The sequence below is a fragment of the Diabrotica undecimpunctata genome, chromosome 1 (genome assembly GCF_040954645.1).
Source record: "Diabrotica undecimpunctata isolate CICGRU chromosome 1, icDiaUnde3, whole genome shotgun sequence".
In the NCBI taxonomy this organism is placed as follows: domain Eukaryota; kingdom Metazoa; phylum Arthropoda; class Insecta; order Coleoptera; family Chrysomelidae; genus Diabrotica; species Diabrotica undecimpunctata.
Genome location: NC_092803.1, coordinates 56,063,040 through 56,351,397, shown reverse-complemented (window position 1 = coordinate 56,351,397; position 288,358 = coordinate 56,063,040). Strand labels below are relative to the sequence as shown.

General features: G+C 32.9%; 4 protein-coding genes and 1 long non-coding RNA gene across 6 annotated transcripts; 4 read left to right on the top strand and 1 right to left on the bottom strand.

Moving 5' to 3' along the window:
* The first annotated feature begins 12,881 nt into the window (after nucleotides 1-12,881).
* LOC140449525 (uncharacterized) lies at nucleotides 12,882-16,771 on the top strand. Its single transcript, XR_011951820.1, has 4 exons — nucleotides 12,882-13,113; nucleotides 13,306-13,479; nucleotides 13,855-14,081; nucleotides 14,167-16,771. It is a non-coding gene; the product is annotated as an uncharacterized lncRNA (long non-coding RNA).
* An 86,422-nt stretch (nucleotides 16,772-103,193) lies between these two features.
* On the top strand, nucleotides 103,194-114,421 carry LOC140438993 (uncharacterized). The gene is made up of 2 exons (XM_072528628.1): nucleotides 103,194-103,334; nucleotides 111,177-114,421. The coding sequence occupies exons 1-2, from the start codon at nucleotides 103,239-103,241 to the stop codon at nucleotides 111,420-111,422; spliced, it is 342 nt and encodes a 113-aa protein (XP_072384729.1). The 5' UTR covers nucleotides 103,194-103,238; the 3' UTR covers nucleotides 111,423-114,421.
* A 16,051-nt stretch (nucleotides 114,422-130,472) lies between these two features.
* Nucleotides 130,473-275,469, top strand: Kal1 (anosmin-1 Kallmann syndrome 1). The gene is made up of 7 exons (XM_072542705.1): nucleotides 130,473-130,762; nucleotides 170,273-170,468; nucleotides 219,885-220,205; nucleotides 231,278-231,477; nucleotides 270,385-270,526; nucleotides 274,127-274,341; nucleotides 275,207-275,469. Exons 1-7 carry the CDS (start codon nucleotides 130,568-130,570, stop codon nucleotides 275,372-275,374), a joined length of 1,437 nt encoding a protein of 478 aa, XP_072398806.1. The 5' UTR covers nucleotides 130,473-130,567; the 3' UTR covers nucleotides 275,375-275,469.
* LOC140449516 (uncharacterized) lies at nucleotides 238,614-255,794 on the bottom strand. Its single transcript, XM_072542714.1, has 4 exons — nucleotides 255,515-255,794; nucleotides 249,431-249,622; nucleotides 244,504-244,607; nucleotides 238,614-238,876 (listed from the first exon to the last, which is right to left on the bottom strand). Exons 1-4 carry the CDS (start codon nucleotides 255,557-255,559, stop codon nucleotides 238,645-238,647), a joined length of 573 nt encoding a protein of 190 aa, XP_072398815.1. The 5' UTR covers nucleotides 255,560-255,794; the 3' UTR covers nucleotides 238,614-238,644.
* A 562-nt stretch (nucleotides 275,470-276,031) lies between the features above and the next one.
* Nucleotides 276,032-287,703, top strand: LOC140449478 (uncharacterized). 2 transcript variants are annotated; one of them, XM_072542668.1, is made up of 5 exons: nucleotides 276,032-276,063; nucleotides 276,349-276,575; nucleotides 276,777-276,972; nucleotides 277,939-278,496; nucleotides 283,776-287,703. In XM_072542668.1, exons 2-5 carry the CDS (start codon nucleotides 276,390-276,392, stop codon nucleotides 284,126-284,128), a joined length of 1,293 nt encoding a protein of 430 aa, XP_072398769.1. In that variant the 5' UTR covers nucleotides 276,032-276,063; nucleotides 276,349-276,389; the 3' UTR covers nucleotides 284,129-287,703. The 2 variants fall into 2 exon arrangements, with proteins under 2 accessions (XP_072398769.1, XP_072398761.1); XM_072542660.1 differs by having other exon boundaries at nucleotides 276,034-276,063; nucleotides 276,379-276,575.
* The last annotated feature ends 655 nt before the right edge of the window (nucleotides 287,704-288,358 follow it).

The following is a 288,358-nucleotide window of genomic DNA, read 5'->3' as shown; positions in this document are numbered from 1 at the left end:
CTTCTACATGCTTCAAAAAATCGTACCCTGTTTAAATGGAACCCTCTAAATACCTCCAAATAAAATGTGGGAAGGAATTTTACAGTAGTTTCTCTTAATTAAATAAATTACACTACTACCAAGTTAAAAAGTTTATATGCAGGCTCACAGTCACGTGCACCAATCTGAAACTTCCTTACTTAGACCTAGAAACAGTTTTTCAATAACCAAAGGCCTTTGTTCTTCTTCATGGGGCTTATCCTTTAGGGAAATTGGCGATCATCACGGCTCATTTTACTCTCTGTCTGAAGCAGTGTGAAGAGTTCTATTGTTATTTTTCTAGGTTGTGAAAGGAAAATAAACGAAGAGTTTGACAGCGGAATTGTAAAAACAGCAGATAATTAACCGCAATAGTGACCAAAATATCACACAAAGAAGTTATTCCAGTACTACTTAATATAAAAAGAAAGATAAATCGGTTGGACCAGACGAGTTCCCTGGATGAGTTTGAACAGATTTTGGACATTTGAAACATGTTGAGTGTTGGGTCATAAAAACTTCTTGGTCAAAAAATTAACAAAGGCAGTTAATCAAAAACATATAGATAAATAAACAATTGTGAAATATGTATAATAAATAAGTCACTATATGACTGGTATCAAAACTGATGTAGAAGAGACTGATAGATTTGGTGTGAGGGTAGGATTGTAACAGGGTTTAGTGCTAAATCCTCATCTATTATCAGCAATGCATTAATGTTGATTAGACAAGACGGACGATCCAAGCAAAAAATTCTTTAAAATGTAATGAAGACTACATGATGAGTAGAAAACACTAACCGAGATTTAGATCAAAGACAGGAAAAATAAAGACAATAGCAATTTTGTATGATGGACAATGAAATAATAACGGAAAATACCCAATAGCTTTCGGCATCTTTTCTATATAGTCCTAACGGTTAGATCCTGGAGAGCTTAGTAGGTCTAGCCCTCCTTATGTTCTCGGATAACCTTTTAGGATCATGGGTGTGATGGTGGTTTTAGGGTGTTTTTATGCTAAATACCAGATAAGCAAATCTACGACTTACTTAAAGAATTTGAATTTAAAAGTATATGAGATTCTAAGATAATATCAGCATCCTTAACAATGTGATAATGAAAAATAAGCCCAATAAAATAAATACGTATTCAGTGCGCAATATTCATAGCTGTCTAAATAGCGAATATAAAGATAAAAAAAGTATGGGGAATGCCACCATTCTTTACAATGTATACAACAAGTTGGAGTTCAGATTGCAAAATTCTATATAAGGATAGCAGAAATAAGAGAATGATTTTAATATTTCATTAATATTAGTGTGTTAAATTTTATTTTAACAAATTACAGTTTCCACCTTTGCCTACTACACTCTTCGGACTTTGATTAAATAGATGGCGCCAACAGTCAGACTAAAAGTATAGTCAATAAAATAAAATCATTAGTCATTAGTCATTTTGTTTTATAATCTTCGTTTTTCTTTGTTTGACTATTGCAAGTACCTACACATTTTATTAAAATATATTTCTTTGATATTTGCCATGGTTGCGTGCTATAATTTTTTTATTTACATATTATAAATCTTCAATACAAAAGGGATAAAGCATTTTGTTTTTAAATCTTATATCTAATTTATATAAAAATTATATCACATACTTTTAAGTAACATCGCTAATTAAAATTAGTTAATAATTATTATAACAGAAAATATTACATATTTTATGGTATATAATTTAAATTGACTATGTGTGCCATCTACTCAATAATAAATAAATGAATAAATACTGCAAAGGTGGAAACTGTAAGAGCGATCCTATAAATGAATACAATGATTGATTCCAACCAAATTATCTAACGATCTTCTCGCATTTCTGTTATCCTGATACCAAAATTTGAACTTGTAACTGCGGTCGGTATAGAGAAAGAAAGAAATTTAGAAATAGGTGAAGGAAGGGATATGGTTTTTAGATTTGTTCGCAATGATTAATAATTATTAAACAAATTAGAAAATTTAATGAAAAGTATTGATTTAACATAGCAATATTAAACATATCAAAAATAATATATTTAGAAAACATAATGCAAAAACAATTATTAATTTCATGGTTTATAAAAAACAAATTACATATTATTTTCTAACCGGAAGTGTCTTTCTTCTTGTCTATTTTCAATTACCATATCTGCTACGAAGGTTCACGGCAATTTGAACTCTCAGAGGCCGAAGTTTTCTGAACGAAAGTATAATTCTCCTTTATTTGATAAGTTTGCCTCCAATCTAGGCTTGCACTGTAACAATTGGTATTTGTTACCACTGTACAAAATTCCAGATAATGTATGTAGTTTCCTTGTTTTAATTATCAATGCACTCTTTTTATGTTTTTACCTTTGCAATTTTTACAGCAGTCCTGTCTTACTCCTCTTTGTATCTGAAGCTCTTAAGATTTATCATGACCAATTCTGACATTTGCACGTTGATACCAGTAAATATTTTTAATTATACGTAGGTCTTTATCATCAACACCTACCCGATGAAGAATGACTATAATTTGAGTAGGTATGTTTTACTCGATCAAAGGCCTTTTTCTTCTTCTTCTTCTTCACGTGCCATCTCCTCTAATAAAGTTGGCAGCCATCATGGCAATTCGCACTTTCGATATCGCTGCTCTAAAGAAGTCAGCAGAAGTGCAGTTAAACCAAGCTCTCAAATTGTTTAACCAGGAGATGCGTCTTTTTCCGCGACTCCTTCTACCCTGTATTCTTCCTTGTATTATTAATTATTCTTCTTCTTCAAGTGCCATCTTCGTTCCGAAGGTTGACGATCATCAGGGCTATACGTATTTTCGAAACTGCTGACCGAAACAATTCGTTGCTGCAGGTTATTAATTATTGCGGCAGGTTATAACGCTCGCCCCTCATGACATGTCCCAGATATTGCAGTTTTCTGACAGGCTTTCTTTTTGAAAGGCCTTCTCAAAGTAAATAAAACAGATATAAACTGAATGGACGACATTGCATCTCTGTATTCATAACGGAAATACTAAAGAGTGCTTCTCCAATTCCAAGTTTATTGCAGTGGTATTTTGGTACATCCTTGAGTGCAAAATTCAAAAGAGAAGAAATATTTTTAAAACATGGCTCATCAAGCTGATGGTTCGGTAGTCACTAAATCTTATCGCATTTGCTTCTTGAGTTATCGTCACAATAGTCGACAAAAGCCAATCCATTGGTATATAGCCAGTTTCATAAATTTTATTAAAAAAATAAAGGAGAGATCTTTTACCTGAATTTTATATCTATCTATATAAGGATTTTTACAGCTATCGCGGCCTTCCTTCTTTCAGCCAACGTCTCCAGTCCTTTCTGTTCTGCCATTCTCCATCTCTAAGGTCTCTTCTTTCCATGGCCTCGTCCACTTCATCCGTCCATGATCTTCGGGGTCTACCTCTTTTCCTCCTTCCTATTGGGCTCCAATCCGAAATCTTTGCTATTCCCCTTTTATGATCTGTTCTTCTCACATGTCCATACCAAATTAAACGTTTTTCTTCGATGTAGCTGAGTATGTCTTGTTCTACTGCCATTCTTCGTTTTATCTCCTCATTTCTGATGCGATCCATTTTTGTCACTCTGCAGCTTCTTCTCATGAACTCCATTTCAGTTGATGTGATTTTGGACCTGTTTCGTTTATTTATTACCCAATTCTCTGCTCCATAGGTCATTATACTGCGTACCAAGGTGTTATAAATTCTCTTCTTTGTATTTCTGGTAATCTGTCTATCCCACAGTACCCCGTTCATTTGTTTAATACATGTTCTTGTCTGTGCTAATCTGCTGGTTATCTCTTGCTCGGTGGTTCCATAAATATTTGAATTTGTCAGTGCCGTTAATTTCTCTATTATCGTCCATTTCCAAGTTTCTCACTGGTTCTTGCTCTGTTGTTAAATATTCGGTCTTTTCTAGATTTATTTCCAGTCCATTTTTTGTGTATTCCTTTTCTAATTTTCGGAGCATATAGCACAGATCTTCTTCATCTTGAGCCGTTACCACTTGGTCATCTCCAAAGCTTAATGTCTACAAGAAGTTGTCTCGGATTGGTATTCCCATCCCTTCACATTTCCTTTTCCATGGTTTTAATATTTGTTCGAGGAATATCTTGAACAGTGTCGGAGATGTAGAGCATCCCTGCAATAAGCCTTTTGTGGCTTATTGCAAAAAAAAAGACCTGAACTTTCGAAGAGCTTTATTATTTCACTCCGTATTTCATCCAGCCCGTCGCTTTACTGATCTTTTCTAATCTTATTGCTCGTTCAATTTCGTCCATAGTTATGTGAGGTCCTATCACTACTTCTTTAATTTCAAGATCGGGCCTTTCATCATTAAACAGTTCAGTTGTGTAGGTGTCTGCTCTTTCAATCTGTCTATTTTATTCAAATCAGTTGCAGGGACTGCTTTGCGTCATTTTTCTCTGTCACACTGGGGGAACGTACTGGCATTGCAACAATCAATCTATCTTGTATTATATGTCTATGACCACTATTAAAACAACCTCTGACAGCAGTGGCATAAATATGTGGCTAGTGTCCGGCAGTAATATTCTAGCGCCAGCTATTTTTTTTTAATTTAGATATCTTAAATAATTTGTAAAACATAAAGTGAAACTTATTTATCACTCTATTACAGTATTTTTTTTCTTGGCAACCAATGATTTTTATATTTTAGTAAACCTGTTAACCTGTTAACTTATAGATAAATCCAGTTCAAGTAGAGATACAGTTCGGTTGAAATAAATCATAAAAAGGTTTTTGTTTAAAACCACCATGAACTTATTGAAGCTATTTTGTTTATAAGATTTACAATCCCTTTTATTTCTAACCTGTAACGCAAATATTATGTTTACCAGAAATAACCAACCCTTTCGGAAAACAGAAAACACGGGGTCGATAAACCTGGCAAATTAGAAAGAGATGCAGGGACTCCTTTATGAAAGTTTTCTCTGTCGCACTGGGGGAACGGGATGGTATTGCAACGATCAGTCTGTATTGTATATGTCACGGTATATAAATATGTCGCTTGGAAAACATAAAGAGCAACTCATTTATCACTCTATTAGTATTTTTTTTTTGGTAACCAATGATTTTTATATGGTAGTAAACCTATTAAAATTTTCCGTTTATGTTTAGTGCTTAACATTTTTGAAAATAAATTATAGATAAATCAAGTTCAAGTAGAAATACAGTACGGTTGATATAAATCATAAAAAGTTTTTTGTTTAAAATCACCCTGAACTTATTGAAGGTATTTTAGTTATTGGAATTACAATTCCCTTTATTTCTAACCTGTAACGGTAAATATTATGTTAACCAGAAATAACAAACTCTTTAGGAAAAATAAAATCCCTTTTTATCATGAACTATTATAGTTAAAATGTTTTACAAGTGGCTTCTAGACATTTCAAAATTCTTTAAGATTTACTGCATTGAAGATTGTGTATCTCACGATATAATTGCAGCTACTTTTATCATGAGCCTTATAACTTCTTGCTCTCTGAACTTCATTGAGTATTTGTATTTCGACGGTAGCCGTCCACATTTGTCCTACTCCATTTATATTAACTATTTGCTTGAGATCATTCACTGTTGTTGTCTCGTTTCGTGCATCTATTTTGCTTCGTTCCGTAACAAAAAACACGTTATTCAATTACATACATGTTTAAAACAGTTGTGTAAAGATCTCTGTATTCACAAAGATCGCAAATTTTGTATTTACCTTGCTTTCCTGCAGATAGCTTGCATTTTTTCATTGATGTATAATCCAAATCATAAAAAAGAACTTATATTTGTATTCGCTACTTATTTCTCAAGTTATTTGGGACTTGAAATTATGATCCTCTTCCTCATGATTCATGATGCTATTATGAGGTACATTTGGATGTGCTGCATTAAACTTAAATATAAAATACGAAAATTAAAGAACCAAATCATTCACTACAATCTGAAAAAAAGATTGCATCATTTTCCTAATGGTATCACAGAAATATTTCAGGATTTTGATAAAGTTCTAGATTTAGTGGAGTTGGTAAACAAAGTCTATGGGTTCACCTTGATGTTGTTTTTTGGATACTTTATGACCAGTATAATAAAAAATCTACTTGTGGAGTTTATTTTTGGCGTTATGTTTAAAAGAGAGAGAGTACTAGTGATAGCATTAAACAGTTACCTATCCGGAGTACATGTGGTAAGATTTTTTTAATATTTAATATTTTTTTAATTTAATATATTTTTATAAGAATGACTAAATTTTGATATTTTGTTTACTTAATTTTGTTATGTAAACTATGTAGACAGTATGTCTACACTCATCGGCACGAAAATCGGGCACTCTGATCAAAATGTCCTGATTTTTTGATTTTTTTGGTCCTTTTTACAAATTTGGCAAACAATGAACACGGTTTAGCAAAATTTCCTAGAGATAGCGTTTACCGAGAAATGTTTTTTTTAATTGAAATTTTCCAGATATTGTTAGAGAATATCAATAATGTTGAAGTTATCATCTTACACTTATCATAGTGTTACAAGGAGGCTCCGCAACTTTCAATTAAACAGAAATTGTTACTCTTATTCAGGACGGAAGAAGTCAAGATTACGTAGCTGACAGATACGGCGTTTCACGCAGTACAGTGCAACGTACCTCTATTCGTTTTAGGAGACAGTAGTTTACACCCGACGTCCTGGAACAGGTCCCTAGAAAGAACTACTTTTATAGTGTCTACAGTACTACGAAATCGTCATTTAACTGCTACAGAGGTTATAAACAGTTTTCAGCATGTCAAAAACCTAAATGTTAGTGAACGAACCGTTAGGAGACGATTAAATGAGGTTAATCCGAATGCTTAAACACCGGCTAGGCGAACTGAACTTTCCAGGAAACATAGGGTAGCCAGATTACATTCTGCTACTGTGCATCGCGATTTGAATGCAGACGACTGGAGAAATGTTCCCCAGATGGTCGCGGAAGAGTCTGGAGAAGAGATGTAGGGCTAAAAGTGCCGAGTGCACTTTAAGCTCTGGACTAAGTTTTCAAGTGTGTTCAGTTATGGTGTGGGTTGGTATATCTTCGGAAGCGCGTACAGAATTGTTCGTTGTCCCAGGGGATCTCTGACCGCTGATCTCTGAAGTACATAAATGTGATACTGCACAATTATGTTGTAACATAAGCACCATTTATTGAAGAAAACTTTACACTGATGCAAGACAATGCACGTCCTCATACCGCCCGCATTTTCAGAGAATATTTAATTGAAGGTTATATTACACATATGGCCTGGCCAACGCACAGTCCAGATTTAAATCCCATCGAGCATGTTTGCGACAGGCTTAGATCTGAGACAGGACCTTAGATCAACTCAAAGCGGACTTTTAGAGGAATGGGAATCAATTCCCAGGGTAGCGGATAGACACTTTTCTACGATCCTGGTATATTTTCGTGGCCCATTTAGAGGCCTATTTAGAGAATACCACAAGTATGACTGGAGCAGTTTGAATGGTTGTAGCACTGCTATGGGGAAGGCAACGGGAGTACTCCTTAAATGGGGAGAGGGTAAGAAGAATCCCCTGTCAACTACTATTGAGGTCCAAGAAAGTGGACAAATTATCCAAATATATGACAGAATAGTACGCATTACCACCTGGAACGTACGTAGCTTATTCATGTTTGGGAAACTTGCAAACACTGAAGCCAATATGAGAAGAATAAAAATAGACACCTTGGTGATGAATAAAGTAAGATGGCTTGATTCAGGAAAACAGAAAACCGAAGATGTATACATCTATTGGTCAGAAGTAACCGACCCAGAACATCAATATGGAACGGCTATATTAGCATCGGACAAAATTGTGCAGTCAGTCATAGACTTTATTCCTCTAAATACTAGAGTAGCAATGTTGAAATTACGAACAACCCATAGAAACCTAAATGTTATTCAAGTCTATACTCCAACAAGTGATAAATCAGAGAAAGAAATTGAAAACTTTTATAACAATATATATGACATAATGCGACTGACAAAAAAAGGCGAGATAACGATGATTTTAGGTGACTTTAACGCAAAAATTAGTCGTAGTGCCGAAGGTACCAACTAGGAGTATACGGTTTCGGTACCAAAAGCAATAGAGGAGATAGGCTGGTACAATTCTGCGTAGAGAACAGCCTGTTACTAGTCAACACCTTCTTCAAACAACATCCTAGAAGGCTATACGCTTGGAAATCACCTGGAAACAAAGAAGATAAAATTGTTAGAAATCAAATTGACTTCATTTTGCTCGATAACAACTTCAAGAAGTACATATAATCTACTAAAACATATCCTGACATTCATAGCAATCATAATCCAGTTATAATGGATTTTAGACCAAAAAGGTTTCTTAAAGTTAAAAGGGAAAAAGTGTCACGAAATATAGACATCTCATAACTGAAGAACCCTGAAAAGAAAAATAAAATAAGTATCAAGGTTGAAAAATAAATAGAAACGGTAGAAAACTTGATACAGACAGACGTTGAAGTAACATGGAATGCTTTAAAAACGAAAATAACAAAGAGACAAGAAGACAAGAAACATAAAACAAACTCAATAGAATACAAACGAGTCAATACAATAATTAGAAAAAAGGGCAGAGAAGCTAAAGAAAACTGGATGTCAACCAAATGTCTAAAAATTGAACAACTTCAGGAAAGATACGACACCTTTAATGTCCATAAAAAAGTGAAAGAAATGACAGGTAGATACAGAAAGAGACAATGAACAATATTAAGAAATCTTAATAACGAGATAATTATAGGTACAGAAGACAAAATGGAGAGATGGAAAGAATACATTCAGACACTTTTTGAGGATGATAGACCTGTTCTCCACCATTCACGGATGACCAAATAAATGAAAAAGTTCCAAAAATATCAAAAGAAGAAGTTATTTATGCAGTAAAGGCTCAGAAGACCGGAACAACCACCGGTCCAGACAATAATATCAATGTCGAAATACTTAAATTAATTGCAGACAACGAAAGTAAAAGCCTAGACTTAATAACAGCACTATACAATCAGATATTATATGACACAGGTAAAATACCATTAGACTGGCTAAAATCAATATTCGTATTATTACCAAAAAAATCCAATGCCTCACACTGCGATGGCTATCGAATATTAAGCAGGATGTCTCATGTCCTTAAAATTTTTCTCAGAATCATTCATATACGAATTTAAAAGAAGTGTGAGTTTCAGGGTGACGCTCAATTCGGATTTCTAAATGGATTGAACAAGACCTGCGAATTATCTTATAACTATACTGACACCAAACGGCAACAATTGAAATAGAGCACAAAACATCCGAAGATATACGAATCCAAAGAGGAGTGCGACAAGGTGGCGTCATATCACCGCTATTATTTAATTTGTATTCGGAATCTATATTCAGAAAAGCATTAGACGAGGTTCAAGGTGAAATCAAGATTAACGGAACCAGCATAGAAAACATCTGATGGTGCTGATGATACCATCCTAATAGCGATGTTCATCATAGCGAGATGTTCGGTTTACATCTAAATGTTTCCAAAATTAAAATTCTAGTATTTTTAAAGATACCAACAAATGTACATTTGTATACCAAGGGACAAATTATAGAACACGTAACTTCCATAAAATATTTGGGAGCCAATATCAACAGTAAGTATAACCGAAAAAAAGAAATCTTATCAAGAATCGAACAAGCGAGGAAAACACTCATAAACATAAAAATATTTTTTACAAGATCAGACCTTAGTCTAGAGCTCGAAATTCAATGATTAGATGTTATTTTTCCTTTGTTTTACTGTATGGCTGTGAAAGTTGGACAATGGAATCTGAAACAGAAAAAGAATAAATGCCTATGAAATGTATATATACAGACGGATGCTGAATATTCCATGGATACAAAATTTGGCAATGGTTAGATACTTTGGCGCATGAGTAAACAAAAAGAATTACTCAGCATAATCAAAGAGAGAGAAATAAAATAATTGGGTCATGTGTTGAGAGGTAAAAAATATAAATTACTCCAAATTATATTGCAGTGCAAAAGATCAGTTGGAAGACGCCATAACTCGTGGCTGAAAGACCTGAGGAGATGGTTTGACCGCGCTTATCCACAGAAATCTTTCGTGTAGTAGTTTTCAAAGCTACAGTTGCCATTTGGATCGCCAACCTTCAAAAGAAGACGGCGCAATAAGAAGAAGAGTAAACTGAAAATACAGTATCGTCAAAAGTTTTAAATTCAAGAAATTCAAGAGAAATTACCATGACAGAATATCGTTAATAGCTTCCATTTCTTCTTGCTAGACATGGTCTAATGAAAGTGACTTGGAACAGCATTAGAAGCCCCAAACATTATGTTTTCCGATTTTTAGATTTTTTCATTGGTTTCACTATTATATATGGTAGTAATTTACGTTTGCTTTTCGTATTTTTTTGTTTAAAATATTTTGTATTTTTATCTGGCTCTGAATCGGTACTTGATAATACTTCTTCTTTACTGGATGACAAATACATTGTATCCGAGTAAGAATTAAAGAAACTGAATAGATACACACATGTCCAAAAGTTCGGAATACGTACAAATAATATATCTACGCCTATGGTGGTTTTAAAACTGTTGTTGATATTCATTCTAGAGGGTTTTTAAATGAAAATGATAAAAAATTTAAATCATTTTTGTATGATTTTGGTCACATTCAACTGATTAGCGTATTTACACATTATTTCAGTCTTCGTTTAAATTTGAATTGAGCCGTTTAAAAATGCCTAAAAACGTGATATCTCATTTGGACAGATCCAGAGTAATTGCTTTGTTACAACAGGACTTTAAGCAAAGTTATATCGTGAATATTGCTGATGTTACTCAGAGTGCTGTATCGAAAAGTAAAAAAAATTCCAAGATACAAATAAAGTCAAGGATCGTCTCAGAAGTGGTAGAAATCGATGTACAACAGCAGCACAAGACCGGCAAATAACATTTATAGCTCGTAGAACTCGTCTGGAATCTACAAGTGGTATCTCCAGAGAAATTTCTAGGCTTCAAGGACTGAATATTTCACGGCAAACAATAACACGCAGACTAAATGCGGTAAATTTATATCGTAGAAGGCCGCTACGTGTTCCTAAACTAACCTACCAACACAAAATAGTAAGGTTGCAATGGGCTAGAGAAATGGCACATCATGACCATAACTGGAATAACGTTGATGTTCTCTGATGAGTCAAAAATTGACTTGGTATCTGATTCGTGAAGAACACTGGTTTGGAGGGCCCCAGGACGACAAGCCCCACTAGAAACAGCTAAACCGCGTGTCCCATTTAAAGGTGGCAGTATTATGGTTTGGGGTGGTATTATGAGTGGTATACGGACGTCACGGCTGATTCTGGAGAGAAGAGTCACTGGTGCTGTATACATCAAGGAAGTTTTAAATCCTGTCGTACGTCTATTCCGAGGGGCAGTAGGTGATGAATTTGTGTTTATGCATGACAACGCACCTCCTCATCGAACATCAGCAGTACAAAATTTTCTTGAAAAAGAAGGAATATCTACATTACAGTGGCCCTCGAATTTCCCCGACATGAACATTATTGAACATGCTTGGGACATTCTCAAAACACGCATCAAGAAGCGAAACAATCCCCCTATTACACTTTCAGAACTTAAAGATACTGCTCGTGAAGAATGGGAGAGAATTCCGCAAGCCCAGCTCGACCAGTTAATCAGCAGCATGCCAAATCACCTAAAAGGCTTTTTTTTACAGGCTTGCATACAGGCCAATAGAGGAAATACTTATTGTTAGTTTTATTAAAAATTATTTTTCTATACTAATTTATTTTTAAATGTAAGTTGTACATTGTCAGTTTTTCACTCCAAGAAAATAAATATTTTTTTCGCAAATCGTTTATCTTATTTTGAGATTTATTTAGTATTGTTGATAATTGAAACAAAATGATGTTTAACTATTCAGAAGATTTTATATATAAAAATCTTTTGGACATATGTGTATTTTGATTTGTCATCTAAAATAGTAAAAAAATCTATTTAAAAATATTTTATAAAATTAGCACAGCCATTTGCTTTTTAAAAACTGTAAAGAACAATAATTATTACCTGATATTCCAGCTATTTGTAAAGAGAATTGTAAAATTTTCTTACTCTAAGAAACGACTATAAGCTAAATTAATGGATCCAAACGAATGTTTGTATGCATCTCCAATGTGCAAAACAAGTCCTAACTTAACTTAACCTAACCGAATGAAATGACCACTATCATAGATATATAATAAAAGGTAGATTGACTGCTGCAATACAGTCGCGTTTCCCAGTGCGACAGGGAAAACTGACGCAAAGCAGTCCATACATCACTTTCTAATGGTCCGAGTTTATCGAGCACGTGATCTTCTCCAAAACTAAAACTTTAGTATTTTCAAAGACGCCAATAAACGTACAGGTGTATGCCAAGGGTCAAATAATAGAACAGGTAAATTCCATAAAATATTTGGGAACAAATATCAATAGTCAGTGTAATCCAAAAAAAGAAATCCTATCAAGAATTGAACAAGCAAGGAAAACATTCATAAGCATGAAAACATTTTTTACAAGATCAGACCTTAGTCTACAGCTTAGATTCCGAATGATCAGATGTTACGTTTTTTCTGTCTTACTGTATGGCTGTGAAAGTTGGACAATGGACTCTGAAATAGAAAAAAGAATAGATGCCTTTGATATGTATATATACAGACGAATGTTGAGGATTCCATGGGTACAAAGAGTTACTAATATTGAGGTACTTCGTCGCATGCAATGACGTATAATATATAGACTCAGTGAATGCTTTAAAAAGTGTCCGCAACATGAATACCTTTGTTATTGTTTATTATTTTGATATGAAGTTGTGTGTTTACATATTTTTTGTGACAAGCAAATTTTATTTAAAATTTTTGAGATTCATTTACCTACTATTTTAGTAAAATGCCATTTAGGTATCTTGTTTGTGGTCGCCGAAGTTCGAAGAGCGAAACGTTATCACTTTTCAAGTAAGTTATTTTTTATATGTATGTTTAGGTTATGTTTTGATAGCCAGTGGAGGCGTTTAGTTGTTATTTATTTAATAAATAAATAAATTATTATGCATTATAATGAATAATAACAATTTCCATTAAATTTTTTGTCTTTTTTTTTATTAAAATCATTTAAATATAATTTTTCTTACTAATTTTTTTTCATAGATTTCCTTTTGACGAAGAAAAACAGGAAATTTGGATATACATTTTGCAATTAAATAAGAACAAGCTTTCCAGATGGTCACGTATTTGTTGTGATTATTTTGATCCAAATGATGTTATCATGAAATCTAGCTTTGTTCGTCTAAAAGAAAATGCAAAACCATTAGCTATACCAAGGTGGGTAATGTTTTTATTAAATTTTTACATTGATATTTAATATTTGTATAAATTTTCTGTGTATTGTTTCTTCTATATTGTTTTTTCTTTGCATACAGGTCTTTTAAAGACGTTAAAGAGGTGGTAGGAACTAAAGCTCTCCCTAGTCCATCAGACACCCACAATTTAAATTTCGAACTGCTAGCAGTGAACTAACTTTGTCTGCCTCAGAAACTGAGGAACTCTTAGGCAAGAAAAATATTGAAGGGCATGCTGCAGACAGAGAATTAATAGCTAAAAAAAAATAACAAGAGGCAATATTCATTTAATTTTTCATTTGCATTATTATATCCTTGAATAAGCAATTTTTCTTTCATTAAATCTTTTTATTTTTAGGAAGCATTATGTGGGGGATTTTTCCATGTCGGACTTAGACTGCCTAAGAAAAAGAAAAAGATACATGGAATCAGTAAACATGTATATAGCAAAAAAAAAAGAAACAAATTGACACCCTAAGAAAATCTACTAAAAGATGAAAACGACAAGCAACAACATTAAACGCATTGGTACAATCATTAAAAGAAAAACTGTATGTTACAGAAAATGCTGAATCTGTGTTGTTGGTAAGTTTTCTTTCACATATTCTATAAGGAACAAAATTAAATTATTATTATATTCTTTTATTTTTGTATTTTTTTATTGTTTTAGGCCTCTTTACCAGAATCAGCCAAAGCTTTGTTTCAACGATTTTTAAAGGGTGCCAAATGTGCCAAATATTCTCCAGAATTAAGGTCATTTTCACTGGCTTTAAATTGTATTCAGCAAAAGCCTATGATTTTGTAAGAAGAGCTTTTAATAATGCATTACCACACCCATCAACCATAACAAAATGGTACCAAACTGTTGATGGCGCACCCGGATTTTCCAAAGAAGCTTTAAATGCTTTGAAAAACAAAGTTGAAGAAGCAGGGAAGCAAAATAAAACACTTGTGTGTAATTTAATTCTGAATGAAATGTCTATTCGTAAGGTAGTAAAATGGGATGGGAAAAAATTTATTGGCTCTGTAGATTTTGGTAGAGATATAGAATCTGATAATATACCAGAAGCATGAGAGGCACTGGTGTTTATGTTAGTAGCCTTAAATGACAATTTTAAAGTGCCAGTTGCATATTTTTTATTTTGAGAGTTTTTGTGGATAAGAAAAAGCATCCTTAGTAAATCTTTGCTTAAATTTTATTTATGATTCAGGCATAAAAGTCTATTCATTAACTTTTGATGGTGCTGCCAACAATTTATCAATGGCCAATGCATTGATTTTATTTAACTCCTATTTGTACCTTCCTATAAAGATGATGGTAAACGACTTTTCAAAATTATATTTAGGTTGCATTGCATCTGGTACTATTTCCAAATCTAGGTAATTTATAATTATCTCTCCAGATTTGATCCAGGTATCCTTTTACCTTGCTTCCTGACATCTTATCCACCTTCTGTATGCTCCTATCCTTCACATCCTTCTCCATCCATATATGCAATGAAGAGAGATCAAGCATGACCTCCATGAGGCAGTTAGGGTAGTCAACATTGCTCATGTTATGATTAAGCATGCTTGTCTTTGAAGCTTATTCAGCTTCCATTAAGTGGTCTTTTGTTGTTATTTAAACTACCATATAAGTGCGCCATATGTAATCATAGATCTGACTAGTCATATATAGCCAGTACATCGCATCGGTTTGGGTTTCAAACCCCAAATTTTCCCACATACTCTTTGACATGTAGAAAGGGAAACCTTTGCTTTGTAGATTATTCTTTTCAACTGGGCGTTACATGTAAGCTGCTTATCTAATATTACTCCTACATGTTTTACTAAGATTGCTAGAGAATTTTTCTATGTCATACTACCTACTAAGGATATTTAATGTTCTTTGGAGTGTGCTGGAATGAAAATTACCATATTTTCCTCTTACCATAATTACTAGATCATCCCTATAGGCATGTACTTCTTCCCCCGTGTGCGTCAAGAAGTGACATCAAGTGATCCACCAGGAGTGACCAGAGGAGGGGAGAAAACACTCCCCCCTGTGGACACCCTTAGCAGTTTTGGCCAAAATCTCTCCTTGCACCTTTGTGACAATCTTCTATTCACTCAACAATATATTTTCCAGCATTGCTTTGATCCAGTTACACATAGTAACACACATTGATAGTGGATCTATTTGATAGGGCAATATTAAATGTGCCTTCTAAATATTCTCTCCATTATTAATTGAGTGACTGATTTTCTGAACTACTTTGTCCACTGCTGTTTCTGTTGATTTCGTTCTTGATATGCATGCTGGTTGCCATTGAGAGAATGATCCCTCAAAAGTCTTCCCTTAATATGTCTATCAAGAATTTTTTCTGTTGCCTTCAATAAAAATGATGTAAGACTGATCGGCCTGTGCGATCTAGGCAGGGCATTATCTTGTCCTATTTTGTATATTCACACCACCATTACAATTATAGAAGTCTTTGGTATACAACTTATTTATTATTATAACATATTGTATCTTTATATACAACATATTGTATGTCTTAGAAAATAATTGAAACTGTATTTATTAAGTTGTGTGCATTAATGCGTTAATTAAATTACTAATTATGTTGCAAAATGTTTTATGATTTATTTCTTTTGTATGTTTTTTGTTAAAAATGTATAATTGATTTGATGTTTTTTTTTGTTTGTTTTTAATTCATTACAACAAAACACGAAATTAGAATTCAAAATTTTGTTGTTTGTTTGCACTCAAGTAACCTATTAATTTTCTTCCTAATTCCTTAATATAAACTTCAAAAGTTGCTTTATACAAGAAAATTATTGCAACAGTGAAAACCACCAGGAAATGATAAAAAATGAATTAATCAAAAATTAAGAAGACAATTTGATGCACTGGATTCTTAAACTAATAAAAAATACAGGGAACTCAGAAAGTATACTGATGTAGTGGAGAAAGGGTTATCTAATAACGATATTAAAAAAGGAGATCGAAGGATATCAGTAACTACAGAGAAATCATGTTACTGAACACCACATACAAAATATTGTTAAGCATATTGGGAAATAGATAAATTACCGAAAATACACTAGGGTAATATCCGCCAGGCTTCAGAAAATGAAAATCAACCATAGATGCCAACACAGCTGATTGAAAAGTGATATGAACGTGATATAAATTTTCACTTACTATTTATAGACTTCTAGCAATCTTTCGACTCTCTAAATAGACTCGCAACACTTAATAAAAATGAAAACCTGATTAGATTTATTTATCAAAATTTCCTTCACACTAAATAATAATACAATTAGTCACACAAATAGTCCTTAATACAATTTAAAAAATGAGAATTTTTAATCTTTAGGCGAAACTTCAATATTTCATATTGGTAAAATGATTAAAATTCAGGTAATGTACTTACAAACATTATAAAAATAATTTTTTCTTTTATAGACGAGAACACAAAAAAAAATCACAAATATTTAATTTTAATTAAAAAAATAATTATTGTCATTAAAATTGAAATGAGCACGCCGCTGTTCTGGTAAACATACCTTCAGCGGAGATCTTTAGGACACCCGATTATATATGGAGAATACGGGACCGCTTAGTCTATATATTATACGTCATTGGTCGCATGTGTAAACAAAAAGAATTAGTAAGAATGATCAAAGAGAGGAAAATGCAATACTTGGGTCATGTGTTGAGAGGCGAAAGATATGAATTACTTCAAGTTATACTGGAAGGAAAAGTACAGGGCAAAAGATTAGTAGGAAGACGCCAGAACTCGTGGCTGAAAGACCTGATGAGATGGTTCGACCGCTCATCCGCAGATATCTTTCGCGCAGCAGTTTCCAAAACTACAATTGCCATTTGGATCGCCAACCTTCGAAAGGAGACGGCGCAATGAGAAGAAGAAGATCTTCTCATTGGCCATTTAGGTCACGGGGTCCATAAACCTGGCAAATTAGAAAGAGATGCAGGGACTCCTTTATGAAAGTTTTCTCTGGCGCATTGGGGGAACGGGATGGTATTGAAACGATCAGTCTGTATTGTATATGTCACGGTATATAAATATGTCACTTGGAAAACATAAAGAGCAACTCATTTATCACTCTATTAGTATTTTTTTTGGTAACCAATGATTTTTATATGGTAGTAAACCTATTAAAATTTTCCGTTTATGTTTAGTGCTTAACATTTTTGAAAATAAATTATAGATAAATCAAGTTCAAGTAGAAATACAGTACGGTTGAAATAAATCATAAAAAGTTTTTTGTTTAAAATCACCCTGAACTTATTGAAGGTATTTTAGTTATTGGAATTACAATTCCCTTTATTTCTAACCTGTAACGGCAAATATTATGTTAACCAGAAATAACAAACTCTTTAGGAAAAAGAAAATCCCTTTTTATCATTAACTATTATAGTTAAAATGTTTTACAAGTGGCTTCTAGACATTTCGAAATTCTTTAAGATTTACTGCGTTGAAGATTGTGTATTTCACGATATAATTGCTGCTGGTTTTATCATGAGTCTTATAACTTCTTGTTGTCTGGACTTCGTTGAGTATTTTTATTTCGAAAACAGCCGTCCACGTTTGTCCTACTCCGTTTACATTAAATATTGTCAAGAGATCATTCACTATTGTTGTCTTGTTTCGTGCATATACTTTGCTTCATTCCGTAACAAAAAACACGTTATTCAACTACATACATGTTTAAAACAGTTGTGTAAAGATCTCTGTATTCAGAAAGATCCCAAATTTCCTATTTACCTTGCTTTCCTGCAGATAGCTTGCGTTTGTTCATTGATGTACCATCTAAGTCAGAAAAAAGAACTCATATTTCTATTTGCTACTTATTTGTCAAGTTATTTGAGACTTGAAATTATGATCCTCTTTCTCATGCTTCATGATGCTATTATGAGGTACATTTGGATGTGTTGCATTAAACTAAAATATAAAATACGAAAATTAAAGAACCAAATCATTCACTACAATATGAAAAAAAGATTACATCGTTTTCCTAATAGTATCAAAGATATATTCCAGGATTTCGATAAAGTTCTGGATTTAGTGGAGTTGGTAAACAACGTCTATGGGTTTACTTTGATGTTGTTTTTTGGATACTTTATGACCAGTACAATAAAAAATCTTCTTGCGGAATTTATTTTTGGCGTTATGTTTAAAAGAGAGAGAGTACTAGTGATCGCATTAAACAGTTACCTGTCGGGAGTACATGTGGTAAGTTTTTTTTTAATATTTAACGTTTAGTTTAATGTTTTTATAAGAATTACTAAATATTGATATCTTTTTTATTTAATTTTGTTATGTAAATTATGTAGATAGTGTGTAACTACACTTACCGGCACGAAAAACGGACATCCTTATAATTTCTGGCGAAAATGCTCTGATCTTTTGATTTTTTTTTGGTTCTTTTTACAAATTTAGCAAACAATAAACACGATTTAGCAAATATTATATTCCTGTAGAAATGTCCTGTAGCTTTTAACGAGAAATGTCTTTTTAATTGAAATTTTCCAGATATTGTTAGAAAATATCAATAATGTTTACCATCTTACACTTACTATAGTGTTAGAAGGGGCTGTGCAACTTTCAATTGTTTTTACTATGTCAGTTCTGTTTATTAATGTCAAAAGTGTTTATTATTATCGTGATTGTGTCAATTATTGGCAATTTCAAAATGTCTTTGAGTGCAGAAATTGTTGCATTTATTGTTGCTGTTATTCAGGAAGGAAAGTCAAGTTTACGTAACTGACAGATACGGCATTTAACGCAGTACAGTACAACGTGTTTCTACTCGTTTTTTGGAGACAGGAGTTTACACCCGTCGTCTTGGAACAGGTCCCCAGAGAAGAACTACTTTTATAGTGTCTACAGTACTACGAAATCGTCATTTGACTGATATAGAGGTTAGAAACAGTCTTTACCATGTCAGAAACGTAAATGTTGGCGAACGAACCGTTAGAAGACGGTTAAATGAGACTAATCTGAATGCTCAAACACCTGCTACAGGACCCGAAATTCCCAGAGGACATCGTGTAGCCAGATTACATTTTGCTAGGGTGCATCGCGATGGGAATGCAGACGACTACAGAAATGTTATGTATACCTATGAGTCCAGATTTTGTCTATATTTCACAGATGGTCGCAGAAGAGTCTGAAGAAGAAATGGTGAACGATATGCCGAGTACATTTTTTGCCCTAAAGTAAGTTATCAAGGGGGGTCAGTTATGGTGTGGGTTGGTATATCTTCGAAAGAGCGTAGAGAATCGTTCCTGGTCCCTAGGGGATCTCTGACCGCCGGTGGTACATGAATGAGATACTGCAAAATTATATTCTACCATATCCAATGGAGATGCTCCATTTATTGGAAAAAACTTCACACTGATGCATGACAATACACGCCTTGTCAGAGAATATTTAAATGAAGTTAATATTACCCATATGACACGGCCAGCGCACAGTCCCGATTTAAATCCCATCGGGCATGTTAATGAGTACCTTAGATCAACTCAAAGTGTGTTTTTTAGAGGAATAGGAAGCAATTCCACACAATGAAGTTTTAAACTTTAAATCCGTAAAATAGTTTCGAAACACAATTCAGATTTCTGCTTTAATCTGAACCTTCTATAAATGCAAGGTATAACAGACGTTGATAAAGATGTTAATAGAGACATGGGGAATCTAAAATTTGCATTCCACGACATGTCTTCTTAACTAAGCAGAAATCGTTAGCGAATTGGTTTCTTGTACTCATACAGAGTAGTGTGTAGTTGTGTTTCGAAACTATTTTACGGATTTAATATCAGATGTCGCTATTGCGTCCGTTTCGAAGCCATTTTATCGTTGCTTCCCACAGACAGAAAAGATCTATTTTTCACGTTGGGAACGCCTATGAATAACTGTTCTGATGAGCTTTATTAAAGCGAAATACGTATAAACAGATACATAGACGATTTGTACGTGAAATGGAATCTTTACTGTCTTTTTCATTTTAAACTTTAGTATAAAACAGTATAATTAACAGTATGCCCAGAAGAATGAATGCCGTTGGACAGGCATGTGGAGGTAATACGAGGTATTAATTAAATAGAGAAGTAATTTGTATACGTTTCCTTTTTATTTTTATTTTAATTTTTATTTATTTAATTTTATCTCTAATTTATATAATTAAATTAGAGAACCTCTAAAATTCATATAAACAAGCTGAATTTTGCCGAGAATATTACTTTTGGGACCACAAAAAAGATGCAAAAAAGTTTACCACTTTTACCCCCAGGATTCACCCTAAAAACTCCCCACAGGGGGGTAAAAACACAAAAAAATCAATTTACCAAGAATATGTACACCGTAGAAAAAAATGTTTCAAATAAAAGATGTATCCGAGATAATTTTAAAGAAAAATGTTTCTACGCGTTTTTTTATGTAGAATGAAGCGTTCTCTTAGAAACAACGATTGAAGCGACCGTCGATTTTGCTTGTCAGTTACGCGCGCGAAACAATGTTCAATAAGATTTATATCAGCTCGCTATATCTTTTGATTCAAGTGATCTCTCGACAAAAATTAAGATGTGTTTTAAAGGTAAAGACGTAAAGAGTTCAGCTTTCATATGCAGTTTTTGTATTTTGTCGCAAATAAACTCACATTTTATACAGGTGTTAAATAAATAATATATAATAGGGGCATAACAATTTTAAATGTCGTCTATAAGATATTATATAACTTGTATATCGATTTTAAACAGGCGTTTGATGGAGTAAATCGACAAAAATGTTAAAGCAACTATCTATGTTAGGGATACCCAATAAGTTGGTTAAACTTATTCGAATGACTCTGGAGGGTTCCAAAGCTATGGTGAGAACAGATGGAGATATGACGCAGGCATTTGATATTGAAAATGGAGTTAGACAAGGTGATGCCTTATCAATAACACTTTTTAATCTAACTTTAGAAGCTGTTGTTAGAAAACTGGATATAAATGGCTATATTAATACAAGATCAATGCAAATATGCGCATATGCGGATGATGTTGCCATAATAAGCCGCAACACAAGGGTATTAAGCGAAAAAGTTATAGAACTGAAACGAGAAGCTGCTACGTTTGGTCTATATATAAATGAAAGCAAAACAAAATATATGGAGTCCACAAAATCGAATCAACATGAGAATCTGAAGGTAAACAACCACCCTACAAATATACCTCCACTTGTACCTACCTAGGCTCAATAATAAATGACAACAACAACATCAGTCAAGAAAACATACAAGCACGGATTCTTAGGGGTAATAAGTGCTTTTATACATATAAGACTTAATGAAAAGTAAGTTACTGAATCGTGAGTCTAAGCTTAGAATTTACAAAACAGTAATTAGTCCAGTGGTCACATATGGATGTGAAAGGTAGACCCTCTCAACCACTGATAAAAATCAACTAAAAATATTTGAGCGCAAAATACTACTGAAGATATTTGGACCAACCCAATGCAGCGATGGTTCGTGGAGAATTAAAATTAACCACGAGCTGGATGAACTAATGCAGAGCGCAGATATTGTAAGATTTGTAAAGTCACAAAGACTAAACTGAATAAACTGGTCACCTGGAAAGAATGCCAGTTAATCAAGCTGTAAAAGTAGTCCAGAGATAGAAGCCCCAAGGAAACAGAACAAGAGGAAGGCCCCGTAAAAGATGGATAGACGACATAGAGAGGGATCTTAAAACCATGAACATCAGGCAGTGGCAAAGAAAAGTATCCGACATAGCAGAATGGAAGAACATTCTTAAGCAGGCCAAGAGTCACAAAGGGTTGTAGCGCCATTAGAAGAAGAAGAAGTTAAATAAATAAACGTGGCGCGATTTTTGCCATTTTTTGCGCGAGTTTCGATTACTAGGGCCTAACTTTAAAACCTATGGCATGAAATTTTAATTTTGAATTTTGGCAACAAATGTGAGATATTTGAAATTTGCTTAAAAAACGCTGGATTTAAATTTTCACATAACAAATAATCTAAAACATTTAAAACTTTTTTTTTAATTACACTAGTACGTTTTTCAAAAGAACAAAACTTCTGCAATAAACTACACCCAAAACTGTCTTCTCAATGCATTTTCGTGTGATCGTTTGTAATGTAAAACATTAAATTCTTCGTGTTTTATTCATATTTCAAATGCCTCATATTTGTTTCCACAACTCAAAATTGAAATTTTATCTCATAGGTTTTAAAGATTGATCTTCAGAAATGGAAATTTCACTACAACTGGTCAATGAAAGTGATTAATTTTATTGATCTCACGAGAATCGTAGAAAATGGCAAAGTACGCGCCACGTTAATTTATTTAACACCTTTATAAAAAATGAGTTTATTCTCAGCAAAATACAACAACTGTATACGGAAGCTGCTCTCTTTGCCTTTAAAACGCATCTTGATTTTTGTCGATAGGACATTTGAATCAAAAGATATCAAATTTTTACAGTAGAGCTGATACAAATTTTATTGAACATCAATTGCACACAATAACTGACATGGAAAATCGACGGTCTCTTCAAGCGTTGTTTCTAAGAGAACGGTTTATTCTACACAAAAAATGCTGTTAATTATTGTTGTTTAGAACTAACTCAGCTATATTTTTTTCTACGGCGTAGAAATTCTTGGTAAATTGATTTTTTTGTGTTTTAGGGGAGGCCCAGGGGTACAAGTAGTAAACTTTTTTGCATCTTGTTTGAGGTTCAAAAATTAATATTCACGACAACTTTCAGCTTGGTCGTATGATTTTTAGGGGTCAACTCTCTGAAGACTGGCTAAATGGATTATATCGCTTTAATATCTTCGCTTGTTGGCTGTTAAGTAGATTGTATGCCATGGTGTTGAAATTCAAGCGCAACCTATTTTGATATTGTTCCAAATTTTTTGGCATTCTTCAGAGACCCGAGGAGTGCAAAAGTTTTAGAGTGAAATAATTGTATTTTCATAGCGGTAGATTTGCTAGCTGATTACCAGAGCTGCGAGCGAACCATATGCTCAAATGGGTTTTACTATTACTTTGTATATGAGTAGCTTCTTGTTGATCGATAGGTGTGAGTTTTCCAGCATCCAGTTAAGTTTTCTGTATTAAATTCCTATTTTGTTGTGTTTTTGTCCATATATGATTGGTCCATGTTAATCGTTTGTCAGTTTCAACTTCTTTAAATGGAAGTTCAAGACATGATTAATAAAAATTATTTTGTTTGATTGTACAACCATGACTAACTTTGTGATATTTGTTATTTTTATACTTGTGTATGTAATCCTGGTGATGAAAATTTTCTGATATATATATATATATATATATATATATATATATATATATATAAATATATATATATATATATATATAAATATATATATATATATATATATATATATATATATATATATATATATATACATCCTACTATCATTTTCGCATCGATACATTATGCTTTTACCATCAATTTAGCATCGTCTTGCAAAGTAGCATCTGTATATCGACGCTACTTTACAAGACCTTAATAACTTTTTTCCTGTACCTGTTACAAGAATTTTAACCATCTCATTGATTAGAGTTTTGATACCGTGTTGGTATTTTAAAATATCTGGTTTCTCTCTTTATCCCTTACTGAGTTATATAAGTTTATTCCAGAAAATTTTTGAGTCTAAAATGATGGTACAGTGAAAATATTATATATATTTAGTTCAGGGTTTTACCGTTTACTCGCTGCCATTATATACATGAAAATGTATATCCCACTTTCATTATCAATCATTTTAGCATCAGAAATTTGGCATCGCTGTTGAATATAATATTACCCACAACGAAATAGTAAATTTAAGAATATATATATATATTTTTTTCACCCACAAATCATTCTGGCATCATGTTTAGTTAAAAGTAAGGGGTTATTATATATTGCAACTACCTATTGTATCTTCGCTCCAATTGGTCCAGTCGCGACGTACAGCCCCTCAAATGATAGGATTTAACCAATAAAATACAATAAGACAGAAAAATCAAATATAGCAGCATGTCAAAAAGGCTTTAATTATATATCTTCGTTTCTATAAGTCCAATCGTGACGTACAGTATCTCAAATGACAGGATTTAACCAACTGAAAACAATGAAATAAAAAAATTAAATACAGCAACATGTCAAAAGGGCCGTAGTCACGTATCTTCGGTTCTATTAGTCCAATCGTGACGTATAGTACCTCTAATGATAGGATTTAACATAAAGAATACAATGGGATAGAAATATCAAATGCAGAGCAATGTCAAAAGGGCCTTAGTTGTGTATCTTTAGTTCTATTAGTCCAATCATGACGTGCAGTACCACAAATGAAAGGATTTAACAAATAAAATACAATGAGGTATAGGAATTAAATGGAGTAGCATGTTAAAATGGCCGTAGTTATGTATCTTCGGTCCTACTAGTCCAATCGTGACGTACGATACCTCAAATGATACCACTTAACCAATAGAATACAATGACATAGAAATCAAATACAGCATCACGTCAAAAGGGCCTTAGTTACGTATCTTCGTTTTTAGTGGCCCAATCATAACGTACAGTACCGCAAATGACAGGATTTAACCAATCGAATACAATAAGATAGAAATGTAAAATACATCAGCTTGTCAAAAGGGCCTTAGTTATGTATATGCGGTCTTATTAGTAAAATCGTGACGTTTCGTACCTCAAATATTAGAATTTAACTAATAGAATACTATGAGATATAAAACTTAAATAGAGTAGCCTGGCAAAAGGCTTTTGACAAAATCTGACATAACAAAATGCTAGAAATATTGGAAACAGCGGGATTGATCGATAAAGATCTACGAATAATTACAAATCTATACTGGCATCAAGTGGCTATAATAAAGGTTGAACAAGAACTGTCGGATGAAATAAATATAAAAAGAATAGTGAGACAATGCTGTATATTGTCACCTTTACTTTTTAACTTATATTCGGAGGAAATATTTAAGAAAGCCTTAATGGAGACAACCGAAGACAAACATAATTATATACAGGATGACGGAATAAAAGTTGGAGATGCCACACTGGACAGAGTAGAGAAACTCGTGTATCTCGGCAGTAATATCAATGAGAGCTGGGATCCAACCGCAGAAATTAAAAGCCGACTAGACAAGCCCGAGCTGCCTTTGTAAAAATGAGAAACGTACTTTGCAGTCACGATCTTAGTATTGACCTTAGAGTTCGAGTGACATTTGCTACATCTTTCCTGTCCTGCTGTATGGAGTGGAAGCGTGGACTCTAACTGAAGCTATACAGTTATATTATATTATAGGGCTGTGGGTATACAGACGACTACTGAAAATAAGCTGGGTCGACAGAGTTAGAAATGAGGAGGTCCTTAGACGGCTGAACCAAACTACACAACTGGTTAATATAATAAAGAAACGCAAGCTGGAATACTTAGGTCATATTATGAGACACCCTGAAAAATATAATCTTTTACATCTGATCATTCAGGGAAAGATCCAAGGTAATCGTGGTCCTGGTAGAAGAAGAACACCATGGCTGAAAAATCTAAGGCAATGGTATGAAAAATCAACTACATCGTTATTTAGAGCTGCTGTCAATAAAGTCACGATGGCAAATATGGTAGCCAACATGATATCCAACGATCGATAACGGTCATGGAACTAGAAGACGAAGAAGTCTGGCAAAAGGGCTTTAGTTATGTATCTTCGATCCTATTTGTCCAATTGTGACGTACAGTACCTCAAATGGTACCATTTAACCAATAGAGTACTACGACGTAGAAATCAAATACATCAACAGGTCAAAACGACCTTAGGTATATATCTTTGCTCCTATATATGTTATGTCAAAAGAGCCTTAGTTGCGTATCTCCGGTCCTATAGGTCTAATCATGACATGAAGCCTAAAATGATAGGATTTAACCGAGATAATACGATGGTAGAGAGAAATTAAACATGGCGGCATCTAATAACACCTTAACATGGCAGCAATAAAACGAATTACCGCACAGAGATGTGTGGCATATTACGTGACAGGATTTAGCGAATACCATACAATTACGTCATACATCTCTTTGCATACGTCCACTTTTAGTTAACTACTTAGTATCTATTCAGTACTTTGCTTTACGGTGTTGAGGCATGGACTCTTAAACAGAAGAATGTTAAAAATCTTGAAAGCTTTGAGATGTGGTGCTACCGCCGTATACTAAAAATAAGTTGGGTGGATATAATTACAAATGAAGAGGTATTAGAAGTTATTCACCGGTCACCGCCTTTTCTGTAAATGGAGTGAATATTGTTTTCCATTTAATATTTTTTCTCAGTTGAATAATTCCTGCTGGTATTTGGTCTAAGCTTACTTCTTTTCCCCATTCAAGCTGTTTCATAGCTAATTCTACTTCCTCTTTATAGTGCCCTGTTCACCTGTTTTGGTAATTTCGGACTATTTCATCTCTTATAACATAAAACAGTTGTTTCAGATATCTTTATCGCGTTTCCTTTTTTTATGGATGAATATTCTGCCGTTTTCATCTTCTACTATTTCATATGGAGCTACACGATTAACAATTCCAAATCAAGAAAACATAAATAACACTTCGAATTATATTATACAACTAATAGTCCAAAAATGAAGAGCAAGAGGTAGATGGCCAAGAAGCCGAAATCTTAATGACGAACACAAATATAATCGACTAATCAGACAATTAAGATCAGCGCTACATGATGAAGGCAATGCCACATTTGAACACTACATTAGTACATTGTCTAAAGAAGATCATTAAGTATGAATAGCAACAAAAACACTTAAAGAGACCTGAACAACACAACTCACCATTTAAGAAAGATGACGTTAGTTGAGGAAGATCAGACCAGGAAAAAATGTCAACATTTTCAGAATACCACATAATAATAGTCAAGCAATAGAACACTGAAAACTTTTATTTTTAACTGTACGCCCATGAATGACTTACCATTTTTTAAGTAACACTTAATATTGCACTTGTTTATTGTATTTTTTTCATCTTTCAAGATAATTCTTATAGGGATATATGTATTTATAACATACGGTCTTATGGTCTTATTACGGCTTTAAGATTATTCGACCCAAATGTATCTTGTACCGCACTGCTAATTGAGAATTATGTTTGTAATGCGATAAGAGGTCCGGATATACGAGACACCAGTGACTCATGCCGCACTGATAAAAATCCGACAGGAATCTGTATTTCTATAAAAAAAGAATATGTAGATTAATTTGTTTTGTGTATTAATTTAGTTTAGTTTGAACAAGACTTGCAGTAAAAGATTTTTCTAAATATAGAATGTAAACCATATTCCCAATGCTTTGTGAAAGAGAACCAGTTTATAATATACCGGACGACGAAGGACTTCAACATCTAATTAATAGGATTACCACAATGTGTGATGAATATGGCCTTAAGCTAAACACCGCAAAGACAAAGGTGATGGTCGTCAGTAAAACGCCAACACAACCGGAAGTGGTAACAGCTTATGGTGAACAACTGGAGAGAACTAACAGTATCACTTACCTTGGTTGTAATCTAAATGAGAACTGGGATATGAGCAAAGAAATTAGAATACGGATAGAGAAGGCCAGAGCTGCATTCTTTAAGATGAAGAATCTGTTATGTGGAAACAATATTACTTTAAGTCTGAAAATTTGATTAGTGAGATGTTATGTGTTCCCTACTCTTTTGTATGGTGTCGAAGGTTGGACTTTGACGGATACACTTCTCAAGAAACTGGAAGCCTTTGAAATCTGGGTGTATCGGAGAACCCTACGAATAAGTTGGGTGGATAGAGTTCGTAACGAAGTTGTTTTGCATCGGATGGGAAAAGTTACGGAAGTCGTCAAAACAGTTAAAAATCGCAAACTTGAATATTTTGGCCATGTTATGCGCCACCCAGAGAGATATAATATACTCCATTTAATAATACAAGGCAAGGTAGACGGAAGAAGAGGGCCAGGTCGAAGAAGAACGTCATGGCTTAGAAACCTGAGAGATTGGCTTAACAGATCCTCTGCATCTCTTTTCCGAGCTGCCGTCAACAAAATTACTATAGCCAATTTGATAGCCAACGCTCGATAATCGAGCTCGGCACATGTAGAAGAAAAAAAGGACGACCTTATTTTAGAATATTGGTCGATGAATTGAAATCATTGTTCAAGAAACGAATTATTCATGTGCAGATGTTTTACTATAAAAACATGTAGAACCAAAATCTCGATTAAAAAAGTTGCAACCAGTTACTCAGGATGGAACTTAACCCCATTATTGATTTTACAAGTGATAAAATGGGTCGACAAAAAACCAGTTTTATTCCTTACATCATTTAAACATAATAAATGTATCTTGGTTTAATCAAATGAAAAGAAAAATTATACACAAGTACTAAAACCACAAACTATTCTCGATTATAACTTGGTGAAAAAGAGTGTTGATTTTAGTGATCAAGTGGCTTCTTACCAAAGCCCAATACGCAAAATTCTGAAGTGGTACCGAAAAGTGGCAGTGAAATTAATATTTAATACCTGATTTAATACCACAGTAGTCAATGCTTAGTTGCTAAATAACAGAAAACGTAAAAAAGTGACAACCTATCCTTGAGTTCAGACTGGAGTTCGCGAAGGCATTTGCAAATAAAGAAATGTTGTAACCTTCACGACAAGTTACATCCAAAAATACCATCTCAGGCAAAGCGATGTAGATAATACAAAGAGAAGAAAGTGTACAAGATATTACAAATTTTTAAGAAGAAGCATGATTAGTAGAAAGGCCGATAGAAAAGTTAAAAAAGTTAAAACATACTCTGAAGAATGTGATGGCAAAACTGCAATATGTCTAGTGTGCTTTATTGAATCACATTAAAAAACAATTTTACTTATACAGGAACTATTATTGAGTAAAAACGTATTGTGCCTCAAGTGGCCTTATAATATTGGATAAGTTGATAGTTTCTAGTAGAACGTTTTTATTGTTAATTACCTCCGTAAAAGTGAGTTATAGTATTTATAAAAAAATGGATGTAAATAATATACCTTCGACATCTAAAAAAGCTAGATTTGAACATAAACGTAGATTGACCACTGCTGAATTACAATCATTGTTAGAAGCATCTCGCGAAGACAATGTAGATTAAACGAATGGTGGAAGTGACCCTGATTGACTCTGATGAAATATTTGCACAAAGTCGTTCAGAAAAATCGAGAATTGCGTTTTGGAAAGAGACAACACAAACAGAATTTAAGACTTTTCTCGGGCTTATGTTCCATATGGGTACAATTAAGATGAACCTTCTGAATGACTACTGAAAAAGTATGGGTAACTTCTATAATAGTGTTGACTTGACTAGACAATTGATCATAGCCCATATTAAGAAATAACCGAATAGACAATCCTCACTTGTCAAAGAAACTAAAAAAACGTGAAGTGGTCTAAAAACTAAAAAGTCCCCTATTCAAACTGGTTTTTAATAAAAAATTTAATAATATGTTAAAGTTTTTTTAATATACCCTAAAACTGAAAGCGCAAAGAATCGATTGCAAGTTACAAAATACTTGTAGTCATACTGTTTGGACAAGTACAGTTGTTTAAATAATCGGTTTCTGTGATAAACAAATTGAATAAATTGTAAAATATTTTTTGATCTGCTTGATATTTAGCACACTTTAATAACTCATCAATTGCCATAATTTCAAGTAGCTATATTACCTGTCGTTAGGCAAAAAACAAAGTTATTAACATTTATAAATTACTACAAACATAATATCTTACAGTTTACGGTTTTTTCGTTTTTTCTTATCTCAATTATTTATGTATTTAAATTTGGTATTTGTCTACATAAAAAACTTTTTATGGTCTACAACATTTATTTGAATTGTTTTTCTTTAGAATGTATACAAAACGTTTTATAAGCAAACAATTATTTTCTTTTTGCCTTTTAAGATTGTTTAAAAAAACAAAGCAAAATCAACTTTAGTCAACTCAGTCTTTACGAATTTTTCGTCGGCTACCAGTCATTCTATTTAGAATTTATATTTCTGTATAAGATTTTTTTAAACTATTTAGCGAGGTTCCGTGAACTACTTTCTTATGGCAAAGTCAAATATTATTTTTCTATGTGATTAAGCCACAATTATTGGTCGATATTGAGATGAAAATTACATTTTTAATTAACTAATATTTAACGATATGTTTTCCAATATTTAACCTTGTTTATTGTACAAATTATGTAAAAATGTGTATACACATTTTGTACAAAAAACGTTTTTTGAGAACGATTTCCTGAATGGAAATCAAAATGTCAAACATTAAATAATTAAAAATGTAATTCTCATCACAATCACAACCAATATTTTTGACTTAATCCCATAAAAACCTAATATTTATCTTAAACTATTCACTGATAGCTTCGATAAAACAGGTTGGAAATTAAAATATGTAAAATATTCCCCGACACAACTCTCTGGGAAAAAATATCTAAATAAATAGATATAACAACTGAACATTGATATAAAAAAACCTGTTAGTTGACCCCAGCCGGCTGAAATCAGCCGGCTGGCAGGTAGATTCAATGTCTTTATTATTTGAACTTGACCGACCGACCAAACCGATCGATATTTTTATGTTTTCAAATATAATTTTAAGTATTAATACTGGCAACATCTATTGGCTTTAAAATGATACCAAATACAATAATTTTACCTTCCGAGGTTACAATGATGGTTTGATGTAAAAAATTAAATATAAAAAAAATCGGATTATTGAAAAACCGACAACGGTGCCAAGCCTACAAAGGTGCTCTAAACGAACATACACGACTTATAAATAGGAAATGATAGCATTTCTTGGTGATGCTAAACTACTGCAACGTGAAAAGAGCTCTAAATGATAGCGGGATGTATATATATATATATATATATATATATATAAATATATATATATATATATATAAATATATATATATATATAAATATATATATATATATATATATATATATATATATATATATATAAATATATATATATATATATATATATATATATATATATATATATATATATATAAAATAAAGTTTCATTTTACATAACGTGTTACATAAGTTCAATGCGATTAAGTTCGCAATGATAAGGTGGTTCGCAATGTCAAGTAGTTGAATTTTGAGCATTGATTCTTCGTATGCAATCCCCTTTTCTCTAAGCCATTCTTGAATTCTTCCTTTCCGCCATGCCGTCGTCGGTAATTGTTCTAGTCTGCGGCTATGATATGGCGCATTATCCATAACAACTACAGACCCAGATTCCAATTTTGGTAAGATTCTCTTAAACCAGCGCTCAAATACTTCGGAAGTCAATTCTTTATGATAATAACCTGTTTTTTCTACTCAAATTGAAGCAAACCATCATCAAAGAACCCTGTATCACTTCCTATATGGGTGATAATTAAACGCCGTCCCTTTCCTGATGGAGCTTTTAATCCTGTAGACCAGCCTTCTATAAATGCTTCGCGTTTACTTTTGACATTTAAATCTTGCCAAACTTTTCCAACTGTATGACCTTCATTAATCCAGGTTTTATCCAAATAATATATTTTGCATCCAGTGCTGCGAATTTTTCGTATTTCTTCTAAATATTTTCTGCTCCACAGAATAATTTCATTTTTTTCTAATAGCATACTTTTTCTGTTGCGTTTTACATATCGAAAGTTCATTTCGCGCATGGTTCTGATTAAGACCCTATGAGATATCTTGGGTAAAGAGTCATCGTTTTTGAGCTCTTGAGAAATTTTTTTTAGTGTTGGAATTTCACTCCGAAAATAAAATGAATGAATTTTTCGACGTATAATATTCCTTGTCTCGTCATCGAAAACAATGCTTTTCCTACCTCTAGTTTTACCTTTTTCTTGCTTTTTATTTTCCGATGTATTTTTAAGTACACTATAAATACAGCTAACGGATACTTTTGTTAAACTGCTACAAATGTCGGCCGCTTGGCTAACATTTAATGCCATTTTTCTGCCGACAATTCCTTCATAAACGTTTCGTATCATTACCTTCTCTTCGGACGTTAACATTTTCCGTCTCTTTTGCGGCTTTTCATTTTTGGAATCAACATCAGAATTTTGCTGTCTTCTCTTGGAACAACTCGGTTTTTCGTCCATTGTATTTCAATAATCTGTGTATATACTATATATATAATAATTTCAACAATTCTGTATAAGAATATAACTAAAAATTGACTATAAAACGACAAACTATAACACTCTTATTATCAATAACACGTTTTATCAATACTACAATACAGTATTGTTAAAACAGTATTGACAACAATAAGTTTACAAACTTATCACATAAAATATCTCACAAAATACACTACCCATAGAAACGCCAATGTAAAAGAACCATTCCTCCGGCGAAAAAATAATAAAAACTAGTTTTATGGCATGTTTGGGTCCGAATTGTAAAACGGAATTTCCTTGCTAATTCCAACATTGCCAAACGATTCAAAAATAATGTTTTAAAATATTGATTTTTATTTTATAAATTTAAATATGTAACGAAACGGAACATATAAATAAAATTTATTTTATTACAATTTTGTGCTTAATTTTTACTATTGAAAAAATCATGTTTTTTGTATTTTTATGACGGCAATAATCGCTGCGTGGAAGAATACAGGTTTTGTATGACCATAATTACTACTTGTGAACAAGAATTGGCTACACTGTACGACAACTTCTGGTCAAGTCTACTATAGAGAAGCACAAATAAATTATTCTGTAATTTCTTATGAGGAAACGCAAATTGCAATCGAGAAAACGGGCAGTTTTCGAGGGCCGCTGTGTACATTTAAATTTGAGGATATTCGGCGTTTAAACTATGAAATCACTCTTCTGAATTGAGGGTTTCTACTATAGTAATTTCTTTTATGCACTGGAAAGTCACATCTTCAAAAAAATGGATTAATTATTGAAATGATTACATTTAATTTTACTAAATATTTTTATTCTAATTTTAACTCCAATATATTAATTTTTTTTTGTAGATTTGCACTTTGATGATAATATCAGCCTGTACGAAGGTGACGCAAGAACTGAAAAACTCAGCCCTGGAAAGTTTCGAATTATTTCTGCACCTTCCTCTTCAGTCCTATTTTCCCGAGCATGAGGAGCTTTACGAGGATATTGTCGTGTTCGAGAGGTATATTCACGAACCAGTGTACTTATCCGCCGGTGGTTTCTTTACAATTGATTCTTCTTTGATTTTTAAGCTAATGGGAGCTATTACGTCGTATCTAATAATTTGCCTTGGGTTTGATAAGGAACTTATTCAGCATTTTACCAAACAAGATAACTCTAGCATGCTTATTAACTAGATTCGGATTGTAGTTAACTGTTGTGTAATAGAGAGTATATAATTGTATTCTGCACTAGCGTTTGGTTTTAATGTTAGTTATTTAAAGTTTTCTGTGGTTTCAATAAAACAAACACTACATCGAATTCTTATTTTTACTAAATGTAGAACCCCTCTAATCCGTCACCCTCGGGACTAGCAGTATGGTCGGAACGCAAGAAAGGTCGGATTATCAGAAAAAGTCATTGTGTATGACGTATGTATGTGTTTTTAAAAAACGACTGTATTATTCTCTACAGTGATATAATAAATAATTATATTTCAATAAAATACAAGAAAGCTTTTGTTTGTACATTATTTATTAAATATGTATGTAAATATATAATGTCCAAAAAGGTAGCATAAAAATTAGTGCTTACCTATGTAGGCCTACTTAGTAAAAAAATCAGTAATAGATTTTTGTTTACAAGATGAAATTCTGGATTTAGCTGCAATGTTCCTCCATTTGTTCATCCACACGATGTCCATCGGTGTTGATGCTGAGTTCTGCTCAATGTACTGAAGGCCAATTTCAAAAGCATTCTTGGCATCGGTGTGTGAAATCTGGACAGGAGGCTCGTCATCATCATCACTGTCGGATTCTGAGTTCACGATTCCGTCACCGTCACGTTCCATAACAGCGGCAACAATTTCGTTATCGTTCAGCACTTCACTGGTTTCGCAGTTTTTGTCACATTGTTCAATCCACTCCTCAACTTCACTAGCAGGTATATTTGCATCCAGGGTCTGAAGATTGGTAACGATTTCCTGCACGTCGTTTTGCTCATCTTCGACCTGGTCAATTTCGATCATAACTTCTGGCCAAAGCTTACGCCAAGATTTTCTTAGCGTGTCAGGATTTAGTTCTGCCCAAGACTCAGCCATTGTATAGATAGCATCTTTAATGTTGAGTGATTTCATGGCTTGGAAAATATCACATCCTTCTTCGGATTTTTCTAAAATCGAGCTTATGTATTTTCGGCGATAACGCCTTTTAAAACATTCTATCACGCCCTGGTCTATAGGCTGGATAAGTGATGTGACATTTGGTGGGAGGAAGATAGCTTTTATATCCCCTTTTACTAAATCTTCCTCAGAAGGGTGCGATGGTGCGTTGTCTAATAGCAGTAGAGCTCGAACAGGAAAATTTTTTTTCGTCAAGTCCTTCTCAACACATGGCACAAACTCGTCAAAAAACCAAGATTTGAAAAGATTGCAGTCCATCCAAGCAGATTTTTGGTTGCGATAATAAATCGGCACGGATGATAAGTTTATGTTTTTGAAAGCCCTGGGCTTCTTAGATTTGCCTATGACAAACAGCGAAAGCTTGTGTGTTCCATCAGCATTGCTACAAGGAGCAACAGTTAGCCTATCTTTCATGAGTTTCGTTCCCGCTACGGTTTCATTTGACGTACTTAAGGTTTTGTTTGGAAGCATTTTATAGTTTAGGCCTGTCTCGTCTATGTTATAGACTTGGCAAGGTAACAGTTCATTTTCTTTTACAATTTGTTGAAACTTCACAGAAAACTCCTTAGCCGCCTCGACGTCAGCAGATAATTTTTCACCACAAATTGAGACAAACCGGATACCATGACGGGTTTTCCAACGATCAATCCAGCCTTCACTGGCTTTAAATTCACTTCCGACTTCTAGTTTTTTGTGCAAAATTATTGCCTTTTCTTTTATAATTGGGCCAGATATCGGAGTTCCCTTCCTTCTTTCTTGACTGAACCACATCCATAGAGCACTATCAAGCAGTTCAAGATAAGGCTTTTTTAATGTTTTTCGCTTTTTAAGAGCGTTTTCTCCATCTACTATCGTCATTGTATGTGATTCAATTTCTTTTCGATTTTTTCTCCAATCCTTAATAGTCGTAACGCCTACATTCAGTTCCTTGGCAATTTTTTGTAGTGATTCACCTTTGTCCAGCCTTTGAAGCACTGCAAGTTTTTCATTTAACGAACGCGTAACGTGTTTACGTTTTGCTCCTGACATGTTGAAAATAATGTACACACTTTAACTCACAAAGTTCGAAATAATACTGACAGAATGGATTGTGATTTTCGGAGAAATTTTCGTCGTAAACAAATCGACCGCCGGGGATTTCCGCGAAGCCAAGCAGGTCGGATTACCCGGAGCGTCGGACTATCCGAGGGCGGACGAGAGGGGTTCTACTGAGACAAAATGAAAATAAAAGTAGACGATTGCATTTGTTTTCAATTTAAGCTCCACCATTGCTCCACGCGTGTTTCGAAGTATTCATCTCTTATCAGGGGCACTGGTGGTAGCTTAAACTGAAATGAAATGTTTTTCAACTATTAAGCCGTTATAGAAAAGCTACCCTTAAAGAGACTTGCGGCTTTTTGTGAGGCTACAAGAGAGTCGGGTAAGGAGCTTGAAACAATGGTTTAGTACCTCTCCAAACATTACAGCAGCTAATATCAGAAAATTTATTAAAAACGATTAGCAGTTACTGCAAAAAAGACAGCTCCAAACCTGCGGTAAATATGGTTTGAAATGTTTTGGTTATTGTGGGGTATCTCATGAAAGTGATTGTGTAAAAAGATCTCATGGGAATATTTTTCCGAACGAACCCGAGCTTTTCGCCTTGTTTATAGTAAACATATCATTTGTAGTGACTAGGGTAGTATATTTCTAGTGACTAAATCCACTTGACCGTTTTTAATCCCAAAACAGACGTATTATTTTTACTTTATCATGAAGAGCTGAAATAATTCACGAAACGACGAACAGCAAGTTTCAATCATTATGTTAATAAGCTTATTGAAATCAATTTTATGTTTTTTATAAAATGCTAATACCCCTTGAACTTGATTATTCATACTAAAAATCTCAGTTATGCATGTTTGTGGGTTAGATCTTTGACGATTTTATTATAAAGATGTAGTTTCGCTTTGAAGATTTCTGCAGATTACAGAAACAGAAATTTTGTGCTCGCTGGTATTAAAATCCCATTTTCGGCCATTTGTTGGTTGGAAGGTTTTTACTTAACTACATTCATATATTTTTTATATTAGTTAACATGTTTTATTTCACAGTGCATTTTTAAAATTTTCAATCAAGAAAAAAATACCAATTACCATATCTATAAATCTACATACTTGTAGTACTATTAACTTCCTTAAAGAAGTTTAACTGACAGAAAAAACCAATTTGTGTCTTTCAAGCTTGTCTTTTACTGCTAGTAAATAACCATTGAACAAAGCGGTACTTAAATTGAATCGTCAAGAGTTTTATGATCTAAACATTAGTTGGAAAACCATTCGTGAAATAATTGGTAAGTGGCTGATGCTCGGTTTACACCAGAAGTGATTAAGACCTGTTTGGCTGTGATGTACATTACGGTTTGGCATAAACAGTAAACAGAAGTTGATAAGAAATTACAACTGCAATATACTTCAATGAGAGGAGTGGTAGAATAACTGAACATCAATCTTACGTGAAAACCAGAGAATTATCGATATCGGGTGTGCAAATATTCACGGTTAATCAACATTGAATGTTATTTTAGTACTGATAAATTTGCCCGTCGCATGTGATGGGGGATCCAATCAATTGTCATCTACAGTCAGTCATTAAATTTTTAAAACAACAAACTTTTTGCATATAATCCACGTAAATATAAAATATGATCTGGTGCACTTCTGACCTGACATCATGGTTTTTTACTATACCCTGTGTATATATATACATATATTCTGGGTTAAACCGTTGATTATCATTGAGCCGAGCTTTCGACAACATCCTCTTCGATGTCTTCTTAATCTTCTTAAGGGCTTTCTAGGTCTCAGTCTCCCGAGTCAGGCATTACTCTAGACAAACATATATATATATATATATATATATATATATATATATATATATATATATATATATATATATATATATATATATATATATATATATATATACATATATATATATATATATATATATATATATATATATATATATATATATATATATATATATATATTGATACGATTAGGGTTTATAGAAAATAATTTATAAGTTATGTACTACATAATATTAGATATTTGGTTGTTTTAAATAAGTTATATACTAGAGAATTTAATAAAAATTATTTATGTGAGGGTATTTTTAAGAAATTATCATATAATAATTGTAAAAAGTTGTATTTTAATGTTGTAAATATACTTAAGTGAGCCATGTGCATAGGCAACCAAAAATACTCTCGAAGTGACAGATAGAAATTAAGAATTATAAGGAATATAAAGTGGGGTTATAATAATAATGTTAGTTTAAAATGTTTAATTTATATATATTTAATGATTTAAGTGTTTATTCTGATCTGAAAAGCCTAAATGTCAACAAAATTATCAATGGAACATTAACGAATTCTCCAGAGTGCAGAGTGTGACCATTGTTTACGGTCGAACATTCTGGAATAATGATTATGTCGGTGGATGGAACAGATATTTTTTCGAGAACATCCATATCGAAGAAATAGAACGAAATTGGAACATGATCTCTTACCAGATGGTTCTAGAATATCCAAAAAGATATAAATACCCGTGATTTGGATTCAAGATGGAAGTTTTTAGTCAGAAGTCAAGCAGTTTATTATGAAAGTTAGTAGATTAGTTAGTGAAGTCAATTGTTCACAGTTTTAGTAAGTCAGTCAAGCAGTTTAATAAGAAATATGAAAGTTAGTTGGAGATAGTCCAATTGTTTAATATAGTGAGTTAAATGAAGATTAAAAATTATGCATATATTTAATGCACATTTATAATTATACACAAATAATTATTGAAGATTATAAAAGTATATTAGAAGAATATTGGATGGACATTGGAAGGAATTAAAATTATATTATGATTGGAGATTAGTATAAATCAACTTATAATAATTGGATATTGGTATATTGAAAAGAAGAATAAATATAAATGGTGTTTGCTGGTTTGCTTGGTGGTGTATAAATGCTGGTGAAGAAAACTATATCTTAAATTGGTAGAAGCTGATAATTGAAAAAAGTAATTTCACAAAAACAAGGATAACCGAAGTACGAAGACATTCAGTGGTGATTAGAATATATATAGTGGAAAACAGTTCATTTAGGCATTCAGTGAAAGAAAGGTACAAAATTTTTTTAATATAATTTAGTTAGTGTCATAACAATTTCAATTTTGAAGATAGTTTGTTTAAATTTAACATTGTCTATAGAATTTAATTAGTTTTATAAGAACATCAATTTAAAGATAGTTTATTTTAAATTTACATTGGCTAGGTTAGATATATATGTGTGTTTCATAATAGTTATAATAAAGATAATTTAAAAAAGTACTTACAAACTAATTCTTTGAGAACCGCGATAAAAACCCTATATTATTAAAAATACTCATTGCTCATCATTCAAACAAACAATACATCATAACAATATATATATATATATATATATATATATATATATATATATATATATATATATATATATATATATATAGGTATAGTGAACTTAGTGATTTTTATTTACCTGACGTCTCACGTGGTTTGATTTGATGTGTCATATGCTAGTATTAGGCTAGTTGTTTATTTTGTAATCAGTCAGAGGCCCTTTTCAGGTCAATAAAGCGAATTTATGTTATATTTACCTTATGCTTTATATATAAAGCAAATATGTCCATTATCATCCATAGTGTCATGTGATATGTCGGATGTGGCTAAACGTTCAATAATAACGAAGACAATGTGTAGTGTCCTTTTGGTAGTCTATTTGTTTGTTTCTTCTATCTAAATATATTCTTTATATCCTCCCCTTTTATTTGCTATGTTAGGATTTGATCAGTTGTTTATTTTGTACTCAGGCTGGGGCCATCTGTAAGTCAATAAATCAAAATTTGTCATATGATAAATCTATTTTTATCCATAGTGCCCTATATCTCCTATGTCTATGTCGCTATACATTCATTGATAATGAAGATACTGTGTAATGCCCTTTTAGTAGTTTCCTTGTTTTTTTTGCCATGTTCGGATTCGATTATTTGTTTATTTTGTATACAGCCAGAGGTCTTTTTTAAGTCAATAAATCAAAATTTATCTTATAGTAAATCTAATTTTTCTATAGTGCCTTATGATATCTCGTATGTTGCTATACGTTCATTAATATTGACGATACTGTGTAGTACCCTTTTGGTAGTCGCCGTGTTTGTTTTTTGTATTCGAATATATTCGTTATATCCTCTTCATTCATTTGATATGTCTCATGTTATGATTCGATTTTCTTTAAGCCAATAAATCAAAATTTGTCTCTTAGTTAATCTATTTTTATGTATAGTGCCCTATGACATCTCGTATGTAACTATACGTTCATTAATAAAGAAGACACTGTGTAGTGCCATTTTGGTAGTCTCTTTGTTTGTTTTTCTGTCTTAGTATATTAGTGCTATCGTTCCCTTTCATTTAACGTATCACACGTTCCAACCGGACTAAACACAAAGGAGATATGATGTAATGTCCTCTTAGCAATGCCGCAATGTGTGTTTTTCTATCTCAACATATTCGCTAGTGCCTGTCCTTTCCAATGATGATCCGACGAACTATTCTACCCTAACCAGAAAACGTTAAAAAAATAATTTAATTCTACATAATTCTGTTTAACTTGATTTCATTTTTATTTATTTCTATTTACCTTTATTTAATTTGCTTAAATCTTATTTAGTTTTTGTTTTATTTTATTTCGGTAAAGCGTTGATGTTTGATATCCTCCTAGGGCCCAAACATCAATTGCAATGATTTTTTTGTTGCCAATCAAAAGATTGTTACAATTTGGGATTACTAATCATAAAAAACAAAAAATAAAAAAAAACGTTTTGGATTTTATAAAAATTATAGTATCACTAGTGATACTTTGGGTCTGGACTGACAATAAAAAATTAATATTCACTTATCATTTTTATGGATGAAATTTAGTAAAACAATTTCTATTGACACTGCAACATAAAAAACCTTGCACCGGGCACATTTGACAAACGACAGGTTGTGGCATCCAGGATACATTTTGATCTTGATTTTTGGCTTTCATTAACGAATTCTGGGAGGTGTTTAGCTTCCTTTGACCGTAAGCGTTTATGAGAGATTGGTGCATTCTTTCTTCTTTTTCTGGTTACATTTTCATTTTCTTCCTCACTTTCGTCGGATGTGTTCTGTTCTTGGACTACAAGAGCGACCTAGCAAGTGAAAACTTAAATGACAGGTAATCTTGAATATGTTTTTTGGGAGTCTCTCTAGTTAAACAATCTTTCTTGTATGGTAGCCAACTAGCTGCAGCACAAAAATCAATAAAGGCGTAAATACATCGTTTTATCCATTTATTTGTTCTACTGCTCATAGGATACCTTGACATAATCCTATCCAGCAAATCTACTTCACCCATGCTTTTATTGTAGTGCTTAATTACAGCTGGACGTTTTTTTTTCTATATATTGTTTATCTTTTACTGACTAGATCCTACACAATCCCAAGGGTTCAGCTCCAAATGCTGATGAAGCCATATAGATTGGTTTGGAATCAAACCATTTTGTAACAGCTATTTTGTTGTCTTTTTTTAACGAGCATCTGATTTTCTTAGATCTTTATCTGTCTTAAATGTCACATCAGTTTTTGGTATTCTATTTTTCATTTGTGTTCCTGTTACATAAACCTTCCGGGAATGTAATGCATTAATCAATATTTTTGACGTAAAATATCTGTCAACAAAAATAGATACTCCTACTGGCAGAGTATCTGTAAGTTTTAAAACAACCCTTTCCCGATATCCAGCCGTTTTGGTTAAGTAACAAGCTGGATTCAATAAATCTGCCTTTACCTTTATACATGTGAAAATCAAGTGGAATCCTCCCCGTAGTCGTCATGACAAAATTCTTTAATCCTACAGGGTTATTTTTTCCTCGCACAAAGTGTATCATTAATACTTTTCCGTGAAAGGGAATTATTTGCTCATCGATTGACACTTTTTCAGTTCTTTCATTATTCAGACAAGCCCTTGGAATTTGATCCAACAATAGTCTTACTTTCCAGAATCTATCATTTTCTTTAGTCCCCTTGGTTACAGAATCAACGTCAACAATTTTGAGTCGTGTTCGAATGGCAAAAAAAAACGATTTCTTGACATGTCTGAAACTATTGGTACCCTGGTATCCATTTGCCAAAACATTCGGATTCGTGGTAAATTATAAATACCAATATGCAAGCAGAATGCAATAAACGTTTTTAATTCTTCTGCAGAAGTCTCCGTTTTTTTTTACTTTCTTCATATTTGTGTACAACGCAATGGATTCAAAAAATTGTTGTCGATGTATTTATTGAAGTAGTCAATAGGTCTTGGAATATTTTCTTGATTCAAGGGATCTTGCACAGAGAGTTGATATTGGGCAAATTGTGGTGTAAAATGTGTTCTCTTCCATTCTTTCCTGATTTTTTACTCTCCTTTAAAAGCCGGGTTGCCAAGAGCATGTCATCATCCGAATCGTCGTCTGATATGTCACTGATTTCAGCGTGATCGTCACTCCTTTCTTCCTCACTTTCAATAATTATTTCATTCTCATCAAGATTTCTAGGTCCATCCCATTCATCCCCATCATCATCATTGTCAAGAAAATGCAAAAGATCCAAATCAGAGTCATCTAAATTCACATTATCTGCGATTTCCTGAAGTTCAGTTGCAGTCAGCGGCCCTAAAAATAAAAAAATATTTTAAAATACACTACCGTTTAGGACTCAAGGTATCATCAATGATATAGTACATCCACTAATAATTTTCCAACATAAACATGTCACATTCTGGTATTAAAGAGACCGCCTTTCAAATCAAGGTTGTCAGACATATTTCCTAAAATTCCTAAGGTTATATTTAAAAAATATTCTCTATTCTCTATTCGTTATTATTTAATTGCTAGTCAACGAACGACACTCTTAAAAAATGATATGAACATATTCCCAAAAAATATATCTATAAATTAATTAACTAGGTACTAATATTTCCATGGACTCTTCACTAATGAATTAAAGCAACCGTGAACGTTTATATATTACTTATGCTCTAAGTAATTTTCGAATATCGGCAACATTGTAGTCTGGAGAGAATTTGGACCTTCGATCTATCTTGACGTTGCCATGTTGGTGAATTTAGCGGTAATACTCTTATAGATATAATGATCGACTTTTAAGAAATCAGACATCTTTTAAGAATCCAAGTTCTCAAAAACGGTTACAAGAATTGTATTATTTTTTTCCAAATTTCATTGATTTTATACCTTACCTGGAAACATGAAAAATTGCAGATATATTAATATGTTATATTAAAGTTACATTCAGTAATTTTAAACTCATGCATTATGACAACAGCGCAGCGCAAAGCGATAAATCGTAATGAACACCTGTGTGTCTGGATATGTGACACCCTAAAATATTCCTTTTTGCAACCAGATAACACAGGCGGAGGTTTATAAGGTATAAGATATAATTATAAGTAATATTATATTTTTCTAGAATGGCATTTTGGAGACCGTTTGAAACGAATGATCAAGATGCATCAACTTCTGTGTTATCAATAAATAATGACAATTATTTTAATGACAGCCCGGAATTAAAAAATAAAGATTTGCACGTACAATCCCAAAGAATAATTTTAAATATGTATGAGTGTTTGAAAAAAGAAAATATTGGGATGGCTGATAATGCAATTGTTTCGAGAATTCATATATTAACAAAAATCGGGTATAAGACGATATATACAATTATTAAATTAGGCACTGTTACAGATCATTCCTTAAAACGAAAGCGACCAAATAAAAAATTGGGTAGGATTGACACTGCTGCAAAAGACGTTATTCAGCGAACAGTTTACAATTTTTACAAAGAAAATAGAGTGCCTACTTTAGAACTGATTCGTGAAAAATTGAGAGATTTCCCTGAATATAATTATACATCTTTGGAAACACTGCGCGAGATTTTGATAAGTTGTGGATTTAAATATAAGAAATTAGATAATCGAATGGTAATAATGGAATCTCGGCGTATTGTTGAACTTCGACGAGAATATTTGAGTAAAATAAAACAGTATCGTAATTCAAACAGAAACATAATCTATTTAGACGAAACCTGGTTCGATACACATGATGTTGTCAAGTACGGCTGGGTTGACAACACAAACAAGTGTGCGTTAAATACACCGTGTTCACGAGGAAAACGTGTTATTATTCTTCATGCCGGAAGCAAAGATGGTTTTGTATTTAATGCATTGCTATTGTCGACCAAAAATATAACAAAGTCTTCTGCCGATTATCACGAAGATATGACAGCCGATTTATTTGAAAAGTGGTTTGTTGAACAACTCTTGCCCAATATTCCGCCGAATTCAGTGATTGTTATGGATAATGCGTCGTATCATTCCCGCATATTAAATAAAATACCTAATAATAACACGAAAAAGGACGAAATTTTAAAATTTATGCAACTTAAAAACATCACTGTTCCTAAAAAGATTCCAGTAAAGAAAGAATTAATTAGAATGATCAAAAGTCGGAATTTTAAAAACGAATACGTTATTGACACCATTTGCAGCAGGCACGGCCATACTCTTTTGCGATTACCCCCATACTATTGCATTTTTAATCCAATTGGAATGGTTTGGGGTACCGTAAAAAAACGATTGCGAACATATAATCAGTCACTAACATCAAGCGCAGTGGCCATTGAGAATATTCGAGAAGTAATTAGTGGCATTAATAGCGATGTGTGGAAAAATTGCGAAGCTCATGTTTTAAAAATAGAAAACGAATATCCTGTTTTACCGGCAATAGCACCAATAGTTATCCAACCTGGGAACGATTCGACTTCAGAAGACTCTGACGATTCTTTTTAGTCCTTCTAATTAATTTCTTTACAGCTATCGCGATGCATCTTGAACACTAGTATTCATTATTATACAGTGTGTCACATTTAAGATGAAAACACCTCTATATATCAGCTATCAAAATACATACAGATTTAAAATTTTGCACAGTCATACATGTTGATAGTGCACATTTTTTTTAAGATAGTGATCTGAAATTTTAATTTTAAACGCGGCTTACTGCGAATCCACAAACAGGGTAAATTTTCGATATTTTGCTTCGCGTTAGAGAAATCGGAAAAACTTATTTGGAAAAGTTGTTCCACTTATTGTAACCGCACATACCAAATTTCATGACAAAATTCGCAATTTTAGTTTTTCAGTATTATTTGTAATCTCGATCATAAATCTACAATTGATGCATCTCGGGACAGCCAACTGTCCGTTTTAGAATCCTGACTACAATTGAAGATCTTATTTCCAAAGTGTCTTAAATCCATATAATGAAATCCATGAAATTACAGATTTTCATACAAATTATACAATTTTCATATGCACTTTTAAATAAATAAGAAGTTGTTTTGGTACATATAACTTTATTCTAGACTTGAAGAAATCTATAAAGTTTAAAAAAAGAAAATTAAATCTTATCTAAATATATATATATATATATATATATATATATATATATATATATATATATATATATATATATATATATATATATATATAAGGGGTTGAGGTTAATTGGGTATACAGCTGATTAAAAGCCAAGTGTACTCTGTTTAACAATTCATTATATTTCGCCAATTTTCATTGGCATCATCAGATGAGAGCTACAATTATTTAAAACATGGTAAAATATAATTTAATAATAGTTTGTTGTTTATATACTTACTTAATTGAGGTTAATGGCAGTGCGATTTATTTTAATACCATCAAGTAAAAATTTTTTTGTTGGAATAATGTTGAATGTAGTTGATGTTGATTACAAATTAAAATATAGGAAACAAATACAATTCAAATTAAAAATAAAACAGACACAACGTTTAGTTCGGTAAATGTCATTAAGGTTAAGTACTAGAACTATCAAATATCGAATGTTATTAATTGACTTTTGTGAAGATGATTAGTTCCATGGTGTTGACGTAGTAGTTGTTTATTTGATTAATATTTACTGTAAGGTGTGTTATAGTTGAAAAAATTTTTGAAATTACATTATGTGTTGTATTAATTATTTGATAGTTATATGTGTCTATTTATAACATTATAAATAGACCTTTGAAGAGTCCTATTCAAAAATGCCCCGTTTAAACAAATCGAAGGTTGAAGGGTGCCGGACATTTATGCCGGAAACAATTCAAATTCAAAAGAACACCTTTTTCTGCTACGGAAAATATTGCCCCGATTTCTCACCAAAATCAATGTTGAGACTTTAGTTTAGATACTCTTGAATCTCAAAAATACTCATTTACATATTTTTCAAGCCTCGAAAATGCATATTAGGTATCGTATTTTTCGGATTTTAAATCGCCTATATCTCCAAAACTATTAACTTTTGAGAAAAATGACATAGATCTTATTTAGAGTCACCCAAAAACCTAAAAAATATTTCTTGGAGCACAAAAGGTGATATTTTGAATTTGTTTAAAAAATTGTTTAAACAATTTCTGCCCAAAAATTGAGAAATTTTCCTGAATATAATTATGTAAAAATTAATAAAAATTATATAATTTTTCTTGAAATATGCGTTTGATGAACTGATCCCTTTTCTTAATTTCCACGCCAATGGTCGGCATTGACATCAAATAATCTTAAAAGCCGACGCTTGGCAAATTGACATTGGAAAAAGTATACCTTGTGTTTAGGGCCAAAGAACTATTATACCTGTCATCAATGTATTACAATTTCAATTTAGTACCTTTTTTTAACCCTAAATTGCAATTATTATACACAGAAACATGCTAAATAATTTGCTTTTATTATTGATGATTTTTTTAGCGTCTGCCATGACGTATTTACTTACAACAAAAGTCTAACTAACTCATTTCAATCCAGAATACGGGCGATACTTACGGGCAGAATAACTGCGTTTGCCGTCGAATGTGAAAAATAACTTGTTGAACCGTAGTATCATAATATGATACCTGGGCTCCGAGGAGGTTAAACGTCATTTTATTTTTATAGTAAGTGTATGTTTATCTTACCCAGGGACATATAATAAATATATAATATGCGTCATTGATCTTACCTTACAATTACAGTAACCTATATTTTTAGCAATTTTCGAAGAAAAAAAAATTTATTCAGATTTATTTGTTCAGACAGCGTTAGGATTTTATATCTTAAGTGACATAAAGCTTTAAATTATTTTATATTAAATTCTACCTTAAAAAATTATTAAAATTAATTATTAATTATATTAATATGTAATTAATACAGTATTATTAATCAAGAAGTATCAAGAACAAAATATGATTGAAATGTCAAATGGTGGTAGTTCAGATTTATTTCCTAGATAGCGTCTCACTGGACAAACGGTGGTGTTATAATGTCATCATAACCTTTTATATAGATAGATAATTAAAATATTCATTAAGAGTTTGCAAGGAACCATACATTTAAAAAAAAGCAAATTGACAATTTAAAACAGAAAAAAATTTAGATAATTTTATGGACATAATTAAAAAACTAATTTGTAAATGTATGATGGGCAGAATGTTATAAATAATAAAATAAATTGTTGACGCTAATGGGTAAATTTTACTACTAAGATACGAGCGATGTAGCTGTCTCTCTTTACGAACCAAGTATGAAGTTAATTCTGTTATTATTTCCATTTTTTTTATGTGCATTTTTTTATAGTACATTTTTTATGCTTGCCTTCTTTAGAATATTGGTACATATTATATTCAATAAAAGCTTTGATTTTTGGCCATTTTACAAACCAAATCCATCGGTTTATGTGTTATGTGTTAACATAACAAATAACCTAACACATAAGCTCGATTTCTATCAACCTATCGAGCAGGCTGGATTCAGAAAACATTTTAGTACCATAGACCACTTGCACACCGTAAGAACACTGATAGAAAAATGCACCGAGTATAATGTTCCAATTCATATGGCGTTCGTCGATTTCCATAAAGCATTCGATTCCATCGAATTATGGGCAGTGCTTGAATCTCTAGAAAATGCACGTATAGATTCAAGATACACTAACATAATTAAAAACATATATGAAAATGCCACCATGCAGATAAAGCTGGACGAAAGCACAAAAACTAATCCCATAAGACTACAACGGGGAGTAAGACAAGGAGACACCATCTCTCCCAAATTATTTACCCTTGCTCTAGAAGACATTTTTAAGAAACTAGAATGGAACAATAAGGGTATCAACGTCGACGGATCATACTTAAACCACTTGCGATTCGCAGATGACATAGTTTTAATAGCCGATAATATCCAAGAACTAAATGATATGTTACAACAATTAAATGCAGTTTCAGGAGCGGTAGGCTTAAAAATTAACTACAGCAAAACAAAAATACTGAGCCGAGACCAGACAAATATAACAATACAAAATCATACCATAGAAAATGTTGAACATTATGTATATCTAGGTCATGTTATCAAACTAGGAAAACCAAATCAAGATGCTGAAATTAAAAGAAGAACACAACTGGCATGGGGCGCTTTTGGCAAATTAGCATATATCTTGAAAAACACCTCCATTCCTGTAAACTTAAAGAAAAAGGTGTATAACACATGCATACTACCAGTTTGTACTTACGGCTTGGAGACAGTAGCCCTTACCAAAAAATCTGCTAAAAAATTAGAAACAACGCAAAGAGCAATGGAACGAATCATGCTTGGAATATCACTAAGAGACAAGATTAGAAACACCGAGATAAGACGTAGATCGAAGATTAGGGATATTGTGGAAGAAATTGCAAAAATGAAATGGCGCTGGGCAGGTCACGTAGCCCGATATAATGACAACAGGTGGACACGGAGAATTCTAGAATGGAGACCAAGGACGACAACAAGAATCACGGGAAGACCTGAAAAAAGATGGGTAGATGACATAAGAACAGTGGCAGGCAAACAGTGGATTAGATTGGCGCAAGATAGAGAAAGATGGAAGCAATTGGGAGAGACCTACATTCAGGAGTGGATGGAAAATGGTTGACAAAGAAGAAGAATCCTTCGGTTAACCCATTCCTCTCTATATTTAGAATATGGCACCTGTACAATCCGAATTACATTGTTACGTAACTTGTCTGGATGGAAAGCGGAGGATGGAAAGATAAGAAGAAAATGCAGGTGCAAGTTAGTTCACATTGCAAATCGGAGATTAGGTGTTTTGAGATACACAATGGTGAGCTTTGGGACGTGGGTCAACATATTTGGGAAGGGGGTATGTTTAAAAAATTTGGGGGAATAGAAATGGAACAATGAAAATAAGGGAATTTGGTACTAAAAGAAAGGTGAAAAATAAAGGGCGCCAACTAGTCCTTTGTCAAAGGACTAGCAAAACTCGACACTTGACCTATAAGAAGATCGATTTAAGAAGGATAAAACATAGGCTAAAACTCTAAAGAAACCAATATGCACACATAGTGAAAAAAGAAACAAGCACACTTACCTTATAATATCTTCCTATATTTCTTTTAGAATTACCTTCTTATTAGTTACCAGAAGAAAGGAAGAATTAGAGGATTAAACAAATAATCACTACAAATTAACGATTTTTATTACTCAAAAGTTCAGCCAGATAAACGAATTATGGAATGTTAACAAATTAGCCAAGTAAATATAAATAAAATAAAACAGCAAAAAGACAAAAATACAAATTTAGATAAATCAGGTATTAAGTGAATAGTTCTAAAATTAGAAGGAATAACTGGATAAAACTACAAAATGAATTTTGTAGTTTTATCTTCCTATATTATATATTATATATTATTCCCATATTATAATATCTTCCTATATTTCTTTTAGAATTACCTTCTTATTAGTTACCAGAAGAAAGGAAGAATTAGAGGATTAAACAAATAATCACTACAAATTAACGATTTTTATTACTCAAAAGTTCAGCCAGATAAACGAATTATGGAATGTTAACAAATTAGCCAAGTAAATATAAATAAAATAAAACAGCAAAAAGACAAAAATACAAATTTAGATAAATCAGGTATTAAGTAAATAGTTCTAAAATTAGAAGGAATAACTGGATAAAACTACAAAATGAATTAAAATAGTAAAATTTAGAAAAAATACTCAGGTTCTATCTAGTCTTCTTGTGGCTGGACCATTGCTGAATAATTCCCTTACTAGCTTATTTTCATGGTGAATGGTACGTTCATTTTGTGACTCCGTGGCTCGATGGATTTCTTGGTGCGTCCATGGTGCGTCCTATATCGATTTTAGCACTTTGGACTGAAATCTTTGGATAATATTCAGTGACGTTGGCTTTGCACAGCCCCATAGGTGTAGTCTGTAGAACCAGATAGATTTGAGTATGGCTTTGTATAGAAGAATTTTGTTTTGGATGTTAAGTTTTGATTGACTTCCAAGGAGCCAATACATTTGCCGGAATTTTAAGTCGAGCTGCCTTCTTTTGACCAGGACATGTTTCTTCAAAGTAAGACGTTGGTCAAAATGGAGCCCAAGGTATCTAGCGTCTGTTTCCGTTGGTATTCTTATATTTTTCATCCTTATAGGTGGGCATATATGTTGTGACGATTGGTAAATGTTATTTGAGTTGATTTTGTTTTATTTACTTTTGTTCTTCATTTCGTATACCAATCACTGAGTATGTTCAGATGACGTTTCAGGTTTTGTAATGCTTGTATGCGATCTTGATTTCAATAATTCTTATTGCTACGTCGTCAGCAAAGGAAGCGATTGTAGTATTATTAGTCTCTGGTATATCGGCTGTGTAGAGTGAGATAAGCAGCGGCCCTAGAACACTACCCTGCGGGACTTCGGAGTTGATAGGACAGAGGTTGGATTGTTGGTCTTTGGACCAACAATCCAACTATCCAGTAAATAGTTACTGGATAGCGTTATTTTTACTTTGTAAAGCAGACTTCTGTGCCAGACTTTATCAAACGCTTGTGAGATGTCTAGAAATACAGCGTTGCAGTATTTCTTCTCTTCAAGATTTTTTGATATTTCATTTATTATTCGATGGACGTGTTGGGTAGTGGAGTGATTTTCCCGAAAACCAAACTGATTTTTTGGAAGTAATGTTAAGTATTCATGATCTGCGTATATTCTTTGTAGCAGCAATCTTTCAAAATCTTTGCTTACGGTTGGGAGTAGGCTAATGGGTCGATAAGATGTTACTTCATTGGGTTTTTTTCCTGACTTGAGGATCATAATAACCTCTGCAAATTTCCATATTTTTGGAAAGCTTAGCATGCGGTTAAATATAACTGTTAGCAAAGTATTGGTCTTGCAAGGAAGTTGTTTTAGTACTTTTGCCAAAATTAAATCATAACCTGAAGCCTTTCGTGAGTTGAGTTTGTTTATTTCTTTCCTGACTTCTATAGGAGTAAAACTTTTAATTGGGAGGGACATTTGACATGCTGCGCTAGTTAGTTCTTCCAATTCTTTATCAAGGTCTGCTGGCTTTGTTTGAAATTTGTTTGTAAGGTATTCAGCAAAGACGTCCGCTTTTTCTTTGTTGGAACAGGCCCATTCGCCATTTGTTTTACGGATGGGAGGAATAGTTGTATATGGTTTCTTAAGCTTCTTAGTCGCCTTCCATAACGTCTGGTCATTTGCTGTAAGGTTTGTAATGTAATGTTCGAAGGTTTCGTTGTTTGCGGCTTTGATGGCTACTTCAAGCTGCCTACGTAGTCTATTGAATATATGTAGATCTATGTTGTTTCTAGATCTTTGCCAGGTTCTCCTCGCACGACGTTTTTTAGTAATGAGTTGGCGAATGTGCAGGGGAACATTTGTGGTATGTGTTGGTTTGCGTTCAGTTCGTGGTGTAGATTGACATGCCGCTCTTTGCACAAGTGTGGTGAAGTATTGAGCTGCTGTATCTATGTCGTGTGTAGATTTGATCCGCAGATTAAGATTGGTATTTTCTTCTAGGTAGGATTCAAAATCTTCCCAGTTGGTGTTTTTTGACGTGAGTCGAGGAGGTTGTTTATAACCGTGGTACTCAGGCTCATATTAACCGGTGTATGATCCGATGAGAGATCATAGCTGGATTCGATTAGACAGTTGTTTCTGGACACTCCTTTGCTTATATAGTAGTCAAGAACATCTGTAAGTTTTCTGGGGTCACTCGGCCAGTATCTAGTGATTCCGTTGGTGCGGCAATCAGAGTTGTTGACGGTCATTGCGTTTAGAGGATTACGACCTTTTGTTGTTGTGAGTTTTGAGTCCCAGTGTATGTGTTTCGCATTCCAGTCTCTCCCGGCTACGAATTTGCTGCCAAGTAATTGGAAGAAGGCTTTGTATTCATCTGTGGAGATTGCGTGACGAGGTGGGCAAATCATTGCAGATATGTTAGAGTGCCATGGCGTTGCATTTACTTGAACGATTGCTGCTTGTATTTTTTCTGTTGTATATTTCGGCAATACATGATATGATATGCAGCTGCGGATGATTACCGCCGAGTCACCATGAGCTGTACCATCGGGATGAGGTGTGCTGTACGTGGTATAGAGCGGAATATTGAACGTAGTTAGATCGGTAAAGTGAGTTTCTGAAATAACCAGAACATCAATTTTATTCAAGTTTAAAAATGTAATTACTTCCTGCTTATGATTTAGCAGGCCATTAGCGTTCCATGTGGCAACTCTAAGTATGTTTAAGAATTTCTTTGGTTAATGACTTGTGTTAGTAAGTTTAATATCATACTTGATCTTGTTTGCATAGTGCACACTTAGCTGGAATGCTTCTAGGTTTTTTACAATTTTTTGTATTGTATCTCGACTGCTACTTTGGTGTGATATAAGAATTCTAGGTTGAATATGTCTTTGTTCTTACTGTTTGGTTCAAGGTTTATGAAAAATAAAGATAAGGGTACCTTTATGTGTCTGTGTCGAATGTTAGTTATATTGCGAACTTTATGGCCGGCTTTTTCTAGTTCCTTTATTATATCTGTTGTGGGTATAGAGTGATGGATATGTCTTATTACCACACTATAGGCACGTTCTTCCTTTATTTGGTAAGTGTGGTAAGTGATTTCTTCTCCTCGTAAATGTCTTATCAGTTTACGGCATGGACGTATAAACATAGATGGACCCAGCAATAAGATACCTTAAACACACACTGTTTTGAAGCTTCGATATTCCTGGCCAAGAGGGTAAAGGGGAGTAAAACAGGTATCGATAGACTGTGATACTTCCTCAATGAGCATAAGCGTGCTTGAATTTTTCTCGCGGGGATAATTATTCAGACGTTAATAATTGGAAGTAGTAATAATGTATAAAAACACGTTTTTATAAAAAATAAAATACAATTTTATTTGCTTTAAAATTAATACAATAAAATATAGTTGAGTTCAAGTTAATTTTTTAATAGGTATCAAATAATCCTACGATAAAAAAAACAATTAAAAAATATACATTTGTCAAATTTAAGTACATACCTATATTTATTGATAATGTGTTAAAACATATTTTTTCAAATTGTGACAAATTTGTTTTAATACAATATCAATAGATTCCACGTAGTAAGGGTTTCTGCTACAAAATTATTTATTGATCATTCCAAAGCTCTTACTGGCATTTGACATAAAATTATTTGCAAATATACGTACTTATTAAAAAGTAGGCGTGAAAATGTATAAATTATTGGAAAGCTATTTACCGAATAGAAATATTAAAGTAAAAATAGTAAATAGACATAATAGAAGACGTTGGTATAGAAATAAATTTTTATTGATTGCGAAAAACAGTCTTAGTAAGAACGCTTCTTATGCGCACGGTGTTAGCATCTAAAGTAGTCCTCGTTTCATGATGAATTCCAATTTTAAAATATTTCTCAAGAACCAATTTTAAAAGTTGCATAGAGTGACCATCGATTGCATCTTCATCATACATATTATGGTCACCAAAATACTCATAGATTGATTTTGGGACATTTTGTATGATTTTTTTAATCAAAATATTCATAAGGTTTTTAACTAGTCTGTTGTAGATATTTATAGTTTTATTAAAAAATCTGAAATATTTTTCAGCTTCCTTACAAGTTTAAATATCCAAAAAGGATGCTTTTGAAAGGTTTTTTTATACTGTTTTCTCTGTTGAAGTTTAGAGTAGGTTTAATCATTAATCAATATTATTTGGAAACCCACATAGAAAAATAAATGAGTTTTATTCATTTCACAAATTTATTGTTAATTCATGAGAAATATTAAATTAAAAAGCTACTAAACAGATCTTTTTAATCAGATGATATGTACTTACAATTTAAAAATGTCTATACTAATTTCATGAACTAATATCTTGTTCAATACATTAATTAATATGAATAAACCCAATGGTACTCCTATGAAAGACATATTTTAAAATGTAAACACACAGGCTTCCTCAGTTCCTCATTTAAATAATGTAAACAAACAGTACTTACAAATTAAATGAGACATTGGGATGTAAATATTTTGTTTTTTTTTTGCAAATGCAAAACTGTAGCACCATTATTATAATTTGTTTATTTCACTATTTAAAAATATCACTTAAAATACAGCCAAAATATCGAAAAACAACTTTTCCTCATCTTGGGTAAAAAGTAAACAAACATGGACATGACAAGAACAGCATTTGAAGTTTGACGTAGAGCCATAAGACAGAGAAATGTAAACACCGTTGCCATTAATAAATAGGTTTCAGTGCTTCTACATATAAAATAATTGGTTGATATCTGTTATACGCTATTATTAAATGATATGCACACTATGTGCACATTTGATGTTTTAATTACAATTAAATATATTAATATAAGTAATAAATTATTATTTTGGTTTGATAGCACCTGTAGAGTATAAAATAAATATAGTAATATTTTCAGCGATACGTGAATAAGATATTTTAATAAAAAAATGTGACAACATTTGAAGGTGCTGAGAATGTGACCTAGTCAAATAATTTTGGCGTCACATTTTTATGTAAATAACTGAGTCCATCTGTGTTTATACGTCCATGGTTTACGGTATGTATCTATTATTGTATATGTTGTAATCTTGACAGAGTTCTGGTATAGTAGGTTTCTTCCTCCAGAATTTGTGCAAAGTTATCGACCATATCTTGAAAGTTTTTGACGCCATATACGAATATTGGAGGTGGTTTTGGTATTTTTTGTTGTTTTTCTGTTTCAGTCTGTTCAGAGCTCTCGGCATTTGATAATGCACTGTATCGATTTTATATTTTTGTTGGTGGTAAGCTTAGAGGACTCTGAAATAGAAAAAAGAATAGATGCCTTTGAGATGTATATACAGTAGTCTCTCTCTATAACGATTCCCTATATAACGATAATTCCTCTATAACGATGAAAATAGTAAACGTTGGTTGGTTCGTCATAAGAACAATGTATTAATTCTTTCTCTATAACGATATCGTTCTCTCTTTGTAGCGATAATTTTTTAGCGTTCAATAGTTGATGACAAATGTGTTATTGTGTTTAAAGTTCAGACTACCTGAGTCACGAGTGGCAAGGTCATTGTCCAGCGGTTGCTTTTGTTTTGCGCTTAAGGAATGCGGCCCCCCATTCTATTCTTTCTTATCAGAAAATAAAGTGACTCATGTTTATTGTTCGGACGGCGTACCTAACTGTTATCACACAGATGTTGTCATCTATTGACGACTTTTCATTTCCAGCTTGAGTTGTGTCTTAGTGTGTCAACAGTTAACATGTTTTCGAAAAAGCGTAGAGTGCTCTAGGTTGAGTAAAAGGTATCGATAACTAGAGTAGTAGAAAAAGGTGAAAAGCAATCGGATGTTTTTCGCCGAACGCTGCTGTCTCAGTCAACTGTGGTTACGATATGGAAGGACAGAAAAAAGTGGCTTAAAGCGGAGATGGAGGGCGGTAGCAGGAAGAAGTTACGGAAACCTCAGCACGAAGATTTAGATCGCGCTATGCTTCAGTGGTTCCAGCAGCAGCGTCTGAACCATATTCCACTTTCTGGGCCTGTGGTCAGGACAAAAGCTGAATTTTTTGCAACTTGGAATTGTGAATTTCAAAACAAACAAATAAAACGTAACGGATTTTTGGCTAGAAAACGTGTGACCTGGACTGAAGGCACGATATGCGTCAGACGACATTTTCAATGCGGATGAGACTGGATTGTTTTTTAAAATGACACCAAACAGAACTTTAAATTTTATATTGGAAAAGTGCGGTGATGGAAAGCTCTCTAAGGAACGCATTACAGTTTTAGTAGCCGCTAACATGACAGGTTTGGTGAAGCGAAAATTATTAGTGATAGGGAAGTCGAAAAACCCGCGTTGCTTTATAAACATAAAAAATCTACCGGCGACCTACAAAGCAAATAAGAGAGCGTGGATGACCTAGGAAATTAGAAGCGATAAGAAAGTGGGATATCGAGCTTAAAGGGAAAAAAATTCTTTTGCTTGTAGACAATTGTCCTGCTCATCCTGTATTGCGCGACCTTCAAAATATCGAACTCTGTTTTCTGCCAGCAAACACAACGAGTGTCCTTCAGCCAATGGACCAAAGGGTCATCAAGAATTTGAAAAGCCATTACAGGAGAAGACTTTTGATGAAATTAGTTGAGAATAATGGCGATCTTAAACTAAACATTCTTTTCGCTATCCTAATAATTAGTAAATCCTGGGACGAGGTGACGAGCAATGCAATAAAACATTCCTTTAAACACGCAAGATGGCTGGAAGATCAAGGATTGACTGATGATGAAGATGACCTGTCATTAGATGTTTAGGCCAGACAGTTTACACTTACTATCACCTACGGACCGGAAGAGCTAACATATTTTGAAGAAGTTGATAAAAATGTAGCTACAACATCTGGACTTTCTGACGAGAACATCCTGCAAGCAGTTCGCGTAAAAGAAGAAAACAGTGACTCGGAAGTGGAAGCAGAGCCAGAACCAGCTCTAACCCCTCAGCAGGCATTGGATGCAGCAAAAGTACTGCATCGATTCTTCATCCACCAGGAAGACGATATAAGTGCTGTGGAAGATTCGATGCGTCTTCAGGACAAGGTCAGGTCAGTTCTGTGGAAAGGGAAAAGAAGACAGACCAAGGTGACAGATTTTTTGTTAATATAGGCTAAATATATTTTACAGTAGCATATTATTTCTTTTTTTAGTACATTACACATGTTTTAATTGTACAGTCATTTTTTATACTGTATTGCTTATATTATTCGTTAGAAAATCTATGCGGAATACAATGTTAATTCATTTACCGAATACCAATACCGAATTTTGTCTATCTCTGTATAACGATCTCTCCTTATAACGATGAAAATTCCCGGTCCCTTGTATATCGTTATAGAGAGAGAGAGAGAACTGTATACAGACGAATGCTGAGAATTCCATGGGTACAAAGAGTTACTAATGTTGAGGTACTTCGTCGCATGTGTAAACAAAAAGAATTGCTAAGAACAATCAACGAGAGGAAAATGCAATACTTGGGTCATGTGTTGAGAGGCAAAAGATACGAATTACTTCAAGTTATACTGGAAGGAAAAGTACAGGGCAAAAGATCAGTAGGAAGACGCCAGAACTCGTGGCTGAAAGACCTGAGGAGATGGTTCGACCACTCATCCGCAGAAATCTTTCGCGCAGCAGTTTCCAAAACTACAATTGCCAAATTAATTTGGATCGCCAACCTTCGACAGGAGACGGCACCATGAGAAGAAGAAGCTTAGAGAATTGAGATCGTTATTTTGTTTTGAAAATTTACGTTTTTTGACTACTTGCCATGAGTTTTTATTTTGGGTTTCTTGATCGTCGTCTTCACTAGACTCTATATCCGAGTTTTCTGAATGTGTAATTGCTTTGTTTTAGCTTTGTGTTTGAGGTCTGCCCTACAGTAGATGAGTTGCTTGGGTTGTAGTAAATTAGTTGGGTCGGTTGGTGTTGTAGTTGTAGTAGAAGAGCAAATTGATTTTGTGGAATGTTTGATATAGGAGTATTTGTGGGTTGCCAGTATATGTGGTTTGGTGCATGTTCGAATGTGTATTCTAGTGGAGAATATTGTTGGGGACTTGGGTACATGTTCCTAAATGTTTGTTAATAGTGGATTTGCTGCTTACCTGCTATTTTTGATGATACTACAATAGACACTGATTGTTTGTGTTCCGTGTGTGTGAATTGTTCATTGTAGAAAACAGAATTTGGTACGCCATGCCACTTTACTGTTTATTTTAATAACTAGAATTTTAATAATAATTAGATTTTAATTGTTCTTATCGGTGGTTACTTTTTGCTATCATACTCGGTGTAATACGTCCTTACACCAAGATATTCAAGTGGACACTGCCGATTATAAGTTTATTTTTAAAAAAGTTATCCACATCTACAAAAAACCAAAATTTCTAACTTATTTTGCAACTTTCTAAGCAAAAAATAAGGATTAAACATAGGTTTTCGTTACATACGTCCATACTATTCAAAACAACTTTCGTTTGCCTAGAAGGTTTAGTGTCACAAACAGAGTACTTTTTTTATTATTTTCCTGGCCTGACATGGCAAAAGATGAGTTGAAAGACGCCAGAAATCGTGGCTGAAAGAACTGAGGAGATGGTTTGTGCATTCATCCACAAAAATCTTTCGTACAGCGGTTTACAAATAGATCGCCAACCTTCGAATGGAGACAAGCAAGAAGAAGAAGAGAAAATACAGTGAAGTGAGAACGTTACACAAGATCTCTGCTTATTTTCTTTTTTATATTTCAGAGTAATATTTCGAAAAATTCCTGATATTCTTAATACATGCACTAATATAAATATGTCCAAAAGAGTTAAAAATATCGATGCGATATTTATTAGATAAATAGAATCCATGTAATCAGTAGTAAAATAATCTTTATTTTATGACATACCTTAATATTTTAAAAACATTTCCCTGTGGAGCTGCACTCTACTGAATTAACTCCTTCATTATTCAAAAACACTGTATACCACAATAGTCTCCATATCCTCCTCAAAATGAACCGAAGAAATAGCAAATGGATTTTTCTGCATTACCTCAATTTTATTATCTTAATATTCGGTCTGTATCTTCCAATAAAACCTACAAAAGAAAGGAATGAAGAGAAAAGGAAAATTAGTGGTTTATTACTCTTTGTAGTCTTATGTGTGGGCTTATATGCAACAAGGAAATCATTCTTATCAGTTGAAGAATACAATAGCAATTATATGCAAGTATTTTTAGTGATAGTACTGAGCTTTTGTTGTTGTTATCTAGTGACTATGAGATATTACAAATTTGAAGAAATACAAGAGTTTTTTAAGTTATTGTTCATAATAGAGGAACCAGAACAACTACCTTTAACATTTATGACTAAAGATATAGCCAAAATGTTGATTTTTCAAAATATATTTTATATTCTATCATTTTTGACTGTTATAATGTTTATTATTTTGGATCTCACCTATAAAGTGGTGTTTTATAGTTCATCAGCTGTTTATACCATTCCTGACATCCTCTTGGAACTTGTGATCCTTTTGGAGTACCTTACATTGCTTCAAATTATAAAAATCATACACGAATATATCAAATGGTTACATATTTGCCTCCAGACGTACTACACTGACTTTTATAGTGTTCCACCGGCAGATTTAAAAAAAACCCAAGGTGGTGATTTCATACTGGTTGGTTGGATTTCTGCATCCTTGCGCTATAATATAAACGAAAATTTTGAAGAGAAATTTAGAAAACTATTGGAGAGTTTGTTTAAATTAAAAGAAGTTGTAGATATATTTAACAGTGTTTTTGCCAAATCGGTTTCAGTACTGGGTGTTTGTTTCATATCGCATTTTGTACGATTATGTTCGTATTTAAATATAAATTTGGTGAATGATGAAGAATGTTTTAAATTAGGTCTTGCTGTATTAAAGTTTATATTTTTTATGGTGAGTAATAATATGTATTATTATGTGTATTTCAAAATTGAAAATATTAAGAATTTTGAACATCAACACCCTTTTCTATTTATTCTTCTTCTTTAAGTTCCATTTTCTATCGAAGGTTGGAAATCATCATGGGTATGCGGGCCCTGTTCACTGCTGCTCTAAATAGTTCTGCACTACTGCATTAAAACCATATTCCCTCAAGTTCTGCAGCCACGTATTCTTTGTCTTCCCACGTTTCGCTTTCCTCGAATTTTGCATCGCATAATAAGCTGCAATAATGAATATCTTTGCCCTTTCATAACATGGCCTAAGTACTTAAGTTTTCTTCTTTTGATAGTCAATATTATTTTAGCTTCGTTTCCTCTTGTTCTAGTGACTTCTTCGTTTAACATTCTTTGAGTACATGATATTCGTAGGATTCTTCTGTAACACCAAAATTCAAATGCCAACTTATTAAGATGCACTTGTTTTAATGTCCATGCTTCCAAACTATAAAGAAGAGAAGTCAATACGTAACACCGAAGCATTCTTAGGCGTAGTCCCTAACTTACATCCCGACAACAAAGAAACGTTTTAAGCTTAACTAATGAAGCACATGCTATTTCAATATGTATCTTAATTTCTTTGTTTTGGTCTGCATTTGATGTTATCCATGTTCCTAATTTGTAAGTATCCACACTCTCAATTACAGTATCCTCAACAATAAATTGAATGTTTGCATCTGCTGCTTTAGTCATGATCATGTATTTGTTTTTTGTTTCAAATTCATCCTTAGTCCGTAGTTCTGACAGCATTTATTAAGTCGTTGCATTACGTTCTGTAAATTATTGTTGTTATCCGTCATTATTACTGTATCCTCTTCAAAAGGCAAGTTATTCTAAACTACTCCATAGATAGATATACTTTTTATTAAATCTGAGAGCGCTTCTTTAAATACCGCTTTATTGAAGAGTATTGCTGACAGCACGCAACCCTGGCGGACTCCTCTTTGCAGTTTGATTCCAATATAGATTAGATATAATTTTCATATCACGACTGTCAATATTTTTTCTTTTAAATATTTCTATAAGCTTTTTATGTTAAATCTTATCAAAAGCCTTATCAAAATCAACAAAACATAAGTACCGGGTGGTCCAATAAGCCGATCTCTCGGCTATATATCAGAAACTATTCATGTTATAACTTTAGGAAAAAAAATTCCTTGGTAAAAGTGGCCAAGAGAAATGGCTGGAAATAATTTTCAAGTTTCTGGGTTAACTTCTAGGGGGCGTAACCTGTGAAGAAAAATTTGAAAACCAGTTTTTTGTGAAATATGCCCAATTATACGAAGTGTTAAATAAGTAAGCACAAAGTTGTTCAAGTACTTTTTTTTATTTTTTTAAATAAAAGGTGGGGGAGAGTGGGAAAGTATTTGTGGATAAATACCTATAACTTTGGTTTGGTCAATAGATTTTAACGAAATTAGTGTCATTAGAAAGAGTGTGGATGATTTAATTTACATCTACTATAAAACAATTGCATTTAGTTTTAATTGTCATGGGTAGGGGGTACTTTCGAATAGAAAAAATTAAAATTTGTTTTTCTTCAAAATATTTAATAGAAACACTTATTTATTGTAAATTATAATGGAACTGGATTAAATTCGTAACAAACTGGCGTAAACCGTATGTTGATAGCTTTTGTCGAACTCGAGATATGAATAAAAACGCATAAACGTAAGTAAGTATAGTATTGACTCACCCTTTATTATAACTTAAAATTAAATATGTGAAAGATCATACAAATATCTCGATCATTAAAACTTAATGTCCAGTTAAATGTTCAAATTGTTTTCCATCGTTGTCCACACAAAGATGTAATCTTTCGCGCGTAGACATAACAGCTGCTTCAATCTCAGCTGTTGATATACTATTTATTGCGTTTATAATGCGCTGTTTCATGTCGTCTTGCGTGGTTGGTCGAGTTTGGTACACTAAGTGCTTCAATCTTCCCCACAGATAAAAGTCCAGACATGTTAAGTCTGGAGATCTAGCCATGAAAATATACTTCCCCTTCCAATCCATTTATTTGGATAACTTGCATACTTGCATAACATCAAATTGCAGTAATCCAGCCTTGTATCAAAATCTCTCTCATGTAAAGCTTGGTCGACAACTACATGATAAGGATGCAGTCTAAAAAATAGAACAATAAATATTGGTGAAAAAGAAACCACTATATTCACTAAAACTCAAAAAATCTTAAAAAATCCACAATTGTTTTACAAGATAAATAGTGCATGAGTATTTTTAAGAAACGGATAAAAGGATAAGGCGTCGTGTTACCGTTTTTATTGAAATATTAAAATAACAGTTGAATCTAAAGTTTAAAGGGAATTCCAAGTTTCTGACCTAAACGTTCACTTTATGATATGAAAAACCATCCTGTGATATTTTAAAATCCTTAGAACAGTAGTTTTGGGTATGTTTAATTCTATAGAGATTTGCCGACAACTTATATTATGTGGATTCTGTTGAATTACAGCAAGAACATTGATTGAATTATCTTCGGTCATACCTCTACTACGTCGTTTAAAACAATGACGATGAAAACTACCAGTTTCTTTTAATCTTCTTGCCTTTCTTTCAAATACTTCTTTGTCATAATGTCTCCTGTCAGAATATATACGCGAGGCAATAGCGGCATTTTGGTGACATTCGAAATAAACTCCAATCATATCATACAATTCTGCATTTGATATACTCATCACGAATTATTAGTACTGATAATTAATTACTAATATTACCAATATTAATATCTATTGAAAAAAGTGCAATCTTCAGTTCGAATTATAATATAAAAAGTCTTAACAATGTTTTGACTGCTGTCAATAAATAAACAATATGAACTCCCTGTCAAATTCATTGTCGTAGCCTACTTAGTTTCGAAAAAACTATTTTTAATCACAATATGAAATAAAAATGGTCAAAATAGGTATCAACATTAAGATTCCTCTGCTATAAAAAAATTTGAAAGTACCTACTGACTTATTTTTTAATTTAATTTATAATACAGGGTGAGTCAATACTATACTTACTTATGTTTATGCATTTTTATTCATATCTCGAGTTCGACAAAAGCTTATTAACATGCGGTTTGCGCCATTTTGTTACGAATTTAATCGAGTTCCATTATAATTTACAATAAATAGGTATTTCCATTAAACATTTTAAAGGAAAACAAATTTTAGTTTTTTCTATTCGAAAGTACCCTCTACCTATGACAATTTAAACTAAATGCAATTATTTTATAGTAGATGCAAATTAATTTATCCACACTCTTTCTAATGATACTAATTTCGTTAAAATCAGTTGATCCAAAACAAAGTTATAGGTATTTATCCACAAATACTTTCCCACTCTCCCCCACCCTTTATTTGAAAAAATAAAAAAGTATTTGAACAACTTTGTGCAGAATTTAGGGCTCTTTCTAGTTTACTTATTTAACACTTAGTATAATTGGTTGAAAAAACTGGTTTTCAAAGTTTTCAAAAAATTTCGTCAACCCCATTTCAAATACATAGGGGGTTAAGGCAGGGAGATGCGCTGGCGTCTCAGCTTTTTAATGTCGCCTTAGAAAAAGTTGTACGAGACGCTAATTTAGATATCAGGGGAACAATATTTAATAGATCAGTCCAAATTCTAGCATATGCAGACGACGTGGACATTATAACAAGAACTAGGGCGAGAACTGCGGAAATCCTAACCGAGCTAGTAGCAGCAGCAGAACGAATGGGGTTACAGATAAATTAAAATAAAACCAAATTCATGGCGACTAACACAAACACAAGAGCTGGAAATGTTGACACAAATTTAATCATCAATGACCAAAACTTCGAAGCAGTCAAAGAGTTCATATATCTAGGGACATCGGTTAACCCCAATAATAACACATCTGAGGAAATAAAAAGGCGAATAATAATTATTGGAAACAGGTGTTATCATGGTCTATCAAAGAACTTAGCTAACAAACGTCTGTCTCAAAAAACTCGTATAAGGCTGTATAGAACACTGATAGTCCCTGTTCTCACATATGGATCAGAAGCATGGAGGCTAACGAAAACAGATGAATCCGCTCTATCCATTTTTGAAAGTAAGGTGCTACGCAAAATATTCGGAGCGGTCTGTGAGAACGGAATATGGAGGCGTAGATATAGCTTTGAACTGCAGAATATCTACAAACATAAGTTTGGTGGTAAAGATATTACCACTATAATTAAGCGAAACCGTCTGCAGTGGGCAGGACATGTAGCCCGGGCCCCTGAGTTAAACATGATAAAAAAAGATTCTAACAGCGCAACCCGTGGGAATGAGAAGACGGGGTAGACCAAAGCTGAGGTGGATGGACGGGGTAACACAAGATGCCGAGAAGATCGGAGTCGGCAACTGGAAAATGCAAGCGAGGGATAGAATAGAATGGCGTAGAAAGCTTGAGAAGGTCGAGGCCCTCTAAGGGCTGTAGCACCAAGATGATGATGATGATATTTTACGTCAAAAATATTGATTGATGCTTTACATTCACGGAAACTTTATGTAACAGGAACACTTATGAAAAATAGAATACCAAAAACTGATGTGACATTTAAGGCAGACAAAGATCTAAGAAAATCAGGAAGAGGCTCCCACGATATGTTCGTTAACAAAGACAACAAATTAGCTGTTACAAAATGGTTTAATTCCAAACCAATCTATATGGCTTCATCAGCATTTGGAGCTGAACCCTTGGGATTGTATAGGCGCTGGTTAGTAAAAGATAAAAAATACATAGAAATAAATCGTCCAGCGGTGATTAAGCACTACAATGAAAGCATGGGTGGAGTAGATTTGCTGGATAGGATTATGTCAAAGTAACCTATGAGCAGTAGAACAAATAAATGGATAATACGATGTATTTACGCCTTTATTGATTTTTGTCTAGCAGCTAGTTGGCTACAATACAAGAAAGGTTGTTTAGCTGCAGAAACTCCCAAAAAACATATTCAAGATTACCTGTCATTTAAGTTTTCGGTTGCTAGGTCGCTCTTGTACTCCAAGAACAGAAGTGAACCGACATCCGACGAAAGTGACGAAGAAAATGAAAATCTAACCAGAAAAAGAAGAAAGACTGCACCAATCTATGATAAACGCTTACGGTCAAAGGAACCTAAACACCTTCCAGGATTCGTTAATGAAAGCCAAAAATCAAGATCAAAATGCAGGTATCCTGGTTGCCACAACCTGTTTGTCAAATGTGCCCGGTGCAAGGTTTTTTTTATGTTGTAGTATCAATAGAAATTGTTTTACTAAATATCATCAATAAAAATGATAAGTGAATATTAATTTTTTTATTGTCAGTTCAGACCCAAAATATCACTAGTGATACTACAATTTTTGAAAAAACCAAAAGGTTTTTTTTATTTTTTGTTTTTTATCATTAGTAATCCCAAATTGTAACATTCTTTTGATTGACAACAAAAAAAATCAGTGCAATTCATTTTTGAGGCCGAGGAGGTTAGTCCGAAACCCGTGAAGTTCACCAAATAGATGTTATATTGCATTCTCTCTATATCTTATATCATAGGCTCAAACAATAAAAAACTAACCTACTATAACTCCTAATCTTGTCGTATCATTTTTTAAAAAGATCAATCACACAATTATATCGTCTTTATTAATTTTTAGCTTTATTTTCTCCAAATCGTTTGGGAATGCTTAAAAATTTCAGAGCAGATCGAAATTCTAGGTAAACAAAGCTACAAATACTACATAAACATGCCGTCGACAGTGTTTTTACAAAACGAAGCTGAAATTAAAAGCATTCTGTTAATAATACAGAAGTTAATCAGCGATATGGACTGGAACATTCTGCTTTTCAACACCATTGAAGTACAACGAAGTATTTTCATTAAATTGTATGGGCTTTTGTTCCTCTTGTTTGAATTAATTTTTTTAATTGAAAATAAAGCGATTGGAGTTTGATATAAATATTTGGATAATTTTTCGACGTTTTATTTTAGTAAATAAAGGATACAGAATGTCTTGTTCGTTTTTATTGCATTCTATATTTTTGCCTTTTTCTCCCAGAAAAATTTAAAATATTTATTAATATCTTGAATTTGGTGTATATTTTACCGTGCATTATGAAAATATCTAATTTCTGTAGTGAATGTTACAATTCGCTTATTACATTGGTGTTTTTCGAAATTTTTGGTAAACACTAATTTTTTTACTAAACTAAAAGCCATGTATGAAGACGGATAACGGCCATAATTAAGCGATTGTCAGTGGTTCTCAAACAGTGGCTTTATTATGTATTAATTCCAATCACTTGAAAAGTAAATGATTTAATTTTCTATGTTTTATGTTTATTAACAATGTTGGATATTGTTCTATTAAAGACAAATTAACTGAATATAATATATATTTGTATATAATTTATTACAAACAATAAAATTTATTTTATTAATGACATTTTAAATTAAGTAATTATTCTGTGCACTATACTATACCTATGCTAACAGTCCATTAAAAGTGGTTAGCATAAGCTTAAGTTTAAGTTTGAGGAGTGGCCAGCCTTGTCCCCCGCCGCCATCTTGGAAAAAGGGAGGCAAAGGGTTTTCGCGCCATATCTCATAAATTAACAACCCTACAGAAAATATTATAAAATATAATTCGTAGGAAATAAAATTTTATACAACTTTATTTATATTACTTTATTCGTAAAATTAAAAACAAAAATTTATTTTATCAATTAACCATATATGCCACAGTCTTCCCTCCCCAGTCAAATTTACTACATATGCTGATGATCTTGTTCATCTACAAAATCACAACTCATTAAATTCACCAGAAAAACACTCTCCACTGCCCCTAAAATCTTAGTGAATAACCACCCTCTCCCAGTCGTCGATCACCGCAAAATTCTAGAACTAATATTCGACTCCCGACTTTCTTGGAAACAACATATTCAGGAAACTAGACCAGAGTGCCTAAAACGTTTAAATATTATCAAAACACTTTCCCACTACCAATGGGGCGCTAGCGAATGTACACTATTAAAAGTATATAGGTCTCTTATTCGCTCTAAACGAGCTTATTCGAGCTTTCGAATGCGTTTACATTCTTTTTCAAGAGCTACAAGAACAATTAACTGATAAACTTAGTAACAGATAAATCTAGATTGGTTAATGAAAACTGCTGACTTAAATAACTTCATTAACATTTAGCTCTTATATGTTAAACAACGAGATAATCACATCCACATATCCACAATAAATAAACATACTAATAAAAAATAGTTCACAATTTCAAACAGAGCTCTAAAATATCTGCCAGCGAAAGCAATTGTATTTTTAACAAACATCACAAATGCGATACTCAAAAACAGACTCTTCCCAAACCAATATAAGGACGCTCACGGTATCATTCCAAAACCAGGAAAAAACCACACGTTTCCGCAAAACTACCGGCCGATAAGCTTTCAGCAGTCAGCAAAATTGTAGAAAGAGTCATACTAAGCAGACTTCAATCAGAAACAGACAAATTGTAAATAGTCCCTGAAGCTCAGTTTGTATTCCGAGTAGAACACTCCAGCAAACTACAAGTACTCAGACTAACAGAGCACATAACAGCTGGATTCAACGACAACTAGTATACAGGACAGCCTTCCTGGACGTAAGCAAAGCCTTCGACAGAGTCTGGCATGAAAGACTAACTTACAAAATGAGAAGCTATGGATACAGCAGAGCCATGACAGGACTAATCTCATCGTACTTGGTCGGCCGGAAGTTTAGAGTTCGGATAGGACAAGTCATGTCCGAGCATGGAGCTCCACATGAAGGGCCACAAAGAGCGGTCCTGTCACTTCTACTGTATACAATATACACCGCAGATGTTCCAAGAATACCAGGGACACTTCTCAGTCTTTATGCAGATGACACAGCAATTGTGGCTAAACATTGATGAAGCTGTAAACAACTTACAGACAGCATAACATAGAAGAATGGAGTATCTAATGGAAAATAGCGATCAACTCAGAAAAACTCAAGCAGTCATGTATAAAAACAGAAGATAAACCCAGACGAACAGCTTACAATACAAAATTATCCCGTCGAATGGAGAGGAGAAGCAAAATACCTAGGAGTCACAATGGATTAAGTACTAACCTTTACACAACACGTGGACCAAACCATCCAAAAAACAACCGGAAATAAGACTGATTAACAGCATCAGTCTTCCGATAATAACATATGCATCTCTCGCATGGGGACACATAAGTAAATCAAACAAAAAGAGGATACAAGCAGCACATAATAACAGCCTCAGAGAAGCGGTAAATATATCCCGATACGTTTCTGAACGTTTCCTGTTCAGAGAATTGAAACAAGTAAGGGTGACACGATGGAAGAAAAAGCCAGAACAAAGATTGCTGAGCTAGAGAACCACCCAAGCCCGATACTGCGAGAGATAATAAGATATGATGCGTTCTATCGATGGAAGCACAAAAGACCAAAACAGCAAATCCTGGCCAACATATAAAGTCTAGAAAATCGTAGCTCTATCAACAGAAAACAACCCAGCACATAGCACTGGTAATTTGTATAATGAGTAATAATATTACTTTTCAGACATCTCTCAAAAAAAATTACAAAAAGGCGAAAGCCACCAAAAAAATTAACAAAAAACTGTAAACCCGGGCAGGGGAGGCCCACATCCTCGAGCTCCAAGTTGCCGAAGTGGGCGTAGCCCGGAACGGAGACTTAGGGAGCGGAGACAATTTCAGATTCGATGATAAGTCACCAGAGATAGCAGGAAAAGAACGACTTACGCTAACCTGCTTTGATCGGGATAGGATATCGTGTTGGAGTTCTTTTACCCGGAACTTCCACACGACAAGTACTTTGCTGATAGTTGTGCCCCTATCGCGCATCAGAGTGCTATAGGGTGAAAGGGATGGTCTGGAGCATTGGGGCGCGGTTGAGTCGCTCCTGAGTACAAGAGTTTTTCCTACTCGCACCAATGAATTGTAACATTTGAGCGTTACTCTTAAGGGGTTTACAAGTCTCACAGGCTGGGTTAAATTAAATTACTTGCTTTGTTAAACAAAAACTATTTTTAGTGAAAAACTGCTGAGATGAAAATTAATTTTTCCCCGACTACATATTACAAATTAATTGGATAAAAGATTTAAATTTTGACCAAGGTCGTTATAAATAAATTATCTATAAAAGGAAAAAACTAGTAAAAAAACACCTTCAATACCAATGAAAACCAACCCAGGGCGACAAGTACCTAAAAGTGGGATATATTTTTAATTTATTGCCAACGTGATGATTTATAAAGGATTTAAATAATTCGAAAGATATTTTCTTAGTTTACAGAAGCACAAAACAATGCAACAAGAATATGAAAAAAAAATAAAAAAGAAAGCAACCAATATAATGTACTTATGATGCAATGAATGAATTATAAAGAAATAATGTAGTTATAAATTTTACTTATATTCTGAGTTTCTGATCTTTTATTGAAACTATGATTACTTTTGCTTATAGATATATATTTATTACCTTCATTACACAAAATCACATTTCAGATTTCTCACATTTTTTATTCTTTTGGCGATTTTGACGTATATTTATTAATTTGTAGAAAACTAGTTATTCACGGACAAACTGTATAACCATGTTATTTTTTGAATCCTTAATTTGTTATTTTAATAAACAACTACAAAATTACTTGATAATAAATTTCGAACATACAATAATCAGAATCTGAGCTTACAAGCAATTCAAGTTTTTCATATATCTGTCAAAACTTTTATGATGGTTGTAAACATGCAGGATCTTCCTCTCCATCATTACATCCTAACGATATCCAGAATGTTTTACTTACTCCCTAATCATAATACAAAGACAACCTTCTTCGGTCGTAATATTCATTTCTTACGAAGCATCGCGCTAATATTACTACTATATTTAACAAACACAATGTTCAGAGTGATCTACTACTACCAAGAATTTGATTCTGAAGTATTCGCCGATGCAGTACTGTACCTATTCCACGCCTTGGTGTGTCTTACGTTTGTTATAGAGAACCATAGACACCAGAACGAATGGAAGGATGTGTATGCTGCATTTCAGTGCACCACCAACCACATAGAAAGCGAAACAAAACGGCAAAAGTATTTGTTTTTCATTGCGAATTGTGGATTTTTATCTTACTGCATCGCGCAGTTGACTGCTTATAGTCGTTTTGACACTTATTCAGCTACAGTTACTGTACCAGTAAATGCACTTTCCTACTTTATTCTTATGACCGTTTTGGCAATAAACGGCTTGGTAAGATCATTTAGAAGAAAAGTTTTGTTAATAAAAACTATTCTTAAAAAGGAATACAATACTATAAAGCAGCTGAAGCTGGTTGAAACTAATCCACATATGATTCTCGTTAGATACACTAGAACGGCGACTTTGAAGAAACACATGTGGCACATGATCACATTTTTAAAAAGCGTAGCAGCTTTTGACAGGATTTACGGGCTTCAGATATTAGGAATTAGTGGAATTATTTTATTTTTTATTAGCGATAACGTCAAACTTATAATTTATGTGTTTGCTTTTGACAACTGGCAGGACAATGAAGATGATGATATTATTAACGTGCAAATAATTTTCTTTAAGTTCTGGAACTGCTGCAATTTAACGGTAATGGAAAAGTTTGCTTGGTAAAATTTAACCCTCAATATTTGCAATATATTTTTTATTTATTTTCGTGCGGACCTGTTCTCTTATGTCTTCCTCAAACATATATTTGGCAACATAAATACGATTCCTTTCAAAAATATAAACTCTCTCTCTTCAATCCTGACCCGCCGCAAGGAGTGTAGTGGTCATCGTGACGTCGTGTATTATCCGTCTCTCTGAACGAAAGATCTCTGTCCCTGGTTCATCTTGTTGGAGATCTTTCTGGCGATCGTCGGTCTTCTACTTTTCCTTGGATAATGAGTCTTTCCATGTTTTCTCTGTGCTCTCATAACATGTCCAAAGTATTTTAATTGTTGGAGATGGACGTTGCTGGAGAGCCGTTTGCTGACCTTAAATTCATTTAAAATTAAATTATTGTCCCGTGGTCGGTCCACTGACCCAAAAATATAAACAAATAAATAAAAATATACATAAGTTGGCGTTCTAGAGGCACTATGCGGGTAATTGAAGGGTCCAATGCATAAACCGGTCAAGTCACATAAAGCAAAATGTTCGGGAGAAGTAAAAAACATTTTTGAGGTAAAACTGTGAAATCGTGATAAATTTTATATTTTCTGTCATTTGAAGATCATCTTGTTAACACTATTTTTTTAAACAATAAATTTTAAGTTAAAAAAGAAAAAAGTTATGTGGAAAAAAGACTTGAACTTGTTTATGCAAAGTATTCATCTTTTTTTTGTGGGGAACAATAAAAAAAAATAGAACTTCATATTCAAAAAATTATTTTCTAGTAATCTATTACCTAAATGAAAAAAACGAAAACCCAGTTTCAATTAAATGTTAGTGCGGAGTTGATACATTTTTTTTTACTCATTGTCATTGAATTTTGATGCTAAAGTTTGCTTATTGTCTCGTGAGACACTCTGATGGTAATTTCGAATTGGAATTCATAAAACCATTGATCACACTGTGGCACATAATTTGTTGCCAAATACATAACATGCTCGAATTTGATCTGTACTGGATGTATGGGTGTCATCAAAAGGATTACTGACACTTTCTGTATCGGAAGACATTATTTTTAACTTTAAAACTTTTAATAAACACCGTGAATTACTCAAAAAACCAATAACTTGATGCCAACACAACACAATAAATCATAACTTATTTGGCCGAGAAGTGAGAGCACTGTGCATTTAACATTGGAAGAACACTGGAAGATGTAGAATCTTCTACTGTGCATGAATAAACACCTAACTTATTTTGCCCAAAAAGCGGACTTGCCCGATTTATTCATTGGATCCTTCAATTATGATGGCATAAATTATCACTGTGACATAATCTGGACTACGTCTGGTCCTCTTTGTTCTATGGATGTGTTGACAACAAAAATAAAAAATCTTGATAAATTAGAAGCGTTCGAGTTGTTTTGTTATCATTGCATGCCCGTGGATAGCACAAATATCTAACGAACTTGTGCTAGGGACCATGCACACATACTAGTTCAGCTGTCCAATCTGATACTATTTTTAAATTACAAGAAAAGCAATACGGTATCTTTTTGGATTTTATCAAAAACTCTTCCCCCTTTAAATATTTTAGAAACTATTTGCTTAATTTGTAAACACCTACATGTTTTTCCAGCAAGACCTAATCATGGCTACTTCACCAGAAATTCAATCTTTAATGTGTAATTACCGATCGCGTCCACTGACTTAGTAAAGGAATCTATATTATATTCGGCAAAAAAATTATACAACCTTTGCAACTTAAATCTGCAACTTCCTTCCTTAGGTTCGCAAAATGACAAAAGCCTATCTATCTGAAAGACCAAATTATTCAGTGACAAGTAACCAAAGTATTTTTATATATATTTGGATGTCACATACAGCAACTTATTATTAATTCGTAAGGTTTTATTATGCGATTTGCAGTTTATTTAAATTTAGCAATAGATTTTGAATTTATTATTTTTTATTTTGTGATATTGACGATTTGTGTAATTTTATCAAATTTTAAATTGTTATTGTTATTTTTCTAACTTTTTGTAAACTTTGTCTATAAAATTGTACAATTTTCAGTGACAATAAAGCATATTTCTGTTCTATTCTATATTTACGATTCAGTGTGACCTGTATTAACTTTTGAAAATATGAAACTCAATCTGGGGTTCACGGTTTTTTGGTATCTTAAGGTGGGTACACATATGCGAGCCGAACGGTATACGTACCGTACGCGTACAGATCCTTGAAAAATATTCTACATCGTACTGATCGCATACTTATCTCGATCCATGGAAAGCGACAAACCAACAACGAACACACATGTGCGAAATGATTCATTTTATTTATAATTTGGGTACTAATTTATGTTCCTGTTTTTGCTTGTTTAACAAAAATAAAAATATGTACAATAATCAGTTTACTGTTTTCTCACGTCTCTCTAGGAAGGAACACGTCATTCACACAATGTCGATTTGATGACACAATAAAAATGTTCGCTGCGTCTAGTAAGCGCCGTCCAAACTGAAAGACGAGCTTCCTTTGAAGTCGTGAAATAAACCGCAACAATTTGGTTCGCGACGAGTCACGATGAAACAGTACGCAAGCGGTTTTTTCTGCCGTACACATTAACGAATATAGCGTTCGCATACCGTATGCATACCGTTTGGCTCTTATATGTGTACCGACCTTTACGGTTTTTTATTATTGTTTTTTACATATTTCTAATCATCTACTACAACAATATTACTGCTCCACGTAAGTTGTGCTTTAGTCCTGTTGAGAAGTTTTCTTGATAGTTTTTCATAGAGTTCTTAAATATTATTTTAACTATTTTTGTTCCTTTCTTCTATTTTCTTTTTGTAATTTTCTGACTTTCTTTTAGAGTTGGTTGTTGATAATGGTCAGACCCTGCCACCTAATCGGGCAAGAGTTGAACAAAATTCTCTCCATCTACTGTAAGATCCTCATAGAACTGCCCCATGGAATACAGGATGTCCACGTCGATATGTACAAGGAAAGCATAGTGCTGATTATGAAAGAGTTGGAACTTCAGAAACCCTACTTTACTGCTTGTGGTCTTTTTGAAATTAACTTTTCTTTGCTTATGTATATGTTTAGTGGTGTTACTACATTCGTCGTTGTATATGTCCAGTTAAGATAGGGATATGTTTTATATAGATCTATAATATAGATAGCTGACGATTCTGTATGAAGCAAATATTATCAAAACAAAATTATTTTATTGTGCTCCTAATACTGATTCAATCTTATAAACAAAAATTTAATAGATAATTGAATTAGGAAAGTAACATATTTTTTTAATTTTGTTTATTCATCCTTTTTCTTTTCTTTTAATGATAATAGTAGTAATAAGATTAATTCTGTTGTATAGAGCTGATTTAAAATTAATGGTTTCCAGTCGAACACACCTAGATCAGATGCAAAAAACTGTAGAAACTTTCTGGAATGATATTAGTATGCACTTCGGACTAGACAAGTGCCGTGTTTTAAATATACTCATTGAAAAGGTTCAGCCCGGAGGATTCGATGTGCAGAATATCCAAAACAGTAACGCCATGGGTGAAACTGATATAAATAAGAGTAAAGCAAGCGCGAAAAATTGACCATAAACAAATGAAAACTGAGAGAACTGAGGAGTTTGTATGAAGGGTAAAACAGCTGCTTAGTTCATATCTTAACAGTAAACATTTGTATAAGGTACTGAATACCTACGCAAGTCCCGCTCTTAACTATTCCTTTGGTATCGATAAGTAACAGCAACTAAAACACTAGTAAAATAAAAGTATACACTCTATGAAGTAACAGTTACTGAAATATATATAAAAAAATTCAGCGAAAAGTGCGAACACGCCTCATAGAAGCACAAAAACATTATTCTCGTAGCGTTAGTAGCCTAGTTGAAAGTCGACCACGGTATTTAGGAGGAGGAAGACATAGATATAAGTAAGAAAATACAAAATTAGATTCAGGTTCTAATTTACAATATGAACTTATTTTCAGATGCAGATTGAACATCTACTTTACATTGCGTAATTTGCGCAGTAGAGGACACAACACCGATTAAATTGAATGAACCAGAATTGCGCATAAACCATTTTTATAAGGAGGAAAAAATGCATGGGTAGACTATGTCGACAATATGGCGTCAAACAATTGGTTGACATCAGGAAAGATGTTCCCTGAAACAGAAAGTTTCCTACTCGCCAATCAGGATCGGTTTATTTCAACTAAAAATTACCTAAAAAATATTTTTCAAAGACCCTCAAGTCTAAAACGACAAATGCTAATACGGATATCAAGCCCAAGAAACCATCATCCAACATCTTAACAAGAGCTGTTAACAAACTGGGACTTCTTCAAAACAACTATCTCCCATGTTATCAATATGGGATATGGTTGGTTTGGACAATTCAAAGTTTCTGGTATCTGGGATGAGTGAATTTGTCCCCTAGAGGAAGTGAGAGTCGTATGGCTAAATCTGGAGAATAATTCTAGCAATAAGTATAATTTTGAGATTAAAGATATCAGTTATGAATATAATAGTTGGCAACGAAATGCGAATGATTGGAATTAGTTAAGAGATAGGGAAAGGGGGATTGGGAATGTAAGTAAGAATAGCACAGCGAAACAAAAGACAATATGGGAACGTATAATAGGGAAATTAAGGGTATCTCTTCATCTTCTTGTATGACTAATAAAAAAAGCATTGCAATGTATTATTAGAAGAAGAAATAGGAATAGGAAAATTAAATATAATATCACTGACAGGAAAATAAATTGAACTGACAGAGGAAATGGAACAAAATAAGGTAAAAATATTAGTTATAAGTTAAATAAAGAATAAGGGAGAAAAAGCTAACAAATAACTATACTTTATATTAATCAGAGGTAAAATCGAAAAATACGACGAAAGGAGGGGTGGAGATAATAAGAACAGAAACCATAAAAGAAATAATAATTTAAATAATAATAAAAGGTAATAAAAGGTTAATAATAATATTTCTAATTCACAGGAAATACCATCATTTCTTATTCAGGGAACCACTTATCTAATACCGAAGGATCAAAATAACACCCAAGATCCAGGTAATTACCACCCAATTACTTGTCTTCCAACTTTGTACAAATTGGTCACATCCTATGTGACCCGGCGTATCTACCAACGCTGTGCTCTGAACAATATCATAGAGCCTAACAGAAAGGATGCGCTAAGGGCTCCATGGGCTGCAAAGAACCACTTATTATCGACTCAGTCATTTCTAACCAGGTATACACAAAAAGAAGAAACCTTTTTACTACCTTTATTAACTACAAGAAGGTTTTTGATTCAGTGCCGCAAGAATGGCTTATAGATATATTGAAAATATATAAAGTCGATGATAATCTCGTGACCTTTTTGAAGCATACAATGGCAGAGTTGAAGACTAAAATTCACCTTCAAATACCTGGTGAAATCAATATCAAAACTGAAGATATCCCTATTAATCGGGGCGTTTTCCAGGGAGACTCGTTGAGTGCATTTCTGCTGAACTCCACTGACTCAGGATTTAGCGTTAAAAATAACAACACTATTGTGGCGAAGCTTAATCATCTGTTGTATATGGATGATTTAAAATTAATAGCTTCCACTCGAAACCATCTAGATTAGATGCTAAAAACTGTAGAAACTTTCTCAAATAATCAGTATGCATTTTGAACTAGACAAGTGCCGTATACTAAATATAGTCAGAGGAAAGGTTCAGCCCTGAGGTTTTGATATGCAAGATAGCCAAATCTCGAAGTATAGCAAGTGCGAAAAATTGACCATAAACTAATGAAAATCGAACTAACTTCTAAGTTTGTACGAAGAGTAAGACAACTTAATCATTTGGTATTACAAAGTGGTCAATAACGGATATAGAGAGTCTTCAGCGAAAAGTAAGAAAACTTCTCACAAAGGCGCAAAAACACCATCCACGAGTGCAGTAGAGAGAACAACATTACCGCGATATCAAGGGGGAAGAGGACTAATGAACATGGGTGAGCAATTGGATAAACAGGTTGCTTATTTTCAGGTACAGGATGAGACATCTACCTTACATTGAGCAATTTGCGCAGTAGATGATACAACGCCTCTAAAACTGAGGGAACAAGAAATGCGCATAAACCATCTGACTGAGCAAGAAAAAATGCGCACCTGGATGAGTAAACCTCTGCATGGGCGACATCTCAATGAGATCAGCCAAGAATATGTCAAAAATACAGCGTCGAACTATTGGATGACATCAGGAACGATGTTTCCCGAGACTGAGGGCTTTCTACTTGCCATTTAGGATCAGGTTATTTCAATTAAAAATTACCTGAAATATATTGTTAAAGATACTTAAGTCCAAAATGACAAATGCCGATATGGCTGCCAGGCGTTTGTCGGAACTGATTATAAAGAACGCCGTGACTCAGTAGGAAAGATTATCCACCAAGAACTAGCTGACAAACTGGGACTTCTCCAAACCAACCATCTTTTTTATTATCAATATGTCTCTGACAAAATGCTTGAAAATGACAACTACAAGCTATACTGGAACCGCACTGTGCTCAAAGACAAACCAGTGGCACATACCAGACCGGATCTCATAATAGTTAATAAACTTACGAGGCAAACAACCCTTATTGATAAATACAACGAAAAAATCGCCAAGTATAGAGATCTAGAAATACAAATCAGGAGACAATGGAGAATGGAAAGTACCCAGACAGTACCTATTATTCTATCTACTACTGGGCGTATTTCCTAAAAATTCCTAGCGAACATAAAACAACTGGGTCTAAATGAACATCTTTATAAGGCCATGGAGAAAGCTGTACTCCTCGCGACGTCCAGATGTGTACGAAAATCTTTGGGAGATACTCCAGCAAACCAAGTCACCTAGGGCTCGATAACACGGAAAGACTCCCACCAGAGCTCAATCCTTTTGATACCGTAGGTATCTGGGATGAGTGAATTTTCCCCTTAGAGTGAGTGTGAGCCGTATGGCTAAATCTGGGTAATAATAAGAGATCAATATAAAAGGTAAAAACAGTAATAAATTTAAGAATCATTATGATGGGGCTACAATAATTAGTAAAAAAATGTTATATAATACAAAAATACGGTCCAGTAGAGGTAACAGCCGTAATAGAAATTTACAAAGAATTACAAAATGAACTAAATAAAGCTATAGAAGATTTGTAATTTGCATACTACTGCTCTGAAAATATTTATCGTTGTTGTGTTGTGTTGTGTACCACGGACACAGATTCTTTAGCCAAGAAATTCTTCGCCTTCGTGGGTTTCGTTTTTCTTCTACTTTTTTCTGTAAAATTAGTAGCAACAATTCATATCTTTGGCTGTTTCCTGTGTGTCGAAAATCGAATACATCGCTATGACCTAGGTATTCGATTTTTGCTGTTTTTATTACGGTCCTTTTCCTTTTTGTATTCTTAATAAAAACGACCTGACTAGTAATTTGGTCGATATAAGATATCTTAAGGTTTCGAAGATCAAGCTATACTTCAAAAGCCTCAATCTTCTTGAAGGTAGCGTCTGTGAGAGTCCATGACTCAATTTCGTACAACAGTATAGGAAAAATATATCATCGTAGTAACCTGATTTTTATGGGTATTGATTAATCATGACATTTGAATAGCGGAGCCATTTTTTGAAATGCAGATCTGGCTTTCTCTATCCTACATTGGGTTTCTAGGGAATAGTCACAATTTTCATTGACGTTCTTACCAAGGTAGGTGTATGTTTTAACTCTTTTTATTCGTTGACAGTTCACGCTTATTCATCCTGTTTGTGTTCTTTCTTAGAGATCATCATACATTTTGTTTTCTTAATGTTTAGTGAAAGTGCGCGTATCTGATGTTACTTAAGATTGAGCTTATGATTGATCTTATTTCAGTGAAATTTTTTCAAATATCTAAATCTTTGTTTTTTTTTATTTTTTTAAAAATGTGTCAGTGGGACTCCACATCACGCTCAATGTAACTGAAATTGCACTTCACCGGTTACGGGTTCAATATAATTTTCCCATTTTGTTTAACAACTTTCATTTTTGATTCTTCTTCAAACTTTTGTAAGAAAATTGAAGTTATTTTAATCTTCTTCCTTTTCAATTACGAATATATTTGTGTTAAAATTACAACAATAAAACTGTCACATGTCATGTGACAATGCCATATAAGCAATTTTGAAACATTTTACCAAAACAAATCATTCATTAAAATAAAAAGCAAATTAATAAATATGATTTTTTTGGAAACAAAAAAACGATAAGCAGTTCAATTTTGTTATTAATCTAACAAGGATTAAACATTACACACAAAAAATATAAATACATATCTTCCAATTTATCAGGCCGCTGATTTTGGATTCTCAAAAAAGAGCTATCTTGCTCTCCTTAAAAGTACCACTTTAAACATTTGAGAGTTAGAAATGGTAGGAAAGAATGAATGAAGATTGTAGATTATATCATCTTGATATTTTCGGGTGACACAGTAATCACTTACAATAAAGTTGAAGATCTATAGAAAATAGAAGAGAAAGATCTAGGATCAAATGATAAGCTAATATAAAATAACGTCCCTGCAAATTCCATGAAAATGAATGTGAAAGACAGCACTGTGTAGTTTTCTTCTCATTCTAATCCCAAAACACACTCATGATTTATGTGTTACTGGGAATTTTCTTTGTGTGGGATGGTTCGACACACACAAGCGGCGAGAATCAGTAAAAATGTTTGTGTCACACAATATAAGCTAAGTAACCCAATAAGCGATAAATCAAAAACGCTTGTAAAAAAATCACTTATTGCCGTGCTGCCCTTGAAGTCATAACATGAGTATAACATTTGTAATATTTCTGAGAAAAGTATGTTATGACGGAGCAATGAAGAGGTGCATCGACCAGCAGGGGCGTCTCTTTTGCTGCCTACAAAAATTAACATAAATTCAAGTTTTGCTCGCATAAAGATGTGTAACAGGAAGAATATTAACAGCCAATGTTTCCTATGGTAGTACAAGGTGACACTAGTAAATCTGTATTCCATGTGCATCGTTGCTTGTAGGTTTTTTAAAAAGGTTCTAAAACTGTTTTCTTGTGGCATTTCAAAATTTAATTAAATATTGTTTTTTTTAGGTATAGAACTTTTAAATGGAATAAAACAAAGATGATTTTTATAAATTGACATGAAATTGACTTTATTGAAAGATAATCTATTGACATTATAATTTGAATATGATTTCTGGCATATGACCGTCATGGCTGGATCTGACGTAGTCTAAAATAACAAACGAAGAAGTAACTATGGCCATTAGCGGATTAAAGATGGGAAATCACCAGAACCTGATAACGTATATATAATAACCGATTTATTACGGCTGTCGCCGCTTCTCCGCCCCCAATTTCCATCTTTTTTTGTCATATGCAGTTGCCTCTTCTAAATCTCTTGCCGCCATTGCTTCATCAATATCGTTGCGCCAACTTCTCTGGTCGTCCCCTCTTTCTTCTTTCAGGAGGGATCCATTCCAGTACTCTTCTAGGCCATCTGTACTCTGGCATTCTTTTAACATGTCCTAACCAGATTAATTGTTTTCTTTCTATGCCATCATTGATGTTTCGCTCCATTTTCATTTCGTTTCTTATTTGTTCGTTTCTAACTCTCTCCAGCTTCGATCTACCGCAGCTTTGTCTCAGCAATCTCAGTCTCATAAGTTTGTTTCTATTAGCTTTGGTGACGTCCCATACTTCCGAACCGTAAAGTGTAATACTTTGGACTATACTACCGTAAATGTGTTTTTTGGTTTCTCGTCGAATTGTTTTTTGCCAGAGAAGAGAGTTTAAGGCACGGGTCGCTGCTCTGCCCTTGTTAATTCTTTCCCTGATTTCATCTGCGCTATTTCCCTTCTAGTTGAAAATGACCCCCAAATATTTGCGGGATTGCACGCCTTTGATTTTGTCGTCTTCCAAGACTAGATCACATATTTCATCTGTTCCCACTGAGAAATATTCACATTTTGTCATATTCATGTTTAGACCTTCCACCTCATATTCTTCTTGCAGTTTTCTTACCATATAGCTAAGATCGTAGCTGTCTTCGGCAATTACTACCTGGTCATCCGCAAAGAAAAGTGTATATAGCTTGTTTTCTTCCACCGTTATTTCCATGTTTCTACATTGTTTTACCCATTTCACTAAGGATCTGTCCAACTAGATTTTAAATAAGGTGGGTGACAGATAGCAGCCTTGTCTTAGTCCCTTTGTTGTTTGAAAAGGAGAGGTGATTTCTTGTCCCATTTTAATTCTTGCAAAGTTTTGTTCGTAATATTTTTGAGTGGCGTTAATAAGAATTGGGTTTATTTTCAAGTTTCCCATTTCTATCCATAATTGGAAGATCGGTACACTGTCATATGCTTTTTCCAAATCTATTAAAGCTATATGGGTTTCTCTATTTCTCTGCACTCGTTTTTTCATTGCAATTTTTAATGTGAAAATATTATCCATAGTGGAGCGTCCGGCCCTAAATCCCGATTGTTCTTCGGGTTGTTTGTCTTTAATATCATTTTCTATCAGGTTTCATAGTACTTTTGAGTATTGTCGGCCTATAGTAGCAATCACTGCGATCATTCTATAGTTTTTAGGATCCATCTTTGTGCCTTTCTTGTGTATTGGAGAGATATACGATTGTCTCCATTCTTCTGAAACTTCTTCTTCGTTTAAGCATCTTTCGAATAATTTTCGGATCATTTCAAACAGTTTTGGGGAATGAACCCCAACAGAAAATTTGGTCCTCCAAGGATGGGGGTTGTGTCGTAAGGCCAGCGACCTTACACTTGTGAAAATTCTACAGTGCTAAAAAACCCAATGAACCTGATGACGTGCATGGCGAAATTTTAAAGCTATTAGAGGCACACCAAATCACAGCTCTTACGAAGCTATTCAACAACATCTACGAGACTGGTTATTTACCAAAACAGTGGCTACTATCAATATTCATTCCACTTCCTAAAAAAGCCAACGCTAGAAAATGTAAAGAACATAGATTAATTAGTTTGATAAGCCATGTACTTAAAGTATTCCTTACTATCATTCACTCGCGCATATACACCAAATTAGAAGAACACCTGAGTGCAATTTGGATTCAGAGCAGGACTCGTAATGAGTGAGGCACTTTTTAGTTTGCAAGTTCTAATAAAGAGAGCCAGGGATGTCAACTGCGATGTATATGCATGTTTTATTGATTTCGAGAAGGCATTTGATAAAGTTCCACATGGGAAACTAATCGATATCCCCTAAAAACATCAGGACTCGATGGTAAGGATATAAGACTGATCTCAAACTTATATCTCCAACAAAAAGCAACAGTGCGATTAGAAAATAAACTGTCCGAGATCTTCACAGTCGAAAAAGGAGTTAGACGGGGCTGCATATTGTCACCGGCATTATTTAACATATACTCTGAAAACATCTTTAGAGAGGCCTTGGACGAATCGGAAGATGGGATTGCTGTAAATTGTCAACTTATAAACAAAGTTAGATATGCAGACGATACAGTGTTGCTGGCACATAGTGCGCAGAGGCTCCAAGGATGATGGATAACGTTGTAGAAACATGTAACAAATACGGCCTAAACCTAAATTATAAAAAGACAAAAATAATGATCATTAGTAAAAACACCAACATAAACGCCCAAATTACAATAGTCGATACACGGTTAGAAAGAGTGGAAAAAACATGCTATTTGGCTGTAATATTAAGGATACTTGGGATTACAGCAACGAAATAAAAACTTGTATTGAAAAAGCCAGAAACTCTTTCAACAGCCTTAAGAAGATTCTCTGCAACCTATCTTTAAGTATCAATATAGGCATAAGAATTCTTAGATGTTACGCCTTTAGTGTCCTGCTCTATGGAGTAGAAGCTGGAGCCTTACAGAAGATGCCATAAAACGATTAGACGCATTTGAAATGTGGTGCTACCGACGTATGTTGAGGATGTCATACATACACCACACAAGTAATATAACTATTCTCCAGAGACTAAGAAAAGACAAAGAAATTATTAACACCGTAAAAAAAAGAAAATTGGCTTACTTCGGCCACATCATGCATAATAATAAATACCAATTTCTACAGTTGATTCTACAAGGCAAGATTGAGGGTAAGAGAGGCCTTGGATATAGATGTATATCCTGACTGACCAATCTTAGGAAGTGGACTGGTCTAACGTGAATTGATCTATTTCGAGCTATTGTGAATAGAATAAGATGGATCAATGCGGTCGCCAACATCTCTAGAAGATAGGCCCATTTAGAAGAAGATAACGCGGCGAATGTTGTCCTCCAAATGGTCAATCGTTTCATGCTTATTGTCCTAGATTAGCACCTTTACACATTCTCACATAAAATAGTCTAGTAGTGTTAAATCGAAAGATCTAGGAGGCCAACTGACTGTTCGAAACGCGAAACTATGAGGTTATCAAACAGTTTCTTCAATAAATTAATTGTGGTACGAGCTATGTGACAAGTTGCGCTGTCTTATTGAAACGGTAGCTCCTGCACATCATGGTTGTTTATTTGGTGAATGAAAAAGGCAGTAACCATATCTCTATAGCGGTCACCATTGACTGTAACGGTCTGGCCAGCATCGTTTTTGAAGAATAGGGTCCAATGATTCCATCAGACCATAAAGCATGCCAAACAATCAGTTTTTCTGGATGTAATGTTTTCTCAACATATATTTGATAATTATCATAACTCCAAATAGGGCAGTTTGTTTTGTTTGTTGATATAGCCATTCAACCAAAAGTGAGCTTCATTGCTAAACAAAATTCGCTTATGAAAATCGGAATCAACGGCAATCTCCTCCGCAAAATTTTCCATAAAGTCAATGGACACGTATCCAACTGTTGTGCACGATAGTAGCAACAACTTCTTCTGTACGCCCTGTACGACGTGTTTGTGAACGCACATTATCATTTAAAGCAAACGTGGTGCAGAAACCTTCCATGGTTAATCGAATTACCTACTCTGATAAACTATTATGTTGACGATAAAATGGTCATATATAGCATATATATTTGAAATAGCACGTGCATCATTCATTTCTTTGTTGTCGGGATATAAGGTTAGAACTACGCCTGAGAATGCTTCGATGTTACGTGTTCTCTACTCTTCTTTATGGCTTGGAAGCGTGGACACTAAAACAAGTCCATCTGAGTAAGTTGTCCGCCTTTGAATTTTGGTGTTACAGAAGAATCCTACGAATATCATGAATTTAAAGAATGTCTAACGTGGAAGTAACTAGAACGATAGGAAATGAGGCGGAAATAATATTAACTATCAAAAGATGAAATCTTGAGTACTTAGTACATGTGATGAGAGGGCAAAAATACGCATTATTACAACTTATTATGCAAGTCAAAATCCGAGGAAAGCGAAATGTGGGAAGACGAAGAATATCCTGGCTTAAGAACTTAAGGGAATGGTTTGAACGCAGTAGTACAGAACTTTTTAGAGCGGCAGTCAACAAAGTCCGCATATCCATGATGATTTCCACCCTTCGATAGAAGATGGAACTTAAAGAAAAAGATATATAGTGCGCAATACGTATTTCGAACAGAACCAAAAATTTTCAAAATAAATTTGTACAATTTGGAAGCTTTGTTCAGGTGTCAAGTCTATTTATGCTGAAATGCCAAATCAAACTTAACATAAATCACTTGACAGCTGTCAAAATAGCAGGCAGTTAAAAAAGTGTTACCAACTTACATTTTTATACCTCTAAAAAAACCCTTTAATACTTTTATCTGGGATTAAGCCACAATTGATTGTACGGAAAGCTACATTTTCAAATATCGTTTGACGTGTTGATTTCCACTCCAGAAATAGTATTCAAAAATGATTATTTAAAAATTGCACGAAAATTATACAAATTTTTAAATTGGTTTATGTTTTTCAATGATGACGGTTGACTTACCTCGTCTCGACCTTGTACCAATAGTCCTCTTTTGGTTGACAAAAACTCATAATGGTGTTTATACCCTCGGAATATCAAATTATGACTGTTCTGTGTGTTTTATTATTTTATTTGTTTATATAATGTGTGTTTATCATAGATGTTGTTGCATATGTATTGTATAAAATTGTAGGTGATGTCTGCGGCCTCCTTTATTTCGCTATTTTTGATATGTTTGTTATTGACTTCTTCTTTTAGTGTTAGCAACCAAAGGCTGCTACATTTTGCTAATAAGTTTGCTACACAATATTATGAGACGTGCTCCTTTGATTTTACTCTTTTTTATGTCTTTTTTTTTTATAATTATTGATTTAATATTGATGGACCACAATGAAACTTGTTGCATTAGATTCGTAAAAGCATCAGGAAATTTTGTGAATAAAAATGATGATGTGAAAATGAAAATTACCTTATTGATCAAGAAAAAGGCATTTTGCGAAGTGCATTTCGAAGTGATGTTTCAAAGTAAATTTATAATGTGAAAATTCGATATAAATCAATGCAAACTAGTTACTCAGGGGATTTTGGGGTCGCTTAACACTAAGATTATATCGGCGATGATGTGCGGGGCACCTGATACCCAGGACGATTCCCGTCTTTAAGAGTTTTGTAGAAATTCGATACAAAATCAGTGAAAACTCATAGTAAGTGGTTTTTGGGTTGTTGAACACTAATATCAGTTGGGCGATGGTGTGCAAGGTTCTTGGTGCCCAGGACTTTTAAAGATATTTCTACGAATTTTGCACTCTAGGATGTACCAAAAAATAGAACAACAACTTAATAACACACAGTTTGGATTCCGCAATAACCTTGGAACAAGAGGAGCACTATTTAGTATTCAGGTTATGGTACAGAGATGCAGAGATGTTGGACATCCAGTTTATATGTGTTTTATTGACTTTGAGAAGGCCTTTGATCAAGTAAAACATACTGAAATGATAGCCATTCTTCAGCAGGTAGGTATTGATGATAAAGACCTACGCATTATTGAAAATCTTTACTGGCATCAACGTGCAAACATCAGGATTGACCGGGACACTTCTGAAGAGCTTCAAATACAAAGAGGAGTAAAGCAGGGCTGCATTTTGTCTCCGCTACTATTTAACATCTATTCTGAGTTCGTTTTCAATAAAGCAGTGGATAATATTCAATATGGTATAAAAATGAATAAAAAGCAGCTGGTAAAGACGGGGTATCAAACGAGTTACTGAAATATTGTGAAGCTGCAATGACAGAACAATTAACAACATTAATTAATAAAATTATAAAACACAATAAAATATCGGAATAATGGAGAACGAGCGAACTAATTCTGCTATTCAAAAAAGGAGATAAAAAACAGTCAGAAAACTACAGAGGTATAAACTTGTTAAATACTACGCTAAAACTTACAACTAAAATTTTACAAGTGCTAATAAATCAAAGGATAAGTTTAGCAGATGAACGAGTTTTCGTAGTGGAAGATCCTGTACAGATGCAATATTCGTTATAAAGCAAATTACTGAGAAATTATTAGAGTATAATAGACCAGCATTTCTGTGTCTGATTGACCTAAAGAAAGCGTTTGACAGAGTGAGACTCAAAGATGTATAAATAATATAAAAACTATCGAAAACATCTACCAAAACAACAAAATGGAAGTCAGAATAGAACTTACAGAACCTATAGAAATAGGCAGCGGAATAAGACAAGAGAATTCATTGAGCCCCATGCTCTTTAATTTGATCATGGATGAAATCATCAAAACCGTTAAAAAAGGAAGAGGATACAGAATGGAAAACAAAGAAATCAAAATATTCTGTTATGCACACGACGCCATATTGATAGCCCAAGAAAAAGATAGTCTACAAAGACTGGTCCACAGATTTAAGATAAAAGCAAAAGAATTTAATATCACAATTTCATCTCAGAAAACTAAAACAATAGTGGTCAGCAAAGAACCAATTAGATGTAAAATACAGTATTGAACAAGTAATGGAAATAATATACCAGGGAATTACACTGCCTAGCTATCGAGACATGGACAAAGAAGTAAGAGATCAAGTACAAAAAGCAAATAGACTGACAGGATGCCTTAATAACACTATATGGCGAGACAGACACATTAACACTGAGATGAAGTCCAGAATTTATAAAGCCAGTGTAAAACCAATAATGACATATGCCTCAGAAACAAGACTCGACACAGCAACAACGCAAGGGCTACTGGAAACGGCAGAGATGAGAGTACCGAGAAGAATTACAGGAAATACGCTGAGTGATCGGAAGAGAAGTGAAGACATTAGAAGAAAATGTAACGTACAGTGTATAAATGAATAGACACAAAATAGAAAAAATAACGGAATAACCACATAAGCAGAATGGATGAGACCCGTGTCGTCAAAATAGCAAGATATAAGATAAGTCACCAATCGGTAGAAGAAATACCGGACGACCGCGCAAAAGATGGAGTGTAAACCTTCCATAGAGGTATTAATCCGCCAAGGAACAAGCAGAAGTGCTTGTAAAGAGGAAGAAGAAGAAGAAGAAGATAAATAAGAGACATACAAAAAAATTCTATTATTATTGTACAAAGAAATATTAATATAAACTTGGATCCACAAGAGCATATAGATGATTGCATTTGCAGGTGGTATAAGTATTGGTCGTACGCAATGGCAAGTGTTGGATTCATTATCCTGTATAGAAAAATTCGCCAGCAAGATTGATCTCGAATTAAATTTTGGTAATACCAAATATGTATATGTTAATATACAGTGAGGGAGAAGTCACTAAAATATTTGAAAAAAGGTACATCGAGATATACATGGTGGTGTATGTGAAAATGGCAATTGGAGGAAACGATACTATTTCAAATTGTATTAAGATTACTGAGAACATAATATGGTAAAGCTGGTTAAGCTGAACCAGCATGATTCATACAATACCTGGGCATATATATATATATATATATATATATATATATATATATATATATATATATATCTATATATATATATATATTTATATAAGTTTATATAAGTGTTATTGTACTAACCGCGGAAATCTTTCCGAACATATATATATATAAAAAAGTATTTGATTAATTTAAATAAGTTATATACTAGAGAATTTTATAAAAATATATTTATGTGAGGGCATTTTAAGAAATTAGCATATAATAATTGTAAAAAGTTGTATTTTAGTAATTATAATGTGGTAGATAGATTTAAGTGAGCCATGTGCATAGGCAACCAAAAATACTCTCGAGTGATTGACAGATAGAAATTAATCATAATTGGGAATATAAAGTGGGGTTATAATAATATATTGTTTGAAATGTGTATTTTATTAAATTAGAGTGTTAGTTACTAATTTGAATGTTTATTCTGATCTGAAAAGCCTAAATGTCAACAAAATTATTAATAGAAAAGAATGGAATTCTCTGGATCTCCGGAGATGGCCATGTTTGCGAAATGGTTTGTTCCAGAAAATTCAGACATGTATTAAATAGAACTAAATAGAACATGATATCTTACGAGATGGTTCTGGAGTGTCCAAAAGATATAAATACCCGTGATTTGGATTCAAGATGGCAGTTTTAGGAAGTTTTTAGTCAGAAGGAAGTTTTTAGTCAGAAGTCAGGCCAGTTTATTATGAAAGTTAGTTAGTGAAGTCAATTGTTCACAGTTTTAGTAAGTCAGTCAAGCAGTTTTATAAGAAATATGAAAGTTAGTTGGAGATAGTCAAATTGTTTAATATAGTGAGTTAAAAGAAGATTAAAAATTATGCATATATTTAATGCACATTTATAATTATACACAAATAATTATTGAAGATTATAAAAGTATATTAGAAGAATATTGGATGGACATTGGAAGGAATTAAAATTATATTATGATTGGAGATTAATATAAATCAACTTATAATAATTGGATATTGGTATATTGAAAAGAAGAATAAATATAAATGCTGTTTGCTGGTTTGGTTGGTGGTGTATAAATGCTGGTGAAGAAAACTATATCTTAAATTGGTAGAAGCTGATAATTGGAAAAAGTAATTTCACAAAAAACAAGGATAACTGAAGTACGAAGACATTCAGTGGTGATTAGAATCTATATAGTGGAAAACAGTTCATTTAGGCATTCAGTGAAAGAAAGGTACAAAATTTTGTTAATATAATTTAGTTAGTGTCATAACAATTTCAATTTTGAAGATAGTTTGTTTAAATTTTAGATTGTCTATAGAATTTAATTAGTTTTATAAGAATATCAGTTTAAAGATAGTTTATTTTAAATTTACATTGACTAGGTTAGATATATATGTGTGTTTCATAATAGTTATAATAAAGATAATTTAAAAAAGTACTTACAAGCTAATTCTTTGAGAACCGCGATAAAAACCCTATATATTATATTATTAAAAATACTCATTGCTCATCATTCAAACAAAAAACACATCATAACAATATATAGATATATATATATATATATATATATATATATATATATATATATATGTTGTAATGATGTAATGTTTGTTTGAATGATGAGCAATGAGTATTTTTAATAATATAATATATAGGGTTTTTATCGCGGTTCTCAAAGAATTAGTTTGTAAGTACTTTTTTAAATTATCTTTATTATAACTACTATGAAACACACATATATATCTAACCTAGCCAATGTAAATTTAAAATAAACTATCTTTAAATTAAAATTCTTATGAAACTAATTAAATTCTATAGACAATGTAAAATTTAAACAAACTATCTTCAAAATTGAAATTGTTATGACACTAACTAAATTATATTAACAAAATTTTGTACCTTTCTTTCACTGAATGCCTAAATGAACTGTTTTCCACTATATAGATTCTAATCACCACTGAATGTCTTCGTACTTCGGTTATCCTTGTTTTTGTGAAATTACTTTTTCCAATTATCAGCTTCTACCAATTTAAGAAATATTTTTCTTCACCAGCATTTATACCAAACAAACCAGCAAAACAGCATTTATATTTATTCTTCTTTTCAATATTCCAATATCCAATTATTATAAGTTGATTTATACTAATCTCCAATCATAATATAATATTAATTTCTTCCAATATACTTTTTTTAATCTTCAATAATTATTTGTGTATAATTATAAATGTGCATTAAAATATATGCATAATTTTTAATCTTCATTTAACTCACTATATTAAACAATTGGACTATTTGTAACTGATTCACTGACTCCAACTAACTTTCATATTTCTGACTAAACTTTTCTGACTGACTTCTTGAAAATTCTGAACAATTTACTTCACTAACTAAATGTGTCTACTAACTTTCATAATAAACTGGCCGACTTCTGACTAAAAACTGCCATCTTGAATCCAAATCACGGGTATTTATATCTTTTTGGATATTCCAGAACCATCTGGTAAGAGATCATGTTCGATTTAGTTCTATTTCTTCTATATGGATGTTCTCGAAAAAAATATATGTTGGATCCACAGACATCACCATTATTTCCAGAATGTTCGACCGTCAACAAAGGTCAAATTCTGCATTCTGGAGAATTCGTTAATGTTCTATTGATAATTTTGTTTACATTTAGGCTTTTCAGATCAGAATAAACATTTAAATCATTAAATATATATAAATTAAACATTTTAAACTAACATTATTATTATAACCCCACTTTATATTCCTAAAATGTCACTTGGAGTGGAGGGTATAGTGTGTTGCCTAGTCACATGGCTCACTTAAATATATCTACAAAATCATAACTACTAAAATACAACTTTTTACAATTATTATATGCTAATTTCTTAAAATGCCCTCACATAAATATATTTTTATTAAATTCTCTAGTATATAACTTATTTAAAATAATCAAATACTTTTTTATATCTAATATTATGTAGTATATAACTTATAAATTAATTTTTTAAACAATATCATTTCAATATATATATATATATATATATATATATATATATATATATATATATATATATATATATATATATATATATATATATATTTATATAAGTTTATATAAGTTTAATTGTACTAACCACGGAAATCTTTCCGAACATATATATGTATATATATATATATATATATATATATATATATATATATATATATATATATATATATCTATATATATATATATATTTATATATATATATATATATATATATATATATATATATATATATTTATATATATATATTTATATATATATATATGTATATATATATATATATTTATATATATATATATATATATATATATATATATATATGTATATGTATATATATATATATATATATATATATATATATATATATATATATATACTCGTATTAGGGTGATGGATATCACTCTTTTACAGTGCCCAGTCAAGAATAGACTACTTTAGGAGGACAGCAGCGACTGGTAATATCAAGATAAGGCACATAGGAAGTGATATTTGGCTGGCTTATAAGTGGATTTTTACAAGCGCAGCTATATCAGCACAGTGGTTGTGATACTGTAATGAGATAGGGCAGAGATATTAAAATTATATTAAAAGTTAAAAAAATCTATCGTCAAATACCAAGCGATATAAGCTGTAAGCTGCTTTCTTAAACTGAAAGGCAAACCACATAAAATCGATATCCTACTAGTTTATGCGCGAACTAGTACAACAGATGACATAAAAGTTGAGGACAGAAAATTGAAAACAGCAATTGCCAACATTCCAAATTAAGAGCTAACCTTACTATGCGGTGACTGTAACTGAAAAGTCGGCAAAAATACTCAAAATGACGACCTAAAGAATGTTATGGGAAGGTTTGGCGTAGGTCAGAGGAAAGCCGCTTAATCGAGATTTCTATCACAAATAACTACGTTATATTGAATACTAGTACTACTAATACTACATAAACCCTATGTACACCGACTTTATACTTTGAAAAGTCCTGAACATATGTCTAGAAATCATTTTCACTACCTCCCACTAATATTCACTGAAGAGATCATCAATCCAAACAGTCAGTTCATATCCACGGGCGGTATGCGAATCAGATCACACTATCCTCGTATCTAAAGTAAAGCTCAAACTTAAGGCACAGGAGAGAGACAAAAGGATAGAACTAAGAAAGAAGGATGACCTTCTCCAAGAAGTACAAAATAGTATGCCCTCTATTGGTAAGAGTATTTCCCAAGAAAGATGAGAGACTATTAAACATTGTGTAATGACACCAGTTAACTGCCCAAAGCTAAATAATCCTATAAAATAGAAACACTAGATAACAGATGAAAAGCTTAAAATAATTGAGAATAGAAGAAATCTTTGTTAAAGTGGTGTACATGGTAGAAGAAAAAAAGCTAGTCTAAGAAACCTCAACAAAGAAATAAAACAAAGATGCAAGGTTGATAAACAACAATATTAGCACAATATTCGAAATCGAAGAAAAACCTAATATACTGGAGAATGAAATAAGACTGGCGATCAATAAACTCAAGAGTAACGAAGCACCAGGTTCAGATATGATAACAGCAGAAATGCTAAGAGCCACAGAAGAAACCGTAATAAAATTGCTTTCTAACAAAATATGGCATTCCAAGCAATGACCTGACGACTGGAAAAATCTGCAATAACGACAATACATAAGAAAGGCAGCTTCCATAGTTGCGATAACTGTAAAACCATCTACCTAACCTCACATAGCAAAATAATGTTACACATAATCAATGAGAGACCGAAAACTTTCTCATAAACAGAAACACCCCCAAGAGCAAACTGGATTTACCAAAGCTAGAGGTACTCGAGAACACCATGAAGATAACTACGTCTCAGTTTAGTGAGGTAATGATAAATAAAATTGTAACTGACGAAAACTTCGTTAATAAGATGTGTTTTTCCAACGAATCAGTATTTACGCTGTAAGAAATGTAAATCGCTATCACCACTACAGTGAAGTGAATAGTGTTCAGTGCAGTAGTGTCTGAGGGCTCGGGAGACTGAGACCTCGGAAGCCCTGAAGAAGACATCAGAGAGAATGTCGAAAGCTCGGCGCAATGGAAATCAACGCGATTCAACCCGGAAGACTGGTGAGTTTAATATTAATGTTTATAATAGTATTAATCTTAATATAATCTCTTTATATATATATATATATATATATATATATATATATATATATATATATATATATATATATATATATATATATATATATATATATATATATATATTATATATAAAGAGGGCAATTATAAGAGTACAGAATTTAATCCTTGTAGAAGAGAAAGATGAGTAATACGAAACAGATGAAAGGAACGAACCAAGTAGTAAGAATAAAAATGGGAAGCTGAAGAATAAAAGAATGATAATATTAGGCGGAGATACACTGATGATTGTGAATATACAAGATTAATCCATTTTAAACTTGATAATATATATTATTGCTTATAAGAACAAGAACTGCTTTAATTTCTAAACAAAAATGTAATAGCTAATAAATTAAATAAAAGCTAAAAATATATTCTATTTATTTACGTATTTTTGTTTTAATTTTGAGTTTTATTAATTTAGTTCAACAATAAGTATACATTGTAATTGCCTCCTACGCTGATATTTGAACTAACGCATAAAAATATAATGTTTCTAAGAATAGTCGGTTTTCCGTTCAACAAATATTGTTTTTCTGTCTGGTGGCCTTAAATATTAAAATGTTAACTAATAGCTCAAAGGTAGTTAGCGAGCTAAAAATGCTCTGACACGAAAACCCATAAAATAACCCCAAGAAAGATGCAAACTAGCCATCGAACAAAGCCACAATTATCGGATGCATTTTTTATAGTTATGTAAAACGTGAGTTTCGGCAAGGCCGACATATTTACGAGGTTGACTTGACTTTAGGTGTCTACAGGAGAGCTTCGAAATATTTAAAACTGACTACAATGTTGCATTTAGATAAATACGAAACTTGGCATTATATTAACCATGGGATTTCTAATATATTTTGTAATCTTTGATATTATGCTTTACTTTTAATTCTTTTTATTCAGGCAATAGTAAATTCCAAATTTAGAGTCAAATTTTCGTAGACAGCTAGGCTCGCTATTTGCGTTGTTATTACTTCCTGTGAAAATTAATTTTCTTTTATAAATCAGCTGGGCATGATCTCTTTAATCTTTGGATGACTTGTTAGTGTACTGAGAGCTATACGTATTATATTTGAAAGACTTCTTCCCCCGAGGGAAAAGAACAGTTTGGTCGAAGCTGGTGAACTAATAATGGTAGAAACAGAAATCGTCGAACGATGGAAAGAATAGGGTAAAGGTTACAGTGATTGGCCACTTAAGCATTGGATTTTGATAAATATCTAAGGCACTATTCCCTAGTAACACACGACGTCCTCGGGACGTCTAATATACGTCCAGTTTTCGTCCTGACGTCCTTGAACGTTAAACGGACGTACTTGGGACATACGAAGTGGACGTACTTCAGGTGGACTAAATATGGACGTTCTCTGGACGTCTTTTAGCTAATTCGTTACAATTGTTTTATTATTCTACTTACCAAGATGATATAAGTTTGCTAAAAGTAAAAATATAATTTTTATCAAGAAGATGAATCTTGAAGGCATCTTTCCGAAGATGAACAAGTGTGGCAAAATGATGATATTAATTGTCATTGTCATGTCATACCTATTTAAACAAATAGCACAGTTTAATTACAATACTATTATTGATGCTTAAAATAAATAAGAGATTTCTATTTACGCAATATACAGTGCAAATGGTGTGAATTAGCAATTTTTTTGATGCTTGCTTTGGTTATAGTATATTGTTAAAGATTTGGTACTATTTGCTAGGTTACTTCCGAGTTTGGTTTTTTTACTTTATTACAAAAAGGTAGGTAAGTGTAATTCTTCGTAAAATTAGTGTTTAAAAGAAAACGAATTGTTTCTAAGCGTCATCAACACAGGATGGTTACGAAAAACGTAGAGAATATTGTTGAAAATAATGATAACCCCGATATTCCATCTTCTTCAAACCTTTCTTCGGAATCCCTAACTGATCATTTTGATAAGAGTTTCAATATGTTCAAATAATTCAGATTACAATACTTCCGATTTAAACTTTTTATCAACATCATGTTAAGTACCCAAAATAATCCAAATGGACCACGTGGACGACCATTCTGGTTTAGATCCTTTACAAAGTTCTTCTTTCAATGAAACTGAAGAAGGGTCTCAACATGGTTGTAACGAGAATTCTGGAGAAACTTATCGATATGTTTTTAACTTTTCTAATAAATTATGCATCTGGACTTTGTACTTTAAAATACTAGGTGATTTTCCACATTTCCCCTGGAAAATATTTCTACTTTGGTCTTAAAAAAAATACTCTGACCCATATGATTCAAATTTCAAAGGTGTTTTTATCTTCGAAAAATGACAATGTTATAGAAATTTGTGTAAATTTTGACAGAATCCCACTAAAAAAGAGTTCTAGTAGTCAGTTTTATCCTAGTTTGTGTAATTTGTTTATATATCCAAAAATTTTAGGTTTAATAGGCATTTACCATGGTTATACGAAACCAAAATTTGCAAATGAATATATTTTAGGATAATGCGCTTTCCAAAATTGGTGAGGAGACCGTAAACGAATTTGTTAGGAGAAGCCTTAAGATGCTGTTTCGCAATAAATTTCAAGGAAAATATAGTTGGCTAGGGAAAAAAGCAATATAAAGCTTTTGAAGACACATATATAGCTATGAATATAAAAGGTTTGTAACTTGTAAACATAAATCAATTTAAGGTACATTTAACAATTTACACTATCGCTTAAGTGGCCACATACAGCCGATGAAGCATATCGTTAACTGTGTCTTATATGTAATTTAGATGGCTAAATTTACCAACTCTACAAATGTTCAGGTCTGGCTATGAGATTGCTTTAAGAACTACAGCTAGAGATATGAGATGAAGGTTTTTTTGTTGGTCGTATATTTTATTTATACACTGTTATTTTTGTTTTTTAAGTCTCAAAGTGTAATTACTGCATTATTATTTGGTCAATAGAAATAAATACCAATGGAGGTTGGTATTCTTCTAGTTCAGGCGAAAATCATTAAAACTACAGCACTTGAAATTTATGTGTTCATAATTTTACGCTTTTGAATGATGATTTATTCACAATAAGCAAAGAATAATGAACAAATCTGAAATTAGTTTGTTCAGTTTATGAATGTACATTAATTTTGTTTTGAGATGCTGCTTGGAAAAACTCCAAAATCAGCGCTGTCATAGGGAATGAAATTGAAACATTATAATGAAATATCTGAACAGATCTAAAGAGAGGGCAGATGCTGAAATAAAAATATAAATAAAATTTAATTTGCATGCTTCATTTGCAAATATGATTAATTTTGTAATGGTTAAATTGTGTGGTTGATCAATGTTTGAAACATTTTTATTTATCAAAAATAGGTACCTAAAAATCTACTACTGAAATAAAACAGACAAATTTCCATATTAAGTATTGATCTTTTTCATACTTATGATTTCAACTTTAAAACTCAAAAATTGATTTGTCTGCTTTTATGTGCCGACCACACAATTGTAAGGCAAATTAGAATGGGAAGAGATAAGGGAAGTTGAATGATTCTATTTTTAGTGAGCCACAGTCATTTTCAACGATTTTGCCTATTTCTTTAGCAGTATTCACAATCCTTCTTTCTGTCTAAAAAAAGTGTAGTCAAAAACCCTGTATTAGTCACAGCCATATTCACTCTTTATTTATGAAAATTTGTAACATTCTAGCATGCTTACAGTGTCTTAATACCAATAAAGGTCTTGATCCAGACGGAATATCCTAACTTATTTTTAAGGAATTGTGTATTCTTTTAATGTAGGCCTCTATGGCTTGTTTTTAATAAATATCTGACTGAGGGTCACTTTCCATCACAATTTATTTATTGATTTCATCTTTAAATTGTTTATTTCAAATTATCGTTCCATTATAATTCTTTCTGCTATTCCTAAAATTTTTGAAGCTTTACTGACTGATTTTTTGACAGTAAATCTGAAGAATCAGCTTCGTACTGGTCAGCATGGTTTCCTGTCTGGTCGTTCAACTTCTACTAATTTACACTGATTATGTTATAATTGCATTAAAAAAACATTTTTTATGACGATTAGATTTATACTGACATGTCTACAAGCATGTACTCTTGTTGTAAATTGTGTAGACCATATTCTTATTCTGCTATGATCAATTTCTTGAATCTGGATTCTCTTACCAAAAGAGTTACCTTTCAAAAGAGGTTAGTCTTTGTATGTGGGTATATTTTATTTTATAAAAACCCTTAAAAGGGCAACATTACAAGCACGAACGTTTTCGGAACAACTGTTCCATCATCAGGTTAAAATACAGGTTACCATGCCTGAGCCACCAAAATATTTGGGTAAAAACCCTTTAAAATGAAATGTGTTACCAAAGATTGTACATGATGTTGATAATATTATATGATGTTTAATATTTTAATTAGATTTTACTTCAGGTAACATACACCCATGCTTAAGTGAGTTCCAGTGTCCGGAGAGTAAACCTCTTCAAACGGACTACGGCTGGCAACTGTTGCCAGCCGTAGTATCGATAGCTTTAGGTACTATTTAAAGTGCTAAAATGCAAAATGACACTTTTTATAAATGTGTATTTATTTATTTTATTTATGTATATTTTATTTTTATCTGTAATTTTGTGTATATTTCTATAATGTTGCATTTTTGTATAATTTTGAGAGTGGATTTGTCCCGTTTGTTAATACTAAATAAATATAAATATATGTAATAATAAATTTAAGATCCTTTAAACATTTACGTTTTATTTCCCAAAATACATTCTTAATATTCACAGAATGACGAAACTTTTAGTACTTTATATAATGGCGTTAACGTCTAATTTACATCATCAACGCTAAAATAGACGTCTGAGAGATATCACAAAAGTCCGTCAAGTAAGTCCACCGGACGTATTATGGACGTCCGATTAAGATCCAATTAACGTCCCTGTACGTCCAACCAACGTCCGCTCGGGACGTTAAATGGACGTCCATAGCAGGTTTGGCACAGCGACATTCCGACCAATATAGGACGTTAAAAGGATGTCCTTGGGACCAAAGCGGACGTTCGAGGGACGTCCTTAAAGTCCGTAAGGGGTGTACTATGGACGTCCAGTGGACGTATTTGTGCTATTAGGGTTTTTTATTAAACACCATATATTTAAATAATAATAAAACATGTTTAATGTTTATAAAAAAGTTTTATTCTGGTAAAAGCAGATTTTACGGTAATTGGCCTAATTCGTTTAATAGTTGGCATAGTAAGTAGATAGTTATTGGCCACCATTAAGAGTCTAAGATATCCTATTTACATATTAATATTTATGTATCCAACCTGCATAATTTTAATTTTGGTTAAAAAACCATTAAAAATTATATATAATTTTAGTGATCAAAGACGAATTTAGTTTCAAAAATGTTTAATAAATGTAATAAATTACAAACCAATTACAATATTATCTTGTCAAAACAAACGTTGCACGAAAAGTTCTACATTGTGGAGGATTTCATCTTATGTTTGGAAATACATTTTATATGGTAGTTCTGAAGCAATTTGAACATTTTGCTCCATATATTGACTACGTGTTATATTATTAACACACGTATAGCACAGTCCAGTGGATGCAGTTTTGTTTTTAAATGGATTAAGAGCAGACGGTTAAATAATAACCACATTCGTGTTATTGATTTTTTTCGTATTATCTACTTCCTGTTCACTGTTGTCACTCAACTGTTTTCTTTTTGTCTTTTCTCGCACAACAGTAAGATAACTTTCGATGTTTTCAGGGCTATCTTGGAAGTCCATTTTTGGCAAAGTTCCCGTTACGTTAAGTAAAGCATCACCATCGTTTGCGTGTACTATTTTAGATACTTCCTTGGTTGCACGTCTATTAACACTTACATTTAGAGAAAATTTCATATTGGGATCATTGTTTTCTATACCACCTGTATTTTCTATTTTTTAAAACAAGTTTAACGTTAGTGTTGTTTGGTGATCTTTCTGTATCATTATGTTTAGGCTTTCTTTTGATTGCTGCTTTTTTTATTTATTTATTTTCCTTTTAGTTCTTTTTTGTTCAACCTTTCAGTCCTACGTTCTCTTTTTTCATCTCCCGTTTTTTTTTATAGCTATTTTTCTTTAATTGCCTGTTTCCTAACGGAAGAAGTCAGAACAAATGGTAGTTTCTCCTTCTCTCTTTTTCCTTTCATTTGAGGAGTTTTCAGCCAAATAGCATAATCGCTGATTGATGAAGATGATTTATTTAATAAGATGTGTTCATAGGCAAGCGATGAAATGCTAGGCATTTGGTTGTCTAAGCTAGTATTTTCTTCTATTAAAACAAGAATATTTTCAATGTCAAACATTTGCTCATTTACGATAATTTCCGAAGTATGCTTAATCCTCATTTTTATCATCCTGTAAATTTCCAATTTTACATGGAATTGGTCCATTTCTCCCTGCTGCCTTGTATCTTCGCGTTTATCTATATCTTCCAATTGATCAGTATTCACGGATCAAGTCCATCCTTTAGAAAGTCTCCATAACTATAAAACTACGTCAAAAAATCGGAACTGTGTGCATCATTTTCAACAAAGTTTTAAAACTTTTACATTTTTTCCTCTCCAAAAACTTTTTTTAATGTTTCGAATGTAATTTCACTGACTTCCGTGTCTTTATCTTGTTCTTTTGACTTGCCAGAGCATTTAGAATAATCAATTGTAGATACATTATAAGGGTAAATCCAACGGGCACGAAAACCATTTCTTATATTTTCTGGTTTTATGTTATCAACCACTGTTTTTAACACTGCAGCAAAATTGTCCTTTGTTACAACTTAAGTAGGGTGCTATCTCTGACACTTTAATGCCGCACTTTTCCATCCTGCTTTTAAGAACATAAAGATGGCCATAGCCGCAGGTTGCATAATTCGAGTCGTGTTAGAGTATAATAGAGCAATTAGAATTATCTAGCTTTATGCATAATTCGCTTAAATGTGTGTTGTGACCATCAACGAACAAGGCTATTGGAAATTTTACGTTATTTATGCTTAAAAAAGGATGAAGAGTCCGTGGGGAGTTGTCTGTCTCCCATCGGATGCGTTCCTAGGTGGTGGATAGGGGAACGCCCTAACCTATCATAGGACTGGTGGGTAGTTGGGAAATAAAAATACCAACTCCGAACCAAAACAGACTAACCTTTGGCAACCCTAACAGAAGAGTGCCTGGCCCTCCGGGTTGGGGGTTGGGCTAGCGGATGACAACCTCTTCCTGTAAAAAACATATGTTACGGTATCTCAGGAACTATTAGCTGGACGTAACTTACGACGACGACTCTGCAAACGAAAAATGGAACTGAGATTAGGAACATAGAATACTCGAACCCTGTACCGAACTGGAGCACTTACATATTTACTAGACATAATGAACACATACAAAGTAGATGTTTTAGCACTGCAGGAAATGCGGTGGACGGGAACTGGCACTCTTGACAAAAAAACCCATTCCATATATTATAGCTAAAATTATAGCCAACACATAGATGAAGTGTTATTTATTGTAAACCGAAGAACAAAAGGCCTAATTATTGGATTTACCTACAGTCAAAGACTGTGCTATTTGAACTTGAAAGGGAAATTCCTTAACTACAGTTTGATCAATGCACATGCTTCAACTGATGATAAACCAGAGGAAATAAAAAAACAGTTTTTCGAAGACCTAGAGCAAGCCTACAGGAGATATCCCAGAAATAACATTAAGATTGTATTGTGACATGAATGCAAGAATAAGACGGGAGCGAGTTTTCATGCCCACGATAGGAAAGCATAGTCTACACAACATCAGTAGCGGTAATGGATTACGACTGATAAACTTAGCAGCAGCACTCAATATGACAGTAAGGAAAGTAAAATGTATGCAAGAAAATGGAATGTGCAAAAGCTGAGAGATGTAACAATTGCAGAACGGTACTCGGAAAACTCACCAACAGGCTAAGGAATCAAAATGTAAATGAAGAAGCCCAGACAGATATAGGCTCCTACTGAACCAAAATAAAGGAAGACATTGAAGCAGCGGCATAAGATGAAATAGGAACAAAAGCCTACAGAAAGATGCTTACCCAACGAACTAGAACAACTGTAGAGAATTACCAGACAAAGAGAAGAGAAGAAAAGAGGATACACAAAAAAAAACGAAACCACCTAAATACGAAGCTTAAATATATAGAAAACCTTAACAGAAATAAAGAATTCAGAGTATATTATAAGAAAGTTAACATCAACAGAAAAGAATTCAAGGCAACTGCAAGATAAAGCAGAAGTCCGAATGGCGACCTATTAACAAGGAAAGATGTATTGAATAGATGGGTGGAATATTTTAACCAGGCACTTAATATGGAGGAAGAAGAAGAAAACCTGGAAGACGAAAGAGTTGAGGTAAAAAGAAGAGCAGGCGAGTGGGGAGAGGAACCACCAACGATTTTTAAAGTTAAATATGCAGTTAAAAAACTAGCTAGAAACAAATCACCCGGAATAGATAAACTCCCAGCTGAACTATATAAAATAGGGGGCCATGATACCATTATGGTATTACAGCAGCTTGTAAAAGATATATGGACACAGAAATCCCACTCCAATGATTGTAATATTGGAATACTTTGCACCATACACAAAAAATGAGATATCTTTGAATGCTCTAACCACAGATGAATTACGCTTCTAAATGCAGCATATAAAATATTTTCCACAGTACTATGTCACTGTATGGCACCATATGCAGAACAAATAGTAGGAAAATACCAGGCTGGATTCTGAAACAAATTTTAGAAAAAACACTGGAATATGGATTTGATACTCATCACATATTCATAGGCTACAAAGCAGCTTACGACTCTGTAAATAAAATAGAAATGTTCAAAGCAATGAAAAAGCTAAGAATACCAAATCAGTTGGTAAATTTAACAAAACTAACTCTTGAAAAAGTTGGATGTAGAGTACGATTTCAGGGGGAACTGTCTGAACCTTTTAAATGAAATAAGGGGCTGTGCCAGGGAGCTCCTGTATACTATTCAATCTGACTCTGGAAAAAGTAATACGTATGTCACAAATCACAACTTCAAATTAGTGCAAATCCTGGCCTATGCTAATGATATCAATATTGTTGGGAGAAAGGAAAACGCTGACGAGAGGAGTATGTAGCATTAAAAGAATCGGCTGCAAAAATGGGTTTAATAATAAATACCGACAAAACAAAGTATATGAAAATAAGCACGCAATCACAAACCCTACTAACTAAATAATACTACCACAGAGATAAACCGCAAAATTTGCATAGCCAACAGATGCTATTTTGGGTTCAATCTCCTCCTTATATCCACAATTATATCGAGAAATACAAAAATAAAACTCTACAAACAATAATACGCCCAGTCCTAACATATGGTTCAGAGACCTGGACTCCAACAAATATTAATGAAAACATGTTAGGATGTTTCCAAAGAAAAGTACTATGAAGAATCTATGGAGCAGTGAATGACAATGGAGTGTGGAGAAGATGATTTAACTTCGAACTTTATAGAATATACCAGGAATCTGATATCGTAAAACATAATAAGATAGGACGTCTGAGGTGGATAATACATGTAATGCGGATGGAACAAAATGACCTAGCTAGAAAAACGCTCCTTAATAGACCCATTGGTCAGAGAAGAAGAGGAAGACACAGAACAAGGATGTGTTTCGTGAATTCGTGTTTCCTATATATTCGTCGAACAGCTGATTTTTTCATCCAATGGTTATCACTGCACCCAATTCCCCAGGTGTCAGGTACAGATTTAACAATTTCGGCTGGCAGTCTTTTGTAAACTTAGATAAACATAGTCGGGGTCACAACACCACAAGCTGAAAATGTAAACATCACTGTGACGTTGTTTTTTAAATGATGTATTTTATAAACATTTTTCGCTCCTCTTGGTGCAAAAACTTTTTTGTTCTTTGGACAAAGTCAAAATGAGATTTCGTCTCCATTGTAGATTCTGCTGTGATCTTCAAGAACCTCAAATAATTGCTTTTGCTTTAAATAGTCTTTCACATTAGTAAACCAGTTTCTTATGTCTGCTCAAAACAAAAACCAAAAGGGAGAAATAAGTGTACGTGAAACTGTGAAATCTGGAGTATTTGAGTTATGTTATCAGAAGAGGTACCTACTTAAACTGCAGCTTAAATTCTTAAGATCATCAATTTATAATATATATCCTGTACATATTATCGCTTTATTAAGCGACTTTAAGCTTAATTAATCAATGATAAATACTTAAATTTGGAACAGACCCGGTAGCAATACGTTCGATTTCATTTTAGGTACATATAGATTATTTGTGAGACCGGCCTCATTTTGTAAAAGTCCGAGCGACAGCTTTATTGAAAGGATTTTTGTTTGTGAGATGGCGAACGGTACAATGCTGTTGGTGGGATTCTTCGTGGTGGCCTCAAGACTGCTGCTAGTCGGTGTGGCTGGTGCGCCGGCGCCCTTCTTTTGGGTAGGTAGGTTTTTCGAAAATTTATTGCCGTTTTTCTACTAATAAATTCCAAAATCGGTCAGATAAATAATAATTCGTTGTATTATAGGTCAATAATAATTCCTTGCATTTTCTTAGAACATCTTTGATGTATCATTATATAAAGCAATATATTAATAAAGCCTGTATAAAAAAAATATACCTTATTTGTTTCAGATAGAATCTGGAAAACAATTTTTTTGGTAATAATAAACCATACTGACTGCTAGTTTGTAATTCCCAAATTAAAACCAAAATTTAGAACACTTTTTTATTTTTAACATTTTTTTTTCTTATTTTAACATATTTCTATATCTGATACAATTTTTTTGCAAGCATCTTATCAATATTTTTTACGCATATATTTGTATTATAAATATAGTTGGAACTTAAAACTCCTTCTTCTTCATGTACTATGTCCTTTCAGGACGTTGGTTACCATCATAGCTATCTTAATTTTATTCACTGCCAGCCTAAATAGCATGCTTGTCTCAACACCATACCAATCTCGCAAGTTCTTCAACCATGAGGTTCTTCTTCGTCCTGGACTGCGTTTGTCTGCTATTTTTTCTTGCATGATATTTTGTAGCAACCTATATTTGGGAACTCTCATTACATGTTCGAAATACTCCAGCTTCCTCTGCTTGGTGCTTTTTATGATCTCAGTAGCCTTGCTGAGACGTTATAGTATTGCGGAGTTTCGAATCTTCTACACCCAGGAAACTTTTAAAATTCTTCTATAGCACCACATTTCGAAAGCCTTAAGGCGATGTAGATTGATTTTATTCACAGTCCAGGACTCGACACCATTAAGTAAGACCGAGAACACGTAGCAGCGAAGTAGGCGGATCCTCAATGCCAATTTTAGGTCTCTGTTACATAACACCTTGGACATCCTTCCGAAAGCCGCTCTAGCCTGCTCTATCCTAGATCTAATTTCACCTTAAAACTCTTCCTCCTCTCATACTTTCGCTCCTTCATCATACTCCTTCTTTTGTCCCTATAGCTTCTGATTGTCTTCTTTTTTCTTCTTCTTCGTCTCCTCCATTTTGCTTATGTGGTTATTCCATTCTTTTTTTCTATTTTGTGTCCATTCATTTATACAGTGTATGTTACATTTTCTTCTAACGTCTTTCTCACTTCTCTTTCGTTCTCTCAGCGTATTTCCTGTAATTCTTCTCAGTACTCTTATCTCCGCCCCATATTTTATTATTGGTCTTACACTGGCTTTATAAATTCTTGACTTCATCTCAGTATTAATGTAACTGTTTCGCCATATAATGTTATTATTATCCTGCCAGCCTATTTGCTTTTTGTACTTGATCTCTCACTTCTTTTTTAAGGTCTTCATAGCTGGGCAGAGTAATTCCCAGGTATTTCATTTCCATTACTTGTTGAATACTGATGCCATCAATTTCTATTTTACATCTGGTTGGTTTTTTACTAACTACTATTGTTTTAGCTTTCTGAGATGAGACTGTCATATTAAATTCTTTTGCTCTTATGTTAAATCTGTGGACCAGTCTTTGCAGACTATCTTCATCTTGGGCTATCAATATTGCGTCTTCTGCGTAACAGAGTATTTTTATTTATTTGTTTCCCATTCTGTTTCCTCTTTCTTTGTTAACTCTTTTGATGATTTTATCAATGATTAAGTTAAATACAAGGGGCTTAATGAATCCCCTTGTACTATTCGACTGCCTATTTCTATAGGTTTTGTAAGTTGTCAAGATGTAAGACAATCTGTAAGTTGTAAGTTGAAAGTTACAGAACTTACAACTTAAAAATTACAGATTGTCTTTTTTGGTTGATGATTATATTTAAAACTAGTTTTGAAAGTTACTTTTTATTTATTTTATTCATTTTTCATCATGTAGGTACTATTAAAAATGGCTTGGTTCATCAAAGATGAAAACTTACAAGGAATACAAGAGAACTGAAATAATAAAAACAGAAAAAGTACTGAAAGATATTTACAAAAAGATTGGAGCTGGCAAACAAAAACACATATTATGGAGATTTAGAAAATAAGAGAGGTGATAAATGAAATAATTGCTAAAAATTCATATCAAACACGACTAGTGAATGGCATTAACAAACTTGTTCAACGGTATGAAACGTATACAACTACAAAAAAATTAGTTGTTTGAAAGGAGATGAAATTATGAAAACATATGAATTTAAACAAGGCATAAAATAAGGAAACTCACTGAGTCCTTTTTGTTTAATTCGACCATAGACGAAATTATAATGAAAGTAAAAACAAATAAAGAATGCACAATAACTATAGAAGAAAATAAAGATGACCTTTAGAGACCATTGCTACAATTTTATACCATTTCTCCTTTGTGTCTTCTCGGTCGGTAGCTGCATGAAACAATTCCTCGACAGTTCGACCTATCCATAATCTAATGTTACGCAACAAGAAGAGTTGTTTTCTTCCGACCAACCGTTTTCCTTCTATTTTGCCCTGTATGATCAACCGGAGTAAAGACATGAGAAATATGGAAATACGTGCTTGGCGGAGGAAGGCGATGGATAGGGACGACTGGAGAGAAATTCTTAAGGAGGCTAGGACCCACGAAGGGTTATAAAGCCAGAATGATGATGATGTTAATCAACCGGTGTAAGAGATATTTGGGTCTCCTCATAATTTAGTTTTAGTTTTAGAAACCCGACACTATCGGAAACGGTTACCTCCGGCGTCTGAATACATATTCCCCACCTAGTTATGAAAAAAATCTATTTAGATTTTTGACGTTTATTTTCCAGGTTTAACAGGTTTAACAATTAACAGGAACTTTAGCTGAAAGGTTCTGATCCACATTAATATAGGTGGTCTGGTGTCTGGTCTAATATTTTTATACAAAATAAACTAATAAGTTGATATTCGCTATATTGTTTAGCGGTACTTTTCTTTTGAATAGTTACAAATATTACCTAATTTCAACCAGGTAATTTACTGTTACTGTAGGTATATCTTGTTGAAGAAGGAGGTGATAATCGCAATACTCTCATTATCTCATAAGTGTAATAATTGTGTAGGTATCTCGTTAGGACCAGGTGCTGTTCTTCGTTTCACTTGATCTAGGGCCTTATTATTGGATCGTTTATAAATCTTCTTCTTCTTAACATGCCATACACCAAAGTGCGTAGGCGACTATCTCATTACTAGAATTCTGTTCTTGGCGGCGTGACACAGCTCGCCTGTATTGTGTATTCCTGTCCATTCTTTAATATTTCTTAACCAGGATAATTGTTTGTGGCCGGCTCCTCTCCTACCTTCGATTTTCCCTTGTAGGATTAACTGTGGTATTTCATATTTTGCTCCTCTTAATATGTGCCCAAGGTAACCAATCTTGCGTTTTTTAATTAATTTGAATAGTTCTCTTTCCACGTTGGCTCTCTTAAGGACGTCATCGTTTCGAACTCTATCCACCCAAGGTATGCGCATCATTCTTCTTAATGACCACATTTCAAATGCTTCAAGTTTGTTGATAGATGTTTTTTTCAAAGTCCACGTTTCCATGCCATAAAGCAAGATGCTATATAAATAATGCTATGTAATTTTCCCCTTCAGTACAGTGTTTCTTAATATCACTTAAAATTCTAGCATTAGACTTTTGCAAGGTGTTGGGTCTGTAAATTCTGCTTTTAACCGATAATTCTTTTAGTTTCTTATGCAAATGGAAGATATCTTGTCGTTGCTCCACCTTTTCAATTTCTAGACAGGACTTTGCAGCCATTTGGTTTTTTACTAGTTTGCCGCCTTTTTTCGGGTTCCCCTATATATTTCATTGTATTTTTTTTTGTTTCTGGATTTGAAGATTTTCTCGAGCTATTGATTATTGTCATTTCCATTTGTTCCTAGCAATCGTTTATGTTGTTTGTATCTTACAGTCTAATGTCATGCAACTTGTTTTTAATTTCTTGAGAAACCTTACTCGAATGGGTCTTGATATGCATTTAGTGATATCATTGGGTGTTTTTGACCTTTACAGACTCTCTTTAGCCTAACTGTGATAGTAGAGCAGATTGTGATCGAATGTCGATACCTGGATAAGTATTTACCGATCATATACAATTTTTACACTATGATATAATTAATTTGATTTCTTACAATATTATCTCCTAGATCATTTGGAAATTTTCAAGTATGCAGTCTACGTTTTGGTAGATAAAACTAAGTATTCATAGTTATGAATTTGTCCTCTTCTTCTCTTGTCGGAACCGCTCCAAGCGTTCTTCTCTTTCATTTCATTGTCCTAAACGCAATTTTCCAGGAATATTAAGAGAACTTTGTACCTCCGTCTTTGTATTGAATTGAAATATTTGGTAAAATATTTCAATATTTGGTAAAATATTTCAAACGAAAATATTGCAATCGCGATATTTTATTTTTCTGTATAAAAAAATTATTTAAGACAACGAAATTGTTGTTCCGATGTATTGTAGTTATACTTATTTGGGGGTATTTTTGATTGAGAGTTCAAGTTTCCCAAAAAGATTGACTTTTCCATTTTTTGTTTTCTTATTTATCGCTTAATCGTAGAATTAGTTGAAAATCAACTAGTTTATATTGCTGAGAATATTTAGTTTTCATGAGCATCGTCAATTAAGCTATATTCTTTTTGTTATTTATGTTCTTATCCGTGACGAATGATGGCGATCATCACAGCAATCTTTATCTTATCTGCAGCAGCGCGGAAATGCTACAAAGATGTTATGTTGAACCACGTTCTGATGTTCTCTTACCAGAATGTCCTTCTTCTTACTGGAGTTCGCTTTTAAAATATTTTTTCTTACAGGATGGTTTGTTGGTTTGTAGGAGGGCATATCAGAATTCATTTGGCACAATGTGTCCGAAGTATTGTAGCTTTTCAGATTTCATGATGGTCAGTACCTCTTAGTTTTTTTTTTCATTCTTTTGAGGACCTCGTTTGTGACTCGGTCAGTCCACGGGATCTTAAGTGTTCTTCGATATAGCACTTCTCAAATGCTTCCAATCTTCTGTACATATCTTTGTTAGACGTAGCTTTGCATAATTCTTACTTTTATACCAAGATAGAGATTATTTTTCTTAAAGAAGACCCCCATCCGATTGAAGGTGCAAGACGTAGCTTTGCCGATGTGCACTCTTAGTTCCTGGTTTTTGATCCTTTCTGTGTTTATTATGGTGCCGTTGTAGTTGAAGTGTGTCATTTTTTCTACTGGGTTTTGGTTGGCGGAGAGTTATACTTCTGTTACGTAAATATTAAAAAAACCATGATACCCACAATAGGTACTCACAATACACAAACACCGAGAATATTGAACCCTGCAAGTCTGGACACGTACATAAGTATTTTTTAAAATGTGCAAATATCAATGGAAAAGCAAATATTGGTTTTAAATGTTAGAGATGTTAGGAAAAACAAACAAATGGATTAAAGAAAGAACGAAAGCAGAAGAGATTATTGAGCAAATATGGATATAATGAGAAACGAATAGGAATTTTCATATGAATTTTAATTTCAGATAATTGACGATGATTTATACTGGACGATCAACAACTGGATACGTCCACTATTTTTTATTAAATCAAACTTATACAATACAAACTATAATATACAAATTATATATTTTGTGGCCTTAATTGTTGGAGCCGAAGGATGTCTTATTTATTGGCTCTGTTTATTAAGTAATGTAACTCATACTACGTTTTTCCCCAAAATGAAAATGAGTATATTTTATGTATATATGAAAACGTAAAATAAAAATTATATGTACAAATAAACACGAAGCATCTTATATTATATTGAGTCAAGTGATTATCTGTGATGGTGACTTTTGATTTTACGATTGTGCTATATCAGATTTTTGCGCAGCTTTTACTCATATACGTATTGTCCAGATACTATGCTCACTCACTCTAAGAAAGAAATTTACTTATCTTAGATACCTATAGTATCAAAAGGATTATTTCCTTATTTCTGCGTTTTTATGTGTTCTGTTTCGTGGACATAAATTTTCTTAATAAGTATAGTCTGGGTACTCCCCATTTTCTATTCTCTCCTGATTTGTTTCTCGATATCTCTTTATTTGTCGATTATTGCTGTCAGGTTTAGTTCCAATAATAAGAATTGTTTGTCTTGTTAGTTTATTTACTAGTATAAGATCTAGTATACTTTATACCACTGGTTGGTCTTTAAGCACAGTTTCAGTTTGAAATCATTCCGTTCTTCTTATTAAATTGTACCAAAGGTCTCTTGAGGTTGATATCCATTTTGAACATAACAGCGTTATACTAGTATAAGTGGTAGGTCATCAAAGAATATATAGAAAAGAAACAGCTCATGACCTTTTCAGACGGAAATCAGCTAAACAATACTTCGGTCTAGAGCCGGCTGTGGCAATTCCAAAAAGTGGCGTACATGTCAGAAAAAAACCAATCCAAACACAAAATAACTTTCAATAGAAAAATATATAGAACTATATATTGAGCGGAAATGCATTAATAGGGCTGCTGTACTGCGGAAAAATGCAAGAATTAGCTTAGGATGATAACAGGCTTCCTTACTAAATATGTGCCAGTCAACGAACACTTATATGCAATAAAACTATTTCATAAAGACTTTAGCTGCAAAGTATGTAGCATAAAACCTACAACCGTTAACCATACCTTCCATAACTCCAAGAATATAATACCTATCCACTAGACTTGAACATGCTGGTATGACTTTCAGAAGTCTGGAATGGGTATCATAAATAAATGGAAGATTTGTACGATTAGCCGGTGGTCTACATTATGGCCGGTATGTCACATACGGTTTCCGAAATGAAAAACTTAACAATCTTGGACGGTATAAATTTTAGGTAATTTTTAGTCGAAATAACCCGATCATGAATGGCGAGTAGGAAGCCATATGTTACCTAATGTTAACGAATATTTCGAGGCTGTATTGTCGATATACTCTAGGTTGAAGTCATTGGGATGTCACTTAAGTACAGTATACACAGTTAATGTCTCAGCCTGCTTGTTATCATTATTATTTTTTATAGATTTTTTAATATTTAAATTAATTGTAATTTGGCCCTAATTGACCTCTTGATAAATATTTAAATTTGCCCTAATAATAAGGATTCTAGCAATATATTTTCTTTTCCTATCCAAAAATGCCATACTTCATTGAATTTTATAACTAGAATAATTTATTCGTATTGACTTTATACGTGAATTAATACTATTGTTGCAAATGTCCCTTTCCTTGAACAAAAGGCGACAACCAAGGCTCTTAATTGATTATAAAAGAACCTGATTAATTAATCTTAGAGAACTGTCCGATTGTGGACTTAATATGTGATATGTACGCGAGATGTGATTGTCCTACTAAGGACCAGAGATTATGTGATTTTCATGTGATAGCAATAAGAGAAAGTATGTCTTTACTGGCAAAGAACCAGCATTTTATAGGGACTTTCAAAGGGAGGGGCTATTTTTTATGATATTTTTATGGCTTGTAAATTTGTAAATTCAAAAGCAATAAAATGTTTTTATGCTCGACTATTAATACATTTTAGTAAGAATAGAACGATCAAAAATATAGGTGTGTGGTTTAAATTATTTCTATATAACCATAAAGCAATTTTAACCTAGATTAACTGACACATAGTTTCCTAGTTCAGATATTGTGTAAATAATATATAGAGCACGGCAAATATAGTACTGAGGCATACTCTGTACTATTAAATGAGCAATATATTAGGGCCGTAACAAATATTATTTGTGGTTTTCTCTCCAAATCTTTTTTATTTTCCAGTTAATTACAATCGCATATTTTTCAGTATGGAGATCAATACTATGATTCTTCCTCATCCGAAGAAGATGACAACGTCAAATACGTGTATGTTTATGTTAATGTAACTTCTCCAGGAAGTAATCCTTGTCAAGGATGCCCTTCAACGTCGATGCCAGTTAGTATTCCTTTAATGGTTCAAGTAACACCGATGGTGACTCCCGCAGGTGGTAATGCTAATGGTGTTACTACTGCTTCCCCTACGTCTCCAGCGACGGATTCTTCTATGGGATAAATTTTGAATCAAATGTGTACTATAATAATTTTGATTATGTTTGAAATCAATATTTTGTAATTTTGTATCGTATTGTTTTTATGTAGATAGTATAGAAGTTGACCTTCAACACTTTACAGAATTATTGTCTGTTAACTTGGCGTTATATTAGAATACAACATATTTTGAAGTACATAAATACTATATTAGTACAGTCACTGAAGGTTTTCGCTCCGATTTCGTTGAACCTCAATCGATTTTCATGAAAATTAGTGAGTAGTTAGAGGATACCTTAAGAAACAAAAGTGACATGGTGTCATTTGCGCTTTTACCCTGGGGGTGGATGCCACCCCTACTCGGGGGTGAAAATTATTTTATTAAAAATAACCCAGGAATCGATAGAGGGATGAAATCTAAACAACATCTATCTTAAGTTATTAAAATAAATCAATACTTTTTGAGTTATTGTAGATCAAAGATTTTGATTTTTAGTGAAAAAAATGCATGTTTTAAAACGGTTTTTCATAAATAACTCAAAAACTAGTTTTTATAAAAAAGTTGTAATTACCAAAATTGAAGCTAATAAAAAATTGAATAAATTTCCTGCTTGAAAAACCTTTTAATATTAATTCAAAGTGAGTTATTTAATTAACTTACTTACTTTACTTAATGAGTAGACCCATTTGTACCTTTCGGTGTTGGGCCGTTTAAAATACAATTCATTAAATTACAATATTTGACAGTCTTCTGAGGTGTCCTAGCTCTTAACGAACTTTCTCCATTCCTTCCTATTGGATGCCATCTGTGTTGCTTCCTGCCAAGTCTTACCCTTACTCTGCAGTATCTGCGAGATGTCACTGTTCCATTCTTTAATGGGTCTTCCTCTTCTGTTCTTCCCTATTGGTTTGGGAACTCACACTCTTTGTGTCCCACACTCTTTTTACTTGTCTAATATTGTCCATCCATTATTTCTTCATTTCTGATTCTACTTCTTTTTACTCCTATCGTTCTTCTGAGGTATTTCATCTCTGCTGCCTGAATTCTGCTCTGATGTCTTTTGTTTAATATCCAATTTTCTGCTCCATATGTCACTGTAGGTCTACATATTGTTTTGTATATTGTCATCTTGGTCTTTGTTGTTATTTCTTTGTTATAAAGGAATCCTCTATTTAGTGCTTGTTATTTAATTAAATGGTAATTAAATGTATTTTTTTTTTCGGCGAGTACTTAAATCTGAATATTCAAGCTTAAATAACGGGAAAACAATGCATTTTATAAAATATACTTATTGAACAATTTTTAAAGTACTTAAAAATAACTATAAAATGAGCTCTAGAAAAATTTGATAGCATCAACATTAACAAAGTTATGATGAAAATAAGAGGACCCTTTCAATTTTTTTTTGGAAAAAGTGAAAAATAAAACATACGTCATTTCCACAAAAATTAAAATTTATGGTAGGTAATCCCTATAAGACTTTCTTTACTTTTGCATAAGTAATGACCTCAAAAATTTTGACCGGTTTAGAATGCATATTTTTGAAAAAAAATTTGATTTAAAAAAATCAGAATTTTTCAAATTTTCATAAATTTCATTTTCTTTTGAGAATAACTCCATATAATACTCAATATACTTTAAAAATGATACAGAACAAAATTTGAAGTTCTTTTTTTAACAAAGATTTTCCTTTTTTTATATTTTTGTAGGATAAAAAATAACTGAGATAAAAATTTTTCAAAATTAAATTTTACTGCCAGAAACATGTAACCGGTGCCCTTTAACCTTTTATTTTTATTACCTTTCAAATGGTTTTTGAATGAACCTGATATCATAAAAATTACCGGGGTTATTGTAAAAAAATCAATAAAATTTTTTTAGAAAAAGTTTTGGAGTAGAGATTTTGTATGTATATATAGGAAAAAAGATAGGTAATAAGAAGTAGACGTGTCGATAAGTATATGCTCACAAAATCTACATGTGTGGATGTGTGTATTTTGAAGATAGAAGAAGCTAGTGAAAGGAATTCTGTATATCGGCTCAAAAACATAGTGGGACTTTTTAGTATGCTGTGTGTCTATTGAATATTTCAGTATGTAATTTCCAAATTTTTATTTTTAAATTTTTATAAGTCACATAAGCACTGAAAAAATTGTTCAGGATATGTAGCAAAAATAAAATTAATAAAGTTTGGAATATATTAATAAAGTTTATCATAACCAATAAAAAGTTTTTAAATGATTAAAGCTATTAAAGCTAATAAAAAAAACATTTTTCATTATTTTTATGACAAGGGGTAGTTTTTAAGGGTGCAAAATTACGCAATAAATAAATAAATACTTTAATACTCAGTAAATGAGATTTCAATTCAGTAATGTATTATTCAAATAATTAAAGTTTCTTGAAATTAATTTTTTTCAATTATTCTGCTTTAAGGGGATAGTTTTTAAGGGTTGAAATTTCCCAGTCAATCAAAAATTATATCATAAACATTAAAGAAACTATTTAGGTAATATTAATATGCGATTTGATATTTCAGAAATATAAAATTTTTTTCATGATTTTCGTTTTAAGGGATAGTTGCTAAAAGGGTTGAAAAATTAAATAAAATAATAAATCATGCTTATAAATATTGCAAAATATTTATTTTATTTAATTAATCGAGATTACTTATGCCAGAATGCTTAAATCTGCATTTTTTACCATTTTTAACAAAAGGGGTTAATTTCACCCCTAAAATGCAAAAGGCGCAAGTTAAGCAGATGTCACTTTTGAAGTTGAGGGTAAAATATACTCAATCCCAAATTTTCATGCAAATCGATGGAGGTTCAACGAAATCGGAGGTAATAGTTGATTTTTACCTTCATTCACTGTACTATATAAGTTAAGAAAAATAAGAAAAATAAACGTGGTAGTACCACAATAAAATGATCTTGATTGTATTATGTAACTTCTCTATATTATATTCTAAAATTACAATATGCTAAAACTGCCAAAAATTTAATTTATATAGAAAATATATAAACACCAATATATATATATATATATATATATATATATATATATATATATATACATATATATGTATATATATATGTATATATATATATATATATATATACATATATGTATATATATACATATATGTATATATATTAATGTAAAATTATAATTCTATACTAATATTAAATTTATAAATAAATAGTTTTTCCTTCGTTTTGTTTATACTTTTGGTCATATCAAAGTAAGATCACTAACTGCGCATATTATTAGATTTAAAAACTGTGTTTTTTTAATTAAATTTGATATCATAGGCTCACAAACTTGGCTTAGAAAAGATATAGAAATGTAACTGTGTGTAGTGTGGAGGAATTAAATAAAAAAACTCTACAAACAAATTATTTGCAATTATTGTGAGCTAGCAACTCATATAAATTTTGTATTGTATACAAACCACCTAAATTTAACGTCAGATATGTTTTTGACGCGTTTAAGAATCATTATCATTCTCAGGATATTATACCGATTATGGTACAGCCTTCCTTACATAGTCGTTCTTCAATTCTGCCAACGATTGTCCAATATTCGCTTTTCTGTGCCATGTTGTACCGGTTTGTTTCCTTATGTCATAGTACCATTTTAAATTTGGACGTCTTTTTGGTCTCTTGACGTGTCTTGGATACCACAGTGTAATTTTAGTGGATCGTCTATTGTCAGTTCTTCTCATTAAATGTCCCGCTCACTGCCATTTTAAAGATTTAATTCTGTGAATTAAATCCTTGGTTTTCTGTCTGATCCATTCTATTATTTTTCCATCTCTCTTTGTTATCCTAGCATGCATCACTCCATTGACCTTTAAGTGACTGAGTTTCGCTATCATCTCTTTCTTTAGTGTTGAAGTTTTACATCCGTATGTCATGATTTGTAGTATACACTATCGAATGCTTTTTTTCAGGTGGAGTGGCATCTTTAGTTTGAATATAACTGCATTTCTACCAAAAGATGCCCAAGCCAGTTTCATTCTTCTGTTGATGAATAGTTGGCTGTAGAATTTAATCACGAGTTGTAGTATTTCATTTGTATCTGTAATTCTGGTGTTTTCATTTATTTGACCAACGATTTTGCTTCTTCCCAATGATTAATGCTTTTCTTATTTTTTAAAAGTATTTTCTGTTTTCGATTGCATTTTCTACCAATCTTTCGTTGTAATTTCTTATGTCTTTCTTAATACTTTTCCTCATTATCTTATAAAGTTCTGTGTATTGTATTCTCTGTATGCAGCTACTTACATACTTTCATTTTTCTTCTTGGTTTTAGCATTATTTTGGTTTTATCAGACAGTTTACTATGTTCATTTTGTTGTTGCCAGCCTCCAATTTCTTTGGCACTATCAAGGATGATTTCCATTAATTTTAGAGCTATCGATTTGGTCATGTAATCTTTCATCAATTATTCTTTAGTAGTGATCTGAGTTATCTTTTCTTCTTCTTCTAGTGCCGTCTCCACTAATGAAGGTTGGCTATAACCATTGCAAATTCATCTCTATCTTCTGCTTTTCTTAAAAGTGCCTGTGTGTTTAACCCGGTCCAGTCGCGAATGTTTTTTAGCCAGGATATTTGTCGTCTACCAGGACCCCGTTTTCCTTCGATCTTACCCTTTATAATCAGCTGCAACAACTCGTACTTATCATTTCTAAGTATGTGCCCCAAACATGCTGTCTTTCGCCTTTTAATGGTGGTCAAAAATTCTCTGTCTCTTCCCATTCTGTGCAACACCATTTCGTTCGTAATATGATCGGTCCATGGTATCTTCAAAATTCTCCTAAAATGTCACATCTCAAAAGCTTCCAGTTTTCTCATTAAGTCAACATTAACAGTCCCGGCTTCGACACCAAAGAAGAAGAGTTGTCTTTTTGATATTGTTAATATATACCGGTTACTAATGGTTTTGTGATTAATTTTATTATTTCTAGTTTCAGTTTTAAAACAATTTTTGCTCTGATTAGTCTATGGTCGCTGCCTGTTTGAAATTTATTTATTAGATACTAGACATCTTTTTGTAGCAATCTTGTTGGTTGAAATGAAGTCAATTTCATTCCTATTCGTTCTTTCTCATTGTGTTGCTATTTAAGTCCATTTTCTGTTCAATTTTTTTTTAAAGAATGTATTTGCTTTAGACATGTTTTGGTAGTATGCAAACTGAACCAATCCTTCTTCTCTTTTATTTCTCTCACCGACTCCACACTTCCCCATGACTTGTTCCTTGTGGTTCTCTTTCCCACTATGACATTAAATTGACACTCATTCGAGTCACTAAATGTATCAGTGTTATAAGCCTACTTCCTAGTAGTTTGTGCACTGTGTATGGTATATATTCCAAAGCTTTAATAAGCTTTATCATTCTTAATTGATTTTACTGTTTAAGTATATTGGTATGTCTAAGCGGGTATTTGATATTATATGGGGTATCTGATTCTATCTAGTTATCTCAGTAATAGAAGTCAAGCTATTCGTTACAATGGTTAAACATCAAATATTTAAAAACAAACAAACGGACACCACAGCTATATTGGGTTCCAAATTATTTAATATATACAATTCAAACTTCCCTGCTAACTTTCTCTCCTGTAATTAGCACTGTTTTACTGATGACACTCAGATCTACTTGGTGTTAAGCTTGATAAGTTTAAAGAAGCAGTGTCTGCAATTAATAATCAATTTTCTTCTAACCATTGTCTACGTCTTAATAACAAAAAGTTTGTAAGTATAGTGTTTGGTAGAGCGATGCAAAGAGAAATATTTCGGAGGGGATTTTGTCATAGGATGACTTCAGAAAATTCTTCAATAGAATGTAACACGATGAAAAGGTTCCCAATGTGAGTCCATAATACTGGTATATGGGAAATGAGACAATACTCACAATCTTAAGTAGTTTTTATTTAATAAAGTTGGTGAATTTTGGGCTGTCGGTTTCAAGGCTTACAATATTTGCCCCATCATCAGGCCCCAGTACGTTATTTTTATATGTATTAAAAACTAAAAGATGTCAGATACAAAAAAGCTCTATAAACTAAGCTACTGCTGAGAATCACTTTCCCCCTTAAGGAATACATTCACTTGTACTTCTGAATTTCAAGATAATCTTCAAATCAAACTGAATATCAAGACGTTTTTATTTTTTTTATACTGTATATTTTTGTCTTCAGCTGTTGTGTCAAGATGTATAAATTAATTTAATTAAATAAAAATTTCTTTGGATGGCAGAAACATTTAAACACAAACACAATATATTAAAATTGTAACAGCCTTTGTAGTGTCATATTAGTGAGGTTGACTACTAATATGAGGAGGTTGAACCTCACTAATATGACAGAAAAACAGTCTGAAATCAAACAATTAAACTCCTTTGAGATGTGGTGCTACAGGAGAATCCACAGAATATCGTGGTCTGAAAAAGTAACTAATATAGAGGTGTATATACAAAGAATACAAAGAATACAAAGAATGAAGAAAGAATGTGAAGTCATAAAAACTGTTAAAATTAGAAAGATTCAATATCTGGGTCATATAATGAGGAGCGAGAAGTACGTATTACTTAGATTAATTATGCAAGGGAAGATAAACCCAGGACGACGCAAAATATCCTGGCTAAGAAATTTGAGAGAGTGTTCGGTTGCAGCTCATTAGAAATATTCAGAAGCGCGGCCAATAAAATTAAAATAGCGATGATGATTTCCAACCTCCGATAGGAGAAGGAACCTGAAGAAGAATATGACACTACAAAGGCTGTTACAAATTTAATATATTGTTTGGCCTGATGATGGGGCAAATATTGTAAGCCTTGAAACCGGTAGCCCAAAATTCACCAACTTTATTAAATAAAAACTACTTAGATGACTATAGACTATATACTACAATATAACACCTGTAAAAAAACTTCAGCTTATTTTGAGATCAGGTGTTCATTTAGACAAGTATTTGCAGAAAAATGATTTGAGTCTGAAATTTAAATTCTAATCACGTCATTAATTATTAACCAAGCCCTTAAAAAAATATTGTGTGACACCTTGGTGTTATTATTATCAATCTTTAATTATTGTGATACTATTTACAAAAAAAGTCACGTATCACAGAACGTTATTCGCGTTCTCAAACGACTGTAGGTGGCAGCACTTATTTTAAAAGACGGCGGACGAAATAGGGATATCGTTTGTTGACATTTGTAAATTTGATAGGGAATTTTAAAGAATTTTTAAAAGTTGAGGCAAGCAATTTTAGATTCCAACCATATTTTTAGTTGTGGAATATTATCATGTAGTGGGAAAACCGCAGTGATACAAGCATTGTAACTTCTAACGAGCAACTTACACCAAATACAAGTGAGAATTGAAGTGATTGATAATATTAAAAATGTTGTTTGTAATTGTACATGTAAAGTTGGAAATTCAGGTAAATGCAAACATATAATTGGCACATTACTATATATTTTAAAATAAAAAAAAAAACAAGATACAAACTCAGTCTGACAGTATTATGGGTAACAAAAAAGTTAATCTCTACCAGTCTTTGCTGATCCATGCGCTACTGACATTGTACTTGAATATGATTTAGCTATATTTTATACAAATATTGTTACAGTAAGTTACAGTAATTCTGTTGGAATGTGTTTAGCTACGTTAAACCAAACTGGAGAATCGTGGAAAAGCCTTAGGCGACTGAAAGTAATTGGAACCAACTTGTTACCATTTATTTACATATAGTAAAAATAAAAACCCAAATTAACGTAAACAAAGTAAAGTTTGAACATTTGGGAATTCTTATCTCATATGATGTACCATGACTGGCAGTAAATGCCAATGGAATTATTTCAGGAAAATGTGTAAGAAATAACCCTCTGGCAGGCAAAACAAAAACTGTGCAATCAATTTTACGTGACCCTAAATATTTATGCATAATTGAGGAAAATAATATCACTTTAAAGAAAAACCAAATGTATTATGGACAAGTACAATTTTAAATGTTACTTATAGGACTACAAATATGTCATTTTGTAGTGTTTTGTCCATTCGATAAGTTTTTGTCGTCTATTCGATAAGTTTATTCCAATTATATAAAAAAAAACTTGTTTTAAAAGATTGTTTTATTTCTCATAGATACTTTTACTTGGAAAAAATATTTACACTTCACTACACTTAAAGCTGTTAATTTAGATATATATAAATATTAATTAATATTTGTCATTACAAAGTATTGGTGTAGAAAGGTTAATAATGCCTGAAATAATATTTAAACAGAGTCCATATACGGAACTAGAAATAAATTAACTCTTGCTTTAAGAATTTTTTGCCGTTGTATAGTTCTTTCAAGGTTTACCCTTGCGGAAGCAATTCCAGTATTACAAAGAGCATCTTGCATTGATAATTGTTTTCTTTTTCCCAAAAATGGTAGTCTTATAAATTCGATTTTCTTTTCAATTCAATTCATTTTCTATCAAAAATCACTTATCTACCATTAGAGTATCCTCATTTGATGTCAATTTGTCCAATAATCTTAATTGAATAAAAAATTTCTTTGTCTGAGATACAGCCACCATAAACAGGACTTACAATTGTAAATTAAACCAGATGGTGCTATTCCAATCATAACTTTTAATGTTTGTAGTGAGAATAAGTTATTACACGACACTTAAGACGCTTGAGACACTTGCTTTTTTGTAAAAGTAATTCTGTGCAGTGCAAAATAATTCTTGTTTTAGGAAATTTTATAAAACTAACAGGTACCCTATTTTGAATCTCTTCGTTTCCTGGCCAGAGGATTGCAGGTATTTATACTTCAGAAAGAATTTCAACCGTTATCTGAAAATAATTTCTACATGTGTTTGCCGAGACACCAAATATAACAGAAAGGCCAAGAAAAGTCAGGTCAGTTTTTAACTTAGCAAAAATTAGAACAATACTTTGTTTTAGCTGAAGTGATATTGGTTTCGAATTTTTGTTTTCTGGCAAACTAGCAGCTTCAAATGTTTTCTGGGTATTCCAGTGAATGCTTTTAAATCGCGATTTCTTATATCAAATCATACAAAGTAGCTTTTTTGCCTTCCCTTGATACAAATGGGGTCACTTGGATAGCCTTCTCTTCTGTGTTGATTTTTAATGAGTGATCCCACTGTAACTCTGGACTATTTCGGATAGCTTCTAAACTTCACTATTCGCTGTACCTGCGTTACTTTCGATTTTATCTTCCGTAATTGTTGACGTTGTTGGATCTAAGTCAATCATTATATCTTTTGAAATAGATACTGTACTAGATAGATACCCTGTGTTTTGCTCGTTTTGATCTTTCTTCTAGAGATTATCTTCGTGAAGAGGACAACACTTTGTCCAAAGATCGAATAGGTAGATTCTCAGATGGAATGAAATCTTTTTGTAAAAATCGTTTACCAGTCCTCACATCTAAAAAAAACGTTTTTTAAATTATTAAAAAAGAACCAGGTTGAGACTATATTACCTAAATAAATTTCCTATCACATATAGTTTACCTTGAAAAAAGTAATCAGATTTCTTAAAGTGTCGACTGAATACATTCATGAATTTTGTCACAGGTTTCGCAATACGAAAAGCTACTTGCCAGTTTTTTCGTAATTTCGCGTCTTTTGAAAAGTAGTGGAGATGTATATCTTTCGTATATCGAGCAGAACATTGTCGCACTGAACAACATCTATTACTTTTCTTCTTATCGCTCATTATTTTTAAAATTTTATGAAATTTATACCAGTTTTAAACTCAAATTTACTCAAATTTTTGACATTTATTCCTGTTTTATTAGTTATATATTTTGACAGCAATTGGCAGCACGGTCGTTTGAGAACAGAAATAGTGTGTATTCAGAAAGAAGGGATGGCATTAGGTAACTTTTTTGCCACATATTTATTTTAGAGACTTTAAGGAACTGTATATATAATAATTTTGGTGTTGAAGCTTAGTAAGTGTGAAATATTTAGCGCTAAACTTACATTCTGCCCTTGAAGTCCGGCAATTAATACTTTTGTAGGGTATTTATTAAGTTCACAATTAAATATAGAATTTAAGTCTGCGTGAGAGTTGTTATCCCATGAACACAGAGAGTTGATAAGCATTCCGATTTTAGCTAAATGTGCAGGAACGTGAGAGTTGCTGTAAACAAAAAATGCAAAACTCTTGCCTGCTACATGGTACCCGTAGATATTAACAAATAAGTTAAAAACTTAAAGATACAGGGTGGTTAATTATGCAAGTCATACTACGTTTTTATTCAGCTTGTCAATTCCAAAAAATTATTATTTTCAAAACCCCACCATAAATTTATAATAAAATGAATATCCGACCTGATGTACTTAATATTACATAGAACATAAAAATGGCATTTTTTCCGTTATTATTATTGTACACAGCAAATACAACCATCCTTTGCACAATTATAGCATAGCCCATGTCATGAATAATTACACAGCTGCTTTCAATTTTTCAAAAAAAAAACTTCCAATGAAGTAAAAACTTCTTTTTGTGAAATGGTATAGAATTTTATTATTAAAATTTATTAAAAATTATCCAAAATAGATTCATAAATTTTGAGAAAGTTTTCGATCCTATCAGATCATCCTTAGTAAAAAACGTCTATATCGTTGTTAGAACTAGCCACATAATGAGGTCAGATGACCCTTAAATTACATAATTTTAGTAATTAACATTATAATTAATAAGACACTAGGTCGATGATAAAGGATTAAATTTTTTAAGGGAACGTACAATTTCCCCGCTCGCAAAAGGGACCCATGTCCTGAGAAGTAACAACCAAATTTAAAAAGTTGTTTACGTTTCTTTAGAAACATTGAACCCTCATCAACCACGCAGGATTATTAGTGGAGTATCGTACACAAGGATTCGATGTATTTACATTAAATAGATGTATACAGGGTGCAACAGATAAAAAGACAATTGGAAATATCGTAAGCTAACTGAATCATGAAAATTGTAATAAACGGGTTTTAAATAGTGACCTATTTACTGAAAATATTTTCATCTATTTGCATCTCCGGTTATACTGGAAGTTGCTTATAACTTCGTTTTTTTTTAACTGAACACCCTGTTTATTTTTTAATTTTAAAAATATTTACATTATTTTAAACATTTTTTGTTACTTCCCTATAACTAGTGATCCGTTTTTGGGTTATATTGGTTTTTATATGAAAATTCATTCTTCTACCATGTAAACAGGGTGTTTCAAAAAGGTATGTCCATAAATTAAATCACGCATTCCCGAACAAAAATAAATTGATTGAATCCAACTTACCTTTGTACAAAAGTGTACACAAAAAAAGTTACAGCCCTTTGAAGTTACAAAATAAAAATTGTTTTTTTGCATTATCTCCTAAAGTACTTGACATTTTTTAATAAAAATGGACACGTTTACTTTGTTATTTTGAAAGCATTTTTCATAAAAAAGAAACAACAAAATCTAAGCGCATAGAAAAATTCTAAGAGGGTGTGCAGCCCTAAATCCCCCCAAACTTTTGAGTACGTTCAAATCAAATGAATTTTGTGGCATCATTAGTTTAACACATTATTTTAAAAATTTTTTGTCTTTTATTATTTTTTTCAAAAACAGTTTTTATTGAGTTACTGCCCTTTTCATTAACCTTTAAAAAATTACGTGCAACTAAATAAATTTATTTTTGTCCCCGGAATGCGTGATTTAATCTATGACATATCTTTTTGAAACACCCTGTATATAGTTCAATATCCTCTAATGTAATTTGAATAAAAGTTTAAATTCTATATGAACTTATGAACCAGATCCAGCATTATCGTTTACAGTATAAAGTTGCCTTTTTCATTATACAGGGTGCTGTCAAAATTGACATAAAAACTGCATCCTAAATTTTCGACTAATTCTTTTTTTTTTAATGGGACACCCTGTATGTAATTCATTATTTTAGAATAATATGTTTTTCACTATCGATTTGTATTATTATTTCCTATACCTATCTCTTGCATTAAACCCTTTTAATCAGATTTTCGTTAGTGTTCTTGATATTGATTGTTTATCTATTTCGTTAAGAACTTAAAGGACTTTATTTATTATAGTTTCATCAGTAGTGACAGGTTGAGAGAAATCCTTATTTTCAACATATCTCCAAATAAAGTAATCTAACGGTGACAACGGGATCTTGGTTACGAGAGAAACCGATCTTAAACCGTGCTCCATATTGTTGAAACCAACCATCTTTAGCATTATTATTATGTAAAGCATGTAGTGCTAATGCAATTACTTACCGTAAAATGATACAGTAACGCTCTCCGTTTAAATTTTTGTCATAAATCATACAAGCGACTATCTTATTACTTTTCACAGCACAAAAAACATTGAACGAAAAGAATGCTTGTTATTTACTATCCCACGTGAGCTGAGGATTTTCATCACTCCAATAGTGACTGTTATTGTGGTTAAACATACCACTTTTTATTAACTTCGATTCATCACACCAATAAGTAAAATCTTGATCTTGGCATTTCATTAAAACCCATTCACAAAATTATACACGTCTTATAGTATCTCCAGGATGTCTGGCTCCTCTAAGCCTAAATAGTTAACTGGTCAGTGAAGTAAAGTATCTTGGGGTAATATTAGACTCGAGGCTTACTTGGAATCAACAGTTAGAACAAAGGAACAAGAGAGCGGTTACTACGTTAATGGATGCACTCATGGAAAAACTTGAGATTCAAAGACAACCATATTAAATTGAATTTATAACATGGTGGTAAAACCTGGCTATGGGTTTTTGCTTTTTGTATACAATAAGTTTTTCTGATCTTTCCTTGGAAATTCTTTATTGTCATGTTAAGCAGCATGTTATCAATTTTTTTATATGGCGTCTCTTGTATTTGGAAATAACACCTTTGACAAGATTTTTTCTGCCTTTTACATTTACATTAAACAACTAATCTGCTTGATGTCTCCCTTTTTATTTCTATTCAGACTTTGTTACCTTAAAGTTCTGCATAACCTACCAAGCCGAAAAGATTTTTGGAAATTTGATTTACTTACCATATTATAGGATTCGCATACCACGTGATACAAAGCAAATATCAAATTTTTTGTAATAGAAATAAACTATATGTATCTGAAACTATATCTAGAATTTACTTGTTTATAAAATATTCTAAAATTTCTGAAAAAGTCCAAATAACATTTTTTCAAAATTTGTAATACGGTTATTTCCTTTGGGCTGTGAACATTTATCGAGTTCAAATTATCATTAAAAATAATATAGGGAAATGCATTTTTGCTGGTAAATTCTTATAACCGACCCTTCTGCAGTTTTAGACCCACCTGTATACTAGGTTTAACACAAGCCTCTGCAGGTTAACTGTTTCCTTTACTTCATACCTCCTGTGGCAGATGTCTAACTGAAAAGGTACTTTAAGTCTGGATGGACACTCAGTTACAAATGCATTTAAGAAATAAATTACTATTCCTTCGATGCAGTTCAGGTTTTAGGTCCAAACACAGGTGTCTCTGATCTATTAAAAATATTACAGATGATATTTTTAGAGCCTAAGACCAACACAAAATAACGATTTTAATTCTTCTGGACTATTTAAAATATTTTAATACAAAGTTATAATTTGTTATTTTTTATTTTAAAATATATTGATTTACCATTGAGATTTAAAATTACCTCAAATATTACTACAAAAACATAAAAATTGAAAAAGATTGTTTAAACCAATTAGATCGTTTATTTAACAATTTATTTATTTAAATAATACATATTCGTAAAGTACGCAAAAAGTACATACAAATTTTAAAAAACGTCGAAATCCATAAACAAGAACTCGAGTTACAGATAACAGCTCCTTCCCCCTCCATCGCCGCGCAAGTTAAAACCGACATATGAAAAAATAATTTTCCTGCAGGCAATAGTTAAAAAGTTATTCTGTTAATAAGTAAAAAATCAACATGGTTTTGCAAAATAGTTTTGCAATATTTAAAATCGTTTTTGTTTATTTTTTTTTAATAATATTGCTACAATAAATGTTCTTTCATAAGCTATCCGTAGAATTACTGTAACTTCATCATTTTCTGACTTAAATTATTGCAAAAAAGTTTAATTTTGAGATAATAAAATCACTTTTAACTATTTGACCGATCGCTTTTCCAGAACCCAACATTTCGTGTAATCCGAAGATTCTATGTTTATTTTCACAAAAAGGTATTACTATTTATAAAAAAAAAATTGCTGACTAATTTTGCTAGTTTCTAAGCAACAAATAAAGATAAAAACATTTACTATTCATCATTTTAAAGGTTTTTATATGACTTATAAGACTATTAATATTACATTTGTTTCAAATGCTTTATTTTTTGCTGATAGACATTAAAATTTTTTCGTTTTTTGACCTTAATTTGTAAACTAATAAGTTTACAAATTAAGGTCAAAAAAATCGACTGCAGAAAAAAAAATACTACTTATGAGGTAACATAAGTCCATACTACTCAAAACAGCCGTTGTTTGCCTTGCCGGTTAAATGTCACGAAAAAAACCTTATATCCCTGGTCTAAAACTCTTAAGGATCAAGAAGAGGGAAGTCTAAAGTATTAGGAGTACCAAATTGAAAAACCAAAGCAAAAAGTAGGAAGGGGCAACATTTATCTTTTAAAAAGTCTAGTCAAAAGCAAAGGTGGTATTTTGGATTTACAATTGTTCATATATTAAAAGGTTAGAGAAACGAAGAGAAGTGCCATTTTTACTGAATTTGGGGAAATGTTAAGGTAAATCATAAACAAATTGTATGCCATTCAGTTTTATTGTATGCATTCACAAATTAGTTGCATTGCTCCTGGAGTGATCCTTTCCCAAGTTAATATGCTCCTTTTCTAACTTGGCTGCACCGTACTGAAGACGACCAATAGTCAGAAATACGTATATAAATTTAATAAATTAATAATTATTATTAAGCTGTTAAATAAACCCTACACTGCTCAACTGTATCATATCACTGTATCATATATGAAACATACCGAGAATTTAAATGTATAACACAGTTAAATAATATTAAGTCCAAACAGCACTATGTATTGTAGTTGAAAGTGCAAAATTGCGTTTTCTGGTTATTACACATCCACAAGTCATCCAGTATAAGTTTTATTCAGTATTTACTAATATTTTTAAAGGTATGGTAAAAAATTTGTTTGTATTATTTATGATACATAATGTAATTTGGGTATTATTTTAGATGTCTATCTGATATATGAAGAGGCCTTTATCAGATAAAGAATTACAAGTTATGGTCGACAATTGAAATGATAATGAAAATGATTGTGATGTAAGTGATATTGAAGACTTGAATAATGATGTACATTTAGAAAAATACATATCAAATATTCCAGTGGTATTTGAAGATGAGCTGAGTGGGACAGAACTGGAAGATACAGCAGAAAATGAGCAAGGACGACCATCTACAAGCTCTATTGAACTGGATATACAATTGAAGAAAAAGAAAAGAAAGGGCCAACAAGCTATATTCCTCCAAAATATATTCGAACAGATGCTGTATGACATTGGCCAATCTACACTAGCGATAGAATCCGATGCAAAAAGCCAAACTGTAAAAAATTAATCTATATTAAATGTGACAAATGTGGTTTGCACAAACGTTCAAACAAGGATTCAAACTGTTTCTTTCAATTTCATCAATAAAAATATTATACTATAAAGGTACTTAAGTATTTTATTCCCTATATATAATTTTGCCCAAATGCACTTTGTATCAAATTTGATACATTACCGAAAATGTCCTGATATTAAAAAAAAAAAACTTTAAATTCTTTTTAAGTATTTTTTTCTGACTTATTTATAAAATAGCTATACATATAATTTTTTCTAATCTAAAATTAAAAATTGAGGATTGTAGGGTTAAGTTAATTTAATATGTCAATTAACATAATATTATGTTAATTTAATATGTGAATTAAATAACAACATCGGCATAGAAAGAATCCATTATTGAATGGCATAAAAATTTTTGGAGCTCGTTGTGATCTTGAACTCGCCGATTCACTTTTTGCTCGACGACGTGCCGAGGTGCGACTTTTTACGCGAAAACGATTTGTTTTTTGTCATTTTATGCATATTGTCACGAGGTGTATCACGCAAAAATCTTTATATAAAAAATACTTGACAAGACAAGGGCATTTGTTTAAAAATTCTCTAGATTTAAAAGTTCTCTATCACTTATGGTTAGGTGGCAAATTCATGCCAATTTTTAGCTTCTATATCTCGGCAGCCAATAAACCGAATGCGTTGTTGTTTTAAGAAGCGTGTTTCAAATTTCACAGTTATTTTATTTATTGATAAGTCAAAAATTGTTCATAACCTTAAAAAATTCTCTAGACTTTTCTAGCTAACCGATTTCAATTTTTCAAAGTGCGTTGGAAAGCTTAAGCCTTTTTTTATTTTCAAAAAAATTTGCTATTGTTTAAACAACATACATTAAATTTCATATCTTAGCTAGTCAAATATTATGTTAAATTAAAAAACCGAAACTGCAAAAGGCAAAACTTATTTTTTTTTAGATTTTGTTAAATAAACAATTAAGCACAATTTAAAACAGATCAACAATGTCCCTCTTCCTGTTGTTAAACAATGCAAAATTCTCGGATTAACGTTTGACTCACGACTAACTTGGAAGCAACATATATTTGCAATAAAAGGAGAAACGAGCATAAGACTAAACATAATAAAAACTCTATCACATCATTATTGGGGATCTGACAAAAACTCACTTCTTAAAATATACAGATCACTAATACGCTCCAAGCTAGATTATGGTTGTCACATATATATATATATATATATATATATATATATATATATATACATATATATATATATATATCCGCCTCCAAAACATATATTAACCTTCTAAACTCAATTTACAACACAGCCCTTTGTCTTTGTATTGGCTCTTTTCGATCTAGTCCTGTAGATAATCTTTATTGCGAAGCTAACGAACCTCCTCTTTGTATAAGACGAAAACAACTGCTACTCTCTTATGCAGCATCGGTATCAGCTAACCCCTCTAATCCAGTACATCCCATATTTGTAATGTCCACGTATAATTTACACAATACCAATTCCTTACCACCAATAAAACCTATTCCACTAATTTTAGCACAGACACTTAATGATATATTTCTTTCACATACCCTTTCTCTTTATCTCTCTCCATCTCCTCCTTGGATCATGTCCACGCCCAAATTTAACACCTCGCTCACCAACTTCGATAAAAATAAACATCCGAAAGACATCATTATAAATGCATTTAAAGACATTATAGATACAAATAAATACGACCTAATATTATACACGGATGCCTCAAAAAATGACACAGGAGTAGGCTGCTCTGTTACAACCTCTCATTCACTAATTAAGTCATCACTTATACCAGCCGTCAGCAGCGTTCATACTGGCGAATTATTTAGTATATTGCAAGCTTTTAACCATATATCTCCACCTAATAAGCAAGTTGCCATATGCACAGACTCTTTAGCGTCAATCCATTCTATCAAAAATATATTTACTTTTCATCCAATCGTCCAAAAGATCCTAGACTCTTACCAAATTATCTTGTCCCAAAACATAACAGTTACCATAATCTGGCTGCCATCTCATATTGGTATAGAAGGCAATGAAACTGCAGATCACTATGCTAAACTTGCTACAGCATCACCTGAAATCACCGATAAAATTCAAATTTGTAAAGACCTAAAATCATATACTAAAAGAAGAACAAGACTCCTTTGGCAGCAGCATTGGAACTCTAACCGTTCGATCTTACACGAAATACAACCGTCAATAACCAGTCAGCCTACATTTGACTATTCAGCCCTCTCAAGACGAGATCTCATTGTGATAAGACGACTTCGGATAGGACATTTAAAACTCACACACGGCTACCTAATGTCCTCTAGCATCCGTCCCTACTGTCAAATCTGCCAATCATATTTGACAATCAAACATATTCTCACTGAATGCCATCAACATTCGGCCAGAAGATTACAATACAAACTCAAAAGTGAAGTACGAGATATTCTAAACAACCCTGACCAAATAATATCTGTGCTACAATTCCTTAGAGATGAATACTTATATCAAAAAATATAATTAGATTTTAATTTAGACATTGTATAACATATTATTATCATTCCGTATTATTGTAACATATTCTTAATGTAACACTTAATGTTTGTGTAATGAAAATTCATGTTATAGTACCTGTGTAAATGGCCATAGTAGCCCAGCACGTTAAAGTTGAAATAAAAAAAAAGAAAAAAAAACAGATCCAGCCTGGAATATTTGTAAATATTTGTTTTATAATCTAAACCTCATTTATTTTTTCTTGATATATATTTATATGTTGCAGTCAAAAAAAAATTATATGCAGGAATAAGACTAACTAGATATAATAATTTACTATGTTTATTAGGAGTAAGCCACAATATAAAAAAAGTTTATTTTGACTTAGGAAATCTTTCTCAAAATACAAATTAAACAAATTCTTCTAATCATTTAATTTTATCTGACTCATTTATATTGACGATTCAGACATATATTATACATTTTACAGTAGATAACTTTAAAATAGCTTCAGAACATTAGAGATACAATAAGTTCGCACATATTTTGAAAACAATTTATTAGTAAAAATATTATGGTATTCTTGAATTCAGCGTACCAAAATTATTTAAGAACAGTTAAAGAAAGTCCCGCACCAAAGCATGTGCAGTTTAATTATTTCTCGTATAATAAATTTCTAATATTTTCTCATTATAATTAAAATTTTACTTAAGCGCATATTTTCAAAATATTCATTTTTATTACTCCCCGAATGATGGACTTAGGGTTGTTAGAAAGCCGCAACCGACCTACTTCCCACAACTCAATCTGTTGATTTTTCCCACCGTGCGGGCCATCAAGCGGTAGTGCTTCTTGCGGGATCAGAGGTTGGGTGGGTTCTTGCCGCTGATCGGGTAATCGGCCTGCCGCTGGAGGCACTTACACTCACATCAACCACCAGCATCCGCACAGATGTGATCGATCCTCGCAGATAGCCGCGTGCCTAGAGAGAGATGACGCTCACGACGCCAAATCTGAGAGTGAGAGTGGACGAACGAAGGTTGGCGGTGAGCTTGGGCTTTCTCGTCGTCGCGACGGTCGTCCTGCAAGGCGCCTTCGCCAGGATGCGCTCCTGGTATAGCCAACACGAACCGCTCGTTGTGGCCAGGTGCGAGGTGAGGTGTTGGAACGACGATGATAGAAACGCTGTAAGTCAATACTTTTAATTACCTAAAACGATTACCTCTATACTATACAATACTAACAAAACGTAACAAAAGTTAAAAATATATTTGGCCTGTAATTTAAAAAAGATCAGTAGGTACTGCATTTATATTGATTTTTGCAAACCAATCTAATGTATTTTTATTATTACTATCGGTAATGATTGCTCCCAAATATTTATTCAGATTTTCACCATATTTACTTAGGATATAAAGTGGTTCCAAAGTTTTCAGTATATATTATAATATACATTTTGGATTGCGTCTGATACCTTTGATCTTCTCATTTTCCCATTAGGTATACGATCCCTGAGTTTAATATTGAGAATTATATGTTCCGTAACTCTTTGAGATACTTTTAGTTGAAAAAACTATGCTGTTGTTAAGTCCATGTTTCGATTCCATACGTTATGACTGACGGTACATACTGCTCGAAATATTTGGCTTTTAACTATTTGGTATGCTCTGGAAAATCTCCTTTTAAATCGGCTTTTAGTTTCTACTTTAACAATTCAATTTTTTGTTCTAAGTAAATATACATTAAATCCGACCTTTTCTATATTTTGATTGTGTAGTGTTATTTTCTTATTATATCCAACAAATCATTTCTTACATATTTAATATAGATATATTTATTCTAACTCACGTTTTTTTAAATTTTTTATTTAGATATATTAGCATTTCCTGTAGTTTGTCGCACGTTGTCTTTTACTATTAAGGCTATATCATCTGCGAATCTTGGCTAGTATCTATCGTCACCTCTTTATTTTCCTAATCTTCTACGCTAAATCTTCTTTCCTAACTTATCTTTGTATATTTATTTTTTTTTGCTGTTACTTGCGATTTTCTACTATCGTTTTTGCATTTTTGTGTATTAGTCATCAATTATATTGTTGCTTAAGGCATAGAGTATCTTATATACATTCCTATACTGCAATTTTTATTTTTTTGGTTCCTGGCAATGTCTTTATTGATGATAGCCTTTATTTATACTTTCTTCTACTTTTCTATTTATTATACTCTTAAAATTGGCCATTTATAAATACACTCGATTGTATTAAAACAATTTTACCAGTCGGGAATTAACCGAGCGCTTCGGTTGTAATTGCACATGGTGTCGAATTCTATATTTTCATGTTAAAGTAATCATTATTTTAAAATCATCCTTTATTAGATAAAACCTTATAATAATCCGAAGGAAAACGTGAAAATTGATGGCAAACAAAAGTATTCAAATTTAAAATAATGCTCAGTAATTTACTTAAAGATCCATGGTGTTTTAGAAGATCTTGTATATTTTTCACTAATTTTAAAATATATACTCTAAAAGTATCTACAAATTTTATTAACAACTTTTTTCGTGTATTTTAACTTTGTCATACACACACATATATGTATAATCGGCTATAGTATTATCGTTCCATCATCTCTATTAATTATTTCTATTTCATGAATAATCGATCATTTAGTCCTGGACTTGATCTTTTGATAATACTTGTTTTATTCAGCATATTTCTTTTTTAGGCTAGTTTTTCTCTAAATTATTATTACAATTTTAGTATTATGGAGTATTATTTAAACGCATTTTCTTTCTATTCTTATAGCTTCTAGATTAACTTCAAATAAAAAATTCAACCAAAAACACAATTAACATTATGCATAGTGGCCCTATATACCGATGTAGCCTAAAATTATAACAAATAACCGTAAGTACTGATCCAACAGAAAATAGAGAATTAAAATGCGTAATTATAAAAAAGCTCTTATTTTTTTACGTTTTTTTAGTTACCATAGGCTTATATAAAGAAAACCTATATGTTTTCCGCATAAATTTGGGCGTTTTTTTTTAATTATGTTTTATTTTTAACACTAAATTAACAATTTAGTGTTAAAAATGCCATTTTTTCGATTTTTTGCTTACCATTGAAAAGCTTAATATTTAAGGTAATATTACAAAACTTTATCTTTTAAAATATAAAAAAAGTTGTAAAATGGCGATTTCTAAAAAATGTAAAATTAATTTGTTGCTTCAAAAACTGCAAAATCGTTATTTGTTTATAACTATTATAAAAAATCAACCTAGGTATTTCTTATTCTGACCAAACTTGGGTATTGTGGTTCTTAACAAACCCTGAAAATTTCAGATCGATCCAGTAATTAGTTTAAAAGTTATTCTATTTGTTTATCCCAGAGACCTTTGTTTAAATTAACATTAGTCAGAAAATAATAAAGATACAGTAACTCCACTCACAGCAAATAAAAGTTTAAGAATTAAACTATCAAAATACATAGAAAAAATTTTAAAAAAAATAATGTTTTACAACGCAAAACCCTTTTGTAAAATTACGGTAATTTTTGATTTATATAAACATTTAGAATAACTTTTAAACTATTGCTCATAGATAAAATCTGTTTTCATATTCAAAAAGCTGACATTTTTAGACAAATTTAAAAAAAAATGTTATTCTACGATAATTTGGGACAAAGTTAGTTTTTTTTTTAATTCACAGGTAATTTGTTTATAAAAATTAATAAACTTAATTTTCGGCATTTGAAAGAAAAGGATTTGTAGTTTTTGTACAAAAAGTTTTAGAAACATTGCACTATAACAGGATCCTCTGTAAATTGTTAAAAATATGGTTCAAAATAAGACTAATGTGGCGAGTGGAGGTGAAACCACAAATCCACGCGTTCAAAAAATTAAAACCGATCTTTAAAGTACTACAATTATTGTTTTTTATATCTTCGGATCTACTCAACGGATTTTAATCTTTCTTTTTTTAATTTATATGTATTATTTGCGTACATTACAAATATGTAATTTGTTTATAAATTAACTAACTAATAAATGGTGTAATTTGTTTAAACAATTTGTGAAAAAAAATTCCCCAAAAAAAAAATGTTTTTAATACTGTCATTGTTATCTATAGGAAAAGTTAAAATAAACTTTCTTTAATTAAGTATATTTAATATATAATATAATATTACTTAATTTAAAGTAAAAATAAGCTATTACATATACAGTGTGGAAACCACTTATGGAATAAAATTGTTTGTGTCCTTATTTTAGAAAATAATAAAAAACGTTGAGACACCTTAACTTTTAAATTTAAATGTGCGCTTTTTACAGGGTGATCCATGCAAGTCTTGCATAGTCCATAATCTGTATTTTAAATGAAACACCCTGTATATTTTTATGTTTTTAAAAGCTCCTTAATAACCTGACCTCAATGAACTATATCATGTATGGTCTATTATGAATAATACAAGGTGAAATTCTGAAATTAAGTATAATTTTCTTCAAGAAAATTAATTCATAGAATACCCGAGGTAATTGATTGGATTACATTAAAATAAATGCTCAAAATGTTCTCCATCTTGTTGTTGACAATAACACAGTCTCCTATAAAACTCGTCCCGAACTTTGTTTAAAGTTTGAGGTGAAATATTTCGTATTACTGTAGTTATCTTTTCTTTGAGGTCTTCAATTCTAGTGGGTTGTGTTGTATATACTTTGTTCTTGAGATAACCCCACAGAAAAAAATCGAAAGGCGTAAGATCTGGCGACCTAGCTGGCCACTCAATAGTACCCCTTCGTCCAACCCATTTATTGAAGAAGATTTCATTTAAGTAATTTCTCACCATTAAAGCATAATGGAGTGTTGCACCGTCCTGCTGGAACCAGACAGTTTCATGTGGTAGGGTCGGATCTATTGGATTGCGATATAAGTTAGCCAACTGAGGAAGAACATCGCCTCTTAGCATGCTTAAATATTTTTCCGGTGTCAAATTACCATCTACAAATATAGGACCAATAATATGATCTCCTATAATACCTGCCTATAATAATAATATAAAATACTGAGTGTGTGTCTTACGCATTTAATGAGGATTCTCTGCTGACCAATATCTACAGTTTTGTCAGTTTACCTCTCTGTTCAATGTAATCTGGATCGGCTTCTGTTAGCACAAAAGTCAATTTATATGGATGAATTTTTTGTTTATGGAGACACCTTAGGACAGTTGTATGACTCACATTATTTTGACATGTAATTTGACATGAACTTGACGTTGGATTCTCTGCGACACAACAAAATATCCACTTTCACCAAATCTTCAATGAAGTTCGGTTTTCTTTTTAATGGTTTGACATGTCCAAGTTCTCTGAATTATGCATAAATTTTAGACACAGTACCTTCTGCAATATTACACAACTGAGGATACCTCTGATTAAATAAGTTTGCTACTTCAACTTGACTTCTACAATTCTCCCCGTAACCGATCATCATTAAAATCTCAATTCGGTGGGTCTCAGTTAAATATTTCATTTTTATTTCTTTAAGAAATTAGCTTTTAATTAGGAATTTATTATTTTAATGTAAAATGTCAATACACCAACAACTGATTGATAACAATCCGCATTATTTACCGATTTAGTTTAATTAGCAGACTATCTAGACAGTTTTACCTATTAATGACAAAAAATGTTAACACGGTTACTAAACAGAAATTTTCCCCAATATACTGACACTTAGAGTAGAAGTCTGTATTTAGCTAATTTAAAATAATACCATAAGACGTGATAAATTATTAATTTCAAAATTTCACCTTGTATTATTCATTATAGTCCCTACATAATATAGTTTGTTGAAATCAGGTTGTTAAGAATCTTTTAAAAACATAAAATATACAGGGTGTTTCATTAATAATAAGGATTATGGACTATGGCAGACTTGCGTGGATCACCCTGTACATTTAAATTTATGTTTAAAAAGCGCACATTTAAATTTAAAAGTTAACGTTTTTTATTATTTTCAATAATAAGGACACAAACAATTTTATTCCATAAGTGGTTTCCACATTTTATGTTACATATTTAACTTCTTGAGTGAGTCTTTTACTTGATATAATTGACACTGAATATAATTCAATATTATGAACATGTAGAAAATGTAGGTATTGATTTTGGTATGAAATAAGTATATATGGTACCGAACAAAAAAAGTAGACAAAAGTAATTATAATTTCATTTTACACTCATAAAAAAGTTTAGTTGGGTGGAGAAAAGGCAAAGTTCTAGAGCCAATAGTGAATTTGAGTACTGCCAAATATTGGTTATTTTTGGCTGAATAATTAATCGGATTCCAAGTTTTAAACTTTATAAATATTCAACTTTAAACTTGACACAAGTAAATGATTAATTCTTCAACCAAGAATAACTAATACTTGATAGTACTCACATTTACTCTTGCCTCTAGAAATTTACCTTTTCATTATACAAGTCCACTTTTTCTCGTATCGGGGGTATCTTTTTTATAAGTGTTCTAACAATACATTTAATATTAGAAATTAAATGTTTACCTCATATTGCGTATATTTGAAAATTAAAAAAAAATGTGTAAATGCTGTGTTTAATAAGAATAATATTTGCGTGTATCATTTAATATTATTCTTCTTCTTCTTCCTTTGCCCTATCCGTTTCGGACGTTGGCTATTAACAAGGCTATTTTGACTTTGTTTACGGCACCTCTGAACAGTTCGGTCGATGTTAATCCGAACCATTGTCGCAGGTTATGTATCCATGAGTGTCGTCTTCTTCCCGGTCCCCTCCTACTGTCGATTCTTCCTTGGACTATTAACTGTAGCAGCCGGTACTTAGTATGCCTCATGACATGGCCGAAGTACTCAAGCTTCCGTTTCTTTACGGTGAAGATTATTTCTTTGCTTTTGCCTATTCTCTGCATTACTTCCACGTTAGTGATGTGGTCTGTCCAGGATATCCGAAGAATACGGCGATATATCCACAGCTCAAAGGATTCTAGTTTCTTTAGGGTGGCTTCCGTTGTGGTCCATGCCTCTGCTCCATAGAACAAGACCGGCAAGACATAACACTTGACCAGTCTTAATTTTAGTTCCATTGAGATTTTGCTTGTGAACCACTTTTTCATATTGTTGAACGCGTTTCGCGCTTTTTCAATTCGTGATCTTATTTCTGTTGACTGGTCCCATTTTGTGTTGACTGTGGTTCCAAGGTATGTGTATGTCTCCACTTGTTCTATTTTTCGGTTGTTTAATGTCAATTGCATCGGAGGTTGTTGTGTTCTGCTGATGAGTATGCATTTAGTTTTGGTTGTATTGAGTTCTAAACCATATTCTTGACTTGCTGTGTGTATGCTTTGCATGAGTCTTTGAAGCTCGTTGCAGTCATTTGCGATAATAACTGTGTCGTCAGCATATCTAATATTATTGATTACCTCTCCGTTTACTTTGATACCCTCCGAAACTTCTCCCAGTGCTTCTCTGAAGATTTGTTCAGAGTATATATTGAACAGGAGCGGCGAGAGGACGCATCCCTGTCGTACACCCTTTTTAATATCTATCTTCCCACTGTGTAAGTTGCCCATCTTTATCTCAACACTTTGGTTCCAATAGAGACTGGTTATTATGCGCAGATCCTTGCCATCAATATGCATCTTCCTGAGCATTTCCATGAGTTTATCATGTTTGAGCTTGTCAAACGCCTTGGAGAAGTCGATGAAGCACAAGTGCACGTCCTTGTGCATATCTCTGCATCTTTGAATTAAAACTTGCAGACTGAAGATCGCCTCTCTTGTGCCCAATGCGCTTCGGAATCCGAACTGTGACTCCGATATATTTGCTTCGCATTTGTTATATATTCTATTGTGTATGATTTTGGTGAAAACTTTGGTAATGTGATTTATCAAGCTTATTAAGCGGTGTTGATCACAGTGTTTTGCACTTGGTGTTTTAGGTATGGCTACAAGGGTCGATCGAAGCCATTCCTCCGGAATCTCCCCTTTGTCGTAAAAGGTGTTAAAAAGGCCTGTCAGAAAATCGAGGAAGTGGTCATCCGTTTCGCATAGGAGTTTTATGATCTCGCCCTGTATATTGTCGGGACCTGGTGTTTTGGCGTTTTTTAGCGACACTTGGCTTTTTCCACTTCTGACCTTAGTATTTCGGGTCCAGTCATGTCGTCATCTTGGTCCACTGTCGCTCTGCGTTTATTATTAAATGTATGAAATAAATATTATTTTGTATGATTATGAAATATTGCTAAATGAACGAAATTAAATATTAATAATTTGTATGATTATTTGAGAATAATACGCACACTCATAAAATAACATAAATCCATCATGCAATTTTGTGAAATTTTTTATACATACAATCAAAAAAAAAGTCAGTTAAAAGTTATAAAAAATATTATTTCCTGTCATAAAATAGAATTGGAAAAAACATATGTAATAGCTTATTTTTACTTAAAATTAAGTAATATTAAATTATTTATTAAAGATAATTTATTATAGAAAGTGTATTTTAACTTTTCTTATAGTTAACGATGATAGTATTACAAAAAATATAAATTTTTGGGGCAATTTTTATTTCATAAATTGTTTAAACTAATTACACTGTTTATTAGTTAATTAGTTTATAAACAAATTACATATTTGTAATGTACGCAAAGAATACATACAAATTAAAAAAAGAAAGACTAAAATTCGTTTAGTAGATCTGGAGATATAAACATTTGTAGTAGTTTAAAGATGTGTTTTCATTTTTTCAACGCGTAGATTTGTGAGTTCTCCCTCCACTAGCCACTATTAGTCTTCATTTGAACCATATTTTTGACAATATGCAGAGGATCTTGTTATAGTGCAATGTTTGCACAACTTTTTGTACAAAAACAACGAATCGAAGAGGATCCTGTTATAGTGCAATGTTTGCACAACTTTTTGTACAAAAAAGTTATTCTAAATGGTGTAAATCGAAAATAACAGTAACTTTACAAAAGGGTTTTTCGTTGTAAATTTTTTTTTTTACTTTTTTTGGTGTATGTATTTAATTCATATTTTCTTTCTTTTTTTACTTATTTAATCGAAAATGGGCAGGTATAAATGTTTTAGATCATTTGTACTGTGAAAGTTTCGAATATATTTCGAACGCCTCACATTTGTTGCTAAACCTCAAACCGAAATTTTGTGCTATAGGTTTTGAAGATTAGGCTAGCTGTAACAATGGAAATTTTATAGTGACTGATCGACGAAAGTGATCCATTTTATTGATCTAATGAGAATCATAAAAAATAGCAAAAATCGAGCCACGTTTATTTCTGTAACACCTTTATAACAACTGACTTCATTTGCGGCAAAACACAAAAATTGCATACAAAAGCTACACTGTACACCTTTAAAACGCATTTTGATTACATGATTTTTTTCGATAAGACACTCTGCTCAAAAGATATCGAATTTTTACCGGCGAATTGATACAAATTTTAATTAAAATTGATTTCGCGCTCGTAACTGACATTCAAAATCGCCGGTCGCTCCAAGTATTGTTTCTTAGGGAACGGTTTGTTCTACATAAAAAGCAATAATAAATATTTTTATTTAAAATTGACTCAGCTACATGTCTTGTTTAACATATTTTTTTCTACGGTGTACAGATTCTTGATGAATCGATGTTTTCTGTTTCCGTTTCCCCTCATCCCGAGCGGGCTTTTAGGGAGAAGCACGGGAGTAGTAGTGGCAAAGTGTTTTGCAATTTGTTTTGAAGTTTCAAAATTGATATTCTTAGCGAAATTCAGCTTGTCGTATTATTTTTAGAGGTTCTTATTTCGTCTCTGACTACTGGAATACCTATTAAAAACAATATTAAATGCAATGTTAAATTGTTCGTGCTGAACCTATACTATATAGAGCAAAGAAAAAGAAAACAAAAAGAATTTTGTTAAAAATTCGTTTTGGGAAATTGTTTTTTTTTTTCATTTTTCCCCTAAACTAGGGAAGTTTTAGCGGGAAGCCGTAGACTAGGAGTGATCAACATTTTTAAATATTGTTTGAAGTCTTATAATGGCCATTCTCAACAAAATTCAGTATCATTTTTAAAAGTTCAGTGGCATTTTCGTTTCTGACGACAGGAGTAACACGGTTCTTGGTTTTTCATTTAGAAGTGCATTTCTCGAGATATTAGCTCGTTTCCATAATTTTCCTGGGATATCAGTATAAATCTCTTTTTTTTATTACAGTATTAACAATTTGACAAAAATGTTTTTAATAAAGGTAAGATTTTAATAAAGGTAAGGTAATAAAGGTAAGGTTTTATAAGAATTTCAAATCTACAATAAAAAATGGGGGTTCCTATTTAAGATGGGAAGTTTACCCCCTGTCCCATGGAGCGGGTGTTCGTGTTTGGTGTCATTCGATTAATTTTTAAAAAATAATAAATACTTTTTTTATGTTTTTCGATCAGATATAAATTTCACGAAATTTTCTACCATCCAGCTTCTTTTGGCACACCCTGTATAAAAACCATATCTATTATTTTATAAACCAGGAGGTAATTGGAAATGCTACTTTAACTGTCAAATCTTGAAATAAATTACCTTCGCTTTTTTACGAGTGGCTTTTTAACTGTTTTTATTTTCAAAAAGTTAGGTTGTTCAAATATATTGTTTCTAAAGAATTCTTCTTTTCTGTTACTGCAAGTCAAGTAAAAAGGTAATAGATACAAAGGTATACACATTATATCATTTTGTATGTAAATAACACAAATTTTTCATTCACATTCTCTTGGAAACCTTTCACTAACAAACTGGGATAATATTTGAAAATTGTTTTACGTAAATTGATTCTGATTTCAATTGATGTGTCTGTTATATCTATATTTAGCTATCATTCGCTAAAATGTTATCCATATGATATTTTTTCTGCCTACATGGATACCTCTTCGGTCTCATACAGAAAAGTGATTGTCTCAGGCTTTGGTTCATTGAAGTCCCTAGCATGCGTAGATATATCGCCATCTGATTGCATTCCAGTTCCTTTTTTAATCCTTCGGTTAATTATTTGTCGGCCAGGAAAATCAAATGCAGGAACCCAAAATTACTTAACGTTCAATGGTGAGTCCTTAATTTTATTTATCCAACCTGCTAGTAATCCCCAGTTTAGTCTCTGGAGGATATGCAAGCACATGTTTTAATTTAGAGAATTCTTCAGCTTTAACAGTTGTATCATACATTTTGTCTTTAAAAAAGGACTTTTGTAATATTAAAGGAGACTTCATCAGTACATATAAACTTAAAGTACCCATCCATGAGTCGACATCCTTGCTATCAAAGAGCACATAAAGCTTTGAGTTTCATCGATAAACCTTACTAAAGCATCTCTTTCTTACGGAGATTTTTTCAATCTACCATTTTGTACTTTTGGTTCTTGTAAATCATTGCTATCTTTAATTTCATAAGAATAGTTTTGCAATTTTTACCAACTCAAACGATTGGAGAGGAAGTTGCAGGTTTTCTTTTTTTCTAACTTTTTAGTCGGGAGTTTTGTGCTAGATGTTCGTTTAGCAGCCTATATCACATCAATTCTTCCTTAGAAGTAATTAAAGGTTTCCGTGGTATAACAACCTTGCTAGTATTTTCTGTGCTTTTTTCTTTGAAATCTAAGTAAGCGCTGAGGGATATCTAAGTATCTCGGGGTTTTCTGTAAACAGAGTACTCGAATCATCCGACAATGGTCCGAGAACTGGTAGTTTTTCCTTAGTTTGTTGTGTTTTCTTTTTGAAAGTAGTTTTTCTCTAGTCTCGTTGAGAGTTTACCACGGTAAAATACGCTTTTACTTTACATGTTGCTATTCTTTTGGTATTTTGGCAGTAGTATGTCTGTATTAAGCCCTATTATCAAGTAAGTGGAACAACACACAACAAAGTGGACAAAGTGTATTTATGAAGACCATTAGTTAAACATTTCCATCCAAAGCTAGATACACGAATCTTTCAATCTTTTTCAATTTATTGTAATCCAGTTACTGAGAACTTTACTACATTATTAGTTAATTCTTCTGGGTATCTTTATTGAATCTTCTGTGCACTAAAACTGGTGGGTATAAACCTTGTTTGCCTGGTTGCTACGATAAAGTTGCGTTGTTCACCGTTATCCAATTTTGTATTGGATCATATTTTGATGTATGTTTATATAGGTTACAGAAAATATTTTTTCGGGGCACTTTAGTTGCCACTACCTTGTTAGTAGTTTTACCTTTGGCTTTAATGTGTTTTTCCAAGTAAGCTTTTTGAAAAGATAATTAAGGAAGCAAAAATCTCAGGTTATTAATTAAAATCAACAGAAAGGAAGGGAATTATAAATTATAGATGGAAAAGGGGACACAAATAGTTGTAAATGTAATGAGATCCAAGCATGTATCAATCAATTTTTAAACAAGAATATATAAGACTTTAATCAAACCTAAAGTTACGTACGCAACTAAATCATGGTATGAGAAAATCAGACATAAAATCATCTGAAGGCCCAGGATGGCAGAATCTATAGGACTCTCCGGCTTTGCATAAACTTCTTAGAAATAAATAACAGTCTACTGTCTTTGAAGGGCTTAATCTCTTCATGTTAATGCAACAAACAGTAATTGGTACGCCGATTTCTCGACAAATCACTTCAAGCATGCTTCTGATATTCTTCCAATCCAGATTTTCTAGTACAAGGCCTATCTTTATGAAAGCCAAATTCTTGATGTCATAATTGCACACCATTTTCTTTAAATTAGTTAGACCACGTCATATGTCCTTGTCTTGACAGCTTGCCCTGTCTGTATAATACTTCCTGAACATCATACACAGCAAAGATCGAGGACCATCTTCTAATTGCAGTACTCTTCCACCTTTAAGTTACTGAGTTTTTACCTCATCCAAGGAACCGAACTTATTGAATACGGACGAGATTCCTTTAGTCATCTCCAGGTCTTTTGCAATAGTGCAATAGAGAGACGTTTTCCGGAACGCTAAATAGATCCTGTTGAACTTCTGTGGTCACGCCGAATCTAGCACTCTTTATTTCTGCGTAATTTGACATAAAGTTGGTCTTCGGTCATCTTTGATCTCATGTTGAGATCGTGCTTCTTCAGTTTCATTTGAACCAGCAGTTATAGTGCAGGGAGATTTATGTGAACAACGTTTGGTTTACCTTTTGGCAACTTCTTAATTCGATATTTTACATCCTGTATTATGTTTTTAATTTATTACGTACCTTTCCATTGTCTTTGAAGTTTAGAAGACAAGCCTCAACGACGTTATGGATTATAAAGACAGATAAGATCACCCACTTCAAAGCTTCATTCTTGTGTAGAGAATCATATTGATCTTTCGTTCTGTCACTGGCTATTTTGATGTGTCGTCGGGCAAGTTCATGAATGTTGTTCATTCTTAACTTCATGCGGTCAATAAATTCTTTGCTTGCAATATATTCTTTGGAAAGTCTGCAGCGAAAATCTAGGTCGTACAGTAAACAACCTATAGTTTCGTTCACGGCCGAACGGTAGGCCATTAGGAATAAATGAATGTGCTGGTCCCAATCTCTTTGACGTTCGGATACAACTTTGGACAGGTATTCCCATCGTTCGGTTCATCTTCTGGACTATTCCATCTGATTGAGGATATAAGGGTGCCGTTCTGGTCTTATTGACACTAATGAATTTATAAATGTTTTAAAAGAGGGTTGGCTCGAAGTTTTGCCCTTGGTCAGGGTGGATCTCAAAGGAAACACCAAATCGGCTGAAGAATTCTTTAACAAGTACTCTTGATTTTGTTTCGCATAAGTCTCAGTATATTTTGTAAAATAATCCATAGCTACCAGGATATATTTATTTCCATCATACGGTTCTGGAAATGAACCTGCAATATCGATTACTGCTCTTCCGTAGAACTACCAACATTGTACTGTACACATTTTTCGGCACCATCTATCATTATCTTTATAGTTCATCCAATAGAGCCGTTATCGAATCTTTTGTAGAGTCTTCGCAATACCGAAGTATCCACCTTATGCACTGTCATGTAACTGACGCAATACTTCTGACACTTTACTTTTAGGTACAATCAACTGAAGTTTAGATTCTACACCATCATCGTTCTCAGAGGTTCTATACAGAAGATCATCTTGGAGTACCAGGCAATTCTGTTGGCTCCAGTAGGACTTCTGGACTACATGCACTAATGTCTTACCAAAAAGTCTCTCACCTCGACGCTTCCAATCTAATACTCTTTTTATATATCGATCATCTGCTTGAACGTATTGTAGCTATTCAGGCTGCCAGTGATCAATAATGACGGTAGTTCGTCTCATGGGGCAAATTCGTTTCTCTAATTGCATACAATTCAATACTGTAATTACAATTTGCACTGCATGCCCGTCTTGAAAAATCATCAGCATTTTGAATGAACTCTTCCGGCCCTGTGTTCGACTTGTACCATTTTTCGGACTGTATTATTGTCTTGCAACTTACAGCGAATGCGACCTACATCGCTACCACTCCGACATCTAGACTCGCATCTCTTCGGCGTCGTGTTACGAACTCCTTTTCATACGATTTCCTCCAGACGTTTATCGTTTTATTCGTCGCCTTGCGTCGCAATTCGACTAGCTGTTTCGTGTTCCAAGGTAATAGCGAGTGCTTCTTCTAAGGCTGTCGGTCTTGCTAGTTGTAAAGCTTTTTATAGTTCACTATCTGTCAACACATTGAAGAAGTGATTTCTTCCAGAATATTGTCTGCTACCTCTGGACAAGCTAACTGTACTATAAGAGCAACATCTGCTTTAAAGTCTTGCAAATTTTTACTTGCTTGTTGAATTTTACTTCTTAGTTATGCTTTGTAGACTTCATGTAAATGAGCATCACCATAGCATTTTTCAAGTCAAGAGAACAAGGTCTGATAATATTTTTCTTGATTCTTAGGAATTGATCTTAGGACATCCGTAGCATCACTTCGTAAAGCAGCTATCAAGAAAACAGCATTTTCTTGTTCGATCTATTCAATTTGAATCTCATATGATGTGTCGTTTTGTCTCTCGTTGATTCTTCTTTTACTACAAGATCTAAAATTATTGCATTAACTAGTGGTGTAGCACTTTCATATTGGTTATCATGCTCTCTAATTGTTTGATCTTCTCTTCTACGTCGTATACATTTTTCTGTATAGTATCGAATATTCTAGAAACTTCTTCAAATTTCTCATTGTTCTGTCTACATACTTCTTTAATTATTTGGGAAGTTTTATCGAATCTGTTGTAAAAATGTTCAGAAGTTTCTTTAATCATCTAAGAAACAGTTCGAATGTATCATCATTATTTCTAGAAGTTTCTTCAATCATTTGAGAAACATTTTCAAATTTTTTATTTATTTCCGTCAAAACTGCTTTTTCTGCTGACTGAAACTGGAATGTCTTTGGGTCATCTCCATTCTTGTTGAGAACATTCCTCATTCGTTCTTGAAGGATCTTCTTGGACCCGCAGCAGTCTTCATCCCGTTCTTCTGATTATTTACGCAAGTACTTTACTGAAAGTTCTACTAGTAGTTTTTTTTAGGTACACACATACTTTCCAAATGATCTTTCTTGTAAAAATCACTACCGAACTACGCGGAAGTTCCCGAAAAACACTACTTCAAAAGTTTAAAAGTCTTTTTCCAAAAGTCATTGGTTAATTTATTCTTAAATTAATAAATTATCCCATACATGTTACACCACACAATATTTATTTATAAGCTTACAGCACGATATTATCTTATCATCTAACTCACTCAAAAGGACCCTTCGTTTATGTACCGAAAGTATTTGCTCGAGAATCTTCTCGATGTGCTCATCTCAATTCTATGTTCTCGAAGGCAAAGGGCCACTGTCGCTTATGCTGGTAATCGTATATTCTGAAGTCATCTTTCTGAGAATTGTGATACGTGATCCCTCAGAGGTATACTATTTCGTTACAATATTAAGGAAGATGAGTTATGCAGGAGAAGAAGACACAAATTGCTGGAATAATGGATAAAGATTTATAAATAATTATTTATGAAACTAAAAAAAGGAAGGAATGATACAAATGGTGCTTTCCCGTAAATCAAAACAGAAAAGACGTAAAGGCACAACGCGAAAAAGATAGTATAATATCATAATGCATAGTAGACTTGTACAGAAGTACAGAAGTAATATCGATAATTGGAAAGAAAAAGCATTGAACAAAGGGAAATGAAAATAAGTGCATGAAAAATAATAAAGTAATATTCATTGTACTTGTTAAAATTAAACTGTAAATAAAAAAATGGCTCTAGGCCTTAATCAAAAGTATTTTATTAGAAATCCATAAATGTGATAGCCATGTAATTCTTTTATTCGATGCTTATTTCCTCCTAATACTTTTTAATTTACTTAGTACTTCTTGTTTCATCTTTTGACAGAAAGTTGTACACAAAAACTTGCTCCAAAACCATTTTAAAATGTTTTACTAATATATCAGTCATGTTCGGTTTAATAGATATTCAAAATTATTCATGTCACTCCTATTTCTAGTACGATGTATTAGCATAAATATTATACACTATATTTGTTCTATTTCTCGCATAATGTGCACTGTATGCGTCAGAGACCATAAAAAAAAACTTCTTTGTTTGTTTAGGATGAATGTCAATGTTCGGATATATCGGAGCACCCATATGAGCAGCTTGGTAGTTCGAAGTATGTACTAAAGCTTCTGAAAGCTATTGTATAATTGTAACTCTTTCGTTAACGCAAAGTTTGAATCATGTTGATTTGATTCGAAAGTGTATCAAAGAACAAATTCAAAAAAAATCAATGTTTTACAAAATTAATTGAGCACTTTTTTGAGGAGAGTTTAACCTTTTCATGGGCGTGAGCAAATTAAATATTTTTAAACAATTTTCATTGACTAGTTAACAATTATATAACTAATTGATGGATTTGACCGTTACTTGATGGAAATTCATTTTATGTAACAATAAAACACTGAAAACTTTGTTTTCAAAACTTCCACAAAATTTATTATAAAATCTTATCACTACAGCTGTTTTGGCAGAGTGCCTTTCTCAAGTGATCTATTTTTGGCATGCGTTTACACTTTATAGTCTTTAATGAAATAGGTTGAGGAGATGAAGACTGTTTGTATCAAGTTGGTCATTCAGAATTATATCTGTGTTTTTTTAATTTGTTAATTTCCATAGATTCTAACAAAGATGGCTTAGTGCCTTTATTTTGAATGTGAAGAATTTGAAATTCGTCATTAAAAGAATGATATGATCTAGAAGGTGAAGTGCGTATGTAGAATCTGTTTTTCTATTATTGAAAGCCCTTTTATGTTCTGCTATTCGTTTATTAAAATTGCTACCAGTTTGACCGATGTAAGTTTTTGGCCAGTCGCCACATTTAAGTTTGTATATACCACTGTGTAAGTGCTTTTTATTTTGACTCTTGTTGTTTTCAATATATTTGCCTAAGTTGTTGTTTTTTCTGAAAGCTGGTGTTACTCCTTCCTTTTTTATGTGTTTGGCTATTTTTGTTGATATGTTGAATGTATCGAGCAGAAGGTACTGGGTTTATTCTCTGGTGGTGGAAATACTAATTTCAGGGTTTTCTTGTGTAGTATTTGATTTAACATTTTATTAATTGTTTGTTCGTTGTATCCATTGTTCACTAGTAGTTGCTTAATGATATTTAATTCTGTCTCAAAGTTTTATTTTGACATCGGAATTTGCGTTAATCTATGTAACATACTATGATAGTCTGCAGGTTTATGTTGTGTAAGATGGGATGATGAATTATGTATAGTCGTGTCAGTAAGGGTAGGTTTATGAAATATGGAGAAGTCACGTTTGTTTTTAAGTCTGATAATTTTTTAATATAAAAAATTTATGGATTGATTTTGTTCTGTTTCTATTGTAAATTCAATATGACTATGAAGTGAATTAATATACGATAAAAATTGGTTGAGTTGCCTGTTAGTTCCTATGAATCATACCAGTACATCGTCTACCTATCTCCACCAATATAAAAACTGTTTGAATATGGGATGTTTTGAAATCTTTGTCTCTAGATGATTCATAAAAATATCTGATAGCAATGGGCTTAGAGAATTGTCCATTATAAGTCCTGTATTGTTATGTGTATATATTTGATTATTAAATTCAAAGTAGTTCTGGTTTATGCAAATTCCAAGAAGATGTAAATTATATAACTACCCCTACTGATTTATAGTGTCAAAACAAATTTGCTCCTTCCCCTATTTTATTAGGGTGGTGGAAATAATACTTCTTAGCGCCCATACGCGAAAAATGTAAATTAAAAAAAAATAACATTTCAAACTAATTTTACTTTATTTAGAACTCATAAAATACACAATATGTATGCATAAACGAGTAAATACATCTCATTGTTCATCTTCTTCTTCTTCATGTGCCTTGTCCGTTCCGAACGTTGGCAATCAATATGGCTATTCTGACTTTGTTTACGGCAGATCTGAATAGTTAAGCAGATGACAATCCGAACCATTGCCGCAAGTTTTGGAGCCACAAGTGTCTTCTCCTCCCTGGACCCCTTCTGCTGTCTATTTTCCCTTGAACAATCAGTTGTAGTACTCTATATTTATTATGTCTCATAACGTGACCCAAGTATTCCAACTTTATTTTCTTTATACTTATTCCTACCTCTCTCTCTTTACCTATCCGACGTAGTACCTCTTCGTTGGTCACGTGCTCAGTCCAGGATATACGTAATATACGTCGGTAAACCCACATTTCGAAGGCCTCTACTTTTTTCATCAATGTTGCGGTCATTGTCCACGCCTCCATTCCATATAACAAAACCGGGAATACATAACATTGTTCATGCAATTTCTTAAAACAGGGTGTTATGCATAATGGAACATTGCAGTAGCTGCAGATATACCGAGTACTTTTCTCATTTTGCTTAGTACTGCACATCCTACATCGCTTGTAATTTGGCATATGTCTACCAACTTCCGCTAATCCCACTTCATTTGAAACTAAACATGTATTTGCTAAAGATAGCTCGAAATCACCTGTCTTGCTAAATTTACGCGAAATGATAGTTGGTCGAGTTTCTTCCGTCTACTTATCTTCATTAGTATGAACGAATTAACTATAGCCATATCCACTAAATAGTAGAAAATTCTGAACCACTGAAAATTCTGAGATACAGATTCTGAAAATCTGTATCTCGTGGAAAGAAACAGTTGCTCAAGATGTTGACTGGTTTATGATCCATCCACTTTATTGCAGCTACCTTACCTTTTGTTTTGTACTAAATATAAATTTTCCACGGCACATCTTCGTTTTACTTTTATACATATCTTCATAATCCGTTTTTGTGTAGTCTCACCGTACCAACAGCATAAATCTTATCACTCAAGAACTTTTTCATAAGAGGGAAGGATGTAAAGAATATATATCAAAGGCTATCAAACACGTCTGGTTTTTTTTTGGGCAGTTCGCAAAGTTTATAACAATCTTTTCACCTAGGTTTCTTGCTCCGTCAACGTCTACCGACTTTCCAGTGTAAATATGGAATTTGTATAATATATAGCCTGTAATTGTGCCTGCCAAACACCATACTTTGCCTCGTTGAAAGGCTTTACGAGCATGTATTGCTTAAGTGATGATCAATATCAACACCTAAGTAAGATGAGTGGTTATACGAAGATTGGATTGTACTGTTTACAGTTTGTACAGGTGTTGCTCGAGGCATTGCACTTTCATTGATATTTAGGTGTAAATTTTCAATTAGTTTCTTGTATCTCTTAGATCCAAATACTTGAGAAACTGCTGATACGCCTAAATATGGATCAGTGGACCAGTAATTATAAAGCTGATAAAGTTTATGTATACCCATTGTAATCATTACTCCAATTAGGGCCTTCACTTCCTCTAGATTTGTATCTTGCCAATTATAAGAAGGACCAGGTTACGTTGTCTTAGTAGCCCTTCTTGGCCAATTTTGCTTTTCATATAGACAAGTCTGATAAACTATCATATCAAGAATATCTAAATCAAAAATTTTGGTGAAATAATCGATTTATTTGTCGTTAATATTAAAATCGTATGCAGTATTGGCATATTTGTAAAAATCAAGTGTAAGGTTGTAAAAAATCTGTGGTTTGATCCCATTCCCCATCATTTTCTTCATGTTAACTTTCTACCGATACGGATGGTTGAAAATGTAATGGAAATGTAGGGAGAGAAATATTACCTGAATATTGAACATATAAAGATTTCTAACAGGCTGTATTCACATCGTAAGAATCTGAACAGTTGTCTTCCAAATTTTCAAGTTCTTCGAAAGCACCTTCATCTGCTTCTTCTTCTGAATGTTCCTCATAGTCAGATAAAGAATATAAGTAAGCTAATGTAGTCTCAGCATCTCTGGGGTTATCTAGATCCCACCTAAAATAAAATTGGTTTGCAAAGCTTAATCTTTGATAGAATTCACAATTTTTATAAGCTCCTTGAACACGTCATTTAAATCAGAAGGTACTACACCTTAGCAGATAGAGCCTGCCGGTGAAGAAAATAGCGTGCCCAGGATATATTTGGCATTATCGTTTTTAATTTTGCAATGAGTCCGCTATTTTTGCCAGTCATACCTTTAGCGCCATAGGTTCAAATAGCGATACATTTTTTCCAATCAATATTGTAGTCGCAAGTGCTTTTGAGTGCTATTAAGATTATGTGGGGCCAAACGGCAAGAATTAAACTCGAAGGCTCCCGGTCAAAGGAAATAAATATTCAGAAGGGTGTACAACAGGGATGTATTCTCTTGCCAATGCTATTCAATTTATACTCATAATATATACTCAGTGACATTAGAAGTGTTACACCCAGAAGGAGTAATTTCTTGAACTTAATTTTTTGGCAACAGAATGACTATATTTAAAACATGCTATGATAACAATACCAATGGTTTATCTCTTCTACTTTTTGTAAAAATAAAGTTTTGTCTTCTAAATTTTTTTGTGAGAGACCGACTTGTGAAAACCGGTTCGTATAGAAATTTTTAGTTATTGTTCCTCAGTCTAATTGTATTCAGTGTAAGCAAATGCCTCGAGTTCGAATAAACCATAATTACCACCATTTTAGCGATTTTGACAGGGGCAGAATTATTGCGTATAAAGATATGGGTTTGTCGTATCGCGAAATTGGCTGTCGTGTTAATTGTACGGCAATGACGGCTATGCGTGTCTGTCGTGTGTGGACAAACTAAGGAAGAGGAACACGAAGAAGACCAACTGGTCAACCAAGGCGTACCACGGAGCGTCAAGATAGGCGCTTTAGATTACTGGCTCTGCGAGACCGTTTTGCTACTGCTCGTCAAATTGCTGACCAATGGTTTGGAGTAGTAGGTAGACCTGTTAGTATGCGTACACTATACCGTCGTATTCGAGCCTTTGGATTGTTTTCATTCCGCCCATGACTAGTGCTTCCTTAGACTGCGGACCACGGTCATCAACGTTTGAATTCTTGCAGAGAACGGCAGCATTGGGTAGCAGAATGGCGTAATGTGGCATTCAGCGATGAATCACTATTCTGTTTAGGAATGCATAATGGTCGTAGGATGGTAAGACGCCGCCGTGGAGAACGACGAGATATCGGGTTTGCTGTTGAGAGGCATGTATACAGGACAGTTGGAGTAATGGTTTGGGGGGCTATTGCCTATGGTAACCGATCACCATTTGTGTTTATTAGAGGCAATATCACAGCTGCGCGTTATGTTGAAGACATCTTACAAACCAGTTTACTGAGTTATCTCGACGGCCGTCAAGACGTCCTTTTTCAGCAACACAACGTGCGTCCCCATATTGCTCATCAAACTATGGACTTTTTCCAAGAAGTTGGCGTTAATGTGTTGCCACGGCCGTCCCGTGTTCCGGATTTAAATCCTATCGAACATGTATGGGATATGATGGGAAGAAGACTGTCCATTTTGCACCATCCTGCACAGACTCTGGCACAGTTAATACATGAAGTTTAAGTTGCTTGGAACGAGGTGCCACAAGCAGACATTGAACATCTCATTTTGTCCATGCCTAGACGTATACAGGAGTGTATTCAGCTACGGGGTCGCCAAACACATTATTAATTTTTTTTTTATTACTTGTTAATAAAAATTCTTGACAACGTTATCGTTTCATTCTTGATGTAAATCTACCATGTTGCCAAAAAATTAAGTTCAAGAATTATTCCTTCTGGGTGTTACACTTCTAATGTCACTGAGTATATTTTCCATAAAGCATTGAAGGATGAGTCGGCTAGAATACCGATAAATGGAGTTCTTTTCAACGACGTCAGAGATGCTGACGATACGGCTATAATAGCCAACAATGTGGAAAACCTCCAGAGACTCTTCGATAAAGTATTTATGGTTAGTAGGGCATATGGTTTACATATCAAAATCAAGAAAAGTTAACAATAATTGCGGACAATTAGTCTCTAATAAACAGGTCATCATTGAGTTAGTTTCTCGGTACAAATATCTTGGAGCTATTGTCAATGAGAGAAACCAACATTCTGAAGAAATTCGTTCATGTATTGAACAGGAACAGGTTGCTTTGTAAAAATGAAAAAACTGTTGACAGCACCATCTATATTATATATGACTCTTAGAAGCAGAATGACTAAGTGTTATGATTTTCCCTTAAAGTGTGGATCTAAAGACAATTTCTTAGAGTTTCCTAAATATATAAAGTTACAAATAATCAGGCAGTGCTAGAAAGACTCAATATTGAACATGAAATTGTAATTACTATAAATAAGAGAACAGTAGAGTTCCTTGGTCAGTCTCTAGTAGCACAAGATATGAATTCCTTCAGCTTATTATGTCAGGAAGAATAGCTGGACGAAGAAACGTGGGACGTAGAAGAATTTCTTGGCTGCGTAACCTTCGTGAATGGTTCGGAATGACATCGGTCGAATTATTCTGAGCAGCAGTTTCAAAAGTTCAAATAGCCATGTTGCTCAGTAAGCTCCACAGAAGACGCTGAATGCAAGAAGAAGAAGAAGGTTATCGCTTAAATATATTAAGGGTCTTAATAACACTTCGTGGAGACTAGAAAAACATTATACTATTACTTACCTGAAGTATATTAGTTTGCTGCTGACTAAGAGCTTTCACCTTTTGTTCAAAAATTCAACGGCTTATCAGCTTCTTTTTAAAGCTTAGTTGTGAAACGGTTTCATACTCTCACTAGATAAAACATCGCCGCAAATTAAACATAGAGGTTTATTATTTATGACTGTGAGCCCGTTTTTTAAATAACTCATCGTAATGTCTATTTTTTTTTCTGGTTTAATTCACCACCACCTCTATTGACACTCGTACCAGATGTTGAAGTCTGCGATATTTTGAGAAATATATACATTTTACAAACACGCGAAGCAAGCGAAAAAATAAAATAATGACCCCGTACTCATAGATACTGAGTCAGGTGAGAGTTGAAACTGTCACCGTACTGTCACCGCAATGACCATACGGTGTGGCAACGGCGCCGTCGCCGACGCAGTTTGGCCAGCGTAAATAACAGCTAAATGTACTAAAATAAAATAAAACAAAATCATTACGTAACGTATGTAGTCTTTTAATTAAATAAATTCTTTGGCTTTCTATGACACCAGGGGTCGCCCGAATATTTCAACCTGTAAAGGGAACGTGAACTCAAAAATATTGAAAAACACTGGTCTCAGGAGTCACGGCATTTTAGCCTTTCTCTCCTCGGTCGCTTAAGTAGGTCTTGAATAAGCGTATATGGATGGTTTAGAAGTCTATTTTTGTAAGTACCACTGAGTGAGACAACGGAGTCTTTAATGTTTGGATCTTAAAATCTCGATGTATAACTTATGTAATTGCGCACACACCACGGTGCATTAGTAATATATCTCAAAACTTTAGATTGGAAACAATTTAGTATCAGTAAATGAGAATTAGGTGCTGTACCCCATATCTGTAACCCGTAAGTCCAAACTAGCTTTAGAATATATTTATACAGTAATAATTTATTATGTAGACTTAATTTGGATATTAATGTTTATTAATCCTAGTTGTAGTCACTTTGTCCAAATGTGCTTTCCCCAATTAAGTCGGCTGTAAAAAAGGAACTTGTTTATATGCACAGATGGTACACTCTCCCTGCGTAAAGTAAATAGTATACGTGCTGATTTACTGCCATTTACTTTAACTCGCCACAGTTTTATTCATTTCTCTGTAAATTTTGGCACGCTGTAACAGAAACGGAGCTAAAAACCATTATTACAGTATCCTCTGCATAGGTAGCAATTGTGCTGTTTACTCTTGTAAGAATATCTGCCGTATAGAGTAAGTATAAAGTTGGTCCCAATATACTATTCTGAGGTATTCCTGATAGAATTGGAAATATGTTTGACACTGCTACATTTTATCTGACCTGAAAATATCGATTGGTAAGAGAGGATCTCAGAAGTGTATATAGAGAATGATAAAAATGAGTTTTTATGTTAGATATCAGCTCCTCACGCCATACTTTATCAAATGCTTGTGAGACATCCAAAGAAGCTGCAGTCTACTATTCTTTCTTTTCAATTACATATGTTGTTAGCTGAATCCAAAATAATAATCCGGAATCAACTTTTGTCTGTCAAGTAGCTGTCACTAGCTAAGGGGCTATATGTATTGGTCGTTTGCGTGGAATTCTGCAACGAATAATGCTGAATAATAGTTTGCTTTCTAATTCTATTCGGATGCTATCTTTTGATTGTAGTCGCTTCTTATTTGGAATTAACGTCCAACCTGTATCATCATCATACTGACGAGTTTGTTCGGTAGCTTCTGTGTGTTGTGCTGGTTTGTTTTCTGGTAAACATGTCGATGTTGAGGCACAATGAGATAAACTGTTAGTGACTTTTATTCTAGAATTTTCAAAATAAACTGGGTTATACATGCCAAGTTATTAACAGTAGATCTACCTCTTAAAAATTAGATTTTCAACGTGGAAATACAAAATGTATGGTGGACGACAAAATAATAAACACCCGCTCAGCGGCAAACGTCAATTTAATATTGTAAAACAACAATTCAAACAATTTACTTTCAATCAAAGCCATCTAAGGAAAAATTATTCATAAGGGCTAACCCATATTACAGAAATTTCTCTGCTACTGTTATCGATAATAATGTATGCATATTTGGTCGGTTGGGAACGAGTGGCGCCATTAGCAGTGTAAAACATAATTATGTACCTAGTGTTTAAATATTACCGAACAGGCACACATGATGTAGGTAGCTTTAAGTACCGAGATGGAATAATAATCTTAGCTCTAGCTGCCTGCCTACTATGCTTGTTGCAAATTGTAAAAAGTTGTTTGAAAAATTTTAAATTATGAAAAAGATGATGAGACGCTACTAAGTATTTGCTGAAAAATTGACGGAGGGTAATTTATCTTCTTTATTTGTCGTTTCTTTAGAAGGAGGCGCACAAGGCAGTACAAGATTCCTCTATCTTTATAATGAACTATTAAAATATGTCATTTCTTATTCAACAGGACATTTTAAATGCTTATTTTAAAACAGCTTATTTATTATTGAAATTAATATCCAGTGAGCGGAAAAATTATGGAATAAAATAATGTTTTCGAGAATAGGAAATTTTGAGAACAAATCCCTAAACAAGTCTATTTTTATTTTTAAATTATGGTTTTTTGGCATATATAATATGATACTATAGTACATTTGAAAATGATTGATAGCACAAATTTTATTACACGTGAGATAAAACCCAAGATAACATAATAAAACAGTGACCAAGATTTTTTAAAATAAAATATTCAGCATTGATCTGAACATGTCTGGGTTTTACCTAAAATTTTTAAATATACCAATTTATTTTAATTCTTTTATTAAATTTTGTAGTCATTTTAATCAACAAATGATATAAGTACGTAATCTTTACAGGTACAAAATATTTCCAATTTCCAAAAAGACGAGGGTCAATTTATAAGCCCTCAACTTTCTTAGAAAAGATTAAAATTTCCAAGCGGCAGAACGTGTTTTGCAGATTGTGAATCATTTAAGTTAAGATTAATAGGTTATGTTTGTAAAGTCCTGTGATTATAATACGCAGAATTGTTAGTTCTATAATAAAAAGCTATATTAATAGATGAACTTGTGTAGTTAAAATGTCACAAACGTCTAATTTTACTCCTATGAAATTAAGTGTCATTTAACTGTGTCTATGTAAACACTTGTTAAAAAGTGTTAAAAGTTAAAAATTTTACAAGTATTGTTCGGAGTATAGTTTCTAAGTCTTCCGATATGACCAGAGTTGAAGACGCAGCTATATATAGACTTTTAAAGCAACAAAAGAGTGGCAGTATTACAGAAGCACCTAAAACGTCAACAGTGAGAAAACCCATTAATATAGATGATACTGTGAAACAATCAATTCGAAGAAAAGTTCATTCGTCTTATTTACAAAAAAAATTCCTACTTTGGACAAACTTTAAGTAGAGATTAATGTAGACAAATCTTTGCCAAACATTAAAAGAAATAAATTGTGGAAAACTTTACGTGAATGAGGTTTATGAGAATAACAATAGAAAATCTGTGCTCATAGAGAAAGAAAAAATTATTTGTTGGAGGAGGCAATATTTAAGGGAAATTAAAAAATTGAGGAGAGAAGACAAAAATATTTCTTTAAATGAAACATGAATAAATTAAGGGCATTTTGTAAAAAAGTTTGGCAAGATAAACTAGTTACAAATGCTCGTCAGGAATTTATAGAAGGTTTGTCTACAGGCTTAAAATTTCCAAATGGTAAAGGTCGCCGTTTAATTATCAGTGAGATTGAAAGAAATAAAGGATTTTCTTGCAAATTCTATAAACGATTACCATGAAGAAATGACTGCTGATGTTTTTAAGTAATATTTTAGCCAAATGATAGATTTATTACTGACCAATTCTGTAATGTAAAAGTCATGGACAATGCCAGTTACCATTCAAGATGAAAGGAACCGTTACCTAACAGTAAATAGAGAAAGCAAGAACTCTTGGATTGGCTAATAACCAAAGAAAGAAGTAGTAGTGCCAGCAGTAGGTTTACTTAAAAAAGAGTTATTGCAGCTATGCAAACAATATTCATCAAAATTTAAAAAGTATAGTGTAGATGAAATAGCAAACGAATAAGGAGTTAAAGTGTTGCGATTAACCCCCTATCACTGTGAACTTAACCTCGTAGAACTAATCTGGGCTCAAGTGAAGGGATATGTCGCGAGAAATAATACAACATTTAAACTTCAAGATGTTAGTCAACTAGAATCTGATTCCATAGCAAAAATTTCATCTGCAGGTCGTAGCAGAGGAAGAATCATTCTGGAAACTCAATATGTTAATAGAGAAAACAATAGAACCGATTATTATTATTTCTATGGGAAATGAAGAAACATGATGATTATGCTTTCTTGTCGGAAGAAGACAACTTATGTATTTAGGTATGTAATTATATATTTATGTTACTAATTTGAAGTTTATATGACGCTAGTACCCGAAATATATTTATTTTTAAGTTGTAAGGAAATTTCCTGAACCAATATTTAATATTGTTATAAAAACTAATGTGGGTACGTAATATTGTAGAGGAAATCGAACAAGCAATACTAAACGCAAAAAAAACGGAAAAACTGTAGGTCCAGACGAAATCCCTGCGGAACTACTGAAATGTCTAGACGATGAAACTCTACCTGTACTTCTGGACCTATTTAATGAAGTATATAAAACTGGAAAAATCCCACAGGAATGGTTGATGTCCACCTTTGTAGCAGTACCAAAAACAGTATATGCCAAAGATTGTTCAGACTATAGGACAATATCACTAATAAGCCATACCCTCAAAATATTGCTGTGATTATATATATATATATATATATATATATATATATATATATATATATATATATTTGTGTGATTATATTCGTGTAAAAGGTGATTCATGGAAGATTATATAGAAAACTAGAAGATGATATGGATGATACTCAGTTTGGGTTCCGCAAGGGACTAGGAACGAGAGAGGCATTGTTTGCTTTTAATGTCCTCTCTCAAAGATGCTTAGATATGAACCTAGATATTTATTCCTGTTTCATCGACTTCGAGAAGGCATTCGACAGGGTCCGACATGAAAAACTAATAGAAGTACTGAGAAACAAATATATGGACAGATGAGACTTACGAATCATTATCAATCTGTATTGGAATCAAAAGGCCAATATAAAGATAGAAGAACAAAAGTCCGAAAATATAGATATAAAGAGAGGAGTAAGACAGGGCTGTGTTCTGTCACCCCATTACTGTTTAACGTGTACAGTGAAGCCATATTCCAGGAAGCGATAGCGGATCTGGGTGATGGAATCTCTGTAAACGGAAGAATAGTAAATAACATAAGATTCGCTGATGACACCGTTATAATGGCAGACACCCTGGAATCGCTACAAGAATTAACGATTATTGCATTAGATACGGACTAAAAATAAATAAGAGAAAAACTAAATTTATGATTTTCTCAAAAACGCAACATGGAAATGAAAGATTAATGATAGACCAAACCCAAATAGAAAAAGTAGAGACATACAAATATCTGGGAACCTGGGTTGATGACAAAAATGACCAAAGCAGAGAAATCAAAGTCCGAATTGAAACTGCAAGGCAAGCATTTGTGAAAATGAAGACATTGCTTACCAACAGAGACCTTCAGTTGCATCTCAGATTGAGGGCTCTAAGATGTTACATATTTTGTATCTTACTATACGGAATGGAAGCGTGGACATTGAAGAAACAACACATAAGAAAAATAGAAGCGTTCGAAATGTGGTGTTACAGAAGAATATTAAAAATTCAGTGGGTTCAAAGGATTACCAATGCTGAGGTACTACGACGTCTAAATAAGGAGTTAGAAATTATGAACAGCATAAAAAGAAGAAAACTAGAGTATTTGGGTCACATAACCAGAGGAGAAAAATATAAGCTGCTGAGAATTATTATGCAAGGAAGGATCCAACGAAGAAGAAGCATAGGAAGAAGACGCATCTTCTGGCTGAAGAACCTTAGAGAATGGTTTAACTGTAGTTCACTACAACTTTTCAGCAGTCAACAAAGTGACCATAGCCGTTATGATATCCAACCTCCGATAAGAGATGGAACTTTAAGAAGTAGACGTAATACTGACATTTTAGTTTTTTTTATATTAAGGTAATTTTATATTCTCTATCACTAAGACGTTCAGTTATTGCTTAACCCCTTAGGGTTTGTTCCTTTGCATTTTATGATGTACTCGTATTATATTTTAAAGGTATGTCGGGGTGTTCATATTAAAGTTGAGTAAAAATTCAGATTGGAAGGTATCAATTATTGCCTTTTTTTCTGCATTGACCAATCCTGTATTTAGACCTTTGCTATAAAATTTGTACTATCAATCACTTTCAAATATACTATAGTGATGTTATCTATCTGGGCGTGATGAAGTAATCGTTGAGTTTTTTAATGAGCATGAAGGTCGTGTCCTAGCTCATAAAAAATAATTGTTTTGTGTAAAACTTAGAGGTCGCTGGTTAAATGAATTTATAATAATAATGGAAGAAAAAATGAAATATTTTGACTGTGAATAAATTAGCTAAAATAGCAAATATTAATTGGGAATAAATTACAGAATTAACTGGCTCATTACTGTTATCTGCACAAAGAATAGACTTACCCTTTGAAATATTGGTGTACTAATTGTAGCTAGTGGAGTAGAGTTGTAACGTTGTCCGTCGAGGCGCCATCCGAGGCACAAAAAAAGGGACCTCCCGATAAACTGGGTGCGTTTCGTTCGCTGTCTCAATAGAAAGTGTTTCTTGAGATGGACAGAAAAAACCCTCTGGCAGTTCTTAGATAGTCTATGGGACAAGTGCTCCCCCATAAATCAGCGCTATTGTATGGTGCTTCTAAATGGCAATAATCTAACTTAATGGTCACTGAAATATGATACTTTACAGCAGATTTTATGCTGGCGACATTATTATTTCCAAAACAACAAAAAAAGCCAAATTGTTTGAACTTAAAAACAGACCAAATGTGTATAAGCCAGTTTAACAATGAGATTTTACTGAATAACAGAAAATAATATCAATTAAAGTAAAGTAGTTAGAATATACCATTAAATTAGTTCATATTATAGTACAGTAAAAAATAGAAATAAAAACGGGTGTGGCAGTCCAGTGGGACTGCCGGTGTTACACTTCTATATATGCATTCGCCGTTACAAATTTATTTGGGAGTCAATCTGCACAATCATTACATATGTAATGCTATAGGTAAGATATAGCAGAAAGAGAAACGGAATTAATAACAATTTACTAACAATTAATAAACAACATTTGACATGTAATAGAAGTATAGTAAATGAAGGATTGAATTAATATTTTGATGAAAATGTATATTTTTATTTTTACACATACTCTGCTGTAAAATTCACTGTTTATTTTGTTATATAATAATATAAATTATATATGTTATAAATATTATATAATAATATAAAAATACCATACAATACACTGCAACATAATACAATACAAATTAAAATGCAATATTCATAAGTATTTAAAAATGTCAATAATATACATAACTTTTCTACTTACGCATATGTTTAATTTACCATGTAATAATATTATTAAAAAAGTCCTCCCCGACTGGGAATCGAACCCCGGTCTCCCGCGTGACAGGCGGGGATACTAACTACTATACTACCGAGGACATGACAGAAACGTATTTCAAAATTAACAGTTCTGGGTCATACAGTGATTTATTGAGATTATTATTTTGAAATACAAAAGACTAATATAATTATAAACATTTAATAAATAATGCAAAACATATCACACAAATAATAATATTAATAAATATTTTATTATATATATATATATATATATATATATATATATATATAATATTATATGTATATATATATATATATATATATATATATATATATAATATATATATAATATTAAATATATATATATGTACAAAAGGAACATTTTTATATTCGAGAGAGAAAGAGAGAGAAAATATATCTTCTGTCTCTCTCTTACTCATTATCTTACATATGTAATGATTTCACAGATTCACTCCCATACAAATTTCCAACGTGGAGCGCGCGTATAGAAGTATAACTTCAAAATATTAAATGTAGAATATGAAAATAAAGACTAAATACTTTCCCAAACAGTCATTTAATTCTCTATTTATTGAGATCATTAACGAATTTATTTATATAGGTTGGCCAAAAAAAAATAAATTTAATTTTTGAATGAAATTAATATACACATGTACATGAAACTCATGTCATGTCATGTCATGTCAAGTTTATATACTATTATATACATAAGTATTTATATAATATTAACGACAATTAATTGTAATAAAAATTACGTTCTACATTTGTTTTTAACGTCCATATAGAACAACATATGTAATAATCTAATTATTTTAATTTAAAATTCTTTATTTTTTGAAAAGAATCTCCGGAGTGGAAGTGGAAATGTCAAAAACAAATATAAAATATAATTTTTATAACAATTAATTGTGGCTTAATCCCATATAAATATAATATTTAAGATGTATCCATGTATGGTCCAGTCGTCCCAGATTTGGTCTCTAAAAACGCGACGGACAAACTGAATTTTGCTGAGATTGTCAATTTTTTGACACTAACGTTTTTAAACGGTGTATTATTTAGCCTTAGACTACACCTTTGTACCATTATAAACGACATTTTTAAACGACGACAAATTTGTTATTTTTATTCCAATTTGTTTTGATTTTATTGATTTCTGTTATATTTTACTATTTTTATTCTAAAACTTATTGGCGCTTAACTGTTCCATCGTAAATATTCTGTTTATTATTTATTCTTTGATCTCAATTTTTATTTATTTCAGTTCTATTCTCATTTGCTCTTAGTATATACCCCGTATTTATTCCCCGTATGTACTCGATACAAAGTTTATTTATCTGTTGGCAACTCTGGACTTCCGCCTGTTAGTTTCATGTCAAAATAATAAAAAGAGAATATTTTTATGTATCTCTTTCTATTTAAAGTTGAATTTTTGTTCCGAAATTCATTTATTTTGTGTAAATCTCTTTTGTGTTTTTCGATTTTTTTAATTTAACTTTAATTTTTCTTGCGCCTATTTTGGAGGGACCAAAAACCACGTAGTGAACCACACATGGGACAAAATATGGCTGGTACAATAAAGAAGCCAGCAACTACCTGAAAACTTAACTTTAGCTTACATCCAAACATTCATTTACATCCAAATAGTCAACTACATGAAGCCAAGAAGTGACTGAACACTTCAACTTCCCCTTACATCTGGAAATGACAAAAATATATTTTGTCATGAGTATATTTTCATATTCTTAAAAAAATATGAGCCGTTTACCGTGCTTCGGAGGGCACGTAAAGCCGTTGCTCCCCCTGGGTTAGTGTGCATTATTATTATTAAATTAACACTAAAGTTAATTCAACTTCAAGCTACGGACGATGTTAACAAATGCACGCTGGAAACACGCGTTTGTTCAGAGCCGGACTAGTAAATTAAAAATACAATATAAAACAGACAAACTTTGACAGATACAAATAATAGTACACCAATTGTTTAGATATAAAAATGATTTACAAGATCGAGAGCTATTAGGTACAAAATAAAGTATTTCTGCAGAAAAAAGAAAGTTCATAAAATTACCAATTTGCGTTATTAACTTTCAGAATCTGATGTACTACTCTCATCATTAATGTTAATAATGAGAGGCTCAATTTGGGCTGCAATTAAATTGTCCAACTCGCACATTTTTAACTCTACTTCTTCTTTTACATGTCTGACGCAGTTTTTCCATTTTTCCAAGATTACAGCAGATATAGCTTCATGGAATCAATTTTTAATATCAATAAATTTAAATGCTGTATTATTGGCACCAACATAATTCTTGACTTGCGTCCATACAAGCTCTATTGGATTGAGCTCGCAGTGGTACGATGGCAACACTGCTCTATTTTTGCTTCTTACCAGTTCATCTACTATGTATAATGTATCCAGAAATTTAGTGTCTCATCATAAAAGTTGTTTTAATAACAGCTGTAAAACTGAATAATCCCTTGTAAATACTCTATTGTTGTATAATTATCACAGCTACCAAAGCTGCCAGGACCGGCATAATAGCACAACTGTATATAGGTATATATAGTCAGATCAAATATTATCATTCAAGCATAATGTCAAAAAACTCTTTTTATAAACATACAAATTTCCCATAATTATTGTTATTAATCATTATTTTAAGTCTCAACGAAGAAAATGTTTTGTGTGTGTTTTGTGTTTTATTGGCACTGGTTTTCACACTGGCCAGTCAATTTTATAATGATTTTTTTAGACTATAACTTATCACTAACTCAGGGGAGTAATGTGTAGTGTCTGTGTTGAGTAAATGTCATGTTACTTTAGTAAAGTCGACTTTATTGTCTTTACAAAGAGACGCTAATTGTATCTGAACGTCTGAGGTCCCTTTGGTGAGTACCGATTTACTCGTTTTAAAAGTTTCATATTTATTCATGTTGACTTGTTATGTTTAAGTTTTCCGTTTCATGTCTGAAAAAGTTGGCAAAAAATGGGAAATTTCATTAATAATTTCACGAAAAAAATTATTCTTCATTAAAGGTTATCCATCACATAGAAATCATTAACCTATAATCTTATAAAATATTAAGTGGTAGATAGGAAAAATCAAAATTATTAATTAATACTGAAGAGGAAAGTGATTTTAAATTTAGATATGCAAGAAAATGTAATTTTAAAATGTTTTTAGGTATTAAAAATTATGTCCAAGTTTAGATTCATGGCCTTCTAATAATTAAATAATACATTTAAAGTAAAAAGTAAATAAAAAAATACTTTTGCATTTGTTGATTTTGTATATTGAATAAGGTAAATTAGAAATAAAATTAAAAATTAATGCACCTACTGATACATCATTAAAAGGCGATGAATCTAAATTTAAAAATAATTTTTAATTCCTACAACCAAATTAAAATAACATTTTATGCTGCACCTAAATTTAAAATCCCTTCACTTTTAAGCATAAATCAATATTTTTGATTTTTGCTTTATACCACTTAAAATTTTATAAATTTGATTATTGATTATTGATTTCTATGCAATGCAGAAATGTTTATAAGGAATAGTTTTTTTCGTGAAATTAATAATAAAGAAATTTCCCATTTGTTGCCAACTTTTTCAGACATAGTTTATACCTTACTAACAATTGAAACACTTCTTCCCTTACATGAAGTATAAAATATAATCATATTTAGCTAAATGTATATACCTTCATTAATTCATTTTTATTTTCACTTCACCATTATATTATTTCACTTGCAATTTGTTTAACAAAACAAAAATTGTTTATTACTTTCAAAATTTGGAAATATTTAATAAAGAATCAACACAGAAAATATAATAATTAATTAATTCTAATACTCCATCAGTTTATGTATTTTTTCCCTTAATTATCTAGATATTTATTTAAATTAAATATGTAATGTAAATGACAAATAAAATATAAAATTCGTTAAGCCGGCCCTTGTTACTATTTACCTGAAGAGACAAATCCCTTTATGGCTTCGACTTTATCAGCGGGATACTTTTAAATTCTGCATAAGTCAGTTCTTATAATTGTGAATAAAGTATACTTATTATATTCGCCTCTATGTTGTTTAACGATTTCTAAAAGTTGCACTTTTAGCTGCGTTTCTTCAAAGGGAATGTTTTTTTAGCGAAGCCAATTTTTAATTTTCCAATTTTCTGGTATGGTAGGGGGCATTACCTATCACAATTACGGCATTTTTTCCAGTGTTGGTAAAATCTTTTGGAGCCAACTTTTAAATAACTTCCCATCCATCTCCTCATGGGAGTCTCCACTTTTGCTCGATTCAAAAGCCCACAGTGCATCCAGAACAAAACCATTCTCACTTCCGATGTGACAGATTATTAATCTTTTACCTTTTTCTAAAAGTGATATTAAAGATAATAAGACGTGCCAAAGATGCACGTCTTGCAGAAGTCATAGAAGCATCTACCCAAACTTTTGATTTTGAATGGCCAGCATTTATCCATGTTTTGTCCAATTAATAAATTGTTTTATTTTAGCTCTATATTGTCTTATCTTTTGCAGATAATCTATTTGCCATAGCACAATTTCATTTTTGTCGAGTAGCAAACTGTTTCTTCCACGTTTTTGGAATTTAAAATTTAATTTTCGTAAGAGTTTGTAAACGTTTCTCTTAAAATTTGGTAAGACATTATCATTATTTAGGTCTCTTAGGACTTTGTCAATTGTAGGAACTTCATTACGGAAGAAATATTAGTAAACCTTTCTTCTTATAGCTGACTTATCAAAATCATCTACAGCATTTAATATTTACATTTATTCCACGAAGTGGAAATTGAAACGTCAATAAACGTACTTTAACCTTTAATTGTGGCTTATTCCCATTTAAGTAGTAATTAAGCATTTATTGATTTTGAACGACTTTGATTTTTTTAGGTGTAGATAATGTGTAGGTATTTTTATACACTTTAATGACATTGAAGACACTTTTCGAACAAACTCCAACTTTTTCTGCAACCTTTTGTTAAATGTCCGTTAACGCTAAAGTAGAATTATCTTGTATGTCACATTTATATGTATTTACCATTATTTCTTTAATTGTTATATCTATGTGATTCTTTTTAGCTCTTTTCCTAGGAGGACTTAGTGGTAACTGTTGTCCATTTTCATCCGCAGACTCCGTATCAGACATTTTTAATAAATATAATTATTGTACTTTTTCTAACTAAAACAACAAAATGTGCATTTTCAAAATTTACTCTTGTAGTAGAGGATCCAATATGAGGTCGACCTGCATCAATCTGTTTAATGGATAAAAATTATTTTATATGTAATTTAGTGTGTTAATAGTTATTTAACCAACAAGTTATTTAACCAATAAGGGCGATTACCAATTGAGATATTTTAACGCGTGAGCGAAGCGGGCGCGTTAATGTTCGAGATTGTTAATCGCCATTTTAATTCACGAGTTCGTTACAAGACTTTTCCGTCGACCGTACTTTTTAGAAATAAAGATATCTTAGTTTAAATATTTATTTACTTAACGATAAACAACAATTTTTTCAGCTTTCATTGACTTTATTCAAAGTTTCCTTAGTGGTAGTTTTATTATAGTAAACATTAATATTCGAAATGGTGCAATTACTGAAATTAAAGGAAGATATTGATAAATAATTATCTGCTGTATAGCATTTTGACAAATTTATATTTAAGTCTTCTTGGACCTCTGTAAATTCTGTGATAGAAGAAGTTAAATTCTGGTGGAGTTAAATTAAACTCTTCGTCAATATCCATCCTTTGATTTTTCAAATACACAGTATTTTAAACAATAAAGTAAATAATGACATACAATGACAGATAGTACTAACAGAGGCTACTTCATTTTAAATTAATTTTTTAGTTTGAATATAAATAGGTATATGTTTGGTTGCCTACACCACAGGTCACTGTCAATCACAGAGCATTTAATTAATTTATGCAAGCAATGTATGTTGTGTTGCCTATAATAAAATCGTTCATTAATAGAAAATCATTAATTAATAGGGGTCATTAATCACTGATTTTGAGGGTGTTAAAATTGATCATAAATGGACGGTCGACGAAAAAAATTATAAAAAGAAGTAGTGCCCGATTTAATTTTGTGCTGACTATAATTAATTAATAATTAAAAAATGACTTTGTTTTATTTCTAACAAACTTTGTAAAAAAAATTCGACCCGGGCAGATATTATTTTAGATTTTTTGGATCATTCGAAACATAAAAGGCCTTTTGTAATTTTCCTATTATATTGATTGTTTTCGAGTTATACACAATATGATTCTACTACTACTACTTGTCGGTTTATAACGTTCTCCGCCGTTTTCCGACTTCCAATCGCCACTTAGACCGGTTGTTCCATAGATCTTCTTCTATGGCCCTCTCTCTCAGTTCTTTATTTATTCCTTCGCTCCAACTTTTTCTCGGTCTACCTCGTTTTCTCTTTCCTTCTGGTTGCCACTTTAGTATTTCTTTTGGCATTCGTTGTTCGTCCATTCTTTGTAAGTGTCCGAACCAGATAAGTTGTTTTGTTGTTAGGTCATCTGTGATTGTTCGTTTGATTCCCATTATTTCTCTAATGCGTTCGTTGGTAATCCTTTCTCTTCTAGATCTTCCTGCGGCTCTTCTCCAAAAATCCATTTCCGTCGCTTTCAGCGTTGACAGTGTTCTTTCTTTCAGTGGCCATACCTCACAGCTGTATAAAGTGATACTTTTTACTATAGTCTCATATATCCTCTTTTTATTTTCTTTGCTGATGGATTGGTCCCATAAAATGGTGTTTAACATTGTGATGGCTTTTCTCCCTGACGTATTTCTCTCTCTTATGGCTTTGTCTAAGATATATGTCTAAGGGTCGGTTTCACCAACAACAAATAAATCACTGAATAGTTAATCGTCGAATAAAATTTATTAGTAGAATAAATTTTATTCCGTTTCAATAACTATTTGTAATCCACAATTAGTTATTCGTCGAATAAGTTCAAAGTGTAATGATTTTCCACAGACTGTACTCGTTGACACCTCTCTTGGCCTCCACCTCTTAGGTGCTTGGCCAAGCCCATCGCACTATTTTTCACTGTAATCCAGAGATATGTAAGAGAGTCTGTCTTTATCTCTGCTGTAATCATATACATAACCTATAATATTTGATATTGGTTGATTAATTTGTCAAAATAATAATAATTGTCAATGTCAATACATAATTTATATAAAAAAAATCTGTTTGTTGTGGTTGTAAATTATTGTGAACCTGAAACTTGGAATCTGAAAATGGACAAAAAACGCGAGAGGAGCAAAAATTATTTAGAGAAAGAAATGGAGATTTTTGATAATCTAAACCTAGTTTTAAAGTCCACATCATCAAATTTAGCAAAAGGGTTTCTTCTTTGCAGCTGCAAGCGTGGTCTTCTCCTTCGCTACTCATTTCCGTCATCAGATGATGATTATGATGAAGATAATAATCTAAAATAAAAATATATGTATACAAAATTCAAATTGTGTGATATAATAACGTTTACCTGCAATACATTGTTGATAATTTCAAGTTAAACTAATGAATTTTCTTTATTATTGATATTTAAAGTGAGGTTAGATGTCAACTTATTCGAAGAATAAATATTTATTTGGCCGATTTTGGACTAATAACTTATTTGGAGTTTATTCATAGAATAAGTCTTATTTGACGTTGGTGAAACGCAGATATGTCAGTTTTATTGGTCGAATAACTTTATTCATTGAATAGACTGCTATTTGTCGTTGGTGAAACCGGCCCTAAGACAATATGATTCTGAAGAAATGAAAACTGACGATTTTTAATGCTCAAAAAGACATGTAAAAAATATTATTTTTGTAATCGTCAAGTACATAAATTCAAGTTTAAACCTTCTTCTATCAGGTTCTGATAAGAATTTTTGCCATGTTTTGTTCAAAAATATATATAAGTCTATATTTTTTATAAAGAAATAAATGCAAAATACTTATCAAAAACTGATTTAATAAGAAATTACTTCGTAGTTTCAAAAATTATATTTTTTAAATATGTTTTTGAGTCTTGAAAATCGTCATCTTTCGTTCTTTGTTCAGTTTTAAATTTTTTATAACTCGGAAACGATAAAAATTAAAAAAGACCTTTTTTGTGACAAAATCTAAAATAATACCTGCCCGCGCCGATCTTTTTTTAATTTACACAAAAAAAGTTATTATCTTATGTTGTATTTTAGAAGCTAGTGGCAAAGCTAAATTATCTGTTGAAACTAATGGCTTCCACTGGAAATCACCTAGATCAGATGATTAGAACTTTAAAAATAATGATTTTTTTTTAATTGATAAGCTGAATGAAATGTCGAGTTTTATGCTTAACCAGGATATTTCTATGAGTTTGTAACTTATTGATTGATTTCTACGGATACCATGTATCAAACGCAGAAAAGAATTTTGCATCTTTTGTACAGAATAACTATCACGTTTTGTAACACATGAATTATAAATAGTATCACAATAATTAGAGCGTGTTAATAACAAGATATCACAGATTTTGATGTATATGTAATCTCAAGTTTTTTACAGTTGCCTTAAATTCTATTGAAGAATTATCAATGGTGATCATTGAGCAAAACTTCTCAGAAATATTTCTTTTTGCCCCACTGGACCACTGGACACTATATTTTTTGTTAACAAGACAAAGACAACGGCTAGAAGAAAATTGAGAAACTCTTTCTGGATCATAATTAATTGCAGCCACTGACTGCTTAAATTCATTCAGGCTTAAAGGATAAGTAGATCTGAGTGTCATTAGCAAAATAGTGCTAATTACAGGAGAGAAATTAGCAAGAAAGTTTGAAGTACATATACTAAATATTTTCGGACCCAATATAGAGCCCTGTGGTACCCCTTTCTTTGTTTTAAGATAGTTCGATGTCTTAATATTATAATGAATAGCTTGGCTTTTATTATTAAGGTATAATAGTTTTATTAAGAATTTAATTGGGTCGTATTCGATGTTTTTTAAATTTAAACATTAGTTGTGTCTACCCTTGTATCATATTATTTTTTTTAGTCACCTAATGCCTATTCTAACTTTAGATGGTGTAATTTTAGGATCAATTGTAGCTTGAATTATATTTTTCATTTCTTTTTTATTGTACTTCTTCATATAAATATAATTTTATATTATTATGTTCTCCTCAAGATGCAGCCGACTCCTTTATGTTCTTGTGTTGTCTTTTTTTGTTGTAGATTTCTTTCCATTCACACTATAATACCCTTTACTTTTACAACACATTGTTCTAGTTAGAAACCATAGGTTTTTCTTCCGAAGTAATATTTCTTTTGTTTATTTTAAAAATACAAATGTAGGTTAGTCATTTTTTAAAATTTATTTAAACTTATTGAACGTGATAAATAATTAGGTACATAGTTGTTTTTTCACTGACGCTAGAGAAAAACTAAAGAATCTTCGTCCAGCATGCGAGTATAAGGATTAGTGGAATGATAATTTATAAAGATTTATCGAGCAATGATGAAATTACTCAAGAAGGATAAATATTGCGGAACTTAACGTCGTCTTTACCATTTATATCAACTACAGAAACAAACAGAAAGTCATATTGACCACTGGAAAGTAAATAAAACTCCTTAGCGATGCGGCTCGTGTGATTTGTGGTAGATAAATGAATTTTTTAAAATAACGGAGTCTGCAATTCTAATACAGAGTGATACTGTCAGATTCAACTAATACTATAGATATAAAAAAAAGTAAGAAGAGTTGTGCAACATGTAAAAGTGTAAGAAGGCCTCAAATGTTGTTAGAAATGCTGAGAAGATTGTTTGTGCAAAATTTTAATGGAGAAAAATACTAATTTTAAATAAAATTTGTATCATGTATAATATTTTATAATTGTTTATTTTTAGTGCGTCAAGAACTGTCTAAGTAAAGGAATACCAAAACCAGGATTATGTCCTGATAAAAATACCCATATCTTACCATTCGCCGAAAATTGCATGAAAACTTGCGAAAAGGACTCTCAATGTGGTGGAGTTACAAAATGTTGTCCTCATGGATGTGTAACCACGTGTCAAATGCCAGTAAACTTAGACTTTGTTGAAGGTTGGTGCCCAATTATTTTATTTCTTTATTTATTTATCAGAGGTTTTAATGGATTTATTGTATTATAAAAAAAATCATTTTATTGTATTATAAAAAAATGCTTTGATATATACTAATATACGCATCTATAACTGAAATTCCAAGAGTGACATATATTTTAAATAAATGGAAATGGCATAAAAATTATTAGCAAGCAAGATCAAAATGAAGAAAGAGGATAAGATAAGAAATGGATCATTATCCACCTTTAAATGTGTCCAGTACTTTCGGTCATGTACTTGGTAAATCCAGTCTATTGTAATACTGTTTTTATCATCCGTGCATCCCTTTGCCGGAGGTCTATTCTACCTTAAAGCATGTTCTTTCTCTCTTTGTGCTATGAACAACTTAGGGATAATATTCAGCCCTGCCTTGTGCCTTTTCTAATTTTGTATCGCTAGGAATATATTTTCCAATAACTTCCGAATGTTTTGGGATATAGATATTAATTAGGATTCGCCAAAGTAAATGCCATTTAATGTTATCAAAAGCTTTCTTATATTCTACGAAATTTTCGCTGGTCGATCAACGCTTCTCTTGTCTTCTCTTGATCTCCATTCCAATAACCTCTTTGTCCATCGCCCATCCGTCATTCTAGCTTTGTATCCTGCCCATCTCCATTTTAGTCTGGCTATGTTTTCGATGACGTCAATCACCTTGATTCTTCTCCTGACCTCTTCGTTTTTTTATTTTGTCTCGCAAAGTTATTCCTAACATGGATCACTCCATTCTCCTCTATATAACTCTGAGTTTGATAGCCGAGGCTTTTGTTAAATTAAATGTTTCTGCACTGTATATCAACACTGGGAGGACGCATTGATCAAATACTTTTCTCTTCAGACATGTGGGCTCACTTTTAAAAGTTTTTCTCAGCTTTCCATATACTACCCACCCAAGACCGATTCTTCTCTTCAGTTCATGGGTCTTTATCTACCAGTTCTATTTCTTGCCCACTAATACTAATGTTCTGGTTGGGTACCAAATTTGTTATAATTTTTGTTTTCGAGATGTTTATATTTAAACCTACATTTCCTGTAGTCACAACGAGTTCCTGTACCATATCTATTGCCATTCCTAAGTCCTCAGCTATTATGACCGTATCATCGGCGAAACGTAAGTTGTTTAGATATTCTTCATCTATTTTTATTTCCTTTGTCAGCTAATCCAAATTCTTGAAAGCATGTTCCAGCACAGTATTAAAAAGTTTAGATGACACTGAGTCTTCTGTCTAAGCCCTCGCTTTATTTTTAAGCGATTACTATTAGTATGTAATTTGACTTGCCTATAGGTATATATTATATAATAATTTTGTATACCTATAGTCTAGCCTATATTCTTTAAGCGCCTGTAGTATTTTACTTATTTCAACTGTTTCAAGGCTTTGTGAAAATCGACAAATATTAGCACTAGAGGTTTATTGTATTCCACTACTTTCTCTATTAGTGTTTTTATGCTTTCTATATGCAACTACTATTTGTACTATCAACTTCAGAACTAGTGTATTGCACTAAAATTCATGTTATTGATCGCTTGCGTTAACGGCCAGGCATCGTCGGAGTTCTATAGACAATCTCAATCTTTGCTAATTCAGGTGAGAAAATAGTTGCGGCTATTTTCTCGGGGGACGAACAGGTATCAATGAGCAGTGAGTTTGGGAAACCGCGAAAAACCAATGTCCCCCTGTCCGGGTTATGGAAAAGGATTAGGTTATAGTGTCACCTCGGGGGAACAAATAAGGGTCTAACCACCTTCTTTTATCTCCGGGTGCTCTGTAGAGGGCTTCGAATATCGCAGTCGAGAGCTCCTCTACCCAAGTCCATTTACTGGGTATGGGCTTGTAAATATTTATCTTCTGATAGCTTGTCTTAGAAAAGACAAGATATTTCTTACATGACAAAGGTACACCAAGTCGAAATAAAGCATCAGGTCGTGGTCTTCTGAAGGCTTGTCTTGAAAAAGACACGATATTTCTTACATGACAAAAATATAGGTCGAAATAAAACATCAGATTGTAGTTGAATAATATCTCAGCCACAGAGTATAATTGAAACAGCAGGAAGCAGCGCCCCAAGAGCACTAAGCTCTCGGAGAGCCCGTGATTGACTGACCTGGTTGACCTGAAAATCGCCAATATTTATATGTGCCGTTCGAGTGATAAATAGGGATTTCCAGGTCAAGAGCCAATGGGAAAATTCGAGGCGGGGCGATGCGCATCAAAATGCGCACTAGTCCACAGGCTATGGCATTCGATGACAATAGAAAGGTTCGGTAAGATAGTGGAGTAGCTTAAATGATGTCAGCGTATTCGTCCGGAAATGTTTGTCAATGCAAGTCTGCATTAAAATCGACGAAATGTGAAGTTTTTTGTTTATTGGCTTCCGGGTTCGTACGTGACCTAGCTAAGAGCAGGGACTTTTTAGGGTTTCTTGGGTATTTTACCGGAGGGCCCGGGGGCTTGGGGCTTCTTGGGGGGCCGTTGATGGTTCTGAGTGTAAAGTTCCTGTTGAGAGTGTTTATTCTTTCGATAATTGTGGTAACATTTGAGATGTCATGGATTTCACGGGATGAGAATCTCCAGGGTTTGTTGTTTTCACAACGCAGAATTCTGAGTTCGGCAGCGAGTAGTTTCTTATTTGCATAGTCTTTCAGAAGGCAGTATAACTTAGACTTATACTCTATGGTGGCTTGAAGAGGCGGGCTTGATATCTGACCCTATCTAAAGTTTCCTTTAGATCAGGTTCCCAGTTGAGTATCCTAGAAAGAAGGACACTCAACCGGGAAAGAAGGACACTGAACCCAAATAGGAAGCTGTCGGACGGATATCTAGCCTTTGTCCCATTAAATTTAGGAGGAATTTAGGAGGAAGTGTAACTCTCCACTTATTGCACCATTCTTCGATGCCGTTTAGTAGAGTTTGTGTCCTTCTGAAAGTTCTCTTAGAATAATATTCCTTCGCTGTTGTGAGAACAGCAGTATCGTCTGCGTAGAGAAGCAACGGAGTACCTGGGATGTTTAGATTAAAAATGTTGCTGTTGTATATTATATGCAACAGGGGCGCTAGTACTGAGCCTTGAGGAACTCCAGCTCGTGGAGTGAATGAAGATGATAGTTTATCATTTATTCTCACCCTAAGAGTTCGATTCGTTAAGTAAGAATGTACGATTTTTATAAATTGAAGTGGTAGCCTGATGTCAATCAGTCTCTAAATAAATCCATCATACCAGACTTAATTAAAGGCTTTTGTACATCTAGAAATGTGACAATGGCAATAGAATTATCATTGATAGCTTGGGTAACTTTAGATGTGAAGTCTATTAATGCGTTTTGAGTTGATTTACCAGATTGAAATCCATATTGATATTTAGGGATGATATTATGGGTTTCGAGAAAATCGTTAAGTCTCTCCTTGAGGATAAATTCGAGGACTTTCCCTAGGGTATTTATTAGAGATATTAGACTATGGGATTCCACATCGGTACGGGGTTTACCCGGTTTGGGTATCATGAGTGTGTTAGCCACTTACCAAGGAGTAGGAAAGTGATTATCTTTGAGGCATGCATTAATAGTTTTTTTTTTTTTGGAAGAGCGATAATACTCTCAGGAAGTTGTTACAGACATCGTCTGCTGATAGTGTCAGGTCCGGGGGAGTTATTTTTGCCTACTTGGCAATAACTCTCCATTTTCCTGTCAGTGAGGGGGATCATGATCGGGTTATGACCTGGATTGTAGTGTGTGAGAGTAGTTCTTACAATGAATTCTGCGTTGAGCTTGAAAAAGTGATCAACGTTTGGGTTTTCGGGGGACTCAAAACTGTTATGAAGCGAATTTTTAAATGCTTTGGCTTTTAGCTCCGGGGAGCTGACTATTTGATTGTTGATCAACATATTAGAGGGTTGAATTTGTTTTTATTTGGTTAGGACTTTGAGTTTGTTCCAGAATTTACCGCCGTCTCTATAATCTAGTTTAGAGGTCGTATCTTCCCAACGGCGAGCCTGTAGGGCAAACATTTCTCTCTTAATTCTAGCAGAGATGTGGTTGTATTCTGTTTTGACGATAGGGTTTCTGTTGATCTTGTAAAGACGTAGAAGCTGTCTTTTTTGTTGAATTTTGGAAATGATGTATTGTGGAAGTGCCAGAGAGGAATATAGTATTGTTTTGATAGGGGTGAAGTGATTAATAGTCTCTGTGAGGAGGCTTGCAATTTTGAGCCCACTCAAGTCGATACTTTCATTTTATCGAGTTCGCCTGATTCTGGGAGATTGGCCTGATTGGGAAGATTCTAGAATTATAAACTTGAATAATATTTAGGTTGACTAAGCTTGTTTTAAGGTATGCAGATATTATTAGGTCGTTTATACCATTATATACTAGAACCAAGTCATCAATGGTTTTTTTTTAATTAGAACGGCAACTCCGTTGTGACTTTAATTTTCTGGCCTTGAATACCAGACCATATAATCTTCAAGATGAAAATATCCTTTGTCCATTCTGGTGCAGTTCAGCTAAATTTGCCACCTTATTGCATCTTATCAGCTGTTTAATGATCATCGCAAACTGCCGGTTTATAGTAGACTTCTTATGTTCCAAGTAAAAAGGGATGTGTTGTGTGATCCTTTGATAGACTTATTAGTACCACTGGAAAATGATTTCACATGAAGTATTCAGTGGTACACACCTATAGGCTTATTGCAACAATTATAAAAGAAATTAACCAAAATTTGGAATAGTCCCCATAAATACTAAAATAAGATTAAACTGATGTAAATAGTCCTCTTATTTTTACTTATTAAATTATAGGTTATTATCATAGTTAAAGATGCTTAAGGTAACAAAATACCACAGATACTTTTAAGGTGTTTTGATTAGACAAGATAGGATATTAGAGGTTGGGACACTTAGGCATAGGAAAATTTTATATCTCAATAGCATTGTTAGCTCCCCCATTTTGACGTCACACATTACGTCGAAGGAATCTACATTACTGACTGTCCTAGTTCAATTATTATCCGTTAGTTCATTATCCAAACCCTCAGTTCTTGTGACTCTTTTACTTTCTTCTTATTGTTTGATATATTAAAAAATGTTTGAAAAACTTGGAAGGATAATTGATCGATTATTTTTTTAAGTAGCTAAGCTAAAGCGCAAAAAATCTGAATATTTAATTGTTATAGTTTCAAACAAGTAATGTTTTCAAATATGATGCACGATGTATCTTCTAAAGAAACGGTATTGGGAAGCTTGCATATATGTATATGATTTAGATTTATTTATTTATCTTCCTTATTTCTTTGAATATATACATGTTTTAATTTAATAAGACATAATAATAACTCTCTATTATTTAAATAATTATCCTTATATAAATTTACAAGCAATAAAATAGCATTATAAAATAAATTCTTATTAATTAAGATTATAAGGGTTTTAATATATTATCTGTACAAAGTCTTTAAAAATCAAGGAATTCATTAAGTTATGTTAATTCGTTCTAAGCATATAAATATAATTGCAATTTTTAGTTTGATTATTGTGCATTTCCGAAGTTATGATAATAAATTTAATGTAATATGTGGGACTTAATTATGTTTATTACTTTTTAAATCAAAACTATAAAAACCAAGTAAAATAATCTTTACAAGATTGAAAACCAATCTAAAGACTTTAACTTAAATATTATTGGGGGAGGTGATTCTGGGAACCCTTAGAATTGTTCTTATCACTCTATTTTGTATTTAAGTACATATGCGAAGTAGTCAAAATGAGGTTGACTTATTGGTTTTTTGGATATTTATAAAAAATATTAACAGAAAAAACCAAAAATACTAAAACTTTTTTTTTTCGTTACATGAATATACAACGATGACGGTGTTCCAACGCGCAAATAATGTAAACCTAAAAACTCTAAGTTAATTCTGCAAACTTCCAACCGTTGAATTTTTGATTTGTTTATTGTCATTAGAAATGCCAAACGCACGGAAAATTGTAAATATTTAAAATTCAATGGTACGTTAGTTTTAATCATCGGTATACGAGGGATCAAGACATCCTCTCATTTGTATTTTTCCTGGATGATTGTTGCCTCAATAACATTATTTATGAACCTTTTCACAGTCAGTCTTATTCCATTGCACATTCGAGGTTGATTAACGTTTCACGGCATAATGACAACTAATCCTACTTTCTAACTGTAAATTGTTAAATAGGAGTCCAGAAAATATCAATAATTTCAAAAACTCTGTAGGATAGTTGATTACGCCATCCTGATTTATAATTGTGTAATTTATTTGAATGAAGAAAATTCACAATGATCGGAATCAGATCATCGACATCTCCATTTTTGTCGCCATATTGCTCGTCCAATTATGGTTTTTGAAACGGTGAGCTATGTTCGGGAAACCTCTACTACTACATAAAAAATAATAATGGCCGAAAAGTGTGTAGAGTTTTCAGAGTGAGGGAAGGCTTATTGTGTGAGAGAAACAGAAGCCGGCTTTGTTCTCATCCTTAGTCCATACTGTTGACTGGGTGAAAATGAGTAAATAAATAAATTAAGCAGGGTTCAAATGAATAAATTACCAATATGGCTATTAAAACATAGGAGTTATAGAAGGGTAAAAATGAAGAGTTGTAGGTTGGATCACCCAGATAAGTATGAAAAATATGCTAAATACCTATTATAAGACTTACCGAATAGACATATAAAATTTCATATTTCAAATATCATTTCGGTCAAGCCGAAGTTCTATCAAGGTTTGGTGATAAAAGGGTGAAAATTAGAAGTTGTATAGAGTGTGGTTTTTGTTTTTAATGCCATATCACAAAAAAAAAACAAAAAATGTTGTCCAAAAAATAAAAACAAATATTTGGGGTGGACCACCCTTACAAATTATGGGTATGAAAAATAAATTACCACCGATTCTTAGACCTACCGAATATTCGTATGAAATTTTATAAAAATCGTTCAAGCCGTTTCGGAAGAGTATGGCAACTATCTATTCTTCTTTAGGTTCCATCTTCTATTGAAGGTTGGAAATCATTATGGTTATGCGTACCCTGTAGACTGCCTCTCTAAATAGTTCTGTACTACTGCATTCAAACCATTCCCTTAAGTTTTTAAGCCGCGATATTCTTCGTCTTCCCACATTTCGCTTTTCTCGAATTTTGCCTCGCATAATAAACTGCAATAATGAGTATCCTTGCCCTCTCATAACTTGGGCTAAGTACTTAAGTTTTCTTCTTTTGATAGTCAATATTATTTCAGCTTTATTTACTATTCTTCTAGTAACTTCTGCGTTTGGTATTCTTTGAGTACATGATATTTGTTGGATTCTTATTTAGATGCACTTGTTTTAATGTCCATACTTCCAAGTCATAAAGAAGAGTAGTGAATACGTAACACCGAAGCATTTCGAAGCAAGTTATTTAAAGTTCTCCATTGATAGATATACCTTCTATTACCAACCCTGGCGGACTCCTCTCTGTATTTTGATATATCGGGAGTTTTAGTTGTCAACTCTTACCTTGGCAGTTTGATTTCAATATATATTAAGTAGATATAATTTTCATATCACGACTGACAATATTTTTGCTTTTTAATATTTCTACAAGGTTTTTATGTTTAACCTTATCAAATGACTTTTCAAAATCTACAAAACATAAGTACATGTTCTGATTCATATCCATGCATCTCTGACCCAGCCCATTCAAGCCGAACAAAGCATCTCTTGTGCCTATACCATTTCCAATGCCAAATTGTGTCTCACTAATTTCATATTCAAGAGTTTTAAGAATTCTGCTGTGTATTATTTTCAAAAATATTTTGAGTGTGTGATCTGAGCAGGATATTGCACTGGACTTTTTGAGAGACTTGACTTGAGTTTTAATAATTCGATGGGCACATCATCTGGTCCGGTAGCTTTGCCCTCTTTTATATTTTTAATGGCACAGATGACTTCTTCCCGTAATATTGGTGGTCCGATATCCTCTGTGGTTTCTAATAATAGTTTTTCTCTATGTAACTAACTATCTATATAACACTGATATTGCTATTACAAAATAGGGGTTCTCAGACCACCGAATACGCATATAAAATTTCACAAAAATCGGTCCAGCCGTTTCGGAGGAGTTTGGCTGTGACTAACACTGTGACACGAGAATTTTATTTATATAGACTAGCTGACCTGGCGAACTTCGTAGTAATAACAGAATTAATAAATATTATGTTAAATTATTCGCTTTTACTAGATTTATATTAAGATCCAATTAATTAGGTTCAATAAAAGTTTAAAAATGAGATAATGCACGTGGCAACAAAATAATCATTTGCTGAATAGGTTGCACTCGCGTCGATTATTTTCATTAAAGGTCCTTGTAAGATACTATATTTTTCGTTGTGCTGCCAGATGCGAAAATGTACCAAACGGATAGTTTGCCTCCGCGTTAGCATATTACGTACACGTGACTATGAGAGAACCAATTATTTTCTATATTCAGTCCACAAAAATTTAAGAATTGACCTTGTATTTTGTTTATAGTCATAACGAATGCAACAGTAATTGGATATTAAACAATCCCGATACATATTTTTAGTTGGTTTAGATTTCAAATTATGATGATAATCGAGACAACGTTTAGTTGTAGGTAAAATGTGTCAAATATATATTTCCTTTATGAAATACCCTAAAATTAAACAAACTAAAAGTAGCAACAATGGAACGACATCACCAGCATGTAGCTAGTTCTAGTATAAACCGTTTAAAGTAACCGGTGTAATTATATAGTCCAATTGACTTTTACGCCCTCTGGAAAATCTAGAAGACAAGTTTAGTTTTCTGATATCGCAATGTCAGATTAACCTATTGCAAAAACTTTAATTTGGCCAACGAAAACAAGATGACCTTGTACCTTATATGAAATATCATAAGGATTTTAAGAAGTAAATCTACATAAGATTTCTGTTCAAATAAATACTCTATAAATTAACATTTTTTCCGTGGTAATACCGTGGGTTACAAAAAATAAAGAAAGGAAGATATGGTTCATGCAATCCAAGCTGAGCGAAATCAGGGGATGGGATAGAAAATGTCGCAGATATATTCAATGGTCCACGCACTACATTATTCCTTTTATCAGCTAAGATGAATACTACACCAGCTCAGGTTGTTGAAACAAAATTATTAAGATCTGCGTTCCTACCACAAAACTTAGGTCAGTTGTAATCCAGTCATCAGAGATTTGACCTCTAAAAATCGTACGAACAAGCTAAATTTCGATAAGAAGGTCAATTTAAGGACCCCAAAAAATATACAAAAAAGTTTATCACTTTTATCTCAAGGCTTTCCCCTAAAATCCCCCTTATAGATGGGGAAAACGGAAAAAATCGATTTACCAAGAATCTGTCCGCTGTAGAAGAAAAATATTCAAATAAAAAATGTAGCTGGGATAATTTTAAACAAAACCAAAATGTTTATTAGTTTTTTGTTTAGAATGTATCGTTCTCTCAGAAACAACTCTTGAAGCGACCGGTGATTTTCAATGTGAGATACTTCATCATCATCCAGCCTCAAGAGTCCACTACTGAACATAGGCCTCTTCCTCGTGTTTCTAACCCCGTCTATCTTGCGCCGCTCTTATCCAGTTTTTATTGAGTCTTCTTAAATCGTCAGTCCATCTTGTAGGTGGTCGACCGACGCTTCTCTTGTCTTCCCTTGGCCTCCATTCCAATAACCTCTTTGTCCATCGCCCATCTGTCATTCTGGCTATGTGTCCTGCCCATCTCCATTTTAGTCTGGCTATCTTCTCGATGATGTCACTCACTCCAGTTCTTCTCCTAAAGTCTTCGTTGGTTATTCAGTCTCGCAGAGTTATTCCTAACATGGACCGCTCCATTCTTCTCTGCGTGACTCTCAGTTTGGTAGCTGCTGCTTTTGTTAAGGTAAGTGTTTCTGCTCCGTACGTCGAGACTGGGAGGACGCACTGATCAAATACCGCATTGGGAGGACGCACTGATCATGTGGGCAGCTCACTTTTAAAAGTTTCTCTCAGTTTTCCAAATGCTGCCACCCAAGGCCGATTCTTCTCTTCAGTTCATGAGTCTGGTTATCTCTGCCAATCATAATTTCATGTCCCAGATATTTATATCTATCTACGAGTTCTATTTCTTTTCCACCAATACTGATGTTCTGGTTGGGTACCAAATTGGTCATGATTTTTGTTTTCGAGATATTTATATTTAAACCTACACTTTCTGTAGCCACAACGAGCTCCTGTACCATCTCTCTTGCCATACCTAGATCTTCAGCTATTATAAGTATATCATCGGCGAAACGTAAGTTGTTTAGATATTCTCCATCTATTTGTATTCCCTTTGTCATCCAATCCAAATTCTTAAAAGCATGTTCTAGCACCGTATTAAAAAGTTTAGGTGACAATGGGTCTCCTTGTCTAACCCCCCGTTCTATTTTTATGCGATTACTGTTAGTATGTAATCTGACAGTGGTTGTTGCCTGCAGGTATATTTTGTATAATAATTTAGTATATCTATAATCTAGCCTGTATTCTTTAAGCGCCTGTAGTATTTTGCTTAGCTCAACTGTGTCAAAGGCTTTGTGAAAATTGATAAATATTAGAACTAGAGGTTTATTGTATTCCACTGCTTTCTCTATTAGGGTTTTTATACTTTGTAGATGGTCATTTGTTCAGTAACTTTTTCGGAATCTTGCCTGTTCCCTTGGTTGATAAGTCTCTAATTTTCTTTCCATTCTCTTAACTAGTATTCGCGTAAACAACTTATATATATGGCTGAGGAGGCTAATCGGTCTGTAATTCTCTAAATTTGCTTTGCCTCCTGCTTTGTGTAATAGAATCATAGTAGCGTTGTTCCAGTCTGTTGGAATATTGGCGCCGTGAAGGCAGATATTGAAAAGTTGTTTAATTTTTTCAAGTAATACATCCCCTCCAATTTTTAGTGCTTCTGATACTATTCCGTCTTCACCCGGGGTTTGATTATTTTTCATTTTCTTCAGGGCTTCTTTGATTTCTGATTTTGTTATATCGGGCATTAAATCTGATCCTTGGTTTAATACCCCAGTTTTTAGTGTAATTGGAGGTTCCGTATTGTTATCTTTTTTTCTTGATCTATATAACTCTGTGTAGAACTCTTCGACTATTCTTAATATTTCATCTCTGTTCGTTGTTTCTTCTCCAGTTCTGTTTCTCAGTTTGTTAATTTCTATTTTCCCCTTTTGTACGCTCCTCTTCAAAACTTTCATGTTCTTATTTTGCTCCATTGCCTGTTTTGTTTTTTCTACATTGTAGTTTCTTATGTCTTTTCTTATTGCCTTTGTGATCGTCTTATTTATTTGATTTATCGCTTCTTTGCTTTTAGTATTATCTCCTTTCTTCTCCAGTTCTGTTTCTCAGTTTGTTAATTTCTATTTTCCCCTTTTGTACGCTCCTCTTCAAAACTTTCATGTTCTTATTTTGCTCCATTGCCTGTTTTGTTTTTTCTACATTGTAGTTTCTTATGTCTTTTCTTATTGCCTTTGTGATCGTCTTATTTATTTGATTTATCGCTTCTTTGCTTGTAGTATTATCTCCTTTCATTTGTCGCCTTAGTTCTATAAGGGTTTTCTGGGTTGACTCAGTTTTTCATCTTTTTTGCTTGTCGGACAATATTTAGTTTGAGCCTGTTGCATTGTGTTGACTATTTGTTTGTTCAATATATTGATGTCTGCTGTTGTTGTATCTTTTAATGAATTACCAATATATTTTTCGAACTCCTGAATGTTAGTTGGTTTTGTCCATTTCTTTGGTTGTTTCTTATTTATCATTTTGAGTCTTTCTTTTTCGGTTGATATCGTTATTTTAGCTCTTACTAACCTATGATCACTGCTTGTACTGAACTGGTTTAGCACATTTACGTCTTTAAATAATTCTTTTTTGTTTGTTAAGAAATAGTCGATTTCGTTCCTTGTTTTTCCATCAGGACTTTCCCATGTCCATCTTCTGTGTTTTTTCTTTTTAAAGAAGCTGTTCATTTGATAGAGATTGTTTTCCAAAAGGAAAGTCAGTAGTTGTTTGCCTCTATCACTTCTGCCTTCGCTTCCAAAATTTCCCAATATTATTTCAGACGGGTCTTCCTTAGTGCCTATTTTGGCGTTGAAATCACCACCTATTATTAAGAAGTGGCCAGGATTTTCCTTGATTGCACAGGATATTTGGTCGTAGAATATTTGGACTTCTTCGTCTGGATGTCCTGTAGTAGGGGCGTACACTTGAATGAACTTTAGGATATATCTGGCGTTTATTTTGATGTTTAAGTAGACTACTCTTGTTGAGATTTGGTTTATTGACACAATTCTGTTAGCAATTCTTTTGTGAATAAAGAAGCCGATGCCTCCGACTGTCGATTCCTCTTCTCCTTTGTAATAAAATAAATGGCCTGATGGGAGTGAGGTAAGACTCTCTCCCTTTTTTCTAACTTCGCTGATACCTACAATATCCCAGTTCACTTTTGAGAGTTCTTCCTCCATTTCTTCGAATCTTTCTTCGGTAGAGAGTGACCGAGCATTATATGTGGCGATGTTGAGGTTTATCTTTTTGACGCACATTGAATAGGGTTGGTTTACAGTGGTCGGGTTTTTGGCATTTAAACACCGTGCTTGCCCAGCATGTTGGTGAGTATTCATATTTATTCCCACGAGTAGCTGGGGAACGTTGGTCGATTCCTGTAGAGCCCCGCGTACAGGAACAACCCGTCAAATACTTGCTCAAAATCAATTTTAAATAAAATTTATTATACAACTTAACGGTGAACTTCGATATCTTTTGATAAGATTGTCCTATCGACAAAAATGAACATGCGTTTTAAAGGTGAATAGTGCAGTTTTCTTATAAAATTTTTATGGATTGCCGTAGATGAAATCAACTTCTATAAAGGTGTTAAGAAAATAAGCGTTTAGCGATTTTTACCATTTTTTACGATTAGTTCCATTAACCGATCACTATGGAATTCTCATTACTAGGGCCTAATCTCCCTATAATATAAAATTTCGATTTTGAGTTTTGGCAACAAATGTGAGGCATTGGAAATATGTCCAAAAATCGCTGAATTTAAACATTTACATCATGAACGATTGCCGAAAGTCACGGAAAATGCTTCTACGAAAAGGGTATTAGATGAAATTTTTAGCTGAAGTTGTATCGTTTCGAAAAACGTACTTGTGTAAACAAAAAGAACCAGTTTTAAACTTTTTAGATCGTTTGTAATGTGAAAATTTGAACTTATTTTTTTTAGCGTTTTTTAAGCATATTTTAAATGTCACATTTGTTGCTGAAACTCAAAACCTAAATTTCGGACTATACGTTTTAAAGATGAAAATTCCATGGTCACCGGTCAAAGAAACTGATAAATATTATTGCTCTGAGGAGAATCGTAAAAAAATCGTGAAGCAGGTAGGAACCTTAACCTCTGCAGAAGGAGGTTTTTTAGTTACATCAGTCTTGTGTATAAGTGCTAAAGGAACTTTTGTTCCAACATATCTGATTTTTCTCAGAAAAAACCACAATATTTTAATGGAAAAGGGTCCTCATCTTGGTTCAAAACTTGTGTGTTATATAATTGATTCAAATCCACCCATATTTTTGTACACAGTAGTAACTTCTTCTTCTTCTTCAAGTGCCCTGTCCGTTGTGAACGTTGGCTATTAACATGGCAATTCTGATCTTATTTGCGGCGCTTCTGAATAGTTCGACCGATGTGAGCCCGAACCACTTCCTCAGATTTTGGAGCCACGAGTGTCTTCTCCTGCCTGGCCCTCGCTCACTGTCTATTTTTCCCTGGATAATTAATTGCAGTAGACGGTACTTATCGTGTCTCAATATGTGGCCTAGATATTCAAGCTTTCTTTGTTTAATTGTATTTACGATTTCTTTCTCCTTTCCGATTCTTTGGATTACCTCTGTGTTGGTGACATGTTCGATCCAGGATATACGAAGAATGCGTCGGTACACCCACATTTCGAATGCTTCTAGTTTTCTCGTGAGCGTCTCCGTCAGCGTCCAGGTCTCCACACCATACAGTAAGATCGGAAAAATGTAGCATTTAACTAGACGTAGTTTTAGGGGAAGAGACAAATCCCTGCTTATGAGGAGCTTTTTCATATTTGCATTTACGTTGGTGCCAAGGTACACATAAGATTCTACATGGTCAATTAGTATGTTACTTATCCGTAACTGTCGAGCAGGCTGTTGCTTCCTGCTTATCAGCATCCACTTTGTGTTCTTGAAGTTGAGGCTCAGGCCGTATTCCTCACTAACTGAATAAACTCTTTCCATTACCTGCTGTAATTCGTCTATGGTACTGGCAAGGATCACCGTGTCGTCGGCATATCTTATATTGTTCGTTAACTCGCCGTTTATTTTTATCCCCTCATTTGCATTTTCCATACATTTATTAAATATTTCTTCGGAATAAATATTGAATAGGAGTAGGGATAATATACAACCCTGACGGACACCTCTTTTGATCTGCATACTATTAGTGAGTTCGTTGCCAATTTTTGCTCTTGCTGTTTGACCCCAGTATAGGTTTGCCACAATTCGAATGTCCTTGTCGTCAATACCTGTCTTTCGCAGAATATCTATCAATTGTTCATGATTGACATTGTCAAATGCTTTTCTAAATTCCACAAAGCACAAATACACGTCCTTATCAACGTCTCTACACCGCTGTATAAGCACCTGGAAAGCGAAAATTGCTTCTCTAGTTCCAAGTGCTTTCCGAAAGCCAAACTGCGATCTATCAATATTTGACTCACATTTATCATATATTCTTCTATGAATGATCTTAGTGAACGCTTTCGTGACATGATTAATCAAGCTTATAAGCCGGTAGTCATCACAGATCTGGGCATTTGGTTTCTTCGGGATTGTAATAAATGTTGACTGCAGCCAGTTCTCCGGGATTTTACCGCTATTATATATGTTGTTAAAAAGTTCAACTAGATTATCAAGGAACTGTTTGTCTGATTTACATAGGATCTTTAATATTTCGCAGGGTACATTGTCCGGACCTGCTGACTTATTGTTTTTTAGTGCTGCAATGGCATCTTCTATCTCCGATTTAAGGATTGAAGGTCCTGTTTCTCCTTCTCCATATAGGTGATCATCAGTCCTGTCAGATGCAAATAATTTTTCTATGTATGATTTCCATGTTTCTAAGATCGTTGATGACTCCGAGATAAGATTTCCATCGCCATCTTTTATGCTGTTGTATAACTTATTGAATTTCCTCTTGTTTGTCATTGATTTTATTTTTTTGTGCATATTGTAACTGTCGTATTATCGTTCGTATTGTTCTATTTCCCTGCATTCGTTGGAAAACCATTTTTCTTTGGCTTCTCGAATTTTCGTTCTTATGATGACAATAGTAACTACATTTTATATAAAAAGTTAAACCATCACGAAAAGATTCTATACTGCTAGTGTTAAACGGATACTATAAAAATTGTCAAGAATTAGAATTGATATATTTGGCAAAGGAGAATTTTGTTAGCATGGTGTGTTTGCCTCTTCATTCTACACACCACAGACAGCCCTTAGATAAAACGTTGATTGGACCCATGAAAGCCCATCATAGTGAGACGTTAAGATTATTTTTAAGGTCAAATTAAAGACCAGTTACACACTATGACAGTGCTGAACTATTTTTAGACAGCCGTATCTTAAGTTGCAAACTGGGGCAATTGCCGTTAATGGTTTTAGAAAAGCTTCCCAGTTTAGTCACGTACATAAATTTATTACTCGACTACCTCGACAAAAAAAATATTAGAAATTAATACTGAAGAACACAATGACGAGGAATTTAATTTAAAAAACTATTTTATAAATGCAAGAAATAAGATTATCAAATACTACAATAAAACAAATTAAATGTACTGTATTTCGCTAGTAATAGATCCCCGCCATAACTTAGAAGCTTTCGATTTATCGGATCGAGCCGTTCCTTGAAACAAGAAACAGAGAAAAAACTCTTGTCACTGTACAAGATCTGTGAGCCTGACGACGAACTGGATCGATATCTAGCAAAAGAACAAGTATACAGAAACTTGGACATATCTTGGTGGAAAGACGGCCAGAATAAATTTTCTACTATGGCTGGTTTGGCCAGGGATATTCTATTAATTCCAGCTACGTCTGTCTCAGCAGAAAGGCTCTTCTCCAAAGCCGGCTTGACCATGAGAAAAAGAGAAGTCGACTCAGCAAGGATTCAGTGGCTGCGATTCTTTATGTCCAGTTATGGTCAAAATATTTTTTAAATTAATACAATATTTATATATCTACAAGAATACTTGTAAATATATAAATATTATATAATATATATATATATATATATATATATATATATATATATATATATATATATATATATATATATATATATATATATATAAATAAATTGATATTGAAATAAGTACTTTTTTAAGTATGGATTGTGACTCTATTACATACACATTGTGTCTGTTCAGTTAAGTCGTAACCATGGGCTTTTTTTAATCTTTAATTTTATGAAAAAAGTTATTTTTTATTAAGTTCTGCATATTCTAAAACCTAAAATACAATCATCAGATATTAAATTATTTCAGGCGCATTCAGTTTTTCAAAAAATATGAATTTTATGACTAGTAAAGTATGTACCTTTATTTTAAACAATATCGACAATCGTTATTTGATTTAAATTAAAAACTAACGGTTTTTATCAACCGTACAAACCGCTGTTCGTACATACAATAAAGGAAAACGATTATGAGAAATGTTCTGAATTGTATGGTAATGCATTTGTCATTTCTTTCATTTTATAAATTCTAATTAGCGATTAGACAGTTGCTGTCAAATTTTCATTAATTTTTTAGTCCATCCTAGATTAAATATCGATGTATAGACAAATTTTAAATCAATAGAAAATTTCACAAAACTAAAAATAATAAACATGTTATCAATAATATAATTTAATAATATTACTCCAAAATTACTCATAAAATTCCAACGTTGCAGTTAAAGTAAGAAAGATTACAGCGATATGGCTAACCGGAAGTAATAAATAATAAAAAAATATATATTCAAAATCTTCTTTCCGCATCTTCTTTCCGGAAGGCGTGGCTATGTACAAGGAACTGCTTGAAGCTTTTTGAGTGTGGCTCCACAAACAGTAGAAATTAATGTAACTATTAAATTAAATTTGTCTTTATGCCATTATTATAAAAGTATATTTATTCATTTAGGAAATATAATTTAAGTTTTAAGCTTTTTTGCCTTTGCTCCTTATCTAATGCTCCTTTATATTACAAAACGATAAAATCGAGAAAACCTCAGAAAAACTCAAAAATAACGTACTTAAATCAGCAACAAAATTACTTGGAGAAAGGAAAGTAACGAACATATACATATAAAAAAAGGAAACCCCATGATTTAGAGAGACAAAATGTGAAGAAAACAAGCCTTTTTACAATATAGAGAACACAATAAACACAAAAGGCATACAACCACTATAAACGAATCAGAAATAAAACGAATACTTTAGTTAGACAAATAAAAAGGGAACACCGACAGAGCTTCTCAAAAGAGATGGAACACACTACAGAACACAGAACACAAAAAGAAATATAGAGAATGATCAGAGGGCAGAGAAAAGAGATAAAGGAACTAATAAAAAGAAAACACATTCAAAAGCAAACATGGGCAGACTACTTTCGATCCATATCTACTAAATTTCACGATAATGAACCACTAACACCAGAGGTGACGAAAACCGAAGAAATAAATATTGAGGAGGAACGGGTAAAGGAAGTATTAAGGAAATTAAAAAATTAAAAATCACAAGTAGAGCACAGAATACCGAACGAACTTCTAAAATAAGAAGGTCCAGATCTGACCAAACAACTACTAAAACTAATCCAAAAAATAATAGAACAAAACAGAATTCCTCAAGAATGGAGATCAAGCATCATAATACCTCTCTATAAAAAGGGAGACAAATCCGACCTGGAAATTACAGAGGAATTAATTTATTAAACACAACACTAAAATTAGCAACCAAAATAATAACAAATAAATCAAGAAGATCATGCAACGACGCTATATTTATAATTAGACAAGTGCAAGACCATAAATGGATGACGTTCATGAAAATGGTGTTGCTATAATTCTTGAGGAACGACTTGAAAATCTGGTTGACAAATTTGTTTCTCTTTCAGAGCGAATAGTAATGATAACTATTAAAAGTAAGATTAATATAAACTTAATACAAGTATACGCTCCTACAAGTAACAGTACAGACAACGAAATTAATGAATTTTACCATGTATTAAAGCAAGCACTAAATAACACAAAAAAACACGAAATTTGTGTAATAATGGGAGACTTCAACGCTAAAGTAGGAGAAGACATAACTCCCGGAGTTACTGGAGGATTCGGTCTTGGGGAAAGAAACGAAAGAGGTGATAGATTGGTAGAGTTCTGCCAAGAGGAAAACTTTGAGGAAAATCACCAACACATGTTTTAAACAACCAAAAAGACGTCTCTATACATGGATATCACCGAGAGATGGCCATGGTAGTGTAATGCGTAACCAAATAGATTATATCATGATTAACAATAGATTTCGAAACTCATGTAAATGTAAAAGACATATCCAAGTGCCGACGCAGCCACCGATCACAATTTACTGGCATCTAGAATCAACCTAAAATTAAAGACAATCAAAAAGCCTTCCATTACAAAGAAATACGATAGACAAAAACTAAAAGAAGAAGAATTTAAACATCACTTTGAACAGACAATGAACGAAAAAATTCGAGACAACATCACACAAGTATACAATGCACCAACAGTCGAAGAAAGATGGGATAACATAAAGAATGGTATCATCGATACAGCAACGCAAAGTGGAACTGTCGCCCATTATAAAAAGCAAGCATGGATGACAGATGAAATTATCGAAATGATGGACGAAAGAAGACAGCTTAAAAATAGAAATATCTTAGAGTATAAACGAAAGCATAATCTGATTCGAAGAAAAATCACGGAAGCCAAAGAGTTATGGATGCAAGCAAAATGTGAGGAACTAGAAGAATTGCAACGAAAACATGACGAATTTAACACACATAAGAAAATAAAAGAAGTTACAGTACACAAAAGAAATACACCCATAACATCAATGAATAATAAAGGTCATGCACTATCCCTAGAAGACGAAGTAATGGAGGAATGGGAAAACTACATTAAAGCATTATTTAAGGATGATCGAGGATCACTACCTAACTTAAGTGCAAATACAGAACCATCAATCTTAAAAGCTGAAGTGGAAAAAGCCATGCACCAAGCCAAAAACAACAAAGCCAGTGGACCAGATCAAATATACAGCGAATGGCTAAAATTACTCTCAAATGACAATATAAAAGAACTCACTGTACTTTTCAATCAAATATATGATACCAGTGAAATTCCATCGGACTGGTTAAAATCGATCTTTATTCCTCTACCTAAGAAACCAAACGTTAAGAAATGTGGCGACTGTAGACTCATTAGTTTAATCCGCCATGCCGTTAAAATACTGTTGCATATTCTTCTAAATCGAATTAACAACAAGTGCGAAGAAATAATTAGTCAAGAGCAGTTCAGGCTCCGGAGATGCCTTGGAACTAGAGAAGCACTATTTTCTATGCAAACACTCCTTCAACGATGTTGGGAGGTAAGAAAACCCGTATATATGTGCTTCATTGATTTTGAAAAGGCATTTGATCGCGTTCAGCATACCAGACTAATTACCGCCTTGCAGAGCATCCAACTAGATGAGAAAGACATCAAACTTATCGCCAAACTTTACTGGAACCAAACAGCCATTATTAATACCAACAACAGAGAATCAAAGCCAATCAGTATTGAACGAGGCGTAAGACAAGGCTGTATACTATCTCCCACACTCTTTAACGTGTATTCTGAGAATCTATTTAGGGAAGCTTTAAAAGATCAAAAAGGAATTATCATAGGAGGAGAAATAATTAACAATATACGGTACGCCGACGATATTGTGATTCTAGCTGAAAACATCGACGATCTGCAGGAGCTAATCAATAGAGTTGACATGGAATGCACAAATTGGGGACTGTCGATAAATATCGATAAAACTAAATACATGGTGACCAGTAAAGTGGATATGGGCGCAACCCAACTGATATTAAACCAACAACCGCTGCAGAGAGTTCAGAGATACAAATACCTTGGATGTTGGATTACCCAAAATCTAGATCCATCCTTCGAAATTCGATGTAAAATTGAACAGGCAAGAAACTCATTTCAAAAATTCAAGCCTCTATTATCCAATAACTCATTAAATTTGGAAATCCGTGAAAAGTTTACAAGATGTTACGTGTGGTCTGTACTTTTGTATGGATGTGAAACTTGGACTTTAAACGCCGATATCATGAATAAAATCGAGGCGTTTGAGATGTGGTTGTATCGAAGGATACTAAAAATTTCATGGACTAGCAGAACCAGAAACGAAGAAGTTCTTCGAAGAATGGGACATCAACGAACTCTATTAAATATTATTAAGAGGCGTAAACTAGAACATCTTGGACATATAATCAGAGGACCAAGATATGAGTTCCTTCGGCTAATTCTCAACGGTAAAATCGAAGGAAAGACATGGATAGGACGGAAGAAACTCTCTTGGTTGAGGAATTTGCGGCAGTGGACAGGTTTGACAGCGGACCAATTGCTACACGTAGCGCAAGACCGAGATCAGTGTAAAAATATTATAAGCATGGTACTCTAAGAAGAAGAAGAAGACCATAAGAAGGCATTTGACCGGGTCAAATTGAAGGACATTATGCACTTATTATACGAGAGAGAGATGCCTCTTGGAATAATCAAAACAATCGAAAATATCTACCAAAATACCACAATATAAATAAAAGTGAAAGAAGAAATAACTGACCCTATCGAAGCTGGCAATGGAATAAGAGGGAAATTCCCTGAATCCTCTATTGTTCAACCTAATTATAGATGAAGAAAAGATATAATGAGTGATTACAACAGAAAATTTATTAAGATGTAAATTGAAGCTGGAAGGTCAGATAATAGAACACTTGATGAAATTTAAATATCTAGGCCTCACATTATCTAGTTACAAAAAGCTCGAAACAGAGGTGTAAGATCAACTGAATAAAGCAAATAGAGCCGCAGGTTGCCTGAATGAAACAATAATGAATAAAAATATCTTGAAAGAAATGAAAGGTAGAATTTACAAAACAGTAATCAGACCAATAATGGCATACGCGGCATTAACACGACCTGACAAAGAGAGAACAAAAAGGATGAAGCAGCAGAGATGTAAACACTTAGAAAAGTTGATGGTTAAGCACTATGGGACAGAGCTAGAAGTACAGATATACGACGTAGATGCAAGATGGAGAACATCAAGGACTGGGTAAGAAATAGAAGAGAAGAATGGAAGGATCGTATAAGAGAAATGAAAACAAAGAAAGTAGTAAAGATGGCAAGAGACGGTTCCCCAATAGGCAGACGATGAGTAGAAAGACCACGAAATCGATGTAGCGACAACTTACTAGAGGCACATTGAAAAACAGACAGTCATGTCTACATAAAAAAAATAAGAAGAAGAAGAAGTTAGCTTTGCGAGAAAGTGGGACACAGGAGGGACGGGACAGCAACAATAGCCGCGGGCGGGACGGAATGCAATAAGGGACAGATGGAAAAGTAGACGCGGGGCGGGACAAGAGCCTGTCCCGCTGTCCTGCGTGAAGCCCTAGTTCCAATATAGCCATTTAAATTTTTAAAATCCTATAAAAATCTCCTATATTTATGTTTTCGAGTTGACTGGCTTCGAATTCGTAAAATCAAAATACTTTATTCTTTTTCGTAGCTGGTTAAAAGTTATAAAACCTCATAAAAGATAATATCATCATGATACTGGATATTAATTGATGCGAAGATGTTTATTTTGTTAAACAAATCTTTTATTGCCTCAGTAAAACTGATTGTTTTACATAGCTGAATACTAAATATTTCTGAAACAAGATTATTATCCTTTATACTCTGAGTTTCTCACAACAATTACATTTTGGAAAGTTTTTAACTTACCAAAAGTGTCCAATAGTCATTTAAAAATGTGTAGCACGTTGGAGCTAAAATACTTTGTATGCAATCAATCATTAGCATATTTATGACTGCTCTACATGGCTAATGATAGGCAATAACCATAACCAAAATCCAATAATCATAAAAATTAATAATGTTATAAAAAGCGATACAATGTGTGCTAAAACGAACCTGCAACCCTGTGCATATTTACCGTAGATACCTTGATTAATGGACGGGTAATGACCAAAAAAACTGCGATGCCCCTGAATCACTATATCTGATTGATTCTTAACAAGCTAATGAAACTGGTTTAGATTCGAAATTATGGCCCAGTTTTTTAGACATGCTTCTCTGTTGAATCTTAATAGGACCACCACGAATCAACAAAAATTATTTATTAACATCTTAATGTTCTCCTGCAGTTCCGGACTAGATTCAAACGACCTGTCATACGAAACTTCACACAAATACAATTTTCCGGATCGAAAATCCCCAAAAATTTTTAATAGAACATAAATTATTAAGGATAATTTAGCGGGTGATCAGCAACATATTGGACAGATGACTAGGAACCGAGTAATGCAATATATTATGGCATTTATGAAACGATTCATATGGCACAAGACATAATAAAAGGTATAATTAATAACAAGAAAACTTTTCTGCAACTAAATAATTTTATCGCCAACCATCAATATACTCAAGTCAATAAGAAAGAAGCTGAAAAAATCTGATACAGATATTTGAAGGTTCTGAAAGGTATATGAGGGGTAGCTTATGAAAAATCCGCGAAGACGTACATCTGATTTTGCTTTGATTTTATTTTTAAACAATCTTAAAAAGTGACAAAAGTATTTTTTGATTATAAAACGTTTCCTATTTAGTATTTCAAAAATAAAGTAGTATAAATAAAAGTTGTAGATCATAAAAAGTTTGTATTTTGAGGGTTTCTAAATTAAAAATAATTATAAATAATTGATCAAAATAATTCCAAAAACCCTTATTTTTGTAGTAATTTATAAATTTTAATAACTTTGTTTACTGCATAATGACAAATATTATACCTACTCAACATTGTAAGTTATTCAATTTATTTATCCCGGATAGCGATTATTTAAACAACTGTACTTGCCCAAACACTCACTCTAGAAGTATTTTGTAAATCGCAATCGATTCTTTAGCGCTCCGTTTTTAAGATGTTTCAAAAAAAGTTAAACATTTTAATAAATTTATTATTAAAAAACAGTTTGAAAAAGGGATGACTTTTTAGCTTCTCTATATAACTCTAATATTTTTCGCATTTTTATCAAACTACGGCGTCGCAGTAGTAGTGTCGGAATTTAGCTTATGTCTACCATGTACCTACACCTCTCGAGAAACCACATATGACATTAAGCAGCTATTCGATTATTGAACAGTCTAATCTATCTATCTAATTAGCCTTCTTCCTAATCTTCTTAGCCTCCCCAATCCTTTTCCATTCGTCTCTGTCTGTCGCTACAGTCATTCTCCTAGAGCCCACATGCTTCTTGATATAATCTGCCCATCTCATTTGACGCCTTCCTCTGCTTCATTTATATTCCCACGATCTCCAACTTATAAGAATTTTGTTCCATCGGTCTTCTTTTTGTTTTATATTGTGTCCGGCAAATTTCCATTTCAATTTTGCAACTGCATGTTTAACATCCCCCACTTTTGTTTTGTCTCTTATCCACTCGTTTCTTTTTTTATCCATTAGTCTTATGTGCAACATTTGTCTTTCCATTGCTCTTTAGGTTTTTATGATGGGAACCATAAGTGAGAACAGGGAGTACGCATTGATTGGATACTTTGGTCTTAAGTTGCTGTGGATATCTTTTGTTTTTAAGAATGTAGTTTAGTTTTATAGTTTGACCCAGATATATATAATCCTGAACTTGTTCTATTTCATCTTGTCCGATCCTCATTGTGATGTCTTCATCTGTATTTGTTATGATTCTTCTTTTTATCGGTTATCAATGCGATATCATCATCGTACCTTAGATGGTTCAAACATTGTCCACAAATTTTTATACCTTTTTCTTCCCATTCTAGTCTTTTAAAAACATCTTCCAGAGCCCGATTGAAAAGTTTCGGTGATATTGTGTCACCCTGTCTCACGCCTCTATTTATTTGTATTTATTTTGTTCGTTCGTATACTTTAATTGTTGTTTTGGCTTCCTTATATATATATTGGCTATTAGTTCCGTATATCTGTGGTCAATTCTGCTGTTAATCAAAGAACTTTTCACTGCCGAATGTTCGACACTATCGAAAGCCTTTTCGAAATCTATGAACATTATATATAGAGGAATGTGGTATTGATTTGCACGTTCTATAAGTATTTTCATACTTAGGAAATGGTCACTTGTTCTGAATCCCTTTCGAAAACCAGCTTATTCTTTCGACTGGTATCCGTCGAGTTTTGGTGTTAATCTATTGGTTAAAATTTTTGTTAGGAGTTTATACATTACATTGAGGAGTGTCATAGCAGGGTAGTTTTTTATATCTGCTTTATCCCCTTTCTTGTGTAGGATAATGGTTACGGATTTCTTTCAGTTGTTTGGAATTCTTTTTCTTTTAATAGCTTGTTAAAAAGGGAATGTAGAGTATTAATTAGTACTTTTTCACCATATTTCAGCATCTCTGCAGTTATTCCATCTTTTCCAGGCGATTTGTTGTTTTTCATTTGTTTCAATGCCTTCTTTATTTCTGATTTGCTTATTTCTGGCTGTAGCTCTGAGTTGACATTTTTTATTTTAACCTTAAGTTGGTTTTTACTTTCTTCTGGTAGTTCCTTTTTTGTTTTATATAATTCTGAGTAGAAATGGTGGATTATATTTATGATGTCATCTTTAATGTCTGTTTCTACTCCGTTTACATCTTTTATTTTGTTTATTTCACATTTACCTAATTTCGGTCTTAAGCATTTTATATTTTTGTTGTTCTGTATTACTTCTTCTATTTTTATTTCTTGTTCTTTTCTCTTATTTTCTTTTATCATTCTGCTTATTGTTTTATTGATTTCTACATATTCTATAGATTTCCTTTTGCCTTTTTCGTTCAGCTTCCTTCTTTTATCCATAAGCTTCTTTGTTTCTGTTGATATATAGTTGTTCTTTTTTAGATCCTTTTTTGATATTGAACAGTATTTACACTTAATTGTGTATTTTTAAATTCAGTGCAGTATATGGAAGAATCATTATTAGTGATATAATGGTCCTAAAATGGATTAGGACTTGCGATTTTTAGTCGTGGCGACAAAAAAATCGCTGTCCTAGAAAATCTAGAGGGGCGAGAAGCAAACGACGAAAACATCGTTATTGAATTCATACGTTAAAAAATCAGAGATTTTTAAAGGACAATTTTACATGTTATTTGAAGATTTAGGTGAGCATCCTAAAAATTTTTTTCAATACTGCCGCATGTTAAAGTAGTTTTGATGAATCAACTGCTTTGAATCTATAGTACTCAAAATTACAGCATTTCCAGCAAAATCCTCGTTGACTGACATTTCAAAAAAAAATTAAATATTTCTACGCACGCACTAGGCTTAGCTTGGTTCCAAATCGCGACTAAACAATCATAAGTGGATGCATGTCTATGCTTTTCCGTACGATTCATTGTGGTAGGGCGCCTATTGCGTCGCGGTAAAAAGAAGACAGGTTGTGTTTTCTTAATCGCTTTATTATTTAGTCGCAAATGGATTGACTTGTATTTGAAACAATGTGTTCAATCTTTGTGGCTAAACAATCGCGCGACTACAAATCGTAAGTAGAGGGCTAGCCTTAGAGGTGGCTGCACGAACATTCAAACTATATGTCTGACCAACAATTTGATTCAAAAAGTTTACTGTTAAGTAAAAAAAATTGAGCGAGAGAACAGATAATTCACAAATTCAACTTTATTTAAAGAGTTTCCTGTAGTCTCAAGAAGTGGTGTCTATGAAATTGTGAAGAGCATTTATATTAACGGAAGTTGTGTTTTGGCTGGGCACTGAAAATGTTGAGTAAGGAATACAAAACCCAACTTTTAACCACTGTATTGAGTTTTCTTGATACGATAAACTAACAAGAAGAATAATTTTTGTACTCATATTGCACAGGTGATGAAGTATGGATAGCATATTCTACACCGGAATTGAAGCAGCAATCTATGGAGCTACGACATTTATCATCTTCTACGAGAAACATTGGGCATAAAAAAAGGTTTTATCTTTGTATGTAGGTATATATCTAAAAACCCTTAAAAGGGCTATATCAAAAAACACAAAAGTTTTCGGAATAATAATTCCATCATCAGGTTAAAAAGCCTAAAATAAGTATAAACCATTTAATTAAAACAAGCGTGATTGAAATGTTGACTAAGGTTAAAAAGCAAAATGGTTATACTTACAGATTTACATGCCAGAGCCACCAAAATATTTTTTGGTGGCAACACATAACCATGTCTTACTTTTGTACATTTTTTACTAACTTCATTTTTTGTAAAGGGTTGTACCCTAATATTTTGGTGGCTCAGGCATGTTAACCTGTAAGTATAACCATTTTGCTTTTTAACTTTAGTCAACATTTCAATCACGTTTGTTTTAATTAAATGGTTTATACCTATTTTAGGCTTTTTAACCTGATGATGGAATTATTATTCCGAAAACGTTTGTAATTTTTGATGTAGCCCTTTTAAGGGTTTTTAAATATATACCTACATACAAAGATTACATAAAAGCTAAGATGCTCTTTTTGTGATATATAGTATACAGCCAGCTGCAGGAATTTATTTTCCTTGTGGATTGGGCATAAATTCATAGAAGATAATCTACGAATTTCTACTCATGAAGTCGTATACATAGTGTTTTCAGACAGAAACACTATGTTGTCTCATGGTGACATGATAAATTCAACGGCATAGTGTAAGACCTTATCACATCATCATCAGTTGGCGCTATAGCCCTTCGTGAGCCTTGGCCTGCTTCAAAACATTCTTTCATCCTTCCTTATCGAGTGTCTGTCTTCTCCAGCCCCTCACTCTAATCTCCCTCAGATCTTCCTGTACATCGTCCAGATATCTGAGTTTAGGTCGCCCCCTTCTTCTTCTTCCGACCGGCCTGTTTAGCATAGTTATTTTTATGGGATCACTCTCATCCATCCGCATAACGTGGCCCACCCACCTTAGGCGGTTTATTTTGATGGTCTTTACAATATCTGCATCACCAAAAAGTCTATAGACTTCAAAGTTATCTTATCACATCATATGTCTCGGAATAATTACAACACATACCGATATTGTCTACAGTCGGGATCTAGCGCCGAGTGATTATCATTTGTTTCTGGATTTGAAGACACATCTGGCTGGGTAACACTATAGTAATGACGACGAAGTGAAAAAAACCCTGTTGCAGTAGCTATCTGATCAGAAAGCAACGTTCTTTAAGTATACGATAAGTTTTTTTATTTTAAACCTTTAAACCGTACTATTTTAATTAATTTATTTTATTATATATACATATATATATATATATATATATATATATATATATATATATATATATATATATATATATATATATATATATTGTGACGATTGGGGTTTATAGAAAATAATTTATAAGTTATATACTACATAATATTAGTTATAAAAAAGTATTTGATTATTTTAAATAAGTTATATACTAGAGAATTTAATAAAAATATATTTATGTGAGGGCATTTTTAATAAATTAGCATATAATAAGTGTAAAAAGTTGTATTTTAAGTGAGCCATGTGCCTAGGCAACCAAAAATACTCTCGAAATTGACAGATAGAAATTAATCATAATTGGGAATATAAAGTGGGGTTATAATAATATATTGTTTGAATTGTGTATTTTATTAAATTAGAATGTTAAGTTACTAATTTAATTATTTATTCTGATCTGAAAAGCCTAAATGTCAACAAAATTATTAATGGAACATTAACGAATTCTCCAGAGTGCAGAATTTGACCATTGTTTATGGTCGAACATTCTCGAAATAATGATTATGGCGGTGGATCGAACAGATATTTTTTCGAGAACATCTATATAGAAGTTAATAGAACGATTGGAACATGATTTCTTACCAGATGGTTCTGGAATATCCAAAAAAGATATAAATACCCGTGATTTGGATTCAAGATGGCAGTTTTTTGAGTTTTTTAGTCAGAAGTCAGGCCAGTTCATTATGAAAGTTAATAGACACATTTAGTGAAGTAAATTGTTCAGAATTTTCAAGAAGTCAGTCAGAAAAGTTTAGGAAGAACTATGAAAGTTAGTTGGAGTCAGTGAATCAAGTACAAATAGTCCAATTGTTTAATATAATTATAAAAGTATATTAGAAGAATATTGGATGGACATTGGAAGGAATTAAAATTATATTATGATTGGAGATTAGTATAAATCAACTTATAATAATTGGATATTGGTATATTGAAAAGAAGAATAAATATAAATGGTGTTTGCTGGTGGTGTATAAATGCTGTTGAAGAAAACTATATCTTAAATTGGTAGAAGCTGATAATTGGAAAAAGTAATTTCACAAAAACAAGGATAACCGAAGTACGAAGACATTCAGTGGTGATTAGAATCTATATAGTGGAAAACAGTTCATTTAGGCATTCAGTGAAAGAAAGGTACAAAATTTTGTTAATATAATTTAGTTAATGTCATAACAATTTCAATTTTGAAGATAGTTTGTTTAAATTTTACATTGTCTATAGAATTTAATTAGTTTTATAAGAGTATCAATTTAAAGATAGTTTATTTTAAATTTACATTGGCTAGGTTAGATATATATGTGTGTTCCATAATAGTTATAATAAAGATAATTTAAAAAAGTACTTACAAACTAATTCTTTGAGAACCGCGATAAAAACCCTATATTATTAAAAATACTCATTGCTCATCATTCAAACAAAAAACACATCATAACAATATATATATATATATATATATATATATATATATATATATATATATATATATATATATATATATATATATCAGGGGCATCCTGCATTTCGATCTTCACCTCTTTTTGTCGGTCTACTCATCCCTATCTCTCATTATTCCTCTGATTTCTTCTCTCAATTTTAATGTTGGTCTTCCTCTCGTTCTTCTATTCCATTGAACATAGTTTAAGGCCTGTTTTAGCCATCGTTCGTCTTCCATTCGCATTACATACCCGTACTATAAAAGTTGTTTGGATTCTATTGTATCTACGGTATTGTAAATCCTTCCTGTTTTTCTTCTAAGTTCTTCATTTGGAAGACCACAATAGATGAACTGAGCATCCTCCTCCTCAGATTTTTCTTTTTCTCCCTCTTTCAATCTTTATTTGTTTTTTTGTATGTTTTTACCCTTAGTTTGATTTGTTTTAGAGCTGATTACGATTTTTTTGGTGGCCTTTCTTGTCTTTGCTGGGTTTTCTCTGTTTTGTTGTGACTCCAAAAGGTCATTCTTGTAATGTGATTCAGTGATTATAGCGGTTTTTTCTCTTCTTTTCTAGACACGTCTTGTTACTCGAGTTTGTTTTGGTATGGGCATAATCTTATTCGGAGATGTTACGAACGAAGTTGATTGTGTTTCGCTGTTAGTCATTAATGGACAACCAGGCCTTTCATCGTTACTTTTAGCAATTTTTTTTCAGACGTTTTTTTCTTCTTGTGTTTGTACTTCTTCCGCATTTATTTCCAAATTTCTGGTAGCATCCTCAGACTGTATTTCTAAAGAATTTGTTACATTGGTTTGAGACTGAGGAGTATCTGCTGGTTGGGGGTTGGGTAGGACTGTGAAGATTCAGACAAGTCCTAAACGAATTTATGGAAGTTGCCATGCTAGCTGTCCTTATAAAGACATGGCCAAATATCTGGAACTGAGTCACTACACGCCCAGGATTGCGCCGCAGCTATTTCTTAACTTCGTTACTATAACACATGCTGAAAGGCTTCATAAAACCCTTCATAAAGCCTCTAAGCTTAGTCTTAGTCTCTTAGCTTGTTTATCGTCATGGTGAATACAAAACAAAGCTGATATTAAATTCGTTTAAATTCGAATGGTATATCGATTGGTATTATCGGAATTCTCGGAATGATAGCTTTCCCATCCTTAAAATTTCCTTTTAATATCGTTGCCTAAATTATATTGTCTCGTTACATAGTTTTAGTTGGTTCAGATTTCTAATTATGATGAAGACCTAGCTAACCTTTAGTTATAAATTGTGCAGTGGTAAGCCAAGTACACGTCTTCGTTTGTCACACAGTCAATATATTTTAAGGAATGCTGTGTACTAATGATCTTATTTTGAATTACTAACTTTAACTCTTCTTCTTCTTATTGCGCCATCTCCTTTCGAAGGTTGGCGATCTAAATGGCAATTCTAGCTTTGGAAACTGCTGCTCGAAAGATTTCTGTAGATGAGCGCTTAAACCATCTCCTCAGGTCTTTCAGCCACGAGTTCTGGCGTCTTCCAACTGATCTTTTGCCCTGCACTTTACGTTTTAATATGATTTGGAATAATTCATATTTTTCACCTCTTAACACAAGACCCAAGTATTGTATTTTCCTCTCTTTCAATATACTGAGTATTCTTTTGGTTTACTCATGCGCCGAAGTACCTCACAGTTGGTAATTTTTTGTACCCATGGAATTTTCAGCATCCGCCTGTATATATACATTTTAAAGGAATCTTTGTTTTGCTATTTCAGAGCCCATTGCACAACTTCCATAGCCATACAGCAAAACAGAAAAAACGTAACATCTGATCATTCGAATTCTGAGAATTCGAGGTCTGATCTTGTAAAAAATGTTTTCAATATAGATTAAATAGTAGTGGTGATAAGACGTAACCTTGTCGCACTCCTCGTTGAATTCGTATATATTCGGATGTTGTGTGCTTTATTTTAACGCAGTCAAATGCTTTTCGATAATTAATAAAATATGCATATAGATCTAGATTTATATATCTGCACCGTTGCGTTACTCATCTGAAACTCACTTCTTCTTCTTCTTCTTAGTCGTTGACCTGATGCAGGTATCGTGATATCATGAAGCTATTAGCTAAATTTCCCAATGTTCCTCCACGTTTTTCTATCTTCTGCCATTCTAGCACATTCTGACAATGGAGCGCCAATGGTAGCAACAATATGGTCCGTGTATCGTGTGGGAGATCTACCTCTATTTCTTTTGCCTTCTACTTTTCCCTGGATGGTAAGTTTTTTAAGACCATTTCTTCGAAGCACATGTCCAAAATAGCTTATTATTTGTTCTGATATTTGTGTTCTTAGTCTTTTCTTTACGTTTAGCTGGTCCAGTGTGGATTCATTTGTTCTTCGGGTCACCCATGGTATTCTCAGCTTTCGTCTCCAGCAGTACATCTCAAATACACCTATGTTCTTTTGTCTTTCTCAGTAAGGGTCCAGCATTCCGATGCATAGGTGAAAACTGGAAAAACTAGACTTCTTACTAGTCTCATTTTTGTATCGGTAGTTATTTCATGGCTTTTCCAAATTTTTGTTAATTTTGCCATAGCGCTTTTTGATATTGCTGACCTCCGCTTTATTTCTTCAGTACAGCCTCCTTTGTTGGTTATTAATGAGCCCAGATACACAAATTTATCTACAACAGCGATATTGTTTATCATGACCAGATGATTTTGATTGTTGTTAGCTCTGTCAATTATTATGATTCTCGTTTTATCTCTTTTTATTTAAGGCCCATCGTTAACCTTACGTCTTCTATCCGTTGTAGCAGGTGAATCAATTCAGCTTCAGAACTAGCTAGGATAGTAGTATCATCTGCATTTCTCAAGTTGCAAATCTTCTTCCTGCCAATGGTGATGCCACCGTTCCAGTCCTCAGTAGCTTTCCGCATTATCCATTCACCATAGACGTTAAATAGAATTGGGCTTAGTACGCAGCCTTGTCTCACGCCCTTTGTGAGCCCTGAAACTCACACTTCTTATAAATTCTTCTTGTAAACTCATCTATATCCTTGTAATTTCTTGCTAATTGATGTAATTGTTCTTTCACTCAAACAATTGTAATTTTTTTGTTTAGAGGTGATATTCGGGATTACTTTATTAATGAGATCGTCCTTCGTTAAGACGAAATTGCAAAAATTCAGCGGAAACTAAATCAAACCATTCCATTCGTCAACAGGAATGCGGCCATTGCTGATAACCAATTGCTGCGGAACTTTTCAGTCGATAGAAAGATTTTTAATGTCTATTCTGCTGTTTAATGCGGACACAGATCCGAAAATTAAAAATCATGAAAATCGGTTCAGCCGTACTTAAATTATAAATGTAATGTAACTAACACGATTTACTACTTTGTTGTACATACATATAGAAAAAATAAGAAGAGAAAGATCGAAGCTGAGATATATAAAACAAATATATTATTATGATATAGCAACCTTGAAAATAAAAAAACTGGAGAAAAAAAGCACGAAATAAATCAGAATGAAGAAAAATCCTGGAACAGGCCAAGACCCAAAAAGGGATGTTGAGCCAGTGATGATGATAATGATAGATTTCAAAAGCAAGAGACAAAAAAATTACAGGCTATGTTAAATACAAATTAGATGTTGAAGATATACACTGGTTACTTATTTCAGTTTGGTTTGATTGATTTGTATGATTTAAAATAATCAAAGATAGAAAGTTAATAAATTTACTAAAAACAAAAAGTTTCCCCCGGCAAGGAATCGAACCACGTGAATTGAACCCTCGTCCGCGTGAAAGACGAGGATGAAGACCACTATACTACGGACAATATAGTAAGAAGCAACTAGCATACTAACAACGTAACAGTAGGTTTGACCGACTGAGTAAGTAAGATCAAGATTAATTTTTTCCGAAAACTTGGTTATTACTAAATGATAAATTATTAAATCTTTGTTCTGTTCTTCGGGGCTGAGACGATTCCAAAAAACCAAATATCATTAAAATCGGTACAGCTGTTCTTGAGTTATAAATGTTTTAACACGTGTAGTGACTTTCGTATTTGAAAGACGTAATTGAAATTAATCATCATCATCATCTTTGGCTCGACAATCCTCTGTGGATCTTGGCCTGCTCTAAGATTCGTCGCCATTCTGTTCGGTTTCTGGCAACATGTTGCCATCTTCTGATTTTTAATATCCGTAAGTCGGTTTCAACTCCATCTAACCACCTAATTCGCGGTCGGCCTTTGCCTCTTCTTCCTACAGGTGTTTCTGTGGTTAGCTTTTTAGCAATCGTATTTTCTGGCATTCGTATTATGTGTCCAGCCCATCAAAGTCGCTGTGTTTTAATGAACGTTATGACATCTGGCTCATCAAAGAGCTGATACAATTCAAAATTATATCTTTTGCGCCACTTCCCTTAGTCGTTTATAGCTCCAAATATTTTGCGGAGTATTTTACGCTCAAATATTCCCAAAAGTCTTTCATCTTTCTGTGTTAGAGTCCATGTTTCTGCTCCATATGTGAGGACCGGCCTCAGCAATGTTTTGTATATAATAATAATTTTAGTTCTTCTTTGAATGTTTCTTGAGTGGAAATGCTTTTGGAGTCCATAGTATGCCCTATTTGTAAGATTTATTCGTCTTTTGATTTCTTCGCTTGTTTTATTGGTAGCAGTCAATAGCGACCCTAGGTATGTGAAGTTGTCAACACGTCCAAAGGTATGACTTCCAAAGACTGTTTCTCGTTCCTCATTTGCTATCGGATCCTTTGTGACCAACATGTACTTGGTTTTGTCTTCGTTGATGACTAGACCGACCTGTTTCGCCGCTGTTTCCAATTCTAGGAGATATTGCTCAACATCTCGCTTGCTACGCCCATGTCAAAGTCATCAGCATATGCTAAGACTTGTATCGATCTATTGTAAATAGTACCGCCGTCCCTAATTCGTGTATCTCGGACTGTCTTTTCTAAGGCAATATTAAATAGGAGGCAAGCCAGAGCATCTCCTTGTCTGAGTCCATCCTTTATCTCAAAGGATCTAGAATTCTCTCCCTGTATTCTAACAGTGGCTTCTAAGTTAGACATTGTCATTCTCGTTAGTCGGATAAGTTTCTCTGGTATACCAAACTCATGCATTGATTGGTATAGCACTGTTCGCTTGACACTGTCGTATGCGGCCTTGAAGTCGACGAATAGGTAATGGGTTTCAATATTGAATTCTAATGTTTTCTCGAGAATCTGTCTTATTGAATGAATCTGGTCAATTGTTGATTTTTCTGTAGTGAATCCAGCTTGATATTTACCAACTATGCCCACTGTGTAAACTTGCAGCCTTTCGTAGAGAATATTTGCTAGTATTTTGTAAGCAGTTGTTAACAGGGTTATACCTCTATAGTTGTCATACTGGAGCTGGTCACCTTTTTTATGTAACGGGCATATCACGCCTTGAGACCATTTACAAGGCATGGTCTCATTATGCCAAACAAGAAGTAAAAGCTTATGCAGTGTCTGTAGTAGGGCATCGCCACCATTCTTGTAGAGCTCACTGCAAATTTGATCAATTCCTAGTGCTTTATTATTTTTAAGCTTTTTAATGGCTTGGGCAACGTTTTCGATGGTAGGTGGTCTTTCGTTTGGGTTGAAAGGATTCCAATCATTTCGATTTGCTAGGGTATTCTCTGCTTCTTCGATATGATGGCCATTAAATTTTACATCGATGGCAAAATTCAACTCATCTGTTTAGGATTGAGGCCGTATCATTTAGGATGTTTCCTTCTACATCATCACAGCTCCTTATTCTTGGCTTAAACTCTTTGCGTATTTTGTTTAGATTTCTGTAGAACTTTAGAGTTTCATTTTAATTTCTTAGCCATTCTGTGCTTTCCAACTGCTTTTGCTCAAATTGTCTTTTTTTTTCTTCTATGTAATCGTTTTTCTTCTCTTCTTAGGGTCCGGTATTCTTCCTTTGCTCTTCTTGTGCATCCAGCTTAATTTGTCTTTAGGTATGCTCTGTTTTTGTTATCTGTTGCTTCTTGGCACTCCTTGTCAAACCATTCGTTTTCTTTAACTGGTTTGGTTTTCCCCAATATTTTTGTTGCTTTCTCAGTTATTATGTTTTTACATTTTGTCCACATAATTGTAATTAATCACCTCATTAATATTGTAATAACGTAATGTAATAATGTAAACATGTTTTATTTCGGAAAAGTATACAAACATGATCTTTTTATGAATCCTCGAGTGACAGTCGTCCTTCAGCGTTATACCAACTTACATTTCTTGTTAGGAAGTTTTTCATAAACATAACAACACGATTTACGACTTTGTTTTAAGACAAAAATTATTGATAAATGTGAGCTATATAATACGTGGAGAAGTTTTAAAAAGAGTGACTCATGAATTTACTAATAGAATTCCATATTATCAGTAATCAGCGAGAATTTTGATATTTGAAGTGATTTTTTTAAATTATTATTCTCATTGGTCTTAGTAAATAAATTATTTATTTTATTTTTTATATGTAAAGTGACTTATTCCTCGATTTAACAATTTTTTTCTACCAAACTTGGTATGCATAAATTAGGAATAACAAGTTATTTTCAAATCTGCAAAATACAGTATTGCCCAAAATAAACAGTACTGAAACTGAAACATAGATGTCTCTTTGTGCACGGTGTCATATTCAAATTAACTAGTATAGACCTGTCAAGTAATCCTTAAACAATTAATTATTAAGGCCTAATTGTTCAAAATGGTGTTAAATACAAAGGAGAAAGTTTCTTGTGGAGCATTATTTTCGCTCATACGGAATCGGCCGACGTAATAGTGCAAGTCTGCAATACGTGTGTGATCAATTCACACAACGGTTTAATGAACGTTCTCCAAGTAATGCTGTAATTTTGAAGGTTGCTGAAAAGTCTAGAAATACGGGTAATATATTGTGCCAACGAAAAGCAAACTCAGGGCGTCCCAGGACAGTTAACAACAACAATAACCATGAACGTGTTTTTGAGCGAATCTTGTAAAATCCGAAAGCCAGCTAGTCAGCCAGCATTCGTCAATTTGGAACATTTTTCAAACAAATTCATTTCACGATTTACTGACGTTTTTTAAACGGGCTCGAGCCCGTTTTTAAACGAGCACCACCAACCATCAATGAGTTAATGGATGCCGTTAGAGCCTTCTTCGCAGACTTAAGACAACCTTTATTCCATAACATTACGAGAAATATAGAATATCGGTATGAAGTCTGTCTTGAGAGAGGAGGAGCTCATTTAGAACATGTTATAAAGTGTCAATAATGTATTTTTTAAAACAATAAAATAATTACAAGTTCAGTACGTTTATTTTGAGCTATACTGTATATAGGATATCAAATTTAAATTAAATAAACCAAAAGTAGAGTACTAACAACAAATATGGTATCAGATGTGTACTTACATGCAAAGTTTCATGAATATCGTCTTTTTAGTTTCAAAGATATTTAATGGGTCCCATACTGTATCCCAACTCTGTATAACACGCAACAATACCTAATTCATAAAGTAAAATAGAGGCCCTATTTTCTGAGCTTTATGATTCGCTTACATTTTACACAGAATTCCATCAAATATTTGAACATATTTCTTCACATAAATTATAGTTTACTCTATTTAGTTGTGAGTCTCATCCAAAGCTAAAGGCGATATAAACGACAAACTTTTTCATTATTTAAATTATTCAGTTTCTCAGTCATGTATAAAATCTGGTAAACAGAGATATTTTTATATGCGTATACCTCCTAAGTGCATGATCGAAAGTATTTAACGACGAGAAAAACAACTACACATAATTGATTCATTAACATTTTTCCCATTTTTCGTTATTGGCACGCCCACAAGCTGAGCATTTGCATACACACACGAACAAGCATAGCAGCGATTATGGTGTGTGGGTTAAAGACGTTCCTGTCTTCATCAAGAATATTTTGAGGTGGGTGCGTTGAAATCTGAAATCATTTTGCACTCTTAATTGACTCAATGGGAAACGGGGAAACAGGAAATCGTTAATCTGAGAAGTTTATTAGTGTAATGGTGTTCTATACGCATTTTTGCAATGATATTCAAGCAGATTTCTAATTTTACATTATTCCATTAGGAAACATTGTAGTGCTAATCTTGTTGATAGTAGAAACTCATAATGTAAGATTTGTTTTGACTTTTCTAGGTCAGAAGCACGATTGTGTTGTAAATATTTTGGATCTATGCATACTACACTCTACAGTCTGATTTTTAGTATATAACTTTAGAATATCGAAATATATATATATATATATATATATATATATATATATATATATATATATATATATATATATACATCTACAAACTTCCGTGCTTAAATCGGTATCGATAGAGTGTTATGACATTTCAGCATCCCTGCTTTATCAAACACTCGGGCTGATACAAATTCAAATTCGGAAAAGTCCAACGAATATCTCCTATAACTTTAACCACTGCAGTTAAACTTTCTGTGTTATCACTCATTTCAGCATCACTGCTTCTTTGCACTTTCAATTTTCAATTCGTTGGACTTCCCAAGTTTGAATTTGTATCAGGCTGAGTGTCTGATGAAGCAGGGATGCTGAAATGAGTCATAACATTCTATTGATACCGATTCGAGCACGGGAAGTTTAATGAATTTGTCCTCCTAGTCCATATATTTGGCCATTTAATTCAACAAAGCGATAGCAGCTTTTGCTAAATATTTAATCTTTTACTCATTTTGTATAGCACAGAGGACAGCAAATAATATTATTAAATCGTTCTCGTTTATGGCCACGAGAGTAGGTGGCACATAAGTACGCTAACGACTGCAGTAATTAAGTTTTAGGAGACATTCGCTGGACTTTCCGAGTTTGAATTTGTATCATATGATGAATATGAATGAATGAATGAAATGAATCATAACACTATAGATACCGATTCAAACACGAAAAGTTTAACTAATTTGTCCTCTTAGGCCATTTTGGTCTAGTAGTTACACTTGAAATTTCCGCAGAAGTTATAATATATGTGCTTTCTGTAGTTTTCCGGGTTTGACTCCGCATTGAATAATTTTGGTTTGATAAAAACCATTATTTTGACGACGTTTCAGCAAGGTCGCACTTGACATTGTCAAATCAGGTAGTAACGCTTCTCGCTGATGCTTGAAATTAACTGACTCTCTGACGTATTTTTGACTTTTTCGTTAATATTGTTTTCCATAATGTTGGAAGCCTTTGAGCATCATCTTTTTGGTTTAGACTGTTGGGATTTTTTTTTCTATTTCTATTGAGTCTCCGATTTCGCGTTTTTCAATGGTATGTGTTGAAAAGCCGTTTGTTCTTAGCGCTGTTTTCACATTATACATTTCTTTATTTTTATTTTCTTCATCTGTCAGTCTTTCGGATCGCGTCATCAGGGTTTTAATAACTGAATGTAATTGTGCAGGATAGTGATGTGAATCGGCATGTATACTATGTGTCCTATGTGTTCGTCTTCCTTCTTTATTATTAACACATCTATAAATGTTAGTTGTTCGTTTTCTTCCAGTTCCATAGTAAACTGGATTTTATAGTGTATATTATTGATGTGTTTACTAAATGTGTTAATTAAAAATACATTTAGTTTTTCTACTCCATGTGTCCAAATTATAAAAGTATCATCCACGTACCTAAGCCAAAGTTTGGGTTTGTGTTCGGCTGTTTCTATTGCTTGCTGTTCTATTTCTTGCATAAACAGGTTTACTATTACCGGTGACAGTGGTGAATCCATCGGTGCTCCTTCAACTTGTTTATATATTTGCTCCTTATAGATGAAATATGTGTTATTTAAGCAGTGCTTTGTTAGATTTAGAATATCCTGTGGTATTGAATACTTTCTGCTTATATTTTCTAATGATTCATCATTTGTAAAAAGTGAAACCACATCGAAGCTGATTAACAAATGTCCCAGCTCAAGATCTTTTATATATAGATAGACCGTAAAGTTTTGAACATCTTGACGACTTCTCTCTAGGTATGAAATGTAACTGATGTTCTTTCTTGATGTCTGATGCTTTAATCTTGGCTTTTGTTACTTTTTCTAGATATGTTATAGGGTCCGACGAGATTCTTTGATATGTCGTATCGTTTAGGATGTCGTTTATTTTTGCTTCATAGTCTTGAATATAGCAATGTTTATTAGATTTTGTGACAATGCTAAAACTGGTCGATTTTTATTCCAATGAAGTCATCTTTTAACGATACAGATATCTATCATTTAATAACCTCCTTCCTTCCAATACTACAAGTCTTTAATTTTATTTAATTACTGGGATTCAAAGGTGAAGATTTACAAGATAAGAATAAAGTAACGTGTGCTTACGAGACAATTACCCTCACGACAGAAAGTTGAATCGGAAAGAACATATCAATAATCTAATGTAAATGTAAATAAATAGATGTAAATGTTACAGAAGATTAAATTTACTAAAAATTCTAGCACACAAGAATTGGGGTTCAGGCAGAAGTACATTGTTAATTATATGCAGAACTATTATACGATCACAGCTAGACTACGCGGCTATAGCTTACGACTCAGTATCGAAATCAGTACGTAAAAAGCTCGATACTATTCATAACACAGCACTCAGAATATGCCTGGGAGCCTTTTGTACAACACCGATTGAAAGTTTACTTTGCAAAGCAAATGAATTGTCGTTAAATGATAGAAGAGCTTACCTTAGTCTAACATATGCAACAAAAATTAAGGATAATGCAAAAAATCCTGTCTATAGAAATACTTTTTGATAATTACCTAAAGCTCACTGCAAATCACCGTTCTGTTTAACCTTTCTATAAAAGAATAAAAGACCATTTGCATCTGTTTGATATTGTCATACCTGAATGTCTTCCGTACACATATGACCATAATCCACCTTGGATTCAAAACATACCATCATATAACTTTGAACTTACGTCATTTGATAAAAACTCCACTAATCATGATCTAATTATTTCCCATTTTAGAAAAATCCTTAGTCGTTATAAAAATCATACCCAGATATACACTGATGGTTCAAAATCATCCGAAGGTGTGGGAGCGTCTGTAGTAACTCCAGAGAAGGTCCTTAAATTCAAACTATCTAATGTTAGTACTATCTATTCGCTCCGTGCGTGACTATGGTAGGGGTACTTTGAAACGATGCCAGCGTGCGTAGCGGCGAAATATGACACAATTGGACCTACCTTTTTACGCATAAATTTTATCAAAAATGTGTGCAAATACATATTGGGTATTTAATTGTGCTAATAATAGCAAAAATAGTAATTGTAGTTTTTATAGGTTCCCAAAGATTACATATAAATTAGAGAAAAGAAAAAGATGGATCCGTGCTATTAATATGAAAAAGTTAATATCACATAACTTCATTTTTATGCAATTGAAATAGGAAAAATTTAAATAATTTACCTTAAATGATATTTTATAAGGCTTCAAGCTAACTGCAGAGTGCCTGATGACTTTAGTTTTTATATCATAACTTTTACTATTACTGTTTTTAAATATATGCTCTTTCACGTGAAAAACTTGATTTGCCAGTACTAGATTTTTTCCTTTCCTCTCCGTTTGTGGTTAAAAAGATATATTATGATGAATTTTGAGAAACCCAGTTTTTAATACTACATTTATGTTGTACATAAACTGAAAAAATATAATTAAAAAGTTAATTATTAATAATTGTCAATTTCGCATGTATTTAACAATGTCAAACATATGTCATATGTTTAACCTGAAAATTGGTAGGTCCAAAACTGTCAGATGAAGGCGGTAGGTGTCGCGTCAGTCACGCACGGAGCGAATACAGCTGAACTGTATGCTCTCTATTGCGCTATAGAACTAATCAATCTGACAAAAAACTCCAAATATATTATCTTAACAGACTCACTTAGTGCCATACAAAGTATCCGACAACTGTATCCAAAAAACCCGCTTTTAAAAAAAATTAAAACGGACCTTCTTCAGGCTTATATCAATCATAATGAGATAAATTTCATCTGGATCCCGTCCCATATAGGAATAAAAGGCAACGAAACTGCTGACCATAGTGTGAAAGACGCGATAGTGAATGACGTTTCCGAAATCGTAAACACATCAGTATCAACGGATATAAAAGCTTATATAAATAAATCAATCTTAAGTGCATGGAAAAATAAATGGAATGTGTCGAATTCTTAAAACAAGTGAAACCCAGCATAGAGACATGGAATGTGTTACCTAAGTCAAGAAGACAAAAAATAATACTAACGCGCCTTAGACTCTGACATACTAGGTTAACGCATGATTACTTAATTAAAAAGTGCGAACCGCCGCAATGTGAAACGTGTAATACGACACTAAGAATAATCATGTGGGGGTGGTTTATAATCAATGCAATAATGCACATACTATGTGAATGTCCCCTCTACAATCAACAACGAGGTAACAACAAGATACCAGCAACACTTATAGAAGCTCTAGGTGCAGACTGTAACTTTAACAATACTCTGAATTTCTTGAAAGACATTAATAAGTACCACAATATTTAATAAACCAAATTGTTATGCAGTAATTGTACCTAATATAATACACTAATTTTTTGCTAATGGCCATTTGGTCGATGCGATTTTCTAAATAAAAAAAATTACCCTCACGAGAGCTCAAAAATATTTAAAATAGTTGTTGTTCCATTGATCCCTGGCTCTTTTTCCTGAGAAACCACTTACCCTAAACGGCGATTTAATTGAACGGAGAACATAATTTAGGATTTTATAGACAATGGATATTATTAAGTTGGGAAAGCATGGAAAATAATAATAAAATTCAGATTAAGCTGTTTCCTCCTTATATACAAAAATTCCAAATGAACAGTTTCAGCTATGATATGATCGTTCAACTTATATACATACATATATTATCAGAAATCAGTAAATAAAATTAAATCTTATAATCGATATAATTGTTATACCTCTTTTAATGTTTTGTCGGTAAATATATAAGTAACTATCATCACATCAGTGAGAATAAGATAATTTGAGTAGTTTGCTGACCATATGATATGCAAAACATTTAACTTAACGATCCCATCGACGAAAACCTACGGTTCATGTATCGCTAGATTAAAAATACATAAAAAGCGTATAAAAAGTCACAGAAAAACGGTTCACCGATATGTAATTAAGCCATTAGATAGGTATCTTTATGAGTATACAAGATATTATAGCTCAAGAACTAGCCAATTACCCATATATTTAAAAGAAAATATGCGCTTTTTGTAGATAAAGTATTTAGTTTAGTATTTTATAGGTAATGTATTACTTGAATATGTTTTTATATGTACATTTTTCGATATATTTTGTATATTTAATTGATTTCCTACTGTAATCTAAAATTATATTGATCTGAACTCTTTTTGCTAGATAAATCTAAATAAGGACGTAATATTGTAGGTAGATACCTAATTAGTATAATGTAAATACATATACAAAATCTGTGCATATATGGCATCTATGTATTTTCTGATGTTTATCTATTTTGTTTTTTTTTATAAGACACGAAAAATTACGTCTTTGCGAAAGAAAAAGCCTTTGCGCTTTAAATAAAAAATATCGACTAAATCGTGTTATTCGAGTACAGAGCAAAAACAAGCACATTGTTTTTGGAAGATGAAGTAATAAGACAAGAAACTTGCGAGTTTTTTGCAATCGTTGTGATTTCGATATGGCCACCTCAGCTGTTCTTCGCAGAAATGATCTTTTTCTTCTTTCAGGCGTAATTCACTTCAATATCTTCCGGAACTATCTGCCTAGTGTAGATAGTTTCGAGATTTGGTTCTATCGACGAATATTAAGAATAAGTTGGGTTGACCGAGTCACAAGTGAAGAAGAGTCACTATTACGTCAAATAGACAAAAGGTCCGAAGTAATACTTTTGACATAGTTTTGGTAGCTCTTGATTTTAATGCTTGATAGGTAGACTTTTAGGCGTTTGGTTGCTCTCTTATAATTTGTTTTATCTGCAGGGTGTATGGGTGTTTTGCCAGATCTTTCTTAGGTGGCATTTTTCTGTAATCTTCTCTCTTATACTAGGAGGGCAGTGACTTTTGTTTTGGGTTCTGACCAATGGTGGAGTTGATTTAGACAAGGCATTGTAAATTTTTGTACTAGGTTTTCCAATTATTGGTGTGTTTTTAAAGATATGTTGAAGTTTACTTTATGTTCTAATATTCCTCTAAACATATTTCAGTTGGTAGCTTGATTTTGGAGTATTTTTCTTGGATATTAGTATGAATCGTAGCTATTACTGGTGTATGATCTGAGGCAATATCGTAATTAGGTTTGATAGTCAGGTATTTGTTGGAGAATCCTTTGGTTACAAAAAACTCAAGGCAATATGGAAACTTCTGAGGATCTGTAGGCCAGTAGGTTGGTGTATAGCTGCAAAGATGGTTTAGGTGTAGTTCTTGAATGACTTGAGTGTTCTTCCTGTTCCTAGAGCTGTTATCGAGATCCCCAGCGTTATAGTTGTCTTCTGCTAGGAATCTGTTACCGTTATTTCTAAATATTTCTGTAAACATTTCGTTACTTGCTTGGTAACTTGGTGGGCAATACACCATTTCCATCCAAAATTCGATAAAATAAATAGCAGGGAGATCTAGATAGGTCTTTCTAGATAGTTAGCTAAAATTTTACAACTGGATTATTGGATGAGAACCTTATGTTTTTATATGATTAATAGCTAATAAACTCACTATTAGAAATATATTATTCAATTAGGCCAAAATAAACCATTATTAAAAAACCATTATCAGATCGTTTCATTGTTAATATTAACATGAAATACAGTTGTCTAAGAAAAGTTTCTAAATCTACACAGATTTGAAATTAGCTTATTAATCACACACCAATTAAAAAAAATCAAAGCCATAAAAAATTTACAAGGCTTAACAAGATTATTACTCCCATTTAATTTAATTAAGAGATACATATAAAAAGGCGGTGATAAATTAAGCAAAATCATATTTGCATTTGTTAGCACAATTCCTCGCGTTTATAGAATTGTTCTACAAATAACTCGTTATATAAATCCGAGTTATGTGTTTCTATAACTGGATTTCAATTTCTACTCAAGTTTATTGCATTTTGATTAATCTGGTTCTCTAAACGTTAAAAGAATGTACCAACTGGTAAACAACTTCCCTTTTATTAATGAAAAACAATATTGAAGACAAAAAATCTTTATAAAAAATTATTTGTTATGTCATAGAATCATTCTTACTTATTACTTTATTAATTATTACAAAAAGCTTCAAAATTACAGGGTTTTCAAGAGGAAATGAAATTAGCTGTAGAGGAAGCTAAAGCAGAAGTGTTTAAAAATATTAGATCTCAATAGAGATGAAAGGATAATATATTAGGTCATAGTATACTTATAGGTAAAATATACCTAATTGCTACTTAAGGTCAAAGTACGTGTTAAAGGAAAGCCCTCAATTAGTTAATTAATTTCAACGTATAATCCAAATATCCAGAAAGGTTCAAATAGATTCAAAGGGTTTTTGAAGTTGTCCAGTTAGAAAAGAACTACTAAAAAACGAACAATGAATTAAAAAATAGATACTACTAAATAGATAAAAATAGAAAAGCACATACAAATATAACCATAGAACCTATAGGATTATAAACAAGCAATATTGACAATTTTAATTCACATCATTCATAGCGGTGACTAAACTACCGTATAAACATGTGATTTTATAAGATTCTGAAACTGTTTTCTTCTGACATGCCATGTTAATATGTACTCCAGTCGTCAGAGACGAAAATACCACTGTACCTCTAAAAATCATAAGAACAAGCTAAATTTTGCAAAGAATGTCAATTTTAGGACGCCAAAAAAGATTTAAAAAAGTTCTACAATACCACTTCTACCCCGGGCTTTCCCCTAAAACTCTCCTCGTAGAGGGGGGAAAACAGAAAAAAACTTACAGAGAGAATCTGTACGCGAAAAAATGTTTTAAATAAAAAATGTAGCTAGGATAATTTTGAACAAAAATATTTATTAGTATTTTTTGTGTAGAATAAACCATTCTCTCAGAAATAACGCTCGAAGCGATCGGCGATTTTTAATGTCAAACAGTGCACGAAATTAATATTCAAAAAAAAATTGTATTAGCTCGACGGTAAAAATGATGTCTATTGATCAAAGGGTCCTATCGACAAAAATTAAGATGCACTTTAAAGGTAAAGAGTGCAGCTTTTGTACACAATTTTTTTACTTTGTCGCAAATAAACTTCGTTTTTATAAATGTGTTAAATATATAAACGTGGTACAATGTTTGCCATTTTTTATTATTCTCATGAAATCAATACAAATTATCCCTTTTATTTACCAGCTACCATGCAGTTTCGATTACTAGAGCGTAATCTTTAAAACCTGTAGCATTTTAGTTATATAACAATAAAACACTGAAAACTTTGTTTTCAAAACTTCCACAAAATTTATTTTAAATTCTTATCACTACAGCTGTTTCGGCTGATTGCCTTTCTCAAGTGATCTGTTTTTGGCATGGGTTTACACTTTATAGTCTCTAATGAAATAGGTTAAGGAGGGGAGAACTGTTTGTCTCAAGCTGGTCATTCAGAATTATATCTGTGTTTTTTAATTTGTTGATTTCCATAGATTCTAATAAAGATAGCTTAAGGCCTTTATTTTGAATGTGTAGAATTTTAAATTCGTTATATATAGTATTCAAACAGTTTTTATATTGGTGGAGATACGTAGACGACGTACTGGTATGTTTCACAGGAACTAACAGGCAACTCGACCAATTTTTATCATATATTAATTCTCTTCATAGTCATATTGAATTTACAATAGAAACAGAACAAAATCAATCCATAAATTTTTTAGATTTAAAAATTACCAGACTTAAAAACAAACATGACTTCTCCATATTTCATAAACCTACCCATACTGATACGACTATTCACAATTCATCATCCCATCCCACACAACAAAAACTGGCAGCCTATCATAGTATGTTACATAGATTAACAGCAATTCCTATGTCAAAATACAATTTTGAGACAGAATTAAATATCATTAAGCAAATAGCAGTAAACAATGGATACAACGAACAAACAATTAATAAAATGTTAAATCAAAAACTACACAAGAAAGCCCTGAACTTAGTATTTCCACCACCAGAGAAAAAACCCTTCTGCTCGATTACATACACAGGCAAAATATCAACAAAAATAGCCAAACACATAAAAAAGAAAGGAATAACACCAGCTTTCAGAACAAATAAAAACCTAGGCAAATATATTAAAAACAATAAGAGCCAACATAAAAAATACTTACACAGTGGTGTGTACAAACTTAAATGTGGCGACTGCCCAAAAACTTACATTGGTCAAACAGGTAGAAATTTTAATAAACGAACAGCAGAACATAAAAGGGCTTTCAATAATAGAAAAACAGATTCTACATACGCACTTCACCTTCTAGATCATAATCATTCTTTTAATGACGAATTTAAAATTTTACACATTCAAAATAAAGGCCTTAAGCTATCTTTGTTAGAATCTATGGAAATCAACAAATTAAAAAACACAGATATAATTCTGAATGACCAGCTTGAGACAAACAGTTCTCCCCTCCTCAACCTATTTCATTAGAGACTATAAAGTGTAAACCCATGCCAAAAACAGATCACTTGAGAAAGGCAATCAGCCGAAGCAGCTGTAGTGATACGAATTTAAAATAAATTTTGTGGAAGTTTTGAAAACAAAGTTTTCAGTGTTTTATTGTTACATAAAATGAATTTCCATCAAGTAACGGTCGAATCCATCAATTATTTTAGTTATAAATGTTTGCAACAAATGTGAAGCATTTGAAATATGCTTAAACAGCCTTACCACTAAAACTATTTAAAACGTTTACAACTGCACTTTTTCGATTATACTAGAATGATTTTTTTTAAATTACGCTACTTTTGCTACAAATCTCACCCAAAACCGTCTTCTTGGAGGCATTTATCTTGACGTGCTATCGTTTGTAATGTAAAAGTTTAAATTCTGCGTGGACCTTCTGTTTCTTCTACATAGAAGTTGTTGCACTAACAAGGTATTTTATAGATGTAGTCCTTGATCTTTCTTATGTGTTGTTAGATTTGGTTTTGGACAGGATAGATCTGAGTATGTTTCAGAAATGTGGAGATGCCAGCTGTAATGGTTTTGCATGTGTGATGGAAATGCTGAAGAGCACAGATATTGACGGAAGAGACTTAAAAATAATAGCTAACCTGTATTGGAATCAATCAGCGGTGATCCGAATAGATGGAGAAAACAGATCAGGTCAAAATCTTAAGGGGAGTGAGACAGGGGTGTATAATTTCACCACTGATATTTAATCTGTACTCGGAGCACATTTTTGAAGAGGGTCTAAAAGATATTGATGAAGGCATCTCAATAAATGGAGTCAAGCTCAATAACCTGCGGTATGCAGATGATACAATAGTGTTTTCTAATACCATAAAAAAATAAACTTAATAAACAAAATAACGGAAACAAGTTGAACATATGGACTGGATAACGAGTTTTTGTATAAACAAATATAGAATAGAATAGAATAGAATATTCTTTATTAATCCCATCAGATCACATTGTGATATGGGACAAGTCATATAGTACATAAAGCATGATCAACAAGTTATATAGAACAATTACATAAAACAAAATCAATAAAATATAAAAAAAAAGATATGCGATATAGAGCGTCTCTGAACTCGTCGGTCCTCATTCCCTGTAGTCTTTTATTAAGTCAAAATAATCATTTAGGTTGTAAACGCATAATTGGATCAAGCATGCTTTTAATTTATTTTTGAATTTTTGAATATTATTTTCATTTCTTATATTAAGTGGCAAACAATTGTAAAATTTAGATCCTGCAAAATCAGGGCTAGTTTCAAAGAGAGTTGTGGAGTGTCAACCTTATCAACGCTTATCAACCTCCCGTGTCTTGTCGGGTAATTATGAAAGTCAGAGTTGAGGGTAAAATTTGGAAATTTAGTTTTGACCTGAATATTACACTTATAAATATATAAAGCATGAAAAGTCAACAGTCTGTGTTCAATAAAATATTTACGACATGATTGTCTATTATCAATATTGAATATCAATCAAAGAATTCTCTTTTGAGTTATAAAAACTCTAGAAGAGTTTCTAGAGTTTCTCCACTAGACAACATTATAAGCCATATATGAATAAACCAATGCATAATACACACTTATCAATTGATTGGTGTTAAATAGAGTTTTCAACTGAAGGATCGCACAGTAACCCTTATTCATTGTTTTGCAGACTTTAGTGACATTTTCATCCCATGTCATATTACTTTCTAGAATGCTACCAAGAAATAGCGCGAGTAGAACTGCATACAAATAGTTTTCTTTGCATTTACCATTAAGGAGTTCCTTTTACACCAGGTTGTAAATTCCTGTGCTACTAAGTTCATTTTTGAAATGAGTTCGACTTCAGTTGACTCGTCAACTACAATTGTTGAATCATCTGCATAAAGAACTGTATGGTCTGCAGTTAAAAAATTTATCAAATCATTGACATATAAAAAGAAATATTAAGGGTCCCAATACGGGACCCAATACCTTGATCAAGATTAAAAATAGATGACTTCTTATTATCGACTTTTACTAGGAATTTACGATGTTGTAAGTATGACCTTAACCAGTTCAAGAAATAACCCCGAAAACCAAGGGCTTCTAATTTATGCAGTATAATTCCAATGTCAATAGAGTCAAAAGCCTTAGTTAAGTCAAAAAAGAGTGCACCCACATACCTTTTTCGATCCAAAGTAGTGTGGATATAATTAAATAATGAAATAGAAGCACTCTCTGTAGATTTATTATTTATTATTTATATATATTTATTTATATGAGCAGATCTATAAAAATTAACAAAACTAAAACTAAAGCACTTACACAATCAAAACGTTACTTTTATAGAAGAAAACTTTTATAAAATAATAAATCTAAATTTTTACATTAGAAATGATAATCCTTTAAAATCTTAAATTAAAAATATTGATTACAAAGTAAAAATCAATATCAACATTTAGAATAGAGCCGTTTCATTATTAATTGAAAGAATGTATAAACAACTTTTTATTATTCCACAGGTCTTCCAGAAACTCCTAAAGAACCCAAAGTTATCGAAGGTCGCCGAAAACGAACCGTCCACATCGAGTGGACTCCTGTTGACCTTGCTCCAGAACCGGGAAGACTGCTTTATCTTATAGAAGAACGACATCATGCTGGGAAGTACTATAACTCCAACCTGCTTACTAACTGGAATCCTTGTTCCAAGTCGTTCAGATCTAACAGACTATTGAAGCATTTCGTGAAACCTGGAAGATGGTACCAATTCCGAATAGCAGCTATCAATGAAAACGGGACGAGAGGATTCTCCGAGAATTCGTTGCCCTTCAGGGTGTCAGCAAGTAACTTGTATATTATAGTAAATGTTATTTTCAATATTAAGAAATAGATAAAAATAATTTCGAGTCTGCACTGTATCCCAATTAGGTTATTTTAATGACCATAAACTTCTTTACAATATTTTCCCCTCTTCTAGATCCCTACTCTTCATAGCTCGATCATTATCTGTGCATCTATTTCTATGTCTCAGGATCCCAAATTACATTTTTCCATCTAAAACATTCTCAAGTTTTTATTTTAATTCATACCAATATTAATCCCCTTTATCGATATGCCCTGCCTAAGCGTCTCCATCCATGTCTTATTTGGTGTTGTTCGCAATTCTTAGAAATTATTCGTATTGACTGATTAGCGTGTCGACTTTAAACAAGGCCAAGCCAGCTTTACCTAGCTATGCTCTCTCATTTTAGCATCAATTGGTGACATTTCTAGTTTTTTCTTAATGTACTCATTCTTAATTTCATTCTTTTTGTCACTCGGCTCATACATCGAAGCATTCGCATATCCACCACATATCATATAGCTGGTCTTATGGCAGTTTTATATAATTTTACTGTCAGTTTCATTGGATTCTTTCTGATACACATGGGGGGAGGTAAATGGGTATATAGGGTAAATAAAATTTTTGAAACAAAAATATAGTAGTTGACATAAAACCACAGACAGATAAATAAATTCAACCCAATAAACCAGCTATAAAAAAATAGTTAGGCTAATTAAGGGAACTTAATATCTTTTATTGGCTTTATCTTTTTTATGTTTTTTTTTATTAATCTTTCATTGGAAATTCCCTCCCCCCTCCGGGGGAAAATGTCTAAATCCGCCACTACATCTACTACTACATGTAGTCTTACTAGTAAGTGATAAATGGACTGGAATTCGAAAAATATTTCTACCCAAGATCGATGGCTCGAAATCTTACAAAAACAAAGTGCTTTGAAACATCTCAAAATTCTATGTGAGTTTATTTTTTGTGTGCCTGGGACCAGTGCGTCGCTTGAGCGATTGTTCTCAAATAACAATAACTATTGCAGTCCCAACAAACCGCAGTTGAAAATATTTACTGTGAAAGCCATCATGCAAGTCTACACTAACTTTAAAGTTTCGTGCAATAAAATGATTCAGTTCTTAAAGAGTAACTTCTGAAGAAAATTCATGGTTCCAAAAAGTACGACTGGTACCAAAATGATGATCAAGCAGGAACTTCGAAAGAAAATTGGCTTTTAAAATTTATATATATATATATATATATATATATATATATATATATATATATATATATATATATATATATATGTTATTGTGATATTTAAAGTCTTGGTGCGCCAAGCAATAATTAGCTAATTAATTTGTTTTAATAATTAATATTAATTAAATGATATGATTATGACTCTATCACAATTTTTAATTCTTTTATCTCAGGGTTAAATTCGTGCTTCAATATCTATGCTATTACATGTGAAAGGTAAGGTCCAGAGAATACCGGGATAATAAAAAACACATATGATCTAACACTATATATTGAAATAAAAATAATGAAATAATTCACACTCAAAAGTTTTCAATAAACAAATCTCATATAAGGATTCTCAAAATTTTGTTCTCCGTACGTGAACAATCAAAAATTAATGGTACAAACAATATTTATTGAAATCTCAAAATCCCAAACTATTCTAACTCTCCTAATCCAAATATTTATATCCTTTCTCAATTACGTGTAAAAATTGTGTTATCAATAAAAGAAAAAACTGCAGAAAACAAAATTATCTCTCTCTGATGATGAGTGGTCCAAATCCTTGTTCCTTGTAGATTATATTATCTCCTCTCAACCGCTCCCTATGTAATCAGCAATCTTACATCAGATTGTTGCAAGTATATCGTCCTTAATGATCTCCTTCAAAAGCACAAATCATTCAAATTATGATAGCCTTTCTCCTCTCGATAAACTGAATCTCTCGTTGGCCCGAGTGAAAAATTGACTCTTGGAATATCTTCTCTTTACGATAAACTGAATCTCTCGTTGGCCTGAACAGTGACTCTTGGAATATAAGTAGAGAAATATGACTTACAATATTTTGTTGTTTCAGCTTCTGTCAGATACACTAACTCCACAAAAACTCACTAACATTCAACACTACTGCTTGCTACATTTCGGGAACCGACAGAGAACAAACACTGTTCTTTCTTGAAGACTTGGAAACCCACTGCTTCATATCTTTTCTCTCTCCTCAATCTCGCTAAACTTTCTCCCACACACTTATCCCACCTTTTTCAATCTCCGCCAATCACAACTCGTCACAATTCCCCCATTTCTTCATTTCGATAACAAACAAATTTTTACCTATAATTATAAATTTCCTAAAACTTATTTACAAATAATATTTTTCTATAAATCTTAAAACTAACAAAAACCTCTTTCTAAAATATCTTCTATTGTCTTTAATCACTGCACTAATGCATTTGTAAAAACCAGTTTCAATTTGTCTTTTGTTTCACTTAAACTTATGCGGGTCACTCACGTTTAACAAAGAAATGATTGATGTAAAGCTTACATTTTGTTTGGTACAGGTAATTCAAGGATTTAATAACTTTCCTTCTCCGAAATGTTTGTTGGATATTATCCTACTTATCTGAATTATTTTAATGTTTTTGAACTTTGAAATATTTTTAAACAAACCAATATTTTTCTCGATTTTACATATCATAACAAATCCCCGCCATTTGATCTGCCGAAAACTCTTTGTTAAATTTTAAAAATGACAAAAGTTTTCTAGGATCAAATTATTTCACTATGTTATTAAAATCTATTCATGATATTGATAGATGTCGTGAATGTTAAAAATACCCCGTATATTGCCTGTCTTTATACGGGATTGGATATATTTTCGTTTTAAATTTTTCCAAGTATTTTCCCTTCAAAGAAAGTTCATAATTTTTAGCCACTCGGTTTACTTTATTAACAAGATCTCCATGGTTTCTTAAAATCTTCTCTATGTTTTCTCCACAATTTATTTTTCTTTCATCCTCCTTTTGTTCATATGTGTTCACTGTCCATAATACTTCTTCACACAATTCTGGATTCTCGTCCATTAGTGCCATTTTTTCTTCTGTTTTCCTTTTATCCTCTAATTCCCTTTGGTATTCCGAGCACCATGTTTCTATTCCTTTCATTTCTCTGATGATACTTTCTTTTTCTTCCTGCTTCCATTCTGTTTTATCGTCGGTTGCCGACAATTCTTCTGTACCTTCTATTTCCTGTTTTTCTCTGGTCTCCATCTTATTTTCCTGCTTTCTTTTCGAACTCTTCTTCTTTTTCTTCCTTCTCTTTTTCTCTTCTGTTAGATCTTGTTCTTGTACTTTCGGTTTATTCTCTACAGTCATATCGATTTCTTTGTGTTTTTCCTGTGCATTGATCCTTCCAGAATTTGTTTTCCTATCTGTTTGCTTTTCTTCTCCTGTGTTGTCTGGTTCTGCTCTGATTTCCATTTTATTTTCCGCAAAATTTATGGTGATATCTTTTTTCCTCAATTCATCAATTCCCGCTATCATATCATGATTTAAATCTTCAATCACCACACATTTCATAATATGGAATTTGTTTCCCACTCTTATCTGTACTCCCAAACCTTCGTTTACTGTCGTCAAATTTTTATTGTTTGCACCCACTAAATCAACCCTAGGAATCTTATACACAAATCTGTCCAAATTTAATTCTTTTACTAGTTTTGTATTGATTAGCGATATCTCCGAGCCAGAATCAATCACAATTTTAATTGCTTTATGTTTTATAAATGCATCTAAAAATATTAGATTAGAATTAGAGATTTGTCTTTCGTTTCCTATTGCTACATGATTCATCTCCCTTCTATTTTGTTGTTGGAAGCTCTGGTTATTTCTATCATCCCTTTGTTCGTTAGTATTCCTATTCGGAGTATTTTGTGCATCTCTATTCCTGTTGTGATTTTCATATGTTCTATGTTGTGTGTCATTCCTGTTATCGTAATTTTGTTCTCTATTGTAATTATTGTAATTTCTCGGCCTATATTCGTTTGTTGATCTGGGATGTCGGTTTCTCTGGTCATAATTTGATGAATACCTTCTTTCCGGTCCATTATATTGGTCATGTTGTCTTCTATTTCTCATTTCTTTTCTTTTCGCTTCTTTTAATTGAAGGAATTGGCACAAACTATCAATATCTTGATAGTTTCTCAAAATCACGTGATCTTCCAACGTTTCCTCAAAATGTCTGCTGATCATTTCTACCAGCTGTTCGGTAGAATATTTGTATTCTAGATATTTTGAATTGTTATATATCTGCAAAGCATATCTTTCTTCAGATATTCCCATTTTTTCGTGATATTTTCCATTCTGTAGCTCTTGGTTGATTTCTCTCTGTTTATTTTTCCCCCAGAAATAGTTGAGAAATTTATTTTCAAAATCTGTCCAATTTTCAAACTCATCTTCCTTGCTTTCATACCATAACGCTGCTCCTTCTTTCAAATGGTTTCTAATTGTTTCTTTGCAATCGTCAAAATATCTAATATGTTGTAATTTGGTTTTCAAATTTTTAACAAACGGTACTGGGTGTGTTTTCCGAATATCCCCGCCAAATTGTATTTTCGACTCGCTTGTTCCATGGATGATAACTTCTTTTCTCTCTACCCCTCTTAGTTCAATTTCTGCCATTTGTTTTTCATTTTGCTTTAATCTTCTTTCTATTTCCTTCCTGTCTTCTTGTAGCGCCATTTCAAATTTTTCTTCTAACTGTTCTAATTCTTTTTTCTGTACAGTCTTAATATCTTTCATTTTAGTTTCTATTTCTTCTCTCTGCATCTCTAGTTTCCTCTCTGTTTCTTCTCTGACTTTTTCTAAACAGACTTTTACCTCATTTTCATATTTGTCAAAACGCTTTTCCATTTTTCTATCATTTTCTTCTAATTTTTGTTCTATTGTTTGTTTTGTTTCTGCCATTGTTTGTGACTGGAGTTGCATTAGTTGTAATATTTTATCTATTCCTGATAGTTCTTTTCTCTCCTCAACTATTGTCACATTTCCTTCATTATCCGATACTTCTTCCAAAATTGTTTCATCTTCTCTGTTGTCCTCCTTCCTTTCCTGCATTTTACTTTGTCTCCTTGTGACAGACATGTTGTTACTTTTTGTTATTGTTTTTGTCCCCGCCAAATGTGAAATTTTACAACACTCTATATGTTTCAGAACACGACAGTATTTCTCCCCAAATGTATTAAATTTTCACGACAAATATCAAATATGCAATCAGTAAAATTCAAATAATTCAAAATAAATATCAAATGTACGATTGGTAAAGAAAATAAAATCAAATAATTCAATAGCAGTAAATATCCACTAACTACGATCAATCAATAAATCAAATTTATATTCCCTGGAAAAATTGTCAAAATATTTTCAAATTCAAATTCCCTCAATGTTATATGTTTTTATCTCTGGATCACCTGTACTTATTCCAGATCTCTTTCCCTTCCTTCAAATGTAAAGCTGCGATATTTTCAAGCCCCACGTTTTGGAAGCCAGTTATTGTTATATTTAAAGTCTTGGTGCGCCAAGCAATAATTAGCTAATTAATTTGTTTTAATAATTAATATTAATTAAATGATATGATTATGACTCTATCACAATTTTTAATTCTTTTATCTCAGGGTTAAATTCGTGCTTCAATATCTATGCTATTACATGTGAAAGGTAAGGTCCAGAGAATACCGGGATAATAAAAAACACATATGATCTAACACTATATATTGAAATAAAAATAATGAAATAATTCACACTCAAAAGTTTTCAATAAACAAATCTCATATAAGGATTCTCAAAATTTTGTTCTCCGTACGTGAACAATCAAAAATTAATGGTACAAACAATATTTATTGAAATCTCAAAATCCCAAACTATTCTAACTCTCCTAATCCAAATATTTATATCCTTTCTCAATTACGTGTAAAAATTGTGTTATCAATAAAAGAAAAAACTGCAGAAAACAAAATTATCTCTCTCTGATGATGAGTGGTCCAAATCCTTGTTCCTTGTAGATTATATTATCTCCTCTCAACCGCTCCCTATGTAATCAGCAATCTTACATCAGATTGTTGCAAGTATATCGTCCTTAATGATCTCCTTCAAAAGCACAAATCATTCAAATTATGATAGCCTTTCTCCTCTCGATAAACTGAATCTCTCGTTGGCCCGAGTGAAAAATTGACTCTTGGAATATCTTCTCTTTACGATAAACTGAATCTCTCGTTGGCCTGAACAGTGACTCTTGGAATATAAGTAGAGAAATATGACTTACAATATTTTGTTGTTTCAGCTTCTGTCAGATACACTAACTCCACAAAAACTCACTAACATTCAACACTACTGCTTGCTACATTTCGGGAACCGACAGAGAACAAACACTGTTCTTTCTTGAAGACTTGGAAACCCACTGCTTCATATCTTTTCTCTCTCCTCAATCTCGCTAAACTTTCTCCCACACACTTATCCCACCTTTTTCAATCTCCGCCAATCACAACTCGTCACAATTCCCCCATTTCTTCATTTCGATAACAAACAAATTTTTACCTATAATTATAAATTTCCTAAAACTTATTTACAAATAATATTTTTCTATAAATCTTAAAACTAACAAAAACCTCTTTCTAAAATATCTTCTATTGTCTTTAATCACTGCACTAATGCATTTGTAAAAACCAGTTTCAATTTGTCTTTTGTTTCACTTAAACTTATGCGGGTCACTCACGTTTAACAAAGAAATGATTGATGTAAAGCTTACATTTTGTTTGATACAGGTAATTCAAGGATTTAATAACTTTCCTTCTCCGAAATGTTTGTTGGATATTATCCTACTTATCTGAATTATTTTAATGTTTTTGAACTTTGAAATATTTTTAAACAAACCAATATTTTTCTCGATTTTACATATCATAACAATATATATATACAGTGCTAAAATGAAGTATTTAACATAACAGTCAAGAACCCTAGCCGTGCCGTTGTTAATATAACATTTCAAAATTGACAAGTACATTTTTTTATAGATTTTATAATCAATCAATGTTGTCAAAAGTTAAATTAAAAAAAATTAATATAAAATTACGTAAATTAGAAATCTTCCGGCGTTCTGTGCTTCTGTGTTTTTTTTTGCTGATGTATTTATTAGATTAATTTTTGATGTTTGCCTTTTTGATGGTCCTTCACATTAATACCATTTTAACGCTACAGATCTTTTAAAGGTAAAATCATTTACTTAATTGTTTCTCATATTAGATGTATCGCTAATCAGCCCTATTCTGTAACTACAAATCCAATAGAAATGAGTCAAATCGAATAGAGGTCAGCAAGTCGGATCGGAATTTTAGGAATCGGTATTTTGTAACTCATCTCGACTTCTACTATCGGAATGTTGTGTAGAAATTGATTTCGACTAGACAAGCTCTGTCGAGATCAAGTTTCGACATCGAAATTGGTCTTGACGTTTGTTTTGACATTTATTTGTTGACTTTTTTAGTCTGACATTTTTTAGTCTGTGGTGTTATTTATTTAGATAAAGTTTACTAAATAATTTAACTGCTCAGCAGATGTCTTTTTCTTTGGTGTTTCGCTTGCCATTTTGTATTCTTGTACCGAACATTTTAAACTTAACCAAAACAAATCAAAACTACTTGACGACAAGCTTGAAATATAATCTTCTTTTTTGATTAATTTTTCGGGCGCACTAGCCTTTCCAGTAACATAACGTCACAGAACACTTATTTCTCTTTTTAGTGCGGGGTTGCCACCAACTTCTGAGCGCGTCAGGTAGAAGTTGGCGTTTTCGATTTACACCGATTACGATGTGAGTTACAGAATGCCAATCCAAACAAAAAAACGACGCGATAGATATCCAACATTCCGATTTCAGGTAATTACGATTCGACTTGGTCATTTCTATTCGATTTGTTAAAAGTTACAGAATATATCCAATTAACACTCTTTTAGATGAACTGATGATGCTCATTAAATAGTGGGCGAAACGTCTTCATTAAATAGATAAAGTAGCACAACTCTTGTCTTTTTTATCTCCAAATTGACCGAAAACATCCCATTCACTTGCGAGTGCACTTTTTTATATTAAATTAAACGGTCATATTCCTTAAAGATATATATATATATATATATATATATATATATATATATATATATATATATATATATATATATATATATATATATATATATATATATATATATATATCATCTTCTTGATGTGCATATCCGTTACGAATGTTGGCGATCATCATGGCAATCTTTATCTTATCTGCAGCAGCGCGGAAAAGCTGCACAGATGTTGTTTTGAACCAGATTCTGAGGTTCTTTAACCAAGATGTTCTTCTTCTTCCTGGACCTCGATTTCCAAATATTTTTCCTTGCAGGATGGCTTGAAGGAGAGCATATCTGGATTCATTTCGCATATGTCCGAAGAACTGTAACTTTCGAGATTTGATGGTGGTCAGTACCTCTCGGTTTTTATTCATTCTTCTGAGTACCTCCTCATTTGTGACTCGGTTAGTCCACGGGATCTTAAGCATTCTTCGATATAGCCACATCTCAAATGCTTCCAGTTTTCTGCACATATCTTTGTTCAAGGTCCACGATTCAACACCATAAAAAAGGACAGAGAAGACGTAGCATCGCAGCATTCTTACTTTTATATCAAGAGAGAGGTTGTGACTCTTGAAGATGGCCCCCACCGGATTGAAGGTGGATCTAGCTTTTCCGATGCGTGCTCTAATCTCCTGGTTGTTGGTCCATTCTTCATTTATTATGGTGCCAAGGTAGTTGTAGTGCGTGACTCTTTCTACAGGGGATTGGTTGACGTATAGTTGACCTTTTGTTATTCTTTTCTTGCTAATTAACATAAGCTTTGTCTTCTTAACGTTTATATGGAGTATATATTGTTGACTGTAATACGTGATTTTGTTCATAAGAACTTGTAGGTCTTCTAAGTTGTCCTATATATATATATATATATATATATATATATATATATATATATATATATATATATATATATATATATATATACATATATATATATATATATATATATATAAATTTAAAAAACTATTTTTCTGCTTGAACTTTTGTTCAAGTTCCTGCTTGATCATTTTAGTACCAGTCGTACTTTTTGGAACCATGAATTTCCTTGAGAAGTTGTGGTTTACTCTTTAAGACCTGAAACATTTCATTGCACGAAACTTTAAAGTTTGTGTAGACTTGCATGACGACTTTCAGTATAGATATTGTCCTATTGTTTGAATTTATTGTTTGTTTGAATAAAAATTCCTACAATTTTTACCAGAAAAATTTCCTAGGTCATTAGCAGTGTAGTTCCTTAAAAATTATAAATGTACTTTTTTTTTGTCGAAAAACCATGGTCACCCTATGTTAGTCCACAATATTTTAAGATCTCCTCTGGTATGCTTTCCTCTCGAGGTGAACTTCTATTCTTAAATGTTCATAGTGCTTCAGCTACCTTTCTAGCAGTAATAGACAAAGAACTAGATATAGTATAGAATACGTCGGTCAATAAGTCCCGGACCGAACCATGAGATGAATTTTCCATATTACGTTTCGGTAGTCCTAACCGTGGAAAGTATATTGTTAAAATTTGAATGTCATTTGGATTATTATTTACCGAGTTACAGTGTTTGAACTGAGGCTACTTTGTGATTTTTATAAACAATGGCTTCAAAGTAATTCCCTACGTTGAGTTATCACTGTTATTTGATGGGAAAAATACGTTCCAAATTGAGCAGTGACTTAAAAAGTGTTACAAGGACTCTACTCCATCGATTACAACCAATTAACGATGGTTCGCCGAATTCAAACGCGGTTTTACGGTCACCAACGATGCTGAGCACTCCGGAAGCCAAACGATGTAGTTATTCTCAAAAACATCGATAAAATGCTGAAAATTATTACAGAAAATCGCAAAATTGCAAGGGATGGCTGATACTTCAAAGTAATCAAAGAGTAGTACCTTGACTATTGTATATGAACATTTGGTATGAGAAAACTATTTTACACATGGATGCCGTGTTTTCTCACACCAGAGCAAAAACAATAACGAATTGATGAATATTAGAGCTGTTTGGACATGTTTAATGGGAATAAGTCTCAGCTTTTGCATCGGTATGTTACAATGGATTAAACATGGATCCATCACTTCACTCTGGAATCAAATCGGTAGTCATCTGAGTAGACAGCACCCGGAGAAAGTCGTCCAAAGACGTCCATTCAAAGACGCAACAAACCGCCAAAAAGGTTATGGTCCCTGTATGTTGAAACCCATAAGGAATTGTTTGTAAAAACAATCAATAGGGACTACTAAATTGGTTTATTGGAGCGTTTGAAGACCGAAATCGTAAAGAAAAGGCCTTATTTGTTCAAGCAAAAATTTTGGTTTCACCAAGACCGTGTCACAGGTCGATGAAAATGATGGCAAAAATGCAGATATATCTCCGATAAGGAAGTAATCGCCGAAACTGAAGCCTATTTTGAAGGCAAATCTAAATCGTTTTATAAGTGCGGCATCGAAAAATTAAATAAGCGTTGGTATGATTATATCGCCGCTAAAGGAGATTATTTTGATAAATAAAGAATAATTATTGCAAAAAAATGTTGCTGTACTAGTTAGGCTCGGGACTTATTGACCGACGGGTTACGTAGGTTTCCGCCTGTTATTAATTTTAGTGTGGTTAGTTTGTTTTCGTTTTTACCTAAAGTCCATTGTTTCACTGTAATTCCTTCATGTTTCCATCTATTTAGGTAAATTTTTCCAGTACACCCTTTAATTTTCGAATAAAGTGTGTTTTGTCTGGAAGTCTGTTGTAGTAATAGTTTGCTTGTTGTGTTTATTGCATTTCATATTGTAGAAAGGTTTTAGTAAAGTAAAATCTCCTATTCTTTAAACGGATTTTATATTAGGTTGTTTCATTTCAAATTCTTCTTTCTCATTTTATTTACTACAAACATATTAATAATTTTTTGGTTTTAGATCCTAAGCCTCCACAGGCTCCCCAAAACGTGACTGTAGGTCCTTTAGTTAAGACAAATGGCAGCTTGAACGTACTGTTGGAATGGACTCCTCCCATTTCTGACTTGCCAATAGAGAGGTACAAAGTGTTCTGGAGCAGAAGGCTACAAGGAGCCAAGGCGTTGGATTCAGTACTTGTACAACAACAAGTACTGCCCAAGGTAAGATTTAAATATACAATGACTCGTAAATACCAAGTTTTTAACCATAGGTACTTCGTATTTTTAACAGTAGAAAAAGTGACAGTTCTGTACACCTGCTCTTTTATCGTAGTTTATAATAGGTGTAGTTTATTGTTTCTTTTTTTGTATTGTTCTTTTATTGATATTTATATGACATACAATTAACATACAATTGTATAACATACGAGAGGAAGTTCTCGAAGCTATTAAGGCCCAGAAAAACAATAAATCCCCGGGAGTTGACGAAATACCAGCAGAATTGTATAAGATAGGTGGCGACCATCTAACAAGTCACATCCACGCGCTCATCAAAGACATATGGCAAGACGAGAAAATACCCGACGATTGGAAGAAAAGTATAGTATGCCCGATCTATAAAAAAGGAGACAAACTTCAGTTTGTCTAACAGTGCAAAAACTACCGTGGAATTTCTCTATTATGTACAGCATATAAAGTCCTCACGTATATTATAAATCAGCGGCTCCAACCACTAGCAGAAAATATTATTGGAGAGTATCAAACGGGTTTACGACGGGGAAGATCGACACTGGATCAAATATTTACAGTCAAACAGAGGCATACGACTCAGTCAAAAGGAACAAACTCTACAATATATTGACTGAATTGGCAATACCACACAAGCTAATTAAACTTATTACAGCCACAATGGATGAAACTCAAGCATGTGTACGAATACAAAACCACTGAACAGATTTATTCAAAATTTCGCAGGGATTAAAGCAGGGAGATGGGCTGGCTCCAATTTTGTTTAACCTGGCACTATAGTATGCAGTTAAGCAAATGCAAACTGGGCAAGAAAACATACTGACCAACCGAACGGTTCAACTGGCCGCTTATGCCTATGATAGTAATATTATGAGTAAAACATGCACAGAGTTAAAAAAGCAAACAAAAATGCTAGGAAATAACACAGAAAAAACAAAAATAATGATTCAGACGAGAAGAAATATAGTCCCACAATACATTATACATGAAGATGACATTGAAACGGTTGGAAAGTTTACATATCTAGGAGTAGAAATATATGCCGACGGATCAGAAGATGGAGAAATACGGGAGAGAATAACGCAGGCAAACAGAGCTTATTTTGCTCTCTTTCATATATTTCGGTTTTAAAATGTCCACCGAAATACAAAGATGAGAATCTATAAAACCTTAACTCGGCCAATAGCATGCTATGGCAGTGAAGCATGGGTCCTGAAAGAAACATCTAAAAGCAAACTCAATACATTCGAAAGGAAAGCACTGAGGAGAATACTAGGACCTGTGAGGGAAAATGGAATCTTCAGAAGTCGATACAACAACGAGCTTTATAAGGAAGCACCACTGTCAGACTTGATTAGAATACAAAGATTACAATGGGCCGGACATGTGATAAGAATGGAAGAGGATAGGTTACCAAAAAGAGCACTGACTGCTAGAATGCAGGGAAAGAGACCGGTTGGAAAGCCCAGAAAGCACTGGGAAGACACAGTAAACAGCGACGCATAAGCCCTTTTAGGAGTCCGTGTATGGAGATGATCAGCCACAGACAAGCAAGGGTAGAGGCAAAAAATAAAGCAGGCCAAGGCTCAATTTGGGCTGTAGTGCCGAAGAAGAAGAAGATTGCATAGCATACAATTAACGAAATTCTTGTTTGTGTATAAGCGACAATTAATTTTAAGAATCAAAGTTTAGCCTATAACTTGCTCAGAGGTTCTCAAAAAAATATGTTCTTTTTGAAGTGACGCTTCTATACTGGCGTTGTATTACTTTTTCTCTGTAATAATATGCTAAGGCAAGCGTCATGAAAGTAGTGGTACGATACATCGTCACGAAAGTAGCGACACGAAATAGCGGTCTTCATATTGATTCACTACTCTCAATCAATTTGTTTCTATTCATCATATATTTGTTCCAAGCAGGCTTAAATTAAAAACTGCATAGAAATAACTACCAAATACAGACATTAAACTAAGAATAACAAATTAAAGGAATATCTGTCAATAAATGATGTACTAAAACCACCAGAAAAATAAAACATCGGTACTAGAATTCGATTCCTAACGATACTCGAACGGTCAAAATTTAAGTCATCATAAATGTCATCCAATTAGTAACAATATTAAATCATTTGTTTATATTTTTATTCTAGACACTTCTCGTTTTAAAATCATTTTATATAAATACAATGTCGAAATTTTACAATTATCAGTTCAACTATTGTATTAAAGTGCAACAAAAAGAGTTATAAAAGTAAAATATTTTAAGTTGAATTTTCATACTTATACTTTGGAAAAGATTTCTAAATTAACATATAGGTATTAAATATGGCTTTTTACGAAATAGCAGTAAAAAAAAGTTGGAAGAGTTCACTAACGCGACGATGAAAGACGAGGAGAGTCCGGTATACAACAAGTAATTTTTTTTAATTTTATTAAAATCTGTAAAAATCAATAAAAATAATAAATAAATAATAAAATTACTTTATTAAATTTTAAAAATAATATTTAAATTTTAAAAATACAGAAAACATAGTATGAAATTTCGCCAATCTACGATACCGCCTATTGTACTACTTTTTTGTTTATCAAGAGCGACCTTATTTTTTCATATTTAAAACGAAATTGACTTGAATTTCAAATAGTTCTGTTCCTGTTCAACTTATGTCATAATTTTATTAAATGTTAGAATCTGGTTCCTCAAGTAAAAAAATGTTTTTTACGATCTAGTCTTTGTTTTAATGACTAATTAATTTCAATTTATTATCAGCCTTGATAAGTTTTAGGGATTGAAGGGTGAAAAGGTTCATCTTTGCTTCTTTTGAGTAATTCATAAATTGTGGATTTGGTAAAACACATTATAACACCTGGAAGAAACTGGAAGAATCCCGTCATGCAAACATGTTATAATGACAATCATACACAAGAAAAGCGATCCCACAGATTTTAAAAACTACCGTCGAATCAGTCTTTTCTCCAACATGTATAAATTATTCATAAAAGTACCAGTCAAACGATTAACTACCAAGCTATATTTCTATCAGGCCCTAAAATTTGTGGACTACGAGAAAGCGTTTGACTTGGTGAACTAAGACACAATGAACATGCAACATTAATTAAAAATATATATTAAAGCTCTAAATTGTGCGGTAATTAAAATATATTAAAGCATCAAACAACAAAATGCCTTTGACAGGGTCACCCTTAACAAATTGATAGGTGTCTTGAAATAGGTGGGAATTAATTACCGAGACCTCCGTATTATCAAAGATTTGTATTGGCATCAATGTGCAAACATACGAATTGGTCAGAATACGACGGAAGCAGTGGAAATACGACGTGGAGTGAGGCAGGGATGTATTTTATCACCTCTACTTTTTAATATCTATTTATTTTTAAAGAAGCCTTAGATAAATATACAGGTATTAAATGTTAATATATAGGGATTAATGTCAACAATCTCAGATACGCAGAAGACACGGTACTAATTGTATTCAATGAAAAAAGTTGCAACGACTTTTAAACAGGGTGACCGAAACGTGTGTTAAATATGGGCTAAAGCTTATAACTTCTAACACAAAACTTATGGTTATCAGCAAAACAGAGTTATAACCAATAAACATCAGAGCATATGGAATAGAACTAGAAAGAATCCACAATATCGCCTATTTGGGCGCCAATGTTAACGATAACTGCGTTATCGTTAACATTGGCGCACATTGCTGTATGGCATGGAGAGCTAGACTCTTATAACAACACTAATGAAAAAACTTGAAGCCCTTGAGATGTGGATTTACCGACGATTATTGCGGATAAGTTGGGTTGATCAAATAACAAATGAACTAGTTTTACACCGAATGAAAAAGAGCACAGAAATAACAAAAACAATAAAAATTCGGAAGGTACAGTATTTCGACCATGTAATGAGACATCCAGAGAGAAATAACCTTCTTTACCTTATAATATAGGGCAAGATTGCCAGAAGAATACATCGTCATTTAAAGTAGAACGCGGAATACAACAATCTGATAAAATGTCCTCCAAAACTGCTAACAATGCAGCTAAAATATATGTTTATTATATGATGAGTGGGAAAACATGGGAATCAACATCGATGGTGAACCACTTACGCTTCCCTGACGATATTTTGCTGATTTTAGACAGTTTCAAAGGAACCAAAGAGTTGTTAATTACACTAGATAGGTTAAAAATTAACTTTAAAAAAAAGTACCAATCTATTAACAGTGAAAGTATACGAATTAATCTTCCTAGAAATTAAAGATTCGAAGATTAGTACTACTAATAGTCGGCGTGTGTCTGTGAATGTTTAGGTGTGGCTGAGCCTAATAAGCCACTTATTTAAAAGGTTCTTAAAAGTGGTACACAGTATAATATAATAAAACTGCTAACAATGCAGCTAAAATATATGTTTATTATATGATGAGTGGGAAAACATGGGAATCAACATCGATGGTGAACCACTTACGCTTCCCTGACGATATTTTGCTGATTTTAGACAGTTTCAAAGGAACCAAAGAGTTGTTAATTACACTAGATAGGTTAAAAATTAACTTTAAAAAAAAGTACCAATCTATTAACAGTGAAAGTATACGAATTAATCTTCCTAGAAATTAAAGATTCGAAGATTAGTACTACTAATAGTCGGCGTGTGTCTGTGAATGTTTAGGTGTGGCTGAGCCTAATAAGCCACTTATTTAAAAGGTTCTTAAAAGTAATACACAGTATAATATACAAAAAATGCGAAGAACAAGAATCATGGACCCAATTTGGATTCCACGATGCCTTATACACCCGAGAGGCTCTATTCGCTGTATAAGTACTGAACCATCTTAATACAAGCGGGCTTAGATGGGACTTAGACTTGAGAATCATATATAATTTAAGATACAACCAAACTACCAACATTAAAGTGGATGACCAGTTGATAGTTGACATAGATAAAGGAGTGGGACACGGATGGATTCTGTCTCTGGTGTTATTTAAAATGTACTCTGAGCATACCTTGCACTGGGAGAACTACCGGAAGGCGTATTAGTCAACAGAGTGCGTCTAAATAACACCAGATCTGCCGACGACACAGTAGTGTTTGATACACAGATAGCTTGAATGGTTTAAAAACAATAATATCGCACATATCAGATATGTGCGCGAAATATTAAATACAAGGCTTTTGGTTAACCAACAGTCAATTGACAGACTAAATAGCTACATATACTTTGTTACGAACATAAACAGCCAATGAAACCACTCTACTGAAATAAAAGAACACATAGTGAAAGCAAGATGAGCGTTCGTAAAGATGTACATTGTCAGGTCCAGGAGCTTTGCCATCTTTTAGGTGTGATATTGCTTCTTCCACTTCATCTGCTGTGATTAGTAAGTGGTCATTACATATGTAGGACGGAGGTTGTTCGGACCTATTATCATCAGAGTTCTTGTATGTATGTGGCCCATACATACAAGTGCATATTTCTTGATCTTTATCTGTGATGATGTTCCCCTGTTGATCTTGCAGTTTGCTCCCTGTGTTGAATTTTTGAAGACCAATTGCTTGTTTTACCTTTTTATGCATATTAAATGTATCGTATTTTGGTTCCAACAACTCTATCTCCTCACACTGTGTTTTTAACCAATTTTCTTTCACCTTTCGTATTTCGGTTCTTATTTGTCTCTAAATATTTTTGTACATTCTTTTGTTATTCTTTAATTTTCTTCTTTCCTCCATGAGTTAAAGTATATTGACATTCATCCAACTTTCTTCTCTTCCTTATTTTCTATTAGATGTTCTTCTTTGATCTTGTTAAAGGTTTCACATTCTAATGTGATTCTTCTGGATCATATGTTTGTTCCATGTCCCACAGTATATCGCTAAAGAATATTCTTTAGCAATATGGTATAACCGAGGCTTAAGTCTGTTTTACGCCATCAGTGTTCGCGGTAAAAATTTTAGAAGTTAGGTAAATATACGATGATAAAAATTTTAACACAACTTGGACAGGGTTGGATATGCCGTGCATTAGCTTCCGATTTTCTTTTGAACCGGGTCGATTTATCGACAAACAAGGGGATAGACAGTTTTTTCCTATCCCAGATATCGTAAACCACAAATATTGGGAAGATAAACGGAATTTCACGTTGTGTTGGTTCTAGACTTTATATTTTGTTTTTTTCCATTACGTGTTTTCTATTTCTCTCCGCCGATCAAGAACGCCACTACACGTTCTCTGAGATCGCTCTTTGAGAGATTTATTATTTCTCTCTTTTTGAATATATACTGATGTTGATTGTGCTGTGCCGTCAACCCCTAGGCCTTGCACTATATACGTCTGTACAATCAAAGGGTGTTTACATTTGGGTTGTGCCTATAGTATGTAAAAAGTAAGATCTTCTTCTTCTTCTTCTTTTTACGTAGACACGACTCTATCCGTTTTTCAATGTGCCTCCAGTAAGTTGTCGTTCCATCGTTTTCGTGGTCTTCCTACTGACTGTCTTCCTATTAGGGAACCGTCTCTTGCCGTCTTTACTACTCTATTTGTTGTCATTCGGCTTATATGATCGTTCCATTCTACCTGCCACATATGTCATTATTGGTCTGACGACTGTTTTGAAAATTCTGCCTTTCGTTTCTTTCCCGATATTTTTATTTCTCCATATTGTTTCTTTTAGGCAGCCTGCGGCTCTGTTTGCTCTATTCACTTGGTCTTCCACTTCGGTTTCGAGCTTTCCGTAGCTAGATAATGTGATGCCTAGATATTTAAACTCCTTCACTTTTATTTGACCTTTCAGCTCCAATTTACATCTTAGTCAATTTGCTGTCGTAACCATATATTTTGTCTTTTTTGGGGAAATTAACATGTTAAATTTTCTGGCGGTTATATTAAATTGGTGCAGCATACGTCCTAAATCGTCTTCACTTTGAGAGAGTAGTAGATAGTAGTAATCTTTAACATATTATTATTACCTTTGATTTTATCTCATGTACGCATTTTATTTGAACTACCTCTTCCGCTTGAGATACCAAGTAACTTAATCGGAATATAAATGACAAAGAATAAATTCATAAAACAAAAACTATTTTATTTTGTTATATAACTACATGAGTACAACTTCTGTAGGATAAATTTTATACGCCGTCGGGAAACGATTGTAAATCCAGGACACATTCGCAGGATACACCGACTGGTACTGTTTCGGCTACCCAAAAATCCCTCAAAGGCTTCGGTAAACCTGACGACAATGTTTCCTCGCCGTCTTTGGCCTCCCTTTTTCGCAAAACTTTTATTTTGTATACTTTTTCGATACATTGGTAAAATTTGTCGCAGGAGTTAGACTGACAGATTCCGGTTTGGACGTATCTACAAAAAACAATAAAGAAGTAAAAGAAAACATAAATATAGGAATATAAAGTCATAGAAATGCTCATAAAAGATAACCCTACTCTTCCTCTGCTCTCCGTAAGAATTATTTTTTCGCATATTTTTTCAAAATCAATATTTATTTATCTTTTTATCTCTAGCTTTTTGCATAATATGCGAGATGATGCGCTTTTTATCATGCATTCATCTAAGCAATGGGCGTTCTTTGCTTCGATATGCCTCTTGTCTTGGTCGCCATTCCAGAATATTTCTATAAGATCTATCACCCGTCAGTTTTGCAACATTTCCAGCCCAACTACATTTGGCCATGGCTATTTTTTGAACTGCATTCGCAACTCCTATTCTTCTTCTTATTTCTAGGTTTGTTACTGTATCTCTGAGGTAATTCCTAACATTGATCTTTCCATGTTGTGTAACTCTTATTTTACTTATTGCACGTTTTGTCAGAGTCAGTGTTTCTGTACCATATGTAAGAGCGAGTAGAACACATTATTAAAAACCTTTCTTTTTAATCAAACCGGAATATTGGACTTAAAAATGTTTTTTAGTCTGGCAAGTGGGACCTATCTTTGCATTTCAGTTGTCTGATTATCTTAGTAGTATCTTATGCCCCAGATATTATTAAGCTATAGTTTACTATGGATGAGCTATAGTTTACTATGAAAGAAACTGAAGGTGTAAGGATTGGAGGGAGCATCATTAATAACATAAGATTTGCAGGGGATACCGCAATCATGGCAGAAAATATAGAAGATTTACAAATTCTTATAGAAATCATTAAAGCAACTATAAACTTACAGTTAGATTAAGATGAGGGATAAAGATCATAATTGAAAAAGCTCGAAAAGGATTTATAAAATACAAGTCAGTGTTTACAAATAAGAAATTGAGTATGGTTATCAGATTAAGGTTCATCGAATGTTTTGTATGGTCACAACTGCTATATATAGGGTAGAATCTTGGACTTTGAAATCCCAATCCATGAAAAAATTAGGGCATTTGAAATGTGTCTATATAGGCGTATTCTAAAAATTCCGTGGACTGCAAAAGTCTTAAATGAAGAAGTGTTAAGACGAGTTGGACATGGCAGAAAGCTTATGAACACAATTAAAATAAGAAAAACATCGTATCTGGACCGCATACTTTGAAACGATAAATACTCTCTTCTGTACGTCATCATGCAAGGAAGATTAGAGGGAAGAAAAGGCTTGAGAAGAAAGAAGAAATCTTGGCTGAGAAATATCACAGATTAGACTAATGGTGTTGAACAGATATTTCGCGTTGCATAAAATAGGGTAGCGTTTAAAAAAGTGATCGCCAACCTTTGTTAGAAGACGGCACAATATGAAGAAGAAGTTTACTATTTAACAGTGAATTAACTGCAATTTTAGTAGCAAATATGTTTATTTTGACGTTTCAATTTTCACTTTCAAAATAGATAGCTTTATTTCGAAGTAGAAATCAAAACGTCAAACTGAATCTTGCGGTCAATTTCCAAGGTTCAGAACAATATTTATAAGCAGTTACTTGGTCGACGCTATGACCTTCAATTTAAATTTCTCTCTTATTATGAGGTTAATTAAAAATGTAGGTCTTTAAGGTATTAATTTTAAGATAAATTGTTTTGGCGCTTCAGAGAGTATTTTTAACATTTGTATGGCTTTATCGACGCTATCAACTACAGAAAAAATACTTATTTTAAATGAGCTAAACGTCAGCAAACGGGTCTTCAGCAAAGTCCATCTCCAACAATTAAAATGCTTTGCACACGTTATGAGAAAAAGATGACTTCTACGATACCTTAGACAAAGAATATGAGTGATGTACACGTCACGGCGTGAAAGAAATTGCTAAGTACCCTAATGCAAAAATCGGCAAAGAGCAATTTTTCCAGCCAACTATAAGATGTGAGAGCTTGTATGAAGAGTCAAATTATAACAGGTTGAGACTAATAAACTTTGCAAGCACCAAAAACCTAATAGTAGGAGGAACAAGATTTCCCCATAAAATAATACACAAAGGAACATGGAAATCACCTGATAACGAAACCTTTAACCAGATAGATCACAGCCTAATATATGCAAGGCATTCTTCCGATCTCATGGATGTCAGAAGCTACCGAGGTTCAAACATAGATAGTGACCACTTTCTTGTAATGGCTAAAATCAGAGGAAGAATGTCAAACCCAAAGTAGGATAAACATATGAAACAACACAGAATTAGTGTTGGTAATCTGCGCATTGAAACCGTTTCAAGAGAGTATAGGAAACAAATGGATGAGGAAATAGAGAACCTGGAAGAAGAGGAAAATGTAGAGAAATTGTGGACAAAATGAAAAAATATAGTAACTAAACAGGCATCGAAAATATTGAGAAAAACCAAACCAGCTGTACAAAACGAACGGTTTGACAGGGACTGCCAAAAAACAACAGATAACAAAAATAGAGCATATATAATTAAGCTAGATAAACAAGAAGTGCAAAGGAGGAATACCAAACCTTAAGAAGGAAAGAAAAAATATCACAGAAGAAAAAAAGGCAATTTGAAGAAAAGCAGTTAGAAAACATAGAATGGCTAAGAAATCAAAACGAAACTCGAAAGTTCTACAAAAATGTACCTAAACAAAATGAGTTAAGAGTTTAAGCCAAGAATAGGGAGCTGTAGATGAAGAAGGAAATATCCTAAGTGATACGGCCTCAATCTTGAACCGATGGGTTGAATTTTTCGACGCAAAATTTAATGGCCAATATATCAAAGAAGCAGATAACACCGCAGCAGATCGAAATAATTGGAATCTATTTAACCTAAACGAAAGACCACCTGCCACTGAAGAGGTGGCCCAAGCCATTAAAAAGCTTAAAAATAATAAAGCACCAGGAATTGATCAAATTTGTAGTGAGCTCTACAAGAATGGTGGCGACGCCCTGCTACAAGCACTGCATAAACTTTTACTTCTTGTCAGGCAAAATATGACCATGCCCTGTGAATGGTCACAAGGCGTGTTATACTCGTTACATAAAAAAGGCGATCAACTCCAGTGTGACAACTACACAGGTATAACCCTGTTTACAACTGCTTACAAAATACTAGCAAATATTCTCTACAAGGGCTACAAGTTTACATAGTTGGCATAGTTGGAAAATAATACGCCGGATTTACTGCAGAAAAATCAACAATTGACCAGGTTCATTAAATAAGACAGATCCTCGACAAAACTTTAGAATTTAACATTGAAACCCATCACCTATTCGTCAACTTCAAGGAAGCATACGACAGTATCAAGAGAACAGTACTATACCAATCAATGCGTGAGTTTCTACACCAGAAAAACTTATCCGATAAACGAGAATGACAATGTCTAACTTAAAAGCCAGCGTTAGGATACAGGGAGAAAATTCTTGATCCTTTGAGATAAAGGATGGACTCAAACAAGGAGATGCCCTGGCTTGCCTCCTATTTACCATTATCTTAAAAAAGGCAGTCCGCGACACACGAATTAGAGACGGCGTTACTATTTAGACCAGATCGTTACAAATGTTAACATACGCTGATGACATTGACATAATAAGGCGTAGCAAGCGAGATGTTGACCAATATTTCCTAGAATTGGTAACGGCGGTGATACAGGTCGGTCTAGTCATCAATGAAGACAAAACCAAGTACATGTTGGTTACGAAGGATCCCATAGCAAATAGGGAACGGGAAAGAGCATTTCATATCTTTGAACGTATTGACAGCTTCACATATCTTCACTCGCTAGTGACTACTACCAATAAAACAAGCGAAGAAATTAAAAGACGAATAAACCTTACAAATAGGGCATACTATGGACTGAAAAACCAATTCGACTCAAGAAATATCCAAAGAAAAACCAAAATTATTATCTACAAAACACTGCTGAGTCCGGTCCTCACATACGGGGCGGAAATATGGACTCTAACGCAGAAGGATGAAAGACTTCTGGATATATCCGAGCGTAAGATACTCCGCAAAATATTTGAAGCTATAAACGAGCAAGGGCAGTGGCGCAAAAGATTTAATTTCGAAATATACCAAATCGCCGACCGCGAATTAGGTGGTTAGATGAAGTTAAGATCGACTTAGGGATACTAAAGATCAGAAGATGGCAACACGTTTCCAGAAACCAAACAGAATGGCGGCTAATCTTAGAGTAGGTCAGGATCCACAGAGGATTGTCAAGCAAAAGATGATGATGATGATGATGACATGTTATGAGATCAGACAAAGAAAACATGAAAAGACTTATTATTAAATGAAAGGTAGAAGGCAAAGAATCACAAGAAAGATTCTCAACAAGATAAATCCATCACTTTACAGGAATATCCAAAAAAGCTATACATTGGTAAGATGTAGTAAGATATACAAGAGTTAAAAGAAATGACCAGAGACAAAGATCTTTGGAGACGGACAATACATGACATCACGACGACTACTACACTACCTCCGGGGAGTCAGGACTGAAGAGACAGATCAACGCTATCAGATATTAACGATATCATCGGCAAATATTAGCTGGTCCAGATCCTCTCTATTTATAATAATTCCCATATAATCCTCTCTTTCTATTCGCTTGAACATTCATATTGTATATTGAGTACAGCTGTAAACCATAGAACTTTGAATTAGATAGGGTGATACTATCTCTTCGAGACTTTTCGGTGTCTTCATAAAGTCGGACACAAGCTGTACATGTTTTGTAGATACAAGAAATCGAGGTAATATAGCGGTAGTCAATAAAGTAGCCAGCCAATACTCGAAGCATTTTATGATGATCTATAGTATCCAATGCCTTTTCATCGTCTACAAATACACAGACATATATACTGTAATACGCATGTATAATACGAATACATATAATTATTATTTAATATACCGTGCTAGCCAAAAGTCCCCTCCCCACCTTATATCTTTTGAACGGTTATACCGACAATAGTGAAATTTGGTGGAAGGAAATAAACGGACGTAGGATTCTCAACTAGTCATAACAGGTGACGTAATAGTCATAGATGACGTTATAAAGCCGCTGTGACCGATAATTTTAAATAAACCTTACGGCAAGTAATATATCGTTTAAAAGGAATTGAACATACCCATTCAACCATACTAAAATTATTGTCTCGCATTTAATTAATAAAGATTCTAACGTCCGCCTCTGGTTGACGTTTTCCAAATCTCTATTTGTTTTTTCTTAGCTAAGTTTTTGCAAAAGTGTTTATACCTTGAATATTTAGTTTAATTATTGTTTAACAAGACGTTTAAATGTTTACATAGGCAGAATGTAAGGTACTGTAGCCGACAAAGTAGCAGCTGTCTTAATAATTGATGAATGTAGAAACAATTTCCATACATTGGAACGTCTTGTTATTGAGAAGTTTCCCGATCGCCCTATATCGCGGTCTTATTTTAGGGAGCTTCTTCGGAAGTTTGAAGAAACAACTAGAGTAAAAGATACCAAAAAATTGACATAATTGCAGGAATGGTAGTGAACTCTACTTCTTCTACAGCCCAATTCTAAGAAACGATTTATATTAACATTTTATTAAAATTAATTAAAATTATTCAAGATGGCTGTGAATATACTTTACCTTGGGTAATACTCTCGTCCTAGATCAACCTGTTGAAAGTTCATTTCACATGAACAGTGAGCACGATTGTTTGTTCTGTATATTGGACTGCTTTGAGATCTAGTCTAAAACAAGTAAACAGAAAACGACTATAACAGACGCTTTAAATATAAAGTACGAGAAAAATTATGGGTCATATAACACTTGCTTTGGTTTTGTCACAAAATTTAGAACGTACAGTTAAGTCCATGGTTCGTTACCCGTGCGTCATCATTTAAAGCATATTAAATAAGTCGGAAATTTACTCCACGCAACAGCAAGACACAGAAAGTGGCAACTAGTCCGATCACAGATTATATTATAAAATTTGACGTTATCAAATAAATAGAATGTAAAATGTTGGTTTTGCTTTAAAATTTTGGTGCAGAATAACAGCTACATTTGAAGAAGCTTAATAAATTCTGTTAATATCATTAGTGATTAATAAATAAATGAACAATTTATATAAAAACATATATTTAAATATACAATAATATTTACAGTGTGTTGTTTTATTAGGAAACAGTAAAATTAATTATAGAATAGAAAGTTATTTAGCTAGCTCAAATAATATTGTTGCAATATTACGAATGTTTTTCGTTTCTCATATTTCATTTTCATTACCTTCAGAATCTAAACTGTTATCTCCAATGTTAATACAGGTTCGTGTATATATATATATATATATATATATACTTTCTATATATATATATATATACATCATGATCATCATTCTCAGTACATTCTACCGGTTCTGGTGTAGCCTTCCTTACATATTCATTCTTCATATCTGCCCACGCTGTCTAAAATTCGCTTTTATGTGCTACTATGTTGTACCGGCTTATTTCCTTATGTCATAGTCTCATCTTAAATTTGGATGTCTTCTTGATCTCTTGACGCCTCCTGGATACCACAGTGTAATTCTAGTGGACCACCTATTGTCAGTTCTTCTCGCTAAATATTCCGCCCACTGCAATTTTAAAGATGTAATTCTATGGATTACATCAGTAACCTGATATTATCTCGTGAGTGAGTTTCGATATTATCTCTTTCTTTAGTGTCCAAGCTTCGCAGCCCTACGTCATTATTGGTAGTATACACTGATCGAATGCTGTTTTCTTCAGGTGGATTGACGTCTTCGATTTAAATATAACTACATTTCTACCAAAAGATGTTCAAGCTAGTTTCATTCTTTAATTGATTTCTGGAAGTACGGAAGTACGGTACGAAGTACCACATTTATGTATTCATTGTCTCAGGTATACATACTCGTCTACTGTCTCAAGAGCAGTGTTGTTTATTATTACATCTTGGACATCCACTAGATCGTTGTACTTGGTTTTTGTTTTTGTTAAGTTCATTTTTGGGCCAACTTTATTGCTAGCTGTATTTAGGTCGCTTATAAGTTCCTGTAGTTCTGTAGGATTATTAGATATGCGTCTCCTTGTCGGACGCCTTTGGTAGTGGGAAATTCTGGAGTGTTTTTATAAACGTTTACCTTAGCTTTTGCTTGTCTGTATATATTAGCTAAGTTTCTATGTATGGTTTGTCAATGCCTTAATTGATCAAAGCTTCTATTACTGCCTTGGGATATATAGAATCGAAAGCCTTCTCGAAATCTATGAAGGTTAATGTTAGTGATATTTCATATTCTTTAGCTCTACTCATGAGCTCTCAAAGTGTATGAATATGATCTATGGTACTGAATCCACTTCTGAAGCCAGCATGTTCTCTCGGATGTGCAGCATCTAACGCGTTTTTTAATCTGTTGTTGTTGATCTTTGTGAATATCTTGTATACGATTGGTAGTAAATAGATTGGTCTGTAGTTTTTGATATCCTCTTTGGTACCTTTCTTATGAATGGGAATTATGTTTGATGTATTCCAGTGGCCTGGTATGCATCTCGATCTTAGGCAGTTCGTAAATATGCCTGCTAAGATTTTCCAGATTTTATTGCCTGCATATTTAAGCAGTTCCACTGTTACACCATATATTCCAGCTACTTTACTGCTTTTCATTTTTGTAATTTTTCTACAAGTAATTTTAATACAAGTCCTACTCGTATTTCTCAACAGAAAGTTGGTTTTCTTACCATCCTGGTACATATTACTATAATATGTTAAGTCCTACTCGTATTTCTCAACAGAAAGTTGGTTTTCTTACCATCCTGGTACATATTACTATAATATGTTAAGTCCTACTCGTAATTCTCAACAGAAAGTTGGTTTACTTACTATCCTGGTACATATTATTTATTGTATTTCGAATTGCCATTTTATTGTCCTCAGGTAAATCAGTAGTTTGCATTTTTAAACGAGGTTTGCTTTTTCCCAGAAAAGATAAAAAAGAATTAGGTAAGACTTTTCCAGGCATGATCTAAAAAGAGTAAATAAAATGTTTTCTTTTTGTCATTTTACTTTTTCGAAAACTTAAACAAAAATATTCCTTAACTGTGTGAATGAGGTTAACTTTGTATGTAAATTAATGGCAAAATAAAATACACTTACCAGAAAATTTCAAACTCCAATATAAACATTAGTTGTGAAAATAACTGTTTGTGTAATATAAATAACTTCTTAATGCAAAAACAGGACATAAAAACAGCAAAAAATCCAAAGAAGCTGACAGCCACAAGTAAACAAACCATAAACGTCACAAATTGTACTGAAAACGTCCCCAAGCGTCTTTTTTGTAGCTATCTTTTTTCTATTTACTGAGTCTAGAGTGATCGTAAAAATAACATGTGTCTTTACCTAATGACAGGCCGTAGCTGATTTATCTTTAATTTCATGCGTGATCTTGTAGTCATGTAGATCAGTATATGTCTTATCTGGCATACAGTTTAAAAAAGATTATTTTATTATTCTGGAAAATGGCAAAACAGGATATTGATTTACCAAAATTTAGAAATTATAAACATAAAAAAGTAAACCAAAGGACTTTTTATAAAATATTGAAATAACATAATTACCGTTTATACGATTTTCAGGCAACCCAACAATTGAGAATAGGTGATTGTGCTGCAAAACTATTGTTGTAAAATCCTTGCTTTGCAATAGATAATTTTAGTTTCATCAGAAATATATTGTAAAGTGATAAAAGTCATTTTTATTTGTCAGATCATGTAAATAGCCGTAGCAATATTTCTGGATGAGGATTTCTTGGGCCTTACTTCATTCATGAAAATGGATGTTAGTTAGTTAAGAGAGCTATATTCGTCAAGTTCTCACACCATTGGTAGATGTAGATAATCGTCAGAGGTCTTGCAGATAAGAAACTTATTTTTCGGAAACCATTTTTTTTTAGCAAGATGGGATAGCATGCTGCACATGCCATACCAAAGAAGTTTGACAACCATGTGATTACAGGTTTTACAAATTTTACTTTCCCATCTCACTGACCAGACATTATCGTTGGCTGCATTTTATTTAAAGCTTATGTAAATTGAAATCCGTAAACTAATTTTTGAAACGAAATTCAGATTTTTGCTTTAATCTGTGCCTTCTAAGAATTTCTTATATTAACATCTTTATCAACGTCTGTTTTGCCTTGCAATTCTTAGAAGGCACAGATTAAAGCAAAAATCTGAATTTGGTTTCGACAATTAGTTTACGGATTTTAATATCAGATGTCGCTATTTATTTGCGTCCATTCGAAGCCATGTTAGAGTTGCTTCCTAAGACAGAATAGATTTATTTTCACGTTCAGAGCGACTGTGAAAGCCGTTCTGAAGAGGCATATTAGGCCGAAATACGTATAAGCGGATACACAGACGCACTGCACGTGAAATCAAATCTTAACTATCTTTTCCTCTTATGTAAATTGTAAATTTCCCGAGATAATGCTCCGTTGACAATACAACAGTAATGGTATTATCAAAAAGAAAACACATTTTTAAAACGTGTCATGTTAACACGTGTCAACACGGCACGTTACATAGGTATCTGACACATATCTGATTTGATAAAAACATTTTGATTTTAAGTTTTGAAACTTAAATGGTAGCTAGTACTGTGGCGTTGTTTGTGCTATGTGCTATGATATGAATCCAGAGAGTTTTGGGTTCATCCTTATTTTGTACGTTGTAGAAAAAATCATATTTTCGTGCTCTTCTATTCTTCTATTAATTTTTCCTCCATATTTAAATGTATAAATATAATAAATATGTAAACAAACTCGCGGCCTGATGAATATAGACTTGTCTTGATGTTTTAACATCCTGTAACTCTGTCGAAAATATGACCACATTAGATATCGAAAACACGCGGTATGACGTGTTAAAGCGTTTTGTCGGTCTCTGACGATATATCACAATATGTATAGATAATATGTATAGAGTAATAGATATTTATAAGACACGTGTTAATGCGTGTTAACACGACGCGTGTTAAAAATATGTCCTTAGCTTAATACTTGTGGTGTTAACCTATTATTCGATATTATTTTCAGTGAAAAAGGTTTGAAAAGTTTAGTACTATACTATAAATATACAGTGCAACAATAATAAATTATAAATAAGAAATTAAAAGAGCTCCAGAATTAGCAAAAAAGTTAATCAAGTCATAGAAAAACAAATAGTAATAAAAAGTTTCTGGAAAATACCGGCAAGTAAAAAGAAAAGAGGAAAATTAAATCTGAAATAGTCAAATGAAAAGAATTAAAGAAAGTATTGGACAGAAAAAATAAGGAAATATCTGGAAAAATACCCTGTTTTGTTGTCTAAAATACGTATAGAAAACATATATTTCATATTCGCACATTAAAAGTAATCTCATTCCGATTTTACGGTTACGGAGCTATAAAATTAAGCTACAAAAAACTAAACAATCATATTTAATTAATAATATCTGAAATGTTTCAATTCGCATATATTATTCACTTTAATAAAAAAATATATTTAGAGATTACCGAAGTTCGAAAATTTCTTTTGAAAGCCTCATTAGGCACTGTCAACTTTTCTATCCTTTTATTAAACTTTCTGTCGTCTATTTTATTCTCATTTTCATCGTAAAGTTGATTTTCGGCTTTGTCGTCCATAAAAGTGTACTCGAATCCATTGCTTAGTTGGAGGAAAATCAACAGCAGCACATTCAAATAGATCTAGAAAAAAAATTTAAATTAATCAAAGCTGTGTTCCAGATTTTCCAATTTTCCATTAGATTTCAAGAAACAAATATAGATATATATTTGATAGCTTCTTCAATAGAACAGTGTAGTCCTGTAATTAATCCTGTTTTCAATAAGCACTTTTAATTATTTGAACATTACATAATATAGAATATTTTATGCCTGCACTTTTTGATAGTTTAACATGGAATGCAAAAGTGGTATCTGACCCCAAATATATCTGGCAGGTAATTCAAAACACGAGTGGTTCAGGGTGGTATTTTAAATATCCGCCTACATCCTAGAAAATAACCATTCTTTTAATTTCGAAAATGTACACTTTACTTCTCCTAAAAACCTGGGAGTTACTTTGGATCGCACGTTGTCATTCAAAGAACTTTGTTTAAAACTAAAAGGCACACCGGGGCGCTAATTCTTTCACCCTTAGAACTTCGATGCTTGCACTCTATATTTCTGCTGCCAAATATGTCTCGCCAGTATGAGAAGCATCAGCTTCTCAGTTAGATACGTAGATATAGCTGTGAATGAGTCAGCAAGGATCATCAGTGAATATTTGAAACCCACACCTATACATAAGCTCTACCTAATCGTAGGTATCACTTCGCCTGATATCTGAAGAGAAGTAGCTACCGATGTGGAACGAAAGAAACAAACTGTAGATTCGCGACATACATTCCACGATTACCAGTCTACCGCGGGAAGACTTAAACCGAGGTGAGGCTTTCTAATCAAATAAACACATCTGCAAGATACATCAGAAATAACTCGTCTTATAGCCAAAACAGAGGAAGAGCCAAAAAGGAATTTTCATCTGGTAGTCTTTCTAGGTTCATCTTTCTTATCTTGTGTGGAGGACTCTTAATTGTGTGTGAGTCAGAGTGTCCATGTGTAAAACCAACATGGAGAAATGGGGACTGTTGCTTGCTGACTCCGATACCCTGTATGAATGTGGGGCGGTACAAGATTTATTACATCTACTTAGTTATTATCTGTTATAGAAACCTTGCACTGAACACGACCTCCTGCACGCAACTGACACGACCATTCATAGCGCTCTTTTTAGAATGGACAATATGTAAGTGTTTGAACTGTATACGTAAAGTAAGTAAGCAGAGACAATATTAACTACCGAGGAATAAGGACAAATAAAAAGAAAAACCTGACATAAAACTAGAACTCCATAATACAACAATGTGTTAAGTAATCCCACTTAACAGTTAAGAAGAGAAATAGTCAAAATTAGAAATAGATCCACAACCTAAACTCCTAAACGATCTGAAAGATGACTAAATCACGAACTATTTGTTTAGGAAATATACAAAGTGAATAAACAGATCAACTCAACAAATCTCGTCAAGTCGAAAAGAAGATGGAGCATGGAAACGTGATGACAAACACAAAGCAAATCTTTTAAAAAAACCCTGTTGTTAATTATAGGAATACAATCTATACTTGACCAAAAAGAAATAATTCCACACCATCAGCTTGAATTGAGTAATAAATATTCAATAATACATCAAGTATTGTTGACTTTTACAACTATTTTATGACTTCATTTTGCTCGGTAACTTCAAGAAGTACAGAAAATCTACTAAAACATATCCTGTAGCTGACATTCATAGCGATCACAATCTAGTTATATTGGATTTTAGACTAAAAAGGTTTCTTAAAGTTAAAAGGCAAAAAGTGTCAAGAAATATAGATATCTTACAACTGAAGAACCCAGCAAAGAAAAATGAAATAAATATCAAGGTTGAGAAAGAAATAGAAACGCTAGAGGACTTGGTACAGACAGACGTTGAAGTAACATGGACTGCTCTAAAAACGAAAATAACAAAGATACAAGAACACGACATCTGGTTCACGAAAAACAACAGAAAACAAGAATGGATAACACAAGAGATCATGGACCTCATGGACGTAAGACGAAAACATAAAACAAACCAAATAGAATACAAAGAGTCAATAAAATCATTAGAAAAACGTGCAAAGAAACTAAAGAAAACTGGATGTCAACCAAATCCCTAGAAATTGTAAAACTTCAGGAAAGATAGGACACCTTTAATGTCCATAAAAAAGTGAAAGAAATGACAGGTGGACACAGAAAGAGACAAGAAACAATATTAAGAAATAATAATAACGAGATAAATATAGGTAGACAAGACAAACTGTAGAGATGGAAAGAATACATTCAGACACCTTTTGACGATGATAAACCTTATTCTCCACCATCCACGAATGATCGAATGAATGAAAAAGGTCCAAAAATAACAAAAGAAGAAGTTATTTATGCAGTAAAAGCTCATCAGAATGAAAAAGCCACCGGTCCAGACAATATCAATGTTCGAAATACTTTGCAGACAACGAAAGTAAAAGCCTCGACTTAATAACAGCACTATTCAATAAGATATGACACAGATAAAATACCATCAAACTAGCTAAAATCATTCGTAACATGACCAAAAAAATCCAATGCCTCATACTGCGATGACTATCGAATATTAAGCATGATGTCTCAGGTCCATAAAAAGTTTCTTATAATCATTCATACACGAATTTACAAGAAGTTTGAGTTTCAGATGAGTGACACTCAATTCGGATTTCGAAATGGATTGGGAACACGAGAAGCTCTTTTTGCCTTAAATATGTTAACACAACGATGCAGAAACATGAATGTTTTATTGATTATCGAAAAGCATTTGACTGCGTTAACCATCAAAAGATGATCGAAATTCTGAGAACAGCTGGAATTGACGAACAAGACTTGCGAATTGTCTCAGAACTATATTGGCACCCCAACGGCAGCAATTAAAATAGAGCATACAACATCCGAAGATATACGAATTTGACAAGGAGTCCGGCGAGGTTGCGTCTTATCACCGCTATTATTTAATCTGTATGTGGAATCTATATTCAGAAAAGCATTAGTTAAGGTTCAAGGTGGAATCAAGATTAACGGAACCAGCATAGACAACATAAGGTACTCTGATGATACCGTCCTAGTAGCAAGCAACGCACAAGAACTACACAATATAATAAATGCGGTAGTTCGTCATAACGAAATGTTCGGTTTACATTTAAATGTTTATAAAACTAAAATTCTAGTATTTTCAAATATACCAACAAACGTACACTTGTATGCCAAGGGACAAATAACAGAACAGGTAACTTCCAAAAAATATTTGGGAGCAAATATCAACAGCCAGTATAACCCAAAAAAAGAAATCCTATCAAGAATCGAACAAGCGAGGAAAACACTCATGAACATGATAACATTTTTTAAAAGATCAGACCTTTGTCTAGAGCTCAAAATTCGTAGTTTTGCTGTATTGCTGTGAAAGTTGAACAATGAACTCTGAAACAGAAAAAAAAATAGATACCTTTGAAATGTATATATACAGACGGATGCTGAGAATTCCATGCGTACAAAAAGTTACCACTGGTGAGGTACTTTGGCGCATGAGTTAACAAAAAGAATTAATCAGCAAAGAAAGGAAAATACAATAGTTGGGCCATGTGTTGAGAGGTGAAAGATATGAATCACTCCAAATCATATTTTAAGGTAAAGTGTAGGGCAAAAGATCGTAAGGAGACGATGCAATAACAAGAAGAAGAATACATCAATCACACCGTATAATAAATATTATAGAGAGACCGATTTAAGAAAATCAACTATGCTCAGCTGTTTTCCGAGACACAGCAAGAGCCTTAATAAAGGGTGTCACAAAAGCTTTATACAAAAAATCAGTATTTTGTGACCAGTACTGTATTTGTTGTATACTTTTGACATCCCTTTTATGGAAAACGTTAAACTGGCCACATTTGCTGACAATATTACAATAGTAAAGGTTATAAAGCCATTCAACGAGACGATCAAACACCTCCAAAACGCAGTGAAGAAAATAAATACATGAAATTACAAATGGCGCATAAAAATAAATAAAGAGACATCTGCCTATATCGATTGTAAGTTATAGTGTCCCTTATAAGATAACAGTTAACTGCCATTGAATTGAATCTGAGATTTAAGGAAAAAGCTCACAACATACAATTAAAAACAAGATAGAAACAAAAGTTCACACCAGTACACAGTCCTATGATATACAAATATGGGACTGTATTATATTTACAACAAACACCTACATCAGGAACTCTACATAAAGAAGAAATAAAAAAGATTGCCAAGGGTCTTGAAAAATATAACCATATAAACAAAGAAGTGTTAGAACTGCTAGATAATTAAGATCTAGTCCGCAGGCTCAAACCCACCAAACCTTTCGAACTTGTGTGATAAGTGGCACTTTAAACTCGGATAGTCAACCTAGTTACATGAGTGAAGTTACATTAGGTGCGTTATTTGCAACACAAAGCAAATAGCAGATAAGGTCAGGTACCAGAAATATTAACAAGAAAAGGGCATTGTCAACCTAGGATCAGAACTACTACCGGAAATCGCAATAGACGAAATAAAACTAGCCCTAAGAAAAGCTAAGAATAACAAATCTCCAGGCGAATATTGGGTAGTTACTGATGCAATCAAGATCAAAGGCACTTGCCTACTTAAGAAAATAAAAAATCTTTTTAACATGTGCCTTTTGGACAGTAATATACTCGACAAATGGCACAATTCTGAGGTAATTCTATTGTACAAAAAAGGAGATCCCCATTAATTAGAAAACTACAGACCTATTAGTCTTCTTAGTCACCTATACAAACTCCTTACAAGAATAGTAACGAATCGTATTAAGAAAAAACTTGATTTCTACCAGCCAATAGAACAAGCGGGATTTCGTACCGGATTTGGAACAAATGATCACCTACAGAGCATTAAAACGGTAATAGAAAAGACTATCGAATACAATCGACCACTCGTTCTGGCTTTTGCATATTTTCATAAAGCCTTTGACACGGTAGAATCTGACAAAATCCTGGAAGCACTACAAGCATGCCGCATCGATTACCGAATACCGAAATTCGCAGACGACATAGTTTTGTTCTCGGACAACCTCAAGGAGATATGTACATTGCTACATGAACTTCATTTAGTGTGTGCCAGTGTGGGTCTTAAAATAAACATCTCCAAAACAAAATTCATGACAAACCTAGTACCTAGCGTAAATATCAAGATTGGAGACAACGAAGTAGAGCTGGTGGAAAAATTCATATACCTTGGACACGAAATAACACGAAATGGGCAGCCTATGGAAAACTCAAAGACATCTTTAAAAGCGATATATGAATGTCTTTAAAACGTAAAACATTTTACCAATGTGTGTCACCTGTGATGACCTATGGTGCCGAACCTTTAACATTGACAGCTACAACTTCTAAAACGCTGCAAATAGCTCAGAGGAAAATGGAAAGGTCAATGCTAAGTATATCGCTTCGTGACCGAGTTAGAAAGACTATGGATCTGGGCCGGACACGTCGCCCGAATCAGTTATGAAAGGTGGACGAAGAGATTGCTTGAGTGGAGGCCGAGATTAGACAAATGAAGTAAAGGAAAACCCCCTACTCGTTGGACTGACGATCTCAATTGGATGGAAATTGGATGAAAAGTGCTCAAGATAGAGCACAATGGACAAAAATAAGGAAGGCCTATGTCCAGCAGTGATCGCAAAGGGCTGAGTAATGACGATGATGATGATATATATATATATATATATATATATATATATATATATATATATATATATATATATATATATATATATATATATATATATATATATATATATATATATGTATATATATATATATATATATATTTATATATATTCATATATGTATATGTGTGTGTGTTAAAATACCACGCCCTGTTTATCATCTCAAAACAATAACCAAGCTTTCTTAATAAACACTCACCTTCATTGAAGGATGCACCATATCGAATTCTCGAATGGATCCCATCGGATGCTGGGGGTCGCTTTATATATGATGCTGCAACAATGGGCTACTCAGCAGTGACCAGCGATAGAGTTACATGCTCTTTGAATAGATAAATAATGGATCTTTAGTGGAGATTTCGTTGTTGTATCGGTATTGTCGAGTATGTCGGGTATATAAGGTTACCAAATAGAGCAGAAAACGCATACATAAGGGTTGGTGGTTAGACCATAGTCCGGTTCCGCAAAATAGATTTCTCTAGAAAATGTGGTCATAATAATTCTTGTCTGTATTTGAATTGATAAATTAGAATTTACCGTTGAATATTATTGTTTAACAAATAACTATATTAATAAAAGATTAGGAATAAATTTCATAATTCTGTAGAGAATATTTCAGTAAATACATTCATTTCCGAAGAAAGTAAGCGAATTCTTTATCTAGACCTGTGTACCTTCAGTACATTTTGGGTTATTTTCTCTTCTTTCTTTCCAGGTGCCCTTTTGCCCGAGTGCCGTGGAACCCACACTAACTTTCGAGGGGCGCAAAAATTGGTATCGGTCACTTCTTGAAACAATTATTCTGTTAACATTTTAAGTAATGTTAAATAAATGAAATATTAAATTTAAAAGTAAAACTTGTGTAATAAATAAATAAGTTATGAATAAAAATACTAAATAAAATGTGAATTCTTCTTCTTAGGGTGCCTGTCCGTTCCGAACGTTGGCGATCATCCTGGCTATGATGACGTTGTTGGTTGCTATACGAAATAGCTGTGTTGAGGTCTTTCTATACCATGCTCTCAGGATATTCTTCTTCGTCCTAGGGGCCCTTTTTCCTTCAATTTTACCTTGCAAATTGCAAGTAGCTCGTATCTGCTTGATTTCTCATTATATGTCCCAAGTACTGCAGCTTACGGCTCTTCACGATGTTGACCAAATCCGCAGTTATGTTCATCCTCCGCAGTACTTCTTAATTGGTATCTCTTCATGGACTTTGTCTGTCCATGGTATCTTCAGGATCCTTCTGTATGACCATAGCTCAAAAGCCTGAAGTTTTGATAGAGTTTCCGCCTTCAATGTCCACGTTTCTACTCCGTACAGAAGTACTGAGTACCCATAACATTTAAGGAGCCTTATTTTTGTATCTAGGGTGAGGTCATGGCTCTTGAACACAGAACTCATAGTCAAGAATGCACTTTTTGCCTTTCCGATGCGACATTTAATCTCTTGGGTATTGTCCCACGACTCATTAATTATAGTTCCCAAGTAGTTGTATTGTGAGACACGTTCAATTCTCATTTGGTTCACATACAAATTTGCTCCAGTTATGTTTTCCTTGCTGATGATCATTAGCTTGGTTTTGTTGGTGTTTATATCCAGTCCTTATTTTCTACTTGTTTCCGTTATTTTGTTCATTAAGTTTTGCAGCCCTTCTATGGTATTGGAAAACACTATTGTATCATCTGCATACCGCAGGTTATTGAGCTTGACTCCATTTATTGGGATGCCTTCTTCAATATCTTTTAGAGCCTCTTCAAAAATGTGCTCCGAGTACAGATGGAATATCAGTGGTGAAATTATGCACCCCTGTCTCACTCCCCTTAAGATTTTGACCTGATCTGTATATTCTCCATCTATTCGGAGTACTGCTGATTGATTCCAATACAGGTCAGCTATTATTTTTAAGTCTTTTCCGTCAATCCCTGTCCTCTTCAGCACTTCCATCATTTGTTCATGTCTGACTCTATCGAAAGCCTTTTTGTAGTCAATCATGCATGCAAAAACATTACAGCTGACATCTCTACATTTCTGAAATGATACCTGCACGCTAAATAAAGCTTCCCTCGTACCAACGGCGTTCACAAATCCAAACTGAATGGGCGCATTTTGTTCCTCGCATTTCCGGTAAATTCTTTTGTGGATGACTTTTAAAAACAGCTTCAGCAGATGGCTCATTAGGCTTATGGTCCTATAATCTTCACAGACTTTTGCTCCTGTTTTTTTGGGCAATGGTACGAACTCCGATTTGAGCCACTCTACTGGTATTTTTCCTGCCTTGTATATTTCATTAAATATTTCAGTTATTATTTTTATTTATTCTGCGTCTAATAGCTTCAACAGTTCTGCAGGAATTTCATCAAGTCCCGGTGCCTTTCCATCTTTCATTTGTCTGACGGCTGCCGTTATTTCTTCTGGTAGGATTTCGGGACCTGAATTTTCTTTAATGATGGGCTCTTGTATTGTTCTAAGGTCATGGAAAAGCCTCTTCAAGTATTCTTCCCATACTTTCTTTTTATCTTCTTTGGTTATGGCAAGATTGCTTTCATGTTATTTTTCCGCTGTTGCGTTTTCGGAACTTTCCAGTTATTTCCTTCACCTTTCGATGAACATTGAAGTTATCATATCGACTCTGATACTCCTCTATTTCTTGGCATTGTTCTGTTTTTTGTTTCTCTTTGGCTTCTCTTATTTTTCTTCTGACGATGGTATGTATTCTCTTATATTCTTGGAGATTTTCTTTGTTTTTTTTTCTCTGATCCATAAGTTCAAGTATTTCATCGGTCATCCACGATTTCCGTTTCTCTGTCTCTTTCTTCAGGTGTTGTTCTTTAATTTCTCTCACTGTTTCTTGTATGATGGTCAGCAGGGCCGTTCCTGGCGGGTATGCAATGAATGCCCCGCACGCAGGCGCTAAATTTTAGGGGCGCCAAATATTTGGTTACCATTACAAAAATATTCTCACTTCTAAAACAAAAAAGTCCGTGTTCAGTATTTCCCCGGTAAGCGCTAAAGCAATCACTTCATCCGATTGCTATTCCCTATTATAATACCAAAATTACTAATTAAAATGATTACTAAAATGATTGCTAAATTCGATCCAATTATGATGGAACACCTGAGCAATATTCGAAGGTCTAAAGGGTTATGCCGAAATATGCCTCATTACCTGAGCAATCACTTCCAAAATGAATTAATTCATTTATTGTCAAGAAATATTCAGAAAGAAATTCTGAGTTGCCTCAGAACAGCAAAATATTAATCAATTATTTTGGATGAATCTCCAGATGCTAGCTATGTTGAGCAGCTGACGCTCATAGTTCGCTTCGTTTATTGTTCTCCATATGAAGTCGAAATTAGAGAACACTTCCTGGGTTTTTTCAAAGTTTTAAATACTACAGGAGAAGGGCTCTTCAATTTTTTAAAAGAAGAAATATTATCAAAATTTGAAATAAACCTTGATGACATGAGAGGTCAGGGTTACGACAATGGGGCAAATATGTTTGGCAAGCATGTGGGCCTTCAAACTCAAATTCTAAAAATTAATCCCAGAGCAATGTTTTTGTCTTGTTCAGCTCACACTTCTAATTTAAGTGTCAATGATGCAGCTAAAATTTCGTATGAGTGTAGGTTTTTTTTTTCAATTATTCAGGAGTTGTTCAATTTTTTTCTGCTTCACCCTACAGATGGGACATTTTAAAAAGGAATGTACCAAACTTAACTTTAAAATCAGTAAGTGAAACACGATGGGAAAACAAAGTCAAAGCCATTCGCCCTCTTAGGTTTCAATTCCTCGAAATTTGTAAAAGTTTACATAATTTGGTGGAAGATAATTCAAGAGATATGAACACGAAACATTCGGCAAGGTCACTATTAGACAAAATTAAAACGTTCAAATTCATTTTTCTATTATAATTTGGCATGATGTGTTAACAAAAGTTAATATAGTAAGTAAAATTGTCCAGAATCCAAATACAACTTTAAATGAATGCCATACAGAAATAAAAAATCTTATTATTTATTTCACTGAAAAAAGGTCAGACAAACATTTCGAGATTTTCATAAATGAGGCTGTAGCAGAAGCAGAAAAAAGTGATGTAGAGCAAACATTTCCATTATTAAGACAAAGAAAGACGGAGCTTCAATTTTCGTATGAAGGTACAGATGAAACAGTATTCGATCCAAAACAAAAAGTTAAGATCAGTTTTTATTTTCAAATTTTGGACAAAACAATTCAATCCCTACAAAGACGCTTTGGGGGAATAGATAAGTGTCACGATTTATTTGGATTTTTGGGTAATTTTTAAAATCTAGAGTCTGATGTGATTAAAAGATCATGTATGGATTTGGATTTAGCTTTACAAATTCAACATAAAGGAAACGTATGCAAAGATATTGATGGTCTTGATTTGCATAATGAAATTCTGTCATACAAAGTTCTTAACCCAATCACAGACTCTAGCAAAATTTCGGATTCGCCCATAGATATTTTAAATTATATAACAAAGAAAAATTTACAATAGTTGTTTCCAAATCTATTTATAGCCTTGAGAATATTCCTGACCCTTCCAATTTCGGTGGTATCTGGCGAAAGGAGCTTTTCAAATCTAAAGCTCATAAAAAATTATTTAAGAACATCAATGTGCCAAGAAAGGCTATCAGATTTGGCAGTCATTTCAATTGAAAATAAAATTTGTGAAGCCATTGATCACAATGAAATGATTAATAAGCTTGCATCTGTGAAAGCACGACGTGTCATGTTGTAATTCCAATATTTGTTATTTAATTATTTTTCACTTGGTATATATGTATTATTTAATAAAGTTTTTTTGCATTGAGAGTATCTCCTTTCCGTTATTGTTTCATGTTATATTGCACAATACCTTATTAATTTGCGAATTGAGTGTTTTATTTCTTACTGTTAACTTACATAATAATATTGTTTTAAAATGACCTTTTTTCTTCATTTAATTTTGAAAATAAAACCTTTTTTCAAACATGGTTCGTTTTATTTTTCTTTTTACATTCATATCGTATTTTTAATCATATCACAAGAACATGTTATGATATAGGTATCTTAAAAACATAATATGGGGGCGCACAAAAAATCCTGCACGCAGGCGCTCACTACCCTAGGAACGGGCCTGATGGTCAGACTTTCCTCTATAGTTCCTGCATTTTTGCATTTTAGCACCTTTGTATTGAGGTTTTCACTCACCTTCAGTAAAATATTGGGATCTTTCAGTTTTCTAACATTATACTTCTTCATCGACTTACTTGTAACCTTCTTCATTCGGACTTTGAAATTACCTACAACTGGTACATGATCAGAATTTATGTCTGCCCCCGGGTATGTTTTGACAGATGTACAGCTGTTCCTATACCTCTTATTTACTAGCATGTAATCAATCTTATTTCTTACAATCCTTCCCACAGAATCCTGTGCAGATTTCCAGGTGTACAGTTTCCTTGGGTGTAGCTTAGACCAGGTGTTCATTATTACTAATTGATTTGCTTCCACAAAAATCTCCAAACTATCTCCCCGATCTTTCCGGTTTCCTAGACCAAATGGTCCAACCGCAGATGATGTTTTGCTGGCCCCAACTTTAGCGTTGAAGTCCCCCATGACAATTGTTAGGTCTTGCTTTTTCAACCTTTTCACGACTTGATTAATACTATGGTATAGTTCTTCTATTTCGTCTTCTGTTCCTTCTGTTGTGGGTGCATACACTTGAATTATATTAATGTCGATTGGTGTTGCTTTTAGTTGTATGAGCATCACTCTTGCTGAGATTGGAAAGAAATTGTCAACAGACTTTGCCACTTCTTTTGTCAATATAATGCCTACACCCAATTCATGTTTGCCGTTATCTGTTCCAGAATAGTAAACGCGGTGTTCCCCGATATTTGCGGTTCCTGAACCTGGCCAACGCATTTCGCTTATTCCCAGAATATTTAATTTCATGTGTGCCATTTCTTGTATTGCATTATGGATTTTACCTTCCTGTGCCATGGTTTTCACGTTCCATGTGCCTATTTTCATGTCTTCTTTGCATTTTAATCTTTTTGTTATACTTGTAACTGCTCCTCCTGGAGATCCGATTGAGGAGCTTACTCCGGAATTGAATTTCGCTGCAAGCATAGCCATTTGATTCTACTAGGACTTATCCAATCCGGATATTTAATGAGGTGTCTTGTCCCAATCTTTCTTCCTCATCTCTATGCCGTTGACCGCTTCCACGGTTCTTCCGCCTTTGAAGCCAGTTTCTTAACTCCAGGACAAAGAGGTGCCCTACCATTTACTAGCTCCTCCAAACGAAGCTGTTGGCCAGTAAACGGGGGATTGCTTATACCGGCAATCTCTCGGTGGAATTTTCGCCATATCTGGCTACCCTCACTTAGTTTAGCCTGCAGACCAATGCAGTTGCCCGGGGTGTGGCACGTGGAGCCATAAGTGAGAGTTAGCTGTCTTATGAGGACCAGTTATCAAGAACCATCTCCCGTCTATGACGCTCGATGTGGTCGTTCCGATAAAAGGTGCTACCTCTATAACACAACTCTACACCCCCTAAATGTGAATTAACCTATATCATATAATTCTCTTAAACCGATATGTTCTGCGAATCTTGCCTAATCTCTGCGAAGCCATTATCATGTCTCGGATTTTTGATTGTTTTTGAGTAATTCCAAAGCTCTCTAAACTTCGAATTCCAGTAGACTTCGACCTAATTCAAATTCCAACAATAGATGGAGTGGGGGGAATACTAATTTTTATCCTGTATCTTGATGAGGATTTGTAGGATGTCTTCTTGTTGAAATCAGTGCTGATCATGATTTTATGTTAAATATTCATGTTAGGATTAATAAAAAAAATAAGAACAGAATAGCAGCAATTACAAGTGCATTAAAGTATTCAAGGTCGAATAAATTAATAGTTTTCGATCAATTTCTAATCCAGAAATCGTTTTCAAAAAAGTTACTGAAATAAAATTGTAAATAATTGATATAACTTGTAAATTTTATTTTCAAGTGGCAGTAAAAACGATTTCCGAATTGAAAATCGAATCATCCAAAAACTAAATAAAAAATTACTTTTTATTAAAATCAATTCAAATCAATAGTTACTCCTCATGAATAAAAAATTCAATGAAAAACATGCCACAAGAAAATAGTGTCAAAATATTATTTTGTATAGTTTCTTAAAGTTAGAGTTATATTTATTTTTAAATTCAATTCCTCTATTTTATATCTTCTAAACATATTTCTCTTTCAGTCTTTACAATGCAAATATAGAATATTAAATAAACTGCAAATAAAGTCTCCTGAGTTTCTAAGAAAATCGGCACTTTAAAAATTCATCGTTTAACTCGTCTTACTAGCAACACTTAAAAATTACATCGTAAATAAATTAAAAAAGTAAAATCGTTAATGATATCTTAATTAAATTGGATGTATAATGTGGTTGGATGACATTAACGTCCTTCATAAAACTGAAATACGAGCTGTGATTCAACGCGAGATACGATTCTGCCTCTTCAAATTTACTTTATTAGCTCCCCGGTGCTTTTTTCATACCTGTTAATATTAATTTATAGAGATATTGAAGAGAATCACGACACACATTTTTTTATTTATGGATTTGGTAATGTCTTTTCAGTGATTTTCACTGATGTGGTACAAGAGGTACAATAGAGGTAGAAGAGGTACAAGTAGAAATAATCATCAAAATTCAAAACAGAAAATCAGCAAGAATTGCGTGTAAGACGGCTTAGTAAAATTTAATATGATTATCCAGAGATTTTAGGGAGTTAATCAGGGTTTTTTACTAAAATTAGAAACATAAGACAACCATGTGGCACGGAAGATAATCACAATAAGTCAAACACAATCAACAATATTAAACTAGATTTGTGACATGTCACAAATTAACTTTGCAAATATTTAGATCTATATAGAACAACTATGACAAAAAAACAGAATTGTAGGGTCGACAGACTAAAGTATATAAGTCGAAAACTGTAGATTTTCAGAAATTGAATAAAACTATATAAAGAAAATAATTCAATATTTCTTAAAAACGTTTATTGCATTTTATGAGAGTGTGTACAACATATTTACTAGTAGCTAAGTACAACTCTATAAAAAAGTATGGAAAATTGTTTTTCCTGACTTATGTTAAAAAGAACATTGGCATATATGACTTATGTTTAACAGCACAACTAGGTATTTTAGTTTGTTCTTCTTCTTCCTTCCTAATTCGTCTACAGTCATGTTTGTCCAGTCTCGAATATTTCGCAGCCATGACTTCCTCTTTCTACCTATTCCCTTTTTGCCATCAACTCTACCCTGCATGATGACCTGCAGAAGATTATATTTATCATTTCTTAGTATGTGTCCAAGGTATGCAGTCCTGCATCCTTCTCAGCACTTCCTCATTGGTGACCCTGGCAGTCCATGGAATTTCCAATATTCTCCTGTATATCCAAAGTTCAAAGGCTTCAAGCTTCTTAATTATTTCCGTTTTTAATGACCATGTTTCTACCCCGTACAATAGTTGCGACCAGACGTAACATTTAATTTAGTTTGTTACATCACAATATTTTCTTAATATTATTTATCCCCGTCATGTAAAATATGAGGCTCCATATTAGCTACATTTTCCTTACTAGGCAAATATATAAAATTTATGCAAAACATTTGGCATCAATGTTAGTAGAAAAATTAAGTCATCTTTTTTCTCTTTTGATATTGTTAAAGACAATATCAATGAAACATCAAATAATATTTATAACATCATGTACAATCTTTGGTAACTTTATATATTTTAAAGGGTTTTTACCCTAATATTTTGGTGGCTCAGGCATGTTAACCTGTAAGTATAACCATTTTATTGTTTTTAACCTTAGTCAAAATTTTAAACCACGTTTGCTGTAACTAAATGGTTTATACTTATTTTAGGCATTTTAACCTGATGATGGAACAGTTGTTCCGAAAACGTTCGTGTTTTTGATGTAGCCCTTTTAAGGGTTTTTATAAAATATACCCATTTACAAAGATTAGCCTCATTTTTTTTAAATCTAATAGTTTACAAGCAACATTACCAAAATAATAGGTGATTTTTCAGTCTCTCCAAAAGAGATTTTTCCGATCCCCAAGGCAACCAGGAAGCCATGCAACGATAACAGGAGAAGAGTAATGGCTGCTATAATATCATCATCTCTTTATAAGTCTGAGTTGGTTCCGAATTTACCGATTGCAAATTCTGAGAGTTCAGAGAAATAAGATAATAATGACGATGCATGTCTTTATTGCAATGAACTATTTTCACATTGTAAGGCGAAGGAAGGCTGGATCAAATGTGTATCTTACAGCAAATGGGTTCATGAAGCCTGTAGTGCCTACCATGATGTACCAAGTTTTTATTTGTGACTTCTGCCCATATATTTTCGATTTTTGTTAACATATTTTCAATAAATATTTTATTTCCTGTTCATTAGTCTTTTTACATGATAATTAGGTTACTACCCGCTTTATCATATCGGTTGGACAAAACCAGGATTTTGCAATATTTTCATAAAAAAAAATTAAATTTAAGAATATTTACAACAATTGACATTGGTATATCAAACTTAAGTCATTTGAGAATATTTCACTGCAGCAAACGTTTGCTACTCTAACATACCACAAGATACAGTCAGTTTTTGGACTGAGACGGTATCCGGATTTGTCCAACACTCCCCTACATATTTCTTAAAAATTTCTAACAAATCATTGCAACTCAAATTATCCAACATTTGACAAATTAATATGAACATAAGTTTAAAGAATAGTTTGTTTATCATGGTAACTAGATCCTACGGCAATTATTGTTTATTTTACATTAATAAAAATGTAAAAACTTTCATGAAATATGTAGTTTCTTATTACATGATTACTTAATCGTATCTCTTGCGATTTTTTGGTAATTACTAATATTTCTTCAAATACTCTACAACCAGATACTGGCCTACTCTTAATAACTTTCTATACATTACGAGCAACAAGGAATTTTATGTTCTATTTTTAAGCTGAATTTAGGAAATATTGAAACTCGGTGCTTAATTCCCCCTACAGTTCTACCCACTATTACAGAAACTAGAAAGTATATACAGTTGTGACGTCAAAGATTTCATTTATTATTTTTCAAAAGCACTATGCTTTTCTCTCAATGCTAGGGATTCAAGTTATAAAAACATGCTGGTAGATTTATAGAATTTCAAATTTTATATTTAGTTTTTTTTATTTTAATTTAATTTCAAATCGCAACAATTGTGCACAGATATCTCAATACTACAGTAAAATCAAAAAAAAATTTCTTCGAAACTAACGAAAAACAGTTACGAAAAAGTAACTGCATACTATTATTACAAGACTAATATGGAAGGTTGAATTTGTGCCCCTAAAAATCATTGGTTTAACGATGAATGCAAGAATGCAACAAAAGAAAAAATGAAGCGTACAGAAAGATGCTTACCCGACGAACGAGAACAATTATAGAGAATTGCCAGACAAAGAGAAGAGAAGAAAAGAGGATACACAAAAGAAAAAACAAAACCACTCAAATAATGAAATAAAATATATAGAAAACCACAACACAGAGAAAGAATTTAGAGCATTATATGAGAAAGGTAACATCAACAGAAAAGAATTCAAGGCAACCACAAGACAATGCAGAAATATGAATTGCGACCTATTAACAACAAGGAAAGATGTATTGAATAGATGAGTGGGATACTTTAACCAGACAATTAATATAGAGGAAGAAGAAGATAACCTGGAAGACGAAAGAGATGGGGTAAGGGGAACAGACGATGTGAAAGAGGAACCACCAACGATTCTTGAAGTTAAAGATGCATTTAAAACACTAGCCAGAAACAAATCACCCGGAATAGATAATCTCCCAGCTGAACTATATAAAGAAGGTGGCCACGATACCATAATGACATTACAGCAGTCTATAAAAAAAATATGGACACAGAAATCTCTCCCCAATGATGGGAATATTGGAATACTTTGCACCATACACAAAAAAAGGAGATATCTTTTAATGCTCTAACCATAGAGGAATTACGCTTGGTGGTAAATCCACAATTCATCAGATTGCAACCCTGATTTTAAACAAATTTTAGAAAAAACACTGGAATATGGCATTGATGATCATGACATATTTATAGACTACAAAGCAGCTTACGACTCTGTGAATAGAAGAGAAATATTTAAAGCAATAAAAGAGCTAGCAATATCAAATCAGTTCGTAAATTTAACAAAACTAACTCTTGAAAAAGTTGAATCTACAGTACGAATTCAGGGGGAACTGTCTAAAGTTACTTTTAAAACAAATACCAGGCTGTGTCTGGGAGACTCTTTCTCTTGTATACTGTTCAATCTGGCTCTGGAAAAATAATACGTATGTCACAAATCACAACCATTAGTACAATATATAATAAAACAGTGCAAATCCCTGTACGAGAGGCGTATGTAACGTTAAAAGTATCAGCTACAAAAATGGGTTTAGTAATAAACATCAACACTAACAACGCTACACTAACAAACACCAACGAAAGTAATACTACCGCAGAGATAAACCGCAGAATTTTCACGACCAATAGATGCTATTTCGAGTTAAGTCTCCTCCTTAAATCCACAATTATATCGAGAAATACAAAAATAAAACTCTACAAAACAATAATACGCCCATTCCTAACATATGGTTCAGAGACCTGGACTTTATTAGAAAGTAATGAAAAAATGTTAGGATTTTTCTAAAGAAAAGTAGTAAGGCGAATCTATGGAGGAGTGAATGGCAATGGAGTGTGGAGAAGACGATACAACTTCGACCTTTATAGAATATACCAGGAACCAGATATCTTAAAACATATTAAGATAGTCTGAGGTGGATAGGGCATGTAATGCGGATGGAACAAATTTCTCTTTACTAATATTCTTCCCTAGATTTTTTATAATTTTTTAACTTTCCTCACTTTTACTTCCAGTCAAAGAGGTATATATTCCAGAACAGTTTATTTCAAATGTTTCGTTCTTTTCTTCCATTTTCTTTTTGATAACGACTTGTCATCTTTTATATATTGTTTTATTTTCTGAATTCATGGAATTTCAATATTTTTAATATTCCATTATTCTTCTTCTACATGTTCCCCAATTTTATTGTGGAAACTTCATCTACATCATCATAATCATCATCATTGGTACTACGCCACTAGTTGAGCTTCTACCTTCTTAACCAATGTTAAAGTTTTGTCTCATATTTTGATTTCTTGATTATTAGATTCATATTATCATTAAGTATTAAAATAATTATTAAAGATAAGACAGGGGTAAAACGGACACTCGTTTCTTATCTACGAGCCCATCAATTTTTTTTTCAATATAAACTAGACTAGGTCCCGGACAAGAGGTAACGATACATGGGGTAAAACAGAGGTTGGGATTCTAATTCATCATCATCATCATCATTTGGCCCTACAACTCTATGTGAGTCTTGGCCGCGTTTACTATTTGCCTCTATTGTTCTCGGTCCTGAGCAGCTATTTTCCATTTCTGTATTCCCATTTTACGTAGATCACTGGCTACTGCGTCCTTCCATCTCTTTCTTGGGCGACCAACAGTATGTGGCGTTCAGAAGTCTTTCGTCACTCGGTTTTAGTACGTGGCCCGCCCATCTTATTCGGTTTGCTTTAATGTAGCGTACTATGTTTTTATCTTCATATACTGACTGGAGTTCATCATTGTGTCTTTTTCTCCATTCTCCTGTTGTCTGTTCTCTGCAAGGCCCATAAATATTCCGCAGTATCTTTCTTTCCAGTACCAGTAATTTTGTCGTTTCCCGCTGGTTCAGAGTCCATGTCTCGCTTCCATATGTTATTGTGAGACGAATTATTGTCTTGAACACTCTTATTTTTGCTGATATTGAGAGTATTTTTGATTTAAGTACGGTCATTAATGAGTAATATGCCCTGTTTCCTGCAATGATCCTGGCTGCCACGTCCTTTTCATATTTATTTTCAGATGTTATGATCGCTCCCAGGTACTTGAATTCTTTGACGACTTCAAAGTTGTATTCATTGATTGTTACGTTTTGTCTAACCCTTGGTCTTGGGTTCTTCGTAACCACCATGTACTCGGTCTTGTCCTTGTTGATCTTCAGACCAACTTCCTTAGCTCCGTTTTCGAATAGGGTGAAAACTTCTTTTGCATCTCTGGTGGATTGTGCAATTGTGTCCACGTCATCCGCAAACGCCAATAGTATTTTTGATCCTTGTGCGGCAAATCCGTTTGTCAGTTGTGGTTGAGCTTTTTTAAAACATTTTTAACGTCGACATTTTTAAAAATGAAGTCATTCTTCTGTAATGATAACTTGCAACTTCAACTTCGAAAGCGCATGGTTAAATGCTACATTTGGTTAGTCCTCTTATACGGTGTCGAAGCATGGACATTAAAAATATCCACCATTAATCGTCTGGAGGCCTTTGAAATGTGGCTGCACAGACGTATACTAAAAATTCCATGGACGGCTATGCTGACAAATGTGGCAGTCCTTGAGAGAGCAAATGCTGCTCGCGAGCTGCTTGATAACATCAAATGTAGAAAGATGGCCTATTTTGGACACGTAGTAAGGGGAGACCGATATAATATTCTTCAACTTATTATGATGGGTAAAATCGAAGGACGCAGAGGAATTGGTAGAAAGCAGGCCTCTTGGTTCAAGAATATCAGGGAGTGGACAGGAATGAGGAAAGCTGAGCAACTCTTTAGAATAGCTCAAGACAGAGACAGTTTCGCCATGTTAATCGCCAACGTCAAGGGGACTTGATAGGACACGTTAAGAAGAAAGTTGAGCTTTCCTTACCGCATTCTAATTACACTTAAATATTAAGCTTTGCAGATAAATGCAATTAAACATTCATTTACAAACAAATTTTTATATTTAGAGATAGAGATTAATTAAATTGTTTTATTAGATCTTCCGTTTATTTTATATATTTTTTACATTCGAAGAAAATGTGATTGAGATCTCCTTCTTTTTGACATACTAGACATTAGTTTGAATTTACGATTTTTTTTTTATTAGATAACTGGAATAAAAGATACGTCCAAATTTTATTCTAATTATGGATGATATATATCTTCGTAGAACAGAATAGTTTTTTAACTAATAATCACTTGGAATTGAAAGTTGTTTACAAGCATATTGGGAGAAAGAATTTGTTCAGTTTATATGCCATGATCGTTTCCATTTGCTATTGATATTACTTTTAATTATTATTAATGAGACTTGTCTACAGAGTTTGCATCACATTTACAGTATCAATGGCTTTTTAGCTAATAGATCAAGCTGTTCATTGTATGTAAGACCTACGCGAGCTTTAACTCACAAAAAATGAGCAATTCTTTGGTTTCTATAATTTGTCATAAAAAAGTTTTTTTAATTTGAAGAACATAATATATGTGTGACTTATTGCCAGGAAAGTTTTAAGTTTCAATGGCTATCATAACAGATAGTGCGTCAGATACTATTGTAACCTATGTGTTCTGAGTTTTTATTTATATTTCATAAATTGCGGAAGCTTTAGCGATAAAGATTGGAAAATTAAGATTTAATCGAAAAAGTTTTTCTGTTGGGATGTAGAAATAACATACAGAACCAACAGTAGACTTTGCGGCATCAGTATAAATAACTAACGAGTCTGACTGACTTCCTAAGTACGTTATTAAAATATTGGAACTGATAGCAGAATTTACATGGTACTTTGGAAATATCGTAGTAATGGGTGGCAAGCCAAAACAAAAACGTTCAATGTTTAGATTATCCTCTGAGTTAAAATCATAATATCACAATTTGACAGGCTTCTTAAGTGCCTTACGAAGTATAGGAACGTTGCCCGAAACAATATTGATCAAGTTGTCATCTAACCTAATAAACACGTTGCTAATTGTAACAATTTAGTTCATTTAGTTGCTTGATTTTTAGTTTTAATTTTTTAGTATTACATTTTTTTATTAATTTTTTAGGATACCACTCATTTTTTGATCCAAGGCCTTCAACCGAATTCACAGTATTTTCTGCAAGTACAAGGTCTTCTGCAATACGGAAAAGAAAGGCTAAAGGGAGAAAAATCTGGCTTGGTACTTAATACTACAGATTTTGTGAACGGTAAGTTTTCATCAAAGATTCTTACTGCAATTTGCTTGTTATTTTTCATATTTGGTTAACGTAGGACATGTGAATCATAAGTTAGTTTTTATAGCAATTCCGAAGAAGCAGCGGGCAAAAGGATGCGATGAATACAGGTGAATTAGTCTTAGATGAGAATTGAAATTGAATTGACATTGAAAATTTTTCTTCGCATTATTCACAGAAGAATACGAAGTCATTGTGAAAGAGACCTAGATGAAACCTAGTTTGGATTTAGGAATGCGCTGGATACACGTGCGTACTTAACTACCGCTTAAATGTACTCTCCAAAAATGCGACAAACGTAAAGGTATTTTTGAACGGTATATTAGGAACCAAAGGTATTGATAGTAGAGACCTACGTATCATAGAAAGCTTTTATTGGAAGCAGAAAGCAGTGATACGAGTCGATGGGAAATTAAGCGACAAATTTTACATTCAAAGAAGCATCAGACAAACAAAAATTTTTTAAGACAAAAATTTATATTTAGTTTCATAATATAATACTGCCCTACAAATAGATGAACAAAATATTGAAAAAGTTATATTTGGTCAGTGTTATTACATGTCATCGAGACCTGGCCTCTGAAGGCTAATACCTATTAGCCGAACAACTATTCCTATTAGCTGAAGACCGTGAAAAACTCACAAATGTAGTTGCCAACGTTAGGTTGGGTTAGGCTAGTATGGTACCAAAAGAAGAAGTGAATCATTAAGTTTTAAGTAAAAGATTTTTCAAAAATTAATAACCAAATTCGATATCGGATCTTGTGCAAGTCCTTCAGTATACACGTAAGAACGTGTATACTGAAGGAGTTGAGAGATTTAGCGAGAGATGAAAGGCGAACAAGAAGAGATAAAAAGGTCGGATACCAAAAACTATGCGTAAATATCGAATGGTGGAAATGGAAGCCGGCTACCGAAAAGCTAGAAAAAACGCCAAAAGCGTAATAACGAAAAAATACAGCGACAAGAAATATATAAAATATAATTTACGAAAAAGGCACGAAATAGGATTTTGATTGGACAATGGAATGTTAGAGGAACATTTGAAACAGGCGCATTGAAAATCTTAGCGGATACCCTAAGGAAGTACGATATAGATATTGCAGCTATCCAAGACACCAAACAAAAGGGAATTTTCTGCACAGAGATTAAGAACTACATATTTTTCAACATGGAGACAATGAAAGAGTATTTGGCGTAGGGTTTTTTGTCAAAAGGAAAATTGCAGAACTAGAGGTGAACCAATAATAAGCAGATTACGTCAGTTAAGAATAAAGGGAAAGTACAGAAAACCAACATTTATAAACGTACATGCCCCAACAGAAGATGAGGATATTAAAGACTACTTTTATGAATAACTCGAGATTTTAATCAAAATTTTTCAAGATCAAGATCGAGATTTTAAGAATCAAGATTTTTAAACAAAAAGTTGCTAAGAATGATGCTTACAGACAAATAACTGGCGGAAAGAACAAACACAGAGACAGCAATCTAAATGGCAGAAGATTGACTGAATTTGGTTTTGAAAATAATACACGTATTGTGAGCATAAGGAGATTCATAAAGGTACTTGATATCACTAGATTGTCAAACGATTACTCAAATAGACCATATATTAATTCAAGTGGAACATATGAAAGCCGTTAATGACAGTAGAGATAATTACTGGTAAAAGTAAAAATGAAAAAAATGGTGTCTACATATACTAGGAGCAATAGCCAGCAAGTGAAACGATATTGATACCATTGCAGAACGAAGAAATTAGGAAAAAATTCCAAGAACAAGTAGAGGGGACATATACAGTAGGTGGGAACGACTCAGAGAAACTATTCAACAAGCAGTCGAGTTAGCACTACCAAAACCCTGTCAAAGAAGACAAAAAGATTGGTATGATAATGATTGTAAGAGAGCGATTGAGGAGAAGAAAAAAGCCAGAATCAATAGCGTAAGGAAGAATAATTTGAACAATAGAGAACTATATGCTGAAAAGAGAAGGGAACAAAGAAAATATGCAGAACGGAGAAAAGGTTGTACAATGAAGAAAAATTAAATAATATTGAAGAAGATTTTATAAATAACAAAGTCAGGATCTTCTGCCAAGAAATAAGAAGAGAACGAAGTCAATATAAAACCCTACCCAAAATATTATAAAGGTGAGGACGGACATTTAGTATCAGAAATAAATGAAAAACTGTGCAGATGAACTGACATTCAAAACCGCCGGTCGCTTTAAGCGTTGTTTCTAAGAGAATGGTTCATTCTACATAAAAACTGCTAATAAACATTTTTTTTTTAATTTGATAGAACGATCGGTATTTTCCCGTATATTTTATCTAAGTAGGGCTCAATATCTTTATAGTAGTAATTCTCAGGTCAGTTGTTAATTTCCTAAATTCAATGTTACGATTTTCTCGAAAAGTTATCAATATACGATTTTAATTTGGATCAGAATTGATTACTCCACTTTTGGAAAATACCTAGTTTTCCATTTCTGTGAAGAAGTTTCCTTTTTGTTTAGTCTTCTGATTATCTGCAATATCTATTTCATATTTTTCTAAGGAGTCATTCCATTGTCCAATCATAATCTTATTTTGCGCCTTACTCGTTTCCAAATTTTCCTCACTTTTGTGATTTCTTGTAATAAGTTTTTTTTTCCTTTTCTCGAGTTTTTCAGTATTATGGTTCCATGTTTGCCATTCAATTTTTATACATACTTTCTGATATATATACCTCAGTTTCATTACCTTTTCCCATTTCCTCTTTCGCAATGTCGCTATGTTGTAATGATTTCTTCGATAGTTTTGCTTCAACTTGTATTAAATCACTTTTACAAAAATACTGTGTTCTTCTTAGTTTATTCTTAGCCTTCATAAGTTCTTAATCCTTTATAGTGACATTTTTTTCAATGGCTTCCCTCGCAAGATTTATCACATATTTTCTGAACATCATTTACTTTTACATTCACATTCAATTTATTTGCAATAACATATTTTGTTTTTTCATTTGTTCGTCTTTTTTATATTTTTTAGAACATTAAAAAGGTTGAGGAGAAAGTTCCTATATATTTAATTAGTTGTGTTTATTACATCAATTACTCCAGCCCTTTTTATTTTTCATGTGATTAAGTGTGGTTTGTAGTTCATAGTCAATAAAATAACAAATTCATTATCATTTTATTGATCTTTTCGATTTCGCTGTTGTCATCCATCATGTGCCATTATTTCTAATTTCTTCTTATTTATATCAGAGGAGTGGTTTCTTTATAGTAACTCATTGATTATGTTAGATTTTGCTACATTTATGTTTATCTAGTTCATATGACCCATCATGACTTTATATGCTAATGTCTGTCCTTCATGTATATGGCGTTGTATATTAAAAATACATGTTTGTCAGGATTCCTGCTTTGTCGTGTTAACTGTCTTGCATAATTTCTCTTGTGTTGTAGGTAGATGTCCTTAACTTTTCGTTTTTCTGCAGGAGCTCTAGATACAGAAAGAACTATTTTCTTAAAATTACATAATACTTTTTATTAAGTCTGTCTCTGAAATTACTTAAATATATTTTTTGTAGAAAACGATAACACATTAGATTTGGAACGAACTAACTCTAACAGAATAGAAGGGCTTCGATTGTTGAGAATTACATGGAACAAAGGAAATCTGAAAGCTAGAATAGTATGGAATCCCTCAGAAGAATATACGAAATATACTGTCACTTGGTGGTCTACACCGTGCGATGGCAGGATAAATACGTTCAAGCATTTTAAAGTTGCTGCTATGACTAAGGTAAAATATATTTATGCATCATCGAAATATCAATTTTAGATTCATTAATTCATCTTCTAAGTTTGTATTGAGTCTATAGACCAGTGAACCGGCCAGGCAAACGACAGTTGTTTTGAGTAGTATGTACCTCTGTAACAAGAACCTATAGTGTTTCTTGCAGTCGATTTTTTGGACTTAATTAATTATTAACAAACTTAGGTCAAAAAACGCTAAATTTGCACTGTTTTTATCTATCAGTAAAAATTGAAGCATTTGAAACAAATTTAAGAGTAGGTAATAGTGTCATAAGTCATATAAAAATCTTCAAAATATCGTTTTTTAAATGTTTTCGTCTTTATTTGTTGCTTAGAAAGTACCAAATCAGCAAAATAAGTTAGCTTATTTGAAAATAAATAGAGAAGCTTCGTATTACACCGAATATTGGTTCTTATGGTGCTTTAAATATGATCATAATTTCAAAGCAATCGGTTACATAGTTTAAAAGGTATTTTATTTGTTTATACCTACCAAATTAAATTTTTTTGCAATAATATAAATCAGAAAATGATAAAGTTACATTAATTCTCCGGATAGCTAATGAAAGAAGAAGATTTATTCTATCAATATGATATAAAGTTACATTAATTCTCCGGATAGCTAATGAAAGAAGAAGATTTATTCTATCAATATAATTATCAAAAGATAAAGAAAAACGATTTTAAGTATTGCAAAATTGTTTTGCAAATACATGTTGATTTTTTGCTTATAAACAATTAGAATAATTTTTTAACTGTTGCCTACACGAAAATTATTTGCGCATTAGGTATTTATATGCGGTAGCATAGGTAATAATTAATGTAATAGCCTAAACAGTTTTCTTTTTTAGGCTACATATTTCGATCTCTTCGATCTACAGTTTAACTGTCGCTACAAAGTCAGCGTCAAAAAAGTCTCCGCCGAGGAAGTGAAATCTTCTCATGACACTTTTGTAACGTTTACCACCCCGAAGTGTAAAGATTTCAAAAAGAATCGTAAACGAATGAGATGTACGTGAAGCCAGACTGATTTTTAATGTTTAAACAATATATTGTGATAACTATTTGATGTACCTATAAAGACTTTGTTCATAGAAATGTTAATTTATCTTTGTAATAAAGATTTTTGATATTATTTGGAATGTTTAGAAATGTCCATACGTGCTTTTCCCTACAAATATGCGATTAATAAAACAGCGGTGTTTAGTATTTAAATATAATGAATGAAGGAAGGTTAGGCAATATTTTAATACTTCTATTTACGTACTGATTACATTATAATCATACTAATACATCAGTATCATGCTAATACATAAAATATCTAAAGTTATCCAAGAAAGTGATTTCCCCTAAATTGTTTTGTATAGACTCCACTGCCATCTATATCAAATTCTTAAAATTACACTTAACAGAGATGGAATTTAAAAACTTTTTATAGGCAAATAAATCATTACCATTTTGGTATAATGACCCTAATAAATTATATAAATTATGTGTATACTTTTTTATTATGTGTTGAATAGCATATTTCTTGATATATCTTGTATTTATTAATTGTTTTCGCAGGTTTTGTACAAATTGTATGTTATTTTCAACTGTTATTAAACAATCTGTTACATGTATCACTCAACATGCGCTCTCTATTATTTATTTTGAATTTGACAGAAATTTCAAATTTGAATCTGAAGAAAACAAACTACATACACAGGTAATTTTTGTTGAATTTTGATATTTTTAGTATGTATTTAATTACTGTAATATAATTGTTAAAAAATAAATTAATTTGACTCTTTCTAACTATTGAGATGGTAATTTAACATTAATTATAACCATAATTAGTTGCAGGTATAAATTGTTTTGTGTTGTTCATATTATTACAAATTGTCCGTTTTTTACTAATTGTTAGTACAACATAAAGTCGATTGTCTTGGAGAAGTAGGTTATTCATAATTTATATAATTATTGCCTACTCCTATAGAAAATAAGTTTTTAGGTTTTGTTCAAATAATTTGAAACTTTCTAGTATCTACCGAAATGGATGAAGGTGCATCTCAAAAATGTTCTTATGTAATTCAATCCGACCAACATTGTCTACAAACGACAGCAGGACTATGCAACCTAATTGAACATCAGAGTTTAGTGGATATCCTCCTGTGTTGTGGTAATAATTGTCTTCATGCACATAAAATTGTGTTAGCATGCCATAGCAAGCTATTTAGAGTGAGTATATAAAATCAGTAGGTATTTAATTTATTTTAATATGCTAAACTAATGCTACAAGTACTCCTTTTCCAGTTTAAATATTATTCTTTCTATGGGTAACCTTTCTACTTGAAAAGGCTTTTGTGAGATACATAATCTGGTGAAATATTGTATGTCCCAGATTTATTTTTGCACTTATTTAAAATATTTTTTTTGTAGACCGAGTTTGAGCAAAATCCCAACATAGAGCAGGTTATATTTTCAGGTTGTGACTTCAAAATAATTAAAGCTTTAGTGAAATTTATGTATGATGGAGAAACATGTGTAAGTGAAGCAAATGCCAGTAATTTTATTGCTATGGCTAAAATGCTTCATATTGATTCATTGCATATTCCACTTAACTATGAATTCTCAGGTATTTATATTTTTTATATATATTACCATTGGTTATTACTTTAGTTGATTTTAAGTATAGTTGTCAGTTATTTGTCATCCAACAACCACGTTATCAAACAGTTTGTAAGTACACATCTTCTCTTAGATTAGTTAAAAAGGAGTAGTCCAGAAGACTCATTTCATATTTAGGTTAATCTAACAAATAGATCTTAAATAGATTACATGTCATATCACCTCTTATGAAAAATAGTGGATTGTGTTTAATTATAATAAAAAAATGCAACTGTTCTGTTATATTCTATTTTAAGATGGTTCAATATTTGTTTCTAAGTAGATGTAGGCATAAACCATTTTACAAAGAACTGCACATTCATTATTTCTACACAAAGGTGTCAAAAACACATAATTAACAAAAAGGTGGGCTCTGTCATATTGAAAATAAACCCTTGAAATTTACAAAATAATATTGCAATTCTTGAAATAAATTCAAATTTACTTCACATAAATCTATTTATCCAAAAGCTACATAAGGGAGGTACAGTTATTTATAATAGTTGCTCTGACATCATTGTAATTCAAATATCTTCAGACCAATTATCTTAAGTGTTAATATTTTGTAAAGTAGAATTTATGGCTCATTGGGAAGTAGTATTGGATATTTTTGTTCGTAACTTTTCTTTTATATATTTCATTTGGACATATATATATATATATATATATATATATATATATATATATATATATATATATATACATATATATATATATATATATATATATATATATATATATATATATATATTAACAAAGATAAGGTGCTAATATTTTTCTTAACCACTTATGGTTTGATATCCTATAGATTGTTATTTTATTCAGTTTTTTTTTATTACTATCTCTATGGACATTTATATTGCTTTTTTTGTTTCAGATATCTTTACATAACTCTTGTTCCTTCCATACTTACAGTAAGCAATCTTGTTTCCAGATTCCTTAATAGATGTACCGAAACCTATCTTCATAACTGCCAAACCAAAATACCCGACCTTTCCCTTTAAACCTGCCAGTTCTGCAGTAAATATTTTGAAATCGACCAACTCCACGATCAGTAATTCAAATCCAATGCCGAAGGTAAATCGCAGAATGTATTTAGATGCAGAACACCAGGCTTGTATGAAAGAAGCCATAGCTAGTAAATTAGCGCTTGCGAATTTGAAGAAAGAGATAAGTTCAGCCCCTCAACCTCCCATTTTCATTATTGAAGATTCTTATACAGAGACAACTGTAGAGAATTTCATACCTGCAGATAGGAAAAACTTCGTCACATTGGACGTGGATGAATTAAATCCAAAATTTGAGCCGAAAGCCACTGATAAATCAGATGTAATACTAACTGTGCAAAATGGAGAACAGCGTTGGACTGCTAACAAGATCAAGCAAGTTCTGGAGAATCGGGCAAACTCCAATGTAGAGGTCATGTTTAAAACTGCTGATGGGACTTTTGTTACTGTAACGGATGAAGTGTTGCGGAGTTTACAAAAAGAGGGTGAGTAGGTCTAATACCTAATATTGTTTTCTATAATAGAACTACCACAAAAGGTTTTCTGATAAATGCAGGTGTAGTTATTTTTCCTTTAATAATCTGCTTCTTGTTTTATATTATGTGTTGATTGCTTTTTTATCTTGGTGTATAGTATATTTTCAGTCTTCAGGAATTTAGCTTCTATATTTTCAATGCGTTGTCATAAAACTTTCTCCGAAGTATTTTGCTTTTTTGCTTTTTCGCATATAATTAAGTTTTTTTAGTAAAAATGCTTTGTTTTGCAAATGTTTAACTTAACTTTTTATTTTAATAAACTAGTTAAGTAAGTCTTTTTTGGCTGAAGTTCAATTTCATATAGTTTCCTTGGTAAAGGGCTATTGGGAATTTTATTCGACTGACCTACGTTGAAATACAGAAATCAGTTGATAGATTACTTTACATATTCAATAAAACAATGCCAAAAAATTTATTATATTGGTGTACTTCTGCACTGGTACCCATCCAATCAGCCAGTGCAATAAATTTAAAGATGCTTCTCCTAAGTGTATACATTTTGAAATAAACTATCCAGCAAACTATCAAGAGTGTAAGAGAGAGCTCCTGAAAATTAAAAATAAATAAATGAAAAAAAATTCGGTTGCGTAAACAGCCCCACAAAGCAGCCCAGGGAACCCCAAATCCAGAACCTACTTAAGGAAAAGTCAATGTAAATAACAGACTAGCAGATAAACCATATAATGAAGTAGTCACTACCTATATCTACCAATGAAAAGACTAATAGGAATCAGAATAACAATGATACTGGTAAGCAAAACCACAAAAAACCTACAGATGAGATGCTAAACCTTATATTGGAAAAGTTAAATATGAGTTAAATACAGCAAACCTCGAAAAACGCAGCCATGATGCGATACCTAAAGTCAGAAATGGCTAAGAAACTCAGAATTATAGAGTGGAATTCAAATGGCCTTCTACAGCAAAAAAATTACCTTCAAGTGGTTCTTGACTTTGAAAATTAATGTATACCTCATAGCTGAAACACACTTCACTAAGGAGATGTACATACGATGTACAACGACTTCTTGAGCTCCATAGGTAATAGGTGGAGACTATAATGCAAAACATACGGAATGGGGATCAAGATTAATGACCACAAAAGGTAGAGAACTGCTTAAGGCTCGTAAACCATGAAATTGCAATGCGATATCCACTGGAAAGCCAACTTACTAGCCGACTGATGTGAACAAAATGCCAGACTTGATTGACTTCTTCATATTCAGGAATATAGTATCAAACTTTTTGAAAATGGACGGGTTATGAATTCATGGGATTATAAATTCATAGGATTATGAATTCGTGGGATTATGAATTCATATAATTCCCTCAGGGGCTGCGTAGCGCAAGCGGTAGGATGTTTGCCTCGCAAACCGGTGGTCCGGGGTTCGAATCCCACCGCCGGCAAGAACATCTAGACATTTTAAAAATGTCTATAGGCCCCAGGTCGACTCAGCCTGAATAAAAATGAGTACCTTGGGTAAAACCAGGGGTAATAATAGACGGTTGAAGCGTAGCACTGGCCATGTTACCTTCCTTGTATACCGTAGGCCCTAGATATAGCAGACTACCCTGCTATACTCCCAAAGCCGCGACAGCGGTATAAAACGGGAGACTATTATATTATAATTCCCTCATCCCTCTAACAATCACTCAAGAAGCGATACAAAAGAAGCTATCTCTTAGATTTGTAAACAGAACGCTGATTGGGAAAGCTTCAAACAAGAACTGGGAGTAATGATTAATCTTTCTGTGAAGTTCAAAACATTCGAACAACTTGTCTCAGAAGAAAAGTATTTACAAATCAGATCCAAGAAGCAGCATGGAATAATACACTAACTAGAATAAAAGGAATTACCCAACAGAAATAAGGGATATAATCTAAAAAAAAATTAGAAAACTAAGACGAAGGTGGAAACGAAGCAGATATTCAACCCACTAAACAGAACTAAACAATGCAATGCAAAAACTGAGAAGAGAAACAATAAGAAATATACATGAATTAATTGAAGTGTATTTAAGCGAAAGGACGTATGACAAAAGCACTGGCTATTCATTATGGAAGGCTACTAAGAAACTGAAAAGACCTATCATGCTCCAATAAGAAATGCAGATGGTAGCTGAGCCAGAAACAATGAACAAAACGCTAAATGTTTTGCAGAACATTTAAAAAATACATTCCGACCAAACGAGGGATACAGGGTTGTTCATCTTTTAACTATATAGACATCTGTCATTTGTCAACCCACTCTCTTCCAGTGCCAATTCAGGAATCCATGATTTTTCTTTTCATATTAAGGTACATTCGCTTAGCTCGGGCATATTTTGACAGATTCATAGTCGGAAACCTACAACACAAAAACTCCTACTTCTCAGTATTAATAGCTCAAATATACTACTATTGCAGACTTCTTCCTTTGAAAAAAGAAGACTTATTCTAAATAGTGGAAGTGTATACTAAACCCATAAAATTTTTCCTGTATATTTAAAATATAATATTTGAGGTTTGTTAGTTCTATTTAGTTAATTAGTTAGTTCTATTTTGAATTTTATCATTATTGATAGTCAAAGTTTTCCATTTGTTCCATCGGCTAAAGCGTTAGTAAGTTTTTCTTAAATAAATATGATAAAATGTTCTTTAAAAGCTAATATTTTAGATGAGTAAGATTGCTGTTAATTACAAGGTAATAAAACTGCACAAAGGTTTATTCAAAATGTCTAACAGGTTTTTTAAATTATTTGCTGAATGAAAACCCTGTTAAGATAAGTTGATCATTAAAATATATTTATCGAATTATGTAAATGTTACAAATGTTTTTAATAACAAAAACATTTCAGTTAACATCCAAATGTCTGAAAGTCTCAGGAAAAAGTGTGCGGAAATATAAAGATGGGCTTTAACCCATAAAACCCTCACATTAAAGAGAAAAAAGTCGCAAAAGGAAATTAACGACTGACAAATGATAGCGTCAAAAATCAAATTCGCTTAGAAATTTATCCCACTTACGAAGAAAGTAAATTTCTATAATATATAAACAATATATTTTATAAAAAAGTTGGGCTAATATAAATTATATCGTTGAGTTGCGCCAAATGTAGGCAACCAACTTGAGTTTTTGGTAACATTTAGCTTGAGTTTCTTTAGAATAGTTTCAATAAACGAATAAAGTTTAGTCCAGAATTTAAAGTTTATCCAGTTAGTCGGTAATTAATAAAGTTCTATTTTATTTACGTTTGTTTACTATAATATTGGCTATGAGCACGTGTGCTTGGTTGTATAGTAATTTCCAGCCACTTCTAGTCTGTCAAAAAGTAACTAACTTCGCAAAAAAAAATAATTACTAAATTCACTAGACAGTTCGGACTGGGAATAGCGGACCAACTATAACTCTGTTTTTGTGGAAAAGTGTCAATTTATTAAAAGTGTTACAACTCTTAAAAACCAAACGTAACGACTACGAGCTAGTGTTAATGACAATTTTTTTTTTCGTTACATAAAAAACTACATTGAAAGAAATTTACAAAAAGTTTAGTTATTTGAACTATTTCAACACCGAAAATATTTAATCAACTTCATCAAGATAAACAGCTTTATCACTCATACTTATTAAAACTAGTTAAAAAAAATTCATGAAACGGGATCAGTAGCTTATAAAAAAAGGGAGTGTGAAAAACATATTAGGAGTGAAGAGGTAGAAGTAACAATTTTACGTAAGTTTAGAAACCCATGGAAATTAAACGAATGGGCAGGAATTTATGGGGATCTTATTGTTGGGCTATTCTTTTTGCAACAAAATTTGAACGGAGAAGCATAATATCTAGAATTTATCCCATTTGACAGATATAATCGAAAACGATAACAGGTACTCAGAAGATGATTTTTTGATTTACCAACAAGACGGCGCACCTCCACATTATAGCCTAAACGTAAAGCGATACCTTAACGGATTGTTGATTCTAGGCAATGGATTGGACGAAAAGGTTGTATTGAATTGTCAGCAACATCCCCCGGTTTAACTCCCCTGGATTTCTTCCTATGGGGTTATTTAAAAATAAGATTTATAATACCATTTCTGCTTTATTGGAAGAACTAAGACGACGAATGTACATAAATGTAGTCAAGAAACTCCTAAAATGCTTCAAAACGTTCGTCGTAATTTCGAACAGCGACTTGTATAGACTTGTTCTTCTTCTTTTTGTGTCATCTTAGGTCCCCCTAACGTTGGCAATTGGCTAAACGTATAGGAGGGTTATTCACGGTCTTCAGTTAATTGAAGTAGTTGTTCGGCACTGCATATTCCTGTCCAAAGGCGAATGTTTTTGAGATATGACACCACTTTCTTCCAATTCCTCTGCGGTCCTTGATTTTACCAAGCAATTTTTTCTCATTTTAATAGTTTTAGAGTAACTCACGAACGGCATTTGCTCTATTTAACACAGTTTCATTGGTCTGCATCGCTGTCGAGGGTATTCGAAGCTTTCTTCTATGCAACTACATCTCAAACGTCTCTAGGCGATTGATCGTATCAGCCTTCAGAGTCTAAGTCTCGGCATTGTTGCTTTTATTTACGTTACATTCAATAAAGTTTCCTTTTAATTTTGAAAATGTTGTTTTATTATAGTTTTTGACGTGACGGGAAAAATTGGAAATTAAGACTAACAAAACATATTCATTATGTTTAGTTTTTAAGAGATATACCAATTTCAATAAACTGATACTTTTTCATTTGCAACTCATGGTAAATTAAAGATTTGTGGTACTGGAGGGGAGTGTGTTGACAAGTGGCAGCTTTCCATATCGGTAAAAGATGTTCGCTTTGGAATAAAAATCGAATTTTTTTAGTATTTTCACTGTTTTCAAGTTGAATTAATATTGATCAATATCAGGGTGGACAACACTGTATGTTTCAGTCCAAAAAATCCAGTGTTCTAAAAAGGCCTATTTCCCGTTTCGGAAAGAGGAAAAGGTTTTAAAAAGACCTGTTCCAGAAATTTTTGATAATTTTTCAGATGATGTCTGAGTGAGAGTGTTCTGCAAGACTAGAATGTCCATATTCAAGGTATGTCGGTCTGATGGTGCTAACTTGATTGTATGCATAAAAAATAAAACAATTTTTATTGTCGATCCGTTTAGATTATATTAGTTTAAATTAGATTTATTCCATCAAATTATTTTCAATATAATTAACAGACTTGATATAAAATACTAATAATAACTAAATTTTCAGGTTTACAGTACCAAGTAATAGACGAGGACGGCAAATTGGGAGAGGTTCAAGAACTAAATTGTCTTCGTAATGAACCAGAGGAACAAACTACTCAAAATAACATATGTGACATGGAATTCCAAGATGCCTATGCCACTAATTCTGACCCAAATCATATGGACCCTACCAATTTGAAATCAGAAAATGACATTATGTTAGAAGTAGAACCAACAACATTGTATAAATCATTCAATATGTCAGATTATTTGCAACCGCTTTCCAAGACAGAGGAAGATGTGCGTGTCTCACCAGTGGAAGATCGCTTGAAATTCAGCCCTGAAATATTTTTTGCCGATTTTAGCGAAAATCTTTAATTGTACCAAGATTTTTGCTCATAATGGCAGTTTTAATTTGTGTATGTAATTATTTAAGTACAGTAAAAGCTCTTTATTCTATTCGTCAAGATAAAGTTTTTTTGTTTTTGGGAGTGCGGAATTGTACATTCCCATAAGAAGAACAGGAACTTTTTAACGCTTCTTGGGTGTTGGAGTGTGGTTCGTTTATGACTTTTTGGGTAAAGTTTCTGTTCAGAGAGTTTATTCTCTCGATAATTGTAGAGACACTGGAAATGTTATGGATTTCGCTGGAGGGGAATCACCAGGTTTTGTGGTTTTTAAAACTTAAGAACCGAACGCTCGGTTCTTAAGTTTTAGTTTTTGAGAGCTATTTATGAGACAGTAGATGTTTGATTTGTACTCTCTAACGGGTCGAACATAGGTTTTGTAAATGTGAATGGAAGTCTTTATGTTTGTCCTATGAATTCTTCCTGCAAGTAGATTGAGGAGTCGAGCTCTGTTTTTTACCCTATCTAAAGTAGCTTTTATATCAACATTCCAGCATGGTAAACAGGACTCCCAGGTAGGGTGCTGTCGGGTTGATAGAGAGCCTTGCTCTTTATCGTTAAGCCTTCATCGTTGTTATGAATAATTTTGAAGGATATTTTGGACTGCCAAACTCGATAGTCTGTGTTTTGTTGGTGTTTAGAGTGACTCTCTACTTATTACACCATTCTTTGATACCGTTTAGTAGAGATTGTGCTCTCCTAAAGGTTCTCTCGGGGTGGTACTCTCGTTGTTGTGAGCAAAGCCGTATTGTCTGCGTAGAGAAACAACTATATACCTGGGATGTTTTGGATCGAATTTTCACTGTTTTATATACTGTACAACAGTGGGGCTAGTACTGATCCTTGTGGGACTCCAGCCCGTGGAGTAAAGGAACTTGAGAGTTAGTCGCATATTTTCACGCTGACAGTTCTGGTATTTAGACAGGAGTCTACAATTTTTACAAATTAAAAGGGTAGCCTGATTTAAATCAGCTTGCGAACAACTACGGCATGCCAAACTTGATCGAAAGCCTTTTGAACTTCAAGAAAAGTGGCTATGGCGATGGTATTGTCGGTTAGGGCTTGTGTGACTTTAGTTACTGATTTATTTTGAGTAGATTTACCAGAATTGAATCATTATCGAAATTTGGGGATGATATTATGGGCTTCGAGAGAACCATTGAGTCTCTCCTTAAGGATATATTTGAGGATTTTCCCTAGCGTGTTTATAAGAGAGATGGTTGTATAGGATTCCACATCGGTACGGGGTTTACGCAGTTTGGGTAACGTAATTGCGTTAGCAATTTTCCAAGGAGTAGGAAATGAGTATCTCTGAGACATGCATTAATAATTTTTGTTAGAAAAAGGATGATACTGAGTTGATTATTTTATTATCAACCAACAGATGAGAATATTGAGTTTGTTTTTGTTTCATTAGGGCTTTGAATGTGTTCCAAAAGTCTCTGTAATTCAGTTTTGAGGTAGCATCTTCTCACTGACGATCCTGTAGGATAGATCATTCCCTCTTTATTCTAGCAGATATGCGGTTATACTCTGTTTTAATAATTGGGTCTCTATTGGTCTTGTATTGACGGAACAGCCGTCTTTTTTGTTTTATTTTGGCAATGATCTATTGTGGAAGTGTCGGAGATCTATAGTTTAGTTGGTTTGTCGGAATGGGGTGTATGATAAGACACACACAAAAATTAGACTGTCGATTTGAATTGCCCGTGTCGATACTTTCATTTGTATTGAGCTCGTCTAACATTGGAATATTTTTAGTGATGTATTCTTTGAAAAGGTGCCAGTTAGCATTACGATAATCTCTTATTGTTCTGGGGTGTTGGGAGTTCGAGGAGAAAGTATATCCGAGTTGACCAAAATAAGGGAGGTGGTCAAATATTATTGTGTCGCTTATGTGGCATCTGTCCTCGAATGGATCCAGAAAGTAACAAGGATATGATCCAAGATGGATATGTCCCATTTTTGTTCAAAAACGTGTGTTCCTTATTGGTGATTCTTGGAACAGGAAAGTCTAAAAGTACATTCGTTAGTTGAATGCCTTACGAATTTAGTCTGTGATCACCAAATTGCGTTTGTCTACAATTTATGTCACCCATTAGAATAGCTTGTTTAGAGTAGTGAAATACTCTAATAGTTGAACACAAAGCGATTGGCCGGGATGTCTGTAGTAAGACATTATCGTGAGGGTTTGATTTTGTATAATGTGTAGATCAATTTCCAGGAAGTCCACATCGGGAGCATATAGCATTTCAAGACCCAGATTTAAGGGTTAAAGGAACTTCATGCCTAATGAGGTATTTATCAAATTTTTGTATTTTGAGAACGATTTCCGAAGTGGAAATCGAAACGTCAAATAAACTTAATTTTAAAGTAAATTTTTTGCGTATTCCTAACAATAATAGTAAATCTTCTGTTCTTTCTTCACATTTTTTATAAATCCTTAAATTCGCTTATGTATTATTTTTAGGAACGCTTTTAAGCGTTTCTCATTAAGCTAATTAAACGGTGTTCTTTAGCAGTCGACCAGGCGCAGCGACTGGCATTATGTTTCTTTGGTATTACCACAAAGGTTAATTTTAGCCAATCTGTTGGTATTTGTCCCGTATTCTATGTATATGTTGTTAAACAGTTTACATAAGCGTTTAATGTCAAATAGCTTAGGGATTTCTGCATTTATACCATCTGGTCCAATAAGCTTATCGTTTTTATAGATTGTATATTCTACTTCTAATTCTAATATTTATGATCCAGTTACTTCTATGTTTCTACCATAAGTATTTACGTTACGATTGTCAGAGGGAAGATCTAGTATGTACCTACTTTTGCCATACAAGGCAAATTTCATATATTTCCTTTTGATCCAATGCAATGCTGTTGTTTTTTGTTATTTTTAAAAAATGCACTGAGAGCTTTCTTTTGGTACTTTTGAAATTTTACTTTTAAAAGACTTAAAACTGTAATTCATTAGATCCATGTCGTTTCCATTGTTTTCTTAATTAAGAAATTAAGAATCACGAAACTATTTAAGCTTTAATGGTTCTGAAACTGTTTTTCTTGTGGCATTTTGGTGTTATCTACTATATTTAATAGGAATAAACCACAATTTTAATTGCAAATACATTATATTTGGCGCTTCGATTTTTACCTTGGAAATATTTCTCAAATATCGAATGATTTATTTAAAACCGAACAATCTATTTAAAAGTAACTGCAGCTTTTGTCAAATAACTTTTAGTTAAACGACAATAAGACAAGTGGTAAATTAAGATATTTAAGATATTTTGAAAACTAATTAAAAGTGAATAATCGGAAATTTTCAATCCGCAAATCAAATATCCGCGAATAAAAAACTTTTACTGTATGTATATTGTAACGTATTCTATTGTAGATTTTTTTGAATTTACCGTTAGTTATATAAGACATTACTAGACTTATTAGACAGTAATTTAATTTATCCAGGATGTTTCATTGTTATATGTAAATATATAAACTGTACAACTTTGATGCCAAAATATGATAATTTAACCCAAATTACTGATAATAATTTTGTCTCTCTTATTTAAATATATTTTTAAATATAAAACAAAAATGTATGTCTTATTTTTTAATTAATTTAATGCCCTCCGACATTTCTTTATATTTTGTAACAAGTTCCAAGTGCCTACTTTAAAATATATCAAACTAGCTGACCCCGCGAATTTCGTAATGCCTTAGAATTAAAGAAGTCAAATAAGCTCCTCGAGTCGAGTCTGTTCCGGTCGAGGTATCAATAGGATCTTTATTATTTCCAATATCGACAACACAATACTTTGATCTGTTCACTCTCAAAAATTTTACGCTATTTTTGGCGATGTTGCAATTTAGTGTCATTAATTCGCTGCCTGAGTATTACAAGGATGTATGTAACAAAATTAAAAAATCAGCAATTTTAACATAACAAGGTTCTATGTATCATAAGGCACCCATAGAACTTTTTAAATCTAAAATATATGCATGCAATCCTCTAAAATTAATCGAAAATCATTAGTGTATGTTATGAAAATATGAAAAGAGCGCAACATAGTCCTATGTTAAAAATACGACTTTGTTTTTCGCAAAATTTTAGTGAACTTTCCAACCTCAGAATAACACGGTCCTGTGTAGTATATAAAATCTGTCATCAATTTTATTACTCGATTTATATCTGTACAAAACAAAC

Excerpts from the sequence above, each read along its gene's own strand:
- LOC140438993 (XM_072528628.1), top strand. The coding sequence starts at position 103,239 with ATGGCGAACGGTACAATGCTGTTGGTGGGATTCTTCGTGGTGGCCTCA. Across the intron at positions 103,335-111,176 it reads CGCCGGCGCCCTTCTTTTGG|TATGGAGATCAATACTATGA; the intron begins GTAGGTAGGTTT and ends CATATTTTTCAG.
- Kal1 (XM_072542705.1), top strand. The coding sequence starts at position 130,568 with ATGACGCTCACGACGCCAAATCTGAGAGTGAGAGTGGACGAACGAAGG. Across the intron at positions 220,206-231,277 it reads GCCCTTCAGGGTGTCAGCAA|ATCCTAAGCCTCCACAGGCT; the intron begins GTAACTTGTATA and ends TTTTGGTTTTAG. Across the intron at positions 231,478-270,384 it reads AACAACAAGTACTGCCCAAG|GATACCACTCATTTTTTGAT; the intron begins GTAAGATTTAAA and ends TTAATTTTTTAG.
- LOC140449516 (XM_072542714.1), bottom strand. The coding sequence starts at position 255,559 with ATGGGATCCATTCGAGAATTCGATATGGTGCATCCTTCAATGAAG. Across the intron at positions 249,623-255,514 it reads TGGTGCATCCTTCAATGAAG|ATCTATTTGAATGTGCTGCT; the intron begins GTGAGTGTTTAT and ends TTTTTTTTCTAG. Across the intron at positions 244,608-249,430 it reads AAAGAAATTTTCGAACTTCG|ACTAGATCTCAAAGCAGTCC; the intron begins GTAATCTCTAAA and ends TACTTGTTTTAG.
- LOC140449478 (XM_072542668.1), top strand. The coding sequence starts at position 276,390 with ATGGATGAAGGTGCATCTCAAAAATGTTCTTATGTAATTCAATCCGAC. Across the intron at positions 276,973-277,938 it reads ACTTAACTATGAATTCTCAG|ATTCCTTAATAGATGTACCG; the intron begins GTATTTATATTT and ends TCTTGTTTCCAG. Across the intron at positions 278,497-283,775 it reads GCGGAGTTTACAAAAAGAGG|GTTTACAGTACCAAGTAATA; the intron begins GTGAGTAGGTCT and ends CTAAATTTTCAG.